General features: G+C 33.2%; 15 protein-coding genes and 3 pseudogenes across 24 annotated transcripts; 8 read left to right on the top strand and 10 right to left on the bottom strand.

The window, feature by feature from the left end:
• The first annotated feature begins 8,413 nt into the window (after positions 1–8,413).
• LOC148619233 (40-kDa huntingtin-associated protein-like) lies at positions 8,414–28,277 on the top strand. 2 transcript variants are annotated; one of them, XM_088578916.1, is made up of 13 exons: positions 8,414–8,496; positions 10,003–10,049; positions 10,256–10,328; positions 10,963–11,122; positions 16,215–16,283; positions 16,737–16,799; positions 17,223–17,243; positions 20,513–20,570; positions 20,806–20,868; positions 22,493–22,584; positions 23,521–23,602; positions 25,517–25,563; positions 26,605–28,277. In XM_088578916.1, exons 1-13 carry the CDS (start codon positions 8,438–8,440, stop codon positions 26,740–26,742), a joined length of 972 nt encoding a protein of 323 aa, XP_088435042.1. In that variant the 5' UTR covers positions 8,414–8,437; the 3' UTR covers positions 26,743–28,277. The 2 variants fall into 2 exon arrangements, with proteins under 2 accessions (XP_088435042.1, XP_088435043.1); XM_088578917.1 differs by lacking the exon at positions 17,223–17,243.
• LOC148619232 (DNA-directed primase/polymerase protein-like) lies at positions 28,267–49,475 on the bottom strand. 2 transcript variants are annotated; one of them, XM_088578914.1, is made up of 14 exons: positions 49,313–49,475; positions 44,252–44,335; positions 43,464–43,542; positions 42,540–42,640; positions 41,086–41,132; positions 39,542–39,633; positions 39,109–39,182; positions 37,668–37,741; positions 36,011–36,286; positions 35,223–35,385; positions 34,088–34,194; positions 32,098–32,293; positions 30,655–30,737; positions 28,267–29,550 (listed from the first exon to the last, which is right to left on the bottom strand). In XM_088578914.1, the coding sequence occupies exons 1-14, from the start codon at positions 49,354–49,356 to the stop codon at positions 29,414–29,416; spliced, it is 1,557 nt and encodes a 518-aa protein (XP_088435040.1). In that variant the 5' UTR covers positions 49,357–49,475; the 3' UTR covers positions 28,267–29,413. The 2 variants fall into 2 exon arrangements, with proteins under 2 accessions (XP_088435040.1, XP_088435041.1); XM_088578915.1 differs by having other exon boundaries at positions 42,540–42,614; positions 49,313–49,367.
• Positions 49,476–51,416: 1,941 nt separating this feature from the next.
• On the bottom strand, positions 51,417–56,158 carry LOC148619231 (WD repeat-containing protein on Y chromosome-like). Its single transcript, XM_088578903.1, has 2 exons — positions 52,607–56,158; positions 51,417–52,090 (listed from the first exon to the last, which is right to left on the bottom strand). The coding sequence occupies exons 1-2, from the start codon at positions 56,087–56,089 to the stop codon at positions 51,821–51,823; spliced, it is 3,753 nt and encodes a 1,250-aa protein (XP_088435029.1). The 5' UTR covers positions 56,090–56,158; the 3' UTR covers positions 51,417–51,820.
• A 7,262-nt stretch (positions 56,159–63,420) lies between these two features.
• Positions 63,421–69,705, bottom strand: LOC148619230 (large ribosomal subunit protein uL3-like). Its single transcript, XM_088578902.1, has 8 exons — positions 69,649–69,705; positions 68,591–68,783; positions 66,496–66,664; positions 65,924–66,059; positions 65,346–65,532; positions 64,489–64,847; positions 63,954–64,073; positions 63,421–63,514 (listed from the first exon to the last, which is right to left on the bottom strand). The coding sequence occupies exons 1-8, from the start codon at positions 69,649–69,651 to the stop codon at positions 63,473–63,475; spliced, it is 1,209 nt and encodes a 402-aa protein (XP_088435028.1). The 5' UTR covers positions 69,652–69,705; the 3' UTR covers positions 63,421–63,472.
• A 290-nt stretch (positions 69,706–69,995) lies between these two features.
• Positions 69,996–78,654, top strand: LOC148619229 (NADH dehydrogenase [ubiquinone] 1 beta subcomplex subunit 10-like). The gene is made up of 4 exons (XM_088578901.1): positions 69,996–70,154; positions 75,968–76,103; positions 77,626–77,765; positions 78,447–78,654. Exons 1-4 carry the CDS (start codon positions 70,064–70,066, stop codon positions 78,548–78,550), a joined length of 471 nt encoding a protein of 156 aa, XP_088435027.1. The 5' UTR covers positions 69,996–70,063; the 3' UTR covers positions 78,551–78,654.
• Positions 78,655–83,351: 4,697 nt separating this feature from the next.
• On the top strand, positions 83,352–115,908 carry LOC148619228 (transient receptor potential cation channel subfamily A member 1-like). 3 transcript variants are annotated; one of them, XM_088578899.1, is made up of 30 exons: positions 83,352–83,545; positions 84,064–84,604; positions 86,449–86,605; positions 86,960–87,135; positions 88,706–88,813; positions 89,427–89,535; positions 90,714–90,817; positions 91,211–91,258; positions 91,819–91,943; positions 92,455–92,503; positions 93,181–93,378; positions 96,421–96,504; positions 96,791–96,873; positions 98,496–98,657; positions 98,927–99,038; positions 99,282–99,451; positions 100,068–100,152; positions 100,588–100,647; positions 101,011–101,088; positions 103,297–103,367; positions 104,820–105,009; positions 105,587–105,703; positions 106,462–106,628; positions 107,483–107,543; positions 108,243–108,311; positions 109,806–109,979; positions 110,602–110,670; positions 111,981–112,094; positions 114,583–114,704; positions 115,444–115,908. In XM_088578899.1, exons 2-30 carry the CDS (start codon positions 84,224–84,226, stop codon positions 115,544–115,546), a joined length of 3,546 nt encoding a protein of 1,181 aa, XP_088435025.1. In that variant the 5' UTR covers positions 83,352–83,545; positions 84,064–84,223; the 3' UTR covers positions 115,547–115,908. The 3 variants fall into 3 exon arrangements, with proteins under 3 accessions (XP_088435025.1, XP_088435023.1, XP_088435026.1); XM_088578897.1 differs by having other exon boundaries at positions 83,814–84,604; XM_088578900.1 differs by lacking the exon at positions 83,352–83,545 and having other exon boundaries at positions 83,695–84,604.
• A 173-nt stretch (positions 115,909–116,081) lies between these two features.
• On the top strand, positions 116,082–118,818 carry LOC148619227 (uncharacterized; annotated as a pseudogene).
• A 2,361-nt stretch (positions 118,819–121,179) lies between these two features.
• LOC148619226 (uncharacterized) lies at positions 121,180–126,094 on the top strand. Its single transcript, XM_088578896.1, has one exon. It carries the CDS (start codon positions 121,891–121,893, stop codon positions 123,256–123,258), a length of 1,368 nt encoding a protein of 455 aa, XP_088435022.1. The 5' UTR covers positions 121,180–121,890; the 3' UTR covers positions 123,259–126,094.
• A 9,663-nt stretch (positions 126,095–135,757) lies between these two features.
• LOC148619225 (rhodopsin, GQ-coupled pseudogene) lies at positions 135,758–137,654 on the bottom strand (annotated as a pseudogene).
• Positions 137,655–146,954: 9,300 nt separating this feature from the next.
• Positions 146,955–149,385, bottom strand: LOC148619224 (rhodopsin, GQ-coupled-like). Its single transcript, XM_088577025.1, has 3 exons — positions 149,114–149,385; positions 148,537–148,673; positions 146,955–148,214 (listed from the first exon to the last, which is right to left on the bottom strand). The coding sequence occupies exons 1-3, from the start codon at positions 149,383–149,385 to the stop codon at positions 147,106–147,108; spliced, it is 1,518 nt and encodes a 505-aa protein (XP_088433151.1). The 3' UTR covers positions 146,955–147,105.
• Positions 149,386–152,315: 2,930 nt separating this feature from the next.
• Positions 152,316–163,511, bottom strand: LOC148619223 (rhodopsin, GQ-coupled-like). 2 transcript variants are annotated; one of them, XM_088578894.1, is made up of 4 exons: positions 163,398–163,511; positions 154,635–154,851; positions 153,904–154,040; positions 152,316–153,613 (listed from the first exon to the last, which is right to left on the bottom strand). In XM_088578894.1, the coding sequence occupies exons 1-4, from the start codon at positions 163,426–163,428 to the stop codon at positions 152,394–152,396; spliced, it is 1,605 nt and encodes a 534-aa protein (XP_088435020.1). In that variant the 5' UTR covers positions 163,429–163,511; the 3' UTR covers positions 152,316–152,393. The 2 variants fall into 2 exon arrangements, with proteins under 2 accessions (XP_088435020.1, XP_088435021.1); XM_088578895.1 differs by having other exon boundaries at positions 163,303–163,403.
• Positions 155,973–165,346, top strand: LOC148619222 (neurotrypsin-like). Its single transcript, XM_088578893.1, has 12 exons — positions 155,973–156,184; positions 157,321–157,487; positions 157,673–157,772; positions 158,197–158,280; positions 158,915–159,037; positions 159,709–159,874; positions 160,242–160,355; positions 160,923–160,978; positions 162,125–162,317; positions 162,627–162,895; positions 163,378–163,517; positions 165,023–165,346. Exons 1-12 carry the CDS (start codon positions 156,127–156,129, stop codon positions 165,260–165,262), a joined length of 1,710 nt encoding a protein of 569 aa, XP_088435019.1. The 5' UTR covers positions 155,973–156,126; the 3' UTR covers positions 165,263–165,346.
• Positions 165,347–170,969: 5,623 nt separating this feature from the next.
• Positions 170,970–180,123, top strand: LOC148619221 (ovochymase-1-like; annotated as a pseudogene).
• A 1,470-nt stretch (positions 180,124–181,593) lies between these two features.
• LOC148619220 (ovochymase-1-like) lies at positions 181,594–201,045 on the top strand. Of its 2 annotated transcripts, XM_088578891.1 has the most exons (16): positions 181,594–181,751; positions 187,250–187,354; positions 188,025–188,138; positions 188,652–188,899; positions 191,002–191,104; positions 191,289–191,414; positions 191,908–192,282; positions 192,467–192,862; positions 193,322–193,503; positions 196,520–196,736; positions 197,223–197,333; positions 197,645–197,837; positions 198,253–198,512; positions 198,922–199,061; positions 200,042–200,129; positions 200,903–201,045. In XM_088578891.1, the coding sequence occupies exons 1-16, from the start codon at positions 181,676–181,678 to the stop codon at positions 200,980–200,982; spliced, it is 2,814 nt and encodes a 937-aa protein (XP_088435017.1). In that variant the 5' UTR covers positions 181,594–181,675; the 3' UTR covers positions 200,983–201,045. The 2 variants fall into 2 exon arrangements, with proteins under 2 accessions (XP_088435017.1, XP_088435018.1); XM_088578892.1 differs by lacking the exons at positions 181,594–181,751; positions 187,250–187,354 and having other exon boundaries at positions 188,621–188,899.
• A 3,969-nt stretch (positions 201,046–205,014) lies between these two features.
• Positions 205,015–206,752, bottom strand: LOC148619219 (carboxylesterase 5A-like). Its single transcript, XM_088577023.1, has 2 exons — positions 205,674–206,752; positions 205,015–205,435 (listed from the first exon to the last, which is right to left on the bottom strand). The coding sequence occupies exons 1-2, from the start codon at positions 206,750–206,752 to the stop codon at positions 205,015–205,017; spliced, it is 1,500 nt and encodes a 499-aa protein (XP_088433149.1).
• Positions 206,753–208,890: 2,138 nt separating this feature from the next.
• On the bottom strand, positions 208,891–218,445 carry LOC148619218 (liver carboxylesterase 1-like). The gene is made up of 3 exons (XM_088577022.1): positions 218,441–218,445; positions 214,558–216,087; positions 208,891–209,550 (listed from the first exon to the last, which is right to left on the bottom strand). The coding sequence occupies exons 1-3, from the start codon at positions 218,443–218,445 to the stop codon at positions 209,325–209,327; spliced, it is 1,761 nt and encodes a 586-aa protein (XP_088433148.1). The 3' UTR covers positions 208,891–209,324.
• A 1,857-nt stretch (positions 218,446–220,302) lies between these two features.
• On the bottom strand, positions 220,303–238,707 carry LOC148619217 (carboxylesterase 5A-like). 3 transcript variants are annotated; one of them, XM_088578888.1, is made up of 3 exons: positions 238,649–238,707; positions 222,019–223,537; positions 220,303–220,665 (listed from the first exon to the last, which is right to left on the bottom strand). In XM_088578888.1, exons 2-3 carry the CDS (start codon positions 223,521–223,523, stop codon positions 220,395–220,397), a joined length of 1,776 nt encoding a protein of 591 aa, XP_088435014.1. In that variant the 5' UTR covers positions 223,524–223,537; positions 238,649–238,707; the 3' UTR covers positions 220,303–220,394. The 3 variants fall into 3 exon arrangements, with proteins under 3 accessions (XP_088435014.1, XP_088435012.1, XP_088435013.1); XM_088578886.1 differs by lacking the exon at positions 238,649–238,707 and adding an exon at positions 226,837–226,985; XM_088578887.1 differs by lacking the exon at positions 238,649–238,707 and adding an exon at positions 225,097–225,287.
• A 33-nt stretch (positions 238,708–238,740) lies between these two features.
• Positions 238,741–246,031, bottom strand: LOC148619216 (carboxylesterase 5A-like). Of its 2 annotated transcripts, none has more exons than XM_088578889.1 (3): positions 245,969–246,031; positions 241,143–242,661; positions 238,741–239,753 (listed from the first exon to the last, which is right to left on the bottom strand). In XM_088578889.1, exons 2-3 carry the CDS (start codon positions 242,645–242,647, stop codon positions 239,483–239,485), a joined length of 1,776 nt encoding a protein of 591 aa, XP_088435015.1. In that variant the 5' UTR covers positions 242,648–242,661; positions 245,969–246,031; the 3' UTR covers positions 238,741–239,482. The 2 variants fall into 2 exon arrangements, with proteins under 2 accessions (XP_088435015.1, XP_088435016.1); XM_088578890.1 differs by lacking the exon at positions 245,969–246,031 and adding an exon at positions 244,223–244,416.
• Positions 246,032–260,314: the final 14,283 nt, after the last annotated feature.

Here is a 260,314-nt window from a genome sequence, read left to right as displayed (position 1 = left end):
TAACCCGTAATTTATCATGGTGAACTTGTATATCAAAAATCATGTCAATATCTGCAAGCGTTTAAAAAAAGGTCCGGAAAACTGAAGATGGACTGATGGAGGGGTCAAAAACATTAGACCCTTTGCAACTTTGTTGCGTGGGGTATAAATATTGCCAATTCTAATTTTGGCAGATGCTAAGTGGTGTACTAAATACTTGCTATAATGAACAAAATCAGCACCCTCCTAACATAACATGCTATATGGTATGTCAATACAGGTATACAAAGTTTATCACCGACTATAGGACTTAAAGGATCTTCCATAATGTGCACTAATAAGACAGCCTCCTGTACACATTTCCTTTATTTTCATTAGAAGCTATAATGAATCTAGAACTAACACCATTTCACAAGTCAAATTTGTACTAAAATCTGATTTTGTCAAAATTACCTAAAAAACTCCAAATCCAAACCCTTAACTTTGTGTTTCAATAACATTTCTTTGATTAGAGGAGTCATAAATCTGACTAAAGGTATAAATTGCTGTCTAAAAAGGTAAGTGTATGTTTTACAATCTCAATGGAGCAATCAGATCTGGGGTAATTGATGATTAACAATTAGGAAATGAATCCCTACTGATCTATGACTATTTAATGAACAGCCAATCATTTTCTTGAAATTAATGTCTACTCCACAATTAATTTCACAAATAAGGTCAATTAAACAGGTCTAAAATTTGTAAATAAATTATAAAATTACCATTGTTTATACAAAATGAGTTACCTCCCCTAAATAGTGATGGTTTTATAAATTTGGTAGTAACATTCTTGAGTATTTGTTATATTTCCTCATATTCTTTACCTCATGCATTTAATGAAAAGAAAAAGTTGCCCAAGTTACACAATTCAGCATATTCCTATGACAGGATGTGCGTATTAAGTCAGAGATCAGATGAGACATTAAAGATAAAAAAAAAAAAAGATCAGTTGAGACCGAACCTGTATAAATTCCCACTTGCATACTGACTTTGGAAGAGCTATTTATCAACAAAAAATTGGCATTACAAAGGGCACCAACTGTGCACCTCTCCTAGCCGATTTTCTTTTATAATCATACAAGACTGAATTTCTTCAGAACCTCGTAAAGAACAAACAAAAATTTAAAAGATGCTAAATCCTTTAACTTTACATACAGATATATTGATGTATTGTACATCAACAACCCTTCTTCTACGCTAGAGCAAGTACTCTGCTTTCCTTGAATGCCATAAATATCTGCATAACAGACTAATCAATGGTATGAGGAAATGCGTCTAAAAAAGGTCTCTTACCAACTTTTTTTTTAAATATCAGCCCTTGGTAGAAAAATACTCAGTTCTTCAAAAACAATGAGTAATGATTGTTTTTTGTAAATTGTTCTTTGTGTTGATGTGAATGCTGATTTACCAATTATGACAATAGCATGCAAATGCTTTTTAATCACCACTGGTTTAGTCATGCCGCAATGGAAGAGGGAGGTTTAGTGCTCTGTAAAACCTAGATTTAACCCACCATTTCATTTGAAGTGCCGGTACCAAGTCAGGACCATTGCAGTACCAGCTGCTCCAGTGGTGTAATATCTATTTTGCCAAATATAGTTTGGACTTGGACTTGATTATGAATCGGATAATTGTTCAGTAATTTTCTTTCTACCATTATTTCCCATCAAATGACATTGATGGAAAGATGAGCTCAGTGTGTTGTAAAGTGGAAGAAATATCGATTGAATGAAAATATAAGTTTTCTCATAATTTTTTTTTTAATCATAACTTCAGAATTTAATTTAATTTGGAGGAATCCACCACAAAAAAAGGGGCTTACAAACTTCAATCTGTAACAGTGCATGCAGGTTGTTCAACTGAAAAAAGGCCCATTAATACTATAGTTGTTGTCTCATTCTTATATTACTACAGTAAAACCCATGCAGTTTGCTCGTTGTCCTGCCTAAAAACCCCATGGGAATTTTCAGAAGTTGGCCGGTATGTTATCACAAGAATCATTTAATCAATACAGAGCACCTTAGTTATCCACCTAGTTATAAAATAAATCTCTCTTTGACTCATCAAGGGCAATAAATCTGAGCAACAGATATTTCTAAAAATTTCACCATTCTGATGAATTTTTTCTCCTAGAAAATTTGGCTAAACCCATTGGTTTTCAAGTAATTTCAACAAGTCCTCAATTTTTAGTAGTGGTGGCCATGTTTTCAACAGATAAAAAATTGTTGAGGACATCCTAACAAACATTCATACCATGTTTTGTTACAATCCATCCATCCTACAAGTTGACTCAGATTAAAAAAAAAAAAAAAAAAAAAAAATCCATTTTAGGACCCATAACTCAATTCATTCATTAACAGATCTTTCTGAAAATTTCAGCATAGTTCAATCCCATCATGCTGAACAGTTTTAATCCCTGCCAGATTTTAGGCAAACCCAACTGTTTTTGCATAATTCTACAATTTGACCCCTAAGGTCTATTTTTAGAAACAGATGCCATGTTTTTCGCAAGATCAAAAACCCCCATGTACAGATTGTTAAACAAGTTCTACATAATATTCATGCAAAGTTTTGTTTCAATTCATCCGGTAGTTTTAGAGAAATTTTTAAAATTGGAAGTTTAAAATTGGGGAAAAAAATACATTTCAAGATCCATAAGTCATTCATTCATCAACAGAGCTTTCCAAAAATTTTGGCATAGGTCCATCCCACTATGCTGTACAATTTTACTCCCATCCAGATTTTTGCTAAACCCAACTGTTTCCGAGTTATTTGCAAAATTTTGCAATTTGACATCTATGGTCCTTTTTTTAGTAACAGTGGCCATGTTTTTTGCCAGAAAAATAATTGTTAAAAATACCCTTAGGAACATTTTGGCAAGTGGCCCATTAGTCATACATTTTGAGAAGATCACTTTAAGTTTCGAACAAATCAAGGATTTCATTCCAACAACTCTAAATTTCTAGTGTTTCTGATCACTTATCATTTGTGGCAGACATCCTAACAAACTTGAAAATGCCCCACAGCAACAACTCAGTGTTATAAATTATCTCTTAACAGAGCTAAAATCAAACCAATCATAACATTTTCTAAAATAATGAATGTTCAATATTCTTAAACACACTTTTTCCAGATTTTTGTAAATAGTATTTCTAACTTATAAAAACAAGAAATCCTGATGCACTTTTAAGTATACAATTTACATACCAATTCGGCAAACAGACAAGTGTTTTAGTCACTTCTTGCATCATAAAACACTCTTCTGTTTACAGCATTGGTCTGTACTACCAAACAAGGTTTCTTCTAATTAAAATCTTGAAAGCGAATAGACTGTTTGAAATTTACTAAAAATAATTACCAGTTCCTAATTCAAATTATATATACTTTTACTATTCCTGAGTGATCCATCTAGAGATTTAAGGGACGTTGTACTGTAAGTGAAAGAGCTCGCATATTACAAACAGAAATGCTTAGAAGAAAGTTATGGTGGTGTTTATGTTAAATTTATGTCAAATAAGCATAAAAAAATATCTCTTGCAAGTAAACTTAGTGCATAAAAACAGGAGAGAACATAAAAAAGAACATAAAGTAACCAAAATAATGTGTACAAAGCAACAAAAGGAAATGAGCAACTCAAACTCCACTTAACATGGGAACATGGACCAGGTGCACCAGATGGGTAAAGGTTCTATGCTTTACTAGAAACACCCCCAAGTTGCTCATAAAAAGTCAAATCCAGGGTAGGCTAAAGAAGAAAGAAAAACTATGACATCACATGTGGAACAAATCAGTTATCATGTGCAGATGGATACACCGTAACAATTCATGATGACAACTTTAAAACTTCTATAGTGATAACTTCAATCTCAACATAACCCTGTTCCATAAGCCTAATTGCTAGAAGTCTAGGGTAGTACAAAAAGTCTGTGAAGATATGGCAAAATCTGGCATAACGTACGAGTTGTGATATGAAAACTCCATACGCAGGTGTTGATGGGATGTTGCCACACATCGTGCCTTTATCTCAAGTTCTTAGGGGTAGATACGATATATAATATTCAAGAAACGAGGATTGTTTAATGATAAAATCTTATCTATAATATTCAAGACACAAGGATTGTTTAATGATAAAATATTATCTATATAGCGGAAACTGAGATCAGAGAATCTGGCTAAACGATGATCCTTCCTTTCAATCAGATCCGCTATACAGTCAGCCTCATAAGCAAAAGAACAAGTCATCGAGTAGAGGAGCACAACTTGTTCCCAATGGAATTCCAACCATTTGTCGGAAAATGCATCCACCACACTGGACAAATATGTTGTCAATCAAAAATTTCATCATTTTGAAAACATCTTCAATATACTTGAAGATGATTTGGAATTTGGTGTTTTTACAAAGTATGAAGAATCAAACAAGTACTACATATCTGCATCTAGGTGTACGATCTTTTTTTGAGTAACAACAATGTATCAAGTTTTTGAGTCAGGATTATAATAGAAGTATAAAGAGTTAAACAATCATAGGATTTAATGATTTTGTATTTTGATAATAATTTTGAATTTAGGAAGATCTTTTGAATTTTTCAGGATCCACATTGAATTAAAATTTAATGCATTTCTATGGTCACAGAGTTCAGAAGTGGTCCTACATTTTTATAACGTGTACTGAATCAGTGTCTTAATTTTTTTTAAAAACATCATCAAAGTCTGTTTACCAATATTAAGTTTTTATTTTATATTGATGTTCCTTCACTTTACCAGTATAAATCAATATGTATTGATAGCTAATACACATCAGAATGATACTTATGTTTCCTTACAAAATTTCAAAAATTGTTGGAGGTAATTTTACGAAGACACAAACCACATTTATTTTAACTTGCGCTACTCATATGGCAATTGCTGTTGAACTTGCTGAGTGATTGGAAATATTTTATAATTGATTATCAGAAATAATCAATCAGTAAATAATTTCAAAATTTTCAAGTATAAGTGACATTTTTATGTACATGTAAATACTCTATTCCAAATTCATCATATACATATCATTTGAATCATCTATTTTTCTATAAAGTGGTAAGTTGAAACAACTAAAAGTGCACACATATGAAAATATTTCTGTGGTTTTAAAAATTCTTCTAACTGGTTTTTGAAAGAGTAATCAATTTCAACTACTGTTGTGGCCATGCATGTTTCATGCAAAGCATTTTAAGGGCGTCTTATTAAAATCATTATGTAATCATGATTGATTGTAGAAATAATTTGGGACTTTTTAGAGCAGTAGGGTGACAATTCTCAAGCTGTGAACTCATAATATATGACAAGGAAGACAACTTTGGCCCAATAACAGAACAATTAACAAGAGGCTCTAGAAAAACCTAAATTGCACACCTGGCAAACCATGCCCTATTAATTAGGTAAAGGTATCAAGCTTTGTTACCATGTTTGACAAAAAATTGATGAAAAGGAGCATGTCCTGATGAATGCTGTAAGTTCAACTGAGTACCTAAGGTACTGTAAAATGTTGGAAATGTTTTCAATGTTTTTAGAACCTCTGGAAAATATTTGGGCAGGAGTCCCCCTATGTGCTGTTATCCCACCAGGTGTGAGAGGGCATTACCCACTGTAAGTCTGCTAAAAAAGAAAATAAAATGAATCATGACTATACAACATTTTCATCATCATTTAAACTCAGAAGACCATGTTTACAATATAAACCAAATATCACTGAAATTAAAGCAAGTGTACAAATTTGTGTGAAAATGGCAGCCATTTTTAATATGGTAACCCAGTAAAATTTTCACCATCACCATTTAACTTAAAATACCATGTTTGCTCAGGAATCTAAAAATCACAGTAATTTGAGCAACTGGTAAAACTGGCCACAAATTGGCAGCCATTTTGAAAATGGTTGCCTGACAAAAGATTTCAATACAGCCAATCAACTCAGAATATCATGTTTATCTTATGGGTAGCTTTCATTTTTCTATAGTTGACAAAAAAAAATAGCAAAAAAACCGTTTTTTAGTATCTTTCTCCAAACATGGCACCACTAGGGTTTGCAGTTAGGTTTTCTGTATTAAGGCCTAATTACCCAAAAGGAACAATTATGCCAACTTTAAATAAATTTTGTTGCATGGTTTTGGAGAAAAAGATTTTCAAATTTGTATACATGAAAAACAACAACAAAAAATGTTTCAGGGACCATAACTCTTATAACTGATGCAAATCATTTTAAAATTTACAGCATAAATTTGCAGGTCAGTTTTCTGATGGAGTACCTACGTCAGATTTGGCTAAATTCAACTGTTTTTCAGTTATTTGCAAAACACTATAGTTTGACCCCTTTGTTCTATTTTAAGTAACAACAGACATGTTTTTCAACCGATGACATATCTTAAATGATCAGTTTGTGCAGGATACCCTAAGGAACAATTATGCCTACTTTAATTGAAATTTGTTGCATGGTTTCAGAGATTTTGTACATGCGAAAAACAACATAAAAATCTGTTTCAGGGACCACAACTCCTAATCTGACAACAAATCATTTTCAAAATTTCAGCATATGTCTGTCTTCTGATGGTGAACAATATTACCCTAGGACAGAAATTTTGCTAATTTCAACTGTTGTAGAGTTATTTGCAAAAAAACATATTTTGACTCCTATGTTCTATTATTGGTAATGATACCATGTTTTTTGAGCATTTCAAAAATTTTAGATAATCAATTTGTGCAGAAACAATCATACAAACTTTAAGTAAGTTTTGTTGCATGGTTTCAGAGATTTTCTAAGTTGTACATGTGAAAAACAAAAAAAAATCTGTTTAGAGGCCACAACTGCTACGTCTAGAGACAAATCAATTCGAAAGTTTCGGCATTTGTCTGTCTTTTGGTGTTAAACAATATTATCCATTTCAGAATTTTTCTAAATTCAACTGTTTTTGAATTATTTGTAAAAAACTGAATATTTTGACCTCTATGTTCTATTTTTAGTAACATGCAGCCATTTTTTTAACAAAAATTTTAACAATCAGTTTTTGCAGGATACCCTTAGGAACAATCATGCTAAGTTTCATCCCAACTGGTCAAGCAGTTTCTGAGAAAATGTTTGAAAAAAGGGAACAACAAATAAAGACGGAAGCAAAAAGAAAAGGTAAAAATGCACAAGCTTTTGTTTTATATCAAAAAGGAAAGGAGGGGGTAAAATTTTTAATGTGAAACAAATTTAAATTCAAATTATCTATTGGAATAAAAACCAAATAATAGCAACGTCGCAAGCGGTGTGAGCTCTACCGTTATTACGTGTACTTGTACTTTCTAAATTTCCCTTAAGGTTCCCCAATATACTAACGAAAAAAAAGTCATGTCCGGGAAGTAACAAAAAGTGACTGTCCTTACGGAGAAAATTCATCAAATACTTCAATGAAACAAATAAAAAAATATAGGTTAAGATTACGTTTCAGTAAAAATATCATCTCTTCTGATAGTTTTTAAGTCTTTTCTAATTTGTTTTACTTATTTAAAGTGAATGTTATGTTTATATAAACTTCAGAACACACGTGGATGTACGTACATGTATCTCCGCTGTTCCACTGTTGCTGTTGTCAAGCACCTAACCTGCCTCGAAAAAAATTTGTTTAAGTCACATGTGTAAAATATTCCCATCATCCGTGGACAACTGTAATATTTCTGGTATCTGTACAGATTGATTTGACAGGCCAAAACTGAAATGGATGATGCTTGAGATGCCCTTAAGGGATAAAAAATGTAAAGTATTGCGAAGTGATATAAGTTATTGACCATTTTGAGAGCGAGGGGAAAGAAGGGTATGCGGTTGGAAATTTTGGGGAAAAAATTTTTCAAGTTATTCATTAATTAAAAAAAAACCTTAATTAACAAGACAGCTTTTCAAATAGAAATATTGATTTTGCTTGCTGCTTAAAAGTTCAATATAAATAAAAATATTGCACTTGCGAAGCAATAATTTTTATCCGGGTCGACCCCCTCCTTTGAAAGGTCTTTTTTACAAGTCTTGCACAGACCGTGGCGATAAATGTACGGTAAAGCTCACGGTGCTCGCTGATTTAGGCAATGCCTACCCCATATTATTATTAGCCTAGGATTACAATCAGTTAAAGCCAATAAAGGACAAGTAAAAAACATATATTAATTCAATGTTTGTAACAAGTGTAGAAAAAGGATTTTTCTATAAAAATCCTACTTACTTAGATACATTAACCTAAATGAGTTTTGCGCAAATATTCAACTGCAGTAGACCACTTTCTAGAGAAAACTTATGAACTATACATAATACAGAAGCATTTTCGAGATGTCAAATTTCGCGGGTAAATTTATCGCTGCAAAGGTAAACCCCCGAGATGTTACAAATATATGTACACTTCCGGTATAAATAAAAATGGAAAAAGATGTTGATGTACTTGGAAAATATCGTCATGTTACGAATAAACTGAAAAAGTAAGAAAAGTAGATTATGCATGGTAAACTGAAGATGTTTAAGTATTATTCCATTTCAGTGTCATTGTCGTTTGAGGACCAAGACGTCAGTAGTGCATAAAATCCAAGGAGCTTGATCAGGTGAATCAATCGGATCTCCTCAGCTTTTCTAGTTACAGTTGTAGATGAAGTAACAGGAGCTTGAAACTTAACATTGGAGACAGGTGAAACCAGAAACGCTCCTAAAATACTAACACCCAATTGGTTTTGGAGCTGCTTGATCTAATAAAATGTTCTTCTTTTCTTAGTTATGGCTATGTTATGTCAAAAAATCTTGCAACAAAAATTTGGGACTCTTAGTCTTAGATCTAGTAAATCAAATTCATATCTTTGATTTTACATTTTTTTCACTTATTTTCCATTTAACTTTCTCAGGGAGCATATACAATATACAGCTCAAAAACAAAATTCAGTTCTAGAAAAGCTCCTTCTGATAGTGAACATGTACATGTATTTCAGAAATTTATACTGCATTTATTGATAAGATATATAGTGCCTATTATGTACGTGTAGTACAGATAATCATAAAGCTTTCTGAGACATTTTTATCTTAATGTTTATGTCTCTTTATTGTCATCACATTGAGGTGACTAAGATAAATTGAAATTAACTTGTAAGGACAATATAATGAGTTCAAAAATGGGTATCATGACATTCCATTTGCATTACTGTCAGTGAAACATAATTCAAATAAATTACAATTAATTATATATTTCTTAGATTACAGATCTGTTAACCTTTGGAACAGTTCATGTGGGAGATTCACACCATTGATATTGCCTCATGGGGAATTTTTTTTAGTTAAAGCAAATTTTTCATCTGTTCATGTAAGAGTCTCACCCAAATGTGGGAGGGTTAACAGGTATGCAGATACACTGATCTGTCAAACCTATCCTTTAAACTTGTGATTGCTTCTGTTTACGTCATGTGACCGCTAATTATGGGTTAATATATTTTATGAATTGGTTTGTTTCAGTTTTTCTGTTGTACACGTTTACTAAATGATGTAAATTTATATATGAATTTAATTATTTTTTCCTTTACATTATTTTTTCTGAATGAAAAATATGTGAATATTTTAAATTTTAAAAAAGTTAATATGATATTACATTCGATTCGTTGCAATGAAAATTCTGAAGTTTACATGAACCGATCATACAAAATTTACATAATGAACTTGGGATCTGGGCAGTCATTGGTCCACCAGTGATCATTTGATCATCTGTCACCAATCCGTCAAATAGTTGCACAGATCAGTTAAGGGAATGTAATACTCTACAGATCAGTGTTACAATGTACATGTTGGCCCATTTGTTTTGGTCAACACAATGAAGTGAAAACCATAAAAATATACAATATACTTAAATTTAAAGGTAATGAATACCAGCATTAGTGTTTCAGTAGTGTTTTTGTCACAATGCATACCTTTAAAGATTCTCATAAACCTTGGTATTTTTTTTTTCTCAGGAGATTTCTTAAGAGGCCAAATATTGCTGAAGGCATTGAACAATATGGTAACTATGACATTAATTTTCATTGTTTATTACACATCTGAATAATAATAATAATAATTTAGTTCCATGATTTACCCACATCATGTGCATTACGATACATTGTAAATGGAAAATATTTTGTTTATTGCTGAAGCTGTATCACATATGTGACCCTTTCTACACACTGTGACTTGTACATGTACTAATGATGTATTGTTACTTTCTAGGTGCATTAGCTAAGAATTTACGCCAGCAGGAGTGTCCCCAGTATGCTGGATTTTGCTGTCTTGCACAAGCAAGGTAAACATATGACATGTAGGAAATACACCAAATAAAAGGTTTATTTCAAATATATTGCAACTGTGACACAAATCTTTGCTTGGATAAATCCTGGGCTTATAGAATTTTTTAAAAAGTTCAATAATAATATCTAATATCATGAAATATAAATTTGAGTTTCCATCAGCATACTCCTCACAATGAGGATAGATGTACTAAGATATTTGATTTTGGACATTTCTATTTACTTCATTCAATTCTGATTTAGGAAAGATTTGATTTAATTGTTTTATCATAACAGAAAATATATGTACCTTACAATTATACATTGTAGGTCTTGCGTATCTCATTTAGCAACTCATTTATGATTAAAGATTGATTCATTGATTACTATTTAATATCCTATAATTAGGATTAAGGTAGATCATACTTAATATTTCTAACTGATAAATTTTCCTAGTTTTTTTCTGGAAGATGACATTGAATGAACATACTTCAGAATTTCAATGTAAAAAACAAATGTCACCAAATTTGATTTTGTAAGATGATAGAAAAGAATGCTCAGTGTAATAGATATGATCTGTCTTAAAGGAGCATCATTATTTGCTTAATTAATGTTTTGTAAATACACTGATAGTTGAACTGTTTATTATAGATGTGAACATACCCTAGTGAATGCAGCAGGAGAAGCTCAAGCTTTAACAGAAGCAGCTAGGTCATTCTTGGAGGCGGAAATGAACAACCGAGATATTAGATGTCCTAGTTTTGAGGAACATCTAACAGCTGCCATTAACTGTTACAGTCATGCAATCAGGGTTAGTGTTGCTATACAAAGTTAAGTAACTGGAAGAGCAGTGGATGATATGGGGGTATGGAACCCCCTTTTTGGGCAAAAATGAACAATTAATAGTAGCCTGGAGCCCTCTTTTTTCTGAACCCCCTTTTTCATTAATTTAATTCTCCGGATCTGCTCCTGATGAGTGTAGCCAGTAAAGTAAAAAATAATGTCACACTTTTATAGGCATAAGATTTGGAATTTATTTTTCATAATAAATATAAAAAAAGAAGTACCTGTAGCAATACCAGATACGAACAAGGGGGACAACTGGGAACAAAGCAATACCAAACCAATAGTTAAAATAGTGATCCGATTTACCAGTAAGAACCATGATAAGCACCATGGGACCTACAAAGGAACACTAAATGAATTTTGTCTTTATTTCACATACTTTTGAATAAAACTTATCAGAAGAATCAGTATCTGTGTTATTAATCGTTTTTATTGATGAAGGCTAACATAATTTTAAATGTGGTGACATTATATACATGTAGCACCACCATAAAGAGCAATGCACCATATATAAGCTTTTAGGCTTTTTTCAGCACTTTTGTATCCAAATTGTTCGATGAAATATAAATAAGACAAATTTATGCAAGTAAATTTTTCAAAAATGATCAAATTAATTTTCCATGTCACTGCCAGCACCACTGAAAATGGGCAAAGCACCATAGTCTATGAGTTAATAGTAATTATTTTAAACAGTGATAAAATCAAGTTTTCTTTGTTCTGGTATCAATGTCAGCACCACCAAAAACGGGCAAAGCACCACAGCCTCTGTGACTCCATTTATGGCTTAGACCTCTCCGACCCTGGACTCAAATTGTCTATTAGACTTCTCCACAGGCCATGCGACTCATTCTTAGACCCAAAGAGTTTATAATTTAAAAATGAGAAAATTAAGTTTTCTTCGTCATAATATCTTTATTAGCACCACCGAAAACAGGCAAAGCACCACGGCCTCTGTGACTCCATTTATGGCCTAGACCTCTTCGACCCTGGACTCAAATTGTCTATTAGACCTCTGCAGAGGCCACACAATTCATTCTTAAACGCAAGGAGTTCATTATCTAAAAAATTATTAAATTAAATTTCCTTGTCACAGTATGTTATTAGCACCACCAAAAACAGGCAGAGCACCACAGCCTCAGGGACTCATGAAATGACCTAGACCTCTCCGACCCTGGACTCAAATGGTCTATTAGACCTCTGCAATGGCCACATAATTAATTCTTAAACACAATGAGTTCATTATCTGAAAAAATGATAAAAGCAACTTTCCTTGTTACAGTATCTTTATGAGCACCACCGAAAATTTGCGAAGCACCACAGCCGCTGGGACTCCGTAAATGGTCTAGACCTCTCTTACACTCGACTCAAATGGTCTATTAGTCCTCTGCATATGTCATGCAACTCGTTGATTTGCTCCACGAGTTCGTTATTTAAAAAATTAAATTTTCCCTGTCACAGTATCTTTATCAGCACCACCAAACAAATGAGCAAAGCACCACGACCTCTGGGGTTCAATTTATGGCCAATAACTAATCAATAAGGGTCTGGAGCCAAGCAGAAAATATAAATTATGCATTATCCAAATACAAACTGATAAAGTTAAGTCATTTCACACATGAACCGCCAAAAATAGTCTAAGCACCTCGAGGCTTGTCGGTCCAACATTGGTCCAAACGATGTACAAATGGACCAGTGGTTCCATTGATTCTATAAGGGTCAGGTGCCCAGCAGATCATGTAAATATATGGTGCAAGTACAAACTTGCATATTTCACACATATGAGTTGCCAAAAACGGACTTAGCACCTCGGATCATGTAAACAAAATGGGCTGTCTAATCAATATATAAACGAACCAGTGGGTCCATGAGACATTTGCTGGGGATTTGATAAGAGTCTAGAGCATAGCATACCATCCAATATAGAATGGAGATGGAGTTACATTTATGGTTGAATTCAAGTTGTTGATATATGTTATTTATACTGGTTTGTCTGTTTTCGTAGGATTTATTGTATCTGTATGATGGACATCCTAATTTTTGTATTAATAATGTTTTCCTAAATTCTCTCTTTTTATTGATACCTTTGTGTTTTCCATGTCATCACATTTAAATACCCAAAGCGGGTATTACATATTCTATAAGGTTCAAGCAACATATCAGGATTATACAGGAAATCCACTTAGCATATGTAATCGCTAATTACGGAAAAAGCACACTGATGTTAACAATAAATATGTAAACTTTCAATAAGAGAAAAGAATTTCTTGAATTATTTAAAAAAAAAAACAACTTTGTCTGGTATGATCTTTTTCCATTGTTCTAAAGAGCAAGGAAATATGTGCTCTAGTTTGATTCTATTAAAAGAGTGATCAAGGAAATCAAGATTCTAGCGGAAATCAAAAGAATATTATCCTAGGACAAAGACAGACATGGAAAACAGACACGCAAAAAAATGTATACAAAGTAACTTCAGTGAATGAGCAACTTGGACTCCACTAAACACTGGGAGCATGCACCAGGTGCATCGGTAGGGTAAGCATCCTATTTTTTTCAGGAAACACCTGCCGAGTTGTTCATAAAAAAATCAAGTCCAGGGTAGCCGACAGAGGAAAGGATGACTATGACACATTGAACATATCAGTTCTCATGGTGCAGATGGATACACTGTAAAAATCCACGAGTTAATGATGACGACCATAAAATTTCTATAGGGATGATTTCAGTCTTGTAGTGAAATAACCCTGTTCCGGAATCTTAATTGTAAGCAGTCTAGCACGATACAAATAAGTCTGTGTAGCTACCACATGCTCTGGCATAACATATGAGGTGTGATATGATAACTCATTATGCAGTCAGTAAAGGGATGTTGCTACAGATGAATGGAAAGTTGATGATACGAAATGAAAAGACATCGCATTTGTCGTATAGTTTGGTTAATAGTTTTCATTTACCATCGATCTCTAAGTGTAGGTAAAGATATGGTGCTGATTTTACATGTCTGCCTGTGCAGTTTTCTTAATCAAGTTCTTTGGGATAGTTGCGATGTATAAATCCTGGAAACAAGGATTGTTTAACAATACATCATATATATAGCGGAAACTGAACTAGCTTTGCAATGTTCCTTCTTTTTGAACATATCAGCAACAATTTCAACCTCATAGGAGAGAATGAATATAGGTCAGCAAGTAGTGGAGCACAATTTGTTCCCACTGGAATGTCAACTGTCTTTTTCTTTTTTTGAAAAACGCGTCCACCACACTGGACAAATATGTTGTCGATTACAAACCCAGCAACTTGAAAACAACTTCTATGGTATATATGGAGGATGATGTGGAATCGTTTTTTACAAAAAGTAATTAAGTGATCCAAGATTCTAGCAGAAGCCAAAGTAATGCAATCCAGGGACAAGGGCCAGCCATGGAAAACAAGCACAAACAACAAAGGAAGTAAATTAACCAAAAATTATACATACAAAGTAATAAATGTAAATGAGCAAATAGGACTCCTTTAAATCTGGGAGCATGAATCAGGTGCATCGGCAGGGTAAGCGTCTCCTGCTCTTATAGAAACACCACAGAATTGTATAAAAAGTTGAAAAATCGTTGGTTTTAATGCTATTGTATTTTGATAATAATCTGGAATTGAGGGTTTTCAGAATTTCTTTGTCAATTTTCAGGATCCATATTGAATTAATACAACTACGGGAGTAAGAAGTGTTGTGGTAGGACTGGAGACCCTCTTTGACAGCTGTGAGTACAGAAGTTTAAAGTTTTGGAAAAGGTTTGGTTGCACATTTTGCAGCTCCATCTATGTAGTGTTGTTTGTTTGAATTCTTTTTGGAGTTTTGGAATTAAGTTCATAGACGGTGGATCACAATCATCATCTTTTGGCAGAGAGATCAAAAGAATATAACATGTTTATGGTTTTTCACTATCTCTTCTTTGGAGAGTGTGGTAGCAATAAAGATACTTTCCTGCCTACCTCTGATAATATGTATTGAATGTAATGCGTTTTAAACCATTACAAGTTTCTCATGCACCACTACTAACAAGTTTCTCATTCATTACACATAATATTATGTATAATGAATCACACTTCAAAATAGGGTGAGAAGTGGTGTATTTTACTTAACTACCCCAAAAAAACTTGAGATAAAGGACACCACAGTCAGCTTAATATATATCGTCCTATGACATCCCTGGCACGGCTATAGCATTTCGATGGGTCAGATTCAATAAAGTTGAAAATAATTTTGAAAAGTGGACCAGTCAACAATCGAAGTGCAATATTTTATTAACAAGAAATAACCAAAATAACAATTACAAATTAACAGAAGTGAAACAGCAACCCGGGTTATACTAAAAAACTGAATTATGGGCCAGGTGCTCCGATAGGGTAAGTGTCCTATTCATTTCTAGAAATACCAGCCGAGTTGCTCATAAAATGTCACCTCCTAGGTAGACGAAAGAAAAAAAGGCAAACTATGACAGTGTGAACAAACCATTTGGCATGGTGCACCTGGCTTGAAATAACACCAATCAATTTAATTCACTAAAAAATATAACTCAACCTCTTCATTAGGAAGTATGTTTTACTTCAGACTCTTATGGAAACCTCAACAAATGTCCTTATACATTGATTGGACTATTCGTTTTGTTCACAGGCCCCATGGTGCTAAGTCCATTTAGTTGGTTGTACACTGTAACTGGTGAGCTTCCCCTACCAGACTGGGTCCAGATTTTACTGGTGGTGCTTATCGTGGTAGTTGCCTTGTATCTGTATTACTATTATAAGTCCGAACCAATTCATGTAAACATCCATTCTAACCTAAAGTTTCTGAACTTTGGAAACTCATTGAATTTAGATCAATTTTAAGTGTGTTGTAAAGTATTTTTCATTGCAATGTACGCAATAAATACTGTAAATGTCTTTTTCTTTTTTTTTTGTGGGGGGGGGGGTTAATTTTGTATTTGTATTTAATTTCACACTATGTTATAATTTTCCTCTGCAGCTAAATAAATCTTTAATTGTATTTTTTTTCTTACATGTATTTGCAGGTTTACATAGAAAATAATAATCCTTCCTTGGCTGCTGCCTTGTGTATTGAGTTAGGAAATGCATTACAGGTATTTTTGATGTATGGTTTTGATAAAAAGCAATACTTTAAACTGTGAATGTTCATTTTTTGCAGTTTGAAGCTTTGAAAGTTTGAGGGTATATTCATTGTTTATGAAAAAAAACTTTATTTACTCAAACATGTAACAAAATATATTGGTTCTGAGGAATATTACACAATATGTCCAACAAAACAGGTTTAAGACAACCTTTACCTCAGTAAATAGTATGATTTTTACACTTTACTAGAGTATCTGCTCTGCAATGCATTAAAAGTTTAAAAAGATCACTTTGGAATTATGTACATCATTTTCAACAGAACAATTTAGAGCCATTCATGTTTCAGACACCCTACATGTATATATGACATTACTGATCATGTGACCTGATATTTAAGAATGTTTTGTTATTATAAAGATGTATCTACATTATTACAATGATGAATTTTTGGCTAACATTTATAGAAATTAGAGAGACCTGGTGAGGCAATGGCACACTTTCAAAGAGCTGCTGAGTTACAGTCACAAGTAAGTAAAACCAACGTTGTCATGTATTTGTACACATATTTTTGAGTTAGTTAATGCTATGCATCTAGTTACCATTTTTAATCTTTTTCTCATTCTTCTTTTTGATTTCATTATTTTTTTTTCATTTTTTGTGTTTTAGTGCTGGACATTAGTAATTTGTTTCTGAATTAGCAGCTTGCTTAATAGTGGACATAATTATCAAGTTAAAAAACGTGAGCACATTTGTGAATTTTAAATTAGTTTCAGTTTTTCAAGTACATTAGATTATTAGCAATTTGTTATGGTTTCTTTGTTTACGTAGCTTAAAATGAATTGTCTACAGTTTTGTATCCAAATATAAATGTTTGTTGATGTTTTTTTAATTATTTGTTTATATTTTGATTTTGGTTTTTTATTATGTTTACACATTTATTATAAAAATAGACAAAAGCTCTTGGCCCTTATGTAAGTATATTTCTGTTTAAAGAATGGATCCTTGTGCATTTTGTGAAGACACATAAATATGAAACGACAACACGCTTCTCCTTTGTCGTGTAGTGTCTGCAACATTCCCACTATCTTTATGTCATTATAATACCTCCAATCAACCAGTTAAGTGGTATACTTGAATCATCTTGTCTGTCCACCAGAATTTCTTTGTGATGATCTCGCCTCCAATTGGATGGGTTTATTTCAAATTTGGCTTTATATATTTAGAATAAAATCTCTCTAAACCGAACCCCTTTCGGACTGTGGAACTCAGTCAGTTTGGACAGGTGTAGGATTTATCCAGGTTCAAAATACATTTAAACTGACACAGTGGGACATCAAAACTTGTCTGGTTTAGGCAGATTTTCGGTTAATAGAGGGTCCGGTTTAAACAAGTTTCACTGTACTTTGTATATATATGTTATTGTTTAATATCTTCTTCCTGTTTTGTGGAACTTCGGAATGACAGGGAAAAAGTTTTGTCACACAAATCTTGGCTCCTACCTGACATATTTTATTCTAATGGGATATGGCACTTCAAATAGATGGGACATATTCTGTTAGCGATTAATACTAATTTCCTGTACTATTGGAGTAACATGACATAGTTGTCTGGTTTTAATACCTGGCACTTGTATGTCAAGGTTTTGTTTCTTGTGTGTGTAGCATTTGTGTTATTACATACAGAATTAATTGGGAGTAAAAGTTGGAAAGCACATGCCTCTTGTTCATGTAGTCCATAAATAAGCCTTAATTCTAAAATTTACTAATGAAATGTATGCGGTACACACTGTAGCTAGATTTTGTAAGATTCAGAATATTCTAAGTGAATGTGCAGCATGAATGAAGAGAAGAAAAACACTCTATCACTTATGCTGATCACTTCTCAAGCACACAATTTTTACATGGAAAATCATTTTTTTACTATCTATATTTTTTACAGACTTTCTTTTTCTTTTTAAGTGAGCATATCTATTTTTACATTATATGCTACAAAAAAAAACAAGTACTATCTTTTAAAATAAAGATAGCCAATGCAGTATAATTTGTTTCTTTTACTTATAATTTTCTACATTTCATTTGAGAAATAACACATGGCACGCAATTTTAAATTTAGACACAGTTTTTTTTAATGCCACTAAGTAATAAGTATTTGGCCAATTGAGAAACAGAATTGCAATTAGGAGATTTGCATTTCCATGGAAGAGCGTCTTTAAGGTCAAAGGGTAAAAAGTGAAACTATACCGACTGCGTTGGAAAAACTTCGTTAACATGGTAAATCAAATATTTTCCCATGTTCTTCTTATAATTTCCACCTTAGTTGAACAAATAAGTTATTACAGAACTTCAATTTTATTTTTTTTTCTATTTCAATGTTGAGTAAATGTCATGTAATATTCATTTGAAAATTTTGATCAAATTCATTTTAAAACTTTATTTTAGCCTAAATCAGCATGAGACTCATATGAATTTCTGTCCCTGCATAGAAATGATGTTACATTTATCAAACGCTTATGAAGATCATGTTTCAAGTTTGCTTCTATCCCATAATTGTCTGGTACCAAAAAGTACTTCTCTGTCTATGAATCTGGCAAAATGTGTATAAGGTGTGGCACATGAAGAAAAAAAACACTTTATTGCATTAACCAGGTATTTATACCTAACAACCTCAAGAAAGAACCATCAGTGTTAGTAAAATTTTCCTTTTCATTAAAGATATTGATAGGTCGAATTTAGTTGAATTGAACTATAGAAAAATGGCAGGAAAATTTTCCCACACTTTCCGACACAGTCAGTATATTTTCGCTTTTTACCCTTTGAACTTAAGGACGCTCTTCTTTGGAAACACAGGTCACCTGATCGCAATTCTGTTTCCCGATTGGCCAAATGATGATAACTGAGTGGTCATTCAAAAAAACGGTATCAACAATTTTAAATTGCATGCCATGTGTTATTTTCTTGAAAGAAATGTAGAAATATACTGCGTGTCTGCTATTTTTTGTAGAGATAGTACTTTGTTCCTGATAAAAGCAGTCAAAAATATCTAAATCCCAGATGTTTAAGGATAAATTCAAGTAGCTTATCAGTTGTTTTCTAGTTATATTAAATATATTTGAGACAATAAAAACAAATTTAGAATTATGATGTGCCACCCATTGCCTGATTCTTACACAGAATGGTACTTAAGGATGTGTATAGCTATCTAATATAGATGCTTATTTTTAAGATAGCAATCTGGACATGCGCATTAAAATGATAAAAAACACATTTTGAAGGGGAGATAAAAATGGCAGGAAAATTTCTCACACTTTTTCCAACACAGTCGGTATAGTTTCGCTTTTTACCCTTTGAACTTAAGGACACTCTTCTATGGAAACACAAGTCACCTGATCGCAATTCTGTTTCCCGATTGGCCAAATGATGATAATTGAGTGGTCATTCAAAAAAACCGTATCGAAAATTTTAAATTGTGTGCCATGTGTTATTTTCTTGAAAGAAATGTAGAAATATACTGCGCGTCTGCTACTTTTTTGTAGAGATAGTACTTTGTTCCTTATAAAAGCAGTCAAAAATATCTACATCACAGATGTTTAAGGATAAATTCAAGTAGCTTTTCAGTTGTTTTCTAGTTATATTAAATATATTTGAGGCAATAAAAACAAATTTAGAATTATGATATGCCACCCATTGCCTGATTCTTACACAGAATGGTACTTAAGGATGTGTATAGCTATCTAATATAGATGCTTATATAGCAGTCTGGACATGGGCATTAAAATGATAAAAAAACACATTTTGAAGGGGAGATAAGACTTTAAAAAAGTGATAGAAAGTATATGAATATGAAACTATGCATATCTCTCTTGTACCAATTTGTTTTCATAAACTGAAATTTGTTTTATCTGAACCATAAGAATTGATTAGAAATATAAAAAGGTTGTTTTCAGTGAATCACAACTGTAATGGGGCGTGCCTGGTTTTTAAGGATAAGCTGTATTTAAATATATTAGTAAATCTGATAGATGGGAATGAGAGCTTTGACATACTATCTTTATCTTATTCTGCATGCTACATGTATCAATCTTTCACTCATAGTGCATTTTGTTATTCGCTTATCAAAGATATGATTTGTTATTTTCTTATTTCATTTTTTTCTGATTTTGCTTGAGTAGTAGTTACACATATTAAAGAATCAAAGTATTTTATTTTTGAAGTACTCATTATATGTATGGTTTATATTTTAGAGTCCATTGGAGTGCCTACAGTCCTTAGGGTTAGTGGCCACTTGCAAAATTGAAATGAGTGAGTGATTACATGCGACATTGTCATTTTGCTAATAAGTATTCATTTGTATTCAGAGAATTATGTAGATATTTAGATAAGTTCAAATTAGAAAAGATATTTTTTATGCTTATAAGGGAGGTATGTTTCCTTTTTTAAAGTGTAGTTTATTGATTGAAATATTGGGTAATTACATGTAGTTTTTATGTCAAAAATAGAAAATAGTCAGTCATATACTTTTTATATGTCATTTCAGGAGATTATGATGGAGCTCTTGGAGTTTTTACAGAAATGGCATATCTAGCACAGGAAAGAGGAGGTACTGCTATTTAACATCAGGGTCATTTATATGCATTGTCTGGGTTGACACATTTTTGTCTTAAGTCTAGGCCTTAGATATGTTGCTTGTGTATGTATTACCCAGAAAATGGTGTGTCATGACTATAATTATTTTTGTTTGACATTGGCCTTTTTACATCAAAGTTGTTCTTTTTTTATGCTTCTGTTGTAAATATCCAGGTCATTTCTATTGAATATTGAAATATAACGAGGACATGTTTTATATTCAGATGACTTTTGACCTCTGAGTTAAGTTTTTGTAATTTTCCTTGGGAAAATTGTATAAGGTCATATATTGTTCTGTTTTAGAGATAGGATTTAAATTTTTGAGATCTTCTGAGACCTGGTGCCTGTACCATGGTGACCTGAACTTACATATAGCTCAATATTTTTGCACTCCCAGGGAAAAAAATGATCCTTTTAATGATTGTAATTTAAACACTTATGGGAGTTATTTTAGGTATTTCAGGATCAGAACAATTGAGCAATCAAACAGGCTCCAGCTTTTTACTAGTTCACAATGTTGAGCTGGACATTTTAATGTGCTTGCAAACAGAAGCAACAGTCCAAAAGAAGGTGTACTACCACACTCAGACACATTATTCTGATTCTGAGCCAACAAGTCATCACTCTACCTCCTATGTGCTGTGTACTTAGCAGACAAGCAGTGAATATTAATTTTAAAGTCATTGGTATGACCCAACCAGGGATAGAAGACATGATGTTGTGTCACCACCGGACCACCTAAGTCGTCCTTGGAGAACAGCTTATGCCATAAATATTTCTTTGACCTACAATAAATAACTTTGGCACTAGATGTTTTAGTATGTGATACACACAAATCATGCTTACCTTGTGTGACCTTGACCTATGACTTAATTCATTTATTTCTACTATTTTAAGTAATCGATTTCTGCTGCTATTCACGATTTGGCAACATCCCTTCAGCACCTGCATTCACAACTCGTATGTTATAAGAGAGCTTGCCATAACTACGGGGACTTTTTGTACTGTGCTAGATTTCTTACAATAAGGCTTCTAGAATAGGATATGTTGCTACAAGATTAAAGTCATCACTAATGAAGTTTTATGGTTTTCATCATGAACTCATGGATCATTATGGTCTATCCATCTGCACACTGAGAAATGATTTGTCCACTGTCATTGTTTTGCTTTCATCTTGCGTCTACCACTGACATGACATTTTATGAGCAACTCCATGGATGTTTGTAGAAAAGCAGAGGATGCTTACCCTACCAGTGCACCTGGTCCATGCTCCCAGTTTTATTGTAGTCTTGGTTGCTCATTTTACTTTTCTTCTTTGTATATGTTATTCAGTTATGAAATATTCTCTGTTGTGTGTCTATTTTCCCTGTAAAGATGTTATCCTTGGATTATATTCTTTTGATTACCTTTTGATTCCAGGTTACCCTGATTTCCATTTTAGTGTACAAAAACAGTTCTTACTTGCTTTAAATTGTACATTTTACTTAACATCTGTGGTTTTAATTGCATAAAACTTGGAGGTAGTTTACATGAACTAACAATGAACTTTGTCTTTGCTGATCCATGTCAATTAAAGGTATGGTTTTCTTGTAATTTAGGTTCATCAACTACAGGCAAGCCAATAGGAGCATATTGTGATATTCTAGCTAGATGTGAGGTATCTCGGGTACTACTGCTAATGTTATTACAGGTGATTATAAACATGTACAATACGTTTGTTTGAAATATTGCCTATGCTTTAAGTAGCACTCCTGATAAAAATCATGCAAAATGTGATTCATGCTTAGAAAGCCTACATTTTTATTTTTGATATTTTGTTTAAAATGTTAAAGTCAACAGATATTAGCATGTGGCTTTTCATATAAACCTTGTTCTTGGGAGATAAAATTAATATGGACTGTACTGTAGTACTCAAAATTAAGGGAGATAACTCTGTAAAGGATACTAAAATTCTATAGAAACTATTGGATTTTCAATGTGGATTATCTCCTATGAGCAAACAGGTTGGAATGAGTGATAATACATTTCATCATATAGACCCACAAAACAATTTAATAACAAAACTCAAAAAGTATAGCCTTTTTCCTTTTTAGGTGTATCACATATTACAGAATTTGCATGATTTTTACGAAGGCTGCTACTTAATATCAAAGAAGTAAAGGGGTGTCGTCAGATCTTTTCACACTTTTGATAGTTTTTTAGGGATGAACGCTCAAGTAGAAAAAATGTGAAAATCCGAAAGTATGGTAGCTCGTCAACACTAGTGTAAAAATACCATAAAATAATAACGTTGTCTTTGGTTAATTTATACATACAATATTGTGTTTTTATGACGTTATATCTTGTTTGCGCTTGCTTGTGATACATTAAGCTTGTAAACTTGAATATGTAACGCTTGATCTAATTATGACTTATTACTAACAACTAGCTAGGATCATGTGCTTAGTTGTGTTAGATCTCATGAAGATGAAAAGTTAAGAGTTCTTAAAATTTGGGTTGTGCACTTCCTTAATATTCTAACAGGAAAATAATTGGATTGTGACCTTACGTAATGAAAATTAAGATGTATAATTTTATCTTGATTATTAGGCTTTGATGGTAAAACATTTGCATTTCCTTTATTTAGCCTACCCCACAGAGAATTCGACCTGAGCATGCTCAGACTTTAGAGAAGTATGCATGGGAGACTACTGATGATGCAATCACTGGTAAGTCAGTATTTAGCTATGAAGAATTTACAATGTAATTTTCTGGGACTCCCGAAAAAATTGCTATCAGAAAAATCCTTCTGATACTAGTCTTTTTAGCTCACCTGGTCATAGGCCATGTGAGCAATTGCCATCTCTTGGCATCCGTTGTCATCACCTGTCAGTTATTCACAATTTCTTCAAACATTCAAACATCTTCTACTCTGATACTACTTGAAGGATTTGGATGAAACTTAAAATGATTGTTCCTTAGAATGTCCTGCTCAGAATGACTGTTTGAATTTATGATCTGTTAAAAAACATGGCCGCCATTACTAAAAATAGAACATAGGGGTCAGACAACAGTTTTTTGCATCTCCAAAACTGTTAGGTTTAACCAAATTCTGACGTGGGGTAAAAGTGTTCACTATGATGAGATCTTTCTGTGATATAATTTTGGTGAAGATCTGTTATACCATTGAGTTATTGCCCTTTTTGGATGTTTTTTAGCTGTTTTTGATGTTATTACTTTCAAAAATCTTCTCAGAATCTACAGTACACAATTATATGAAAGTTTGCATGACTGTTTTTCAGGGTATCCTGCACTAAATGGATGTTTGGATTTTTGTTTGGTGAAAAAACATATATTCCATTATTAAAAATAGAACAAAGGGGTCAAAAAATAGTTTTTTGCAAATAACTCACAACTATTGAATTTAGCAAAATTCCGATGGGGAGTAATATTGTTCACCATCAGAAGACGGACCTTTACCAAAATTTTCAAAATGATTTGTTGCCTGTTGTTGGATTTATGGCCCTTGAAACAGATTTTTTTTATTTTAATATGTACAACTCTCTGAAACCAATTGCAACAAAAATTAAATAAAAGTTGGCATAATTTTTTTGAGGATTTCCTCCACAAACTGCTCATTTATAACTTTTCATCAGTCAAAAAAACATGGCTGTCATTACTAAAAATAGAACTTAGAACCATTTTCAAAATAGCTGCCATTTTACAACTATTTTTACTAGTTGCTCAGATTCCATCTTAAGATACTAGGTGTTTTGAGTTGAATGGTGATGACGAAAGATTGTTCTAGGTGGCCATTTTCCAGCTAATACTTGCTTTGATTTCTTTGGGTAATTGGTTTATATAGTAAATATCGTCTTCTGATATGAATAGTGATTATGAACATTTTTGATATCCATGATTCAACTTCATTTTGTTCTTTTTAAGCAAATCTATACTTGGCTAATGCCACCTCAAACCTGGTTGAATAACAGGACATAGGGGACCTTTGCCCAAATTTTTTCCAGAGGTTCCAAAAACACTTTGAAGGCATTTCCAACATTTTACAGTGCCAAAGGTACTCTTTTTAACTTAAATCATTCATCAATACATGGTCTTTTTCAGCAATTTTTTTGTCTAACATGGTAACAAAGCATGATACATTTACTTATTTGCTTAACAGAGTATGGTTTATCAGGTGAGCAGTTCAGGCTCTTCGAGAGCCTCTTGTTTAAAATTTCTAATTAAGCTAGAAATTTTAAAGAAGTACTTTTTTTCTGATCTCTGATACCATGGTTAAAAAGACCATTTTTTATAAGTCATGTTTTGGTGTGTTCTTCATAGTGGAAACTATATTAAACTGATAATGGTCACTTTTTGTCCTTATTCCTGTAGTCTGATTGTAGTATGAAAATGTACGAAATAAATAGAAAACTATTGAAAGTAAATATTTAGTGAAAAAATTATTACAGTTTATTCCCCATTGATTGGGGATAGAACTCTAAATATCTGTGCAATAATAGGTTTATATCATTCTGTAGATGGACCTTTATTTTCCTTTTTGAAAAACTGGAGTCATTCAATATATATTGTTGTAAAATGACAGATGATTATTGTTTTTACATGTTTTCATATCTTTTTTCTAGCCCAGTTTTTGAGTGAAGACCTATTTCTAATGCTACAGTCTTTAGTTGTAAGTCTTAATACATTATAAATCTATTAAGTAAAGTATATTAATGTTGTTTTGATATGATATATCATAAATGGGTGGGACATACTTTGAGTAGAGTAAGTTAACATACAAGTCTCTATGGTGGGACATATTTTGAGTGGAGTAAGTTAACATACATCCCCGTGCAGGTCCGGGTGTTAAAAGAATAGGCCTGCAGCAGCGCTAAGCTTGTCGTAAAAGGCGACTAAATAGTGCTCAGAACCCTAGCCGGGAGCTTGGGCTGGTGTTGTAAATGCTGGGGTTGTCAGGCTATAATACGGAAAACCTGACCGCAAACCATAGTGATGCACCGTGTTGGGAAAGATGCCATGTTCCTCGCACGTTAAAGAACCCTACTGTGGTATTCTCCTGGAGTAGGAACCATAGGGCTCCGTCACAGGAAGCTAAATTGCTCGACTACCCATCTCTTCCTATTGCCAGTGGCAATCACAGTTTGTCAACCCCATTGTCCTTGTGTCCCATCCCTTCATTCATTTCATGTTCATCGTCTGAATATAGCTGAAATATTGCTACTCGGACGTTAAACCCCAACAAACAAAGTTAACATACAAGTCTTTATGGTGGGACATATTTTGAGTGGAGTAAGTTAACATACAAGTCTCTATGGTGGGACATATTTTGAGTAAAGTAAGTCAACATACAAGTCTCTATGGAAGATCCGAGATTTTTTCCACTAGTGTAAAATTCCTTCTTTCTTTAAAATAAAAATGGAAAACATAGTTAAAACATAATGTCAAGTAGTAGGAAGAATTGTGGAAATCCCAGAGATTCAATAGATACAAGTATTAAAACCCCTTTCTTCTCCAAAGCACCCAATTTCACAATACAGTGCCTTTATACCGGTAGTCCATGAGAATATTCCACAAATGTCATTATGACAATTATTTTTGTCAGATACTGGATAATCTGTTTTATTGCTTGGTCCATTCATTTCTGAAATTTTTTTAAAATTATTTATGGTGAATTAAGAAGTATTAAGTTAACAATGGCTTTATTCTGTAGATGGCCTGTCAATCACGAGACTTTTCATCACTAAGACTTCTACAGAAAGATCTCTGGCCATTACTAACAGCAGAGCAAAACCAGTTATTACACCTTGTTATAAAGGAACTGTCACATCCATCTGGAGAGGTCATTTAATAGGACAAAGTTCTTATGTTATAATGTCATGATGCTGGTACTATTTCTTATAAAATAGAACATTGTTGTAATTGTTTATTTGTTATGTATGTTCATCTGTATTTTGTTTTGTTGACTTTAACACATAAAAGTAGAAATTATCTTTACAGATAGAATTGGGAAGGATGAAATAAAACTATAGAAATATGTATGATTTTGAAAAAGTTCCAAATTCACTTTTTTTTCTATTTGTCATATATTATGTTGCTTTAAATATTTGTAGTTGGTCTTTCCTTTGGTGAGCTTTTTTGTGTCTGTATGGAGAATTTTAAAAATTTCAAGTTCAAAGCCTTTTTTTTTTAAGTATGAATGGGTCCATTGTTGTTATATTTGTCAGTTTGTTGTATAAAATACAATAAATGTGTAATGACATTTGGTTTAGATTTTTATAACCCATGCAATAAAGTTGCGAAGGGTATAATGTTTTTGATCCGTCCATCTGTCATACTGTCGGTCCATCTTCAGTTTTCTGGACATTTTTTAAACGCTTGCAGATATTGACATGATTTTTTGGTATATAAGTTCACAATGATAAGTTACAGGTCAAGTTTAATTTTCGTTTTGCTCTAATGATTTTTACCAAAATTACGGGCCTTGAACTTAGCAAAATTCACAGAAATAAGTTTTCCGGACTTTTTTTTCTAAATGCTTGCAGATATTGACATGATTTTTAGCATATAAATTCAGCATGATAAATTACAGGACATGTTTGTAGTTGGTTCCGCTACAATGATTTTTACTGAAATTATGGGACTTGAACTTAACTAAATTTACGGAAATAACCATTTTTCTGACTTTTTTTCTAAATGCTTGCAGTCTGGAGTTTGAAACTACCATTCTGAGTAATATAATTTAGTTGGAAGATAAAGGTTTAAAGCAGAGTTGGAAATTTTAGCCCACCCGACTGCCCGAGACTGCCTGTTTTATGATCGGGCGACCACATATTAAATTTTAACACCCCGGTGGTCGTGCTATTTTAACAGGTTATTGGGATTACCCTTTTCTATTTTCGTAACAAGTTCTCGGTATTACCTCATTCATAATGAAACTTAAGAATCAAACCGATCAAGTAACGTTACATTATTGCGTTTTGACTCAATCTCTGTAGGGAGCATGGTAAACACTTGTGTCACATCAAATCTCATTGGCTGATTTTCATTAAATCAACCAATAGTGATCACGCTTATTAAAAAAAAATATTGACAGAAAGGGAAAAAATGTATTTTTAAAAGTTTTATCTTTGTGACAATATTTTGGACTTCTCTCCCCAGAAAAAAACGATCTTGATTCCAAGGAAAAGAATAAATTGTATGGTCAATCTAAGCCAAAACGATTAACTGTTCCAAGCAGAGTTTCAATTTGTGACGCATGGAAAGTTATATTGTCAACTATGCCGTTCAGCTGTCTGGAGATGAGTCTGAGGATAATTATTGACAGTGACTGAGTTTTTCAATTTGTTTAAAATTAAAGTAACAATAAATGAAATCAAAATTTAATTTTTATTTACTTAAAGCAGAACATTTCGGATTGCATACTGAATTACATTGTAGACCAAAAATCACCCCGCCAAAAATGAAATGCTCTTTAACATATGCACTTGTTGCAGTGTGTTTTCATGAAGTGACAAATCATAAGTCATACATATTACAGAACATCTTTAGGTTTATCAAATTATTCTTTTTTTGTCATGCTAACATTTTAAATATCAAAATACATTAGAATCTGAAACGGAAAATTGATTGGCATTTTATTGCATAAATTTTCAGGGCTGGTAAATTTTAATCAAGACAGGTAACTTTTTGATGTAGCCAGCCCTGTGGTCTGGTAGATATTTTCTATGAGTTTCCTACCCTGTCTAAAGCCTGAAAAAAAAAAAAACACTAATTCCCTCTACATGTATTTCTCTTACGAAAAAATTTACTTGAGTATCCAACATTGGGACATGTGGGGTATGTGAGCGCGCTCACTAAGGTTCTTTAATTTTTTTCAGGAAAATATAACCACATTAGTAAATTGTTACATGTCAGTCTCATGCAGGGCACTTCACTTAAACTGATGTGCAAACAATGATTTATTTAAATTTAAGATATAGTTCATTCATGTTCAATAAAAAAATCATTTAAATATACACCAACAATGCTAAATACTTGTATACATAAAGTATAAACCAAGAAAACAAATATTGCACTACATGACATTAACAGTTATACAAGGAAGGCGTTAAAAAATTGTTTCCAGTAACATACAAATAAAAACTTATATTGAAACTTACATTGAATCAATCCTTCATTCACAATGCAAATTAGCTGCTGAATCAAGCTTCGATGATGTGCATGCTTTCCAATAATGTTCAGGGTTTGACCACTGCAGTTGTATCAAGCTGTGATCCAGTGTAGCAATTTTTAATCAGCAAATATGGAAATAGATTAATTAATTTTCTGAATTGGATCCAATGTTAAAATAATCATTACTGCTTAGCCACCATAATAGGTCAACAATAATAATAGTCTTGTTTCCTGCTACTAAACAAGAAAACAAATATAAAGGCAGATGAAAAATAGGGTCAATCAGGTTACCAGAAATACAATTTTTTTTTAAACCTTACAATATGAAGTTCACTGAAAATGTCATATCAGCTGTTTTCTTCCATGATTCTCTCTGCTTCAACTGCTGCATTGAGAATATCCAAATCATCTACTCCTTCATCAAATTCATCAAAGCTGGCATCAAAGTAAAATGATGGCAATGCTTCTTTTGGAATGACCATATCTGTAGTTAGTAATCTCCACATCAGTAATTGCTAAATTTAGTAAGTTCTTGTTAAAACTGCTTTAATAATGATTCAGAAGTTGCTTTTTTTTGTGTAAGCTGTCCAAAAACTATCAGTGATAACTAGCTGCAAACATGTAGCTCTGAATGACTATGGTTGCAAAAAAAAAAAATTCTTCAAATACAAAAGAGCAACCTTCAGAGCTACATGTGTGCAGTTATCTCACAGCACTTAAGCTGATGAAAACTAGAAAAAAATATGTGAGAAATGATCACTAATTCTATACCACTCGCTCCCCCAAAAATGACAATTAACACAAAAATTTAATTGTAGGCTCGGTACCTGACCTAACTAGAGTAAAAAGTATCAGAAATTCATTGACACTTTTAACCCCAAAAGATCTTTTTTTTTTTTGGTTCTGTATACAGCCAAATGTGCCACATATGATAATCATATGGTGATCGATTCATATGATATCTAACATATGATAGTCATATGATTATCATATGATAATCATGCAATCATCATATGTAAAGCTAATCATATGATTATCATATGGTGCTTGATTTATATGATAATCATATGGTGCAAACCATATGATTCTCATATGTAGCACATTTCCCTGTGTACCTACAACGAAGATTTCTGTGTTTATGGTTATTTTTGGGTGAGTAGGGGTAAAGATTGAGTGAGCATTACTCAGTTTTCCTGGTCTATCCTGTGCTACTGCATATCGGCAATTTCCAATGAACAGACTGTGATGTTGCTGATAAACAATGCCATTTTTAACAGTTTGAAGGCAGTGATGTCAGTATAAAGCTCATGAGAAGGCTGATAATCTGTTTTTTGCCCTATTAAATGTTATTGCCCCGTAATCAAATAACATACAGAAAACAATGTTTTTATAACATATGCTTTTATAAATCAAGTGTTCTTTCAATTAATAATGTTATAAAGTTCTGTAAATAATTAAGCAAATTCATCATTCAGCCATGTATTACTAACTCAAGTGAATTCAATGCATATTTTCTTGAGGACAAATTTGAGGCCCAATGTTAGGCCCCTCTTGATCCACTACTGTACCATGACAAAACTATACATACCTGGAGATTTGTAGTTTTTAGATTTACAATCTGGATCATAACATTTCTGATAATACACACCATTTTTTAAATCAGCTAACAACCTGTAGGGGAGAAAAGGGTTTTCTTTCATCAGTTTGTTTGGAAGCATAATGCAACAAAAACATCATACACTTGAAAGAATAGGGATATACTTTCATTATTATATTTAAGTCAAACCTGATTCTGATGAAATAAATATATGATTTATCAAAACAGTCCTGGAAGTTTATATTTTCTGTTCAGCATAAGCAATAACAAGCTTTACCAGTGAAAAACTGTAACAACTATACTACCCAAGAAATTCATTTTATATGCTCCAGTTTTTTTACATTCCCAACTACCATATATACTCACCTACAAGTCAGATTTTTGGGACTAAATTTTTTACGGACGAGATCTAGCACATGAACAACAATTTTCAGCTTGGAAATGTCAAACTGATGTGAGCGTGACACCAACATTGAACAGCCAGACAAACGCTGTTTTTACCAAAATGTTTAATTGTAAACGTCGATTTTAGGAAGACGATCTTCATCTTCAATCCTTTATAGATAAAATAATATGCAGTAAAAGAATATTTACTGTTTAGTCTTTATTTTGCCACAATACTGGCCTTTAATGTTTTCATTCGTATTTCCCACTCATCGATTTTGTGTATTGATTTTTAACTGTGTTTACCCATATAGCCAAAGACCAAAGGTATAATAGCATACCATAATTCATGACAAAAGTAATCAATATTTTAGTTGGTTATAACAATTCTTATTATGAATTTCTTTTTCTTACAGGTAAAATCTCTTAACTTACTGAAATATCATCAAAAATGAGTTGTTAGAGTATCATTAATTTTCTGTTTTATTCTTTGTTGTTCACTATATTTCTGATTTTAATTTGTGTTACCGGTTGTAACAAAATTAGAATGAATGACAAAATAGCAGTATAAAAAAAATCCACATGGTTTGTCAAGAATCTAATTACTTACTACTATAAAAACAACTCTAGCTTGTAATTAATTATTTCAAAACTTATTGGTTATCAAAACAAACAGGTATACTCATAATTAAGGAATGATAGCAATGTAACTGTCAGAAATCAGTCTGACTTATAAGCAGGTCAAGGCTAGGTTCCAGAAATTTTGGACTGAAAAGAGGATCTGACTTATAGGCGGATCAACTTATACAGGAGTATATACAGTAGGTTTTAGGGTTACATGTAAATAGCAGTCACTGTCTTTTATGCAGCAGTCCACATCTCTTGTCAGCACAACTCCTAAACTGTTCAATGGATTGTCATGAGAACATTTTTAAAGCACCATATTTAAATTTCCAATGCATATGATAATTGCCTTGTGCTTGTAAAAGGAAATTGTATGTTTGGATCAGATCAGAAGTGGGGTTATCCTAGTTTTCAGCTGAATCTTACATTATGTTATTACTCCTGTGTTCTCTCCCAATATTATAACAGTATCTGTAACCAGAAATGTCATACACAATTAACTCCCCTTGACTAAAATATGTCCAGTGCCGAATACGTCCAAGCTTCCCATTCAGTGTAAGTGTAGAGGATATGAAATCATCAATCTCAGGATATGGGGATTTTGTATAGCCTTCAACCACATCTGAAAACAGAACAAACAACTTTTTGAATGAATTAACCTTAAAAAAATAATGTTTTTCTAATTCTTTAATAGTGTAAAAACATGGCAAGCTCTACAATGTTCTCCCCATAATTTTAAAATAGCACAGTACTTACTGGCATAGCACAGCTCTTGTAACTTCCTCCAAAATAATACCACAGTGCCCATAGTGCATTCTAACTAAAATTAAATACTGATAGCATAATGCTAAGAAATCATAGCCCTGTGAAGCATAGCTCTATAATTGCCTGGGGAGACCAATGCTCTAGACAGCAAGAATCACTCACCTGGAATTTTTTTCATCTTTCATGGGCAATAACTAGAAATCATCCTAACATCCTTAAAACCAAAATATACCTTGTGGGCCTTCCATATGAATTATTCCATCAATGAAAGTTTCTATCGGTCATGGTTTCCAAGATATAGGCGAAAAAGAAAAAAAATATTTTTGACCTTTCAAAGGGAAATAATTCTAATAGTCAAGGAAGTCTTTAGTAGAGCTCATGAAGATGAAGGTCATATTAACTTTCCAGTATCTCTTATAATTTTGAGATCTATTTGGAGATTGCAACTTCAAACCTGTGGTAAAAGAGCTGTGGTGGCCATGTCTACAGTTTTCCATTTAAATTATTCCATAAATAAAAATATTGATTTTTTTTCCAGCTTATTACTCACTTTCACTTTAACTTTCAATCAGTCTTGTGAGAATTTTTTTCCCAATAGACAACAATTTTGTAGTTTCCATCTTTTTCTGTTGATTTTGTTGTTTCAGAGTGACCCTTGCAGCAAAACATTTGGGGTCAAACATTTTTACGCATATCACACAAATTTTAATTAAACGGAAAGACAACCTTTGCATAAAGTTAGGCTCTTATGATAAATCATACCCCTGTAACCAAAAATAAATAACCTTTAATGCAAAATGTGCTTTTATAAAATACTCCAGGCTATGCAAAGTTCGAAATCCTTGAAATATAAGTGGATAGCCATCTTGCAGAACTCTCCTATCTGAAGGAAGATCAGTCGGACTTTATTGATTTTTAACGATAGCTTCCGAATGGCTCATGACGTCACGAAGTTGGTATGGTACTGATACAAGTACTGCAAATAATATGTAATCAAAGAATATTCCATAAATATTTCTACAATCATGTTTATCTAATCACCAAAACAAGATAACTTGTCACACAAATGATATAAGAGAAATATTCTAAGTTTTTTGACTGGCAACACGAACAATCTTTGGAAGTAGCCATTAGATTTTCCTTAGACATACACTAGTCATACGGCTGCAAATCATACTGTTCGTCAATATTGTCTGACATTGCTTACATGTTGTGCCTCAGTCTCTTCTTCTGTTTATTTTGGGTTGAAATTATAGGAGATTTCTTCAGCCATAATAATCAATTACCTATTTACTTTCACTTTACAAACCAATTTTGTGACATCACAGCTCAACTGATCATGGTGGCGCCCCATAGGTGTGGGATATTTAAATTTTCTTATTACAAATATAGATTAATTAGTTAAGAAAAGGAAATCATTTTGTTTCAATTTCATTTTCATGAATATTTAACAGATAACTTTCAATACTTATGACTTGCATAATAACACAGTCTTCTCCTTTAATGGAAAAACTTAACAATACAGTTTTATCTAAATTATAAACTAAACCCTTACATCTTTAAACTTTTAAAGAAACATTATTGTGAAATCTAAACTGCATTTTCAAAATTTCTACATTGGCAGGTACACTGACAGAATAGAACTTTTTACCTTCCAACTTATCAGCTTTCCTCTGAGGTGTACATCCATCAGAAAACTTTCTGCTGTATAATTTTCCTTCTGAATCAAACTGTAATACCTTAAGTGCTGGAGAATATCTGGTAAAAATAAAGGCATGCCAATATCGCGCTGCAATCTGCCATTGAATATAAATTGAACCTCTTACTGCTGATTGTGAGAACTTGAAAAAAAGAAAAATGTTAGAAGTTCTACAACCAGGAAAAGTTTGTTCTGAACTCTTAACACTTATAAACACTGGACTAAACAGTAAGTCATATTACAAAATTTTATAAACTTAAGGAGGTAGACCTAGTGTAAGGGACATAACTCTTGAAATCAGTGATATGTTTGTATCATATTCAATTTCACTTAACCCTATCAAGCTTTCATTTGAAACAGAATGAAATCAATCCAAGTTACTTTGGTGCTTATATAAGAATGATGTAAAATGCAGAATACAAACATTCCAATGACTTGTAAGAGTTATGTCCCTTACCCTAGGTCTACCTCCTTAAGATGACAAATCAAGTAAGAAAAATTATTCAATGGACATACAATTAATTGTACTTTTAACCTAGAAATTGCAATTTGGAGTAGTGTAAAAAATTCATTTTTCTCTCAAGGAAATCTAGCTAAACATATAGTTCAAAATATGTGAAGGAATGTAACTTAAAGGTTAGCCAGCTTCACACAGGATTTTTTTCAATTAAACAACATTTTAAAGAATGTATCCACATATGAATCAAAATATAGGAAGCAAGTCACTTGTCAAAGATCACATATTTTCAATATCAATATGTCATTCAGATGTTTTATAAATTTTATTCCTTTGGTGGGAAAAAAATCAATTGAATGTACCATTATTTCTTTTAAAGGCAGATAAATGATTTTTCCAAATACATTCAATTCCGAATTTCACCTAAAAATCTTTTAAATGGCTTTATATGGCAAACCCAGGTTATTTTGAAATATTCTACTAATAAAAAGCTTCAAACTAATTTTCATAAAAAATAAAATGTGTTAATTTTTTTTTTTTAATGAATCACTTAATTCCAGCTTTGCAGGAACTTAGATGGATAGCTATTTATGGGTCAAAAGTGTGGTAGTTCTATTTAATAAGACTTACTCAACATTGACAATGAGAGAATCATTAAATATCTGGTGTTCATATGAGTTGACACGGTGTGTTGAAGGTTTATATTTATTATCTTCACTAACAATCAATGGATTATTCTTCCCAAACTTCCTTGACTGATATAATCTGAAGTTTCTGTTCTTGGTGTAGACACCTAAAACATATCATATTATAACAGTAAAACAAACATAGGCTAATTCCCAATGAAGAATAAAATAGAGATTGATTCATTGACATTTCACTACATGTACATCTCAGTTTGATTATCTATAATCATAATATAGGAGGCCTTTACTTTCTTTGTTTATGGTCTTAGGATAAGGGTAAAACCAATATTGTCTTTTTGACCTCAGTATAAGAAAATTAAAATGGATGAAAGAAAACACTATTCATATGCTATCAAGAGGAGCTTAATGGCAGAAAAGTCCAAAAATGGTTCAATGAAAATTAAGAATCTGATATGCAAATGAAATTCTGCAAAATAACAGAAAAAGGTTTTATATAGTAAGTGAATTTACTCAAACTCCTGTAATATCAAAATGTCACAACAAAACATGTAACTAAGATTTGATCTGACCAAGCAGATGACACTTTGTAACTAAAGAGTGTTTCAGGTTTCATCAGTCATATACAGCCACAGAATCAATGATATTCAGGAGTCATTTTGCAATCTAGTTCTGAATTAATTAATTGTTCATTAATTACAAGATAATGCATATCAATGTCTTCATATTTTCTATATCAAGATAAAACATAAAATTGGAGGATAAATCAAGTACCATGATCACAGAATAAAGTTTCTTCGTCATTTTTATCTTTGACTACCATTGCCAAAAATTCTTCCTCTGAAAACTTCTCCATCACCTTGGTAACAGAGTGAACATCAGTATCAGAAGAGAGTTCTTGCTCAGTTGAACTCACAGCCTTTGTATCATTCATTTGGTTTCCAGAAGGGGACTCTGTGAGTTCATCAAAATCAAGAACATCTGACAAATTTTGTTTCAGTTTACTAATTTCCTCTTTCAACTTCTGTAAGATGTATTTGACAAAATAACCTACAAGTATAAATAAAAATATGATAAAAGATATTCAGTAAAAGTTTTTTTGTTTGTTTTATTTCTAACTACAGGTATTACAACATGTTTAAACCAAAAATACTGTGAGCAAGCTCACAAAGAAAATACCCTTGCAGTAATTATATTTCTTCATGCATATCTACATACGATACCCAACCTTCTTATAAAATAACATCAAAATTCCTAGAGCGGTTTAGGAGACGTTGTTTACAAAATTTATACAAGTAAAGCCATTAATATGGGATATCTTCCATAGGAGTCCTTTGACAGTAATTGCGTTCCTTCATGAACATCTACATATTACATCAAACTTTCATATTAAAAAAATATATAAAAATCCTTTGAATGACGTAGAAGCAGTTGCACATAAAAGGTTTTAACATGTAAAACCTTTTATTCAGATTATCTCCTTTTGAAGTCCTCTAAGAGTATTTATATTCCTTCATGCAATCTACTGTAGATATGATACTCAACCTTCCTATAGAATTTCATCAAAATCCCTTGTACCATTTAGCAGGAGCTGCACATACAAGTAACGCAGACAAACAGACAGGAGGATGAACAGAAAGATCGGTAGATTCCTATACACACCCCAATCTTTATTTGCAAGGGTTTAAAAATGAAATACAGTTAATCCAGATAAACTTTGTCAGAAAACCTCACTAAAATTAATTAGTATCACTTAATGAGATGCAAAAAACAAAATGATTTCCAATGGTTGAGAAGGGCCATTTTCAAGTTTTTTCGAGATTCTAAAAAACTTTAAGGGGCCATTATTTAACAAATCATAGCAAATTCTTTTATGGTCGCCTGCCTTCCCAACCCCTGGGTTCCAAAATACTGGCCATTATCAGAGATTTAAGCACATTTTACTCAATCTCTTTGTTCAATAATGGCAGTTATTTTTCAATCCTTTGCCACATGCACACTAAAGGAAAAAATTATCAGTAATTTCAATTACTATTACATCATGGGTAAAAAAAACTGTTTTGAGGGTGTTGACAGAAAGTACCAATTATCACTGTGTACTAACTCTTGCTATTTCTGTACTGAACATAAAAGTAAGAAAAATAATGTGCAATCGACTTATAACAATGTATAAGGCTTATCATTTTTTGAAACTGCAAAAATTGATTACCTAAAATACGTTCACTTCACAGATTCCGGGAAAATGAGCAACTGCAAAAATTGATACATTTCCCATATAACTTCTCACACAATCAGATGCTCTTTTATTTAGGTCACAATTTCAGCATCATCCTTCAAAAATATCATAATTCTACATAAAGTAATAATTATCTTCAAAAGAAATTCTGGTCAGAAACAGTGAGATATTACTTATCAAATATTGCTACCATACCTGCATGAATGTTATCTTTAAAGACTGTCTTTTTCAACTGGAATATCAGATGTCTGCTGAACTTTTTAGCAGTACTACAACATACACAAACAAGAGGTTTCCAGGAGCCTGAATCGCTCACCTGGTAGATTTTGCCTTTCAAAGGCAATAAAATTAAGAAGTTGTCAAACAATATTGACCCAAGGAGACTTTGGTAGGACTTATAATAAGGATCATTTCAGAAATTGAAGTTTCTTTCTATCTATCATAGTTTTCCAGATAGTGGCTGATAACTGTTAAAAAAAAAAAAGAAAAAAAAAGCTATTTTCACCTTTCAAAGACAATTACTCTTACAAGGAGTCACCTCACAACTTTGATCCCCGAAGACTTTTCAGCTATAGAAATAATTTTCTGACCCCTGTGTTCTATTGTTAGTAACGGCGGCCATGTTTTTCGACAGATCAAGAATCCCTACATCAGTTCTATGCATGACACCCAAAGGAACATTCAAACCAAGTTTGTTTCTAATTGGTCAAGTAGTGTCAGAGGAGAAGATTTTTGAAAGAAATAACATTAAAAATTGCAAAAAAAACATCGAAAAGGGCAATAACTCCAACATGGCTTAACAGATTAAAATGAAAATTAGACCACAGATATATCTTATCATGCTGAACGCTTTTACATCATCAGAATTTAGCTAAACCTATCAGTTTTGGAGATTTATGCGAAACACTACTGTCTGACCCCTATGTTCTATTTTTATTAACAGCGGCCATGTTTTTCGACGGATCAAAAATCCCCACATCAGTTCTATGCACAATAACCCAAGGAACATTCAAACCAAGTTTGTTTCTATTTGGTCGAGTAGTGTCAGAGGAGAAGAGTTTTGAAAAATTGTTGATGACAACGGATGCCAAGTGACGGCAACAGCTCACATGGCATTAGGCCAGGTGAGCTAAAAATGTGTCAACTAACAAAATTTCATTTAACAGGTAGTAAAATACAAAATATCAAGAGACTAAGATTAACAGTTGCAGAGAAAAGTGTTTTGATAATAATTTCCCCACCCATCCAACATTCACCATACTATATACTTTGAAAGTTTGCCAGATCAAAAATTCCCCCCACACACAGATTGTTAAGGATATTGTAACATATATTCATGCCGTTTGGTAACAATCCATCCAGTAGTTTACCAGTAGAAGGAAAAGATTTTTCAAACTTTTGGAAAAAAAAAACATTTCTGGACCCATAACTAAACAAAATTTCAGCATAGGTCCATCTCATCATGCTGAACAATTTTACACACACACATGGTGATGGCAATAGCTCACATGACCTTTCAGCCAGGTGAACTAAAAATGTGGAGACACTTTTTTGCATTCTTACAAATATATACAAACTTTTGTTTCCATTTTATCAATTGTCAGTTATAATTGGTTCTAAGGTTCATAAAATTTACCTTGCATCCAAATCAAGTACTGATTCTTCAGAACATTTTATTTTATATATCTCCTCGAGCCATGAACAAACATACTGAAAAAAAAATCACCAAAACTTTTTTCATCATCATTTTCAAAACAACACATCAAAAATATTTTCAAATACCACAAAGCAAAGGTGATTTCTTGGAATTATAGAAAGGTACAATTTATCATGTCCGCAGATCATCAAACAGAACTGTTGGAATCTTTCAAGGCTAAGCTTGACATTCATATATACAAAACTTTTATCTTAGTCTTCATTAAAATAAGCTATACAATTAAAATTCCCAATAAATAACTCTTTCACAAAATGGTGCACTGTACATGTATTAAGTGGTTAAATGAATATTTCGCTGAACTATTTTCAATGCACTAGTAAATATGCTTTCTTCTGCATTTTATTTACGCTACCTTAATAAATATCTTGGTCATAGAACTGCCATCAGAGTTAATATTATGTTCTAATGGAAACTCTAAATCAAAATACAGTTTACACACAGACCCTGTATAGAAAGAAAACAAATCTATAATTCATATAGAGACAAGAAAACATGTTAAAGGCACATTTCAATTTTCATAAAATAATCAGGAAAAAAAAACCTGAAGAAAACAGAAAAATTTATCAATAATTCATTGTTAATTTACCGAATAATTTTTAAGTTCAAAGGGGCATAACCAGGGATCTGGAAACAGGCAAAAATTTTACTAATGGCGGAAGACCATTTTCCAATATCTGACATAATAAATTGTCAAATAAATATTACAGTCCGTGTGGTTTTATTAGTGTCTAAACATCCTGTCTACCTGTCTCCTAATTGTTTATTTGAAATTAATTGACAGGTGTGGGTCAATATTAATCAGCTGATGTGCCGCCACCTTTGACTGTGATTTACCTGTAACTGATTAGTTGATTGCATAATTAAATTAATGGTACATGTGCAGCACTATTACATATATGAATGAAGAAACTTGGGGAATTTTATACATTTATTACTTGATATTTTGAATTAAGAAAATGATTTACAAATCCATCATTTTCCCACTGATCTTTCAAATGTAACGAAAGCATGTGGTGCTGAAACTATGAATCAGTCGCAGTTTGCAGTAACTAATTTATAAAATGAATCCTTTTAACAAAGACGTCAACACCCATTTAAATCAATATACAAAACGTATTCTTCTTTTTTTATCAACATTTTTTTCATCACTTGGAAGTTTTCCGCTGTTTGCCGAAGTGATGAAAAAGTCAAAAATATACAATGTTATGTTTACATGCAAGAACATCCAAATGCGGACAAAACAGAATTTGTTCACTCGTTCAGATATTTTGTAACAGACAAAAGTATGTGATGAAATAACACAAATTTCTGAATTTATTTTTAAATAACTACAAAAAAGTTGTTTTTCTTAAAGTTTATTCTTGATCTGAGCATGTCAAAGACCTACAAAAATGTCCATGATAAAATGACCAACATGGGCTGTCAAAATTTCTGGACCATTGGGCATAACTCCTATAAAAATGAAAGAATTTTCTGATAATATACACAACTACATATGGTGTTCTTGCTACATACCAAGTTTCAGGAATTTCCGAGGAGTTGTGATGACAAACTAAAGTGTTGATGGACAGACAGACATTTTTCACCCTCCCTGAAAAATTTTGTTGATTTTTTCCCCCATTTAGGTATATTTCTTTCAAATTGACAGCACTTTTCACTAGAATTGATAAAATAATTTTTTTTAAATTTGCCCGCCCACCTGCACCTGATTTTGAAAAATATTGGATGAGAATCTAGGAACTTTTTATGATGGCCTAATATGAACCAACAAATCATTTCATAACAGTTGCCCATAATAAAATTATAAAACAATTATCTGAGTTTCTTTCTCAGATACAAATTGTCTATCTACCCCAAATGCATACTGACTGAAATCATCTACTTCATTGTACCTACCCTCTGGAATGATTTCATAATGAGTTTTCTTTTCTGGATCTAACTGCCTAAAATCATAAAAACATACCCAAGGTAACTTATATATACAATCTGTCAGGAAGATTTGACAGTGAGTGCAACTAAACTTAATTTTTTGGTTAGTGTCTTTTTTTCTTTTTGATGTACATTAAGGCTTCAACAAGGCTTTAACTTATTAATTTCCATGGACTTACTTTATGTAGGAATAAAGTTCGTTCATGTTGTAAGAGATAACTATTCTTCATTAGTCACTAATAAAACTTAAGACAAAGGAGCAGTTTAAAGTATAACAATAATATAAGGGATTATGAGGGTACACAGGTAGCTTATAACAATTTTCTAAGTTTGAGACCTGTAACTTTGTTAAAAATGAAAAACACTTCAGTCCAACAGCCATCATTTCTACAATTTTTGTCCAAACATAAATTCCTGAAAATATGCATTCATATGGTAATCTACCACTCCTTTAAGTTTCATTACAATCCTGCAAATTGTTCAGGAGGAGTCGTGGACAATACATTAGATGAAGTTTTGCTGAAAAATGCCTTAGTTCCAACGATCATCATTTCTTCTATTTTTGCCTAACTTCATTTGTAGGGGATATAAAGATCACTGGAAAAGGTTGAACTAGATCTGTAATCTATAATGATATAATAACCCAGCAAAAACCATGTCAATACTATACACCTGCAACCTTCAGAAGAAGTCAGAAAAATGTGTTATAAACCTCCATACTCCAAGGCTTGCTATTTTATAAAAAAAATCGTTGATACCTCAATATCAGTAAAGTTCTAGAAAGAAACAAGAAATACACACTGATGGATGGAATGCAAACCTTAATTCCTACAGCATGATGGTAGGAAACTAAAAATGGCCAATAAAAGTATTTTTATATACAAGAACAATAAAACTAAATGATAGTTCAATTTTTATCTATAGGAAAAAAAAGCTTCAAAAATAAGATTTTCGTCAGAATTAATCACACTTTTGGCAATCACATTTTTGGCAGTCATACAAACTCTGAAAAAATGTGAAAAAAGTCTCCCAATACCCCTAATACAAAATTTAACCTAATATTACCACATTTATTGTATGAGTGCTCAGGTTAATGTAAACAATAACAGAAGCCATGTGCTTTTGGTATATTTTTAGCTTGACATGAGGGGCTTTTGATATTTAAAGTAGGTCATCACAAAAGACTTTTGTTTTTATATTCAAATAGCTATTACTTTTCCTGGTCACTCCTACAATTAATTGAAACATTTTCCTTAGGGGTAATAGGAAACATTTTATTTCTAGATATATGATTTTGGTAAATGCTTCATAAGATAGTATGATATTGAAAATGTGTTAGCCAAATTTTTTTTAGAATTTTGACGAAAATCAGATTTTTAAAGATTTTTTTTTAATAATCCTGGAAATCAAATGGACTATACCTGTAGAAATGCCAGAACTCTGGATATGAAGCTACAAGGAACATTCTCTGTCCAGTCTCTGTACCCAAACTCTCACTTTCAAAAGAAAATACATGTAGATCCTACAATAACAATAGACTCGTCTTTTTACGGTTTTACAGTAAAATAAGGGAAGTTATACGACAACTTTTTTCATGAAATCTTGTGTTCAGTCTTTGAAATTAGTGCTACCAAAGAAGTTATGGGGTAATGGACTCTTTCTATGGTTTATAAAGGACTGTTTAAGTTACTAAGTTTTCAAGTTAAATTCAGATCAACACAGAATGTATAAAAGACAACCAGCTCCAGTAAAATTTATTTCTTACATCAAAATTGACCAAGATTGTACTACTTTTAAAGCCAAGCTAACCAAATTGCAAAAAATCAATGCTGAACTAAACTTCAACATGATACTTTTCAAGGTTATCCTAAAATTGTACCTGTGATGACTGGAAATGTAAATCCTCTCATGCTGGAAAGTTTGAGTATTTTTTTTTAAATTCTTTTTTTTTTTTCATAGTAGAAATATAGTTGAATTATTTGATGTTATTAAACAAAAGTTTACAAAAAAGGATATCAATAACTCAACTTAAGATAGAAGCGGGGAGCCCCTGAAGTTTTTGATCTAAAGGCAGACAAAATAGAGATGTTCATGGAGACTTTAGTTTAGAAAATAGTTGCACAATTCATAATAAATCTCCTTTACCGGATTAAATAGTAACTGTGAGAATTTACAAGGCGTCTTAAGGCGCAGATATAATGAAATTCAATGCACCAGAATAACTTGCTAACTGTGCGTGGCCCATTGCCTTCCCAATCCACATAGGTATCTATTTCGAGCTTTAAAGTGGAAGTAATTCCACTAATTTTAAAATATGTTTTATATAAAAGTGTATGAATTCATACCAAAGCCTTGCTCCTGGCATAATCAAAAGCATCTTGCTGCCTGAAAAATGTCTTCCAACCAACTGATGGTCCATCTATTCTAGAAAATGAAATAAAAGAAGACTTTCAAACATCAAAATATGGCCTTCATAAAAAATTTCTACAATCTTAGGGGCAGACGAGCTATTTTTCCCCCCTTTTTTTATCAATTAAAGTAAATAATGCTGTCAATTTGAAATTGCATGATATTGAAAAATCTGGAAAAACTCCAATCCAGCTCTGGTATTTTTAATGTGATGATCAATATTAGACTGAAATGTTTTCTACCTATAAACCATAAAAATGACAAATTGTGCATTTCAAAGGCAACAACTCCCATGAGCAAAAAAAGTTATGTAATTTTCACTCTTAAAATGGATAATGAATAAGTTTGTAGGCATTGTCATAAGAAATGAATCAACAACTGAAAGTTTTTACATATTCAGTTTTTAAAGATATTTTCAGTCTACTTAAAATTTCAAGGGCAATAACTCCAATTAGAAATCATCATGCAGCAACAACCCAGTAGTAACATTTGAAGACCTCTTCAACCATATGAATGTGTTAGTTATTTTTTAGCATCTTTCACAGTTTTTGAGGTACACATACAAATATGTATGCCTATGAACAAATTTGAATTCAATATCCCCAGTTGTATCAGGAAGCAGAATTTTAGAAGAGTTGATTGCAACAACTGATTTCATGTGACACACTGACCTTCAGTACATACATGTACATCATACATGTTAATGAACCCTGTATTAATTTACCTAGGTTTGAATTCTTTGGGTATTTTCTCAATTTTCAGTCTTTTTGCATTTTCATCCAATGCCTTCCCAATATGATATAGTTTCCTACAATATAGAACATTGTTCAACAATTTGAGCTGGTTACTTTTGGAAAAGAAAGGTAGCAGACACACCAGAATGAACTGATTCCAGTCAGCTACTTTTTTATTCCAAAAGTAACAAGCTTCACCCAACCTGCCATGCTCAATTTCACATGTAAACTGATCAAAATGTCAACAAAACAGGGGTTATCACCTTTTTTCAACTTATTAGTACTAATCAAATGAAATGATTGAAACTTCAATTGACCATTCAGTTATTGTAATGAATATGATTTCAACATACAGGAAAATGAGTCTAAAATTAAAGTAGGTGAATGTGGCGTGCATTATGTCAACAGGAAGGTCATTTAAAGAGTTTGGTGTGCAAAACTATGTGTTACGCAAAAAAATCCAATTTTTTTGTATGGCACCTTTTCCAATTAAATCAAAGTACTTGTGTACTGAATCAATTTATATTAATCGTTTGAATTTTTCTCCTCAAATAATCATCAAAATGCAATGCACTTTTGAGTCCCTGAAGCACTACAGCTCTATTAGCATAATGCATTGCCAAATAGCCAAGAAGAGTGATTATTACAACTAGAGGCTCAGGACAGCCTGAATCACTCATCTGCTTAATAATAGTCGTTTTAGCTCCCTTGACCCAACTGTACAGAGCTGTTATTACAAGAATCATTTAATCAAAAGACAGTGTCTCCATTATCCACCTGGTTATATAACACTACAACAATAAAGTTGAAAACGATAGCACTTTCCGTATTTCCATTACACCCTTCATTTTGTGCATTATAAAGCTAAGACATCGTTGCTTCTAGCAAATAATTCGACTATCTTTGTGGATATAAACCACTAAAATCCCCAAAAATCTTTTGTAACACAGTATTATCCAATCATTTGCACAATATGAGTGATGCTGACCATCAGCTAACTGTTCCCATACTGGGTTTAATTTTTGTTTTCATGCTACCATATATACTCAACACTGATAGACCCGGTTTACAGTCATATGTGGTATTTGTAATACATGAAGGATAGAGAATATTCTTTTGGGGTCTCTCACGGATGGTGTAAAGCATCAAAGCGTCAACACAGTCCCCAGGCATAGTCATCCATGAATGTGGGTCATTGTGTATTCTGGGAAATCGTTTGTCATGTGACCATGTTCATTCATTAAATTTATTAAAATGCATTATCACATGATTTAATGTTGATCCATGACCTAGTGGTTTGCACGCTATTATATGTTGTACAGTATACAGCATTTGCTTAATCTTTGACCCAGTAAAATACCTTTTTGGATGAAAACTACACTTTGCAGTGCATGTAAGACAGATAGGTAAGTTAACTTATTGGTCCATGCCAGTAGTTGATGAGAAAGTTCCAAGGCCGAAAAAAATAATGTTATGTTTCTGATCACCCTTTTCAAATTTTTTAGGGGTGGAAGGTAGGGATTTAATTTTCTTTGAAATTTTTAAATGAAATAAGTTATAGTGACACCAAACCCAGAATTCAATGAAAACCAAATATGCACTGACTAAACATGTAATAGACTTAGTCCACGGCCTAATCCATTTTGCGACTCAGCGCTTGAGATATTTTTTGGTTTTGTCGGTGGTGTTCAAAACAAAAAATATCTCAAGTGGCGAATCCCAGTATTACAAAAGCAGGTCAACTTCTATCCAAAGTTATGTGAATTGAAGGGTTGGGATGAAGATGATGTAAAATATTTAACAAACTTTATTGTTGATAAATTAGATAATGAAGAAAGAGATGTTTTGGATAGGGATATCGTAAGTGAGGAGATACACGGTGCCATTAAGTCTTTGAAACAAAATAAGTCTCCAGAGCAAGATGAAATAATACAAATCATTGAAATGTAGCTGAATTCTATATTTTGTAATTGGGATGAAATTAAAAATGAACTCTTCATGTTAATGAACAAAATATTTGAAGAATCAACTCTTTGTATATCTTAATACAAAGGTGTCTTATCATTATTACACAAAAGGGGTAAACTAGAAAATATACAAAATTGACGACCACTTACCTTACTAAATTACAACTATAAAATAATGACATAACTATTAGCGGAACGTTTAAAGACAATTCTATCAAAATTTTTTCATAGTGATAAAAAAAGTTTTGTAAAAGGGCAAAATAGAAATGACACTAACAGAATGATACAAGATTATTTAGAGAAAGAAAATGGAGGAGGAGTTATAAAATTCTTAGATCAGCAGAAAGTGTTTGATCAAGTAGAATGGGCATGGGTGGATTTTGTCTAAGAGGTTTTTAAATTTGGAGGCAAATTTCGCTGTTGGATACACATGTTGGTGAAAAATTCATCAACTTGTATGAAAACAAATGGTTTCATTTCAAATATATACTTTAGAATAAGTTAACTAGATCGGCTAGACAGGACTGTCCAATCATGCCCCTTACATTGCATCTACATTTTACAGGCAGAACCTAAGGCCTGATCAATACAGAGTTGTGCATATATAAAAGGGTTAAAACTGCCTAGTGAAAGAGTAATCAAGGGAACCAAGGTTATAGCAGTAATCAAAAGAATGCAATCCAGGGACAAAGACCAGACATGGAAAACAGACATACACAACAACAAACACAAAGTAACTAAAATCATACACAAAGCAACAAAAGCAAATGAGCAACTCGGACTCCACTAAAAACTGGGAGCATGGACCAGGTGCACCGGTAGAGTAAGCGTCCTCTGCTTTTCTAGAAAATGATGATGATACAATTGAAGCAAAAATATCAATGTTTGCTGAGGATACTCAGCTATTCAACAATAACTTAATTTCAGAAGTAACATGGTTTCTCATTGGACCAAAAATTTCATTTATCATCTCATAGACCAAATTTTGTAATGACTAAACTATTGCAAGTATTATAATGAAATTAATATCAAATGAAAGAGTAAACTCCTGAATGGCAAAAGCTATTCTCAATAAATGTGCTTCAAATAACAACAAAATAATTAAACGAATGTACCTATGTCTTGAGAAAGAAATACATGCATCAAAATCATGAATTTTAAAAACTGAACTCCAGTTTTTTTTTAATTTACAACGATTAAAAAGATTAACAGATAGAAGTCAACCAATTTCATTAAATTTCCCTCGGGTAATTACTGATAACTAAAAAGTTACAGATTTTAAAGGTAAATTTTGAAATTTTTATTACATTTTAGTGTTTTGAGAACACGGCCATCCTCAGCATTTTCATCATAATTTTGTTAATTTTATAACTCGCAGGAAAGTTTTTTTGTGATATCATCACTTACCTAAGACTTGGTTTTGGTTGGCAAAAAATCTACATAGTGGCATGAGGCATCTACTTTAAATCATCACAACTTATTCATTTTTAAGATAAATGAAAAATGATTTGGTTGCCTACACTGCAAATAAAACCCTTTTGACCAAGGAATTTTTAATAAACATTCAGTAATTAGATATATCAGCATAAAATTGTAATAATAATTTTATATGAAAAAATTAGTCTTTTTGTAGGTTCGTCAGACCGTCAGATATGACCAGGAAAAATGTGACAGAACTGGTAAAAAAATCTGTAATGCCAGACCAGAAGTCCGGAAAATTTCCCATATTAGTCATTCTTGATTCAGGTAAAAATAGCAAGTAAAACTTGGTTCGGTCCTGAAAATAGTTTGTCATCACAAGACCAAATGTCCTGAAAAAAAAACCAAAAAAACTGAATCTTTGGAAAGACTGTGAAAAACAGAAGTCTCATACAAAATATGAATTATTTTGTCTACAAGAAATGTTTTACAGAACTAAAATTGGATGTAAAATAACAATGTTATGAAGTTATCAAAATTGGGTTTGTTATCATGAAATTGTCAACAGTTTATTTAGTTGTTAATTAGCCAACCAATTTTAAACTTAATGATATGCAAATTAGTGAATAAGGCATCACTTAATTAAATGAACTCAGAATAGACCAGAACATTGATATTCAAAGCGTTAAAAAAAACCCAATCATCATCAATATTTTGCTTTTTTTTACCATAAGAGGCCTGCATTGGTATTCAAGGTTGCTAAAAACCCTCCATTTCTCTTTCTCACAGAGTGCGCAAATCAGATGTAAACCTTATCAGCCTTAAGTTTACCCAGTACAAAGACCAGGGAAGCAATTATTTTTGTACTTTGTTAGAAGTGACCAGTTCTTGTAATATCAAATCCCTGGTTTTACTCAAGTTTTCATTAATAAAGTTAACGGACACCAATAATGCCGACAGGGTGATAGCATAGATGTATTTACACTTGAGGACACCAGTGACAAAAATGAAAATTCTCCTTTGACTTAAAGATTAATGACGTCATAATTCAAAATTACATTGTTTCATCCATGTCAAAAGGTTTTTCAGACAAATCTGAGGTCATTGGGAGCAAAAAGACAAGTGTGAACTCATATGCATGTATTATATTGGGGTACCCCATTTCCGTTGATCAAAATGATATTCTTTCAATCGAGTTACCAATCTGAACAGACGATGCTAATATTATTTATAGAAATTAAATTTGGACATACTACTTTCCACTTCTGTAAATTATGTCATGTGCATATCAATTACATGTATTACACCAGTGAATGAAAATCAAATGTCAACTATCCGTCATTCTTGTTGTCGAACCCCATTTCCAGTGCACAGATTAAACATGTATGGGGAGCCATATGGCATACAATACAATTCCACTAAATAAATAAAAATATGCCAGTATTGCAAAAGTACCCGTAATAACCAAAGAGCTCACACCGCTTCGCGGCACTCGCTATAACATAAGACTTGGTGGTTGCACAACATTTAGAAATATATTTATACAATTGTGTGTCATGGCAACTTTGTATACCAAAATGGGCAATCTACGATTAAGCGAATTATTAAGCACAGTCGTTATGTTACAGTGTTTGTTCAATAATTTTCAATTTGTAATCATCATGCCTTTTACTAGATGCACCATAAAAGCAATTTGCTGTCACCGACATCCTGATAAAAGTGTTTCTTAAAGATGCTGGTTATCTTGATGTGTTAATCAGGTTCTCTTTTAAAATTTCCACCAATGTTTACATAAATGTTTACATTCGTCTTTCCCGCCACAATTCTTAAGAAATTTTCAGGTCAATAACGGAACGACGATATTCGATTTCCGGTATTTCACATTTTTTATAGGGAACATAAATATTCTTCTGTAAATGACAGACTTAGCAAGATAAACTTGCCTTGTCTTGTCCGGTATTTCAATTACATGTCTATGATAATTTTTCACAACCTCAGTATACAAAAGCACAATACTCTTCCAATCGCGATTTGTTTTGTCTGAAAATAGCTGAAATATTGCTGCTCGGACGTTAAACCCCAACAATCAATCAATCAATCTTCCAATCGCAACTTCTCGGCAGCCAATCTCGGGATCTCGTTGATTCCGAGCATTGCCGGAATAGGCCGAGGATGTACCGATTGAATACTCTTCATTACCACCTACGGTCTCACTAATCACTTCTAACGTTTCCATTACTTTACATGTTAAAAAAGTAATTTTCGAAGTTTCACTGTGAATTCCCAGGACAAATGAAATCTTAAAGTTGCAAAGAGTAATAAAGGGAACCAAGGTTATAGCGGTAACCAAAAGAATGTAATCCAAGTACAAAGACCAGACAAGGAAAACAGACATACACAACAAAGAACATAAAGTAACTAAAATCATACATACAAAGTAACAAAAGCAAATGAGCAACTCGGACTCCACTAAAAACTGGGAGCATGGACCTGGTGCACCGGAAGGTATGCGTCCTCTGCTTTTCTAGAAACACCCACCGAGTTGCTCCTAAAAAGGTAAGTCCGGGGTAGACAAACGAGGAAAGGAAAACTAAGATCCGTTGAATAAATCAGTTTTCATGGTGCAGGTGGATACACCATAACGATCCACGAGTTCATGATGACGACCATAAAACTTCTGTAGTGTTGACTTCAATCATATATAAATAGCAACATAACTCTGTTCCAGAGCAGTTGCAAACCATTGCCAAACAGGGAAAATAAGGCTTTCAAAATCATTATGCTAATGGTACGATGATTGTAGAAATTCTTCACAAAATTTACTTAATAAATAATACTGAAAATCCACATTTTTACCTTTTCTGCTAACTGACAGCATGGAGGCAAATTACTCACACATGTAAACAATATTCATACACTTTTGTAGTAAATTACATATATGGTTTAAAAGTACTCATTATCAGCTTTATTTTGACGACTTTTAATCAGAATACACACAAATAATGCACTTGCATAGATCTAGGTTCAGTGTGTTTTTGGTTTTACATAGGAGCAATTTGACCCGGAGGTGGATAGTGAGACCTAAGTCTAATCAAGAAGTTAAACATATATATATCCTTGGTCTAATTTAGTTTTTATATGACTAACAGAGTTGAAATATTTTCACGTGGTCCGAAAGCAAAAATCAAACAGAAGCAAGAATTATTATTATAAAAATCTTTGCCAAACGGAATGGACACTTCGTTTAAACAAAGAGTTATACATATATAAATCCTTGGTTTAAACATAGACCTGTAATTAAATTAATCTAATTACAGGTCTATTTTCGAATTATTTAGGTGTGCATTTTTTTTAAAAGAACAAGTACCCAATTCCAGTAATTTTACTGCGAGGCAGTTTTAAGGTAAACCATTCATATAACATGGAGCATTCCTTCCTATCATCTTGAAAAATCATGAAGTATATATTTTCATTGAGCAAATATTGTTTGAAATCTTCAAACTATTTAAAAAAAAAGATTATTGGCAAAACTAATTATGGTAATAATGACAAATTTGTTTTAAAAAGTCTTTCTTAAAGAAGGGGGAGATAATTGGTGGGGAAAACTGTAAAATGTAATTTAGAAGTTTTGAAAATTGAAAGAGAAACATCTCGGTGACCCCAATTTTCGACACTACTCATATTTAATTCAGGATATGCATTTTTAAGTGTTGTTGGTATTTTTTTTCCGGGGGAGGGGTTTTGATGTTATTTCTTTTATTTTTGTTTGTTTTTTTGTTGTTGTTGTTGTTGTTGTTTATTTTGTTTGGTTAATAATATTTTATTTTGTCTTAGGGGCCACAGTTTAATTGTGTATGGTGTTTTTTTTTTCGAATAATTTTTCTCTTTGACTCATGGGCTGTAAGTTTTTGGCACCGCTTTAATCTGGATTACCACTTAGTTCACTGTCGTTTAGGCATTTAAAACAACGGGATACACACGTACTGCAGTGAACTGTAGTTTCTTAAACTTAATTGAAAGGCCAGGTATAAAACCGTGGCAAGGAAATGAAAGAAGTCCAAGTAGAATTTATACTGTTCTTCATTAATTACAGTAATTTTTAATTGTGTATTGGAATCCATTACGAATATGCTATTTTTTTTCTCTCGAGACCTTGTCCTCAGAGATTAGCACTTAAGGATTATCTGCGAACTTTACCATCTTTTTTGTTCGGCGTATACGTCCAGAATGGTTTTTGCCTTTAGGAATGGGTTCTCTTCGTGTAATTTTGTTATACAGCCCGGCAATAGCTGGTCCCTTTTCCGACATTCTTCTATCTCCGCGCATTCGCATGAGCAAAGATCCACCAAAGTACTGATTCCTTATGTCATCTAGAACTCGTCTGTGTTCAGGATTTTCTTGTAAGTTCAGATCAGCAAAGTGCAAGCAACGGAACACACCAATCTACAATAAAAATGCAAGTAGTTTGCGTGCTAAAATCTGGCATACCGATTATAAACGAAAATACTTTTTGTGTGAGGATATATTTCCTAACAATTCTTATGAACTATTGTATAAATTATCTGTTCATCGTGTATGCGTAACAATTTCGTGGGTCAGTTAAATTATCTTGATGTACTTGGGATACTAACTGTAATTCCGACTGATTCCAAATAGACAATCGGTACTATACATTTATATTTATAAAAAATTATATTGAATTAATAGTTGATGTCAAGCCAATGAAGGGATAGAGTGAGTGTTCTCTTGACAGAATGACCAATGACCTGATAAAATACCGCGGATAGTTTTCTTGACAATATTCCTAAGTCATTTGTATATATGTTTGATAGAAAGTCAATTGCTCAGTTAACTATCAGAAATGATCATTCTACCAAGGGAAGACCAACTCTAATCTCTATAAAAATGAACTGTTTTGTCCTCTGTACAGTGAGTCAAGAGCAACCAATGTAAACATACCGTTGAATTAATCTCGACAAATTTATCGACTGTAGGTGGCATTCTGTGACCCATGGTTTTCTTGTACGACTTCCCAAGAATATCGCTACCACCTTCGATTGAAGGTTTCGGTTGTTTTAGCTTTGGTCTAGCCTGAACGACGGGTACAATATCTCCTCGGTCTTCTAGTATACATGGTGATAATGTCTCCTGACGCAATCTTTCTAAGCGCTCCAGCTCCCGATCTCTTTCACGCTCTTCAGCTAATGTTCGCACGATTTTCCTAGCGCCGTCTATCGCAATTTGCCACATTCTTGATCGTCCTTGATTCAGTACTTTCAATGTACTTGAAGAGCCTGACCGACGAATATCAGACGGCACCCGGATATTCGTTTCTGTTTTGTCGGCTAGAAGCTTTGGAATTGACTCCCATGTCTCTCCAAAGGTACCGATAAAGCGCCCTTCTAAAGTCCATACCCTAATCGTACAATCACTGCTTGCCGTGATCAATAACCTCTCGCTGTCAACAAATTCGATGTGGTTTACCATTTTAGTATGTGCACGGAAGGAATTTACAAGGAAGGGCCACTTCGTTGTTATCTTAGGGAGAGAGGTGGTCGGTGGTGGTCTTGAACCAATGTTGGGGGGTTTCCTTTCCATAGATATCAAGGTGTCTGGAGGATCAACAGAATCGTAGGTGAATCTTACATAAGTAAAGGTTTTGTTTAAATATACCCATCGTTTCTGCCTTTCGGATTTTGTCAGCATGCTTTTCTTGCAGTATTCCGTCAAATCCCAAGTTTTTACATAGCCGCTGCTATCTGCAGTAAAAAGGTAATGATTTTTCTTGTCCGTGCTCATCGTATGTACACTTTCCCCTACTTTGTGAGCAGCATTGAACTGGCCTAATAAACCACCTTGGTGATGAATGGACCAGGCTCGCACCCAACCCTCTGCGCCACTTGTCAATAGACTAGCAGTATCTCCATTTTCTTTGTTCCTTGCTGCTAGAAACAAGATGCATTCTACAGCTGCTTCGTAGTTTTTGCAGATTTCGTCATATTTGTTTCTGTTGTGGTCAAGTTGCATAGGACCATCCAATGTGGAATTTAATTCTGTTTGGCCCTCAAATAACGGTAATAGCGGATGGTCCACCGGAGTATGGTCTGGACGAACTAGTTTACGCGACCAAGTGTTTTCCTTTTGAAGAACGTTCTCTTTAACACGGCATAGAATGTCTTTGTTCTGTCGGAGTAAGCTAGCCTTCCTTATTTTCATCCTTTTTGACGACTCAAGTGCAAAGTCTTCAAACGTTATTGGAAGTACATGATCGACTTTCTCTTCGACTTCCGAAAGAGACGAGTCAGATGTACTGTCAATGTTTTTGCCTTTTGCATCTCCAATAGGTTTTGTTCCTTTGTTAGCGTTGAGAGTGCAGTAAACATGACCGGTGTCACGAGACCAGACAACAATATCACCATCGTATGAGCCAGTTGCAATAATGTTTGGACTTAAGTATGACATACAGAGTATGTCTTCGCTATGTTTCTGCTTCCAATCCTTTCGATGTTCTTCTCCTCCACCAACAATGTAGATGTGCACTCTTCTGGACCACCCTGATGTTAAAATTCTGTGATGAGCACATACAACCCCGGTAATTTCTAATCCGGCTGGTGTGTTGAAAGTGTGCATACAATTCCCGTTATTAAAATTCCATATTTTGATGCTTCCATCTCTGGCACCAGTCACAAGGCATCGCTGCGGTTCGTCGAAACACATGGCTGTTATCTCTACCGGGACTTCTATTCCTCGTTCTTCTCGAACGTGAGCATTGACAGCTTGTATAATTTTTTCACCGGTGTACAAATCCCATACACTTATCACAGAATTCTGACAGGCGCTTACAACATATTTGAAAGTTTTATTGAATAGAGCAGCCACAACAGGTTTAACATGGGACTTTATTTCGACTATCTTCTCCTCCTCGTCAGTTCTTGGCAGGATGGCAAGTTCGTTTGTCGCTATTATTAGAGTCTGAGAAACTGGATTAAAGTAGACAGAGGAAAATGGATAATTTCCCATTTTGATAACCCGACCGCTGATGTGTTGAAGGCAGGTTTGATCTCTCATATCTGTAACACGGATGTTACGTCCCTTATCAAAACTGATGATCTGGTTTCGAACAGAGTTGACGACAATATGGCTAATTGGCCTCGTGTGTCCTTTAAGAATGTAAATTGCCCTGTGAGGTATGTAGGGATTCCATGCCCGGACCCAACAATCCATTCCGCCTGTTATTATGATATTGTTGAAGGTACAATACTGGAAACATAGTACACCTTTCGTTATTTTAAAGGTTGTAACTGTTTTCTTTTTCTTTACCCATTTGTGTAGACATAGGGCATGGTCAGTTGTTTGGCTGCATGAAATGAAACCCTTCAAACTCGGAATGAATTTGACGCGTAGAACAAGATCTCCATGGATTTTGTTAAAGCGATAACCTCTAGCTCCTTTGTAGAATCCCCTTATGACCTCCGGGACACTTATCTTCCTGAATCCAGACATTTTACCACCAAATGAACCAAAAAGGCCACCTATTTGGCATTCGCTAAATACTATCATACAAACACTTCCTGAAGTATCACCCCAAAATAGTCTAGATTGGTTGAAATCGTCAGGATCAACCCAATAGTTCATACAAGTAATACAGTCCTCGAGGCCCGTGAGATGGTAGCGCTTTAGAAAGTTACCACTTTGAATATCGAATATTGTGATGTCTCGATCTGTAGAAGATAACGCAATCATTCCAACGTTGTATAAACATGCTAGCCCAACTATCCAAGGCTGTGTAGCTCGGTCCCCAATGTCTACCATACAGTTGAACGTGGTTATGCACTTCATTTGCAAAGTCCAAATCGATAAAATCCCTTCCTTGCTCAGAGTTATGTATCTTCCGTTGGTGTAACTGATAAAGCATTTGCCGTCTCTTTTGCGAACATTAGGGTAATAGTCTATGGCAACTATCGATTCTCTGTGTCTACTTGGAAATGACCGTGTTTCAGCTCGGAACGGTCTTTCTCTCATCATTTCCTTCATCAAAGTTTTCCCTTGGTACTCAAGTAGGTTGTAGGTAACATATTCATCCCAGTCAACCAATCCATCACAACTTGCATCTAGTTTCATGAAAAGTAATTCCAGTTCATCATCCGTCATTTTATTACCCACTGTTCTCCTCATTGCATCTCTGAATTCATTCAGATTCAGACCATTCCGTTCATCCGCTTCATCGAATGTTTCTTGCAGCTGCTTAAATCGTACTTCCTCGGCAATTTTGTCTGGGTCAAATTTTGCTTTTTTTTCGTTCTTCTTTGCGGCCTTAGATGTACTAGTGGTGGCGACCGGTAACGACTTACGATTAGTGCCTGTGATTGACTTTGTAGAGTTCCTGACTTCTTGAGGAATGGGTTCCAAACGCATCCCTGATTTTCCAGCGCGATTAAACATTATGGTTTGCTTTTGAAACGAATAGCATGAACGCAAAGCTACATCCTCGCCATCGGTTGTCAGGTTGGATAAAATTCACGTTAGTGACGTCTAACGCTGCACAAGACGCTGCAGACCGTGAATTACACGTCTCCCATTCACAACGTATTCATGCACGGACCAAGATATGGAAAATGGGTTCTAGGCTACTAAAATTTTACCGAACTAATAACATTTTCAAATGAACTGGGACCCCCGGAAACTTCATGGTCGAAATTTTCCATCCCCAGGATAAAGGTAATTACAAACTTTGCCAGCATTTGACCATAATTTTATTTTTGCTTTTTCAAAGCTTTCACAACTCCGCAACATTTAACCATGCCTCCTTTTGTGAATTAGTACAGTACATCGTTAACAGCCTTGTAGATTTGTTATGAAAACTGTGTGTATGTGGTTTTTTTTTTACACCCTGTACAGCAGAGCTAGCGAGGTGATACGTACGAAGCAGTCGTAAGTCTACAGAGGAGATACTCACGCTTCATAACATTAAAAAAATGACTGTTATATTTTTCGGTCTATGAAGAAATAACTTCAATCATGTTATGCACACGAAATATCTTGCTTAGCAGGTTTTTTTATGGTGCACCTCGGTCATTGAGGTTATTTCAAATGGACCAAAACAATATAACAATCATGTCTTATAATTCAATATTAGTATTTAGGTTGATTTTGTCATAATCATATATACCAAACAAACTACACACATTTAGGTATCATTATGTAGTCCAATGTCTCAGTTTTACAATGGTGGTACCAGGAAAGTTGCGGCAACACTTAGGGTTTTGGGGTAAAATGAAAAAAATGTTACCCCTACACTACCGAAAAATCGCTTAAATTTGACATATTTTTTCGTTTCAAAACCTCTAGAATATTTATGCTTCTGTAAAGAATGGCTTATTTGATATTTTCTGTTTAGCATTATCACAACCAATACTTCTAGGGGTTCTTTTGAACTTTGGCGATTTTCGTAGTCTAAATTATCAAAATAATGTAAAAAATGGGATTTTCGATTTTTCCGTTAAAGTCACATCAATTCGACTCTACAAGCTATTGCTCGGCTAAAACGTCTCAAATTTGGTATCATTCGATAGAAAATTGAATTGTCCACATAATTATACCACGAAAAACTAATTTTGAAGAAAGCATTTTCAAAAAAAGTTAAAAATACTACCCCTACCCCTAGAAAACTGGTCTCAGTATCATACAGTTTTCATTCACAGCATCCTGACACCGTAAAACGCATATTTTAGGCATTCTAATTAAGATAATGATGTACCAATCATGTCTAATCAATTCAGACGCTAAGATTGTCCTTTTGGCTTGACAAATACTATAAAATCGAAGAAAGGAGAATTTTCAGAATTTCAGAATTTCTTCGACATCATCAGTTAGTCATTTTTTTTTTCAGAATACTGTAGCTTAAACAAGCTTTGTGTGATATGATACATTAATATAGTATCTTAGCTTCCAAATGAGCCCAAGTAATAAATATTTTAACTTTTCCAAGTCAAAATAGGTAGAAAATTGCCACCCATATCCACGAAAAAAATATCTCAACATGAACTAAAATGTTATTTTTTTTTTTGGCATATAAACGGTATACTATAGACATGTTGGGTACTATTGTTTTAATTTTCGATGTATTCAACATATCTTCTCATTTCAGGCGCGTACTTCTCAGTTTCAATAAGACAATAATGAGCTTTTCATATAAAGGGAATTTTCGGAATTTCGTATTTTCATCCATTTCATCTGTAATTGGCAATTGTTTTCAAATACCGTACTTCAAACAAGCTTTTGTACAGTCAAGCACAGTTACATAGTGTCTTAGCTTTCTAATGAACCCGAGTAATAAATATTTGAACTTTTCTATCCAATTAGGTGAAAAATTGCTACCCCTACCCATGAAAAAAGTTCCTAAAAATGAACCCAATATTAATTTTTAGCATAAAATCGATGTCAAAAAGAAACGAGTTGGGTACTTTTTTAAATTATCGATGTATTCAACATACCTGCTCATTTCAGGCGCGTATTTTTCAGTTTTAATTTGACAATAATGAGTTTTTCATAACAAAACTCTCCAAAATAGTGCATAATTGAACTACAAACTACTATATATTATAGTTGGCCATTCCTAGTTTTTAAATCTTCTGATCTAAATTCAGTATATCGACCTCCAGGCCGCAGCTGTCTATTAAATCATTCAAACTTAAGCCACAATCATCGAAATAAATTATATCAGTGCCGTAGCCAGAAATTTTGAAAAGCGGTGCACTCTAGGAATTGTAAATATTTTAAGCAAAAAGAGGGTTTACTTGCACCGATGGCACCCCTTCTGGCTACGGCCATGCATATTTTTAGACAATGGTTCCTCTCAACTTGCTACATTTCTCGGTTAATAAGCTTCACAGTTCAAGTGCTAAAAGTAATTCCATAGAAACCAACGTGTCATGTAAAAGAGCTTTGTTTCTAGGCACCTATTTTCAGAGACACGTACATTGAGGATAAAGTCTTAGAATATAATTTTAGTGCCCCGAAGCACCTACAGCTCTATTATAATTGCAATAACATTGCGAAAATCGCCAAAGAGAATGATTATTGCATAAAGCAATAACATCAGACCAAAAATGCATTATCGGAAATTCCTTTTCCATCGTCTATGCAAAGTTTCATTTTTATTAGTCATCTCCAGGCTTCCGATGTCACTGGGCGGTAACCGTTATAAGAATACACGATACAGTAGGTGATACGTCTGAATGGTTTCGAGGTGTCATGCTACCCTTTTGTTAAAAAAATGGCCAAAAGATGAGATAAATAATTGTCTGAAGCCCCTTCTTAATAAGTTTCCTGATCGGAACCACTGCCTCTTTAACCCACCAGGGCCTGCGTGAAATATCTGGAGACAGCTCTTCAATTTGGTCCTCAACTTTTCGCTGTATGATTGATGACTATTTATAATCTTACAGGGTTTTCATTTCTAGCTAAGCATCAAATGGTTTATGATTATTGGGGTTTAACGCCCAAGCAGCAATATTTCAGCTATATTCAGGCGGTAAACATGAAATGGATGATAAATTGAACATGAAATGATGATGAAATGAACAAGAGGCTCCCAGGAGCCTGAATTGCTCAACTGGTTGAAGTTTGTCTTTCAAGGGCAACATATTTAATAAGGAGATGTCAGTTTGACTCAAGAAGACTTTGGTAGGACTTATCACAAGGATCATTTCAGCAATTGAAAGTTTCTTTCTAACTATTATAGGTTTCAAGATATTGGCTGAAAACTGTTTAAAAAAATCATCTTTCAAGGGCAATAACTCTTATAAGGAGTCGCCTGACAACTTTGATCCCTGAAGACCTTTGAAGGCCTTATAATAAGGATCATTTCAGTAAATGAGTTTGGCTAAACCGAACGGTTTTGAGATATATGCGAAAAACTACTGTCTAACCCCTATGTTCTATTTTTAGTAATGAGGGCCATGTTTTTTGATGGATCAAAAATCCCCACATCGGTTCTATGCAGAATATCACAAGGAACATTCATACCAAATTTGGTTTCAATTGGTCAAGTAGTGTCAGAGATTTTTGAAAAAAAAATAACATTAAAAACAGCAAAAATCGTTGAAAAAGGGCAATAACTCCAACATGGCATAACGGATGACAACCAAAATTTGACGACATATAGATCTTATCATGCTGAACACTTTTATCCAATGTCAGAATTGAGCTAAACCTAACGGTTTTGGAGATATATTAAAAAATCTACTGTCTGACCCCCTATGTTCTATTTTTAGTAACGGCAGTCATGTTTTTCGACGAATCAAAAATCCCCATATCAGTTCTATGCAGGATACACCAAGAAACATTTATACCAAGTTTGGTTCTAATCAATCAAATAGTTTCAGAGGAGAAGAGTTCTGTTCCTATTGTTAACGACGACGACGACGGACGCCAAGTGATGGCAATAGCTCACATGGCCTTTGGCCAGGTGAGCTAAAAAGGGATGGGATACAAGGATAATAGGGTCGACAAATTTTGATTGCCACTAGAAAAAGGGAGGGCAATTTAGCCTCCTGTGACGGAGCGCAAAGGTTCCTACTCCTATCGAATTCAACAGCAGGGTTCTTTAACGTGTCTTTCTCAATACAGTGCACCACTATGGTTTGCGGTCAGGTTTTCCGTATTATAGCCTGACAACCCCAGCATGCAACACGCCAGGGGTACCCAATTCCACCACCTGGGGCAACCTAGTTGCTCTGTGGACAGAGCGCCCTAGCACACCCCCAACCCGGCTAGGGTTCTGAAAACTATTTAAAGTCGCCTTTTACGACAAGCTAAGCGCTACTGCTGGCCTATTTTTTGACACCCGGACCTGCACGGGCCTAAAAATAAGAGGCAACTTGAATATGTCGACACTGAACGATTGATCCGCGTAAATGCATAGAAATAAACGGTCATGCATAATACTGATAAGAGGTTAGTTGTAAAAGTTGGTCATTGGATTTCTTTATTGGTGTAAATAACATGGAATTGAATTTGATATATTAGAAATACCTACAACGTGGACAAATCTATAGGCATTGAACCTTAATGGAGTATGTCGATGGGGCTATTTTTCTGCGGTAGGGTACGATAATTGCAGATGCTACAAGACTTTACAAATCTAACTTAAAGGTTCTGGCGACTGCTATATAAATTATGATTTTCCATCTAAATTGATAAAAAATGCACATGGCTCCTCTTACACCAATCACTGCAAGTATGACAAGCTCAGTCTTCAGACAACAAGCTCTTAGGCCTTTTAACAAGTTGGTTACGGACAGCAGTTCTGCGAATTTCGAGGAGGTAAAAAAAAAGGCATTCACTTCTGCAAGTTAATTTACGGAGTGCCATCTATGTACAATAAATTGCTGTGCTGGTTTTTGGTTTAAGGAAATAACTATAATGCTACACACCTGCACTATTTTGGTTAGAATACTTGACAGAAGATATGTATATACACTTTTGTATTAAACAAGAAGCTCCCCCGAGACTGAATCGCTCACTTGGGTTATTTTTTCGTTTTTCAAGATCAGTAACTGTAATAAGGTGTCCGACAATTTTGACTCCGGGACACTTTGGTAGGACTCATCATAATGTTCGTTTCATCAATTGAAAGTTCATTCTATCTTATATAGTTTTCAAGATACTGGCTGAAAACTGCTAAAAACAATTTTTTTTGCATGTTGAGGGCAATATGTCTAACAGAGTCGTTAAACAAATTTGATCCCTGCAAACTTTCGTAGGTTGCATCATAAGAAACACTTCAGGAATTATAGGTTTCATTCTATCTTAGTTTCCAAGATATTGGCTGAAAACTGCAAAAAAAAATTTCATCTTTCAAGGCCAATAACTCTTAAGCAATAAGGAGTGGTCTGACCCGTCCTACTTTTAATAACAGTGGCCATGTTTCTCTACGGATCAAAAATCCAGAACAGTTCTATGCTAGATATCCAAAGGAACGTTCATACCAAGTTTGATTCCAGTTGGTCAAGTAGTCTCACAGTTGTAAATTTTTGAAAGAAATAACATTAAAAATAACAATAGAAAACCTCGAAAAAGTGCAACAACTCTAACATGGCTGAACAGATTAGAATGAAAATCAGATTTTGGTTAAACCTAACGGTTTTGAAGATATATGCGAAAAACAGGCTGAACACTTTTACCCTCAGTAAGAACTTGGTTAAACGTAATGATTTTGAAGATATATGCGAAAAACTGTCGGACCCCTCTGTTCTATTCATAGAAACGACGGTCATGTTTTAAGGATAAACAAATCCCCACATCAATTCTATGCAGGATACCCCAAGGAACAGTCTTATCAGTCGAGTAGTGTCAGAGAATTTGAAAAACTGATAACGACGACGGACGCCAAGTGAGCTAATAAACGAGCAGCGGTGTTATAAAAATGTAGTGACTGTCCTTTGATTTCCGTATTCGCCTCATTTCGACACTTGGGTAGATCATTATTTCTTAGAAAAGATCAGTATGCAGAATTTAAATGTCATTTTCATTGGATTGCATGTCCCGTCCGAGTCCAGATAATAACGACGTTCGGAAGGCATTTTTGAAAAAATATCTGACGTTGATGCCTTGAAGAGAGGCAACCAGGCAAAATAAAACTAAGCCTCCCAAGACGACATAATTGGACTAGACGTGTCCGTTCTTGATGGGCTAGTGCGGTTTTTACTGCTGTGCGCAGGGTCCTTATGGTTACGAATTTGTCCGTAATTCACATTTTTGTCCACAGCGTCTAGTATATTTCCAAGTTTTACATACAAGTGGTTTAGGGTTGTTCCAGAAATTGTCGAGCAAGCTGTGCAGTACCTTCTCTACTGTACATACAATTTTTCTGCACTATTTTCTTGTGCATTTTAACTGGTTGGAAATGAACAGTAAAATACCAATGGTGTATTATACTGTCAGTATTGGGAATCTATCCTTCAGCTGTAGGATATATTCCTGTAAATTCAAGGCACGAGCTGTATTAAAAAATCAGCACAACTCAACCATGAGCACAAGGTTATTTTCTTTATTATGTCCACTTCTTCGGAATCCAACAAAAATTTAATTCTATCGTTTGACATACCTTGTGACTAATGATGATGTAAATGTCAGGTCAATTATAATCATTTATGCCTCTGACAATGCACACATTTTCTACTGTCACCTTGATTGGAAGAATCACTCAATTCATGTACAAGAATTAAATTGAGGATTTGTTCTTCCCTCCCAACCCGTTCCAAAAGAAACCCTACCCACAATCCCAGAATTCTAACAGCCTTAAAATAAAAAAAAAACAAGAAAGTTCTGGTGGTCAACATTCTATGGGAAATGAATTTACAGAGTGAAACGATTCTGCCCTACCATTATTCTGAAAAGAATTTTTAACAAGATACATTGGTTTAAGAGCAATATTTCTGCAATCCCGCTACTATTTTTACCAGCATTGCCTGGTCCAAATTTCAAAGAAGTTTTCCAGGCTTACGCATGTGAAATTTTAGATTGTTGATCAGCATTTGCTTATAGTAAGGCACCAGGGGGTCCAAGTAAAGCAGACACTACATGTATATAATACATATAATTGAGAGAAAGGCAAGGAGAAACCAATTTGATACAAATGTCTCCATGCTTATAATAATTTCTACACATGGGAGCAATTCAAGCACACAATTTGGATGGTAATGTGTTGTGCTTTCCTGATTGACTGAATGTAAAAAAACTCCCTTTTTGTGCAAAAATAGCCTTCTGAATTTCTTTTTTTTTTTTTTATTATTTCTTTGTGACAAAGAGTCCAAATCTGATTTAGGCTTCTGTCTTGGCTTGAACATCCTTCTTGAGAGGGCCCTGTAGAAAAAAAAAAAATTGTTATTCACAACTGAACTATATGTTTTCCCATTCTTTGCAAGTAATTGAATATAAATTTGAACTTTTTCACCATCAGGGCAGGGTGAACTAACATATTTTTTTTTTTACAAAATTACTTAAGGGGTGAGATATGTGATATAGGGTAGCAGAAATTGGCAAAATTATTAGTAAATATTCATTTAAATTTAATGGTAAAATCTAGATATCAGAGAGGGGGAATTAAATCACAGATTCACCCATTACTTGTACAGACTAAACTATTAATTTGGCTGCGGCAGTACTTTAACTTCTCAGAGTATTTCATATCAAATGTACTTTCCTAGATAATTTATAGTTCACTAGTAAATTGTGATATCTATCCATGCAAATTATACAGGGAACATTTTTATCCATTCGATATGCTAACAGTGATAAGTACCATGAAGTTGTGTTTTTCCTTGAAAGTCTGGAAACGTCCATGACCAAACTTGCTGGTAGTATCAATAAATTTCAAGTCAATCTTTTCCATAGCCTTCTTTCTGAACGAGGTCAACAGTGACTGAAATTTCAAAATGCAATGATAATTACATTATACATTGTTCAGATTTTGAGCCACTTTTAGAAAGCCTTTTAAGTTTGATTTTTTAAAGCAAGAAATGTGATCAGAAGGAAGGCAACATGGTTTAATCTTCATCAAGTTCAGGATATCCTGGCAGGGACATCATCCATGTTTTTCATCATTTCTTCATTCTTGCTTTCAAAATAATAGGGAAACAATGACCAATGAAAGTTGCGGTTATCCTAAACTCCAAATATCTGCATTAATAAATTTTGTTTCTTACATGTTCATATATTTCTGCACATAATAGTCGTAAAATAAAATTTCCTATTCTCATCTCAGAAGTATGGGCCACACAGGCATTCAAGGTAACTAACAATTAATTTTCTTTACATGTAACTTCAAAATCTTTTACCTTTCTCAGAGTAAGAACCCTTTTCTTGGGACCAACACAGCATCCCTTTAGCATGACAAAGTCATTAGTAACCTCGCCATAATGAGGGAAACCACCCATTGGAGTAATTGGTTTCTCATCAGCATCATATTCAGTAGATCCATTGTTTGTGATGAGTTTTCCATCCTTGGTATGATAACCTTCTCCAATTCTGTAAATTTTCTTGTTGATCTCGGTCCTATGATGATAACCTTTTTGTCCAGCTCTGGCCACAGTGAACTGGACACGACTAGGATGCCAGGCTCCAATACAAGCTACCTTACGTAAACCTTTGTGTGTCTTTCTTGGTAGTTTCTTACAATGCCATCTGGACGTTACACCTGGAATCATAATTCATTAATTGAACAGATCCGGATCAAATTACAACATTAGATCTTAATATCTCCATAGATTCCATCAACATATTATGCCTTCTTCCAATTTAGATTATTTTTTAGCCAGATTTTGCTCAGAATATATAAAAGAGTAATCAAGGGAACCAAGGTTATAGTGGTATCAAAAGAATGTAATCCAGGGACAAAGACCAGACATGGAAAACAGACATACACAACAAAGAACATAAAGTAACTAAAATCATACATACAAAGTAATAAAAGTAAATGAGCAACTTGGACTCCACTAAAAAGGAGATTATTATATAACAATTGTTCTTTTTTGATGATCAAGATCAAGTTAGTTCTACATAACCATTTGAACTGTTATTTTATTAATTCAGTACTCCATTTGAATCACTTTTTCATTAACTTTTCTTTTGAAGTCCTTTTCTTTGTTTGTGACTAGTAACAGTAAATAATAATTATAACTAGTAAATATGTCACCTTTCACTCCTCTACCCTTAGTAACACCAATGACGTCAATGTTCTCATCCTGACCAAAAACAGTTTTAACAGGAATGCTCTTCTCCATGTTTTCCCTGGCCCAATCAACTTTCTGGGAGATAGTGCCACCATTGACTTGGATCTCCATAATGTGAGCCTTTTTTTGGCGTTTCTTCAAAAGTTTGGTCTAGGAAACAGTAAGAATTTACATTCATTAATGAAGTATTTACTTCAACAGTAGATCTTCAGTATCAAATTGTGTAATTTATGGCAAAACAAGCATATACCCACTAAATGCAGTATTTTTCAGGGTTAACCAGTACAGATGACAACTAAGCCAAATTACCCCCTTTTTCAAATGGATTTCAACCTGAAGTTGATTATCTCCCGTTATATTCGTTTAAAACCACTTCACTCGACCATTATTTGGAAGTTGCTCTCAAAAGATAGATTGACAGATTGATTCCTGCATACAAAATTCACTAAATTCTAGACTCAAATCTGAATGCTTACAAGTTAATCCAATAGCATTAAAAATGATTGCCTTTGATGTTGACTAACCACAAAATGCCGATTACCTGGGTATGAGCAATTACTCTGATAACTTTGCAGTATTTCTTCATTTTAGCAAAGTCCCGCTCAATCTCCTTCTTTCCAAGGTCATCCTGCCATTTCTTAGCATATTTGGAGAATGCCTTCTTCTTAGATCTGTACCTTAAATAAACAAAAACCGTTTCATCATGAATATTCATGAGCGGAAACGGCTTGCATGATGCAGCTCATTGGTATTGTCACCAAGAGGAGCCTATAACCACTTTCCAAAGATTGAAACATGTGAAGATGTTGATTTAAACATCAATCACCTGTAACAGAAAGACACCAACAACATGCAATTATTATACACATCAGTTTACAACTTTTATACTTTACAATAATTTATCTTTATTTCCTCTTAACAACATTCATTCTTGACTCAATATCATGTAGGTCATAATTGTTACAAAAGCTCTTAAAATGAATTTATCTTTGTTCAGTCAGCGATACCATGTATAGAGTATACATGTATTTGACATCCATACTGCAGATATGTACAGGTTACTTCATGATTTTTTATGCTAAAATAAGAGCGACTTATTTGACAAATAATTACCAGTTCTTGTAGAAGCGTCTCTTGCACTCTTCACTCAAATGTTCAGCAAAAATAGTTTTAAAGGCTCTCATACCAGATGGTGTATCAATATAACCCACAACCCCTACAACCATCATTGGTGGAGTTTCAATAATAGTTACAGCCTCTACAATTTCCTTTTTGTGGGATTCTGTTAAAAAAAAAAAATATATATATATATATATATAAAGTAAGTCCATAAACATCTATATAAACATGTCATAACTACCACTTCAAAGTTCCAGAATAATTTAAAAAAAAACAAAAAAACAAGGCCACATGTCTCAACTAATAATTTCTTTCTGGTGGTATAACAAGACCAAAATTAATAAGATTAAATGCACTCAAAGTTATGATGTATTTAGTTATATAATTGCATTACAACATTGTACCATATGTACTAAAATGCAAGTCGGATCCCCTTTTCAGTCCAAAATTTCTAGAACCTAGGCCAAAAATGAAAATGTTTGTTTCCCCTCGCCCAGACCGGGTAAAAAAAGGGCACAAGGTTAAAATTTTTATTACCAAAAAATTTTGATGTTTTTTTATTCCCGTAAAATAATCGTGTCCGATCGGCTTTGGATATTACTTAAGCTTATTTCGGAACTCATTGGGATTTATCTATCCAATGTGTTGGTATTACTTCGAAAGATTGGCGACAAAATTGCTATGTTGTCAACTGTTAGAATAAAGTACAATCTTCAAAAGTTGTTCCAATCATAAATAATAGACTTTTTTTTTTCCTCTCAAAACAATGCACTTAGCATGACGTGCTATACGACCCAATCATGGATGATAAAAACAAGGTCATCGTCACTGTCTAACTTTCAAACGAAGTTACCTTCCAGTCAGACTTTGATTAATAAATAAAGGTTGTTCATAATTTTGATTTGAAAAAAAAAACATTCTATTTGATATCATCTGGGCCTCAGCACCAAGGAGAAGAACCGTCTGATGATGCAAACAAAAATATGTAGACGATGCTTTTGTTTTTCCAGTGAGATTGAGAAAGTCTGCCCATTGCACCAACTCCCTCAAAAACTTGATGAATCAGCTGGCAGATTTACTTGCAATTTATAAGAATTTAATTTACATTTCTATCACATGGGCTTCAGATGGTGTATGGTTCACGTCTTACAATATAAATGAGTCTGTCCAACACCATTGCTGATATTTATTTCTTCTTCCCAATCACCTGCCTCCCAGAAAATTTGGACATATTGAACCTCAAATCCATTCTTCGACTGACGAGCTTTTCATTTCTGAGTTACCGAGGTTTGTATGGGGGTACCAGATAACCCATATCCCTATAATTTTAACTCGAGATATCCCCTAAAATATATTGAAAAAAATCCATGTTCCTATAAATAATCAAAGATATCATGTATCCCTAACATTTTTTTTAAGGTTATTAATATCCGATATCTCATTACATGCAACTATTTGGCCTTACATCCCAAATCCCTAAAATAAAATAGGCAAATATCCTGTTTCCCGATTTCCCCTATACAAGCCTCGTTTACCCTGTCCTTCAATTACATTTTGCCCATCCCCCTTTTCCCACAATAAAATGACCAAGTTCAGCCTTCTGCAAGGTTAAAATAAACGAAACTCTTCCAAAATAGGAGTTGTCAATGCTGAGCTCTGTAACTTTACAGAATGTTTCATATATATTGAAGACGTGTACCAACTGTGGTTAAAAATTGATTCTTACATTACAAAGAAAAAAAAAATAATGGAGTGATTTCATATGCCAGGTATTCCTCACGTTATAAATGTTAGCTCTGGTTCCATGCATTAGGATAAACGCTGCATAGTTGTCAACATGTTTTAACACTGAGATTTTGTTGTCACTATATGTGGAAGAATACTTTTCATAATAATTTTTCATTTTACAAAAATATATAATACTCTGCCGATACCTGATTGATTACCTTTCACAGCTCTGACAGTTGAATGTTTTATCTGTTATAAAACAGGAGGGGAAGGGAAACAAATGTTCCTTTAAATATGGCCCTAGCCTTGAACACCTTATAATTTCTGATAGCCAAATTGCTAACATTCTTTAATTGCTTACTTGATCCTGGTCTGTCAACTTCTCTCAAGATGTGAGACATTCCAGCCTTATATCCAATAAAAGCAGTGAGATGTACTGGTTTGTTTCGGTCATCTTTAGGGAATGCCTTCACTTTACCACGGTGACGTTTTGCCCTCTTTTTTGGAAGGAAGCCTTTAGAGCCGTGTCTTGGGGCCGAGAATTTTCTGTGAGACTAAAAATAATAAAAAAAATTTTTTTTAAGAAACATACAATTGAACTTCATCCTCAAGTAGGTGGCTAAGATGTAACAGATGAAAACTGTAGTGAATTGTAAATTGTGAGCCTAGTCCAAGGATTTTTTGAAAATATTGTAGCCTCCATTTCTACACCTTGATTTCCAATGTAGTCGCCTGTGTAAAATCACATTCTTAAAGCTTTGTTTTATTTTCTTTTACTTTCAATTAACTTCAGAGAGAAGTCTACAATATCAAATATTCTGATAGATTCACACCTGCCAGCTTATGAAAATATCCATGGAGAATTCTACGCGGGACAACATGTGAAGAGACATTTTCTGAATGTATTTTGCAAACTGCATGCGTTTCACTGTAGTAATTTACTACAGTAAAACACAATTATGTATGAATGAGGTAACTATAGCATTAGTCCGAATTTTCTCCGACCCTGCTTTTTACATAGCACATCGTTCTGACCCCAATACCACATATCAATTTCCAAATAAAAAAGAGGAGTGTTGCAGCGTCGGAGGAAATTCGGACTACTATAGCATTAAGGAGCTTTTTTCAGTTAAACGTGCATGCACTGTAGCAAATTTAAGTTTGTAAGCGCTTTTCTCTGTTGGTGGGTTCCTCCAAACCTAACTGAAATTCAATCCTTAATGACATGTCAAGTAGCCGTCCCCGATTGCCACGTGAGTCGATGACTAGGAGCAAGCTAATTCAACAAATCCAGTTAATCAATGAGATTTCAACGGTTAAAAATAATTCTTGAGATAAAGTCTTTCACTAATGTTAAAATTAGGACCAAAATGAAATTTATAATACGCCGATGGGAGCAGATTAAAACTACGTCCGTACCATCTCGGATCTTGAAGCAAAAGAAAGTAATCCCGTACGGCAATAAGAGCTTCCGGTTCACTTAATTTCTTAAAACATTTTAATATTGCAGTTTTACAAATCATAAATCATGAAAAAGAAACTTTAAGAAACATGTTAAAAATATATTTAACCTTGGATATCTTTTCCTTTTTTCTGTAAGAGCAAGGGGGAATTGTAAGTTTTATATAATTTTTCCTTTGGCGACCCCAAATTACGACATATATGTGGTATGTGCTATCAAAACAGTTATTCACTTATTGAAACGCAGGAAGGCATAAATATTTGCTATTTATTATGTGGTACAATACAAGGTCTTTTTGATTGTATCATAAAATTCAGATTGATATTGTCGTAAAAACGTATATCTGAAATGTGAAGGTTAAACTCAAGAAAGATGCCTGACGATGGAGATAAACCCTATTTGACGGATAAAGCTCTTATTTCCGTCGTGAATTTCTTTGATAGGCCAACAACTTGGTTTCATGGTAAATTGCTAGGTTGCACTATTCATTTCTTGTCTTTGGTGATCCTTTTCTTAGATAAAACGACCACACAGAGTCAGAGGCTTGTTAAGCACTAAATTTTTTGAACTTCCAACAATATAAATACAAATACTTTTATTGCCTAATTGCAGGGCCTTTGCAGGTATATTGAATTACAATTAATATGGGGTAGGTATTGCCTAAATCAGCGAGCACCATGAGCTTTACCATACATGTACTGTTTGTGTGAGACTCTAAAAATAATGAAGGTCTTTACGAAGAGGGGGGTCGACCCATATGAAAATGTTTGCTTTGCAAGTGCAATATTATTATTTTTATTTAAGCAGCAAGCGAAATCAATATTTCTATTTGAAATCTGTTTTGATAATTTTACACATATTCGTGATATTGTGACGTAAACAAAATTCTGATGACAGCTGCAAATTCCAAACAAGAAAATGATTCCTTTTAGATCTTAGAAAAGCTATGCTTTGATTTTGATAATATAATCAGAGTTATATTTTTTTCCCAAGGCAGGTTAGGTTCTTGACAACAGCAACAGTGGAACAGCGGAGATACATCTACCTACATCCATGTGTTTTCCGAACTTTTTAAAAACGTCATATTCACTTCTTTTAATAAGTAAAAAAATAAAGAAAGACTCGAAACCTTTCAGAAAAGATGATATTTTTTTTTACTGAAACGTAATCTTAACCTATGTATTTTTATTTGTTTGGTTTAAGGACAGTCACTTTTTGTTACTTCAGGGACACGAATTTTTTTTCGTTAGTATACTGGGAAACCTTATGGGAAATTTAGATAGTACATGAAATAACCATAGAGCTCACACCACTTTGCGGTGCTTGCTATTAAGCATACACCCAACATAGTTTACAATAACAACATAAACAACCATGCATGCTTGATTTGCATTAATTTGACACATAGTGACATACTGAGTAGTTATCAACGGCAAGTAATTTTTACTAACTGATTATTCATCCTCTCCTGTAACAAGTTCATGCACAAACATCGTACAGATTGCTGATATATTTCTCTAAATATGAGCTATCATACAACTAAAACACATTTTCTCTGACCCTGTATATCTCTTTTTTATTTGGATATTGATATGTCAAGCCGGGACCAGACAGATGTGCCATACAAAAAGTTGAAGATTGCCTCATTCAACTTCACATATGTTACAATTCAAATTGTTAACAATGGTATTAGCATTCGGGAAAATGATTCTAGAATTGAACTAGGTAGGTGTGACATGCATGATGTCATTTTAAAAGTCGTTAGAAGGGGTTGAAGGGCGGTACTCTGCGGTACGCTGACTCTTCAATATTTGTATGGCACATAGTTCTTTAAAAAGAGAAGGGTTGCAGGGTCAGAGTAAATTGGGATGATCACTTGACAAATTTCATTGAGGAATTAAATTTTGAAAAGCTGATTGTAGAGAATTGATTCAGTCTTGAAAATGGTGAGATCTGCTCTCTGACCAGTATAACTAAAAAATAATAGTCTTGGTAAAAAGTATACATGGAAAAGCCAATCAAGATACCTATACATATTGTTAAATACATAAATGTTAGTCTAATATTATTGCACTTTCTTATGTTAAAATTATATTCCAAATAATCAGCTAGTTTCATGTAAGTTATAACTTAAATATTTTTCAGTGGTTTAAGTCCAAATAAAAAACATTTCAGGGGTCAAATTACTTAGATTGTAACAAGTTGGATATGGCTGTTCATAGAATACTTTTCTGTTCAGATATCAAGTAGGACAAATACACTTGAAGTGTAATTCATTTTCAATACAACTGAGTGTGCATTTTAAATAGATTCTTTCACTGTAAGGTTAAATCTCGTTTGCTTTTGTCATTTATTTTTCTTTCATGGCCACTAGTTTCTGTTCTGAGTGAGAGGTTACTTTAATTCAAAATTTTGTTGAGGTTTTACACTTTTCTTGATTCTTGAAATCAAAATATCATTCAAATTCATTGGTTGATTTAAACTCGAAATGGAATATGTACAAAGTTTTTTATGTTCTTGGTTATTAGATTTTTTAATATCATCCCAGTATTTATCAAAAAATTTCTTTAGCTTTTTTGAAAAACATTTTACAATGTTAGATGTGATACATGTATGATCCAAGTTTTCAAAATGTTAGAGTACTGACAATATTGAATGACAAAATCTTTTCTTCATGCACCAGAAGACATTTCCTAAAATTGAGTAAAAGAGACGCAATACATCTCAAAGACTGCATTCATTTCCCATGATGGCACTAATGAAACAATCTTTTAAAATCTATAATCTCAGCAGGTTCTAAAAACACTTACACCTAAACTCAGCAAAGCTAATTAGAATCCAATCCAATTCATCCCATCTCTAGTACAGTCTTAGAATGTGTTTTCGATCACCATATGAAATCAATCATGAATGAAAAGGAAAACATGCATGTACAGTGCCTGCTAAAATACTTCTCCTTTTTTGCGTAAGTTTGAAAAATACCGTAATGCAGCAGAACTAATTTGTGTTCATACAAGAGAAAATTTTAGAATTAAATAGGTAAAACATTTATTCTTATTCTCCTTAAGTGGTTTTACCTCAATTTACTTATTCCCTTTCTGTTGTGATTCCTAAAAATGCATGTCTTAATGCTCTTAATTTCCTATGTATGCAAAATAACTTACAATGTAGGTAAATGTGTCATAAAACCATATTACCATTTTGACCAGTGAACTTTTCTTTCTACAATGAGGATCTAAAGAAGTAGTATATAGATGGATATATAATTTATCGTTAAATCTAAGTTTATTTTCCACTGCCATTGAGTTTTTGAGTGAAATTACCTAACTTTATTTATCCTTTCTTTTTCTTCTCCTCAGTCCCTTAAAAATTTCAATCTAGAGATACTGATGATTAAAATAAAATCTATATATAGCATCAGTGAATTGAAAGTCAAATTCATAAATATCTTGATATTTACCAAACAAACATTTTGCATTTATCAAGCATATTGACTGCAAATTTGTTACCATTTCAATTTTATTGATGAAATTTTCTGTTCATAATGTTAAAATATAGATAAAACATTTTTACAATTAATCTTGTCCATTAATGGCTGTTTAAAGCCCTAGTGACTATTTATCAGAAATTGGCATGGTTGAACTAATTCACATATCAGCCATGTCTGACACACATTTGTTAGAGGTCTGTATAGTGTGAATTAAAAAAAACAATCATGTGCATTGATATCCATTAGCATATGCAGAAAAACTATCATAGTCTTAAAACAACCCGCCTCAGACAGAAAAAGATAAACGAAATGCAAAATCATGAAATAATACCCATACAACCACCATATAGCAAAAACAAACTTATTACTTTTATACATCATATCTGATAAAGTAATTCATAATAAACAACAACTTGGGGCAGCATTGGAAGTCACAGATTTGCACTCTGCTGCAAAATCCAGGTATTGGTATTAGAGCTCAAACCTTTGCTGTGGACAGGTATACTCACTGCCTCTAGTTTGACATCTTATTAGGCATTTTCTACAATGGCCTCAGTGAGACCATCCTTAACTTTGTTGAATATATGTAACTTAAGAGTATATTTTGTATCATGTATTCTCTGTATCTGGGCACTTCATGATCTAGGAGGTATGAAGCTTCCTACGTGCCTTTGGTTAACTTATGAGAAACCCGAAAGCTAATTCAAAGTCTGTTGCATCTATCTTATATATTTATAAAAAATCTTCTGAATCTTTTAAACTATCTTTTGAAAGGATAATCTACATGTAGAGTATTTTCTATATGTGAAGATATTTACAATTGAAAAAGAAGGATTTTTCTATCTAAGCAGATGGACTTAGTAGTTTATAATGGTTTCTGGTCAATTTACATGTACATGAACCAATCAAATTAAAGTGTGACATGTCACACAAAATGAGGATTTGTGTCAGTTATCAGAATTGACTTAATGTATTGTAAATAATTTATTGTATTCTAAAATAATACATTTTAAGCTACATTTAGCTAACTTAAAAGCCCTCATGATTTTCTTGTCCTTTTATTAGACCTATACCCAAGAAAAGACTATTTCTATAGCATTTTATATTAACAAGGGCACTTTCAGTCATGAAGTCACTTATTAAGGTGAATCTGTCGTAATCCCACATTGCAAATGAATTCAATTTTTAATAAATTCCCAGTTCAGTATGGAAATAACTTTCGAAAATATCAGTCAATGACTAGGACTAGCTTGGAGTAAAATTGAATACTGTATCTAAACACACATTTTTTTCTAATTTGAGATAAAAATATTGCTATTTGCTGTTGACAGTACATGTACATGCAGTATTTAGTGATCTAAATATCTGTTGGTCCATCTCAACATTTATCAAGTTGAGGGGGTGTATAGTTTTTGACCCATCCATTATTCCATTTGTCTGTCTCTTTATCTGTTGGTCCATTCTTCATTGTTGCCTGGATATCATCTCCATTTTTTATGGATTTCCTTCAAAGTTTGGTGAAGAGTAGAAAAAAAGCTTGGTTGGGATTGAGTTTTACAGAAATCTGTCTTTGGGGAAACTTATTGAATATATAATGCAAATAATGAATTTCATTTTCATACATACATCACATTATTTCTTGCATACTATTTTATCATATTCTTCTTTTTAAAGAATAATATCCAGTAGGGGCTAACTGTAGAATAGCTGTAGGAGTGTTATCACTGCTAATAAAAACCTGCTAAATGTTTGTTTGTTTGTTTGTTTGTTGGGGTTTAACATCCGAGCAGCAATATTTCAGCTATATTCAGACAATGAACATGAAACGGATGATAAAATGAACATGAAATGACAAAAAAGGATGGGTCACAAGGACAATAGGGTCGACAAATTTTGATTGCCACTGGAACAAGGGGAAGTGGGTAAGGTTGGGCAATTTAGCCTCCTGTGGCGGAGCACAAAGGTTCCTACTCCTATCGAATACCACAGCAGGGTTCTTTAACGTGCGAGGAACGTGGCATCTTTCCCAACATGGTGCACCACTATGGTTTGCGGTCAGGTTTTCCGTATTATAGCCTAACAACCCCAGCATTAACATGCCAGGGGTACCCCATTCCACCACCTGGGACACACATCCCAGTTGCTCTGTTGGCAGAGCGCCTAGCCCCCGGCTAGGTTTCTGAGCACTATTTAGTCGCCTTTTACGACAAGCTTAGCGCTGCTGCAGGCCTATTCTTTTAACACCCGGACCTACACGGGGCACCTGCTAAATGAATACTCTTTTCTGGTAATGGGGCTTTTTCTAAATGAAAGAGTGCATGTAAGGGCACATTGGGTATTGTGATCATGTTCATTAAAGATTTTTTATTGTTTCTGCTTAGTGCTTAAGTCAAAGCATCACTCAAACAAGTCTTCATACCTGAACACAAAGTTTTGATCCATAAAATTTTGAATTGTGGTGCACCTTATTGCATTTATCATTGCAGAGTCTGTTTTCTTTTCATTTAAAAATGGGTAAAGTATGATACTTGTAATTAAAATGCTGACTTTCTTTAGTTTATGTTACTGATACTTCTAGCTCCTGCTCATTTTGAGGGAGGACACAGGGCCATTTTGGAGAAAAAAAAAAATGTGATCATATATTGGTATCGAGATTTTTTCTTTGGTCTTTTTTTACCATGAACTGTTTGTTTGGGGTATTTGCTTGTGTGGATGTGTGATTTGCATGATATAAAGGCTTGTTTTATATTATTTATAGTGAAGCAAATATTTATTCTTTTATTCAGAAACATTTGTGAAGCCATACCAGAAAAAGTACCCCTATTATCACCGCCGTTTTAGACGCGTACCTACAGTTGACCAGTGTGAAGTAGATGATATGGCCTGTGTTTATGAAGCCAACTTACAGTACAAAAGAGACAAGTAAGTTAGATTAATTAAACCTTTTACCTCTGTATATTTGAAAAACAGATTCTTTTTTTTTGTCAACTAACCCAAGACAATGATACTGCTGAGAGTACAAGACAGAGAAGTCTCACACACCATAGATTTCAAGTTCTCCAACTAGGCTCAGCAGAGTTTAAAAAAATTAAAAATTACCCGAGGGTGTCCAAAATTTTCAATTCTTGCATTTTCTTGCTGTGTTTGTTTTTTTTTTTTACTTTTTAGCTGACATGGACTAAAGTCCATGTGAGATTATGCCATTACTTTGCGTCCCTCATCCATTGTCCGTTAACTTTTCGCATTTTGCTCAGCTAGATAAAAAAAAACCTTTGACCAATTTTAACCAAATTTGGCACAAATGATGTATGCAATTGCTTGTACAAAAGATCCACTTATGGTTCCATTTGATAAACAAGATGGCCACCAGAGTCTTACAAAGCTTCTGGTAATCAAATTTTCTAAGATCAACTTCTATGAAATTTCAGATGCCAATGTCTTGAAACTTGATAGGTTTAGTGGCCTTAATGCCCTCTACAAACAATCCACTTTATGTGTGGTTCAGGTGGCTCAGCAGGTGGCTGTGGCCACTCAAATTGCCATTGAAACCCTATGTGGAAACACATTTTTGCCTTTACATATATCTCTGCTTCCTTTTAGCCAATGAATACCTAACTTGGCAGAAATAATGGAAGTGACAACTTTCATTGGTTGTCCTTGATTTAATAAAGATGGCCAGTTTTTTTTAAACTACAGGTGCCAATGTTTTGAAACTTGAAAGGTTTTTTTACCTCAGTGCCCTCTGTAAATGATCCACTTTTTTATTTGACTCAGCAGATGGCTGTAGCAGCTCTAAAGTTACCATTGAACACATTTTGGCCTATATCTCTGCCTTTACAAGGCTCAGATGGTTCAATGGGGATGGTTCAATGGGCGGTAGGATTAATGTAACTATAGAGAACTCTCTAGATTTTTTTGTTTAAATGACATTTTATTTCAAATTCACCAGGTGAGCCATTCAGGCTCTTTAGTGCTTTTAGTTTGAAAATTAATTTTGTGATAAGAATGGCAATTCTGAATGTTCTGCTTGCTACTTTTCTTTAAAATGTAGCTATGGTCACACAACATTTTACAAACTTCATGTGTTTTATCTCATCCATGTTGGTCTTTAGTCATGGAGAACATTGTTATCATTTCTTATAGCTGCATATATGATGTTATGTTACAAAATGACTTATCACCAATGACATTGTTATTGCTTTGTTCTCAAGGTAATATGAACTATGAAGTCTTTGATATACCAACCATATAAGGTAAGTTCAGATGCACCTTTTTGCCATGGGTCATCTTCCATGTAGAAATTGGCTATTTTTTGAAGTCCTAACTTGTTTTTTTTCTGATATTTAACATGATTTTTTTTAACAGTTGACTTATTGCATATAAGTATATGAAGGTTTGAAAAATCATTACTGAAATACAATATATCACTATGTTTTACTTATAGAGAGGTTGATGCTAAGATTATTATGATACTGAAGAACAGATATGTACACTGTAATTATTATGAAGGAGAAGATGTAACAACCAAATGTGCTCCCATACACAAGGCTTGGGATGATGCAGCCACTAATTACTTTATAAAATGTAAGTTTTAATTTTACATAATGTGTTATATCAGCATTCTTCCCAGACCACTGTAGTGCTGTACCACCTGGGCTATACTTTACAGCTCAATATTTGAAAGAATAATGTTGTAAATCTTTGGAAAAACCTAAATATAAATGTACTGTAAGGTTTTTGGAATATGTTGTATTTTTAGAAGAATTTGCTTTCTAAAATGTATCTTATTTTAAAGGCTACAGAATATTAGGTTTTGTGTGTCAATGTGAAATAGAAAAAGAAATTTATTTATCATGCTTGGGATACATCAGTACATTATGAGATAAGATAATTTAATCAGTGTTAGACTGTTGTACAGCTGTTGATCAATAAGGATTTAAAAACAACTTTCACAATTCAAAACTTGTTAATTGAAAAAATAGAAAGCACTCATCTGCAAAGGAGTAAGAAATTAACTACAATGGCATAGCTCTCATATACTGAGATTCTCAACATTGTTTGAACAAAACAAAACAAAAAAGAATAAAAAATATTGTTGTTATGGACTTAAGTATTCACTTTGGTTGGTACCTGGCTACACCACTGACTTATGTTATTATTTATATCATTCACTTAATTTAAAGAAATTAAAATTTTGCAAGTATCTGAAACATGACATTGAAAATATGTATCCAGCTGATTGGCCACTGTATTTTTCCTTTATAGATGGTGATTTAGGACACAATTCTAATGTAGTTGATGCTTACATGAAACAAAAACATAGATTGATTTGGGAAAGACGGAAGCAGGCAGCTGAAAGCCAGGAATGATTAGTGTGTTTGACCTTGATTTGACATTGATAATTGTTGACCTAACTACATATGGAGCTGAATTCTCTCTTTCATATGGGGAATAAAAAATATAAAAAATTGAAGGCTTTTTTCTTGCAACTATGAAATGAATTTAATGAAAGTTTTAAATTAATGTATATAGAAGGATGTTTGTTTGTCAGTTTATGCGGTCTGTTGTGTGTGTGTGTGTTTTTTTTTTACTCTGGCAGTATTTGCTTGTTATACCCTACCCAACTAAGTTTGCTGGTGTAATGTTGTTTTTTTCCCTGTTCATCTATCTATCTCCAACTCCTCTAAAACTATTGACAGAATTTACAAATCTTGATATTATGGATACAATATGTAATTGTGCATGTTACCAGGACATTTTGATCCCTCAATCATTTGTGGGGGTACATTTTATGTAGGTGTCTTTGTTGTTTCCAGAACTACATGGCTGAAGCATCTTGTCATCACAACTTCTCTTTAACTACTGAACAGAATTTCATGAAACAGTATGTAGTTAAGGAGACAATATACAGTTGTAAAATTTACCAGGAAATTTTGACCCACAAGTTTTGTGTAGTTTGGGGAAAACTCTGGAGCTAGCATGTTAGTTAACTGCTAGTAGTCCTTAGTTTGTACACTTGTGTAATTTATATTGAATTTCTTTATTTCTGTTGTAACAAGGGAGTCAAGACCTTTTTGAACTGATTTTTTGGTAATATTTTTTTCCACAGTGGCCAGGTTTTAAAGGAAGAGGATTTGATCATGCCAAAGTACTTTAACCCAGCAACATTTTTTGCACCTGTCCCAAGTCAGGAATCTCTGGACTCTGTATGTCTTGTTTTGTTTTAACCTTTAGTTTATTTTTTATGTTACTTGAGTATATAGGGGCAATTTTTTGGCTGTACCTGTATATAATGAGCTGCAGCCTGCCCTGTGGTGTGAGGATTTCTTCGTCATTCAATGAAGACCAATGGATAGCAGTGGGCTGACAGTTTCATCCTGGTAGGGTTGTTGTCTCTTTGACATGTACACCATACCTATTCTTGTTATATTTATGCCCTGGACACACTACAAAATAGCTTGGTCATTTTGTTTTATCTTCAATGTCTGTCCTACATTCATTTTCCAATAAAGTCTTGTAACTCATTTTTGATATGTGCATACTACACAAGCATATTTGTTTGAGTTATGGAACTTAGAATGCAAATAGAAAACCTCATAGGAACCACTTGATGGATTATATTGATATTTGGTATGTATTGTAATGAAGTGTTAATGTTCTTACTACATTGTCATTTTGCTTGACAAATTTTGTTTGTGTTATGGGACTTAAAAAATCTACAGCAGCAAATAAGTGTCTTTACTGTGAATTAGATTTTAGACAACAAAAAAAAAAAAAACTAAAAAAAAGTAGTAGATTTGAATTGTTGTCATAAAATTGAAAATAAGTTTGGAAAAATCACTGAAAAGGCTTAGACGATTGCTATTAAACTAGACAGAAAACAGAAAAAATATTTTTTCACTTTTGGTTGTGATCAATTAAAGAAATTGGCCACTCGGAGGCCTAATTAGCTGTTGATTTGCCGTTTTGGTGAGTTCAACAACCCTGAAAGAGTAATCAAGGGAACCAGGGTTATAGCGGTAATCAAAAGAATGTAATCCTGGGACAAAGACCAGACATGGAAAACAGACATACACAACAAAGAACATAAAGTATCTAAAATCATACATACAAAGTAACAAAAGCAAATGAGCAACTCGTACTCCACTAAAAACAGGGAGCATGGATCAGGTGCACCGGTATGGTAAGCGTCCTCTGTTTTTCTAGAAAAACCCACCGAGTTGCTCATAAAAAGTCAAGTCCGGGGTAGACAAACAAGGAAAGGAAAACTATGACTCGTTGAATAAATCAGTTTTCATGGTGCAGATGGATACACCATAACGATCCATGAGTTCATGATGACGACCATGAAAGATAGAAATTTTTAGGTTGGCTTCATGCTGTTCAGGTGAGTAATTATAGCACCTTATATCGTCCACTTGTTATATACATGTATGGAATATCACTCAGTTGTGCCTTATATCTGAAAAAAAAACTGTTGGGTACACTCAAAAAAATAAAGGTAGCCTTCCTTTTTAGCTCACCTAGCTGAAGGCCAAGTGTGCTATTGCCATATCTTCTCGTCCATTGTCATCGTTCAAAATTTTTCAGAACTCTTTTACTCTGTCACTTTATGACCAATCAGAACCAAACTTAGTATGAATGTTCCTAAGGGTATTCTGCATAGAACTGGTGTGGGAATTTTTGATTTGTTGAAAAACATGGCTACTGTTACTAAAAATATAACAGACAGAAGTTTTTCACTTATAAACAGTTAGGTTTAGGATAATTCTGACAGGGTAAAAGTGTTCAGCATAATGAGATCTATCTCTGGTCAAATTTTTGTGTGAACTTGTTAAGCCATGTTGAAGTTATTGCCTTTTTTGATATTTTTTTCCTATTTGTAATGTTATTTCTTTCAATAATCTTCTCCTTTGAAACTGCTGGACCAGTCAGAACTAAACTTGGTATGAATATTCTTTAAGGTAGTCTACATACTGGTAGATCAGATATTGGGATTTTTGAATTGTTGAAAAATGGCCCTGTTGCTAAAAATGCTAAAAAAATCATGTATCTCCAAAACTGTCAGGTTTAGCCAAATTCTTCTGATTGCCAAAATGATTATTATTAAGGCTTACATAAGTCAGCATTGTGTCAAAGTTGTCAGATGATGCTTCCTTAGAGTTATTGCCCTTAAAAGGTGAAAAAGGGAGGTTATTTTTTTTTACAGTTTTCACCCAATATCTGGAAAACTTATAGATAGAAAAAAAACATTTATTTCTGAAATGATCCATAAGCCCTACAAAAGTCTGCAGAGATCAAATTTGTTGGACAACTCCTTATTAAAGTTATTGCCCTTGAAAGGTGAAAAATGGTTTTTAGTAGTTTTCAGCCAATATCTTGAAAACTGTAATAGATAGAAAGAAACTTTCCATTGCTAAAATGGTCCCTATTTTAAGTCTTCATTGAGTCAAAATTTTCAGACAACTCCTTGTTAGAATTATTGCCCTTGAAAGGCAAAATTTTAATCAGGTGAGCAATTCAGCTCCTTGGAGCCTATTGTTCATCTAGAAGATTTTGTATAGTAATTTTTATTTCAAGTTGACTTCTTTATTATAGGAGTTCTTGCCCTTGAAATGTCATATTTGCCATTCAAATTGTTCAAACATCTATTTTTTAAAACAGTGAATGTAAGAAGAAATTAATTTGATAAATTCTCATATCTCTGACAAGTTATGGTTTTTGTGTCTTAAGAACAGGTCAAATTTCTTCATTTGATATTTATACAGTTGTGTTGAACATTTAACAATAGAAGAAAAGACCATTCATGCATAGGTTTAGACTACAACTATTTTTAGAAAATTTAATATGAATGCATACAAAAATATATTAAAAAATCAAACAATTTTCTCCTTATGCTGGAAAGACAAACTTCTTATCAAAAATTGGGGTAAAAACCTTGTATCCAAGAAACTGGATGTCTCAGTGTTCAATCTATAGTCTTATCAATAATATTTCATAGTTCAATGTATGTTTGATTTATACATGTATAAAGTTCTGAACTAATAATATATAATTGATTTTAAGGTGGTTCAAATAAAAAAAAGAATTGACTAAGCAATTTGAACAAATTTTTTTAAGTACCATTCTGTGTAAGAATCAGGCAATGGGTGGCACATCATTTTTCCCAATATAGTCATTTTTGCCTAAAATATATAGAAAACAATCAAAAAGCTATATTTTCTGTGACATAGATATTGTTTGACTACTTAAATAGGGAAAAAGTGTGGGAAACTTTTTCCAGCATTTTTTCATGGTGCATTTAAACCATGAAATGGATCAATATCTTAAGAAGACAAACTTTATGGTTCGTCTGCACAATGAAAACTGATTTGTTTGAAGTGTTATAGTTTTTCTTTCCTCTTTCATCTACCCAGGACTTGACTTTTTATGAACAACTAGTGGGTGTTTCTAGAAGAGCAGAGGTTGTTCTTTGTTGTGTGTGTGTGTTTTCCATGCCTGGTCTTTGTCCCTGGATTACTTTCTTTTGATTTCTGCTAGAATCTTGGTTCCCTTGATTACTCTTACAAACACTTTTATTGTTATTTCTGGATGTTATGAAGTAAAAGTACTTGGATAATGCAATAAAATCTCTATGTTTCTTTTCTTTATGTGAGACACCTTATACACATTTTTGCCAGATTTTTATACAGAGAAGTACTTAATTGTACTGTTGATCTGAATGAAGTTTACTTAGAATTAGTGCCAGTTTGTCATGTCTCAGTCATTAATGCCTAGTAGAGTTTGCATTTGTGATTGTGCTTACATGTACATATATATATTAAATAACATAAAAATGTAGAATCAATGAATGATGTAAACTGTTTGACCCCAAACTTTATTCACCATTACAGTAAAGTTTACTGATATCTGTTCTAAGATTCAAACTTTATTTAAACTTAAAACATCAAACTGATTGAATGATACATTACACTGGAGTAGGAGGGTTTAAATGGAACAGTTGACATTATTAATTTTTATTTGAAAAGCACAACTAATTCAGTATTTAAATGTCTCCTGGCATATTTTTAATTGAACATCGGTTTTTACAGTAAGATATTAGTATCATTTAAAATTACTGAAGTCTCTCTATTCAAAATGTGACCTCAGTCATATAAGGGGTGCAGAATGTAGAACCTCAAGTTAAAATGGCACTCTTATGGAATAAAAGATCTGTAAATTTTATTGACTTTTTCCAGAACGCATTTGTTTTGTTTAATTGTATAGCTGGTCAATAGGCTAAATGTTTTACCATGTTAAATAGACCATATTGGTTGCAATGAGCAATATTTATAGAAGCATACTAAAATCATATCATTTTTCAGGTAAGGTTGTATCTTATACCTTAATTAATGTTATTTCTAATGTTTTAATAATGATGCCATAATTTGCTTTTTCCGACTTTTGATGAGCAGAATGACTTTGTATAAGAATTTTCCTTTTTAAATTTTTGAGAAGATAGTAAAATTTAAATACACTGGTACTTGCAGAATCTGTTCAAAAAAATTATGTCATCTTTAGGTACGAAAATTTCCATTATTTTAGAACTGTTCAAATATCTATGCTTCAATTTAATTTTTTCATTTTTACCAGTACTGTTTTTACCTGTATTAACATTATCACAGTTTATACGGAGACACAAGTATAGCTGTTTGTGCTGTCCGAAGATGTTATGCTATTAAACAATTCCTAAACAAGAAGGCACATATGAACAAGATTTCAGGTTAGATGGGGGCATTAGAAAAATTAAAGACCGGACGAAGGGTTGGAGGTGAAAACAATTTTGAGGCAGAATTTGTGAAATTTAAAAATTTCATGCAGAAAGATTTTTCCCCATTTTTAGGGGGCATATGCCCAACACTCTTTTTCTTGGATCTTGACACCTGGACCTGAAGTTCCTGCATGCTATTGTCATCAATTTGCATCAGGTGCTGCTATCTTATACAAAAAAGGGTGATTTGAACATTTGGAACAAAGAAATATCAAATTCTTGAAATACAAAAATGTCACAGGAGAATGTTCAGTCAACTAAAGTGGAAGATACAGTTATTGACCCAGTCACTAAAAGTGATCCTGTGGAATATAAATTACAAAATCATCACTTTGACAACACAGTCTTTCCAGTAACAGGATCAGAAAACTCTGTACTAACTATACTCCCAAATATCAGAGGATCTGTGGCTAACTGGCCAGGTTCTGAAACAGTAACAAACAGTAATTCCTTACCATCAGAATCTGTTCTTAGTAATATAAGAGGTTCTCCAAAGAAAAAAGAGTGGTCAAAAGTTCAAGGAGCTGCTTATGCTAGCCAGGCTTTAGAAGAACACAGATCAAAATCTACAAATCATACTGAGAGAAATTGGAGGAATATCACGGTGAATCAGGTAAAGATGATTACTAATAGATGTAATACACAACTAGTTTCACCTTAATTGTAGAACTAATCCTTAGAATTATTGTCGTTTCATACATATGTATTTGTTGTACACTTTTATATTTCTTATGTACTCAATTATTTTTTTTAATAATTGATTATAAAAAAAACTTATCCTCTGAAGAAGTTAACCACTTAAAATTTGATTTCAAAAAATTTATGAATAATTATTTTTTAATGTAAAAACTTGTTGGATCAGAAAGTACTTTTTTTAAGTTTAAAGTATTACAGTAAGGTGTATGCATTCAGTCACCTTAAATTGTATGTCCAAAGCAGTTGTTTCAGTCTTTATTTTTATATTTAAATTTATAAATGTAAACATTTTTCATGTTACTTCATTCAGGTGTTAATTACTAGTAACTAAAATACACATGTATAATGCTTTGGATATTGAGTGTATTCGAGGGACACTTTAGGCTACCAATATATACTTTTAGTGCCACCTATCACTATAATTATTCCCAAGTGTACCACTGATTTGAACTGCAATATACAGTACAAGTGACCCTTTTTTGAAAAGGAACTTCCTAGGTTTTTTTTTTATTTTGGGATGTGGGACCCTTGGTGGCTACAAAATAATGAAGCAATAACGGCATATTCTATGAAGGGGTAGCTATAAAAAACAGTCTAATTAAAACTACACCTTGCGTTTTTTTTATGTACGCAAAACAAATAAAAATCGGAGGGTCTAATTTTAATTAGACTGCTATAAAAAAGTTGTATTTCTTACAATGAAAAATTCCTGATTATGATTTACATTAGATCAATTCAGATCTTTAAATTATTTATTTATAAAAATGGTAGAACATTATTTTTAGATGAAGTAATTCTTATCCAAAGTTTATTAAGTTGACAATTCTATACTCAAATTGTTAAACTATTGATTATGATTGTATTTTGATATAAGCAATTAAGTTATCAATCTTAAATTTTAGATGAGTTTTTATAAGTAATAAAGTAGACAAAATGTATCTTTGTCTAATTCTGAAACCTGGACAGGGTGGATATGTTTGTAACAAAATGCTGCAAAGGATGAATAATGTATGCTCTGTTAATATGAGTCAAGGAACCCTGTCTTTATATCTGCTCCAAAGCTGAATATGTCCGTGTAGCTTCATTTTTGTTAAAATTTTAATTTTAAACTTTTTTGCTTGTTCTTTTTTTTTTTTATATGTCATGTTTTTGGTCCTTTAGGCACTAGAACTGAGGGAAATCAATTTTCTCATTTCAGTAGTACAAGTATTTCATTTGAGCTCTTCAGTATTTTGAGATCAATGAAATAAAAAAGAATTAAAACAATATGTTATACTAGATCTTTTGATGCTGGTTTTAGAACCGTGAAAATAATTCAAGATTATGAGACAAAATAAGTGAAGTCTAAAATAAGTTTTTTTAATGATGAATTTATTATGTATACAGTTGAACTGCTGGATATTTTACACCATATGTTGTTTAGGCTTCTACCTGGAATTGTCATGTTGTCATCTCCACTTTGATGCTCTTTTCTATAATTTATTAATACAGAAGACAAACAAACACATACTAAATAGTACAAAATCTGTATCACATGCAACTTGAGATCCTTATATCATTCAGTGGCACTTGGGGTTATATAGGTCAAGGCTGGAGGGTTTATATGGCATGTGATACAGATTATGACATGCCATGTCATGCACTTAAAATGTTCTTAGTGGGGATGTGATATAGGATATGTGATACAGGGTTTAAACAATCACTTATGATGCATAAACAAAAAGCATATAAATTTTTATCTAAATGAATTTTCTTGTATAGGCAATAAGACAAGGTTTGGTGGCTGAGCTAGCAGATTTACTTAAGCAGACGCCAGAGAAGGCTACAGAGAGAGATACTCATGGACTCTCACCTTTACACCATGCTTGCAGATTTAATCAAGCTTCTATCATTGAAATACTTCTCAAGTATTCACCAAGTAAGTGGTACTATGTGTAGGTTACATGTAGTATAATTTCAGTAAATCAAGTATAGCACACATTTCCTGACAGAAAAATACAATAAAAATAGAACCCTAACTTTTTACAAAACATTCCCTTACACTGAACAAGTAATACAATCTTCTTGAATACACTTTTTTTCCTGTTATTAGCTCACAAGTTTTCTCCATTTTTATATCTTTGTGCACATTTAAAAATACCACCACTCATCTGAGTAATGATTATTTAATTCTCTGCTTTATGAATTCACTCAATTAATAATACTAAGTTTCTATATTAGATTTGGTCCATGACATTATTGATATAATACTTGTATTGTGTATTCTCTTTAGATGGTGGAGAAGAAGAAACTCAGATTATCTCCCCTCTTCATGTGGCAGCCAAAACTAACTCACCAGATGCTGCTGAGATACTGATCAAACATGGAGTTTGCTTGGATAGCAAGGACAGTAAACAGAAAACACCTCTACATATAGCAGCTAGGAGAGGAAACTGTGCAGTAATCAAGGTTTAATATAAAAAATACCATACTAAAAATTTACATGTTTAATGCAATTAACTGATATCGTGTAAAGTTTGCAACTACAAACCAGGCGCAGATCCAAGGACGGGTGTGCCAGGTGTATGCCCCCTATAAATCGGTCAGAAAAAAAATGTTTGCATGAAATCTTAATTTTTCACAACAACTTTCACTCCATAATATTTTTTGCCTTGCTTTGCACGGCATTTGATATTCAATTAATGCCCCACCCCCTAAATTCAGATCCTGGATCCGCCCTTGCAAACGTAGGTAACGTTAATCCTTTTTGGGATTCAGTGCTGGAGATATTTGAAGGGAATGTGGTTGCCAAGTTGCTGGGTCATTGTACTTTTAGAAAATTGCGGCAAGTGTCTTCATTTTCAAAGATCTGTCATAGTCAAGGATAATTATACTAATGTATGTCATTAGAACATCTTCATGAGAAATTTTAAATTTAACAGATGTTTAATTAAGTACATGTACTTGAAATAGAATGAAGAAATTGGAATAATATTTCAATTACTTTATAGTAGCAGATCCAGGTGGATTCTGGAGTTTGTATCCCCCCATTTTGTTAAATTTAGTTAATTTTGTGCAAATAATAGTCTAGATCACCCTTTTCAAAATCTCTGGATCGAGGCCTGCTTTATATCTTCCATCACGTTCACACATGCATGAGTAAAAAAGTACTGTGAAAGTACTATTGTTCATGGGGTACCAATTTTCATGTTTTTTTGTGGGTGAACCAGACCATAAATTTTGGTTCAAATTTCCATTGATGTGTGTACTGAAAACCTCAAAACCATGAATACAAGAATCGACAAACTTGTGTATTTTCTCTAATCCATGAAAATTGGTATCCACAAATTAAAATCCTTTCACAGTATCAAAAACACAATGATTTATGGATTATTGAATTGATTGCCAAACAATACAGGGATTATTGAGTAGGTAGAATATTGGTCTCATCCCAAATATTGTGTAAACAAGGTGAATACTAAAATCAATTTTGAAAGCTAATTAGTTACTGCAATGAATACTTTAGTACATGTATTTCTATTAAGTTTTTATAGGTAATATGAATATATGTTTTGGTTGTTTCCTTAAGCAATCAATATTGCCAAAAGAGGTGCATTAATAAATAAGTATACTGGAGGGAGTTGGTATGAGATGCATGATTTGTTGTTGTGATGACATTTAGGTGAAATATTGCTAAGCAGAGCGAAAATTTTAAACTGTGAAAAATCAAAAGAATTTTCAAAATATTGATATTGTATTCTGTCTGATGGGAAGTGAATGCTGTATGCTGCCCTCTGGAAATTCCACTTGTACATTATATAGATGTATAACCATATGGTATTCTGTCTGATGGGAAGAGAATGCTGTATGCTGCCCTCTGGAAATTCCACTTGTACATTATATAGATGTATAACCATATGGTATTCTGTCTGATGGGAAGAGAATGCTGTATGCTGCCCTCTGGAAATTCCACTTGTACATTATATAGATGTATAACCATATGTGTCAAACTACATGACAAACCATTAATACATTACAGGTGTTGTTAGACTCTGGACAGTGTAATATTAATTCAAGGGATGAAGATAGACTAACTCCATTACACGAGGCAACTGCTCATCAGCATTTTAAGGCAGTTCAAATACTGGTAATTAAACACTATACAATTAAGTATATATATAAACATATATTTCATTCATACACAAAACAGCTGAAAAAGCCTTTATTTTTTTATAATGTATATATAAATAATACACCAACTTTTTTTGCATTAATATACAAAATAGCTGTGAATGTAGGGCCTGTATTTTGTATAATTTGTATATAAAGTCCAGAAGATATTCATTTTAAGTATTGCTTTGCAGCATATACATACAATGTACTAAGACAATATTTTGCTTAGAGCTTTCAAGAAAGACTATTCTGGACTGTAAACAAAATGCCACATATACCCAAAACACAATTGTTTTATACACTATGGCCTATGGGTTGCAGTCTTTCTCATTGCTGTAGTCTGTTTAAGTTAAGTACAGCTCTAAGTAAGAATCAGATCAGTTGTAGCAGTGATACATAATTTTCTGCAGAACTTTTAATTTGTGAAATTCATTCTATACAACATACAAGCAATATCATAAACTCTATTGCACAGGGTAAGGATGGGGCCCATATCTACATGTATAAAATATGCTTAACTTAAGCTGTGATGGTTGGTACCCTATGAAAATAATGATTTATTGTTAAAACATCCATTACTTTTCTAGGTAGAGTATGGTGCAGACATATTTGCTACTGAAGTCAATGAAGCCACAGTATTTTTGATGGCTGCTGCTGAGGACATGACAGATACATTGGTTTACTTCCTCAAGATAGGTATGTCTCTATGAAGGTAATGCACCTCATTAGTGGCAGACCTAGGAATTTTTGAGAGGTGCAGGTTAGGGCACCTATATAATGGTGACAAACGTAACAGCTGTTAGGCACCAATCAGTTTATTAGTGAGGAGGTCAGTGATCTTTTTTCACTCATCCATCAAAAATATAAAATAAAAATTTTCTTCATTACTTAACAAGGCAGATTATCAAATAAAAATATTGATTTCATCTGCTGTTGAAATATGAATAAAATTTTTGTGCTTGTGTGAAAAAAAAATTCTCAGCCAACACCAAATCCCAGGCCCCTTCAGGATAAAAATTGTCAGTGCCTTAAAATGACATTCAAAACTCATAATTTAAGGGACAAAGACAAAGCACAGAAAACAGAATGGATGGACACTAAAAAAGGTAAACAAGCAATCAAGACTTCTAAAACCTGAGAGTGTCATGAAACTTATGGTAAGGGTATCTTTAAAGTGGAATCAAGAATAACACCAGAAACCTGAGAGTATAGACTTATATGTTCTTACACAAATTCCTATCTTACATGGGTGTTGAGAAATTCAGTCTTTTGCATGAGTGAAGAGCAACGGAATCAGTGAAAAAAAAAATTTTAATTTCTCTCCCTTCTTTGGTCATCTTAACTGTTATAGAAAGAAATTTGTTTTAATGAGTAGTTTGAGATATGATTTATTTGCGGTGTTATCTGTTGTTTCAACGTATTTCATTAAAAAAGGAGCAGGGATCTGACACAAGGTGTATGGTCTTCTCCCAAGGGAGCAGGGATCTGACGCAAGGTGCATGGTCTTCTCCCAAGGAGCAGGGATCTGACACAAGGTGTATGGTCTTCTCTCCCATATTATTTTTATAGTATTACATCATATAAGAACAAAATAACTTGAATACTTCCAACTAACAACTATGACAGATGAGAAAACATGGAGTTATGGTAGGAATACGGGTGTTGTCATAACATAAATTATTGTTTAGATATACACTTCCAACAATTTACCAAGGCTAAATTTCAATTTTGAACTGTAACTGTACTGCTGTAATGACTACTGAAACAGTACTGTATTTCATGTTGACGTTACAGTACTGTCATTTACAGTATTATAACAGCACTGTTACTCTTGCTGTGAAAATTTCAATGCCAGTAAATTATTTCCATTAAAGTATTAAAAGATGGAGGAGCTGAGTTGGAAAACAGACTGTTAAATCACAGAGAGAAAGAGGGAAACAGTGCTCTACATGTAGCTGTGCTTAACAGCCGAGTTAAGGTTAGATCACTAATCTGTCATGGTTTACAGTATCACATTTAATACCTGCAGCATTATTTTTTTTTCAGTTGGAAAATCTTTTACATTATGCTCTTGTCTTTGAATGTGATGGGCAATAACCTTTATTAATGCCCATACATGTATTAGGGAACATGTATGTCTCATAACTTCCGTGACCTGTAACTTGAAAATTTGGTATGCAGCTTCAGTATGATGTATTATACTCTGAGATTTTTGGCTATTTTGCATATGCACTCTATATAAAATTTTCTTTGGGAACTATTTTTATATGTAGACTGTAAAAAAATATGCATTTTAAATTTTGTTTAACTGCATTTTGAAATCATTCAATTTATACCAAATTACAGTTGTTTATTTTCTTTTTTTTTTAAGACTGTAGAGTTCCTCTTGAATAAAGGAGCTGATGTAAATTGCATGAATGTAAGTATGGGTTACCTATGACACATTTGGCTCCTGAAATGACAACACATGAATTCACACTTGTCATTTTGCTTCAAATGACCCCAGATTTGTCTCTGAATAACCTTTTGACATCGATGAAACAATGTAATTTTAAATTGTGACGTCATTGATCTATAAGTTGAAGGCAAATCCGGTAAAAAAACAAGGGGAAAATACATTATTTTCGTCAATGGCTTCCACAAGTGTAAATACATCTATATACCACAAGATAAATAGAACCTAGAGTTCCTGACAAAACATGTGACAGGTTGAAGTAGTTGAACATTAACCTCTTTCCAATGTAGATAACAAATACGTGATAAGTTTGAATAATTAGAAACATTTAAAAGTCTTTTGTGCAACTTGAAGGAAAGATAATTTGACATTGATTTCCACAATTGGTTGTCGTTTGCCATGACCGTACAGATAATTTTGAAAAAATACACATATAATCATAGAACACAGATCTTAACATTATATTTTTTCTTTCAAAGATTTGCTCTGTATGATTTTGCTTTTGTATTTTGTTTCTTGTCTAGAATAATGGCACCACACCTCTTGCCATTGCTGCAGGTATTGGAGATAAGACAGTTGTGGAGATGTTGATAAAGAATAATGCTGATATCAATGTAACAGACAAAGATTTTATGACGCCTTGTCATAGGTAGGTCATTTGTAGGTTAAATATTAGTTACCATACTGGTCATGATATTCTGTAATATTTATGTATTAAGCAATTGATTTTTATGGGGAGGCATAAATTCATTAATTTGATGCTATACTTGTACTACTGCAATATGGAAATTTATTGCATCCTTAACATACTTTGGGTTGCTTTCTGTGGTTAATATCATGGATCTTTTCAATTACAAAGTTTAATTTTAGTAGTGTCTTGTAAGTTTGCAGGTATCGTATTGTATCACACTCAGTGTTTATCATCCATTTGTTTCTGTCCTGATAATTTGGCATTTTCATATTGTTTTTTTTTTTTTAATTCTTTTATCAAAATGTTGATTTATTGTTGGAAAATTCTAACCAATTATTTTACTATTGAACATTTTATAGAAAGGGAGCTGAATAAATATGATTTCTTATACTTTGAATATGGTATTTCTTAATTGATCAAAACCACAAATAACTGTACTTGTTTCAATTTTCCTTTTGTATAATTTCAGGGCAGCTTTACAAAACAGACATTCTATTATCAATCTATTGATGAATAAGGTAGTATTATCTATAAAAATGATAAGCACCATAGAGCTTTAGCATTGTATTGTAAACCTTAAAAATAATAATGTTCACTGCTAATTCATTCTAATGCTGATTTAAGCAACAAACTAATGATACCACTACACTACAAAGGACAATATTAGTATATGGCATCAAAGAGTGATTTAGGAAAAAGTCTTCATAACAATTATTTAGTAAATGAGTTTATCAATCAACCTATAAATTAATTTGAGATAAATACTGTAATCTGGTTGGTTAAAATAATTTTGTTATATCTCAATGGATAAAAAAAAATATTGAGACACCCATAGTCAGTTAACTTCAGAGCTACTTTTCTCATGTTTAAAGATAAAAATATGTTTTAAAATTAATTTATAAGAATTGGCTATGATAAAAATTTTGTCTATTGAAAAATAACATATATTTTCCATGTGCATATTTTGTTTACTGCACTTCTTAAAGAAATCTACAAAAGTACGATATCAGTTTGATAGGGTATGAATATGAATAAAAGGATCTGCTGCCAATATGACATAATATCACTTCAAATTTGTCGTATATTTTAATTGGACTTCTCTGAACAATGATTTCGCCCTTAGACAAATGTTTTTACTGGTAAATTAGAGATAAAAATTATATACCCGTAATAATTCTACCTTGATTTTCACCAGGGAGCAGATATAAACAGTAAAACTAACGAGCAGTACACACCATTGTTACTGGCTTGTAGTAAGGGACATGTAGAGACCGTCCAAATTCTGATGTCCAGTGGAGCACAGATCGCGGAGACAGATATAAACAATAGAACAGTACTACATGTAGCTGTAGAACAACACCATTACTCTGTCCTAGAACTACTGTTGACAATGGTAATAATATATATTGAAGTATTTTTTTTGCTATGGTCTGTGACTTACATTTTCCTCTTATCTTTAATTTGCATATTATGGTAAACATAAAAGTACAAATTCAGAAGATAAAAACTGTCAATAGGGATATGTTACTTCTCCTTTTGAGAAAGCATGAAATTTATTCAGTTTAATATAAAAAATACTAAACAATTAAAAGCAAAGGTGTTTAATTTATAACACTTGTATATACAATCAAGTCCGAAATTCTGTTCAACATGCCCACTGGTTTTTGCACTTTGAACTTCCTCTGACCTTTGATATTTGGGATACTTGGATTTTGATTAGGGTTCTATTTCTTAAGCCACCAGGTTTCATATTTTTTTATCTAGTTTATTTTGAAGAAGAGCTTAATTAGGTACCTACTATTTTATACTGAGGGGCCTGGGATTATTAAAAAATAATAATAAAAATAAAATCATCCCAAATTTGTTAAAAAAGTATTTTACTCAGCAATGGACAGAAAAAAATAGTAATTAAATATTTCCCCTTTAACAAAATAAATAGATTTTCAAATGAAATTTTTTACCTCACGCTGGCTGCTGCTGAAATTTTTTTTATAACTCAACATGAAATCTCAGCCCTCACCCTTTAAGAAGAAAATGGTTTATGACTTAAAGGTGTGATAACTCTTGTTGAAGACCTTTTAGTGATCTTTGTAAGTATTTACTATTTTTTATAAGATTATATGATGGTGCATTTGTTGCATTTCACAATATCTGTTTTTTTAACTCTTGAAAACACACTACTGGAAACAGAGATAAAAAGCAGCCAATCAAATTACTCGACATACTCAGACTTAAATTTTATTTTCACTTTTGATGTGAACAAATATCATTTGCAAACTTGATGCATTTTGAAAATGATCAGAATGGAAGACCAGAAATTCAAAGATTTATGACCTAATAAAATAGAGTACTGTGAATATATGTGTATGAACATTTTGACTTGTGAAGATGTATGTACATGAACATTTTGACTTTTGAAGATGTATGTGGATGAACATATTGATATGTGAAGATGTATGTGCATGAACATATTGATATGTGAAGATGTATGTGCATGAACATTTTGACTTGTGAAGATGTATGTGCATGAACATTTTGACTTTTGATGATGTATGTGCATGAACATTTTGACTTGTGAAGATGTATGTACATGATTTTTATCGATATAAAAAACATACTGTAGTACATGAATATTCATCTTTTAAATCCTTCTACATTTTGACCTCCTTGCACACATCCCTAGTGTGTTTAAAAGGTTTTTTGAGAAACTTTTTTTTTATTTTGTGACTCTGCAATATCTTATACAGATTTCTTCTGAAGGTCAAGTATTTTTAGCTGATTATTGGTACAAGTTTACAGTGTATTAAGTGTGAATTTTTTTAAAATTTTATGTAATTTTGTTCAAATTGAAAGATTTATAACTTGACCATCATATGGTTAAATATATACATTGTTGTATTTAAATTACATGCATCTTTAAGGACAGGGTATGATGTGTGTTTGTGTGTTTGTGATTTGTCAAATCAATTATATGAAATAGTATGGATAGGCAACAACCTTTTCCTTCTATTAACATTTTTTTGTTTAAGTCTTTTTCTATTATTACTGACTCCTTTATTAACATTTATCTAGTATTTTGTATTTCTGTAAAGTGTTAACTAACTTCCATAGAACAAAATTTAGTCTTTATCACAGTTAATAAAAGGTCTTCAGTACTGCACAATTAGAATTTGTATTATAGGTGATGATATACACAGCAATATTATATAGCAAGATGTAATATATGGTAATGTTTGATGATTTTTTATGATATAGATTAAACACAAAATATTATTTAGTGTTGTTAGGGTAAACTGTTATTTAGTTTTGTTAGGGTAAGCTGTTATTTAGTGTTGTTAGGGTAAACTGTTATCATTTCTCCTGATATTGTTGATATTAACAGCTTAAAGTTTAATTGACAATTTTATTTTGTTGAGATTCAAAGTGTTGGTGCTAGCTTGATAAAGTTTTGTGATAAAAGTATTACCTTTTACAGATGCCTATTTTTTCTTTATACCAGTTAAGGGACAAAGAATAGTAAAAGAAATACCAGAGGTTCAAACAGGGGAAATGCATTGACAAAAGTATTCTGGGAACATTAAAGGAACAAGAGACGAAGGACATTAAATAGTCAACACAAAGAACTGAAAATTACATACAGAAAACAAACATCTTGAACCCCATAAAAAACATGGGAGTTAACTTTGGTGCTCAGAAAGGGAGAGCATTCCCTGATTCTTGTTATTGCTAGTTTAAGGAGGTAGACCTAGGGTAAGGGACACAACTCTTAAAAATCATTGGAACGTTTGTATTCTGCATCTTACATCAGTCTTATGTAAGCATCTAATTAACTTGGATTCATTTTATTCTGCATCAAACGAAAGCTTGAAAGGCTTTGGTGAAATTGAATATGATACAAACATATCCCCGACTTTAAGAGTTATGTCTCTTACACTAGGTCTACCTCCTTAAGTCTGATGAAGGAGAAAGATTATCTAAAATAAATGGAGGTTGTTTGTCATATTGGAAATGGATACTTTATATCGGTCATCCAAGTTGTGAATATGACAACTTAGAACTTAATGGAGTGATGACCTAATCTATGGGCAATATATCCTTGTCCCAGTGGCTTTTGTGAAAGTTGCTTAGATGTCACAAAAACATAACAATAACTTTACACAGTTTGAAACAAGTATCCCAGTAACTCCCTTCATAATTTAATAACCAGTACTTACACATTATAAATCTAAAATTGAAAAACTGTATAGTAAAAAAAATGAAGTGCACACTTATTCTGCTGAAACCATCTGACTCCTAAGTGCATGTAGATTCAATGATGATTTGTTTTCTTTGTTCCTCTATTAAAAACTTGTTGTCATTACATGAAATAAAATGACAGAAGTACTGTTGATATTTTATGTTAGAAAATTAATGTGGTTTGTATACTTTTTTCCAGGAAAGTACCAGAAACATGATGGGAGAATTAGATTTCAATGATCAAACAGTATTACATTATGCAGCAAAGACTGGAAGCATTGTGGTATGGTGATAGTTTACTTAAGTATCTGGTAGTCATTTTACTCTTCTATAAAATATAAACATGTATGTATATATATGTATATGGACAATGACTTAACCTCTTGTGAATTTTTTAAGCTTTAACTGGTTTTTCAATATATTCAGTTTTTGATTGTAACAATTGATTTTCTTGTTTTGACTTATAGAAAATTATTTACATGTATCCTGGTTGTTTTGATTATGAATTGAAAATTATAATTATATATAAATAACTATATACATTATGTGTTTGTATATCATTCCTATAGATAATAGCTGCCTTGCTGAAAAACAAATGTAAAACAGACAGAAGAGATGTAGATGGTAAAACTCCTTTACATATAGCTGCTGAGTAAGTTAATTGTAATGAAAAAAAATAAAACATTTAAAGAGTAATCAAGGGAACCAAGGTTACAGCGGTAATCAAAAGAATGTAATCCTGGGACAAAGACCAGACATGGAAAACAGACATTCACAACAAAGAACATAAAGTAACTAAAATCATACATACAAAGTAACAAAAGTAAATGAGCAACTCGTACTCCACTAAAAACTGGGAGCATGGACCAGGTGCACCGGTAGGGTAAGCGTCCTCTGCTTTTCTAGAAACACCCGCTGAGTTGCTCATAAAAAGTCAAGTCCGGGGTAGACAAATGAGGAAAGGAAAACTATGACCTGTTGAATACATCAGTTTTCATGGTGCTGATGGATACACCATAATGATCCACGAGTTCATGACCATAAAACTTCTGTACTGATGACTTCAATCTTGTAGCAACATAACCCTGTTCCAGAAGCCTATTTGTTAGAGTTCTAGCGCGATAGAAAAAGTCTGCGTAGTTTCGGCAAGCTCTGGCATAACGTATGAGTTGTAATATGAACACTCCATACGCAGGAGCCGAAGGGATGTTGCCACAAATGAAAGGAAAGTTAACAATTCTGAATGAAAAGTCATCACATTTGTCGTAAAGTTTGGTCAATAGTTTTCCTTTACCATCGATTTCTAAGTGTAGGTCAAGATATGCGGCTGACTTCACAGTGTCTGTAGTATCCTTTATCTCAAGTTCTTTTGGGTAGATGCGATGTATCAAATCCCCGAAATTAGAATTGTTTAAAGATAATAAGTCATCTATATAGCGGAAACTGAGATTGAAGGATCTAGCCAAACGATATTCTTTCTTCCTGATCAGATCAGCTATAAAGTCAAACACTCAATAGCCTCCTTTTTGAAAAGACATCAAAATCCCATTTAAACTAACAGCATTTTTATACCCCCACTCAGTGAGTGTGGTATATTGGAACCACATTGTCCTAATTTCATATAGCTGTCTGTATTTTGTCACAATTATCTCAGATCCCAATGGTTGGATTGATTCCAGGTGTGTGGCTTTCTGTAGATAGGCATAAGTTGTAAATTATTTTGGATGCATTCTGTTATCAACTTCATGTAGGAGTAGAAGTTTGTCCAGCATGACAATGTGTGCTACTACATGTAGGAGTAGAAGTATGTCCAGCATGACAATGTGTGCAACTTCATGCAGGAGTAGAAGTATGTCCAGCATGACAATGTGTGCAACATCATGTAGGAGTAGAAGTATGTCCAGCATGACAATGTGCGCTACTACATGTAGGAGTAGAAGTATGTCCAGCATGACAGTGTGTGCTACTAGATGTAGGAGTAGAAGTATGTCCAGCATGACAATGTGTGCTACTACATGTAGGAGTAGAAGTATGTCCAGCATGAAAATGTGTGCTACTTCATGTAGGAGTAGAAGTATGTCCAGCATGACAATGTGTGCTACTTCATGTAGGAGTAGAAGTATGTCCAGCATGACAATGTGTGCTACTTCATGTAGGAGTAGAAGTTTTAAAAGATGATCAAATGCAAATATTACAGCATTGTTTCTGACTATAAAATAAAAAGAAATGTCACTAAAACAGAAGTATACACTATAACATTGTTAGTTTTTGTAGACATGACAATGACAATGTAATAGAGAAGTTATATAAATCAAGCCAAACAGAGCTGAATGATGGAGATGATGATGGCAGGACACCATTAATGCTCGCCTGTAAAACAGGACGGTATAAGGCTGCTCAGTGTTTGATTTCTCTTGGTGCTGATATTTCTGCAAGGTATTATTTTATTGTAGAATCGAACTTGAAATATTCTCAAGCTACATGGTAAATCAATTTCTGTCCATTTACTTGGGAATAATGTAACCTGTAAATACAAGTAGCTGCTATACTACCAGTGTTAAAAGGGTTTAAACAGTACCTGGTATGAGGCTAGAAACATTACCTGGAATAAGGCTTGAAACAATACCTTGTATAAGGTTAAAAACATTACCTGGTGTTAGGCTAGAACAGTACCTGGTATTACCTGGCATATTTCTTATTGACAGGGATGAAGATTTCTCCACAGCTTTGATCCTTGGTGCCAGACATGGGCATTCCTCTATTGTTAAGTTGTTACTGGATAACTCAGCTGATGTCAACCAGTGTGATAAAGTCAAGGTTATTAGATTAAAATGTGTTTCTCTCATTCTTAGTGTCTCTCAATTTATACATTTTTGTACTTGACATATCATTCATACAATTGTTTTTTTCAAATTTGACTGAATTAAATAGAATGTTGATGATTGATTAATGAATAATGCAGTTATTTATAGAGAATTCAAATTACAAAAATTAAGAATTTCCATCTTTTACAATGAGTAATAGTAATTTGATTCCTTATAATTTGATTTTTTACTTCAGAATACATCATTACATGTAGCATGTGACCATGGTAGTGTGGATTGTATCAGGCTGTTGTTACAACATCATGCTGATGTCACAATTAAGAATGCTTATGGAAGTACTCCTTTGGAGATGGCTATAAATAGCAATGAATCAGATGCTGCAATTGCCATGTTGAGGCATTCAAGGTACTTCAAACAACTCAGAGAATGAGTGGTATATTGGAATTATTTTTTTCTACCCACTCATCATTCTTTGCTGCAATTATCATGGCTCCTAATAGGTAGATTGATTTCAAATTAAGTTTGTGGCTTTATGTAGATAAGGCAAGCAATGTAAGTGATTTTAGTGGAACTTCAGTTTAATCTCTTGTTTTGTGGGACTTAGCTATTTGTCACTACATGGAATATGATATAGATTATTTTCATCACAAAACTCTAAGCTGCTACAGGATTGATAGTTAAAATGTGGTGTTTGGCTTTATATACAGGTAGATGGGGCATACACTGTAAGAGTTTTGGTTGCTGGTATCAACTTCCTGTACTAATGGAGATATAGATAGGACCATAACACATGCTATTCTATGTTTTAGCTTAGAACAAGGGATAGTAGTTCTTCTTTAAAACTGAATTGCAGTGATTTAGATATTGTATTTATTAGCTTTTAAAAATGGTATGTTGTTGTTTTTTTTCAGTTTTTCAATATGACTTCCTACGTTGTCAATAAATTCAAACATAGCAGTACTTTCAAGGAGTCAGTCACATAGTGTGACTCAACTTTGTTAACCTTTTTGTATGCTTTCAGTTGGAGAGATAGTATGAAGATGCGAGATAAAGATGGGTACACACCAATGAAACAACTGATACAAAAATGTCCAGATGCTGCCAAGGTTTGTAACTTATATACTTAGGTTGTACTTAAATGTTTGGATACTCATTTCCTGGGCTTATGTCACACATGAAATCAAGTCTAGTAGCCACTCATATGTTTATACCTCCGTCTGTCAAGCTTCGAAAGTACCTACTTAAAATGATAAAAGTATATACCTGTAAAAGATTTTGAAAAATAAAAACGTTATGGAAATCACAAAATATCATTGATTTTAAACATATTAGTACCTAAATTACATGTAGATTCATTTGATGATAACATCAGCAAATAGCAAAGGAAACATTCATAAACTTAAAACAAGGAACTTACATTAAGCTAAAACACCTGAAATGATGGACTGGTATTAGATAGACAATAAATGAAACTGCTTTTGCCATCAATGCATTAATTTTTTTTTATTGTACCTTTTTTTCAACTTTTTTCTGTTTTGTAGGTTGTTTTAGATAACTGTGTAAAATATTCGAAGCAGAAAAGAGATGACATCAATTTCAGGGTAAATTGTTTTTGTTTCAGTTTTATGAGATTTAACTGCATTAATGTCATTCATGTTTAATGCATTAGTTATTTATGACAATCAGTCAAGGTGTTCAGCAAATACAATACCATTTACAATATGATACTTCATTTTGAACCAGTATGTTTTAATGTATTATAAAATTACTTTATTTTTAAATGTTAATCTTGTATTTCCGATACTTTACAAACAACCAGTAAGTTTATATGATACCATACAGATTCATTTCTAGTTCTTTATATTGTCATATTGTTTAAAGTTTTCAATAAGTTTCACACAAGGCTCTATGTTCCTGGTTTATTTTGCATTGAAGATCTACAGTGATAATTGTTTCTGTTGTAGGTACTTTTTGATTATACTTACATTGATCCTGGAGTAGATGATCCTTCATCAAAGAAATCCAGGTTCTATGCCCCAAAAGTAAGATTAATTTTTTTTAGTATCAATAAGGCACAGACCATTTATCTCTGGGGGGCCTGGGGTTTTGTTTCAAGTCATAAATTTTTTTCACACAAGCCAAAAATATAATTTTTTTAGCAGCAGCCAGTTTCAATTTTTTCATTAAGTAATGAGGGTGGTGGGGGAGGGGGGGGGATATTGAATCACAATATTTTTTTCTGTCCATGGCTGAGTAAAGAAATATTTTGCTCAGCTTTGGAATAACTCTGTTTTTTTTGTATTTTTTTTATTACCTATACATTTATATCTTAATTCTTTTGAATAATAGATAATTTTAAGTAGCACTCCAGCTAAGAATCATTCATTGGTGAAAAACCTACATATTTTTATTTTTGATATTTTGTTTGAATTGCCATAGTAAACAGAAATTAACACTGAGTATATCATATAACCTGTGTTTTTAGGAGTTAAAATAATTATATATAATGCACTGTAGATTTCAAAATTAAGGGAGCTAACTCTGTAAATGACACTAAAATACAATAGAATCTATTGGATTTTCAATGTTGATTATCTCCTAAGAGCAGGCAGATTTGAATGAATAATTACACATTTCATAATATAGACCCATAAAACAACTTTATTACAAAAATAAAATGTAGCCTTTTTTGGGGTGTATCACATTTTTCATGATTCTTACAAAGACTACTACTTAAAACCTTCTAAAAAGTTATTAGGATTTATACAACCTCGAAAATTTGTGTTCAAATATTGGTATTTGACTGCTGTTATTTTCCAAGAATATAGGCAATAACTTGACAGATCTGTATTTAGTTTCACTGCAGGGTTCCTTACCATAAAAAGGTGGGGATTGATTTGTGGGTTATGGTCCCAACCCTTAAGGTGATTTGAATTGAGTTTTAGGAAAAACAGTTTGTTGTTATACTGTTTTACATATAAATTATAAAAAAATAAACCTTTATACATTCAAAGTAGTAGAAATGTTTAACTGTAGATTAAATTCAAAATGAGGATTAATTAACTCTTGGTAATGTCATTTTTAATGTTATCTTTATAATAATGTTAACACATCTCAACTCAGTGATTCTTTTGCACCCAAGATTCAATTATTGACATTTTATTATAGAAAATGGGGTTGTTCAGGTGTAAAATGTTAGCGAATAAGTTCAAGTATGAGGTCATTGCATATGATAGAAGTCAGTAAATCTTTTTATAGTATTGGTATATTATATTAGAAGATCATTTTGAATACTGGTAAAAATACATCTTTGAAAAAAGTTAAAATTATGTAACATGAATTACAAAAAATGAAAAAAGTTAAAATTATGTAACATGAATTACCAAAAAAAAAAAAAATAAGGTTTCCTGTAAGGTAAAATGAATAAGATTTATTAAAGGAAACTGTTAAAATATAAACTTTTTTCTTTTAGGCAAGATCTATGTCATATTGTAATTGAATTATCTCCCTTTGCACATTTTAATTTAGTTTCTTAAGTTTTGTATCTGTCAAAATCTTACATTTCCTTTAAAATATCTTCAGCTTGAATTTCAAACAGTTACATTTAGTAATACTGTATTCGGTTGCTATTGTCAGAACTCTATTATGACACATTAATCTAGACCAAAAAGGAGCCTCCAGTTCATTATACCAGATCAATTAAAAAAACATTTACATTCATCTATAAGCAAGATTTAATCTAAACCTTTTTAGAACTGACCAAGAATAGGCATTTTATAATACTTTTTAAAAATTGCACAATTTTGGCCACTTTTAACCTGAAGGATTAAGAGTAATATGAAATGACAGAATAGTTCTAGGTAAATGAAATATCTTAGACTATCTTAACTCATTGTATTGTAAAACATTTGTGTGAAAGTTTAGAGTAATTCTCTGTATATTTCAGATGAAAAAAGACAATAATTATTTTTTATAACATTCAGTCTTAGAATACTATTGTGTCTCAATTTAAAAAAAAAAAAATATTGTGTCAAACTTGAATATATTGTCCACACTTGCATCAAATGTTCAGGGTTTGACATCTGTGGTCATATCAAGCTGTGCAAGCTGATTATTTAATTTTGTGTTGTATTTGTTTATTTTCACCATCTGAATGATATTTAAATGAATGCCCTGATTTTTACTGTTACATGTTTAAAAGACAATAATTTGGGTAACTGTTTAGCATAAATATTTTGATATTATTTTAGCTAATGGCAAAGTATAGAAGAGAACATCTCCTTTCACATATATTGGTACAGAGTAACCTTATGCACAAATGGTAAATACATGTACTTTGCATGAAGTATAGAAAGTTTGTCTTATTGTAGGATCCTCCTTTCTAAGTTCTTTATCATTTTTTGCTTTGTTTGTTTGTTTTTTTTTGTTTTTTTTGCTTTCACATTTATTTGATAGTGATGTTGTGATGATTGATTAAAGCCTCAAATTGATTGGTTTACCTTCTTGATGTCATTAACTGATTATCTGTCAAAGTCACTTTTGGGAACTGTTTGTCTTCTTATACATTAAAGCTATAGATTATAAACCAGTACTGTTTTTAGCTCACCCGGCCAAAGGTCATATGAGCTATTGCCATCAATTTGAACCAAACTTGGTATGAATGTTATTTTGGGTATCCTGCATAAAACTGGTGTGGGGATTTTCGATCCATCGAAAAAAATGGCCACCATTACTAAAAATAGAACAAAGGAGTCAGACAGTAGTTTTTCGCTTATACCTCCAAAAACGTTAGGTTTAAGCTAAATTCTTTCAATGGCTGAAATGATCTTTATTATTAGGACTACAAAAGTCTTTAGGGATGAAAGTTGTCAGATGACTCCTTGTTAGAGTTATTGCCCTTGAAAGATGAAAAATTTACGTTCTTATTTTTTACAGTTTTCAGCCAATATCTTGAAAACTATAATAGATAGAAACTTTCAATTGCTGAAATAATCCTTATGATAAGTCCTACCGAAGTCTTCTTGACTCAAAATTGTTGGACAACTCCTTGTTAAATTTATTGCCTTTGAAAGACAGTGATTCAGGCTCCTGGGAGCCGCTTGTTATCATTTCTACTCTATTGATCAAAATTTCCACTTCAAGTGAGATTTGAAGTGAAAATGTTGTTGTGATATACATTATTTATATAAAAAAGTGCAGGTAATTAGTGTCTGTTTATGTTCAGGAATAGGTACACAATAAAATGAAAACTTCAATGTAGTTACCCTAAACTGTAATAAGTTTTAGTACCAGATATAGAACAACCAATTACAATAGGTAATTGGTAGGTTATCACTTACCATTAATAAAGAATAATAGATTGATAATTTTAACCAATTTAACAACACTTTAATTTGTTCATTAAAACCAAGAAAGGAGAAGATGTTTATTGTGGTCCTGCCAGTTATATTTTTCCAATTATTTTTCTGTGCGATTTGTTCAGCACTTTATTTACTTGATACACTATTTTTTTTTAAAACGAAAGTCAATAATTGACATAATCATGAGACTTTTCAATTAGTGGTTTACTGAATGATAGGCAGAAGTCATAGGACAATGTTTTAAATTAGATCTGGCCTGGGTTTCGTAAAAAACATTCAAATTAAAATTTTCCTCAAATCCTTGAGTTTTTCCTCAAATCTCAAATTTCAGGTAATTTGATGGGTCCAAATTAGAGTTTACAATGGATTTGAGGAAAATATTGATATGAGATAGGCATTGATTATATTTTTAGGTTAGAAAGAGGATATATCTATTTCTACTGCACCTTCCTTGTGTATTTCCTCTTGCTGGTAGGTCTACAGATTCACATGGTCATTATGCCAAAGGTTACTACAGGTGTATTAGATAATGTCAGACAATGTCCTATCTTACTCAATGACAGTATGTTAGCTGATCCAGTAGTTGTTGAACAATACAAAGAGGTAGGCTTTTGATCTAATATACTATTATACACTTACAAGTACCTGAACCTAACTGTGCAACTACAATCAGTCATTGATCCCTGATCAGTTTCTGATGAGTCATTGATCACTGATCAGTTTCTGATGAGTCATTGGTCACTGGTCAGTTTCTGATCCATCATTGATCCCTTAAACCGATCCTTTAACCTGTGATAAATTCTACTTTCTATCACTTTACCACTGATTGGTAAAAATGTTTTACAGATTCCTTTGTTTTTGTTTTCTATTTTTCACCAAATTTCCATTTTTTCAATGATAAAGATTTAAACATCAATTTAATAACTTTCCTTTTATATTTGTTTTTTTTTATGAAATAGATAATGTTGATTGAAAATTTAATATGACACTTTATTGGCCTTGCTAGCTTGTTTATAGTTAATTCACACATTGAGTAAATAAATTTGTAAATAGATACCGTAAGAATTATTATTTTCATTGATATTTAAATTATGATATATATCGAGAAATAATATTTTGATATATAATGGTCGTTGATTAATTTTTTAATACTAGTTAATAATTATCTTTGTGTTTTTAGCTTGGACCATATTCCAGTAAGGAGGTAGAATCCAGAGTGATCCAAGCTTTGGGCTTGTATGTAATGATAGTACTGTCAGTTCTGATACTTAATCATTTTACCATGATAATTAGCTTAGTAAGTAATAAGTAATGGGCTTGTTTATTGTTTTTGCTTGTTTGTGTATATTTTTTTCACTCTCTTTATGCCCATTATAATATATGGTTGTCTTTCCTCTAATTTGTTATATGATAACTTAAAGATGCTTTGATTTACTGTAATATTTCTTTTGTGTGAAAGACGATGCCATTACTTTTCATTGTTTTGGGATATTTCATTTCCAAGTTATTGGGCTTTAAACTCAGTGAAAAGGATACAGATACTATTTTGTTTTATCACCGCCGTCGAAAGGTTGCTAAGAACTTTAAAAAATTTTCTGCAAGGGTTGTTTTAACAAAAATGTACACAAAACATGTATACCACCTGTGAAGCATGCACACATCTAAAAATATTTCTTAAATGACTTGTTGTTTATTGGTACTCTGTACTTTTTTCCTTAAATCTTGTTGCTGGATATTTCTCTATCATACAGGACAAGATGTACAAAAATATTTGTCAAAACATTTGGAGTGATTACAATGTTTATCAGACATCTTCCTGTAGAGTTTTGAATGAGAATGATGTCATGCCCTAACAGTTTGTAGTTGGACTACTAAATTTCTTGCACAAAAAAAGAAGTCAAAAAATAAATGTACATTGAATAAAACAAAAAAAATACCAAAATTGGATTACTGATAGACAGAATTTTACTTTTGATTTTGATACTGACATTATCAAATGAAATATCTCAATGAGTGCTGACATTTTTGTTTATTGCACTTATCTTTTACTTACAGCGCAAAAGGTATTTCTTAGAATTTGATACATACCTGACTTGGACAATGGTTATAAGTTCCTTTTTTTACTTCACTCCTTTTGGATATTATCCCTGTGTGAGTGAGTGGAGGGCTGGTTGGATTTCTATCAGTTTAGGATGGCTGATGCTCATGAATTACTTACGAGGGTAAGTTTTGCACATAAAAATCAGGCTGTTTTTCAGGCCGACACAATTTGAATTCTGACAAATTAAAAAATTATCTGATTTATCAGCAGCAGTTTTTATCCCCACCATACCAAGTGGCAAGGTATGATGTGATAACCTCAAAAAAGTTGAGTATCTGTCTGGTTTCCAGAAAAGGATCAATGAATTGTTTTAACACATCAGATATTTGTTAATAACATAATATATAGGTTAAACTAAATTTTTTAGTAAAATCCAAAAAGTAGATTTCAAGTAAGGCCATTTTGAACATTTTGCTATCCCCATTTTTTTTTTAAAAATTATATAGCATGGTATCACTTTTCCATAAATGACCTATTTTTTATACCAATCTTCAATGAACACTTGATGCAGTAACTTAAAAACCATAAAGTTCATTAGAATGTTTGTTAATCTTCATGATGGAAATTTATTCATATGGTTTTTATTATTTAATTATCTTCAAATTATCCTTCTTTGAGGTATATGACTAAAAAAAAAAGTAGACACAGGGCTCTGTTTCAGGATTATCATGTACTTAAGTTGAAATATTTATTTGATTTATTTTAAAGGCTAATTACATTTCTATATATTGAATATTTTCTTTTCCCAATTATGATTTTGTTGAGTTTTAATTTTTTTTCAAAAAAAGGTAAATGGATGCCAATACTGGTAGTATCATGTTTCTGTATGTTATCCTCTATCTGATACAGCTCAGTCATAAGATTGACTTGTAGTTGAAGATTGATCTAGTCATTATAAAATCATAAGTGGACATTTTAGCAAGATTTGTATAGATTAGGACTTTATTGTTGTACATTTTCTGTTTATATTTACAGATTTAGCAGTATTGGTATATATTACATTATGTTCAGTGCTGTGGTAGTGTCACTGTTGAAGGTATGATTTATAGAGAGAAGTCATTCTAAAAAATTATGCAACATTTCAGATAAACATAAAGATTATCAAATTAAATCATCTTGTCCTCACAGGAGTTCAAATTAATTTTCAAGAGTGAAGTTTCAGTTAAATGGTCTACTTGAGGAGGACCAAAATTGAATTAAGGGTCCTGGACCAGATCACCACTAATTTATACATTATGCCAGAGCTTGCCGAAACTATGCAGATTTTTTGTATCACGCAAGAACTCTAATAAATAGGCTTCTGGAACAGAGTTATGTTGCTACAGGATTGAAATCATCACTACAGAAGTTTTATGGTCATCATGAACTCATGGATTGTTATGGTGTATCCATCTGCATAGTTTTCCTTTCCTCGTTTTTGTCTACCCCAGACTTGACTTTTTATAAGCAACTCGGTGGGTGTTTCTAGAAAAGCAGAGGACGCTTACCCTACCAGTGCACTTGGTCCATGCTCCCAGTTTTTAGTGAGGTCTGAGTTGCTCATTTGCTTTTGTTACTTTGTATGTATGATTTTAGTTACTTTATGTTCTTAGTTGTGTGTGTCTGTTTTCCATGTCTGGTCTTTGTCCCTGGATTACATTCTTTTGATTACTGCTATAACCTTGCTTCCCTTGATTACTCTTATTCATGTGCCTCATTTCACTACAAATGTGAGGTTTACTGATTTTTTTTTCAGGTCAGCTTTATTCTGATAACCTTTCTGATGGCATTTTCAGGAGCATTTAACATAATTTTAGCCAGAACAGTAAGTTTATTGATATGTTTAGATCATTTTCCTCCATTTTATATTAAGGAGATTTGATATGAATTCTAATATTCTTGGAAAAATCTTCAGATTTTATTGTGGCAATTTATACTTATACTTCAGTTTATATTTTTGCAAAAAAAGATTCATGAATAGTAGACAGTAAAGAGTACTACAGTTGGGTGGAGATATCTCATGATAACAGGTTTTCACCCTACATATTCTTTCCATATTATCTTCACTACCACTTATGTAAATTTGTTATGTACTGGTAGCTTCTTTAGAAATGAGGTAGTACAAATGTATATGCTATGAGCAATTTTTATTTGCAGTTGGACATCAACTTCATGTTTAGCTGAACTTGGAATTTTCAAATGCGTGTTCATGATAGTGAAAAATTCTGTTTCAAATATAATGGTTCCCTTCCATGGGAATAATTTCAAATTCCATACTTAGCATCTTCATTTTAATTAGTTATACATTGTAATTGCTACAAGACTTGCTGTTAAGTGAAACTTGCTTTTTTTTATCACAGACAATTTTTGATTTCAATGCATGGTGTATTAGTGTTTCATTTGAGTAAGATTCTTAAAATAATACATGTTCAGGATTAATTTACCTTCTATAGAAGAAAGTTAGGGTAGTTAAATAAGTAGTGAAATTTTCATAGCAAAAATATTAGTTCCCTATGATGGAAATGATTTAAAATTAAGTTTGCAACTTCACTTTAATGAGTTATGCATTGTAAGCAAATTTTGTTTTATTCCCATATTAACTTCCTGTTTGGCAGAACTGTAAATTTTTCAGCATATGAGATTTTTTCCAATTAGACATCAAGTTCCTATATAGCAGAACTTGGAATCTTCAAGTACAATGAAATTTATATTGCCAAAATTTGTGCTACCTCTGATATGAATGATTTGAATTTGGATGTCAATATTACTTTAGTAAGTTATTAATAGAAATATAGAATTGTTCAAAGAGACTCTAAACAGTGGAAAAGGGATAAAATCAATTTTGAGTGGGAGTATACTTAGGCATCGACAACAGGGATTTGATGTCAGATGAGAATGGTTTTTTTTAGTGGAAGTGCAAAGTTTTTATTTATATTTCAGCAGCAACCGGAATAATTTTTTTTTTATTTGAAAATCTGCCTTTTTTAAGTATTGGGAAAAATAAAGAATGAATATTTTTATTTTTTTCAATGGATGAGTAAAAATAAATTTACACAAAAATTTGGAACATTTATTTTTTTTCGAACAGATTCAAGACCTTCTATTTCTAATACAATGGGTGGTGCATTACAGTGCCTACAAGTTCATGTTTTCAAGTCAAAGGTCAAGGTCAGAGAGTCATTTTTTTAAGGTGAGGATTTGCTGCACCTCACATTATCTTTGTGTAAGACTTATTCTACTCCCTACACTTTCATTGTACAATGCATATACATAAAATAGTAGTCTTATTACAGCTCATAATTTTAATGTATACTTTCAGACTGGATTTGAACGTGATGATGTATATCCATTGACCACTTTTACAATGATGCTGGGAGAGATAAATTATATTGATAACTTCGTTGGTGGTGGAACATATCCATTTCAAACTGACAGCTACATACTTATTATTGTATTCTGTCTTATTATGCCATTGGCTTTAATGAACTTTCTTGTTAGTAATCACATGGAATATTTGTCTGTGTTAGGCATGAGTCATTAAGCTTAGAGTTGTTTAATTAGGGAGCAACCATATTTAGGGGGGGGTAGGATCAAATTTGATTGAAAATGGCAAGACAATGATGTATGGTCCAGGATGAACAATTGGGTAAATCCAGAACAGGATAGAGTAAAAACTAAAAATACACTGAAAAGAAAACCAGAACACACAAGTTTATCTTAGCCCCACTCCCCCATAGATATCTAATGGTTGCTCCCTAATTTTCTTCTGTAGAAGGTAAATTAATTCTGAACATGTATTACATTAAGAATCTTACTCAAATGAAACACTAATACACCATGCACTGAAATCAAAAATTGCAAAACATCCAAGCCAGATATACACCATGCACTGATAATAAAAGCACCAAATATGCATGCACTAATAACAAGAATTACAAATCACCCAAACCAAACGTACACCATACACTGATAATGAAAGTTAATCAGAAACCCAAGCCAAACAAACACCATGTACTTATAATAAAAAGTACCTACAAACTCTCATTCTTGTCCCACAATTTTACTAATTGTGAATTCTTATCTACTAATTATATTTTAATGTTTATATTATTTAGACTGGAATAGCGGTAGGTGACATAGAAGAAGTCAGGAAAGATGCCAATCTATCTAAAGTGTCCATACTAGTTCGTATTTGTATGTAAATGTAGAAGTAGTAACTACATATGTAATTGCTTTTAAAATTGATTCCACAATAAGGAGGTAGACCTAGAGTAAGGGACATAACTCTTGCAATCAGTCATACGTTTGTATCATATTCAATTTCACCAAAGCATATCAAGCTTTCATTTGAAACAGAATGATATCAGTCCAAGTTACTTTGATGCTTACATGAGATTGATTTAAAATGCTGATTACAAATATTCCAATGATTTGTAAGAGTTGTGTCTCTTACCCTTGGTCTACCTCCTTAAGGAACAGTTGTTATGTTTTTCATGCTTCTATATACTTCTATCCATTGTGTTGTTTCAATTATTACCCTAAGTAGACATTTCATGTTCTTTATCATTATATGTGATGTCATATCATGGACGGTGTAATACAAACTAGTGAAATGAAAAGTATGCCATTGTGATTGGTTGTTGTGTAATTGTGTATCATTTTCTATAAAACCTGGTTGTTTGATAGCAAAATTGTTATATTTCATGTGATGTTCTTCAACATCATTGGTGACATCATGGACAGCCGATCACTAGAAATTCTGCCATGACAGATGCCCAATGTAAATTGGCCAAAATATTCCAAATAAATCATAGAGAAAAAGGGTCAACTTGCTTTATTATACCCCACAAACAAAGCTCTGGGGATATATCAGTTTGTCTGTATGTCCACAATTCTTGTAAGTGCAACTTCTCCTAGACCTCTCAAGGGATTGTGGGTGTTTCATAGGGAGGTTTGGTATCATAAGCGGATGTGCATAAAATAATTACTGTTTGAGGATTCTAAATGGAGATAATCCAAATTAAGGGTTTTACATATTAAAACCTCATAAGCGCAACTCCTCCTAAACCTTTCAAGGGATTGTGATGAGTTTCATTGTAAGGTTTGATATCATATGTAGATGTGCATGAAATTGTGGGTTTTACAAGTTAAAACCTTATAAATTTTGCATAGGAAAGTTGGGTATAATATCTAGATGTGCATGAAGGAATATAATTACTGTTTGATGATGCAGAAAGGGAGATAACTCAACAAATGTTTTTCACTTAAGTCCATTTGCTGTATTCTCTTCGTGAGCTTCCTCACAGTATTTCTAGTTTGATTTTTAACATCTACAAACTCTCAGAGGCTTGTTCGTTATGGTGTTGAAATAACTTGAGTTGATATTTTGCGATATTGACCTTTCACTCATCATCACACCTATAATTTAGATATCAGTATTAGTAGCGTAAATTAAATTGATGATGTCATCCATTTTAATTTTTGCTATTTTTAGATCAAAAAGTGTTATCAAATGGAAATAAGATTTCCAAAAAGTATACAGAGAAGATGGATCAAATGTAGTCATACTGTTTACCCAAACAGAACAAAACAATCTAGATGGCAAAAGGTAACTTTACACTAGGGTGGCAAATGGTAACTATACACTAGGATGGCAAAAGGTAACTTTACACTAGGGTGGCAAATGGTAACTTTACACTAGGATGGCAATAGGTAACTTTACACTAGGGTGGCAAAAGGTAACTTTACACTAGGATGGCAAAAGCTAACTTTACATTAGGGGCAAAAGGTAACTTAACACTAGGGTGGCAAATGGTAACTTTACACTAGAGTGGCAAAAGATAGTTTTGCACTAATTTTCTAAATGTATTTCACATGCATATTCTATCTATCTACCTTTCATTTTAATTCCAATCAATTTCAAGTATTGATATCACTCAACGTAAGTGTAATATTGACGCAAGGTATTTCAACCACATTAAATTCTGTCCTGCATTATCACCATATCTGTTTCTTTTAAGCTCACCTGGCCATAGGCCATGTGAACTATTGCCATCAATTGTCATCTGTCGTTGTCTGTTGCAGTTAACAATTTCTTCCAACATCTTCTCCTCTGAGACTACTGAATGGATTTGGATGAAACTTAACATGATTGTTTCTTAGAGTATCCTGCACAAAATGACTGTTTGAATTTTTGATCTGTTAAAAAACATGGCGGCTGTTACTAAAAATAGAAACATAAGGGTCAGACAGCAGATTTTTGCATATATCTTCAAAACCGTTAGGTTTAACCTTGTTCTGACACATATAAAATTATTCAGCATGATGAGATTTATCTGGTTAAATTTTGGTGAAAATCTGTTGACCCATGTTGGAGTTATTGCCCTTTTTGTACATTTTTTGCTGTTTTTGCTGTTTTTGATGTTGTTACTTTCAAAAATCTTCTCCTCTGGAACTACTATATAGAATTCAGTGAAAGTTGGTGTTTTTGTTTTTAAGGTATCTTAAACAAAATTACCGTTTGGATTTTTGATCTGTTAAAAATCATGGCCGCCGTTTCTAAAAATAGAACATGGGGGTCAGACAGCAGATTTTTGCATATATCTACAAAACCATTAGGTTTAACCAAATTCTGACATCGGATAAAATTATTCAGCATGATTCGATATATTTGTGGTCAAATTTTGGTGAAAATCTGTTGACCCATGTTGGAGTTATTGCCCTTTTTGTACATTTTTTGCTGTTTTTTTTATAACTTTCAAAAATCTTCTTCTGAGAATTTACTATACAGAATTTAATAAATGTTGGTGTTTTGTTTTTAAGGGTATCCTAAACAAAATGAAATTTGGATTTTGATTGGTTTAAAAACATGGCTGCCATTACTAAAAATTAAACATAAGGGTCAGAGAGTCGTTTTTTGCATATATCTCCAAAAGGTTTGGTTTAGCCAATATCTTTCAATTGCTGAAATGATCCTTATTATAAATCCTACAAAAGTCTCTCTGGGATCAAAGTTGTCAGATAACTCCATGTAAGATTTATTGTCCTTGAAAGGCAAAAAATTACGTTTTTAGCAGTTTTCAGCCAATATCTTGAGAACTAAATTAGATAGAACAAAACTTTCAATTGATGAAACGATCCCTATGATAAGTCCTACCAAAGCCATCATTTTACCAGGTGAGTGTTTCAGGCTTCTGGGAGCCTCTTGTTTGTATTAGACCTAAGCCCATATTTAGCTCCAGGCTTACACACTTTTTGAACATTTTTTGATAGTCTGATTTGAGAAATATATTCAATTCTTTTATTTGAATTCTTATTACCACATTATTGGAACAAGCTGACAGACCGAGATCTTGCAAAACATATCAACAATTTCAAAAAGAAATTGACTATAATGAAATAGAAATCTGCTTGTTTACTTGAATGTGTTTGTTAGAGAGAGTAATCAAGGGAACCAAGGTTATAGCGGTAATCAAAAGAATGTAATCCAGGGACAAAGACCAGACATGGAAAACAGACATACACAACAAAGAACATAAAGTAACTAAAATCTTACATACAAAGTAACAAAAGTAAATGAGCAATTCAGACTTCACTGAAAACTGGGAGCATGGACCAGGTGCACCGGTAGGGTAAGTGTCCTCTGCTTTTCTAGAAACACCCGCCGAGTTGCTCATAAAAAGTCAAGTCCGGGGTAGACAAACGAGGTAAAGGAAAACTATGACCCATTGAATAAATCAGTTTTCACCATAAGGCAATATTAATTCTATCTCCATTAAGTTTAGTTATGTAATTTATAATGTCAGGTTACTTCTTAAAACATACAGCAAACTGAAATTTGCAACATTTATGTATGTTTAAGACTGGTATTTTATTTTATACTTAGTCCAAAAACTCATGTTTTTTAGACAGTTACAAACATGTTTTCAGAAATAAATGGAAAGTTTCCTTGGTGACCTTATTATGATACCCGCAAAAATAGTTTTGTTAAAGCAGAAGCACTTGTTTCCAGATTCTTTCAGTCATGCTTTGTTGCCATGTATTTTGATGCTTTGTCCTTGTTTTTCTTAAATAAAAATAGGTTTAAATTCTTTCAGATAAAACAAGTATTCTTTGGTAGTGAGGAAGAGGTAGTCAAGCAATGTTTGGATGCAGGAAACCATGGAAATGAAAATGAAATTGAAATAATGAAAAATGTTTTTAGGAAACAAACATCGCAGTAAGTCTATAATTGATCAATTAATTTTTTTAGACTTGCAGTACGATAAAGTTTTGTGGCTTTAGAGGATGGGTTGATTAATTTTTTCCCATTTTGATGGGTCTGAATGTGATCAAAAAGTTATGATTGGAGAAAATTTAGTTAGATATAGTTAAGAGGTTTTTGTTAATGTGCTAAAATTACATGTATGTCTTCAGAAAGTATGGTATACATTTGATTAGGTATTGCTTGCTCTGAATGCTTAAAGGATAAGACTTCTATGAATTCATGAAAATGAACTGATATTATTTCCATTTGTCTGTGATTATAAATCATAGGTGTTCAAGTCTCCCTCGTTTGGTGGGAGCCCTCCATAAATTTCATGAAAGATTCAACATTCTCCCGCTTACCTGCCCTTGTCAAAGTGGGAGACTTGGACGCATTGAATTTCACCCATTTTAGATGAATTACTTCAATTCTTGTCAAAATAAGTTGCTAAAACAAAACAAAAAATAGCAAATCTATTGCTTTTTAGAAAATTTTGAGAGGGAGATTTCCATCTTTAGAATTTTCGAAGGTGAACACCTGTGTTATAAATAGTATGTCTTAAAAAGCCTCTTGAAAAAAGTTCTCCATATTCTAACAATACTTTTTCTTCACTAAATTGTTTCATCTTAATTTCTGTACTTTTTAGATTTGTATTCATGAATACTACCCAATTAAAATGTTTTGAAATAATTTAAGTTATGTTATGTTGCAGGATAATGAAGATGCAAGGTTTATTAAAAGACATAGCCAGACATTTACACATTGATAACAGAATGGACAATTTATCATTAGAGGAGTCAGAATTCTCTTCATAACAGAATGGGCTGTTTATCATTAGAGGAGTCTGACTTCTCTTTATAACAGAATGGAAGGATGATTCATCATGAAAGGAGTCTGATTTCTCTTAACAACAGAATGGATAATTCGTAATTAGAAGAGTCTGACTTCTCTTTACAACAGAATGGAAAATTTATCAGTTGAAGGGCCTGAATTATCTTTATCACAGTATAGACTCTGTTAAACAATGATCATTTCATGACTAGAGGAGTTGGAATTCTCAATCAAAGATGGACAATCATCTGATTATGTTCATTAATGAAATAATTAAATAACATTAAGAAAACAACTATATACAGGGTATTTGCAGACAAAAAAATTCTGATAATAAATATTACACATGTAGTTAATTTCTTATAATAAGTTTCAGTCTGATATTTTGCCCTAATTTTAACAACTGAATGCCTCATTCAAATCAAGTGTTTCCAACAATATCTGAGTATTACTATTGTTTCAAAAGATTTTCAACAGTGGACACAGTGATGATATACTCATTAGAAGCCAGTTAGAAATTGGGAAAAGGAGTCATGACTTGATACTCTAGGTGTAAAAACCTGTCTGTCTTACTAACTTTCCATAGAAATCTCTTGAATATAAGATCTTGTAATGAGAATTTGTTTTTTAAAAGCCAAAATATATATCTACTAGTAATTTATTCTCATAACTTACATGACTTATGATGTACTATTATTGTTAATTCCTTATTTCTGTTAAGAGGAAGTATTTGATGGTCATTATTTTGAGTATAGCTGTGAATTCTGATGTTATTATTATGGGTGATTTTAATATGAACTTTTTACATCTGTCTAAACCTACACCAAAATGGTTAGATTTCATTAATATGTTTCATCTTCACCAATTGATAACTGAGCCAACCAGAGTAACAGAAAATACAAGAACTTTAATTGATCATATTTATGTAAGCAATCTAAACATGGTCCTAGATTCTTTTGTTTGCAATTCTGCTATCAATGATCATTACCCGGTGAGTTTAGTTTGAAAAGAAAAAGGACATGAAATTAAAAAAGACCCATTCAACTATTACATACAGAAATTTTAAGTTTTTTGATAAGGAGTCTTTTCTTTTAGACACGATGAATACACCTTTTTACCTTATTGAGCAAGAAAGTGATCCTTCTTTGTGTCTCGATTTATTTTATCGTATGTTAAATTCTGTTCTAAATAAACTTGCCCCAATTGTAACAAAGAGAGTTAAAATGGAGAAACAACCAGATTGGTATAATAAAAGGGACAAATTCAAATCTCTTGGTATGTGGTCAGAATATAGATTTTGGCGAAATAAAACCACGCTTCTGATAAATAGTGCAAAACAAAATTACTATGTAAATCTTGTAAAGGATAGTAAAGACTCCAGAAACTTATAGAAGTGCATTCATAGTTTAAATCCTAAAGTCAAATCTACACCAAAGGAACTGAAACTTGAAAGTGGGGAAAAAGTAGTAGACAAAGAGCAAATAACTAATGTTTTCAATGATTACTTCACTTCTTGTATTGAGAATTTAAGAAACCAGATAATTGTGCCAAACCATGATTTTCATTAACTACATAACTATGTTAAAGAGAAGGTTAGAAACTATGATCATAAACAGTTTATGATACCTGCAGTAAAATGTAGTGAAATTTATGAAGCGCTATTAAAGTTAGATACGACTAAGTCATCTGGATATGATAATATTGGGCCTACGGTGCTGCAATTAACGTCTCATATTATTGCACCAAGTCTTATATATATATAATCGTATAATTGATTCAGGCATATTTCCACATCCACTAAAGATTGCAAAAGTAACTCCTGTTTAAAAGAGTGGTCAGAAAGATTTAGTATCAAATTACAGACCTATTTCAATACTTCCTTCATTGTCAAAAATAATTGAACGACATATATCTAATCACTTATATGAATATTTATCTCATTGGGAATTTTTACATCCAGCTCAGTCTGGATTTAGACCTAAATACTCCTGCCAAACTGCTCTTGTGAATATTGTGGATAAATGGCTATGCAAGATGAATAATGGAAACATAAATCTGGCTATATTTTTAGACTTTAAAAAGGCTTTTGATGTTGTTGATCTTGATATACTTTGTAAAAAACTAATGATCTGTGGTGTAAATGACAGTACTGTGCAATTTTTAAGTCCTACTTAAAGGATAGAAAGCAGCAAGTGAATATTTTAAACACTTTCTCGTCAGAAAAACCTATTAGCTTTGGCGTTCCTCAGGGTTCCATACTTGGGCCTCTTTTATTTGTTATATTTATTAATGATCTTCCTCTTGACATGCATAATACTAATGTTGATATGTATGCTGATGATACAACCATACACAAATCTGGGAAAAATATTGATTTACGACAACAGGATGTGCAAGATGATCTAAGAAAAGTTGAAAACTGGTGTAGAAATAACTGTATGTTTATCAATCCTAGTAAAACAAAGTGTATGATTATTAGAACAAGACAAAAACTGTCAAATGTTTGAAATACCCTCCTTAATAGTTAATGATAAAGCTTTAAAATTTTCATCATGTGAAAAACTACTTGGTGTAAAAATTGATGATACTCTAAGCTGGAAATGTCATGTTGATCATATATGCTCTAATATTTCATCAAGATTGTATCTCCTAGCAAAGATTAAGAAATATCTGAACATTGAAACGAGAAAAACTTTCTATAATGGGTACATTCTTCCAGTTACTGACTACTGCTGTATTGTATTGAGTGGCTGTGGCTCTGAAGGATTAGACAAAATTCTTAAACTCCAAAAACGGGCTATCCGCCTAATTCTAGATGCTGAACCCTTTTCTCCATCAGAACCCTTGTTCAAAAAATTAGGAATCTTGAAAGTAGAAACAAGGATTAAATATCACAAATACCTATTAATCTATAAATCTCTCCATAGGGAAGCACCAAGTTACATATCAGAAAAGCTTAACTGTGTTTCAATAAACAAACCTTATTCACTAAGAAATGCTTAACAAGGAAATTTGATAATCCCAAAAATTAAAACTGAACTTTTCAGACATTTATTCATAAATTCTGGGTCTGTCTTGTGGAAAAAGTTACCCAGACATTTACGTAATCAAGCCACTGGCAACTCTTTCAAAATCAATCTAAAGAAGTACCTTAACACTTTTGAATAGAGTATCTTAAAAGAGAAAATTGTTGCTGCTTACACTGTTTTTTAATGTTCTATATTGTATTATCTTAAAGTGATTTGGTATTGTCAAAACAGCTTTTGTTTTTGTGTTGTGTTGTTTAATTTTAATTTATAGTAGATATAGTTTTTGTGTGTGAGGGCCACAAGGAAGATTAGCTTGTAAACTGTGTAACCCTCTTGAAATAAAGATTTTATTATTATTATTATTATAACACGACTGGTTGGGGTTTTATTGTCACTGCACTGCACTAGAAAAATAGAAAGTAGATTAAAAACACTGAAGTTTTTGTACCAAAAACTCGCTTCTTGTTACTCAAAATATGTTGACACTTTTTTCTGCGAAATCCTTGATTCTTTAAACAACAATGCAGCCAGAGACTTAACTTACACATCATAATTAAACAATTCAGGAATTGACCTTTAACCAAAGCACCTGAAGGCAACAACTTCCGTCAAAACCTTCACTCTAGGCAACATTTTTCGTAGAAAACATTCACTGAAGGCCTTGTTATTGGATTAAACCTTCACAGTAGGCAACATTTTCTTCGTAGAAAACATTCACCGACGTCATTGTTATTGGATTAAACCTTCACTAAAGGCAACGTTGTTGGTCAAAGTATTCACTTCAGGCACCATTTTCACACACAAAAAAACTATAAAAAAGACTTCATTGTGAGTAACAATTTAGTTGCAACTTTCACTGCAGGCATTATTTAGGGCCAAAGCCTTCAGCGTACACATTCCGTTTAATGTATATAGGCAACATTGTCTGTAAAACTTAAGGCAATATGGCCTGTCAAAGCCTTGATTGTTGACGATTATTTCAGCCAAAACTTTCACAGTTTTAGCTTTACTTTTAGCAAAAACAGTTTAAAAAAAAACAAAAAGCAATTATTGAAGTAAATACAAGAATAATAAAGGAACCAAGGCTATAGCGGTAATCAAAAGAATGTAATCCAGGGACAAAGACCAGACATGGAAACAGACATACGCAACAAAGAACATATTAAAGTAACTAAAATCATATATACAAAGTAATACAAGCAAATGAGCAACTCGGACTCCACTAAAAACTGGAAGCATGGACCAAGTGCACCGGTAGGATAGGCACAACTCTCTCTAAAAAGTTAAGATCGATTTAAAAAGCCTGTGTAACTAAGACAAGCCAATTTGATATATGAAAGTCATTTTTTGTACTTATTCCTCATACAAAAGAAAATCCACTTCACATCTAGATTTCCCTTACAAACTAAGTTTGTAAGCGCAACTCCTTAACTACATGATGGATTTTGATGAAATTTGACAGCAAGATTATGCGCCGTTACCATGTAGGCAGATTCCTACAAAAAGAGATAATCTAGCATGAATGTTTTACGTGTCAAAATATGAGTGCATCTCCTCCTTAACTTTTCTATGTATTTTAATGACATTTTATATTTATATATATGCACATGTAATTTCGGGTCACTACAAAGGAGCAATAAGCAAAATTGAGGGTTAGACATAGATTTCAGTCCATTTTAAGTGGGTGGTATTCTTATTGTGAGCTAGTTTTATTTGATTGCATCATTTATATCACATTTCGGGTCAACTTTATATTTATCTCGTACACAAGGGTCACGTAGAATCTTAAATATTGAAATATTATACACGAGTGTAAATATATTAACAGTTACGTTTTTAAAATATCGTTTAAAAACGAAACCATTTTAGAGTTAGAATGGTTTACAGATAAGTAAGATAATGCTTTAGCTGTGATTTGTAATGTATACATTAATGCATTTGAATCCTCTTTTTGCAGTAAATATTTTGAGTGCTCGACTAACGAGGTAAAAATGAGAAAATGCGTGTGTTAAATGTATTACTGTATATATATATACCCTTTTATGAACGGATCCAGAAATTATGTAAAGGGGGTTCTAGGCTAATATCTGTCCGTTTTTTGCCAAGGCTTTACACAAAATTAGCGAGATTTTCCAACAAAAAAGAAGGTTTTAACCCACGGACCCCCCTGGACCCGCCATTGTATGGTCATTCTTTCATTTTCAAGAAACATGATAATCATGTGCTTTACAATCGATACAACTCTAGATGAAGTTGAATTGAAAGTCAACGTTTGTTTTAACATCACAAAATTCTCAGTCAGCTTAGCAACACGCGGTGCATTTGTATTTAATTTTTCAATTTAGTCGAATTTGTTTCAATTATTAGTTTTGTATAAAAATCCAATTTTCTTCGACTTATAAGTGATGCCGCACTGGGATTACCTTTGAAACGTGGCGATTATTGACATATTATTTAATGAATCTTAAAACTAAATGTTGGCACTCACATTAAAAGGGAAATCTATGAGTTATTACGTTAATTTAACTAGTTTATCGGGTCATATCTTCAGTGGGCTCAATTTCTTTATTGTTTGTCGGCAACGAAATCATGACATTGTTTGTTGATCGACTTTGGAACGATATAGTAACGAATAAAAGTTGATTGCCTTTCAAATTCGTGTATGAGTTTTTCATTACCATTTATGTTAAGTGCTAACGGTAGATTTGGCTTTGACTAGTATTATTTCACCTTTTAAAAAGTATATATTTATTCAAATGTTGATGTTCAATTGAACTCAGACGGTTCATTTAAATATCTAAATAGTAAAAATTTAAACGCCTCTCGGATGTAATTTTACTCCGTGGATAAACAAAATATTAAAAAATGAAAAATTCATAAGGATTCATGTGGAACAGAGACAGATTAATATGGTGATCAAAGTTCACAAGATTTGCTACTTACGTTACAACACGGACCTTTTATATTATTATTGGATGTAAGAAACAGTGCTTTATCGTGAAAAGTTAGCCACGTTTTAAAGCTTAATCGTTGTATCAAAAGAGGATTTCATTGTATATTGTGTTGGAATTTAAAATTTAATTGTTCAATTTTAATAACTTATAAAAAGATATTCACATGTGGTAGGGTATTCAGTATATTAGTTAATTTTTTATCGAACTGACAGCGAAGTATGGTTTTCTATAACTGAATCAATATGGAATTTTAGAACTTCATGAATTTTTAAAGTTACATAGTCATATTATATAGCGTGATTTTATTAATAACTCATCTTTTTTCCAATTCTCCTGTTTTCCAATATGGTGCTACGAGAAGAAACAACGATTCAGATCAAATCACTGGTCAACCAGATGGAGAACTCACTAGACCTAAATGAAATGGAGGAAGACATCTTCCCAAGTAAACCTCAATCTTCAATGAAAGCCAAATGGAAATTTGAGAATACCAGTAGGTGTATGGGAAATAATCTATTTAATTCAGTATATAAATGTCGATTTAGGAAACTAAAACTTATGTTGGATAAAGGATTGAATGTGAACACTCTAAACGATTATGGCTATAACGTGCTTATAGGTGCTCTTCATATACATGATAATGAAAATCGCGGGAAAATGTTCAAGTTCCTCATTAACAGGAATGCAAATCCTCATTTCAAGGATGAGAGGCACGGAAGATCAGTTTTGTCGTGGTCATGCATACTGGGTCGACCTGCTGAACTTCAAATGCTTCTAGATATGTTTATAGGGGAATTGGATTTGCTAGAGAAGGATTTCAATGGCATGACACCACTGCACCACTCGTGTCAAATAGGGAACGAAGAAATAGTTACCATACTGTGCAAGGAATGTCGTAGATATCGTTTGTCTGTCGATGTTCACGACAAACTTGGATTGACTCCGTATCTACATGCCAAACGTCTGGGTTACCAGCAAATCGCCAAAGTTCTAAATGAGGTGGGGTTGGCTAGCACAGGTCAATCCGATATGTTTACCTTCAGGAGCGGGGAAGAATGGACTGAATTAGGGAAGAAAGCGAAGGAGAGGCAAGAGACAAGAAGACGGCTAAGTGACTTTGAGCAAGCTGCTATCAAAGGCAGTAGTCGTATGATGAATACGTTGAAGAAAAACTCTCTATCTGGTTCTGTTCCAGAAATAAGAATTTCGTGTGTTGATGAACCTCCTCGGAGAAATACAATTTTCATTGCCGGGAAACCAGAAATATCAAACTCTAAGTCCGTGAAAGATTTGGAAGCTCTTGAAAAACAATTCCTTGTGAACACTTACGGTGCTAGAAATGAGCGCGGGAAGCTCGCTCCGCCTACAAGTTTAACATTTAGGGGATCTTTAGCACTTTTAGATTTAACTGCTGATAGCAACAACTTTGCGTCTTTTGATGACAAAAAACAAGTTCAAAAGAAACTAACCAAGGTACAGGAAGCCAATCTTGCCAATATTATGGCGAAACTAGCTGAACAGAAAACGTCTTCCTATCGCCGGGGAGTTATTGTTCCGACGCCAGATTCACAAAAAGGCGACGGCAAGAAGAAGGGTTCAACTCTTGCAATTATTTTCGGTAAGAAGAAAAACAGAAAAGATAAAGATGTTGTGTCAGCAAAGAAATCATGTAAAAAAGAAAAGGAAAAGAAAGGATCTAAGGACAAAAAGTAGTTCAAGTGGAAATGATTTTATGAGCAATTATTACATACCTTAGATACTATTTAAATCAGAACTTTAAAAATCATGGTCGTTCAGTTTAGATGATTTAATTGAGGGTGAACCATTTAAATTATTTGACTGCATTTTGAAATTGAGCTGCTCCGATATTTTTTAATTTGATTTCAAAATTTCTCATGTCACCATGTTTTTAATTCTTGTTATGAATGAATCGAACATTGGTCCAGAAGACGTGTACCTGAGTTCTGGTGCTTAACAACCAATTGTAATGTCTGATAAGTTGTCACGTTGTTGGTAAAATGTACAATTCAACGTGTCACTTAGTTGTGACTTAAATACTTAGATCCTTTAAGGTAACCGGTGGATAAAGTCTTATATTTTAATTTACTATATAGCATCATGTTTTGACTGTTCACACTGACTTGCAAAATACGAAGACATCAATACTCTTTCTCAGTATTTATGAGTTAACTTCTATTCCTTCCCTAAAAATGTAAAAAAGGAAACTTCAATCGTTAAAATTCAAGGCGGCAGGGGAAAATGTACTCGATAGCAGCAGGGCGATGCATCGGATAAAATAAATTTGGGTTAACCACTTGGTTACTTTACCCTGAAATGCCCGACGTAGAGGGAACAAAAAGAAAATGTTCTCTATTTGTTTCCACAGTTTCTAGATCACGTGACTTATCGTTTGTTTAGCGCGATCTACTCTTCGACAAATAAACAAACATAAACACAAAAGAAACCCTTTAATAGTGCGCCATTGCAAGCAACTAGGTCCAAACGACGTCTGATGATCACGTCACTCTCTAGGCGCAGTAGACAGCCAAATGCTTGACTTTTGACACAATTCATTTCTGAAGATGTGGCTACAGTGGTCATTGAAGTGAGAAATAGCTACTGTGCAGCTGGTGAAGATAGTCGTTTAAGAAGATGTCACTCTCCAAAGGACTTTTTAGATGACAGTATAAAACGAATATGCACTAAAAACTGTGCAACATACATGTATTACGATTGTCTGATATGTCTCCATGCATAAGATACATGTACTAGTCGAATATCGTTCAATGTGGCCATTCATTGACACGCCACTGAAAATAAAACATTGTTTTTCAAAATTTTCCATCTTCTATATTTTGACATGAAACATACCAATGACTCTCTATATATGCTTTGTTGGTACAGATGCGATCACCTCTAACCTCTAAAATCTGTCAGAATCTGTCAGGAAAACTGTTCTATGACAGCGGTTAGAACAGAAATCCTGACAGATCCTGACAGGGTCTGACAGAGGCTGTTCCTGGGTCATGACACACTTTGTCCTATTCCCTGACAGATCCTGACAGAAACTGTTCTGGATCAAGACAAATAAATACGAAAAGCTGTTCTAAACTGTCAGGCCCCTGGACAGTTCCTGACACTAAATCTATATTCTGCATGACGTCATTTAGAACAGAAAGTTTGATTTAAAAAATGAAAACTGATCAAAAAAGAAGATCGTGTCTGTGTGTCGTGATTTAGAAATAACAATTCAGATTAAAATTGTCGTTTTATTTCAAATACTTATATAAGCGTAGTCACGTACATGTACACTGTAAACGCAGAAGTTATACCGTCTTCGCTTTGCGACTTTCATAGTACGTATAAACGATGGCGGAAATTAGGAAAGAGAGGGCTCGACGAAATAGCAAAAAATAATAACACCATCATACTAACAAGTTCCTCGCAATTTTCGGAGTAACGAATCTGGAATGGCCATGGACATGAGAACGTATTTGGGTGATAAAATTGCCCAATAGCCTCTCTTGAAATAGATACTCTCTCAGAATCTACTAAAATTGGCAATTTCCACATATGATGTTCCGCCTTCTCGTAAATTATCGATCCTCTGTCTCAGATAAACTGAAATTCGATGAACCTTTACGACTGGCATAACGATACGTGTCTTCTTGTGAACAAAAAAACAGTTCTAAATGATGTAATTTAGAAGAGTATAATCTGTCAGGATCTGTAAGGAACTGTTCTCGTTAGAAACTCTATAGTAATAGAAACTGTTCTATGTAGAACAGTTCCTGACAGACCGGTGTCAGGACCCAGGACAGTTTATGACAGAGATTGTCTCAAGTCCTGACAGAGTCTGACAAGGTGTTTCATGGGTCTGGACAGTTCCTGACAAATTAGAGCTGTTCTATGACAGCAAACACTAACAGGATCGAAGAGAGGTTAGAAATGACGGCATCTATATATTTTGATACTTGATACACTTTCATACAGATTGTTACATTGAACAACCTTCACCACACTACTAAGATTGTACACCTGGATATAATATCAATAGTTTTTTTTACAGTCATTGATGCATGCATGTATCATGTTTTAGGAGTATTTCACATAAAATTGTAATTCTATATTTAATACAACGAGTCTATTCAAATTCAATTATTCAGGTACAATCGTTTAATTGTAAAAACCAATGTTTAATGCGCTTTAAAAATGACTGAACTGTATATATTTTCCTATTTATTAAATGTTTTGCATCTGAATTAGGTAGTTAATGTGTTAGATGTATTATCGTCTTTCTTTGTTCTTGTGCGATATCAAAAGGTAACTATTTTGCATAAAACAATAAAATATGCATTTGGCGCATATAAAAAAGGACACGTGTCTACTGTCTATTATTAAAAGATAACTTCACTTTATTAAAGAAGGGGGAGGCAAACAATACTGATATATCAATATACTAGTATTCAAATTGTATTCATCTTTTTAGTTGAAGACGTTTTGTATTATGAGTAGTTTCTTAACTGAAAAGAATAAATGATGGACTCTTTTTGGCTGTTTTTTTTTTTCACTTCTTGGTGGGATTACTGTCTCTTTGATACATTCGCCATTTCCACTTCCATTTCTAGTTTTAAATCAGCTCAAATTACGAGGGAGATTAAACATACGTACTAGTTGTTGAGTTGATTGCAACTAACAACTTAAAATATAACAATTTTTAAGTTGTAGAGATAAAATTTAACAAATTAAGACTACAATGGAATGACTCAAGTTACAACTTACAAATACATTCTAAACCAGTTTGTTCATAGATTTATGCTAAGATATTGGATACAGAATGTAAAAGTAAACTTTAATATTGGTATCAAATATTGGGATTCGAGATTACGATGTTAAATGCCTTAAATCATATGGTAAACACTATGCTTCGTCATCACATATGTAAAGCTTATGTCATTACTCGTACAACGCTCGCAAAAAAAAGGTTAATTTAACTTTTTTACAATGCAAGCTATATTATACCAACGGGCAAGAACAACGGTACGAGTATGGCACATTCTCCAACTCTCGAGAAAGCAATGAAGTTAATTGGGATTGCATTTTATCCGTAGAATGTAAGTTTCGCAATTCTACTTCGTTTTCCGTTTTTGTCAGTGGCCTAACTTTAAGTTTTTTTAATATGTTTACCACCTCTGCTTCTCAGAGTTGAGAATTGCATGAAGAAAACTGTTGTGCTTTATAAAAGGTATTGTGTAATTTGGAGAAACCTAGACGTGGGTATACTTAGTTCACACGTATGGTATGACTGCACTCACTTAGAGGGCTTATGAAGATGTTGACACCGAATGTGGATTCTTACATCATTTAAATTGTGAATTGTAACGGCGATAATAATTTACATTGACTGACTCTTTTTACAGGATATAAAAGCATTAGTCCGTAAAACAGAACATTAACAATCGTGAGAACATCCTACACGGCATGATTAGTCAGATTATATCAGTAACTTTTATCCCTACTAGAGGTGATTGGAGTAAGATGAAGGGAAATTCGCCCAACACTGCCGAATTTTACTAATAACCGACATTGAGTCGATAAAGATGATAATTTCACATTTCAAGTAAAGCTATAATACTGAATATAACCTATTGATACAAATCTGAACAGTATACATAATTTATTCTCAGATTAGTTTCATGGTTTGGTGGCTCAATTAGCTCACCTAGCCGAAGGCCATGTGAGCTATTTGCCATCACTTGGCGTCCGTCGTCGTCGTCGCTAACAATTTTTCAAAACTCTTCTTCTCTGACACTACTGGACAAATTGGAACCAAACTTGGTATGGATGTTCCTTGGCGTATCCTGCATAAAAATTGTGTGGGGATTTTTGATCCGTCGAAAAACGGCCGCTGTTACTAAAAATAGAACATTGGAGTCGTTTTTCGCATATATCTCCAAACCGTTAAGTTTAGCTAAATTCTGACTAAGTAAAAGTGTTTAGCATGATGAGATCTATCTGCAGTCCAATTTTCGTTTTCACACTTTAAGTCCTACCAAAGTCTTCTTGAGTCAAAATTGTCGGTCAACTCCTTGTTAAATTTATTCCCCTTGAAAGACAAACTTTAACCAGGTGAGTGATTCAGGCTCCTGGGAGCCTCTGGTTTTCTTATTTAGGTGGTTTTTTCCATTACTATCAATTTTTGTTTGTTTGTTTCAATATTTTTAGCGTTTTAACAGCATCTTATCCGAGATTGTAGGTTTGACCAGGCAACATTATTAGGTCATTGTATACCAACTGTTAATATTACTTTGATTATGGTCCCAAATACAGATTTACATAGAACGTACCTTATATTTTTATAAGATGTGGACCAACAAGTTAAGCTTATTAACACCGACGAGTAAAAGATCAAAGTTTAGTGAAGACTTGAGCATTGACCAATATACACATTATAATCTTATATTCAAAGTAAATTCCATTTAAATCTGATAGGTAATTTCATTTGATTATTTATTGCACGTAGATTTCTACCTTTTCATACAACTTGACTATTAATCTGTGTAAATGTTGAACAGGTTCTGATAAGTCAAATTGACAAAAGACACCATGTTTGACATTTGAGTTCAGAATTTGACTGCTGTATATTTGTCTGCCATATCATGGCTTCAGACGTTTAAAGAAAGCTGCGATAATTTATTGAATGTTTGAATAGCTTCATCTTGAGTACATGCCAAACTCCAAACAAGTAAACAGCTGTTATTCATTTACAAACGAATCATTTATAATCCTAGGAACGATTTTTGTTTGTATCCAGGCGAATAACACATTCTGGGGTCTTATTACATATTGCCAATGGGCGAAATTACTTTTAAACTTTTAGGTTTTCTACAAATTCGTTTGTAAGCAATTTAAAGGTTTGGATTCGGTAACTAACATAACTATTTTGTTTAAACTCATACCATCCTAATTCCGATTGTTTCGTTGCTATGCGTCCTTTGTTGCCATGTAGAGTTCAACAAATAGCTTGGAACCTGAACAACACTAGTAACATATTGTTGATACGAAAGTCTTTCCGCCATCATGACATTTAGTTTACGAATAAATGAAATGATATTGTGAAAAGATGATACCTTTTCTTTGCATTTTGTTTTCACTTACATGCAGACCTCTTACATAGGTATTTGTACGATTGTTGTATTTTTCATGTATAGTCTTAACTAGATTAATTATGCCCTAGCTGTGGGTAGGATCTCGTTTTGTTCGTTGAAACTCACATGTTCCACCAGACTTATGTGTTAATTTTACCTTATAATATGAATCGTGTTCTTCGTGTGCCGAGCAATTTTTCATATTGGTTTCGATGTGTAAATTATTCTAAATTATAAAAGTCTTCGTTGTGAAACAGAAATCCGCATAGTACCGATAAAACAATGTAATAGTGTAATTTCACCACTCTTTCTGTGTTACATTTGTTACATATGAATCATTATCAGATTGACACCACCTTGGCCATGTAAATATCAAGTAATCTCTTTAAATGTAGAAAAATAATTGCTTTTCGTCGAGAATTACAATCTAAACAATTATACTTTGCAAACATATTTTTTTAGAGAACCACATGGGTTTTGATAACCTCCAGTCAATAACCCAAAATTAAACATAAACCCTGTTGCGTAATCTTTACGAATTCAGATATATTGAAGGATTCTCGAAAGGTTCTAAATCATTATGATTTGACAATCATAATTGATCAGCCATGATTAAAAAGTTATAAATGGAAATATTAAAAGTTGTACACTTCTGACAAGAATTAGATAGTTCTACAAATTATATGAACTGTTCTGTTGTTGAGTTGGTACAGATGATTACAGTGACGTGACTAATCCCACATGGTTATACAAGAGGTACATTTTATTTCGATAACTTTAGACAACATTACTTTTTAAGTGTTTTGTCCAGTCTTCAAAACGACAAATTATAAATTATATACATCACAAAAGGTGTTCAGATGGAACGTTGTCAATTTCTACAAAAAAGAGTAATCAAGAACGAAATCAATGATGAATGACAAAGATGCAATCTTGTGTTGTTGAGTCCATTTCTAATCTCTTTCTCCTTCATAACTCGTTGTTTCTGTTTGTTCCACTGGGATAACTCCTTTTTTCAAGTGAGAATTTGCAGACATTTTCATATTGATGTGTCTGATACTGGTAATCGGTCTGTGCTGAAAAAAGGAAATTTTGAGTGTTATTTCTGGATTCGATTATGAATAAACAAAAAAAATGTCCAAAATTCAATGCTATTCGAATTTTAACTCACTTATTTATGCTTTTGTTTTCATTTTGTGGTCTGCCCTACCTAGTTGTGTTATTGCAACGGTAAGTTAATGACGAATAATCCCTCTTCATAAGAGATGACAGACATTGGCTTTGATACACGTATATATTTCAAATAACACAATTTTATGTCTTCATTTTTTCGATGCATAACGAATACTTATATTGAATACTTGATTACTTTTACAATGACAATTGGTATTCGTGATTTCCGAAAATTCTTCCAGCAGTAGAATATCGTGATTAAAGATGCGACGCTTCCAGATATTCCTAAAATAACTGTCACGACAAAACCTAAAAAATTAACAAAATAAACAAAGTGAGTTTGAAATGTTTGTTAACTTTCCATACGTTTTGTTTTAGATAGTGTACGGTTCATTTGTAGTAAAACCCATGGAAGGTCTCAGATGCAAGAAAACATCAATAGACAATTTTATTTGAACTATGATTTTTATTGCCATGCGACTTCTTGGAATATTTTGTGGACAAGTCTATGACACTATCCTAGTTACATTGGCGAAATCTTTTATACAAGTAACGTTGTAAATCTTTGTTTTGGATACATTGGAATAATGGTGTAATATTTGAACTGTTAAGAAAGTTGTAAACAAATGTATGAACCGTCAAAAGTTAGTATTATTTATATTAATAGTACCTGGTAATGTATTTTCGCTGTTTTCTTTCCCAGTTGCTATAATGAAACACAAAGTCTGAGTGATTTTGACATGCATTACGTGAAAGATCTCCAATACGGGGCGCCGAATGGGATTTGATCTTTTTGTAATCAAAATAAATTTTTTGTACACAAAATTAAATTCCGTTATAACAAAATCATTTTTGTCGTACAAAACTATGTTACATAGACTTGTTTTATGATCTCTTCAATTTTTAAAATGACAAAATTCATTTTTGTACACCAAATTCATCTTTGTCATGACAAAATTCAATGTTGTCAAATATGTATGCAAATTGACAAAAGTCAATTTTGTGAGACAAGATTCAATTTTGTGTCACAAAAGTCAATTTTGTATGCAAATTAGTTTACAGAATCCTTTTGTCAAAAATGACTTTTGTGTTAAATTGCATACAAAAGTGATTTTGTTATGACAGAATTCAATTTTGTAAACACAAGGTTGAATTTTTGTGACAAAATTTAATTTTGTCAAATATTTCTCAGTTTTGTATGCAAATTAGTTCACAGAATCCAAACTAGACTAATTTGCATACAAAATTGACTTTTGTTACCCAATATTCAAATAAGGCAGCAAAAGTAAAGTTTGTGCTTCAAAATTAATTAAAAGTAACTTTTGCCCACTGACAGATTACTTTGCATGACAAAATTAAAATTTTTAGTTTGTTATAATTTTTGTTAATCTGAACTCAGTTTTGTTGAACAAAATTGAATTTTGAGTACATAACAACAAGAGTCCCGCTCGGCGCCCGTATCCAAAGCATTTAATTGACATAAATTTTAAAGATGTTTGCAAGATTATTTCAAATAGCATGATTCAACCAATTGCCGTTTAGTTTAATAATCCACACACTAGTTTAGTGATGTTTTTTTATCGTTATGAATGCAGTAAGATTCTAAAGAAAGAGACACACTGACAACTGTTGTTTATCACGTATTTTCTCTATTTTTGCTGTTTATCAAAATTTTCACAACGTTGGTTATATGACAAGACTATAATTGTGTATGATAACTGGTATATTCTAGAGACAAATTATCTAATGTACGGTTTAGATTGTCAAGACATTAAACAAGTTTTTCTTACCTCCAGTAACAACATTGTGCGACAAAAATAACGTAACAAGCACAAATAAAGACATCTAGAAAAATGACGTAGTAATCCATTCATTAGCCATGAATTATTGAAGAGACTGCAGGGATTGATTCTTTTAACCGGCAACTTTTGACAAAAAAGGAAGCACCTGACAGGTTTTTTTTAATCGATTGCTAGGTATAAGTTTCTAAGTATCTTAGTTTTTCCTTTACTAAAGGAAAGACAACCATTGCCTCAGACAAGTATCAACAGATGTCTGAGAAGAATAAGCCAAACGCATCATGACCTCTGGCAGAATACTAAACAACTTCCACCTCCCTCCCATGCAGATTCGGAAGTGGACCTTGATAGGGCATACACCCAAAAACAGGTACAATCACAAGACAGACCCTTTCAAGGAATACACAGGGAAAATGACCAAGAGATAGCCCCAGAAATTCCTGGTGGAGGTCAATAACAGAGGAGATAACGAAAGCACGCTACACTTGGCATAAGATTGTTCGTCCAGAAATGAATCATATGGAAGATGATTATTGGGACCTATGCTCTTCTCAAGTGTAAACGGGCTTAAAGGAAGTCAAATAGGTCATATAAAACGCATCCCGAAAACATTCCCGGAAAGGCAGAGTGATAATCTATAACCAAGTATGCCAATTTCAGCCGATACATATTTTTTTAAAAGAAAAGAAGACCTGGATGAAAGAATCAAATAGAATTGTCTAGGATAGTATTATACAGAAACAAATGTTCTCCATGAAATAGTTTTCTTGGACGGCAGGTAGTTTTTATATTTGTGTACTTGACTTGGTCTTTTAGTGCGAAGGTGCATATAGGGCTATCTGCTTTAATTACACAGAATTTAAAGTGACTTAGCAAATTAAAGTTTGCATTTTATTTGGTCTTCATTAAAAGTTTTCGATCAATTATTCGTTGCAGTGTGGAGGTTTGGTCCGCGCATGATCTCTGTGAAGCAGTCCTGTGCTTTTTTTAGGAACTGGTTGTAAGTTGTAATCTGCATTGGTATGTCTGCGTAGCATAATAGGGTTTTAGATCTCTCCAGAGTAAGGCAACGCCATAATTTCTTTCTAGTTTAATTAATCCTTTTTGCCATCTTAAATAACAGGTTACTTACATTTGGACATCAAACTTTCAGATGGAGTTGATTGCAATGTAATCCTGGTCTTTGAGATCGTTTGTGACCAAAATATATTCTTCCAAAGTATCATCTTCCCTTCTTTAGTAAGTAGTGTAATTTTGAAATATTGCACCCTGTTTTCCACGATTTTGCCCATTATAAAGATCACACAGAATGTTTTTCTTACATTTGTATATTTTTGTATTAATTTAAGGATTTATTTTTGTTCAGTATTGTAAATACTCCAAAGTGATTTGTTATTTTTTTGTAATTTCAGATTTCAATTCCACATAAAATATACATGCAAGGTAAGGTATATTTACCCTTCCGACACAGCATTCACATTGATGTTTAAGCGAAATTTTTTCCCATTTTCTATAAATTACTAATTTTGTTTTGTTCGACTTGTTGGTGATGAGCTTATAAGATACTGTCATTAGCAAAATTAGTCTCCAATATGATTGATTGTTGTGAAACCGTCGATCTTTTCTTGTGTAGTCTACATTGAGGAGAAGAAATGTCTATATATGTTTGTGTACCTTCAGTTCCTATGAAAGATTGTAATCAAAGTGAGCTTTAGCATTGAAACCCTGATGAAACATTTTATCAGTGCATGGTACTGTCTTGAATTTTTTAAACACGCAGATTTACTTATCAAACTGAAGATGGCATAATAAGTGGTGTTTTTTCAGGATTTTGTTCAATTATTTCAATGTTTAGATTTAGTCTGTGCATTGGTTAGTCGACATAGCATCTTCAAGAGACTGGCAACAACATAATTCATATCTAGTTTGATAAATCTTTCATGTTTGCCATCTAGGCAGCAATGCTTATTTTCTACAATTTGAAAGTTGATTGTAAGAATTGTTTCAAATCCCATCACCGGATCATCTCTAGATCAACTGAATGTAATTTTTGTTTTTACCATTGTTATTAATTAGCATTAGCACAAACAAATAACAAACAAAAACGTACATTCAAATAGCAATAGCAGTTTCATCATTTCAAAACATTATAAATCGTTGTTTTTCCAAAAAAAAGATGGTACACCTAGATACAAATATATAGTTCTTGGTAATCATACTTTGTGAAAAATAATTCCAAATCATCTTCCAAATATACAGAAGATATTTACAAAATGCTGGAATTTATAATCGACAACATATTTGTCCAGTGTGGTGGACGCGTTTTTCAACAAACGGTCGGCATTCCAATGGGAACAAATTGTGCTCCTCTACTTGCTGACCTATTCCTTCACTCTTATGAGGCTGACTTTATAGCTGATCTGATTGGAAAAAAAAGATATCGTTTAGCTAGATCTTTTAATCTCAGTTTCCGCTATATATATATGACGTATTATCTTTAAACAATCCTAATTTCGGATAAAGGATACTACAGACACTGTGAGGTCAGCCTCATATCTTGACCTACACTTAGAAATCGATGGTAAAGGTAAACTATTGACCAAACTTTACGACAAACATCATGATGACTTTTCATACAGAATTGTCAACTTTCCTTTCATCTGTGGCTACATTCCTTCAGTACCTGCGTATGGAGTATTCATATCACAACTCATACGTTATGCCAGAGCTTGCCGAAACTACGCAGACTTTTTGTATCGCGTTAGAATTCTAACAAATAGGCTTCTGGAACAGGGTTATGTTGCTACAAGATTGAAGTCAACACTACAAAATTTTTCTAGAAAAGCAGAGGACGCTTACCCTACCGGTGACCTGCTCCATGCTCCCAGTTTTTAGTGGAGTCCGAGTTGCTCATTTGCTTTTGTTACTTTGTATGTATGATTTTAGATACTTTATGTTCTTTGTTGTGTATGTCTGTTTTCCATGTCTGGTCTTTGTCCTTGGATTACATTCTTTTAATTACCGCTATAACCTTGGTTCACTTGATTACTCTTTCAATAGTCGATATTTAAAAAGTTGACTTTCAGAGCTTACTTAAAGGTGTGTTTACATTTGTAGAAGACCTTTTGGTGATCTCTGGAAGAATTTACTATTTTGTATTTAGATTATACGCCGATGATTTGTTACGTATCCGTTTTTTCCTCAATTTCGTGTATACTCAAGTCAAATTTTTTAACTTAAAAATTCTTTTAGTGCTTTGCTGTTTATCCTAACACATGCTGCCAGTTGTTTAGTTGTCCTGTATCGCCTACAGGTTCTTCAACAAAATAAAAAGTTGAACGATTTTTTGTTACTAGTATTTATTCATATTAAAGCTGTGATAAAATTATATTAAAAAATATTATCCATAGCAGTGTCTGCTTTATGTAGTTGTTCTATTTGTAAAGCTATCTTTTTATTTTGATTTTTCTTACCTTGGTTTTTATATTTGCAAGTCTGTCAATTTTTTATAAAGATGATTTTTATGTGGACAAAATTTGATAATAGGTCCATATTTAATCTTTTCCAGTATCCTTTTTATTTCCTTGTTTGGATTGTCCTGTTTAGTAGGCAACTTATGACATACAATGTACTTATTAAATAGGAAATAGTAATGACAGAATAGAGATCAGAGTAATCTCATGGTGATAGATTTGGCTTCCTCTTTAGATAGTTTTAATTTTGAGTACTTGTATAGAACTAATTTTTGAATTTCAGACCGTCCAATGTATTCGATTCTTATGCTGCTGTTGAGAAGTAACTCCTTGAATCACGTGGACAGCTTATCGACATTTGTAATATTAATATGGTTGGTTCTTTTGTATTTATAATCATACCGGATACATTACTCTTGCTTTCGTAGTGACTGGTATGTCGATTTTAGTTTTTAATATTTTATATTATATTGTTGTACATAAAAAACCAAGGAGGCCATGAGTAGAACGAATGGAGGACAGAATATTAGGCCATGAGTAGAACGAATGGGGGACAGAATATTCAAGAAGAGAAAAGACCAAACACCACCAATAACATACATAAAAGACGTACCACTGATCTTCCTTCCAATGTAGAAAATGAGTTTTCTGACTGTTACTTGTCTTCATATTTTCCAAATACGTTGTAACAATTTTCTCTGCCAGAAAACCGAAACAAACTGAAAACACATTTTTATTATACAACAAAAAAAAATCAAACAAAAATCTGAATGTTGATAGAGTATACAAATTATAAATACTGAAAAAAAGAATATCAAAATAATCACTAACATTAATCCTTCATTGAAATCCATCAATCTTATAATATTATGCGTTAATATAAGTTGTCATATTTTTCAAAAATGTATTACTCCAGGCACGTAAGATGGTTTAAAACATAGCTTGATCGCTTCAATGAAATATGTTCACATGTGCTTGTTTCTTCTATACCACAAGAATATTCGCTTTACTGTCAAGTGAACATAAATTCATGGTTGATAACATTTCAACTATACGGGTATTCAATGTTCAAACGTTTGAGCATGTCAAAAGTAAAAATAGACGAAAATTTATTCGTTGTAACCATTAATCTGGTACTCGAAAGTAATTTATACTCGACCGTCATCAGGATCTACATGTTTTGGGGCCGCTGGTACTTCAATATCTTTCTCAAAAGTTGGATTTGTGTAACATGCATCAACGTTTTTTTCGGTTTCATTTTTATTCCTTTCATTATCCCCATTCGGGCTCTTTACTGGTTTTACTTTGTCAGTGTTATCCTTTGGAATGTTAGAATCCGGAGATTTATCTTTTGGCTCAATATTTGGAGACACGTTTGATGTTTTGTCACCAAGACCCGGTATTTTTCCTGAAGCAACGAGTTGTTGAACGTAAGTTGTAACATCAATTTGCTTCCCGTTCTCGACTACATACGTACCCTTTGAGTCAGTTGCAATCTGGAGATTGTCCTGAGATGTGATTTTAGTGGACTGTTTAGGCTGGCCTACGGGTGGTCTGTTTGAGACAGTAACAAGAGCCTGGATTAATTCACGTACAATCAGACCAGAGTCTTGAGCATGGTTTCCTGGACCTCCTGATCGTGACTGCCTGGTGAAGGACGTGTCGGACACGGCTTGTCTCATTTCTATCGTCCTACCATAGTCATCGACATGACTTATACAGCTAGAAACATCACTTGATACGTCTTCACCTCCGACGTAGTAACTGTCATTGCTGACCTCCCTACTTACTGCTCTCTTCGTTGACCTCGAATGGTTAGCACTATTTGGTGTACTAGTCGTCGGTTTGACATCACAGCAGCACATCAACCAAGGCACACGCTTGTTAAGGGCGTCTCTGAATCTCGGATGGCTAAATGCATATACAACAGGGTTATGCATGGCGGCTGCTTTTGCAAACATCACTGGCAGTTCTGATACGTATGGGGTAACCCAATCTGCAGGACCAAACTGGCCAATGAGAGCAACGATCGCATATGGTGTCCATGACAGTAAATACAAGAAAACTATCATCATGGCAATTTTAGCTATTCTTACTTCAGCTTTTGTTTTTTCTTGGTTTGCACGAATGTCTTCTACCTTCATCTTTTTAGCCATTTTGAGCATTTCTTTATCGTGCTTACGAATGGCTTTCCATATAAGAACATAGCTTACAACTATTATGAACAGGGGAAAGACAAAGCCTCCAATGTACATTCCAATGATGAAAGTTGTCACGTGGGTTTCTCTGGTAAGGTAATCGAAAGTACACGACGTTTGAAAACCTTCGGGAATGTAGGCACCCCATCCAAATATTGGTGGGACAGACCAGACCAGTGACCATATCCAAACAACTATGATCATCATGAAGGCTTTCCGTTTTGTCATATTCTTGGCAGCTTTAAGTGGCTCTGCTATGTTGTAGTAACGGTCTATAGAAATTGCCGCTAAGGTAATTATCGACATCAGACCAAATAAGCCACCAATAAAACCATAAAACTGACATGCTGAAAACAGAAAGAATGGCGTGACTTTTAAATTGTTCATTCGAATACAACTAAGATAATAGAATGTGGTTGAAAAATGTGGGTTTTTATTTGCTTCCTTCGAGGAAGAATAATATAAACATAGCGTTCATTTGTTTTATAAATGTAACAAATTGGCAATACATTGTATCTTTTATGGCAACACTGATGTAATCAGTCTTGATAAAGTTGAAAATATATTGTAAACATGCTTTTAAAAATAATAATAATATAATTATTGTTGGAAAGTGTAGTAGATGTATTGCGACGTTATGGCGTTGTTACGTTACTAACAAACGTCATTGCCACTTTTCCCTATCACCTGTATAGCGATTGTTAAAATGCTGATGAACATAGATGTGAAAGAAAGGCAAAGACACTTGCAGTGCAGAAGGTCAAAAACGTGGATCAAGTGAAAAAAAAATAAGATTTAAATTTCAATTTTAGAGTAACAGTATTTTATTCATTTGATTAAAAATGATTCACAGTTAATTCCAATAACGTAAATTCTTTTATTTTGATACTGTCAAATATATCTCTGTGAATAATTCAAAAGTTTTAACTTCAGAGCAAATATCGTTATCGTGGGTTTTGTTACTAACGAACGTCATTACCGTTTTTCCCTATCAACTGTATAACGATTGATATCTACTCTACCGTTTTTACTTGCAGCATATTATACGATCATTACTAATACGTGTTTGAGTTTATATACGATATTAATAGGATTTGTAATGTTAACATTCGAAAGCATCAGTGGAATTTCAACTGAAGACAGCTTATGCTGTTGACAATGTACCTATATCTCCCCACATCCACTTTTTATTGAAAGCCGAAATCGTCAGCAATGGGAAACCATTTACTGCAGAAAACACCATGTCACTTAATGCAAGGTTAATTATAAGCATATTGGAAGGCGTCTTCAGATTTCTCGTTCTGTAAAAAAAACCCAACATATTCTTTCAGGTAAGCAGAAATGAAGTTGTTTATACATATGATATGTGAATCGAGCAAATCAAGTTAAAGGTATAAATGATATCATAACTATAGGCAACATAATATTGAAGCGTCACTATTGGGACATTTTAGATCCACCAAATTACAAGTCATTGGATTGAATGTAACAATAGGGAAATTTAAGTAAAAAATTTTATAAAACTGGCTAACCAAGAGGAAAGGGCAAAATGCAATGTTAATAGCTGGGATTTGAAATTTATTGGGCTATTTACGTTAAGTTCAGAAACGTTTAAGATTTTACCTGCAATGTTACGTTGGTCACTGTCCGAAGCTCAGCGTGGGTGGTTAAATATCCTGCATTGTAAGGTTCACATTGCTCGTTCGTATTTAGTTAACTGTGTGTTTTATTTGTGTTTATTTGTTGCCACTGTCTCCAATTTCATTGCTTACCTTTGTCGTTTGACTTTTGAGCCATGAATATCGCTGTCACCGTGTTTTCCCTTCAATTTACTTATACGTTGGTTTTAGTAACTTACGTGCTGAATATCCATATGACGATTGAGTTTCCAATAATCCCCGTTATCCCTACAATTGTGATATAGATTCCCACACAGTAATGGTACATATCAGGGATGGTCGGAAACTGCTTCCAATGCGGATGTATAAAATAGTTAAATGTATCATAAAGTGAAGTGGTACCATTACTTGATACCGTGGTCAACTCCTCAAGGCTCGTCGTTATTCCTATGGGTAATGAAGAAAATACTGAACTTTTTACAATGTCTAGAAAATAACTTTCAGAGAATAACATTACTATATGTTAAAACACAACCTTCATCATTGTAACATTGATAATTTGAAGGTTTTATGTAACTTCACTTTTCTGACGAACTTGAAGAGTGAATATGCTTCAATACGAAAGAGAACGTTTTCCACACATACTTTCGTTTCATTCAGAAGATTACTGGAATAATAAAATTTACAAATAGTAGATTATTTATGTATAAGTATGTAGCTTTGACACAATAGTAAATGATAAAACAGTGCCTTACCCGACATTTTCCTTGTTAGTGCTATGACGGAGAGTGTGATTTTTATCTCCTTAAATAAGATGTAATGTTCTACCAAGACTATAAGAAGATTGCACAGATCCAGGCGTAAATTTGCAATGCAGAAATTAATTACCTAGTAGAATCAAAGATATGGGTGTGTGGGTAGTTCTCAGGCAATATATACAGATCACTATTTCTCACTCCCTTATAATAATATTAAAGTTCAAACATCTCCCTGTACTTACAAACTAATTAAAAAAATCTTATAAAATGATAAAGTAGCAAAGCTTAATACATTTGACAAATATATATATATATATACGTGTAAGTTCGTTAAAGCCATGCTTGAAAACATGATATTTCTTTCAGATCAACGGTACGATTCAACTCCCTACATTGAGAGGATGGTACGGTTTTGACAACACAGTCAATACTTTCTTAGCCAAACAATGACTAATTTTCAAACTACATAGCTGAAGCGTATAATGCAGTACCTGATTGAATTAGTTAACGTCTAAATGCAAAATGATTCAAAAAAGATAAAAAAAAGCTACCATTTTCTCGATTTCATGCCTCGTCTGACTTCGTGATTTTTAATGTTATTTTAAAGAAAAGAAAAGAAAAACAACACAGAAGCAATATCATAATTTTATGATGGTTATTGGGGGGCAATACTGTCTACTAGTCAATTAGAACGATATTTAACGAATAACCCAGACAAAGAAATATGTTTAAATATTTATTTTTTGTGTTAATTAGGCTGAGATACCAACAGTGAATGGCAATATTTGTGTGTAGATTGGAACTTGAAAAAAAATCAGCCTATAGTATTCAAGATTAAAGTGTTGAATTGTTAATTGCATTCCAATGGGATCAAATTGTGCTCCTCAACTTGCTGACCTATTCCTTCACTCTTATAAGGCTGACTTAATACTGATCTCATCAAAAAAGAAGGGAAATCGTTTAGCTAGATCCTTAAATCTCAGTTTTATATAAATGACATATTATCATTTAATAATTCTAGTTTCGGGAATCTTATAAATCACATCAACTCAAAGAACTTGTGATAAAGGCTAAAAACCACTAATTCCACTTCCCGTAGGCTTGTATGCTAATTTCACAATATTCAATGGCTTCTCTGGACTTTACCTTAACTTTAACCTGCAGAGGACTATATATCAGCATGATTCTACATATGTCAGCTCACAATCCTCAGAATGGCATATGGGGTTAGCAGACTTGCAGTGCAGTACTGGTCATCGGAAGTGAAGTGTCTATAAATAGCATGGGAAATCCCAGTGTTTTCACAAGATAGGGGTATATTTAGAAATCATTATGGAGATTAGGCTTCACATCACAAGAAGCAAAATGCACCTATAAAATGTACAGAAATGTTTTTCCTTTCAGAAACTGTTTAAATTTTTTAAATGAGATGAGAACTTTTTTCACAGCACTATGAGGAACAGGGGTAATTTCTGCGTAGGACTATTTTTGCGTACGTTCCAAATGCTCATTGGTTGAATTGGTGGTCTGTAACCTAAAGATACTACAGACACTGTAAAATCAGCATAATATTTTGACCTACACTTTGAGATCGATGGTAAATTAACATCCATCTATATCTGTAATATACGACAAACGCGATGACTTTTCATTACGTACTGTCAACTTTCCTTTCATCTGTGGCAACATCCCTTCAGCATCTGCGTATAGAGTTTTTATATTATGACAGAGCTTGCCGTAACTACGCAGACTTTTTGTATCGCGCTAGACTACTTACAATTAAGCATCTGGAGCAGGGTTATGTTGCCACAAGATTGAAGTAATCATTACAAAAGTTTTACAGATCGTTACGGTGTATTCATCTACACCATGAAAACCATGTTCAATGTGTCATGGTTTTCCTTTCCTCTTTCGTCTACGCTGGACTTAACTTGTTAAGAGCAACTCGGCAGGTGTTTTTTGAAAAGCAGAGGATGCTTACCCGACCGGTGCACTAGGTCAAATTTCCTAGTTTTTGGTGTAGTCCGAGTTGCTCATTTACTTTTCTTACTTTATATTAATTACGTTATTCAATGTTCTTTGTTTTGTGTTTCTGTTTTCCATGTCTGGTCTGGATTACATTCTTTTCATTTCTTGGTTACTTTCTGATATATCAAAATAGAATTCAATTCTGTTTAGATAATTTACAATGTAACTTTTCATTTTTGTATCCCAAATTGTCTGATTGTGAATAAAAAAAACATGATTTATTCCGTGCTAGAAATAAGCCTCTTTACAGCTCCGCCCAAGCAAACAACACCACTTGAGCTACATCATTGTAGCCTAGCACAATTTTACTACCCCTTTTCACAGTTTTTTTTTTACGAATTTGCATTGATCTATCACATACTGGCTCATAATATTGACAAACCGTCTCAACAGAAAGTTCTTGATGCCAGTCACATAACATTTCAAATGAAGAGAAACTAATTTGTCCAAAAAACTGATATTCATAAATCAAAGACCGAAGTCTTCAAAGTCGCTGATGGTCAAACATTCTCTGTCACTGATTGATTTTGGCTTACTTTCAACATCCAAAATGGCACGAATGCGATATGCTCTAAAATCGGGTGACTTCCTCTAATATATTGGTTCCCTTGATATGATTGCGTACTCTTTCGTAACCGTGATAACCTGAATGTTTTCAATTACCCAGAACCAGATTAAAATTAAACTGGCAATTTATAGATATCGGGGTGCTGATAATATATATGACCTATTTATAGTCAATTGTAACGAGCCCCTAGCTGTGTCTGAATCGAAAGCTGGATAATATTACATAAATTAACCGATCATTTCATCTTTTAATGTTAACTTCCCGTCCTCATACCAGCAAAAAAAAATACCACACACACACAAACACCCACACAAACAGACATGTGTATGATATTTTTTTTAAAGAGAGGTAGTTGTAGCTATCTTTGGGTCGCTAAAGATATTGACACGTAGAACACACGTGTATGATATTTGAGAGGTACATTTTTATCTCGTATGAAGCAAAAACTATGACGCCATGGCGGTAAACACGTCAAGGATCTGCAGCATTACGTGGAGTATAAATATATAGTCATGCGAATCATATGCGAATATAACATACTGAAATTACGAGTGCAAGAAATCGCAAACAATATTACCGACTTTTTTGGGTGTTGTATGAGTATAGATATTGAAATCCATGCAGAATAGAGAACATATTTATTACTACTAGTAAATGAAACAAGGAAGAAGTGTTTTGAAATCGGAATTGCCTTTCTAATTCAACCTCTATAAGATAAGCACAACCAAAGTTCTACATGTTAATGCTTTTGCACACTATTTTGAAAGCACAAAAGTTATAACTTAGAAAGCGTAGGAGATAGCCGGTCAAACCATGTTACCCCTATTATCTGTACGGAATACTTGAACAAATAAGTTAAATAAACTGAAATTTTGGCACGGTTAAATGAAACTCAAAGTATCTTGGTGATGTACATGTCGATTATAAGTATAGTCAATCTACAAACAGCTGTATCTTGAAACTCCATGGAGAAGACGGCCATATACCTCATGTTACCCTCAAGGAATACATGAATATTTAATGATGTTATACATCAATTTGAAAAACAAATCTTAAAGTCAACATGCCGCTTCTTGTTTCCGTGGCGTCCAATGCTCATATAGACGGCAGATGTTGAATGAAATCATGTGTGAAGTTTGTGTTTTTATCCAACGATCTGATATCAAACTCCTTCTGTTTCATTTTCTGGTATTTTACAGCTTGTATTACGGTATGAGTTTGCCTATCATTTGAGACCATGTGGTGACGGGTTGATGCTTAACAGGTTGATGACTCTCGCATTGGTAATCATACCACTTCTCCTATTTTCTATATTTATTGATAGCGATCTCCTGGTTAAGGTTAATATGTAAACTAGTAGTTGCCCAATTTGTTTTCTGTAATCATCCATTCAATCAAACATTATGTAATGGCAAAAATCCGATATTTTAAGTGTAAGTGTTTGTTAGAATCAGGCAAAGGGAGAGAAATCAGAAATGTGCATGTCAAAACCCCACTGATCTGACAGTGTAATATCACTCAAGGATACCTTCTCTATTTGAAAAGACCATTATTTAATCTCTGAATCACTGGCTTTGTTCAGATATTTTTCAATAGAATGATAGAAAAGTGAGGTTTTTTACAGACTTATCTGACCTTGAAAAGTTCATTTTCAGTGCATTTCAATGAAATTATAGCTCTATGATCCAACATGGTATGGAAAATGTTGTCTTTTTTCCTTGATTCTGATAGTGCAAATAATCAAATTATACTATCAATTTTTTTCGTTTCTTATTTCACCCATTGTCTTATTCTTACAGGCACTGACATTTTATGTGATAACCTTTTCATGATAAGATATTTCTATCTTTTTTATACTAAAATATACCAGTAGAAGTACAATTAGAAGGAACAGGATCTAAAAATGTTTTCTTTTCATAAAACCATAGTTCTATGATAGAGTAATCAAGAGGAGCGGAAATCAAAAGAATATAATCCAAGGATAAAGAATAAATAGGAAAAACAGACACACACAACAAAGAACATCAATAACCAAAATAGCACATAAAAAGATACATGTGATACAGTGAGCAAATTGAAGCTTGGATCAGGTGCACCGGTAGGGTAAGTGTTCTCTGCTTTAAAATTTCTGGAAACAACCGTGGAGTTGCTCATAAAATGTATGTCCGGGTAGACTTAAAGAGGAATTCGAAGGAAAATATGACACGGTGAACAAATCGGTTCTTGTGGTGCAGATATATACACCGTAATGATCCAAGAGTTCATGATGACGACCATAAAACTTCTGTAGTGATGACTTCAAAATTGTAGCAATATAACTTTGTTCTAGAAACCTGACATTTAGCACATTACTACAAGAGCGCAAAGTTACGGCGAGCTTTGGCTGAACGTAAGAGTTGGGATATGAAAACTACAAACGCAGGTGCAGCTACAGATCAAAGAAAAGTCGAATGAGATGTTCACGCGTTTGTCGTATAGTTTTGTCAGCAGTTTTCTTTTATCACTGATCTTTAAGTGTCCTCAAGACATGAGGCTGCCTTCATATGGTCTGAACTGTCCTTGATCTCACGTTTTTGGAAGTCGATGCGATGTATGAAATCCCAGAACGAGGACTGATTAATGATAAAAAGTCATCTATATAGCCGAAACTGAGATCAAAGGATATGGCCAAACGATGTACCTTCTTTTGTATCAGGTCAGCCTCATATGAGTAAAGGAATTGGTCAGCGACTTGTGAAGCACAGTTTGTTGAAAAATTGTCTACCACGCTGGACAAATATGTTGTCGATCAAAATTTCTAGCATTTTCGTTAGTATATTTGGAAGATGACTTGGAATCGGTATGAGGGATCTCTACCAAACACTATGTATCTGTGTCCAGTGGACAGTTTTTTTTTCTGGAGTAGCAACGATGCATTATTTTTTTGAGTCGGAATTTAAACTAAGTATATGGAATAGTAGTATAAAGGGTTTAAAAATCATAGGTCTTGATACTATTGTATTCTGATAATAATCTAGCATTGAGGGTTTCGACGATCTTTCCAATTTTTCAGGATTAACATTGAATTGATACCACTGCGGGAGTAACAAGTGTTGTGGTAAGACTGGAGACCCTCTTTGACAGCTGTGAGTATTTAAGTTAAAAGTTGTAGTACATATTGCAGATCAAGCTATAAAGCGTTGTTTGTATGGATTCTGTGGAGTTCTGGAATCCAATACATGGACAGTAGATCACAATCTTCGTCTTAAGTATGGATACCAAAAGTGGAAAGCACGGATTTGTTGTTTTCCAATATCTCTAATTTGGGGAGTGCGATAGCAGTATAGGTCTTATTATTGGTATTTTTTTATACGTCTACCTCTGATAATAAGCATTGGATGTAATGTTTCTTGCAGATTAAAAACTATGTTGTTTTCGACTTTGTCTACAGGAACGACAACATATTTGGCATTCATAGTTAATAATGTTTTTGCTACATCGGAATCTTTGAAAACTGATGAAGCATTGACACTCATTGGCCTACTTAATACTTATCGATTAGAAATTACAGTCTTTACAGCTTCTACCTTCTCAGACTGGAAATCAATGTCTTCTTGTTCTCTTTTTATCCATTTTCTTGCATAGTCCTGCTCAGCATCGATAAGAATTTAAAGTTACAATTCCAATTTATGGAGCGTGGTTCACGATACTTGGGACCTATAGCAAGGAGCTTACGAGGAGATTCGTTTTTTATGATGTTTTGTGACGTGACCGGAAGGACCATTTATGAATGGAGAGTTTTTGCGTGAACAATCAGGTAGTTTAGCTTTGAAGTCCCCGATCTCGAGTTCCTGCAATACCCTTTTATACCTGAAAATTTGGGATGCAATAGGTGAAGTATAGGAATAAGAAATAATCGGTACGGATTTGTTTTTGAAATACGGCAGAATTATGTTAGTGACGTTTCACATTTAAGTCTGTATAATGATGAGGTAGGTCGAGAAACTGGTGTGCAAAGACTTGCTTTGTGAAGTTAGTGTAGTAAATTCAGAGATATAAAGTAGAGTTTAGTTCGAAAGTGGTTAAGTCCTAGAAGTTTTTGAATGAAAGGAAGAAAATCATCTATGAAGACATCATACATCTTAGGTATATTGGCAATGACCATGATTCCTTATCAGTCTTGGACTGCTGTCGAAGAGAGTAATCAAAGGAACCATGATTCTAGCGTAAATAAAAAAAATCTAATCCAAGGACAAAGAACAGCCATGTCTGGTCTTTGTACCTCCAATATAATCTTTTGATTTCCGCTAGTCTTGGTTCCCATGATTACTCTTCCAATAATGATCAAATGGCTCTGTATGTGCTACTTTATTCATTGTCTGTCTTGCTTTGTATAATTTCGTTGACCTTCTTTTTAATGCAGTGTATTTACGTTTCGTAAACGAATTTCAATAAAATAAATTTCAATAAAAAGTTATTTTCTCTCAGAGGCATCGAATAATCAATGACACTGATGTTTCCTTCATATTGTTTGCATACAGTTTTCCACGTCGAGTATCTTAAAGTAAAGCTAATTTGCTTGTTAGATGCTGACTTTTATGTAATTTGCCAAATAAAGGTCCGACAAGTTACATTGTTGGGCATAACATTCACAACCATTCTGTTATTAGATGTTTATATTACATATTAAGTCAAAAATAAACTGACACAACAAATATCATGTTTGTAACATCATATCATTTATAGCGTCTTGGATTTATATTTGGATGGTGTTTGATAAAACCCGGAGAATTCATAGCAAACGAAGTTTTGAAAGCCTAAACCTTCGGTGCTTCATTTTTTGTTTCTTTGCTGGCTCCTGTTGTGTTTTCTTGAATAGGTTTTGAGGTCAATAAACTTGCAAGATACTTAGCAAGCTGTTCCTGTTTGCCATCCTCATCTTGGCCTTTCTCAGTCGTATTAGGTGTTTCAGTAGGTTGACCTCTGCTTGCAACAGTAACAAGTGCTCGAACAAGATCCATCATAATTTGTCCAGACCCTAAGTAGTTTTCTGAGCTATCACATCTCTGCATGTGTATACGTCCTTTTTTGTCATAGACTGATTCGCTGACATTCGTTACATAGCTAGAGGCTTCACTTCCATAATAATTGCTATCATTACTAGTTTCCCTGGTCAAGTTGCGTTTCCCGTTTGTGTTTGAAGATATTTTTGTGGCCTCATTTGTTTTAACATCATAACAGCACACCAACCATGGTACCTTCTTTGACAGAGCCTCTCGAAATTTTGGATGACTGAACGCGTAAACTATTGGATTATGCATGGCACAAGCCTTTGCCAACATGACGGGAATTTCTGAGACAACAGGGGTTACCCATTGGGCAGGTCCGAATTGTCCAATTAGAGCAACCGTTGCATATGGGCTCCAAGATAAAATATATAAAGTGATGATTGCCATCGCAATTCTTGCAACTTTGATTTCGATGCTGGCTTTTTCTTGTTTGTTCCTGAGATCCTCGGCCTTTAATTTATCGACGACCTTTTCCATTTCTTTCTCGTGTTTTCTTATTGCTTTTAGGATCAGCGCATAACATCCAATAATAATTGCTAAAGGAATCACAAATCCACCGATATATAGACCGAAAATGTATGATCTCATGTGAGGCTCAGTGCTCAAATAATCAAAGGTACATGAAGTTTGGAACCCTTCCGGTACATATGCACCCCATCCAAAAATAGGCGGGACAGCCCAAATAAGAGACCACGCCCATACACACATGATCATCATTAGAACCTTTTTCCTTGTCATATTCTTAGCAGCTGAGAGGGGTTTGGCTATGTTGATGTATCGATCAAGTGAAATGGCGGCTAAGGTATTGATTGACATCAATCCAAAGAGTCCTCCAATAAATCCATAAAACTGACATGCTGAAATGTATAAATATCACTTTAAAAGAGACTAAAGTTAATTATATTTCTTGAGAGGTTTGCATGTTTTTTTTGCAGTTAGTCTTGGTGTGATATGAACCAGAGTAGGATATATGTAAGGATCAGTTTCAATCGTATTTTGGCCTTGCGATTGAAGCCATCATGTCAATTGTACTAAATTTCATAAGTCACGAAGTATCAACAAATATATTAAATCAATGTTTCTGTGTTAATACAACTTACAGAAATCTGTTAAATCATCCAGGGACACGGAGCGTTTTTTAATTCATATATATGCATAATCTTGAGATATATAGCATACCTGTATCACCCCACATCCACTTCTTGTTGAAAGCCGAAATTGTCAACAGAGGGAAGCCGTTGACTGCTGAGAATATCAAATCACTCAAAGCCAGGTTAATTATGAGCATGTTCGATGGAGTCTTCAGGTTCCTTGTTCTATTAAAGGAAAAACATTATTAAGAGTATGTTAGTTATCATCTAACACATGTATGATGCATATATATAAAATCATATTGATTTTCTAATATTCTAATGATATGGGACTGTATGTTCTGTAACGTTTATTCCTTAAGCAAAACGATTTTGGTGCAGCTAAATTACAAAGTGTTCTAGAATTATGTATACAAATCAAATTTCCAAATATTTACAATTGATTATTTCAAAAGTGTTTTTTTTTGTCTGGTTTACTTGTTCTTTGTCTTTGTTCATCCAACATTTTCCAACCAGATACAAGTATTCAATCAAACATTCTTTGCAAAGAAATAGGGATGCTTAAAAACATCGAATTATCGAAAATTATAAATAATGCATAAAAATTAGAACAAAGAAAATACTTCAAAATATATGATATTTATGTAAAAGAAGTACAAACATACGTGCTGAATATCCATATTACAATTGAGTTGCCAATTATTCCAGTTAATCCAACAATGGTAATGTATACACCGACCAAAAAGTGCCAGTGGTCTGGTACAAGACCGAACTGTTTCCAATGCGGATGTATGAAATAGTCATATGTATCATAAACACTGGTGGTATCATTATAGGTACCTGTGGTCAGAGCCACTGCAGGGCTCAGCTCACCGATAGATACTGAAATAACAAAGATAAATGAAATGACGTTAACAAGTACTACCACATATTGCATTACTATTTCCAGTTTACATTTGTTTCATATTGCTCTTACCACAGAATCTGTAGTATACCGAACAGTCCTATTGCATTTAATTCATTGGTAATAAAATGAATTTACTTTTCTATTGGATAATATCTGTTGTTATAAATGCTAAATGTAGATGACAATTAAATGTTCCATTACTTCTTACCTGACATGATGAGTCAAAAATCAGAAGATAACAAACACAGAAAACTAACAGGTATTTATACTCACTGTATATACCACTAATAAGGAATTAAACGAGCAGAATAGTTTACACCCAAGTTTTGCCCTTAATGCAGTATTATGGAGAAATATATTATTTGTTGATAATACCTTGGACCACGTGAAAGCACTATCACGTGCTTGAACTTGACAATGACTTTGATGGCACCAGTTATAGTCTTAAAGTTTCTGAAATCGATAAATTGTCATTGATATATGGTAATGTGTAATTTTATGTGAAATTATATATTTGTTGGTTTATTTATTATATAAATGTTACATTAAAAAAAGAACGGATATGGTAAAATGCAATGAATGCAACAGCGTATAACCTAAATCCGTAGTATCAAATACATTAGAGGTCAAGAAAAGGTCTTAGCTAGAATCTTTGTTCCCTTAAATACTCTCTATTACTTCAATAACCACCGGGTCGGTGCCATTACCAGTGGACCAATGGTCTCCGAGAAAATTCACGTACCCAGTAGTCAGAATCTGTACTGAAAAATCTTTCAACCATTTGTTATATTCGACAACTGGATTAAAATCTTCCTGAATACTTGATTCTAGTGCTGCTTATGAGAGGTTACTCCATGAAACACGTGTATAGCATATCAAAATTTACGAAATATATGATTTGTTTTTTTTTTATTTAACAAGATGATAAATTATCAAAACAATAACAAACACATATAAACTAGTTTAACAGTGGATTGAAAAACAAGTAAACGTCAAAAGCAGACAAAACTATTCACATAACCATTCATCAAACACGTAGGAAAAATAAACACAAACAAAAACACACACATGCATTTAATAGATGCATTTAGTCTTCATAATTCGTATTTTATTTTACAAATTTGTGTCAATTTTTGGTCATTTGAGGACAAAATAACTTACTTTATCATAGAGGTAGAAAACATTTTCAAGCGTTAATTTTCTATATTTTAGGAAATTCAGTGTAATCCGGATTATTTATGGGACCTGCCAGATCAATACAATCCTTAAATGGTATACATTAAAAACAAGAAGCTTCTTTAAAAATCTGCACTCTTTGCATTGAATTTTGGCATTCAAACTAAGTTATTCTTCGGCTTACTGAAGTTATACAGAGTTTGTTTTTATCAAGCCTAACTTCTTATAGGTAAGCCTATAGGACACGGTTGAATGTTGCCTCAAAATTTATATACGGCGGAGTCAGGAATTAGTTCACCGATATTTTCACCTTCATAGCAGATACATCCCAATCATCGCAGTATTAGCTCACGTATTGTACTGCATGTATAGTGAGCAACTTGTTGGGTTCTTCTCAAAATATGCAAAGAAGGCTTATCTTGACAGTGATACATTCCATGCGTTCATTTTATAATAGTTTTCAGTGATGACTCCTCATTTATTGTAAGAAGTTTCATGTATGTTTTTATTCGTTTTCTGTTAGTTGTTTGTTGTTCTAGTCTTCGTTTTCTTTGCTTCCTTTTGTACCTTGGATGATAGTATTTGGATTACTCTTTAACTTTTGTGAACATTGATTTCACTTCCGCACCTTCAATTACATTTGCATTCATAAACTATTATCATTTTTTCAGAATTTCTTCTTCCATGTATAGTCAAAGGTGCTTATCAAAATGAAAAGGAAATACTCGAAAACCAAAAGTTTATGTTCAGATTAAATACGTATGTTTTTGTATATCTTGTCAAAACAGAAAATGATTCGGCAAGGTTCAACCTCTTAACAGGTTGTTAATCACTTTGTTGTTAATGGCCAATAGTAAAGTTACAAATAGAAGTTATCCCTATTGAAACAAATGTGATCTCTTTTTGATAGATCCGTTTCTAACTTTTCTGAGGCCAACTTTGTTTGGCCTATAATCATATTTGTTATACAAATAATGTTACGAATAATAATTCATCATCAAAATGTTACGAATAATTATTCACCCCGAAAGCATTTGAACTGCATGTAACTAAAGATAGAGGGTTCACATTAATCTCTTTGTCAGTATGGTCTATAATATTTTAGTTATATCTTTGTCATTAGCATCTAATGATATTTTTTTTTCTAGCATATACCATCGGATATGGAAGATGCAGCTTAAAGGGTTTTTTTTAAATCATAATTTAAACAATTGCGCTTTAACACTTTTATTGATTTCCCTTGGATATTTGTCTTTCGAGTTCTGTTCAGTGTCGATTTTATTGACATATGAATTGTAGCTACTGTCTCCTTGTTGTGTTTAGTTAATAGCATAATAGCTAGTTTACAACTTCTCCTTTGTTACAAAATGAGCAGAGAACTATGATCTTACAAACGAGTCTTTGCTCCAAGTTCAGATTGATATATCAGTATTAGGGACTGGTCAATATTTTTTGAAGCTTGCATATGTTGTGGATCGTTGCTGAATGCAATAGGACACACACCCTTTTTTAGAACTTCATTTGTATTTCATTCTAATGCTGCTGATGAGAGGTTACTCCTTGAATCACGTGTACAGTATATTGAAATTTGCAATCTTAATATGATCGGTATTTTTGTATGTAGTTATTTATTGGATTAAATTGGTGTTTGTTATTTTAGATTGTTATCTCTCCTGATTATTATTACAATTTATACTTTGCAGTGAAAAGCGTATTTGCTGTTTCTACTTCATACGATACGCACCTCAATATGCTATCATTTCGTTATGGAAGAAAAAATAAAATTAAACTGTTATATTTTATTATAAAATACGTTTCCAAACGAAGAGTATGATACTATGCATTAATAATCGCAAAAACTACTACAATGTACTGCTTTCTAACAACTCCGTCTTGCTGTCTTCTTTTAATAGTTTGAATGCTTCTTCTGTCTGTATTCCTAGCCCACTTGCCTGGTTTTCACCAACGGCTTCTGTACCACCTCGTGAAGATATTAAGTTTGAAAGATACGATGATACATGGCCGTGTGGCATATTGAATGCCTGATTTTCTGCCCCAAAATTAGTTTCGCTGTTTGAATTCGGTACATTGTTCATGTAGATAGAGGAGAGGAATGGTTGTCTATTAGCAACACCTACTAAAGCTCGAACTAGTTCTACCACCATCCCACCATAGTCACCATCTGGAACAAGTTCCGAAACTGTCCGATTCATATGAATGGAATGCTCATTGACTGAACCATCGATGTTACTTATGCAGCTCGACGCCTCGCTCATACTATCCCGGGGTTCGGTGGTGTCAGCACTTATTACCCGACTTGCGTTGCGTTTCCTTGTAGTAATACGAGTAGCAGTTCCAGACGTTGATTTGGTAGGTTTCTTTTGTGGTTTACAACACATTACGAGGAAAGGCAAACGCACATGAAGAGCCTCTCTAAATTTTGGATGACTAAATGCATAGACAACAGGATTATGCATTGCACATGTCTTCGCTAAGAGGACTGGGAGTTCTGAAACTAAGGGAGTTACAAGTTCTGCTGGACCAAATTGACCAATAAGTGCAACAATAGCGTAAGGGCTCCAGGACATTAGATAGAGAAAAACAATGCCCATAGCAATTTTTGCTATTCTGACTTCAGCACGATTCTTTTCTTGGTTAGCCCGAATATCTTCTGCTTTCAGTTTCTTCGCCATTTTAATCATTTCTTTATCATGATTTCGAATTGCCTTTAGAATCATGATATAGCATGCTATTATAGCTATGAGTGGTATAACGAAACTGCCAATATACATTCCAAATATATAGGATCGATTGGAAATCCCACCAGTTAGGTAATCGAACGTACAAGAGGTTTGAAATCCTTCAGGAATATAAGCTCCCCAGCCAAATATTGGTGGAACCGCCCAGACAAGAGACCACACCCACACGATACCGATCATCATGAGGGCTTTCCTCTTTGTCATGTACCTAACTGCCGACAGAGGATAGGCTATGTTTATGTACCGGTCTATTGATATGGCTGCTAATGTATTGATAGACATCAAACCAAACAGACCACCTATGAAACCATAAAACTGGCAAGCTGAAATGGCATATAAGATTTTTATAAGTAAATAGTAAATTTGAGCCATACTGAATGTTAGCGATTAACACGAAAATTTAAAACAAATTTTAGAATACTTGTTGAAGATATTTGTTCAGATATATATTTATGCACTATTAGACTATTTTTACATGCTCCGTGGAACATGCTTTTTCTAATAGGTAACCATTCTTTCCCTTAAAATTATTTTTAAGCGGTTGTTTATATCTAAATCAAACTGTTGAATGGCGTGCATGATTGTCTTGACTTGAGGTAGATATGACTGTTACCTTGATCACCCCAAAGCCATCTTTTGTTGAATGAAGATATGGTAAACAATGGGAATCCGTTGACAAGAGAAAATGTGAAATCGCTGAGAGCTAAATTAATAATCAACATGTTGGATGGTGTCTTCAACTGTTTTGTCCTGAAATGAGAAACGAGCTTCAGTTAATTAGAACCTAATTAAAGTATGATTCTTCTTATGAAATATATGGTAATTATGTTCAAATACATCCTACTGGACTGAGAAGTAGGCTGATTTGTTTATTATCAAGCCTTCCACGTGTAGATAAGCTTATAAACACAGCTACGCTACCTCCACAACATTTATTTTCCTCCCCATCGGACATAAGACGTGACAATATTTGGGTTTTGAGAAAAGCAGAGGCTGTTTATATTATCGATAAAGTATGGAATATATGTTTTTCGTATGTTTTACTCTATGCATGGTTTTAGTCGATATGAATTATTGCTTCTCTCTTTCGATTTTGACCCTTGACGTTGTGATTATATCATATTTATTGGATAGTGATGTGGTCAAATATGACATCAACGAAACAAGGTGGATTTTACTGAAAAAAGTTTATATATATTTAACTATTCTTTAACTTCTCGATGCTTATCGCCTTTCCTGATCATAATAATAAAAAGATGTGATATGTTAATATAACATGCACAAATTCATTTTTCAAGCAATAAATTAAGGAATGAAAGAATAAATGACCTTGACTATACTAACGTGCCAAAGATCCAGATGACGATTCCATTGCCTATAACACCTGTAATCCCCACACACATGATGTAAACACCTACGATGTAGTGCCAGTGATCCGGAATTGGTGCGAACTGTTTCCAGTGCGGATGGATAAAGTAGTCATACGTATCATAGATACTTGTTCCGCTTTCAACACTTCCTATAGATGTTGCATCTGTAGTAACGTTTTTAAAGTATATACCTGCAACAGAAACCGAATGCAAAAAATTCATTTTAATGTAAACATAGTCTGTGTGCATACATGCACCGTAAGTGCAGAAAGGAAAACGGTATTGTGTAAGATTTTTCATGCAACAGACATTATTTATATTTCCCTTTATCAAACATTACGGCAATACGATTACAGGTAATAACTTGGACGTTGTCAATAGCAACATATTTTAAACATGAGGAAAATGAGAAGTAAATAAAAAAGTTTGAAACGAATAAAAATGCCAAAAAATACAATGAATAACAAAGAGTTACTTACTTGTCTTCGTCATATTTTATAATCTGCAGCCTATTCTTTGAGAATCATTTTGTTTTATAGACAAATGAAATGTTTTTTTTTTTTTCATTGTCAATGGGCAGTCAGTTTCTAAAGGATTGGACATTGGTGTGTAGTGTGTGCTAACATTGTCTTATTATGATGGATGATGACAAATTCTATTCTTGTAAAGTCTCTCTTTTCTCCGGTAAAGCGATCATGCTTAGCAATTGGCTTTCGATACCGATTAATTCGAATCCATTTGACAATTCTGGGGAATCTATAATGCTAAACTTAACAATAGGACACCAAAAACAGGCCTGGAGAAGATTTACCATTTTAATTTGAAATAATGTAAATTCTCAACTGAGCCAATTCAATATAAACAGAACTTGATACGAATAGAAACGAGTTTGTTATGTACATCATTTTAATTACTCGCTAATGATGAAATGAATTAGAACCACAACTTTATGTAAGGGAGATTTCCATCACAACGTTCAGATAAAACGAAGTCGATCTACCTTTCTGATAGAGCACTTAAAGATTCTAGTAACATATCTTTATTTGGTTGTCTAAAGTTTAAAATAGAGCAAGATTGTGTAATCTGTCCTTAGTCTAGAAAGTGATTCAGAATTCCATTACGTTAGTGAATGAACCACAGTACAGGGTGTAAATCACGAACTTACATACACAACACAGACAACAGGAAAGTAACATACACCAGCCAAACAATTCAAACATCTTATTCACACAAAAGTTAGTAATGATAACACACCCTTCTCCGGACTACTAATCTAATGACTTTGTTTGACCAAAACATTACCGAACTATATCTGGTCCTGACCTCCGCGGAAGAGAAAAATAAGGATCGCCTAACTTGTCCAATTTAATTGCCCAATTCCATGATTAAAGATGGTTATTGACGAATATTGTGATTTGAAGTTTCGGAATCTCTTTCATTTCAATTTTGTGTATGTGAGATAGAACATGAAAGCAACAAGTCTGCTTGCTGTGTTTGTACTGTTAGAGATTCATTCCGTCCAAGGTAAGGTAATTAGTTTTCAAAATACGGATTATGGGCGTTTTGTCTCTGCCTGCAATCCTCTCAAATTGATATGTGACAAAATAAGCTTTCTGAAATACTATTAGATGGCATTACTTAAGGAAAGATATAAAATAATTAGCTTGTGAGTAATTAACCGATGAAATGACGGATCGCCTCCGATCTAGTTATTTTATTTGTACGTATAAGAAGTTAAGAACCAAATAATTAACGTCCTGCTCTGGACATGCTTCCATATACTCTGGCAGCATTGATAAGTCTGGCTTAGATACCGGCCAATTGCTTTTCGGGAGGGATGCTATGATTCTTTGCAGCTCAGATTATTTGCTATAATGAATTAATTTGAAAAATGTACTTTTTCACAAAGAAAAAATGCGGGTCGGGCAATTTCTTTCACTCCCAGGTGCTTGCCAACTTATTTTTGGAAAAAATAATCATAATTCTGCCCTTCAAATCCCTGACCCCAACCCCCCTATTTACATGAAGTGACATGGTCACATGGCCTTGCTTTAGTTAACAAGATTTAACTATTGCTTTGTTTTGGAATAGGGTAATAAACAAGAAAACAGACACACAACGTACCGTTTAATCTAGATTTTCACATTCTTAAAAACGCCTGTCTCAAACATGTGATTTGGGAGATCTATGTTGCTGCTTCAACAATTCGCAAATAATTCGGGGTGAATACTCTATATGTGATCGAAATTCATAGTTTAGTTTTGAAATGTGTCTTTATACTGCTTTATAGGACATATCTTCTGGTCAAGCAATTTGAAAAGGGGAAAGTTCTGTTCTATATTAAAGCAGAAAAAAAACTAGCTTAACACTATACAGAGTAAACAAGGGAACCAAGATTCTAGCGGAAATCAAAAGAATGTAATCCAGGGACAACGACAAACATGGAAAACAGACAAACACAACAAAGAACATAAAATAACCAAATAATACATAAAAAGTAACAAACGTAAATGAAGAACTCGGACTCCACTAAAACTGGGAGCATGGACCAATTGCACCGGTAGGGTAACGGTACGAGTTTCTTCTGTAGACCTTTTAATGACAAATTGATTCGTCTAAGTTTGCTCCTCAGATATTTTCAGTTTCAATTATTGTTGTAGGAAGAATTAACTATATACGTCTTCGAGGGAAATTAGAGTTTTCTGGTCACATTGAAGTTAAAGTGAATGGATCATGGGGTGTTATATGTAGAAGCCATTGGTCTTCAGAGGATGCACAAGTCGCTTGTATACAGCTGGGATTTTCAGGAGCACGTGGAATACCAAATGTAAGATTGAAATTAATTGGTAAATTCGAAATAAAATGATGAGTTTGTTTGTCCATTTCCACATGTGTATACAAATTCAAAACAAAATAGATCGATGGTGAATATGATGGTTAGCAAAATTTCCACAAAAAACAGCACATATTGAAACAATTTTGTATTAATGCGAATACATTTGTTATTTTTAGTACAACATCAGTATTGCCAGATTGAGGAGACCCGTTTTATTTGGAAATTTTCGTTGTAGAGGAACTGAGAGAGATTTATTTTCCTGTAAAAGTACAAAAGGTAAACATTACGTCTGAACTCAGATGTGGAGCTAGTCTAGTACATATATGTATTGTTGCATTAGAACTAAATATCAATGCTTAGGTATAGAGGTATAGAGATTATCTTAGTATTTATAGTCTTTATCTGATAAATTAGTAAAGATAGGATATAACTGAAAGGATTTTCAATAGGACACTTTAATACAAGAGCTTAGTGCGGGTTTTGGTGTTCTACATCAAGCAAAAATTCTTTTTATAATATATACTGCAGATCTAGACACAGTCTGAATTATGCTACACATTTGATACAATTACAAATATTTCATCTACATACAGAAAATCACGGAGACCCATTTGTGTAATACTACAAACATTAATATGGTTTGTTTTAGCTACAAGCTTTAATTCTGATACATGTATATACATCATATGTATTTCTCTAGCTACAGAAGACGTCTCGCTGAACTGTAATTCTGATACGCCAGCAATGGTCACATGTATACTTCCATTACCAAGACCCAAGACAGGTGGGTTGACCGAATAAATGGTCTAAAATTAAGGGGTCCTTACACTATAACGAAATGACCAACGAACTGAGATTTTACGACAAGTTTGGCATCAATAAGGAACGTACAGAAATACGCTGTAGCGACCGTAAACGCTTCCAAATATACTCGTTTTATTCGTTCTGCACTCGCTATGAAATATCAATCCATGCCCATTAGTAGAACGCTTACAGAATGCTTTGATGTCCAAGAGATCGCTTGCATACTTGTAATGAAAGAAAACTGTATTTAGAATTATACAGACTACTTTTCTGCACTATAATAATAATTCTTCCCATATAAACTTGATAGAGATTTGAGAGATCTAGAAGAGGCTTACTGTAGATGGTCTTTACATGGGAAAGTCATTAATGTAAAATGAATCCCGATGTAGCTACTACTTCATTGTACATGCATGTTATTAAAAACTTTTATTGTAGGTCTAATGAGATAAAAGTATCAACATGCATTTGCAACTGGGTCTGAGATTATATTTGGAGAGTTTTATATACAATACAATTTCCTTATTTGAATGTCGTGAGTTTAAGTTTCTCAGTCAATATTAGTTGACGTAGTACATAAGTACTTTGATTTTTATTTACATACGTGATTCCAGACAAAACCCCCTGTCTACCAAACCAATACTGTTGCAAGAGTAGCAATAGGTGTATACCTTACTCATGGAGATGTGACGGTCGAAACCAATGTGGCAACCACGAAGATGAATTTAACTGCGTACGTAAGTAATATTCTTATTACAAAAGGAAACTAGCTTTATAATGCATAAAATGAAGGATGTAACGGATATACGGAAAGTGCTATCTTTTTTCAACTTTATTGTTATAGTGTTATTTAATTAGGGAAGAAAACATAATCTGTTTATTTCCAAGCGCAGGACAATTCATTGATTAAAACCTTAATTCAACTGCTTAAGTCGCCTTTTTATAACAAGTGGCCAATGGCTCAGTGACTAAAGGAAAAATCATTCAAGGCACCGAAAGTCTTACGCCAGATTTATATACATATGTAAATCGAAATTCTCATGTAGGGAGAGCCATGTGCGTATCTTTTAACTGTTTCAAGAAAAAAAATATACTTAAAGTATTTAGTCTAGACAAGCATTAATGCTAAGAATCCCCCGGGCTATATAATGTGTCAGTAGAGAAAGTAGAGATAGTGCATTTGCGTCCACGAAATTAAAGCATTAATATAATATGCTTCAGTAAGATTATAGATGTAAAAGCATTAACGTGTATGTGATTAGCGTAATAAGGTAGATACTTAAAATATAACTAATACCATATTGTACAACAGATTAACTTAAATATTTCACACACCTGTTGATTTTTTTATATTTCCGAAAAATCAAAATAATTGTCGACTATTTGAAACTGATAATTGTATCTTTAGCAATAAACCACTACCCCACTCTTAAGACGTCTGTCCGGTTATCCGGAAGTCATGTCCCGTATGAAGGACGACTTGAAGTATACTACGGACGGAAGTGGGGAACTGTCTGCGACGACTTATTTCGTCTTAGGTCAGCACATGTTGTCTGTAAACAACTGGGATTTGAGTAAGTAATTTTTTCTAATTAATTTTACTTTTTCCCTCTCCACAATGGACCTTAAATGTTCGGATTTTAATATCAAAATCAATGAATCAGATCAGTTCCAAATCCAAGTTCAGAATTCCAAAAAAATGTCAATTTATCCTTTTAAAATGGGAGAAATATCGACACAAAATCTGTAACAAGCTCAACTTTAATACGAAGAAGTATGTTTACTAAAGTTGAAATTATGATAACTGCACGGAAAACATACGCATTCCGTTCTTTTTCTGATACTAAGCTGTATATTTTGTTCCTATAAAAAGCAGAAAACACAACAAAAAATGGTCTATATTTATAGCACTAATAAGTGTTTGTATATATTTCATTTCAGTAAAGCTTTGAGATGCTATCGAAATTCATCATCCCTATCGACGGGGAAAATATGGATGGATAATGTTAGATGTAGAGGCAACGAAACCTCTATATTCAAGTGTAACTCTAACCCGTAAGTAATTCATTGGTTGTAACGCACATATACAGAGAGAGTTCTCTTTTCATTAAATTGTACCTATATTCTAACGTAAGGGGAGAAATTATCCATACGACAGTAACCCTGATTAACACCAGAAGGCACAATTGATATACTACTCAACTACTTGCAAGAGTAACAATTTGGTTTTGTGTTAGTGTATAAGTCATCATTCGATACTAGTTGACACAGTACAGAAGTACTTTGATATTACAAAAAAAATGTCGGAAACTGCTTGCTTACATGCTGGAAATGTGTTTCTTCACATTTGGTTTATCGAATCAAATGTTGATAGGACGTATTCTGTGATTTATATTAAGTATGATCTGTAAAGGGATGTATACTCTGCACTAGTAGAACGTATTCTGTGATTTATATTAGGTATGATCTGTGAAGGGATGTTCACTCTACATTGATAGAACGTAATATGTGATTTATATTAAGTATGATCTGTAAAGGGATGTTTACTCTGTGTTGATAGAACATATTCTGTGATTCATATTAGGTATGATCTGTAAAGGGGTGTTTACTCTGCATTGACAGGTTTGGTTTCAATGACTGTGTACATAAGGAGGATGTCTGGATCACATGTAACCAAGGTATTTAATTATGGCTTCCTCCAAGGATGTTTTCACACAATGTTTTGGTATCAACACCCCTGTTTATATATGTGATGACGCAATTTGTTTTTGGTTGATAAGTTTGTGTTGTCAGAATTAGGTCTTTTTACCCTATCAAACGGAGAGTTTATGTATTTATTGAATTTTATGAAATGTACAGAAAATATTTATTACATATTCCACTTTTACACCACCTATTTTAGAACTTGATCCAAATTAATTTGGAAGTCACAAAGTGCTTTTTATTAAATGGGGAGTAGACGTATCAGTTTTGTGAGCATTGCCTCCAGTTTTATTTTTGTTATATTACAAGTTTAGTTAAATGAAATTAATAAATTTGCAGAAAAATATAGAAAAAAAAATCTGTAAAAAAATTGTAGAAAAAAAACTGCATAAATACATGAACAAAATTAACCATGAAAAAAGAACCATTGCATTCCAGCATTCCATTCGATTATCACGAAGACTGAAAAATGATATATGCCAAAAACTTACGGGTTCAGGAATAGACAGGAGGGACGCACGTATATTTGATTTTTTCGTTAAAATTATGCTGTGAAAGAAAATTTGTTCTTTTATGTCACACTTCATGTTAAAACCGGTTTTAACTTAGACGCTGTCATGTCTGGAATTTTGTAATATTTTAAAATTTTGGCATAATACTTGAAACTTTTTTCTTCTCTTTTTTAAATTGGATTGCATGTTCATATTTAAACGTTTAAATATGTCTATGATATATGTTCTGTAATAATTGTCAACTACAAAATATAATAAAAATTAAACCTAATGAAAATTTAGGGGCCATGCTTACAATTCAATGCAAATTGAAAGTCATGCTGAAAACTTCATGCAGATAGAGGTAATTATTGTGATCGGGAAGACCAGAAAGTTTGATGTTATCCGTAGGAAGATTTTTAACTGTAAGTGAATGCTAAATTCAACGAATGGAAAATATACGATTCGAAAAATTAATAGCCAACATTTCTCTTTCGTTGATTGCGTGGTACAATTTAGTCTTAGACTCCTCTCGGTATAAAAAAATGTTTTAACTTTCAAGCTTCACACTCTAGAAAGCATTACTAAGGTCTACTTTCCAACTTAACAAAAAATCCTTGGTCTAAATAGGATGTGGAAAACAGGTCTTTCCGATATATGAAGCGTCACACAGAATCGTAGGAGGTCACATCGCTGCGAAAGGCAGTTGGCCATGGCAGGCATCGATATTGATGACATTGCCGTCTGGTTACAAGGAACCCTTTTGTGGAGGGTCCTTGGTTGACGACTGGTGGGTACTTACAGCAGCTCACTGTTTTGATGGGTATGATCACTTTATTTAACTTAAAATTGGAAATGATAAAATGGAAATTTTGATTGCGTAATTTGTACAGACATATTTAACTCATTGCCAAAATAGCATCATAATACAAATTAATAAACGATGATTTTACAAGATGTCAATAGCCAACAAAATCATTCCAACATTGTTCAATTGGCTGAAAAAAAACTTGCTTTTCCAAAAGCAAATGCGTATGTATAATCTATTATCGTATCTATATTTTTACATCACTGTTAATTTCTAAATATTAAACAAGCTAAAGGTTCTAGTACCACTTATTATCTATTTTAGGATGAAAGATTTAAGCGGTATTCGCGTTCGTCTCGGGGATTTCAGAGCACAATCCCGAGATAGCGGCGAACAAGAATTCTCTATCACACAGTTAGTGAAACATAATTGGTACAAGCCAGGAGGTCACTTCGGTGACATTGCCTTGATAAAACTGGACTGTCCACCACATTACAGCAGATATGTCCAAAAAATTTGTTTATCAGATAAAACCACTTTTCCGTTTAACAGTACCGACTATTGTTTTGTGACTGGGTGGGGAGAAACGAAAGGTAAAGTTTACCATTTTCTCTACGATTGTTGTTATTATACATCAAACATACCAAACAACAAAAGTCACTATAAACATGTACTTCAAAGAGTATTCAAGGGAACCAATATTCGAGCGGAAATCAAAGGGATCAAGATTAGACAGGGAAAGTAGACGCGCACAACTAATAACATGAAATAAACAAAATAACTTGTACAAATGAACAATAGTAAATGAGGAACTCGGACTCTACTAAAACTGGGAGCATGGACCGTACACGCAAATAAGATCCATTACACACTTATAGTTACAATGCATGTATTATACTTAAATTAAGATTTTCCACTTAAAGCATGGTAATGGACTCGAATCTTTTTCAATGTTAATTTACAAGTGTTTATAGAAAGTCGTATTTTAAATAACACTTACCTCCCTTGATTTTTACTTGATCTTGTTCAAGTACATTCCAAAATTCAAAGGAACACTGAACTCAATTTTATTCAGACACGGGAAATAGAAATTACCTTCAGCAGATAAGAGTTCCCATACTACCATATATGACCTGCAGGAATATGTACGGTAGGAAGTTTCTGCCAGGGATGTTATGTGCCGGATATGAGATGGGAGCTAAAGATGCTTGTCAGGTAGTTAATAAAAGGATGAACTTCAACTTTGACCATTACTTTTAGTACACCAATTGATAACACGGTAAAATAAATGAGTGAAAATTTAGTACACAGCAAATGTGCAGTTTCTTTTATTATTCAATTGTTAGCGAGTGATCTATAAATCTTAAGAAAACGCACTATCATGTGCATACTTAGCCGGGTTGCAACGAAGTTGCACTCGGCTATTGGTTTGGTGATGGCGGGCGGGTGAGCATGCGTCAACAGTGGTTTCTAGGCGATAACTCAACAAGTTTACATCCGATTCAAACCAAACTTTGAGATATTGTTACATATCAGGTAATTGATATCCCTATTGATGTGGGGGAAATTTGTTTTAGGTCAAGGTCACAGCAGCCAAAAAACTTAAACTTTTTCCGTAAAATTGAGGTTTCCGGACGATAACTGATAAAATTAACAACTGATTCCCTTTGGGATTGATTTTTTTGGGGATTTTTTTTTCAAATTCAAGGGCACAGTTATTTTTTCCGAGTAAATTACGTTTCTAGACAATTACTCTAAAAGTTTACTTTGATTCAAACCAAATCAAAGAAAATTGTAACTAGCCAGATAGGTGACATCCATATTGATTTTTGCATAAAAATTACGTTTCTAGACGATAACTCTAAATATTTGCATCCAATTCAAATGGAACTTTGGGATATTGTTACATACCAAAAACTTGAAAACTATTGATATCGGGGTAATTTCATTCATGACCAAGGTTACAGTAAAAAAAAACTATCTTGTACATGAAAACTAGGTTTCCATCTCTTTAATTTAAAGGTCTTTTACAGGAATAAAAGTTAACAAAAATAATGATAACCTGTCTCTTAACACTTGTTCACATTTCTCATAAATGGAACCCCTCTCAGCTGTTCGATGTACATGTATTTCAGTGAAACTTTGATTAAATGTTAATTATCATATTCTGTAGAGAAGTGCATGTATGAAGATAATTGCTGATGGCGTACTATAATTTTTTAAAGATTTTTTTCATGCTAAGACCTTGCAAGCACAACTAACATCTCAAAGGATGTTTACATAGAAGACATGAAGTCTCAAATGGTTCACATCTGATAAAAAAAGTCACAGTAAAATATTTCATTCTGTTAAGTGAGGACGCAACTCGGCTTGTACACTCTCGTGCATTTCGATATTTTATTTCGTTTTTCTACAATAAAATGCATTTGACATTCTCACAATCTAATTAAAATTAGATTTGATATGTCGCTTCCATCAATGAACGGGGACCAAGTGCCAGATCTAATTGTAATTAGATTGCCTTCCTTAAATAAAATGATACGAGCGGTACGAGTTCAAGTCCCGCGGAGGGAACGACCAAAAATTTGCATCGCAAATTTGACAGTTCTAACATCGTTGGGAATTTTTCAGACCTTTCTATACGTTTACATATCTTCCCTGTAACAAATAAATCTGTTCAGTCAAAATTTGATTATTCCTTTATTGTTGCTGTCTTGCAGGGGGATTCGGGAGGACCGTTAATGTGTAGAAGAGACGGTAGTTGGATTCAGGCAGGAATTGTTTCGTGGGGTGAAGGCTGTGGGGAAATAAACAAACCAGGAGTTTACACCGATGTTAATTCTCCGCTGTATCGACAGTGGATAATCAAAACAATATCGTCATCAAGCACGTCAAATTCAACTCTATCAGTTTCAACAACGCCGTCTTCGCATTCTCTCATTGGAGAAGCATTTGGTTGAAAAATGAGTTTTAGGTCTTGTATTTTCAGAATAAAACAAATTTAGAACTTCATCAGTCATCTGAAATTCAAATGTTAAGTGTTGTTTTTTGTTATGATTGTTGTTTTTGTTGCTTTGTTATTTATATGCATTTAAAATAATGTGTGTTTGCTTTTGTATCATACGAAACTTTTTCCTAGATCAGTGCCTTGAGAACGTTTTTAATCGGGTCTTTTTAGATTCGATCTTCTCTTCGATTTAGTTACTAACTTTAAGCCGTGTTTAGGAACAGTATCGCGTAAACTTACTTTCCGTTTTCCACTTGTATACAGCGGCTGCACCTCTACGTTGTTCTTACACAAATTCTCTTTAATATATAATTCAGAACTAGTTAGTTCTCGTCATGCTTCATTGTTCTTCCCAAAATATAAAGTGTTTATGGTATCATACTATTGTGGAAACGTAATGTTTGATATGGCCTCCAGTGAAAGAGAAATCAAGGGAACAAAAGTTATAGCGGTAATCAAAAGAATGTAATACAGGGACAAAGACCAGACATGGAAAACAGACATACACAACAAAGAACATAAAGTAACTAAAATCATACATAAAAAGTAACAAAAGTAAATGAGCAACTCGGACTCCACTAAAAACTGGGAGCATGGACCGGGTGCACCGGTAGGGTAAGCGTCCTCTGCTTTTCTAGAAACACCCGCCGAGTTGCTCATAAAAAGTCAAGTCCGGGGTAGACAAACGAGGAAAGGAAAACTATGATCCGTTGAATAAATCAGTTTTCATGGTGTTGATGGATACACCATAACGATCCACGAGTTCACGATGACGACCATAAAACTTCAATCTTGTAGCAACATAACCCTGTTCCAGAAGCCTATTTGTTAGAGTTCTAGCGCGATACGAAAAGTCTGCGTAGTTTCGGCAGGCTCTGGAATAACGTATGAGTTGTGATATGAACACTCCATACGCAGAAGCCGAAGGGATGTTGCCACAGATGAAACGAAAGTTGACAATTCTGAATGAAAAGTCATCACGTTTGTCGTAAAGTTTGATCAATAGTTTATTGAAATAGTGAAATAACATGATAAGAAGAGACAAAGCATTCAAAAGATTATAAAGTTATGGACTGACTGAATTGTTGTCTTCCAAAAGAAATATCATGTCAAAAGATAACAAACTTTGAAAACGTATTTTACTCACTAAAAAGCTGCAGTCAACTTTTGACATTACATTTTTATATATGCTTTTCTTGCATGGTATTTTATGATCGGCTATTTTCAATAAAAATGTACTTTGTGCTAGAGGTTATGATAAAACAACAATGAAGCATTGAATGTTGTCATAATTCTTACGTTCATGTCTTATTACACCATGATTTGTATTTAAATAAAACAACTTTTCTTTAAAAAAAAATTGTCAGTATTATGGTAATGCTTTATTGTACTTTCAAGTTTAAGAAAAAACGAAAACAAAACAACAAAACAGAACATAACCAAAATAACCGTAATAAATCGTCAACAAACAAATAAGCAAAAATAGCCCAAAAACATTACGTCGCTACTGAATTGTAGGATATCAGATGGGTAAAAATAAAGGTACATTTACGTCGCTACTGAGTTGTAGGATATCAGATGGGTAAAAATAAAGGTAAAGCCCAAGAAACATTACGTCGCTACTGTGTTGAAGGATATCAGATGCATAAAAATAACAGTAAAGCCCATGAACAATTACGTCGCTACTGAGTTGAGGATATCAGATGGGTAAAAATAAAGGTACATTTACGTCGTTACTGAGTTGTAGGATATCAGATGGGTAAAAATAAAGGTATAGCTCATGAACAATTACGTCGCTACTGAGTTGAGGATATCAGATGGGAAAAAATAAAGGTACATTTACGTCGCTACTGAGTTGTAGGATATCAGATTGGTAAAAATAAAGGTATAGCCCAAGGAACATTACGCCGCTACTGAGTTGTAGGATATCAGATGGGTAAAAATAAAGGTACATTTACGTCGCTACTGAGTTGTAGGATATCAGATGGGTAAAAATAAAGGTAAAGACCAAGAAACATTACGTCGCTACTGTGTTGAAGGATATCAGATGCATAAAAATAACGGTAAAGCCCATGAACAATTACGTCGCTACTGAGTTGAGGATATCAGATGGATAAAAATAAAGGTACGTTTACGTCGCTACTGAGTTGTAGGATATCAGATGGGTAAAAATAAAGGTAAAGCCCAAGAAACATTACGTCGCTACTGTGTTGAAGGATATCAGATGCATAAAAATAACGGTAAAGCCCATGAACTATTACGTCGCTACTGAGTTGAGGATATCAGATGGGTAAAAATAAAGGTATAGTCCAAGAAACATTACGTCGCTACTGAGTTGTAGGATATCAGGTCGGTAAAAATAAAGGTGCATTTACGTCGCCATTGAGTTAAGAATATCAGATGGATAAAAATAAAGGTATAGCCCATGAGAAATAACGTCGCTACTGAGTTAAGGATATCAGATGGGTAAAAATAAAGGTACATTTGCGTCGCTATTGAGTTGCAGGATATCAGATGCGTAAAAATAAAGGTATAGCCCATTAAACATTACGTCGCTACTGAGTTGTAGGATATCAGATGGGTAAAGGTACAATATAGGATCGGAGGGACATATTAAACCTTTTCTTGTACTTTGTAATAAAATTATTTTTATTACTAAAACTCAGAGAGTTGTGAAAAGGACGCATGCGAATAGCTAAATTTCGTAAGAGATTTGGAAACAATCTCAATGTTTTATCTATTTGAAACAGGATATAAACAATCAATATTTGATTTGAATGGTTACGTAAAAGGTTCCTTAGGTACAGGTTTCATCATAACCTCTTTGCACCTAAATAAGTAAGTAGTTTATATTATCAGCAGATGTCTGGATGTCTGTAGATAATTTTCGGTTCTCTTCTAAAGAATGGTTGGAAATGGAGTAAAGTTACTTTGTACTAATATTGTATGCTGTTTGTCCTTTTCGTTGACGCAAAATCCAGGTAAATCTAAACAAAAGGAATTTTCCCATTTTATGGTATGTTCCATACCTGACTTTAACTGAACTCTCGACACTTGTTTTTTATCAACTAAAGTTAAGGTGTAATAGAGCACTTTATTAATTTAACGGTATTTTTTCTAATCCTTTCTACTGTATAAGATAAGATTTGTTGTGTTTATCTACGACGACAGTGTCGTTCCATCCGTCATTGTTTTCTTCTCATTTTATCTTGCATTGCATGAACTAACTAACCCGTGTTTCTAGAAAAGCAGAGAAAAAAATACATCAAGTCATTTTATTCTAGTGGAGTCTGTTTCTGAAGTTTTCTTTTAATCATTGTGTTTTTTGTTTCTTTATTTCATTTTAGGTGCGTTGTTTTTTATTCTACATGGCGCGCTTTCTCGTTAAAGAGACAAAGGAGCTACAGTTTTGTCTATAACAGTTCAGTCATAAATATTTTGTCCATCAATCAAACTTTTACTTAGATAAAGCATTTTCTATAACTACATAAGTATGTTCCGCGAAATAACTAGGAATGAAAAAAAGTGAAGCCTTCTGGCCAGGAAGATTGAATAATTACCGTTTCTGGCAAAAAAAAAACCGCCTTGCGGATCGTTAAATGCCGTGTCGGATGAAAAACAAATGCTCAGTATAAAAAAAAAACGCCTTGCTGATCGTTAAATGCCGTATCGGATGAAAACAAAAATGCTCGGTATAGTAAGATCAGTGTTAATTGAAGGTCTCATTTCAGGATGTGACAAAATAGCATCCTAGTTAAATGTTTAACCGAAATCTCACAACATTAAATTGTCAACACAAAAGCGTAAAAATATGAAACAAAAAACACTTCATGAAAAAGATTTCATACTGTATTTCTGATCGAACAGGCCGTACATTTAGCATCATAAAAACGAATTTTGTAAACGTTTTTTTTTATTTTCAAAATATTTAAGGATGGTAAGGATCAGTTTTGTAAAGTAGTTGGAATATTGAAAAATAACGTTTATAATACGTGATTTTTCCGAAAAGGACAAATCGTTTGATGCAAGAGTCACACACATTTTAACTTTGCGGACCTCAAGAAAATGACAATGATAACGTAGTTACATGTAAATGAAAATCATAATCAACTATAGCAAAGGGTCTGAAAAGATTTATTTAAGTTGCTTATTTTAATCTAACGCTAGTTCGTGAGTTGAAGTCATCCGTAGACATATTTGTTGTTCTTATGCCCGATGTATAATTCTTTAATATCGATTTGTTTCCTATGCAAAATGTCATTGAATGTTGATATTTAATCTTCAGTTGCTAAATGTTTCAATACATCCATCTAATCACACATTGACAATAAAAATGTAAATTAGAAAGAAAATTTACTGAAGTGTTATTGAAGTCACACTTTTTTGTTTATACATGTATTTGACAAGTGTCTCAATATTTTTCACATGTACACAAAGACTTTTCACAAATAAAATTGTACCACTTAGAGCAATCATTATCATTCCAACCATCGCTATAATCCAGACAGTCCTCGTCATGGCTTTGATGATGAGAGTTGCTTGGACTACCAGATCTCCAATTTGTGTAGGATTTTCCAATGGGCTGTCCCGTTACCCACACCCAAGTTCCCTCCCTCAAAGAGTCAGTGGCACCAATCCACGTGTAACTTGGCGTCAAATCTTTGGCTGCTGTCTTTGATTGATTAATAAACATACGAATGAATTGATCTTCCTCGACGTCTTGAATGGTCGCAAGATGTCCACCGAAATTTTCGCAGGTTGATTGCGCCTGACCCCAAGTTCTTCTTAAAATGTTATATAAATAGCAGTGATCATTGAATTTTGTCCATCCATCCGGGCATCCAATGTTGTCCTGAACCAAGAATCCACTTCCGTAAAGTGGGAAAAGGCAACACACAATGACTACTGTAAAATGAATATAGTTTGCCATTTCTAATATCATTCTCAAATCATCAACCCGACAAAGCATTATATATCATCTTGTTATCTCCAGAAATTCTCATTTTTGTGATTCTACCAACGAAGGCTTAATTTTGAAGTCAATTTAAACAAATATTACTTTGCGAAAGCTATTGTGTACAAACAAACATTTAATTTTATCTATTGAGACAAACCAATGACCTTCTGACAATCTTCATGTGTCCACTACTTTTACCCGCAGAGTTGGAATACTTTTAACGACATAGTAGCATACGTAACTTCCTGATTCTAGATATTTATCAACGCGTTTCTTTCCAACGAAGCACACACATATATCACAATTTTTGAAGTACGCTAACACGAACATTTTTATTCAGACACACATTGTATCATGTTCCCGAACTATCATTTTAAGGTGACGTTTTAAAGCTTCTTGGAACTTTTGTATCCTTAAAATTGGGATGTTTTCAGTTTATTTTCTATCACATAATCGTTTGTCATTTTTAAATAACAATATAACTGGGATGAAATGCAACTATTTTATTAGTCCCAGATTATAACAATAATGTTTAAAAAGATACCACTTTCCGCATAAACGTTACACCCTTCATTTAGTTCATTGTAAATGATCTAAGACGGCGATGCTTCGAGCAGAGAATTTGACTGTCTGTGTGGATATAAACCACAAAAAATCCCCAAAAATCTTTCATAATCCAGTTTTAACTTATCAATTACGCGATATGAATGACACTGACCTTCGGCTGACTGTTCCTTTTACTTGGTATAACAGCCGTTTCGTGCTAACATATATACTCAATACTGGTTTGCACTCAAATGTGGTATTTGTTATACATGACTGACTGAGTGATTTCTTAACGTCCTCGGCTAAAATTTTTGATCTCATACGGACGGTGTAAAGCATCGAAATACATAATCCCCGGGCACGGCCACACGCGTTGAATGGGGTCATAATATAAGTTGTCATGTGACCACGTTTATTCGTAAAATGCATTATTACGAGACCACTGAGTTTATTACAGCCTTTTTTCAAATTAAACAAAAATATCTACCGATTCCAAAGTAGAACCAACGAAAACAAAGATAGAAAATATTATTGTATTTTAGGACAGAGACAATCCGAGCAAGAAACAACAGCAAAACAACTCAAAGAGTCATCAACAACGCCAGTCACAAATGTATTACAAATATATGTAATAAATACAACAAATAGTGAGTACCACTGAAGTAAATCTGTTAACTGTAATATCGATGAAACAGTAATACAATTCCTCTACTGTCGAGTTAAAATGACTTTCAACGGACCTAAGAACACCATTCTGCAACATTGAAGATGAAAAACATATTAGATACTGAAAAATGTTAATACATTATCCTGTAACCCTCAACTTATCCTTGACCCATGGTTCATTGTTCCTTCATCCTGATGTTTAAAACAAAACAAGACAGGGGTCGAAAAATCAGAGGTCAGCAGACTGAGTCTACTTACATTTCTATTTGAAGGTTCCTGTTTGGAGTTGGATTGTCTGAATGGAAGATGTATATCGCCATGGGTCTGCGACGGACAAAATGACTGTGGCAATCTTAGAGATGAATACAACTGTACCTTCGCATGTATGTTGTTTTTCATAAAATTAATAAAAAAAATCAAATCAGCATGAAACTAGAAGTGTACACTGGCTAAATTCCATATTTATAATGTTGTTATAATATATAAAGGTCAAGTAAGAAAGAAAGTAAAATTGTATTATTGAAATGTGTTCTCCTGAACCATATAAAATGACAAAATATGGGATAGTAAAATACTTAAGTAGCTGTCTTTGTAAGAATTATGCAAAATCTGAAAAGAGTGATACACCCCAAAAAGGCTACATATTTTATTTTTGTAATCAAGTTGTTTTATGGGTCTATATTATGAAATGTGTAATTATTCATTCAAGTCTTCCTGTTCTTAGGAGATAATCAACATTGAAAAACCAATAGATGCTACTGTAGTTGAGTTATCTCCCTTAATTTTAAATTATACAGTGCATTCTATACAATTTTTATCTCTTATGAGCATAGGTTATATGAAAAACCAAATGTTAATTTTTGTTTACTAAAGCATTTAAACAAAATATCAAAAATAAAAATATGTAGACTTTCCAATCATGAATCACATTTTGCATGATTCTTAGCTGGAGTGCTACTTAATAAGAAAGGAATAATTCATCAAGGTAGGAATCTACTTATCTGCGTATTCTAGCTCACTCTTGATATAACAAAAATTCCTCACAAAATTTAGATACAAAAGTGGCTGATCAGTTTAGATTTAATCTTAAAGAAACCAACAACAAAAACAACAATAAGTAATACTAAATACGTCTTGGTTTTAATACTTCGTAAAACAGATCGGGAATGTCAGGAATCAGAGTTTCAATGTAGAGACGGAAGCTGTATACCAATGAGATGGCGGTGTGATAAGACCGATGACTGCGGTGACAACAGTGACGAGTCTAACTGTTCTACTGTTATGTCTGGATGTAGTGGTTTTCGGAAGTTGATGGATATTAAAGGGGATATTAAAAGCGTATACGACCCTCAGAATTTTCCAATTAACAGAACTTGTGAATGGGATAAGGTCAGTTAACATCATAGTATATCAAATATATTAGATGCTCAATATTGCAGTTCAGGCAAATAAATGTCAATGTTGTTTGTATTTTGTATTCCGAATGAATATCTAGACAACATTGATTCGTCAAACATTACCAGTTTGCATCTCAGTCCTTTGTATACGAAAAACACGGAGTATATATTAAGAAAATTTACATAAAAGTATTAACAAACTTTCTGATTGGTCGGTTCTCTATGAGCAAAGCAAGTTATATTTTAGGTATTGTGATGTCATTAAAGTCGATCAGTTTGCACTCTGCGATTCAAATAATAAATAGGTGCACCTGGTCCATGCTCCCAGTTTTAGTGGAATCTGAGTTGTTTCTTCATTTACTCTTGTTACTTCGTATGTATTATTTTAGTTACTTTATGTTCTTTGTCGTGTATGTCTGTTTTCCCTGTCTGGTCTTTGTCCCTGGATTACATTTTTTTTTTGGATTCCCGCAAGCATTTTTAAAATTTTTTAATGTTTTATTTGTAATCTGTTCGTCAAAAACATCAAGTACCGGTACCTTATCCCGCTCTCGTTGACATTAGTATCATATTAAAATTATCCTAATAAATATAGTTGTTTGTTTATGTAAGTTCATTTCATTCACAAAATAATCTATGCAAGTCTTAAGATATGTCTTTCAATCAATATATAACATGATCATATTTCAGAGGACAATATCTGACAAATTGATGTTTTGTCAATAGCAAATTAAACTCATAAGACAAAAGTACAGATTTACAAAAAAGGTTTTTGATTTGCATAGTATGAAAAGGATATTGATATACTAACCCTCCCAAAAGGAAACTTAATAAAATTCAGAGTAAATTTGTCTAATGGTGTGTCGTGTTAGCAATACAATAATAATCATGGTTTGTGTTTGATCAGGTATGTATATTACATGTTATATAATATATTAAAAAAAAGACAATGTTTCTATCATCTGACTATCAAATCATATATGTCTTATGAAATCAAATTTCTTCCACTCATCACTGAACATTGTATTTTTTTTTTTTTTTTCATTTTTGACAGCTGGAAACTAGGTTCCCTCTCTTACAACCAAAATAAAGTTTTGATAAAGAATAAACTCACAATGTCAGGAATTGAATCCATCATAAATAATGCACTCTGAAATAAAAAAAAAGAATTATGGCCAACATCAGTTCTACACTGTTGTATAAACATTGTTTCATATGACTGATCTTGCTGTCCACATCAGAAGTGTTTGTTTTTGAATTCTGATGGTATCAAATTAATGCTTTGTTTCATTATATGTCTGATATTATCTCAATACGAAGTAAGTAATTTTTTTATCCAGTTCATAAAGATAAGCTTCCAGAAAAGATTCCACCTTCAAACTGACAATAACAGTTGTACAGATGAATATCTTGCCTTCTTTTCAAAATCAGGAGACGAATTAGGTATAAAATGTTTTACACGCCACTATTAGCGAACATTTATTATGATATGATGCCTGTGATGGACGGAGCTCATTGTGTGCCCTCAAATTAGCTTTAAACTGTATACATTATATTTGGGTTGCTTTTCTGAATCACTAATTGTTTGCTGTGAATTAACAGCTTACTTAATTTTTATTCAAATATATATCCTGGAAAATTACAAGTACCAAAACAGGCATGAAAAGTGCCGTCAATCTACCATCTATAAATCTTTTTTTTTTGTGTTTTTGTCAACGGCCTGTTATACCTTTGTGTACAATGCACTGTCATTTTGCTATTGGCGAAGTCACATTCGGTGAGGAGAATGTGTGAGACTTTCTTCTGGGATAGCTTAATACCTTTCTACACAGCCAATTTTTTCCCAAATTAATATTAAATAAATAAATAAATAAATATAAAATCGTATCCATCAGCCTTTTGTAAAAGACAAAACATCGTCTCTGCACTTGTGCAATCGTCTACTTCCGTGTCGAAATATTTTGTCACTTCCGTCAGAATATTTTTAGCCATTCGTTCTGGTCTTACATTCTACATCTATAGGACATCGCTGACGCTCCGTTCATATTAACGCAAACATCTAACGAAACTAATGTGAGCAACTATAGTTTTTCTTCTTTTTAAATATTGCATAAATGGAATAGAAGAGTCGGGTAATTCAGTAAGTTATCTACAATGAACATGATTAGAGGTTTTCCTTATTTTTTTCTTTACTTCATTTCTAATATTTTTGACGTTGGATCTTTGTCACACATTGATTGAACTTAATAATATTTATGTACCCACACAAACATGGATTGAAAGTGACTACATTTCCAGGGAGATACTGTGGTAAAGGTCGTCCACCTGATTTCACAATCAACGGTAGTTATGTACACATTGTCTTTAACGTCATCAACATGGAATACTGGGAAGGATTTTCTCTGCATTGGTCATCCATCAATGGTATATGAATCGAACTTTTACGAAGTATTCAACGAAAGTACCAGAAATACCAAAGATATTCCGATTTGTGACGCGTATAAACGTTAAGATACAGATATGTTTACTACGAGAGTGCCAAATCAGAAGTGAAGGCAAGCTCAAATGGAAATCAGTTATGAGAGTTGTTAAATAATAGTTAATGAAAGTATTTGGACAAAGTTCGATAACCAGCGTTAGTTTGTCAGTTGAGAGTTGGGATTATACTTTAGATAGCAACTTTGAGCGATTGCCTCCACCCCGTCAAGGGCATTGAAAGTGTAGTCTTTGGTAAACATTCCTATTATGTTCGAATACATTTGTACAGTTTCAGAAGATTTCAACTTTGACGTTTAATCAATTAAATGATCTTAATCCAATTAAAATTAATCAAAATGAACTCATTTGCACACATTTAATCTTACATCATTTACGTAAAGGTAGATTAAAACAGTTTCAGTCTAAAATATATATATTCCAAGATAAAACGGAACGCAACATGCATATCCTCAATTTGACACTTACTGCATCCTATTTTGATTTATTGCAGCAACAAAGCCTTAAATGATGAATGAAGAGCTAGAATGTGGTCACATATTCAATATAGACAATGTAACAAATGGCTACATAGATACCATGGAATTAAAGAAAGCGTTTGATATCGAGTGTATATGGTATATAATGGCACCTCCAGGCTACAATATTGCTCTTCACTTTACAGACTTTGATCTTGGAGCGGATGTGTATTGTCTTCATGATTCGTTAATGTTAATTTTTTTAAAAATATTTTTGGATTTTAGCGTTGAAAAAGAAAGAGATTGCTCTTACGATTCGTTGTCAATCTTCAACAGAAATAACAGTACAGATTCTATAATAAGTACAACTTGTGGTCCTACGTATCCCAATAGACTTACATCAGACAGTAACCAGGTCTATGTGTATTTCAATAGTGACGAAAGTGGTAATAGAGCGGGATTCAATATTACGTACTTTTTTCATGATCCTATCCGTATGTGGCTTTCAATACATTACAAGCCATTTAAGTCCGATATGACAACCTTCTCTCCATTAGTCAAATGTAGTAATAACATTTTCTGGTCATATTAAATCATCTCTTTGGTGCATTAAGTTAACAATACAATTTGGAAATGCGATTTAAAAACTTTTTTTTTCATTTATAGCATCATGTGATTCCTTTGAATTTCAATGTGGAGATGACCGTTGTATAAAATCTTCTTTGGTTTGCAACTCTAACTATGACTGTCGTGATAGAACGGATGAAATTGTCTGTAGTAAGAATGCGAACATCTTTGTATATACTTGTGGCATCATTGTATATGTAAATGTTTTAATTTACCATCTTTACGTAGAACTGGGATGAAATATTGGCATTTTATTATTTATACTGTATTACTGTTGTCCATAGACCTTGCCTTGCCTTGCAAATGTAGTTTTACTGCTAATAAGAAAAGACTAACAACTTACCGAAAAAAGTGTTTGTCTCTATCATATTAAAACTCGACTAAACCTGAATGAAATGTACCGAAATCCGCTAAAATTTCTTCATGAGGTGTTTAATACATGAGTTGTATAAATGCTATTATTTTATCTTTCCCGTTTTCTTCCGACAATAATTATCTGAAAGCCCTGGAAACTTCCCAGAGCGACATGTAACATCTATTTCGGATCATTTTAAACGTTTTTCAGGCATATATGACACAAACTGTAGAAGGCCAACTATCGAACCAGCAAATATTAATAACAAAGTAGTTGGTGGCGAGGAAGAAAGGTCTCATTGAAACATGAAGGAGACCATTTCTGTGGAGGAAGTCTTATTCATCCTATGTGGGTTCTCACGGCATCCCATTGCTTTGAAAAGTTAGTAAATGAAGTCGAAAAATTAAATTATTTAATAAATTTAAATATTGAACTATTTTTAAAAATATATATATATGTTATATTAAATTACTTAGGTTGTTACATTAAAAGCCTTCATTCACTGTTTTGTTACACAGCCCTAAATTCTCTAATGTAATGCTTATTTCTGCTCTTTACTTTTAGTAAAAGACAAAACCAGAAGTTCCGAATGAAAATGCTACAACTGGTACTAAATATGATTCTTACCACATAAAGTAATAAATTAGCAGGGAACCAGAAATATGGCGGGAAATCATGGTATTTCAGCTCTTCAATTGTGAGATAATAGGGGACATTTCAAAATATCCATAGAATCAAGATGGCGGATAAACGATACATTCAGTGCAAAATTCTCGTAGGAAAAATGAATTTTCAATTTTTTCAATCTCGGAGGTAAGAACGAAAAATAATTGTATGAGAATCGTAGTACAGAACGACATGAATAAAATGGCAAGTTTTTGAAAGGAACCGTCGAGTAATTAAAAAAAATAAACGCAAAAAACCGCAAACAATCTGAGGTGACTTGGAGTATAGTTTGTTCATTTAATGCAGTTCCGAAAACAAACATGGTTAATATACCGGTAAATACTTCTTTGACTATATAACCAAAACATTATGCAGAAATTTCAGCTTTATCATATTTCTTTCAAAATCACATACAAAGAAAAATATTTTTTACCAAAAAAAAAAGAAATATTTCTATAAAAAACAGTAGCCATGTATTTATTTCAAATGTTCAACCGCGTTGTATACTCGGGGTCGTATGGTGACTGACCAAAATTATAGTAGACTAAAGTTACAGGGAGACCCTCTATTGATTTTAATTACAAACACTTTAGTTTATTGAAGACAATATGGTGTAAATAAAAATAGCAGTACTTTAGATATTAAGTAAGGAAGTTTACATCATTTTCTGGAACTGCGTTTGATTCCTTCAAAAAATCATCGCCATATGTAAATCTCAATTTCACTACAATTGATTTCCAAGAAAACGGTGCATACATCGAACATTTTTTCTTCAAGTTTGTGAGTAAATTGTTCAATTTCGTACATCAATACATATTTTGAAATCATAGGTATTTAACCACTACGGGCTCTTTTAACACAAGCACATTTTGAATGAGCACATTGCTGTAAAGTAAGATTGCACACACACACACACACACACAAACATGCAGAGGAAGAGAAAGAGTTATACATCCGTATGTGCCACATATGATAATCATATGGTGCTTAGTTTGTATGATTGTCATATGGTAATCATATGAAAACGAATGACAACTTAGATTTGATAATCATATGATTATCATTTTATTCTCATATGTTAACTTTGCTTAGATACATGTGTTTGTGAAAATCATATGATAGTCATGCGACAGTCCTGTATAAACTGAATCATACGTTTATCATATCATGTTCGATTCCTACGATTATCATATGTTGCTATGCATATGATTCACATTTGTGGCACTTTTGGCTAAGTATCATTCTTGGCATCGCTCAGATCGTTATTTTTGTTATTGTTGCTTAAACACATTTCTTGATTTCAATAGGTACATGTTGTCCATTTGTTTTAAAGCAAGCATCAGTTCCGATTGATTACACAACAGTCTGTAACACGACATCAAATTTACATGGCATGATTACCGATAATATGTTCTGTGCTGGTCATGGCGGTAATGGCGCCTGTAATGTGAGTATAATCACTTTCTTTTGAAATGAAAATATTTAATTAATGAGCTAGCTCATTATATCAAACGAGTTTCTACTTCTTCTAGGCAAGTCATATGCTATTGAATATATATTATTTACGTAAGAACATGAATGGAAACACCAAATAAATCGCCTAAGGCCACAATCTAGCAGCAAAATAAAATATCTTTTTTACAAGTTGATAATGAGGATTGTGACCAAGTTCGGGATAATTTTTTATAAGGTCTTTGTATCTCCATAACGCTTTCAATAATTTTAGCATTGATTGGTGATGACAGGCCTTTTATTAACAAGAGCATTGTTTAAATTATGCTAGTTTTTATTGTTTGTATTTATTACTTAATTACGGTTTGAAAGAACCTCTAATAATTTGAGTACATGTGATTTACAACCGCTATTTCTGTTTTATGACTTAAACATAAATGAATAAAAATGTTAAACTCATTAATAAAGTTTTTAGTGAGAAATTTAACCATTCAGACAAAATTATTTACATTTAAACCTTGCTATATTCTAAGGGAGATAGTGGTGGACCGCTTGTGTGTAAAAATAACAAAGGAGTCTGGGTGTTGACTGGTATAACATCTTTTGGTAAGGGTTGTGGAGGTAGGTTTATGTTTATACATATACTCATACTTTTTCACACTCTTGTAGTGTTTTTGTCTCTTTGAAACATCTTGCTTCGTTCTTTGTTTTGATAAACTCATTGTTCAATATTTCGTTATCATATTAGTTAACATCAATATATAAAGACTGTGATGTCTCGATTGTTAGTTCTCATGGAAAGAGCATTAAAACAAAAACACTTTTAAACAACTTTGAGGTTTATCTTGAAGAGGAGAGAATGCTTACTCAAATAATTCATCTGTTTCGTCGTCCAAGATTTTGGAGGATTTCAAATTGCTCATGGTTTTGTATCTGTCCCGTTAAAATTTGTCTTTCGATTTCAGTCCATTTTTTATTTGATATGACTATCTGATCCAATGAATTTTTAACTGAAATTTTGAAGCTAGAATAGTTTTAAACTCTATAACTCTAAGTAAAACATCAACTTCTTGATTGGAAAAGGAGAACTATACTATATGTTCTTTTTTTATTATTTCAGATTCTCCAGGAGTGTATACAAAAGTTATCAATTACATTTCATGGATACACCAGAAGATAGCAGAATTTAGATAGTAAAATTATCATAATACTAAACAACAACATAGTTACACTTGCTAAGCCAAGGGAATTTCGTTTTAGTATTAAAATTTTCAATCATATCAGTTGTATTCGTTTGCTTACTTCAAAAACACTTATTTTGCTTATTTTACGTTGAACCTTAGATTGAAAAAGTCATTGACCTAGCGCTTAAAATTATTTTTTCTAGCTTTTGTCAGTTATATACCTTTTTCTTCATTGAACCATAGGGGTCTCATTTTCTTTTTTCTCTATCTAATATAGTCAAAGCCTTTTACGTCTTTTCTGTTCTCGTTATTGCCTAATAACCCGTGTTACTTTATTTTAAAATGACAAATGCATTTTACATTGTAATTATCATTTCCCTGTTATCTTGATTTTCTTTTCTCTATCGATAAAAAAGAAAGAAAATATCTTCATCTTCGTTATGGACTTCCGGTGTTCCTATGTTTATGTGTTAGACTACCTACATCTATATAAGACGTACGTGATGCTCCGTTCCTATTAGTATAACTAAAAAGTTAAACCTGAACTCCTTCCAATAAAACTAAGAAAGGAAGAACTTATCCGTGGAAAGCAGAAAAAAGATTTATAAAAAATAAAAACAAAAATTAAAAAAATAAATTGCTAATTTTATATTTTCCATACAATTAATCTGTTGCAATAACTATAAGCACAACTTGACTGTTACCTTCAGTTTTTACTTTTCGTTAATTGGTAAGAAATCTCATAAAATGCAATTATACATCAATAAAGACCAAGAATCACTAGCGAAAAAAGGTAATTGAAACATGAAAAAATATGTACATGTAAGTAAAATAACTCCAATGAGGTCATTGAACTCCCAAAGACTTGAAAACATATGATAAATACAATCCATTCATACGTTACTGGGCTATTCACTATTCACTTGGGCCGTATGTCACAAGGTCGAACAAGGAAACAAGATAAATAACCCGAATGTGATGTAATGAGTTAAAAATGTCGCCGATTAAACTAAAAATTACCATTTAACCTCATAACATGTTTACGCCACACACATTTTTATGTACATTTGTAATGGGAATAGAATTCGTGGACCCAGTCAGCTTACCTATGCATAGGTATATACTTTTTACAAATTGTGGTTATAAGGGACGGAGTTCTGCAACTGTTTCATGCATTGCTAAAAAGTATTTTGTCGGAAGTGACGTATGCATATAGGAAGTTATTTTTTTTAACTTTTACGCAGGGGCAAAGGGTGTGTCATAGGAAGTTCCGCATATTACCGTCGGTCGAGATATCAGTCATATCACAATTAGCGGTGCATTATCACAAATGTCAACTGTAATTCGAGTACAAATAGCTCTGTTCGTCATAGGTAAAGCCAAAAATTATTATCATGTATTTCAAACAGAATATAAATAATCTAGATTTGATATGAATGGTTACATAAAAGGTTCCTTAGTACAAGTTTCATCATATTAATATCTTGGCACCAAAATAAGTAAATACTTTAGTAATCTTATCTCCAGATGTTTATAGATAAATTTAAGTATTCTTCAAAAGTATGGTTGGAAATGGAGTAACGCTATTCTGCACTACTGTCATATGTTGTTTGTCTATTACGTTGACTCATAATTCAGGTAATATTTTTTAAAATATTTTTTTCCTTATCCGATGGTTTACACAGTATTGTAAATGTAACTTGGCTTGACAATTCCTTTTATGCGTAGTTCTTTTAAAAACAAAAAATTCTGGCTCATTTACACCAAAAGCCGTTGTAGTGACTACTGAGCAGTTTGCTTTTCTTAGCACATTATCTATAACGTGTTATATTTAAAAAAAATGAACATTCGATCACTCTTCTGTGAAAATGTAAAACAATATCGGGCATATTTTGTCCATCATGCAAATGAATTTGTTTATACCACCTCGATTGTTAGTACATGCAATCACAAACTTCATATTTATGATAAAAAAAGAGAAAAAAAAACAACCAAAGTTATTTTTGTAAGATACAGTATGTTTATATATGTTCTCTGAAGAAAACAACATCGTTTTTTTGACACATAATATAACGAATAAAGTAAACAACTCGACGTTTTAATGAATATCAATAAAATTTTAAAATATTCAACAAATATAATAACAATTAAGCGTTTGAACAAATAAGAAGACATAAATAAGCGAAATTCCATACTTTTGGAATCATTTACAGCTTCTTTTATGTAGAAGGTTGTTAGCTCTTTCGTCACATTTACTCTAGTATTTACTTATTGTTACAATACTTGTTATTATTCAGCTAACTAGAAAAATACATACCTCTGGAAATTACTTTAGAGAACCCTTCTTATGTTTCTATGAATCCGTTATTGTAAAACAATAGGAATAACACGACATATTTAATCTATAGACATATACATTTTAGATGTTTACCTCAAACCCATTTTTATTATAAACCAAGTAATGTCCGATCTTAATAGGTTTGACCCTTGTGTACTTTCTTTGATTATCAAAGCAAACACAGTAAAGAAGATTATGGTTTGATCCATTTTAAACATTTCTTTTCATAAAACTCCAGTACATTTTTATAAGGGAGCGGGATCAACATAATTGACCACTAATTTCTCAAAAGATTTAAAAAAAAACAACAATAAAAGGATGATAAAAGAATGGATTTCATATTGCACATTATTTACCAACCAATGATAATTGGATACTATACGAATTGAAGGATTAGTTAAGGGAACCAAGGTTATAATGGTAATCAAAAGAATGCAATCCAGGGACAAAGCCAGACATGGAAAACAGACATACACAACAAAGTAACTAAAATCATACATACAAAGTAACAAAAGCAAATGAGCAACTCGGAAATTAAAACTGGGAGCATGAACCAGTTGTCATTGTCATTCAGCATTTTTTTTTAAAAGAAGAGATTTTGTCTTAGTTATTACCTTAGTTATCAAGGAAAAGATTTTGCTAAGCAATTCCAAACTAAAGGTACCTTCCTGTATATGAGGAGAGTAAAACATTCCATAGAACTTGCTAATACTTTTAAGTTCGGTCCATGGTATAAAAGATATGATATTGATTACATTCTTCCATTTCATATCTTTATGAACCTTTGATGACGTAAATTTAATCATATAAACATTAATGTAGGTGTTCGACACATTCAAAATAAGATAATTATAAATTACAGTGTAATCTGTCTAAACCGAATCTTTATTTCACTTTTAATATCTGTATGTGTTTGGTTTAGACAGATGTTTGGTTAAGACAGGTGTTTGGTCTAGACAGGTGTTTGGTTGAGACAGGTGTGGTTTACCAAGGTTCAAAATACATTCAAATTGATATAAAGGGTCTTCAGAAAATGACTGGTTAAGATAAGATTTTGCGATTTTTAGGGTTTGATTAAGTCAGGTTTAATAGTAATAATGATAGCACTGATATTTCATATTCGATTCAAATCTAAAATATGTGCCTTTATGTCTTTTCACAGTCAAATAATGTCCAACACAGTCAAATTGTTTGTTGCAAGTGACACTCCATTTTATACTTTGAACATTTATATGTAATCACTAACAAAAATGATTGCTTGGTGATAGGCTGAATACAGATATAATGTTGTAACAGGGAGGCCAGAGACACTCATCAGCTCCTTGGGCCACTTTAAATTAAAATCAAGAAATCGTAGAGAAATTTCTTTTAAATCGTTCCTTACAAATAATTAAAGGTAACTAATAAAACAACATATAAATAATAAAGGATGATCCTAGATTCAAACGCTAAAAGGTCAAATTTGAACTCGTTACTGAAACTGTTTTCGGATTAAATATTGTCATTATGCTTCAAGTATTGGCTTTCATTGCGTTGCTAAAGCAACTTTTGACTACCTAATACAAAGATCAGAAATGTGTCAGTTTTATTCTCATATTGTAAGGAATTTTTTGTTTCTGATTTACCTTTTTTGTTTTTGTTGTTATTCTTGTTATTCTTTTGCTTTGACAGGCTAGTGAATAACGAACAAAATATGTAGACATCTAAGCAGTATATAGCTCTAACAAGACATAATAGAACCATATATTTCAATTATGATTCACTGTAATAAAAAACTCGTTGTGTCTGTGGTTGTTTCATGTCGCTTAGTTACTACGTGATTTCACTTTGACGTGATTTTTAAATCAATTCACCTTTCAAGGCATAAACACAAAGAAAAAATAAATAAAACAAGTCTCAACTACAGTAGAAATTTACTAATTAACGTCTCAATATTTGTCACATGTACATAGAGACTTTTCACATATAAAATGATACCATTGAGAGCAGTCATTATCATTCCAGCCATTGCTATAATCCAAACAATCCTCGTCGTGGCTTCCATGATGACCATTGCTTGGACCACCACCTCTCCAATTAGTGTAGGATTTTCCTATCGGTTGTCCCGTTACCCATACCCATGTTCCCTCCTTCAAAGAGTCAGTGGCACCAATCCACGTGTAACTTGGCGTTAAATCATTTATTGCCGTTTTCGATTCATTAATGAACATGCGGATGAACTGATCCTCTTCGACGTCTTGAATGGTCGCAAGATGGCCACCGAAATTTTCACAGGTTGACTGTGCCTGACTCCAAGTTCTTCTTAAAATGTTATATAAATAACAGTGATCATTGAATTTTGTCCATCCATCCGGACATCCAATGTTGTCCTGAACCAAGAACCCACTTCCGTAAAGTGGAAAAAGACACAAAACAAAAAGTATATTCATGTGTATATAGTATGCCATTTTTAAATCTGTTGTTCTGTTTTCGACAGGGCATTTTATACCATCTTGTTAATACCAGTTACATTCATTTTTGGGATTCTATCAACATAGGTTTAATTCTAAAGTGAATATAAACATATTACTTAACGAATGCTTTTGATTACTCTTTGTAAACAGTAGATAATTAAAAGGTTTGTTTATTCGTTTTAGCCAAAACAATGACTTAAGGTTCACTTTCACATGTCCACTTCTTCGTCCGGAAGGTTTAGGAATGTTTTAAAAAAAAGTTACTGTTCATTCATTTTTTTAACTTAAATGATATTTATTGAATGCTTACTATTTTATAGAAAACTTGTAGTTAAAACACTGCAATGCACATTTTTGTTATTTTTTCTGCTTCTTATGTTTATAATAATACAGGAAAAACATATTGTTTATATATACATGAAAAAAGATCGTGTTAGGGCCATATATTTTCGTTAAACAATGTAATCAGAGGAAATACATCGACTTATGCTGCATTTATTGGAATACTAGTACTTTGATCTCAAAGATAGCGATATAATGCCTCACAATTTTTTTGTAAAAGTATACAACACTATTAAATGTGTGTACCAAAGCTCGGAAATCATGTGGCAGGCTTAATGGAAAATTGACATAATTATTTAGTTGCAAAATGGGAGTCAAACAGGGTGATAATCTCTCCCTTGCGCTATTTTCGATTTTTATAAATGATTTTGTGTCCGATATAAAAAAAACCCCTCAACATAGGACTAGAACTAGACTGAAAGAAATTGTCCACTCTTTTATACACTGATGATATTGTTTTACTTCCAAATTTGACTGAAGATCTACAGTGTATGCTAGATATATGACGTGCATCGTGTAAACAATGACGAATTCTCATAATTACTGACAAGTCAAAATGCATCCATTTTAATGTCACCACTAATGCTGAAAACCTAGTCAAACTGGAGGTCGGTCATTTGGACGAATATATATAATTTCAAAAACTAGATGTCAGTTGTATGAGAAAAGTTTTAAATCATGTGTTCTACCGATTCTATTTCATTCCTCAGCAGTATGGGCTTCAGGAAGAAAATTAAATTGATTGACAATATCCAAAATCGAGCACTCCACTACTACCTTGTCCACCGTTTTGTTCCAATTCTTGCTTTACAAGGAAATGTCGGCTGGTTACCAAGACAATTCCGATGGAACTGTCGTTTGATTGAGATCGAATAACAAAAATGCTGTTTGAACTTGACTATTTAAGGTGTACGAACAACTGGTGAAGCCACATGAAATACATACTCCAGCAGCTCGATAAGGACAATTTTTTATCCCTAACTCGGCAATAGATGTAAAAACTAGAACAGAAAGTACCTGCAGTGTACTTCTTAATATAGTCATGTTTCTAAACTGAGGACTTACAGAACTTTTAAAACCAATTTCAAACTAGAACGTTATGCGACATTGAATTTAAACAAATCAGAGCTATCTCATGTAGCACAATTTCGCTTTGGTATTTTAAAACTACAAATTGAGACCGGGCGCTTTCGAAATGACATTCATAAAGACCATTGCTAAGATGAATGTCTGAGCTTTCAATTTCAAGACGTTCTCATATATACAAATAATTGATATTTGGTGAACTGATAACGTTTTTTCAATAATTTTTTATTCAAATTCCATTCTTTTTGTCATTATGTTAAAATTTTCTATTAACAATCCGTGATTACAAAATTGTTTCAATACATAATGATTTAAATATAAGGTGATTCATAGGTCCAAAGTGCCCGGTGTTTAAAACTTCCCTATTTAATGTAAGATAACTATCATATATGTTAAACTACACAGACTTTTTGTATCGCGCTAGAACTCTGATGGATAGGCTTCTGGAACAGGATTATATTGCTACAAGATTGAAATCATCACTACAGAAGTTTTATGGTCGTCGTCATGAACTCGTGGATCGTTATTGTGTATCCATCTGCATCATGAAAACTGATTTGTTCAACGGGTCATAGTTTTCCTTTCCTCGTTTGTCTATACCAGACTTGACTTTTTGTGAGCAACTCGGCGGGTGTTTCTAGAAAAGCAGAGGACCATACCGGTGCATCTGGTCCATGCTCCAATTTTTTAGTGGAGTCCCAGTTGCTCATTTGCTTTTGTTACTTTGTATGTATGATTTTAGTTACTTTATGTTTTTTATTGTGTATATCTGTTTTCCATGTCTGGTCTTTGTCCCTGGATTACATTTTTTTTTATTACCGCTATAACCTTGGTTCCCTTGATTACTCTTTAACACATGTCACTTTAATAAAATACATACTTTCTTACTTTCATACTAATTATTGTATTAATTTTAGGGAACGAACAAACCGATCAAGAGACAACAACAAAACAACTTTTAGAATTAACATCGGAACCAATCACAAATGTATCACCAAATTATATGATAAATTCAACAAACAGTAAGTAGTATTTAATAGGCTTAATTCATTCGCAAAGTCTTCTCATTCCTTTCATCTGTGGCATCTGCGTATCACAACTCATACGTTATGCAAAGCTTACCGAAACTACGCGTACTCTTTGTACCATGCTAGACTTACTACAATAAGGCTTCTGAAACAGAGTTATGTTGCAACAGAAATGTGTTTGTCATAATGAAGTCGTAGGTCGTTTTTGGTAAAATTTCGTTCACCGTATCATAGTTTTTCTACCCCGGACGTGACATTTCATGAGAGGGTGTTTCTAGACATGCTCAGGATGCTTACCATATTAGTGCACGTGATAAAGTTGTCCATATGCTTTTGTTTTTTTTGTGCGTGATTTCCGTGTCTGGTCTTATTTTTTTCAATTTACGCTTGGATGTTGGTTTCCTTGATTACTCTTTCCTAAAAAATGTTTTTTTATGACATTGAACAGAAAAAAAGATGATAACTGTATATTTAATTTTAAAGATAACAAAACATTGATCAGATATGGAAACTATTACACAATGCATTAAATTGTAACCCTCTTTCCTTGATCCCTGCTTCATAGGTTAAACGTTACAGATATCACAACATGATATTAAACTAAAAACAATACTGAAGTGAACAAAGGTCAGCAGACTGAGTGTACTTACATTTCTATTTGAAGGTTCCTGTTTTGAGTTTGATTGTCTGAATGGAAGATGTATACCATCAACTTGGGTCTGCGACGGACAAAATGACTGTGACAATCTAAGAGATGAAGACAACTGCACATTAGTCTGTAAGTTTTTGCTTGATATTATCAGAAGAGATATTAGCATAAACTAACATTGTAACCTTTACTGCATTTTTCATTTTCGAGATCGAATGTTAGACATTAGTCTAAATATGTAGGTGATGGATGCTATAACGCAATCTTTTAAAGGAACTATTTGAATTGAATTAATTGTGTAAACTGTACATTATGGTCCAGGTTGAATATATTCGAGAAGAGTTTTGTTTTAGACATTTACAGTTTTGCTTCATGTTTGTCTACGGGATTAATATATTTTCATCATTCATTTTTTAGTTCATTCAATGAATTAAAAGACTTTTAAAAGCGTGTAGCAATGTAGATTAATTTATTTTAACGAAATCGGAGACTGTTTTCTTTATTCTTTTTAAGGTTATTCTTTTTTCATTATTAAATTATCTAAGAGTACTCTTACTATATTGATTGTACATGCATAGTTTGTTCTTAACTGAATCGGATGCATTTTAAAGCCAAGCATGAAATTGTTTTATGGTCCGTCAGACCGCCAATGTCGAGAATCTGAGTTTCAATGCGGGGACGGAAGCTGCATACCGATTAAATGGCGGTGTGATAAGACAGATGACTGCGGTGACAACAGTGACGAGTCTAACTGTTCTACTGTTATGTCTGGATGTGGTGGTTTCCGGAAGCTAATGGATATCGAAGGGGACATTAAAAGTGTGTACGATCCTCACAACTTTCCAAATAACAGAACTTGCGAATGGGATATCATGGTCCCAAACAATAAGGTCAGTCCACACGTATTTAATATTTCTTACACTTTTTAGCAATTGTGTCTTTCGTCATAAGAAATTTGTGATACAATGACTAAAATGACAAAGTTAATAAAAAACAATGAATTATTTAAATAGGATCAGAACAATATATAGAATTGGTATACTGTATCTCGACTTAATACTTACTTTTACCAAATAGCCATTTCAACTTAAGGTCTTTTTCTTGACCTACACTTAGAAGTTGATGGCAAAGGAAAGCTATTAGCCAAACTTTACGACAAACGTGAAGACTCGTACGTTAAGCCAGAGCTTGCCGAAACTACACAGACTTTTTGTATCGCGCTAGAAGTAACAAATAGGCTTCTGGAACAGAGTTATATTGCTACAAGATTGAAGTAATCACTATAGAAGTTTTATGGTCGACATCATGAACTCGTGGGTCGTTATGGTGTATCCATCTGCACCATGAAAACTGATTTATTCAACGGGTCATAGTTTTCCTGTCCTCGTTTGTCTACCCCGGACTTGACTTTTTATGAGCAACTCGGTGGGTGTTTCTAGAAAAGCAGAGGACGTACCCAATTGGTGCACCTGGTCTATGCTCCCAGTTTTTTGTGGAGTCCGAGTTGATCATTTGCTTTTGTTACTTTGTATGCATGATTTTAATTACTTTATATTCTTTGTTGTGTATGTCTGTTTTCCATGTTTGGTCTTTGTCCCTGGATTACATTTCTTTTGATTTCCGCTATTAAGTAGTATTCCATATGAAATTCACATTTAAGTCGCACAATTAAGGAATTTATGCCCTTTTATTGTGTGTTTTTTATTCATTTTTAACATTTCTGTTCAGAAATATTTTGATTTTAATACTTTTCCTTCTGAGGTATTTGTTTTTCCTTATAATATACTACAAGTAAACGAAATATTTCATGTCAAATCAATAATTTGGGCATGTTTTTTGCAAAAAGTTTCTGTTGTTGAGAGAAAGCCTTTGAAAAACAAACATTAATCATTGTGGATTTTTACTCAGGTTGGTTGGTTGTATTAGATGTCTTCTCCAGACTTACATGTTTCTGTTCTTACAAGATATTCTTTTACAAATAAAAAGAGAACAATGTTTCAAAAGGAGAAAATTCACATTTATATTTAAATAGAAAACACTAAAAATTAAATGGAATTATCAAGGAATGAAATAAAAGAACCAATAGGAATAACTTATATTGGCATTAAATCATATATAGGAATATTAAACACAATACAACTAATCAATTTCAATCACATAAATATATGACAATCATTAAATTACATTTAAATAATATCATATATTGCATTTTTGGGAACAAAAGTTCGCCAAAGGTTCAAATTAAAAAAGAAAAAAGAAATAAACAAAAAGCAATATGCAAAATCATGCAAAACCTGAAAAATGTGATACATCCCAAAAAAGGCTACATATTTTTATTTTTGTAATTAAGTTGTTTTATGGGTCTATACTATGAAATGTGTATTTATTCTTTCAAATCTGCCTGCTCTTAGGAGATACTCCACAATGAAAATCCAGTAGATTCTATAATATTTGAGCGCCATTTACAGAGTTATCTTCCTTAATTTTGAAATCAAATCTACAGTGCATTCTATATAATTTTTATCTCCTAAGAGCACGGGTTATATGAAAAACCACATGTTGATTCCTGTTTACTATGACATTTCAAACAAAATATCAAAAATAAAAATATGTAGGCTTTTTACCCATGAATCACATTTTGCATTATCCTTAGCTGGAGTACTACTGAAATAATCATAGATAAAACAAACCCTGTATAAAATATTAGGTAATAGTTTATATGATCGATGTAAGAAGTAATTTTAATCATTTTATGCGAACATTTCAAGTAAGCAAATTTAATTTGAAAACAATAATGCACCACCCATCTTTATATGTTTGATTTTTACATTGAACCGTACTTAAACATCAGAACGGCAATGAAAACTGTTATTTAATCCATTAAACATTAATATTCAGACAAACGTTCTGACATTAAGAAACAATAGAGTCGTCAAGTATAACACTTTTGTTAAATGAATATTACCCGTCATTTAATTATCTTGATTTCCAGTTTATTAGGATTAGTTTCCGGAGAAGATTCAGACTTCGTACAGATGATAACAATTGTACAGATGAATATCTTGCCTTCTATTCTGAATCAGGAGACGAATTAGGTACGGAAATTCATGTATGAGAATATTCATTAGTTTTTTTTCTTTGCTAAATTAAAAATATGTTAGACTCTTGGTTCTCGTTTTTTCCGAATAATCTAATTCAATGTGTAACCTGACATTTACTGTGTATCGTTTGAACCATTCCTATTTAGGTATACGTGGTTTGTTAATGATATATTTTCAGGGAGATACTGTGGTAAACGTCGCCCACCTGATTTGACTATCAATGGCAGTCATGTACATATTGTCTTTAACGTTATCAACATGAGATATTGGGAAGGATTTTCTCTGCATTGGTCGTCCATCAACGGTAAAATATTAATCTTGGCTGTTTATTTATCCTTTATGGACAATATGTTCATACCACTGTTTTAGTATAGACTTACTAAAAAAGTGCCAATCAAAGACTAGTGCTTGAAGTTTCAGACACGATAACTATGCCAAATAAGAAGTGGGCTATTGGGAAATTATATGTAAACAGTTTGAATAAGTAAGTTCTTACATTCATTGTTCGCGAAGAAAGTGATTGGTAAGTAGAGGTTTTCAGTCTGTCTATATAGGGGACAATATCTGCTCGCTCATATCGATTTAACATATTTATCAATTTACATCACAATTTGATCTGTAATTTCAGAGGATTTAAACTTTTTAAACAATCGACCAAGGGCTTAATTGTTCGAGTGAAAAAGGGTCGTTTGTAGATAAAACAAATCAAAGTAACAGATAACAAAAGCAACGTGATTGTATAAACTCAGTTTAATCTTTACTGCATCCTTTTTGAAAGTGGTTTTGATTTTTTGCAGCAACAAAGCCCTTAATGATAAAAGACGAGCTAGAATGTGGTCACATATTCAATATAGACAACGTAACCAATGGTTACATAGATACCATGGAATTGAAGAAAGCGTTTGATACCGAGTGTATATGGTATATAATGGCGCCTCCAGGGTACAGTATTGCTCTTCACTTTACAGACTTTGATCTGGAAGCGGACGTGTATTGTCTTCATGATTCGTTAATTATAATGGATGGCGATAATTTCAACATACCGTTTGGGCCATATTGCGGACAATCTCTCCCGAATGATATTCTTTCCAACTTTAATATCATAAAACTCATTTTTGAACGACATCCTGCAAACAGTACTAAAGGTTTTAGTGTTGATTTTTCTGCCGTTGGTAAGTTATATATCATTTCGAAGGAAGTTAACTTTTAATGTTTTATGGGGGACATTTAAATTTGGCTGGGTCTGAAATCAGTACTACTTTATTTTTATGCCAAATAACATATTTCATAGCTTGTACTCAATTAGATCCCCATTTAATAAATTAATTACAAATTGCTACTTTCTCTTTCATTTAGAAAAGCCTGATATGACGACTCCTTTTGTACCAAGAATAAATTGTGACCATGACATCAACTTCCAGGAACCCGGTCACATTGAGTCTCCTAACTTCGGAATTGGGAACTACTTTCCCAGATTACGGTGTGTATGGAGATTATTTGCTCCCGATGAGTACATCATTAGACTCCACTTTGTATCGTTCTACATTGAGTACAGTCAGAGTTGCCAGTATGATGCTTTGACTGTCACTGATGGTAGTGTTGCTGGTGGCCAAGTACTTGCAGCACTTTGTGGACAAATATCCCCGGATGATATATTGTCATCTACAAATTCATTGACACTTTCTTTTATAAGTGACGATAACAAATCGGCTCCGGGATTTAATATTTCATACTCTATAGAAAACAAAACAGGTGAGTCAGCTTACAGGTCCAAAACAATTAATAAGTTCTTGAAATGATTCCAACGAAGAAAATGTTTCGTGCTTCACAATGAGAAAAAATATTGTCTTCTATTTTTCTATCAACGGTATCTCCGACTGGTACTTGGAATTTACGCTTTATAAAATCTGAATGATTCAATACTATGGCATAGGAGACGGTTAAAATATTTGAACGAGAAATGCTTTTTGTAAAATGAAAAAGGAGAAATAAATCAACAATAGGCATATCATTAAAATTTTCACTACGAATTGATGAGTGTGTACAAGTTTGAATCTACACTACAAGACACTGACGTAGAGTGGCAAGCAATGGAAACTCTAAAAATAATTAAAAAAAACATGCATCACTGTTTTATCATAGACTAATCTTAAAGATTTAAAAAGTTGACAATATTGAATAAAATAATTTTACAAACCTTATCATCTGTAGAAATAGACCGTGGGAACGAGGTTGAGAAAATGTGTCGGAGCGGAATCGTCATAGAACTGAACGATACAAAGGGTGAGATTCTTTCCCCTGGTTATATGGTTGGGAAGAAATATCCAGAAAATTTAAACTGTTCATGGCTCATCGAAGCACCTCCAGGAAAAGTCATTACCTTTATTTTCATTGTAAGTTATTCAAGAATATTAAGTCATCATTACGGTAATCTTTTGATTTAAGCTATTATCTATGAATCCTCGGAGTTTGACTTCAGTTTGATTGCATATGGGTTTCTTGCGCACCAATCTCCTGCGCAGAGGGTATATTCTATATTTCAAAGCTTTACACCTTTTCCACACTCAGTACTTAACCCCGCCCCTACATGCAAATTAATACAGTACAACGGAAACAACACCACCGATTTTGTTATGAGTTGTGTTTACACTTTTCCATCCTGTATAGTAAAGCCTATAAGCTAGCGGAGTGTTCTGTAATAAATCAGCAAGGCGATACAGGTCAGTGGAGGAAATTGCTTAAAAATGGACGGACTTGTTCATACTTGTGACAGAAAGTTTACTCAGCACTAATCTAACTACAAAGTTTTGAATCAGCGAACAAAATCAATAAATGATCTTGACCTTTTATTAATGGCCACCTGGAAAAAAATCAATAGAGAGCTCAGTCGTCACGACAAACTTTGTAAACATTCAGAAAAATATGAGTGATTTGAAATCAAAACTTATACAATCGTATTCAAAGGTCGCTTCCCCAAGCGGAACCCCATGTGATGGCCGTGTGAGTCCTATCCCAATTGTAAATGCAAGCTCAAGAGAGTGTAATACACAACAACGTGGTAGCACGTCAATTGAATGTGCTAACGGTCCGTCCGAGACAAGTGATCAACATGTGACTGAACGTACAAAAACAGATAACAGTAAAGTTGTGAACTGTAATACAGTCGCTGTCCATACCGCAATGAATAACACAGAAATTACATATGTCATTCAAACGCAAACTGATGCTTCTGCACAAACAAAACCGGCAGATGATGAATATTTTCATGGTGTCGTGCAAAGAAAACGTACTGCCAGATTCTATCTTTCCGGTATTGATAGCAGAACTAACCGGAACGGTATCTGGAACTACCTCTCCAAACGCGGTGTTAATGTAACTTATTTGAGGCTGTTTAATCCAAGAAACGATTATAGCATTATTATGTCCGCTAAATTAAATGTTGTGCTGGACAGTGAATATGTTGTAGAAACCCAAAATTTCTGGCCAAACGGTGTCTTTTGCAGAAGATGGATTAGTAATCGAGAGTGGTACGGTTCAAATGAGAATGGAGGTTACAATAAACATAGCCATGAATAGTAAAATATATTGTACTGTAGTCGTTCGTTTGTTTTTTGTTTTTTTGTTGTACTTTAAACATTGTAATGTGTGAGCTTACTTTCTTAGCGTGGAATGTAAGAGGTATTATGTGATCTGCATTGTGTCTCAGGAAATAATTAGAGAGTTCTAACTGTGATGTATGTGTTGTAAGTGAGCATAAACTAATGCCCTCATCTTTAAGTTTTTTGACTACCGTAGATACCAATTATAGTTGTGTAGCTAAAACTGATGAGTTGTCAAATGATTACAAGGCATACTACGACAAAGGTGGAATAGGCTTGTTGTTGTAAAAATCTTCATTTCAGTTTTGTATTAAAGAAATAGAAGGTATCCAATCTAACCGTATTGTAGGTATTGAGATTAAATGCCCTGTGTTGAGGACAATTTTCATATTTGGCGCTTACTTACCAGCAATTATGTCAATGAGTTGAACATTCTTGATTATCTGTACTCTTATTATAGTAATTATGGTAGCGTTAATATTGCAGGTGATCTGAATGCTAGTTGTATAGTTGATGATTTGAAACACTCAAAAAGAGCTAAATCAAATGAGTTACTTAAGTTCATGAATAGACATTGCATTTCATATTTAGGGAAAGATTTCCAGTTTTTGGACCCTTGTTACTAATATACCGCAAAGCGTAAAATGTTAGATTATTTTCTTTTTGATGAACTTGTTAAAAGGCAACTGATATCTTATGAAATACTTGCTGAAGGGTCCATCAGTAGTACTTCGGATCATCTTCCGATTTCAATGAAACTTCAGTAGAGCTCTAACCCACACTATATACTAAAACCCATGTTTTGCCTACCTGCGTGGCACAAAGCTTCTGTTGTCAAGTTACATTAGCTTTCTGCAAGAGTCTGTCGACGTGTTAATGCAGAGTGAAACCGCCATTCCATGTAATGATGTCGATAAGCTGTATAATGACTTCACAGAGATCATACATTCTTGTTGTGAACGCTCGATACCTAAGTGTGGATACAATCCGATGACAACACCGCCTGCACTAAGTAAAGCGCCCTAGACAACTCGGCTAGCTAGGCTATATAAAATATAGCTTTCGCTGGCCGGGTCATTCCTCCTCGTAGGATTAATCTAGGGCTGTAACTTAGTACACGATCTATGGTAGTAGTCGTCACATTCTGAGACGTTGTATAATATTGATTTGTTGTGACATGCACCATTAATTTGGCTCTCTATCCTACATAATAACACCTAGATAAACTGTCCCGTACTACCATACATCGTGTACTAAGTTACAGCCCTAGATTAATCCTACGAGGAGGAATGATCCGGCCAACGAAAGCTATATTTTTATATAGCCTAGCTGGCCGAGTGGTCTAGGGCGCTGAACTTAGTGCAGGCGGTGTTGCCATAGATGTCACAGCGGTTCCGCGGAGGGAACGTCCAAAAATTTGCTTCGCAAATTTGACAGTTCTAACACCGTTGGGAATTTTTCAGACCTTTCTGTACGTTTACGTTGTATATATATATATATATATATATATATATATATATATATATATATATATATATATATATATATATATTGCGTTCTTGTGATCTTATCTAAAATTTCTGTTATATCTGACATTTTTTGTTGTTTTTTTGCGATGCTGATTTTGTAATATCTATGTTCATTGTAAACTCATTATTGAGGAATTAAAGACATGAATGAATGGTATCGTCCATGGAAGCTACATTTGTATGTTCAAGAAGGCCTGCAACCAATCTGTTTTCTACATTATAATTTAAAGCATTATAAATGCAAATAAAACGACTGTTGAATATTTGTTTTAATATTGTAGGATTTTAGCGTTGAAAAGGAAAGAGACTGCTCTTACGATTCATTGTCAATCTTCAACAGGATCAACAGTACAGATTCTTTAATAAGTAAAACTTGTGGTCCAGCGTATCCCAATAGACTTACATCAGACAGTAACCAGGTCTTCTTGTATTTCATTAGTGACGAAAGTGATAATAGAGCGGGATTCAACATAACATACTTTTTTCATGATCGTATCCGTAAGTGGCTTTCTATACACTGCCAACTTTTCTAGTCAACACATTTTTACTTTTCTGCATTTTATAAGACAAATGATAAAAGTTAAATTATCGTGTTGTAAATCAATTAAAATATAATATATACAGTTTTTCAACGATAGATAATTTTGTTGCCCTTCCAAATATGTCCCACTAAGTTAGATAATGTTTAATTTTGGTAGAAATAATATTTCGGTAGGTGTTCGGTCCGCTGGATTTTCCATAATATGCTGCATGAGTTCATATCAATTTTGCTTGGGGTTAAGAGCCTGTTCTAAATACAAGCAAATTCAAAATATGAAATAGAAAGAGAAACAAACATTAAATACATTATTTTTTCATGAGTAAATTTTTGCGACGACCAAAATACTGGAGTAAACGTTTAAATAATTATACTGTCAGATCATATTTTCAAATGCATTAATAGGAAACTTGTCTTAAAGTGTTAATTATTTCCTCCTTTTACAGCTTCTTGTGATTTCCTTGAGTTTCAATGTGGAGACGGCAGTTGTATAAAATCTTCCCTAGTTTGTGACTCTTTCTTCGACTGTCCTGACAGAACGGATGAAATTGTCTGTAGTAAGAAGGCAAACCTCCTTTTGTTCATTTTAACGACATTACATACTTAGTATTTATTGAAATAATTGAATATCCCGAAATACACTTTTTGCATTGATGTAATTTTTGTCTAAACAACATTTTTAGTGAACAAGATAAAAACTCTAAAAAGTAGTTGATTAATCTTTTTTCTTTAAAATTATGTGTGTTAATATATTATATATACAGTACTTCCGACAAATCAAAAGGAATACTTACATAAACCACAGAACATCAACCTGGCAAAAGCCAGTTGTCTTGTATTTATGATTTGTTACTTTCATTTTTAACAGGCATTCATGACACCAACTGTGGGAGACCATCTATCCAACCGGCAAATATTACTAACAAGGTAGTTGGTGGCGAGGAAGCAAGAGTAGGTAGTTGGCCCTGGCAGGTCTCTTTGAAATATGAAGGAGACCATCTCTGTGGAGGAAGTCTTATTCATCCTATGTGGGTTCTCACAGCATCTCATTGCTTTGAAAAGTAAGTTATGTAGTGAATACTCATGAAATAATGTAATCGAATACTTTTTGTATTATATATATGTGGGATGAAGTAAGTTGTAAGAAGAAACTCGAAATTTGGTATAATAGTTTGCCATGGCTGCAGATTGTCATGACATGTTAAAGAAATATGCATCATTTTATTTGTCTACATAGTCTATACATTTTTAAAGCATACTGAAAAAAGGAAAAATATAGTTTGCCCTCCATGGTGTCTACAGACAGCTTTATTTCCAACAAATTGACATGAAATTTAGTGCAGCGAACCTTTTGTTTGAACACAACATGGAATTCTTTTGATATGATACGATAACGAAGAGACCATTTAGCATAAACTCAATGTATATTTTACTTTTTCGAAGTAAATGTAATAGAGTCGAATTAAATACTTCCAGTGATCGATCGACTAAGCACTGGCGTGCACACTTCGGAGAACATCATCTATATAAGGATGACCCGGGCGCAGTTAGTTCATCTATACAAACTATAATAGTTCATGAAAATTATGATCCACGGTCAACTGACAATGACATAGCTTTGGTTCGACTTGAAAAATCAGTTACATTGAATAACATCATAGACACTGTATGTTTACCGATTACCCAGGCTCAAGTTGATAAAAGATGTTTTGTAACAGGGTTTGGAGAGGTTTTTGGTGAGCATACACATATGAAATATTAAATATTAACTGCCATCACTTTTGTTTCATATTGTAATTGATTTGTTTTAGTATTTCTCATCTGATCAACATAAGAACTACATGTTGTGAAACTAGACATGAAAGATATTTTTATGTTGAATACACCATATAATTAATAAGTTATTCAAGCAAATGGTCTCAAAAGTCGGTTATTTCGTTTAAGTGAATTTCTAGCATTTCAAAAATAAAGATTTAATATAAAATTTTAATCACAGAACAGACAAAACCCCAAGCCTTAATTAAAATGTTAAACATTATAGTACAGTTATACGGACAAAAATAGCATCACTTCTTCTGCAAGGGAATATTTTGTCCATTTGGCGGTTCTGTGTCATGATGGTTCAAGATATTTTTATGTCACCAGGTACCTGCTGTCCATTCGTGTTAAAACAAGCATCAGTTCCAATAGATAACACAACAGTCTGTAACACGACATCACATTTACAGGGTCAGATTACGGATAACATGTTCTGTGCTGGTCATGGCGGTAATGATGCTTGCAGTGTAAGTAGAGACCAATGTACGGCTTACAAAATGTAAATTAATATTCTTTATTTTGTTTTTATATTCTTCCGTAAGATAAGTGATTCTTATGTATTTTTTACATTGATTGACATGTTTAAGGTTTTTGCGAGGTCAAAATCTGAGATGCACTCTTACACCCATAAGAATAAATGTCAAAATGTTCATTATTTTAATGCATTATAAGTTGGAACGTTTTCAATCTTCATAATGCATATCAATTTCGAGAAAAAAAATGTGTGAAAATGTGATATTCGTGCACATATATTGTTTGTAACTTGAGATTATTTTAAAAGTGCACAGGTAAGGGAAATGAATGTTTTACTCCACAATATTTGTAAAATTGTTTCTTTGGAATCTGGAGAAAGTATTCCTGATCTTGGTTTAAATGAGGAATATATTTAAAGTTACATTTTCTTGCCTACTCATTTTTTGGGAAAAAAAACCAAAATCACATAGAAGAATATACCCCTTCCCGAACCATATTTTCATATATCTAGGGTGAAATGGGAGAAATATATTAAGAACTTGGCATACAAGCGTTTCAGAATATATCCATCCATATAAATTAATAAAATGACAATATTAATGTTTTTGGTGTATACGTCTGAGTCCTAGTTTGTGATTTTTGGAGGACCTTGAGCTGACTATTCAAAAAAGTTAAATTATCAATGTTGAGTTTTTTGGAAATTTGTTGAAGCATTTGCACAATCTTTTCAGTTTTTTTAGTTCTTAACATATCAGTTGTACGTATACAATTAACCCCGTACCAATCAAACGGAAATTGCTGTACCTGCAGATAAGACCTGAAATAACATTGATGTTTTGCAAGAAATATAGTTGTACCGAAGTCTATATACGATATCTCATCCATTCATCATTAAAATGAACCTTTTTTTATATATAAATAGCTTAAATCAATAGCTATGTTAAAAAAGAAAGCATTACTTTTGTTCTCATAGGGAGATAGTGGTGGGCCATTTGTTTGCAAAGATAATAAGGGAGTGTGGGAACTCACTGGTATAACATCCTTTGGTATTGGATGTGGAGGTAGGTTTATAAAGCTATTCATCATTTACTTTCTTCTTAACATTACCAAGAGTTGTTGTTCTAGTGAGATCTTGATAATCTGTCTCCTATACACATCACTCTTTTTTTTTTTATTAATTTAACAAGACAGGACTGCTATTATTCAAATGTTTAGATATAAAACAGCACATATGGGATAAGATATCTTCACAGAAGCACAAAGTATCGGCAAAAGGAACACCGACCCGTAAACAATGGGACAATTTAAATACGTTAAAATCCAAATAAATGGTCAAAACGCGAAAACAGAAAGTAAAGACAATCTACACACACAATGTATGAATGAACCGAATGAAATAGATTACATATACAAACTAAATATAAGGAAAACAAGAAAAAGCACTAGCAACATGAATTTCAACAAAAAATACTAACCATTAAAGAAAACAACAACAAAAAACAGGAATGAAGATACTTTCATTTAAATTTAACGTCTAACCAGATTGCCAACCCATCTGATGTCATTCGGAGAATATATTCAAGTTTTAAATTTTTTCTTTTCTTTTTTTTAAAGTTTTATGTGTAACTGTGTTTTATCATGTTTTTTATGTTTTTGGCAATGGTTTCTGATCTTGATGTCTTTGAAAAGTCCTTCTCATTTGGTCCTTTGGTTATTTTGCCGGTATCATGTTTTTCAATAGCATTCAGTTTTCCATCCTTTGATCTAATTTATTTTACTTCAATGACTATTGAGATTTAAGTGTCATTAAGTTGTTAGTCCTTTTCTGTTTCAGATCCATATTCTCCAGGAGTATATACAAAGGTTAATAATTACATTCCATGGATACATCAAAGGGTAGCAGACTTTACATGACAGTACTCAAAATGTTTATGCTAAGCATTACCTTATGCAATATTAAAATGTAAATATGTTCAATATTTTTGTCCAATCGCACCAGACACATTGGTGGTGTACGAAGAAAATGAAGTATTACACTCTCTTCTTCTACGCGGGCATACCAAGTTTCGAAGGGCATTTCTTATCGAACTGTTTAATATTCCAAATATGATCCAGTTTAGACTACAGTTCACAAGGCCCAATAATATACAACACTGATAGATTATGTCTAGAGTTTCATTACGTTTAATAAAGTGTCCATTCAAGAATGTCAAAAGAGCAAAAGGTGCCCAACAAAATGCAAACACACCAAGAACTAAAATCATAACTTTTGTTTTCTGCATATTTCTACCAGTTATAGATTCAAACTTCCTGTTTATAACACTTTTGTCACCAGTCCTGAATTCTGAAGCTTTCCTGATGCATTTCAATTGTTCTAATGTCTTTTTGACAACAAAAACATACAAAGCTATTGAAAACACAATTATAACTGAATAAATCGTCAACACGATATCTACGTAAACAACCGGAAGTATAGTATGCAATTGTTTGCACTCCAGTTGTGGTTTCCACTTGTTCCAACCGAGTAATGGCAAACTGCCAACAACTAAAGAAATGGTCCATCCAAATGTGATTTTAGTCCATTCGTCAGCTGATCTACTTGTATAATGTTTCAGTGGTGAAGATATAGCATAATATCTGTCGATTGAAATAAGGAACAAGTTTACGACGGATGTTCCTATCAATGTAATCAAAACAAAGTAATAGAGCAAACATACATATTTGTTGTCTGAAAGATCCCGAGATATATTTAATATCAAACTGAATGGTAATCCTACACAACCTATCAATAGGTCAGAAACAGCCAAATTTCCAATCAAAATGAAGCTTTTTCGACGTAGGGAATTATTTCCACAAATACAACACAACAGAAGGGTGTTGCCGATAACAATTGGAATAATTAACATTCCTTCAAAAATAGCTAAATTACTTTTATATGTTAATCTTGCATGTACAGTAAACGTCCCGTTGTCCATACCTTGATATATTACTGGCGATCAACAGTAAATAATGATTAAGTACTTACATATGTATATATTAATCACATTTGAAATGGGTACAAATATTTTATATGTTACCATACACTAAAACTGCAGTGTGCAGTGATCCATTACTGTTATTATTGTCAGGGCCAGTATGCACTCGATTTTTACTATCCCAACCTGTGCGCATTGAGTTTTCCCAACCTATTGAAATTGTTAAAAAAAAAAAAAAAAATTCTAATTTTGTCTGGTTGAAATTTCTATTAGACCGCGTTTAACTTTTCAACATGTAGTTAGGTTGAAAATATTTAGCATACTCTAATACTATGGGACGGAATTACGATCAAAATTAAAGTTTTCAGTTTTTAGTGGAGTCCGAATTGCTCATTTACTTTTGTCACTTTGTGTGTATTACTTTGGTTCTCTTCTTTGTTTTATTTGTGTGTTTTCCATGTCTGGTCTTTGTCCCTTGATTACATTCTTTTGATTTCCGCTAGAATCTTGGTTCCCCTTTTAACTATTTCAACTTACTAATGTTAATTTGATGTCTGTAATATATGTATTATTTTTGTGAATACACTTGACTTGGTTCATTCCTTGTACGATGGTTTTTTTTTGTTTGTTTTTTTTTTTCACTACATTTTTACGTTAACAGTAGCTATTTTTTTTATTTCTTCTCTTTTTTTACAAGAAACAGTTATCATTTGCAAAGATTATTGTGGAATGGTGAGAACAAGTCTTATAAGTGTGTCGACAGTTAATGAAGGAAAGGTAATTTGTAAATCACTTTTGTAAAAAATATCATCGAATCGAATCAAATAATTTAGTGAAAACAAACATCTCTGTACATTGGAGAGATGCAACACGTGTTTTCCATATGTTTAAAAACACATGTTTTCAGAAAAATCTTCAACATATGTTTCCATACGTTCGTACACATAGATATGAAAAAAAAATACGTAACCATATACATGTATGTAAGTTTTTTTTCTGTGTACCGAAAACTGAAATCTAAAGGTTGTGCCAATTTACATACCTGATATTGGAGTAAGTTCTAAATATAATAATTCTCATTTGAATGTAGAAGGAAAAGATTAGCAAGTATATTTGCTTAATTGAAGCCAATCGGAATGCCTGCTATATTTTGAAATCATATTCCAACAAACTGTTAAAATGTGTTTGCAATCAAAATGTTTAACAAAGTCATCTCATTATCTATTATTTGTCGTTGGACTGAGAATTAGTTTTCCAGAAGTAAGATTATTTTATGCTGCTAATACAAGTTGATGTTATCAAGAATGGAAAGATCGAAAGTTTTATGCATATACAATACTGTTAGCCATCCAAATACTCAGAAACATTTTATTTTTACTTCTCATCAGCTTAAACCACTATACCTTGAAATATCCCTATCAATATTTAGCTTTAAATAGAACTAAAACTATTGTCGTGTTATCAATTACATGCACAGACTAAGTATAAAAAGGGTGCATGGAGTAAAATTTATCGATATCAGTGATTGCTTACAATATCTGCCTATCAGTAGTTTATGTTTTTTTAACATAAACCATCATTCATCGTTCATGAAAAAAAGTTCCTCATCAACTGCAAACAACATGAGTGTAATACATTCTGTATAATGACTGCAAAATATAATCAGAAAAGTTTTAAATGAAATATATAGACAAAGTATTATGATACATTTTGCTATAAACTATTAACTAAACTTCCATAATTCTTACGAAATAAAAACGTTATTGTAAAAAATAGCAAACAAATTGGGAAGCAAGTAAAATAAGAATATATTGTCAAACGAAGAAACGTCATAAAAATATTTATATTTTAAAATACTTAAATAGCACTCCAGCTAAGAATCATGCAAATGTGATTCGTGGGTAACAAGCCTACATAGTAAACAGAACTTAACATTCAGTTTTTCATATAATCCGTGTTCTTAGGAGGTGAAAAAATATATAGAATGCGCTGTAGATTAAGGGAGATAACTCTGTAAACGACACCCAAATACAATAGAATCTATTGGATTTTCAATGTTGATTATCTCCTAAGTGCAGGCAGATTTGAGTGAATAATTACACAATTCATAGTATAGACCCATAAAACAACTTAATTACAAAAATAAAAATATGTAGCCTTTTTGGGGGTGTATCACATTTTTCAGATTTTGCATGATTCTTACAAAGACAGCTACTTAAGTACCGGTCCATCTAAAATTCAGACACTGCTTATGTTACAGGTGATTCATGGTGTAGATAAACTCACCGAACAAGCAATGTATTTCGGTCTATAGATGTTATATTTCTAGGTAACATTAGTATTTTCTGTATTCAGACCTGCACTTTTATATAAATTTTATAACAAAGGCACAAACAACTGAATGAAAAACCAAGACTGATTTTGTGGTCTGTAACTGATTCTGAATAGGAAATCAAAGTAAGGTTGGTGGGTTCAAATACATGTATGAATCACCTCCTGACTGATTTTTTTGAAAGACTGCTACGCAATATGTTTGTTTGGTTCAAAACAGTCATTGTTTTATTATGTTTGAATAAAAGAGATAATATGGTAATACACGTTCAACTAACTGTTAAGTAAAACCATGCAAAACACAGACAAATACAGGCATTACCCAGTCTTTCTGTAAGTCTTTCCGTCCTTCTTTTTGTCTATCCATTTTGTAAAAGCAACTTTTCCTAAATTCTTCGTACACAATAGATTTCGAATGAACAATTTTGTGTCTCACGTATGGATGAACATACATATGCGATATTCCCATAAGATAATTCAGTAAACAAAACTGTTGAATACTTCATTAATCAATCTTCTCGGTAAATCAGTATAGGTAGCTTTTTTTGTATTTTTTTTTCATTATCGAGCGAGTATAAACTTAATACTCCACTATTGTTTCAATATCCGCTCAATCGCATCTACAAAACAATTACCTGAACTACGGCGATGACAATCGTTGATATAACAATAAAACCATGATTGTAAATGAACTATTTTTTAAAATGTCTGCGTCGTTTTCGTCGTCACGGGGTTCATTCGTAGTAGATGACGTCCGAACAGTTGCTTCGGATATTTTTTGTTCCGGCGTCGTTGTATCCAATGTTCTATCTGTTGTGACAGTCTTTGTTGTTTTATCAGTTGTTTTATCTGTTGTGGCAGTCTCTGTTGTTTTATCAGTTGTTTTATCAGTTTTTGTATTTGTTGTTTGAGTCAAAAGATGTGGCACTGTTTCTAGCCAAAATTCCACTCTATCCTTGTAGAGGTTTTGTTTGACGATAACATCTTCTTCCAGAACAGCGTAGGATTTATTAGTTGTATCATACTCGGGCCAGTACGTTAAACCTCTACTGTTTACATCCCTATAATATTTCAATCAGTATCATTGAAATAACTTGTTTACATAAACAGATCAGCATTTAAAAACAAACAAAGTCTAAGTGCGTATTTCGACTTTATCTACTGTGTTTTTTTTTTGTTTTTTGTTTTTTTCTTTTCACGTGTTTTGGCTTTCAAGTTATCAATTATCGCCTTGTTTTATTCTTTTGTTCTTACCAGTAATTTTTACTAAATATGACTATAACATAATTATGTACCTACCCTGTTTTCGCAAAATTTGTCCAGTACAACATCATAGTTATAGTCAGGTTCTTCAAAGATTTAGATAAATCAACTAATTGTCCAGAAAGAAATAAAACATCATCACCATGAGTGGGCGATTGAACCCAACTGGGTAGCTTAGACGCATGTAGTATAGATGTATTTATGTTCAAAATATACTGGAAAGTTCGTCCTAATCCTCCTTGCTCGGAATGGGATTTCAATGCGGAATAAGTAGGAACATTAAACATCAGATCACCGTAAAGGTCAAGTAAGTAGGAACTTTTACCCTCAGTTTTGACATATTCTGTGCAAACCTTTGTATCAAGGTTATGGGAAGTGTTGAACAGTAACACTAACATCATTTGTACAGTGTGGCGACAAATGTGTTTCTGGGCTTCATCGTCTCTTTGAAAGTTTTCAAAACTCTTGACAAAATTTAGAAATAGTGTTCCTTCATTTGCAACGTTTCCAATTAGTACATCTACGTTCCTGTAAGAGTGAGAATTAGAGAATATATGTGACATATTTCTCGGTAGGCGTACTGGACCAAACATAGGCAAGTTCAACGAATTTTGGACGCTATGTTTCAATCTTTTAAAGCCCTCTTGTAACTGATCACTTGTCTTGTTTCGAAGACAATTCATAGTTTCTTTAGTTGTGTTCTGAAAACACTCTACCTGTTTCGCAAGAAGCAATGTATTTTTTACTGTATTACGAGCGTTAGATAAGGGGGATGTCGCAAAACCACTTTGTAAAATGATTCTTTGAAACATACCAGAACTCTTTCTAGATAGGAACGATATACTCATTGCACCCGAAGATTGACCAAATAATGTAATTGACTTGGGATTTCCACCATAGTCCTTAATATATCGATGAATCCAGTGAATTGCTACTACTTGATCGCCAAGTCCTAAATTCCCTGGGGCATGTTTATCGCCTGTGCTTAAAAACCCGAACAGTCCAAGACGATAGTTGATTGTAACAACAATGACGTCACCGATCGCAGCTAGTAAGGCGCCGTTGAAACTTGTTCCTTGCCCACCAGTAAAGTCGCCGCCATGGAACCACACCATAATAGAATAATTATTACTTGCAGACACATTGTTAGGTACATATATATTAAGAAACAAACAATTTTCTGAAACATCGCGAGTCGGTAAAAATAATGCAGAATTTTTCAGAGTTTGATAACATGAAGGGCCAAATTTTGTGGCGTCTAATTTTAATATCCATTTTCCGTATGGTATAGCATGTTTGAATCTTCTTTTGCCAACTGGAGGCATAGCGAATGGGATCTTCCTGAATTCTAATAAATTCTTCTTAGTATAAGGTTCTACATACTGTACTCCCTCGATAGGTCCCGATTTCGTCACAACAGTCTTTGGAATTTCACAGTTTACTAATTTTGAAATTAAAATGTGAACAATAACAAAATTAAGAATCGATATTTTCTTCATTTTAACCTGAAAAATATCATTTACAGAATCATTCAATGATATCATGGAAAATATAATATAAATCAAAATTAAATTTGTTGACATTGATCATATTATCCGATAATATAAAACACGTGTACTAATATTTTTTTAATGTTCGAAAATTCCCTGTGGATGTGTGTTTTAATAATTTATAAAAAGGTACATTTTCTTTCATGTCTTAAAGTATAAAATTTTCGTGCAACTTACCTATGTAGAACAACGGTGTCCAATTGTATAATGCAGGCCATGATGGCTGTATCATCAGGTGAGTTGACAAGGTTAATACAATTAATCATTTCTATTACCTCCAGAAATATTAACAGCATATAAACAAATCGTTGCAAAAAAAAGAAAAGAGAATTTTGATCATCTGTCGTTTTTTTTACCTTTGGACTGTTATAAGCTTTCGGCAGTACAAGATTAGTAAACACACGAAGAAATGGCTTTGTTTTCTATAGTTATAATACTTATTTTGGGTGAAGAAGTTAGTCATATATATATGATATGATATGATTTTTCAGTAACGTCCAAACGTAGTTAAACTTTTAGATTCCGTGTAGCATATCTGTGTGTGTGTGTGTGTGTGTGTGTTTGTTTACATCTCATTTTCATTTTCTATGCAACTGCTTTTAATGACAACAACATCCCCGTTTTCATTTAAAAAAATCACATTCAAATTTTTATATGCTTAATTCTTTTTCATGAAGTCTTTACTCTTTAGAAATCTGATACCTTTTTACCAATGTCATTCTGTCCATCGTACACTTCACCCAAAAGACTCAAAAATGCTACCACTAGTTCCTTGTTATCTTTTTTTTTTTTGATAAATTTTCCATTTTCGCTTTTGAGTTGTGGCACTTTATTTACACAGAAGGGGGATTATTTTCTGATTTCGGAGGGCAACTGAAAAACCTGACAGCAATGTCCATGAAACTTTTGTGATTTGTAAATTTCTATTGAGTTAAGCTCCTTTTCGATTATATGAATTTTCGATTTAGAGTTATGGGACTTCATTATAACTTAATGTGGTTTCACCCATTGAATATAGTTTATATATATTAAATCAAGCTCTTCTTCCGTTTATTTTGGATTTATGCTTTCTGTTTTCAAGTTATGGGAGTTTATTCGTTAAAAGGTGATTTTTTCATATTTGCACAATAAATTGAAAAAGCCTCAAGCAATTCTCATGAAACTTTTGAGTTGTTAATTTCTATTAAAGTAAGCTCCCTTTTGTATTTCAATTTTTTTGTGTTTTGTGTTTTTGTGTTATTTTCATACAAAATGTGGCAATTTCCTGTTTTCGACATTAACACAAAATAACTTTCACCAAATGCAATGATATAGTAAATTGCTTGCTTTCTTTGATTAAGGCTTTCGATTTTTTTATTGTTGTACCCTCTAGAAACAAAACTTTTGGTTATATGGAAATCTCATTTTTCGTTCGTCCGTCTGCCTGTATATGTAATCTATTAAAAATTTATTGGACATATTTAATTTATTCTGGTCAAAATCTTATCCTGTGTCAAGCAATTAATCGCACCCAACAGCTCGAATTCCTCCATCAATTCCAGGTTTGCTCTTTGCGGTGTATCTAATTACGCCTGCAAAGCATTTAATCATAAATTTGTCTAGTTGATTATTTCATCCGAAAAAAAACCTGTATCAGTAAATTGATCACGACGGATACAATTCATTTTCATCTAACTTTAAGGATTTATGTTGTTTGTGTATTTGGTATGTATCCAAACGTATGTATTTAATATCAGCAAATACTAGTATATAGAAACTATTAGTGCGTTAATATATGCCAACCGAAAATTGGAAGTTTACATGTTCACATTCTCTATATTGATGTTGTGCAAGACTGAATTTAATAAAAAGATATGACTCACACTGTTTGGCACGACATATTTCAAAAGTAATCAAATTTTGGGCATCAAGATACCTTTACTTTATAATATCATGAAAAAAAACCTGTAGTCACTTGGAAATGCCCGTGCTGTCATCAATATCATAAAAACGATAACCAACTATAAACATGAGTTACTGATATACCAGTCGTGTGCTCGACTAATATCCCTTTGAGAGTTAGGACACAGCACAATTATACTTTACCTCCTAAAACCTTCTAAAACCGACTATTTACATTAGTGTTCATCTAAGTTATTCAAATAAAAACGATTCCTGTTACTACACTGAATAATAAGACAACGATGTCACAAAGATGATGTGTGGCTATTGATCCAACAATAACCTGAACATCCGTTATCCAGAACTTCATCCGATCCTCGTAAAGTTTTTCTAAGAGTGTAATGTTATGATTTAGCATGATATAGAACTCGTGCTTTTTGTCATATTCTTTCCAAACCGGTAACCCAGGGCCATTCACGTCCCTGTAAAGGTAAAAAAATAATACATATATGTATACTTGAAAGATTTTTGTTTCACATGTGTTCATTTAATTGTCAATTATCGGTAATTGTGATCATATAAGTAGATATTTTGTTTTACTGTGATTTGTTTGTCAATGTAAGGTTTGCATTAACTACAATCAGTACCCTTGTACCACATATCAGCTTCGTGTTATGAGTTGTTTTTGAAATATTTATGTTTTGGATGTCATGTTTTCCATGACATCGTAAAGACTATTGCATTTGTTGCATATGTCATTAGTTTCTATATAAAGAAGTTTTGTAAATTTACATGTTTGATAATATTAAATACATTGTGTAGGTGGAGAATAATTAGATCCACATATACTTTAACCTTTTATTAAATGTGACTGTAAAGATATAGAGTTACAGTATGTATTCTATTTTATTTGTGATATTTATAAATGGTTAAATATATATTTCAGGGATGTCATCTTGTCATCTTGATCAATAAAATTGAACTATATATTCTTTAGAAGTGTCAGTTTTATTCACTCCCGCAACACTTATAGGTTTTATAAGTCTCAATCTAGTTTCAGTTTCCCTTCCGGAATTTCCGATGTAGACCGTATTGAAATTTGAAGATAGATCTGCATGTTATTGTTTACTTCCGCGAAAACGAAACACTGCATCACAAATAAAAATCTGCTATTTTATGCTTTTCTTAATATTTTTCTCTGTAAAACTAGATATTTGTCATTTTTATCAGATATTTTGCTTTTAATATTGATCTCAATGCTATGTTAATGAATGCATTTGAATGGAAGACGAGGACCCATTCTTTTGAAACCACGGAATCACGTGACGAGACTTACATGTCCTATACATGTATCCGCCGGTCTATAAAACGTTATCGACGACTCTAAAAGTTTCTAAAAGTTCTGTATGTTTTTCCATATTTTACATGAGTATACTGAGTATACTTGGTTAACCCTTTCCCAGTGGTCAAAATGTTATTCGTCCGATCGAGTTTCCGATCTGGCAAGATGACCCTAATATTATTTATATAAATGAAATTCAGATATTTTACTTTCCACTTATGTATATTATGCAATATTTTTTGTCTTTGTTTAATCATAAAACCAGTGAATGAAAATCAGATGTAAATTATCCGCCATTGTTGTTGTCGTACCCTAGTTCCGATGCACAAGATTTAACAAGTATGGAGAGCCAAATGGGATATAACACAATTCCACTAAATAAATAGAAATATGCTAGTATTTGATTTATTTATGAAAATATAGTATTGGACAAAAATGTTTATGTAGAATCTATTTTCTAAAAGAGACATATTTATATGTGGGAATTTAAACACTTTGCTTATTATTTCAAAATTATGTTTATCCAATTTTAATTCCTATTCAAATAATTATTGAATTAAAATTGGTTTAGGATTAAAATCATTTAGATTTTTTATCACCTAAAGCTGCATTAGTTGCCAAATTTGTTCAGTTCTGATTCTACTGAATTTTGCTGATTCAATGAAATAAGTTTGTAGTAATGCAATTGAAGCAATAAATGCCGATAATACCTACAGAATATTGTGAAAACAACGTTTGTTTTTTTTTAAATCAAAGAAGATCAATAATATTTCGTCATTGCTTCCGAAGATTGCTGACAGGACAATCACCTGGGTTAAAAATACTTTCATCATGGTAAAAAAAATAACAATAACGGATACACAGGTAAGCACGTGTCTAATTACATTTCATTTCATCTATTTCTTGTTTAGTTTTCAAATAAATAATGACAATTACTGACCATATTTGTGCCACATTATATCACAATACGTAAATTACAAGAGGATCCTTGCGTTATATTCGAACTTTTTTACGACTTCAGTCCGTCGGTCTTCACTTTATAATCAGAAATTTTTTAAAGAAACGACACATGCGCGGATTAATGTCACCAGAAGTTACATGCATACGAATTTATCTAAGTCGACTTTTTGTCTTGCAAGACAATAAATGTATCAACACATATTTCCCGCATTTCATGCATTTTATCTGTGAAAATATGAAATTCGGAAAATTCCCATTTTATGAAAAAATCATTAATGTCGTGTTGAAAGTAAAATTACGCGTCTGAAATGAGCAGGTATGTTGAATACATCGTCATATAAAACACTAGTACCCAACTTGTTTTTTCACATCGATTATATGCTAAATATTAACATTTGGGTTCATGCTGAGGTATTTTTTTCATGGGTGGGGTGGCAACTTTTCAGCTATTTGTTCTTGGAAAAGTCAAAATATTTATTATTCAGACTCATTAAAAAGCTAAGACATTATATAATTGTATTTGAATATACAAAATCCTGTTAGAAGTCCGTATTTGAAAAAAGCCAATTACAGGTGAAATGGAAGAAAATATGAAATTCCGAAAATTCCCCTTTCTTGTGAAAAAAATCATTATTATCACATTAAAACTGAAAATAGGCGCTTGAAATGAGAAAATATGTTGTATACATCGATAACTGAAGTAATAGTACCCAACATGTCTATTGTACACCGTTTATATAACAAAAAATTAACATTTTAGGTCATGTTGAGGTACTTATGTCATAGGTAGGGGTGGCAATTTTTCACCTAACTGGACTTGAAAAAGTTCAAATATTTATTACTTGGGCTCATTTGAAGCTTAAGACACTATATACTATGTACTGTATCACACAAAAGCTTGTTTAAACTACGGCATTCTGAAAAAAATGACAATAACGGGTGATATAAAAGAAATTCTGAAAATCTGAAAATTCCTCTTTTTACGATTTTACAGTAATTGTAACCCCCGAAAGAAAACCTAAGCACCTAAATTGATCATATGTGTTGGGTTCATCATTATCTTAATTATGAATGCCTAAAATAGGAGTTAGACAGTGTCAGTATGCTGTGAATTAGAACCTTGTTTGATGCAGAGACCAGTTTTCTTGAGGTAGGGGTAATATTTTTAACATTTTTTTTTTTTGAAAATTCTTTTTTAAAAATTATTTTTTTTCCGATTTATTTAAGTAGAAAGTTGAATTATCTATCGAATGATACCAAATTTGAGACGTTTTAGTTGTGCAATAACCTGTAGAGTCGAACTTATATGACTTTATAAGGAAGAATCGAAAATCCCATTTTTTTGCATTTTTTATATATATTCAGACTACGAAAATCGCCAAGATTCATCAAAAGAACCCAAAAAATATTAATTGTTAATTATTAATAAACAGAAAATACCAAAAATAAGTCATTTTTATTGAAACATAAATACTCTAGGGGTTTTAACATGGAAAAATATGTCAATTTAAGCGATTTTGTCGGTGGGGTAGGGTTACATTTTTTTTCATTTTACCCAAAAACCCTAAGTGTTACTGTGACTTTCTTGGTACTATTGTAAAGCTGAGACATAGCGCTATTGATTACATTTGAATTTTTTTAGTTTGTTTACACATACTGTCCAAAGAAGACTTAGACGCTCAAACCATTTAGTCACTAAAAATCTTGCTTTTTGACCCGGTGGGGTACAAATATAGGCTCATACTGGTAAAGATCCAAGAATATTTTTTGGCGACAAATTGATTCGGTAATATGAGGTATAAAGGTATCTAAAAGTCCCCATGAAGTTGATGGGTGTGGGTGCATGGTGAACCCTTCCAGCCCAAGGACTGCGGTAATCGAAAATAAGAAATGACTATTATAACGTTCATTTTTAACACAAAAGTAACTTTCGCCAAGATAAACATTAATTCTATCTCTACTTAAAATATACTTTTCGTAAATCACAGAACGAGAAAAATTATATATTGTATTGGTTTCAAAAACCGATTCTTGAGAATTTTCTGACCAAAAAATTCAGTTAAGAGTAGTGTCATTTGATTTGAGGGTGAAGAGGGGAGCAAGAATGGAATTTGATATAAAACCCAGGATCTCAATTTTCCTGAAAAAGTCCGGATATCTTATTGTCCTAATATGTCGTTGTTTCAACTTCAAATAAAATTTTGGCGCTTAACTCCGAAGAAAAAAGACAGGACGTATATTTTCTCCAAAAAAAATGGCAATCTAATCTCAGGACCGCCATAAAATCAAAGATGCCAAAAATGCATTTTTAACATCTTTCTTTATCTTAGTTTAGAATTTGATTATTCGTATTTTTTTTTTAAATATGGATTTTTCTATCGATTAAAAACATCGAATGTTTAAGCACTGTTTTCATTGGCTCTACCTGTATTCAGAATTCTTGGGAAAATACGCAAGATCCTTTCCCGGTTACAGTTGATCAATTAAAAGTTGAAACATTATGATATTTTCTAAAATTTTATCTACCAAATTCGCGACTGAATCTGGGCGTCACTTACAATTTCAATCAAGTCGACCAACAAAATTTCTTCGGAAGCTTTAAATACGTGTTCTAGTATATTCTACATGACCATCATTTCGGGCAACGCATAGGCTGCGTCTATTCAAACATGAAGAAAACAGTTCTACTAGAATCGATATAAATCACGGAAACTCCATTTCATCATTGTTTTACCACAGGCTTGCCATTTATGTCGTTATTTAACTCCTCACTATCGCTCGGGGGTAAAACAATGCGACATAATGGCCAGCCCGTGGTAAAACAATGATAAAATGGAGTTTCCTTGATTTATTTCTTAAGTCTCGTATGTTCCAGTCATCATGATGGTTAAGAAGCAATAGCAATGATCGCCTACAATTTAGAAAATGTTGCTGTTTATAGTGACTCGACCATCAGAACACCGGAAAGTTAAATATATTAAACAGAAAGAAAGTACTGGTCTCTACGCTACAAGGCTGGAAAATTGACTTAAGTATGAGAAAGTTTTTAAATTTTTTTATGAAGTCACCAATTTTAAAGACAGACTTCGATTAGAGTTACAATGAAGTTGAGAATATTTTCAGACTTCATTACTGTTCAAGTTTTGTGGCGCTCAGGCCTCAATTGTTAATAAAACAAATACCTTACCCGGATTTTACAAAATTAGTCCAATATTCCTTCATTTTTTCTGATAATATGAGGTCAGAAGTTGCAACATCTAATGACTTTTCCGTGAGGTCGGTGAATAGGAAGAATAATTCAGCACCATGTTCAGATCTGTTAAACCAACGAGGCATATCGATAAGCGGTTTCGGTGATTCCCTTGAAAACACATACTGGAATTGTTTTCCTGTCTTTAATTGACCAAGGGAATGCAACCGTAGACTAAGAACTGCAGGGACATCGAATAATAAGTCGGAATAAAGATCCAATATCTTATATGTTTGTTCCATATCGTCAACCACGCCTTCGCTGTATTTTTTAATTATTGCTTCTGTAACTTGCGTACCACCACCAAACATTACTTCTGCCACCCGAGGAGCAATGTAATCCGTAAGAACATTTCTAGTTAAACCATTGGTAATGTTAAAACTAAGTTTCTCTTCTCCAATTGCACCAAGAATTTGTAAAAGCAAGGAAGATTCCCCAGACACTGTTCCTATAATGACGTCAAGTGAACGATAAAATTTTGACGCTTCGGAATTTTTATTTGCCATTACCGAATATGGGTCATCTGTTATGAACTCCCCGTCAACTACTGGCGCAAATGCTAAGTATAAAAATATTTGTGATTGTAAATAATTAAAAGCCATATAAAGGTCTTCCGCTGATGCATTTTTCATGCATACTAGTAACCGATCCATGTTTCTTTCTTCACATCCTACTATATTGGCAGCTTCTTTTGATAGTGTTCTTGTTGCAATTCCCATTGTATAGCCAGACAATGCTGCGCCACTTTGTAATATGGCTCTTTTGAACAGTCCTTTGTTTATTGGTGCTATGGCTTGTATTCCGACACTAAAGCCTCCTGCGGATTCACCAGCAATGGTAATTTCTTTGGGATCTCCTCCAAACGCCTCAATATTTCCTTTAACCCACTGAATAGCCAAACGTTGATCCCATAGACCAAAGTTGCCCATTTTTTCGTGTAAGCTTAGAAACCCGAATATATTTAAACGATAGTTTATAGTCACTACAATGATACCCCCAGTTACTGCCATAGGAGCACCGTCATATGAAGCCGCCTGACCAACAGCATAACTCCCGCCATGAATCCATATCAACACACCTCTACGATCACTGGCTGACATTGGTTCTGGTACGTAAATATTAAGATACAAACAATCCTCAGAAACGTTTCTGTTTACTAACTCTTCATATAGGGTTTCGTTGGTCTGATAACAAGACGGGGGAGGTCTTGTCGCGTCCAAAACACCTTTCCAGGGACCATATGATTTAGGCTTCTCGAATCTTAAGATTCCAACAGGAGGCTTGGCGTACGGAATGTTTAAGAACTCGTGCACCTTAGCATGTTTAGTGCTGTTTCTCGTTATTCCGTTTAGTTTCCCTGACTTTGTCTGAACTGTTATACTCTCTGAAATAAGGGCCAAGTTTAAACAGCTGATAATTGTTATTATTCCAGGTCCTATCTTAAACCTGAAAAAAAAAGCATTTTTACTTTACTGTTTCACAGCTACTTCTGTATAAGTAATGTGTAAGTGTTTAATTTTGCATTATTTTTGTCACTTCTCTGGGTATAGAGTATTCGTGAAATCAAGAGAATATCGGTATTTAACCGCTTATCATTGAATACTTGTAAATGATGTTAATGCACAAAACAAAAATGTTTAGTTGGATGTTTTAATTTATTACAAACTGAAACCTAGGGTAATTTACATTATACGATATAGAGAATTGTCTATCTGACAGTAATTCATTCTAAAGCTTGTTACCTTATTAATCAGTTTACTAACTTATTTGTGTTTTTGATGTTAACTATTCTCCCTCGTTTTCTTTGCTTCACCTCCTCCAATTTTGATATCTCATTAGCTGAATTATTATGATATCTGGATTCAAATTAAGATTTTCCTCAACTCAAATTTTAACCAATCAAATTGCTTAGATTTGAGGAAACACTAAAAAAAAATAGGAAAATATCAGATTGAGATTGTTTCATGAAATCCAGGCCTGTGTATACCGATGGTGTTCTTGATCAAATCCAACTATTCGAAATTTCGTTTCCCATTTAAATTGGTGCGATATACATGGTGATCAGAGTGTTTGTCCGTCCTTCCTTTCATCGTTCATACATATGTATCCTCAGGTACTTGATATTTATAAACTGTCAGGGATTTATTTTAAGGAAACACCCTTATGCATCCCGCCATATTGATTTCTGTTCATTTTGCTAAGCGTAACACAATCTTTGCCTTTAACCGCTAAATTAATTTTAATGAAATTTTCAGGAAATTATTGATCTGAATGCATTTGCATTGTGTATTAAAATCTTTGATAGAGATTGAGGTCCTCAGTTTGTATCTAAGGGAACATCTATCATATAAATCTGCTATGTAATTGATCTTGCATATTTAAACTTATCTTAGAGAAAATGGGAGAACGTAGACCATTCTTTTGTCAGCTGAGCTCACAAATATTTTATTTTATAGGCTGGGTGGATATTATCACAGTTTCCAAAGAGTTGTGCCTTGAAGTCATTTTTTATATAGATAGCAGTGTTTTATCGAATGTTTCCGGTGTAATAAATTTCGATAATTCACACTATGAAATAAATTCGGTAATTTCACTCCAGGACTTTCCTCCGTCAAAACGTCACAACTTTGATATCAGAATTCAAAATTCATGTCGAAAATCCATATACATGTAGTAACTAGGATAATCAACAGGTTTTCGTAAATAACTAAAGTATGATCACTCGTGCCAAGAACGCTTTAGGATTTAAAACGTGCGCGGAACAAGTTCAGCACACTCGTTAAATCTGGGCGTTCTTCGGCATTCGTGATAATATTTTAGTTATTCACTCTTTCCAATAAATTATCATATTATTCTATTGTGATCGGTAATTTAAATGCTTTAATCGACACGTCCGATATATTTTGGGTTATATGTTTTATTCCAATCGAAAACGATAAGTCATGTTCATCAAATATACATAATATTTGTCTACAACTAAATGTTTAACAGAATGGAGGTTTGCTAATGTGCTGAAACCAGTATAAATGTTTTTTTTAAGAAAAGTGCTAACTAGATTTATCAGTCAAAATTATAAGTATGGACTATAATAATTCCTTTCGACAGTTTTCTACATTGATAAAAAGATTCCTTTTGAACATGGCATGACAATGTGTCTGTTATGCCTATTAGAAAGAGAAAGATTTAGGTGCGATAACAGGATTGGCAGGATACAACTTTAAATTTTATCCAAGTACATGTCTTTCTGCGAACTTTCGACGGTAAAAATGAAAACTCCGATATATTTATGTGGAGCAGAGATGTAATACTGCATCAAATGATACTGTGTAACACTACGGGAACCAAGTAAAACTTAGTGTGCACAGTATAGAGCCACAGCTTCAAATTGAAGTCACCGATAATTTAAGGGCATTCTACACAATGTTGAGCTTTGATTTTCAATTAAAGGGTTACACAACATGTATATTTTCGTAATATTATTCCTCACAAGTTCTTGCAATGTAAGATACTCAATAAAAAAGATCAGTATTCTCCAAGTAAAATGTCCAACTAAGGTACCAATTGTTCTGCAATTTAAAAAATCATAAAACATATAATTTAGAAATATCAGTTCTGTTGATATACTTTCTTTATTCAAATGAGGATGCCGGGTGTAGTATTGTAAGGCGTGACGGAATCAGTGGGGTGCTAACATCGATTTCTGAAATATGTTGATCTATATCTTTTCTTTAAATTCGCCTTGAGTGTTCGATCTTTTAGTCATAAGCAAGCATGCATACAATCATAAAACTACTAGTAAACGTTAAAACTCTTTCCTTACCTCATTTTTGTTGTGTCGTTCACTTTATTTCTTCTATGAGTATCTCTTATCAGTTCATGGTCAATGAATGCTGTGCTGCATCAATTCATAATCTGCTGGCAGGTCATCAACATTACATCCTCACTCATTTGATCTGACCAACATGGCTTCTATCACTTATTGACAGTTCTTACACTTAAAGACCTAAAGTCTAATGGACGCTTATTATTTCTTTCAAGTATTTGTAAAATCATAAAAATATGTAAGCATTCTTTATTCTAAGTTGAAAGAATTATCTACTGGATAAACATTCTTTTTCAGTCGCAATGCATATGTTATCTTTTGCCCTGCTAGTATAGGCGATCAAATCTTTGATAGCAATGGATATTATATCAATTAATTGTGACATACAATCATTACTTCCGCAGAATTTTTGTTTTTCTGATGAATTGTATGTGAAAATCGTATTTGATGTATACATCTGTTTGTAAAGATAATGTAACTATGATTTCAAGTATATAAAGATAAATACACCATACGACAACAATGAAGTGATTAAGCTTTAGAGGCTATATGAAATAGATGAATAACCTGGTAAACCTGTGACCTATCCATTCTGATTAAAAATAAATATTTAATTACGCTACCCTTCATAACTTGGCACATGAAATATCGTGTTTTCTAATCAGACTGTGACCCATCTTGTCTCGGACTAAGACGTGTCTTACGATGGTCCAAGTCTTTGTATGAAGACTATTTAAGAAATTATCTTAGGACAACGAATTAGTTGACATAGAATAGTGGCGGTTCTAGGGATTAAGGGTGGTTCCGGGGATCGACGCCCCCCCCCACTTTGTCGGACGTTTTTGTTAATTTCGAAAAATTTTTTATAACCCACATCAAACATACTGTACCTTACGAAAAAGGAACCAGCTTTTTTTTTAAGTGTGTACGTCGGAACCATATAAACCATCAGGTCTATTATTTCATGAGTTTAACACTGTACTTATTGAAGTTTTTGGTTGAAATCATGCATTCTAGACTTCGATTCCGGAGCCATTTTTCGGTATACTGACACAATATTTCAAATATTTCAATTTTTATCAAGGTTCCGATGATTCCTGTTTTGTTGACATTTAAACAGATTGCATTTGAAATTGCACACGTCACGAGTTGCGTGTAAATGTTCGAGCGGAATCTCATAACTCCAGTGGAAAATAACGTGCCTGAGGGTCTCAACAAAGCTTAAATTAACATATTTTCGACTTCTCAACAATACCAGAGTATTCATGCTGCACTAAAAATCGCTTATTATTATGTATATTTTCTATTTAGTAGTATCGCAATTGATACCTTTGAAATTGTTGTGATGGCTTGTGGCGAATTTTACATTTCACATTTAATATAAACTTCTGAAAACGGAATTTCCTTCCCAAAACAGTCACATGAATTCGACTCTTTTATTGTCAAAACATATCAAAATGAATTGGTATCATTCGATCAGATCACGTGGATCAGATATAAGTTATAAGCTCCCAAGTGACCGTCTATGGTTATTTAGAGTCAGTAGATTCTGTTCAAGAATGGGTGTCTTGTATATTTTTCTGGGATGACCTTATGCATACTTGTACAATGTAACTGCTTAAATTGTAAGACTTTAGGCACAAACAGCAGTGATATTCTTTGTTTTTAACAATACTCGTATACGGACGAAAATGCCTTTAAACATCAATTGTCAAAAGTATGCATAAGGTCGTACCAGAAAGATATGTAGGACACCCATCTTTCGTCAAAGTGTCCGTCTGCCATCTTGCGTTATCGAAACCAGTTCCCAAAAAATCTAAACCGGGCTCGTTCAAGGCAGTATATCCAGAGCACAACAATAAGTCTTAGATTTAACTCTTTAGGTAATGAACATGAGAGTAAAACATTTTGTAGATATAGATATGCTATAAAAGACGAATGTCTACGAAGATTACAGTTGTACTACAAACATAACAAAAAGTATAATAAATATGTTTGTGTCGTAGAAAGCAAAACGAGGTGCGGATCCAGTGGGGTCGATCGTAGTTGCAGGGATAGCTGGGCGAGGTGGGTTGATTATCTTAGGAATTTCTGATAACCAGAAATCGATACGGTCTTTATACAGATGTTCACCAGTTGTGATATTGACATCTAAGTTAATGTAATGTCCATGTGTTAAATCATACTCGTTCCACAATGGCAACCCTGGTCCATTTACATTTCTGGAAGCAGAAATAAACTTCATAACTGATATTTCCTAACATCAATACACGGGAAGCATCAGTGAATGCAAATCTAAAGAGTTGTTCGTTTAAGATAACCGATATATGCCCCCTTTCTTGAGAGGAAAGAAGTAAATAATATTAATATGATTTCATAAGACCTTGCAACTTGCTGCAGGCCGTGTCTTTCAGTTAAATATTCTCAGAACTAGTGCACAATTAATGAATTTTACTTTCCATTTACATATTTAATCAAATGAGTATGAGTCAAAGACAATTTTAAAAAGCGGAAGGGGGCTGGGTTCCAGAATTTTATTTGCTCATTTTGCACGAATTTTTTTCCAACAAAATGAATAGTCCAAGCCTCGAACCCCGTCAAAATACACCAAGAGATTCATCATGGAAAGACTGATCTGACAATTTCCATTTCTCCTTCTCTATTTCTCAAGCATGCAATATTCAACATAGCATATAAGCGGTAACCTATAGAAAGCAAAACTTTCTCTTGTAATAGCGTTGGTCGGGTCCTGTTTTTTGTAAGTAAGCGACCATATACAGCGTTTTTGATACGTTACCATGTTTTGTCTCTTCAGTCTGATTACGGAGGTGTTTCCCATAGGCCCAATTACCAAACTTAATAAGATTTACATACTACTTCCGGGTCGGATGGCTATCCTGGGATCTCTTCGTTAAATTTTTAAAATGCTTATTTCGACACATAAAGTAACGAAAACTTTAGAAGTGGTTACTGAGATATAACTTTATTTCATGAACAATGATAATGAAATAATTTTGGCCCGCCGAGCAAGTTGTCTGTCGACGGCTACTTGTACAATCTTCGCTAAAACAAAATGTCAATGCTTATATACTGTATATTATATTTTTAATGAGAAAAGCTTTCAATTTATTTCGTTAATTGAGCGATTTGTTCAGTTACTGATACTGTTAAATCTAAAAAAACTACATTTGACGAAAATAGGATAAAATGCTCAGTTGTTTAATTTTTTTTTTTTTTTTTTGGAAATTTTTATTCGTACTGGGTCTACGTTTATTTGAAACAAAATATCAGATTTTTAGCAACTTTAATACACACAAAATGTGACTGCATACATATGAATTTTTCCGCGGGACGAATGAAAATCTCCCTTTTTCATATATTGCCTTATCTCCAGGCGAACTCCCATATTAAAGTATATTGTGCATAAAATATAAAGATGAAAGTATATCTACGTTTACCAGGTTTGTCGCTGTACCTGTCGATTTCTTATTTATCAAATAGTTCAGTAATAAAACTATTTCGCGGCCGAAATACCTAATACTGCTGATTTGTATATGTTGACTACTATGACTTACCCTGTTTTGGCAAAGTTGGTCCAGTACGTCATTAAGTTAATGGCTAGTGATTGGTCTTCTGCTGTCAGAATAGTTAACATGAATTCGAACAAGATCTCGGTTGCATGCTTAGATTTAGCGAACCATTTTATCGCCGATGATAGCCCAAATATTGGATACTGACTTACTCTTGAAAAAAGGTAATGAAAGTGTTTCCTGTTGCTTGAAGCATGGTACCGAAGTGACTGAACAGCAGGTAGATGGAAACCTATGTCAAGAACAATATCCAAAGCATTGTTACTCCTCTCGTCTTTTGTTGCTCCCTGCCAATATTTATTACATATAGATGTAGATATTTTTGTATTATTGTTATAACGCTTATCAATGAGATCCGGTATTAACACACTGCACAGAAATTCTTTTGGGAGAGAATCTGATATGTTGAAGTTATATCCAAGAGCAGTACCGAAGTATAATAGTACATCTACGAGTAAAGATGCCTCTCCGTCAACTATTCCTACAATCACATCCAGGGATTTGTAAAACTGCACAGCTTTAGAGTTCGGGTTAGACAGTAGATCACGTGGGTCGTCCGTCAAGAGTTCATTATCAACAACAGGGCCAATGGCAATCTCAAAGGAGCTGGTCGTAAACATGCCCATTGATGCCAAGGATATCGTGCTTGGATCTGCATTTTTCATGCAATTTTCATATTGATATGAATCTGTAAACGTACAATTTACCACGTGTGATATCGAAGTTGAAACTAAACTACTTAGGGAGCCAATTGCAAATGGGCTAAGGGCTGTCCCACTTTGTAAAATTGATCTCTGAAACAATCCTCGATTACTCGGAATTAATGAAAGCAATCCAACGCTAAAGCCACCAGCAGATTCTCCAAAAATAGTAACAGATTCACTATTACCACCAAATGCCCCTATTTCGTCTTTGACCCATTGAAGTGCCATTATTTGGTCCCATAAACCATAATTTCCTTTGAAATTTCGCGTCTGAAAGAAGCCTAAAGCATTCAGCCGGTAATTGATTGTTACTATGATAACGTCACCAACAACGGCAAGGTAGGCGCCGTCATATATCTGTGCTTGTCCTGTCTGGTAACCGCCACCATGGATCCAAACCATGACAGATTTGTTACTTTCGGTCGATAGAGAATATGGTACATAAATATTTAGTTGCAAACAGTCTTCGGAGACCTCTTTGTTCTGTAAAATCTCTAGAGTGGCTTTGTCTATACTCTGATGGCACGATGGTCCAAACTGTCTGGCATCTAGGGTTCCTTGCCATTTTCTGTAGCGCTCAGGCTTCTCAAACCTTAGATTGCCGACGGGGGGTTTAGCATATGGAATGTTTTTGAATTCATAAACAGGTTTATTTAGTAGTGGTACTTGTCGTCTTACTCCTATAAGAGGACCTAGTGGTGTAATATAAGTGACGTCATCGGCGTCAACTAAACCAATCACAAATAAAGCTAGTAATGGTATGGAGATGTAAGTAGGTGTAACCATTTTGTACTGTTGTCCTTTGAAATAAAAAAGACTATTATTCATTAATTTCTTATTTATTTCCTGGTATATGTGGCAAATGGTAAGTACTACACGAAATGTGTAGTCACCACAATACGGATGAACCCAGGCAAAGACGGGTAAGACGATAGTTAAACGAGAGACATATTGTACCCATTACAATGTAATTACAATCATATTGTTTAACTACGTGATGATTTTTATTTATCGGGTTGAAGATCCCCAGTCAGCTGTGTATCCCTTCGGCTCCGTCTCGGTCCAATATGTAGAACACGACTTGCACCTAAACGGGGCCAATATACTGAAACACAGCATATTAATTTCACGTATTATTAATCAACACCATAATAAGCCTAAACTGCCCTTACGATATAAAATCGTTAACTCGGCCTAAATCGGAAAACCAGTGTCGTTCACAACACAATGTGAAACGTTCGGAATTTTCGAGACTTTGCCTTACGCGAATTATTGAAATAGTAATCAAGGGAGCCAATATTCTAGTGGAAATCAAAGATATGTAACCCTGTGACAAAGACCAGGCATGGAAAACACACACACAACGAAGAACATAAAATAACCAAAATGATATATCAAAGTAACAAAAGTAAATTTGAGACATTTGGACATCACTGAAAATTAGGAGCATGGACCAGGTGTATCAGTAGGTAAGCGTCCTCTGCTTTTCTAGAAACACACCTGCCGAGTTGCTTATAAAAAAAGTCCGACATATATAAACGAAAGAGGAAAGGAAAACTTCGACACGTTGAATAAGTTTTCATGGTGCAGGTGGATACACCGTAACGATCCACGAGTTCTTGGTGATGACCATAAAACTTACGTAGTGATTACTTCAGTCTTGTAGGAAAAATAACCCTCTTCCAGAACCCTAATTGTAAGAAGTCTAAGGCGATACAAAAACCTGCATAGTTATGGCAAGTTCTGGCATAACGTATGAGTTTTAATATGAAAACTCCATACGCAGTTGCTGAAGGGATGATGCCACAGAAGACAGGAAAGTTGACAATGCAGAATGAAAAGTCATTGCGTTTGTCGTATAGTTTGGTCAATAGTTTTCTTTTACAATCAATCTTTAAGTATAGGTCAAGATATGAATGACTTCACAGTGTCTGTAGTATCCTTTATCTCAATTTCTTTTTGGGTAGATGCGATGTATCAAATCCCCTAAACTAAGATGATTTAACGATAATACGAAATATAGTATATTGCGGAAACTGAGCTTAATGGTTCTAGCTAAACGATGTTCCTTCTTTTTTATCAGATCAGCTATAAAGTCAGCCTCATAAGAGTGAAGGAATAAGTCAGCAAGTAGAGGAGCACAAATTTATTCCCATTGGAATGCCGACTATGTGTAGAAAAACGCGTCCAACACACTGGACAAATATGTTAACGATCAAATACTCCAGCATTTTGGAAATATCTTCTTCGCTCTATTTTGAAGACGATTTGGAATTATTTTGTACAAAGTACGAAGAATCTCTACCAAGAACTACATATATGTATCTAGGTTTACCGTTTTTTTTTTTTTTTAGCTCACCTGGTCGAAAGCCATGTGAGGTATTGCCATCACTTGGCGTCCATCGTCGTCGTTGTCCGTCGTCGTTAACAATTTTTCAAAATTCTGCTCCTCTTAAACTACTTGACCAGTTTGAACCAGACTTAATATAAATGTTATTGGGGTATCCTGCATAGAACTGATGTGGTTTTTTTATCCCCTGAAAAACATGGCCACCGTTACTAACAAAAGAACATAGGGGTCAGACAGTAGTTTTTTGCATATATCTACAAAACCGTTAGGTTAAGCTAATTTCTGACATAAGTAAAAGTGTTCAGCATGATGAGATCTCTCTGCGGTCAAATTTTCGTTTTAATCCATAAAGCCATGTTGGAGTTATTGTCCTTTTTCATTGTTTTTTGTTATTTTCAATGTTATTTCTTTCAAAAACCTTCTCCTCTGACACTACTTGACCAATTGAAACCAAACTTGGTATTAATGTTCCTTGGGGTATCCTGATCGGGATATTATTGATCTGTCGAAAAACAGAACATAGTGGTAAGACAGTAGTTTTTCGCATATATCGCCAAAACCGATAGGTTTAGCCAAATTTTTTCAATAGCTGAAATGATCCTTATTATTAGGACTACAAAAGTCATCAGGGATAAAATTTGTCAGACAACTCCTTGTAAGAGGTATTCCCTTGAAAGGGTAAAATGATATATATTTTTACTGTTTTCAGCCAATATCTTGAAAACTTTAATAGATAGAAAGAAACTTTCTATTGCTGAATGATCCTGATGATAAGTCCTACCAAAGTATTCCTGAGTCAAAATTTCTTGTTGAATTCAGTGCCCTTGAAAGGCAACATTAACCAGGTGAGCGATTCAGGCTCCTGGGAGCCTCTTGTTTTCTTTTTAGAGTAACAACGATGTATAATGGTTATGAGTCGGGATTTTAACTGAGTATTGGGGGAAAGAAGTATAAAAAGTTGAAAAATCAAAGTTTTTTTTTATGCTTTTGTATTCAGATAATAATCTTGAATTAATCTTTCAAATTTTTCAGGATCCACATTAAATTAATACCACTACGGGAGTAAAGTTGCAGAAGATTTGTGGAAACGTAAACCCATGATAAAAACTACACAATATTCATGAAATTTTTTGTGAATGTGTTAGTTAAGAACATACTAGATGCAATTTGTTTAAATTCAAAGAGGAGAAAGGTCAGATCAACAAAAACTTTGTATCTTTTCATGATGTTACGACACATTCTAATGCAAATGTTCTTTCATCTCACCCTTTATGAGCTGCATGTAATTTGTATACTTTAAGGTTGACTTGGGAGGTTATAAAAATCTTCAAGACGAACAAAAGTACAGTACAATGGTTTACTTTTTTTCAAAATGACTCAAGCAGTTTAGGCTATGGAGATAATAGATACAACATGAAATTAATTAATAAAGGTATCATAACAGTTATTTTTAAGTTCCTAGGCTTGACATATTTGGCTTCTGCCTCGGCTCAGACACATATGATCAGTCTTTGAGCTATAACTAAGCAAATATGAAAATCACTACGTAATGATAACACATTTATACCGAAGTTCTAATAAGTGACCCTATGAATGCATTTTCTGTTACACCAAATTAAACGTGTTAGTTTTAAATTACACTGTAATAAGAAGTTATTCGACACACTTTCTACCAGAGGCAATATGGTAAAGTCTCAACTAAAAGAATATGTTTTAATGTAATATAATTGAACTACAGAATATTCTTACCTGGTTGGTAAAAATTGACCGATCTACACAATACAGATGCTACCGACCTTTTAAATCTTGGTCTATAGAAATATTTACATTTTAAATTTTAATGGTTGACCAATTCTATACTTAAATAAAAATTTCAATGAAGTTAACAAGTCAACAACTGTTCTAAATATAAAAAAATTCACTAAAAAGGGGAACTTTACAGCAACATGAACGAGCAAGTTAGCAAGGTACAGAACAAACATACATTGTCCTTCCGGAGGTGAAATCAGTTGCGAGATGGAAAGTGAATGCAAAAAAAAATAATAAATTAATTAATAAAAAGAGTCTTCAATACTGAAAAAGAAACAACCAAGAACAGAACTAAATTTAGACGAATATCATGCTCTAAAGAACAAACATCACACAAAGTACATTGTACGTTTCCCTTTAGCCCTTGAGTGCTTAATGGTTATTTATCCATTAGATCAATACTTTATTATGCCGTAAGATTGAGATTAAAGGTGTAAGATTGATAACTAAGATCCATGAACAAGCAAGGAAAAGAGATGTACGGACATGCAAGGAGAGAAGAAGCATGGACAAGCAAGGACAGGAGAGATGTGAACAAGTAAGGAAAGGAGAGATGTGAACAAGCAATGAAAGGAGAGATGTGAACAAGCAATGAAAGGAGAGATGTGAACAAGCATGGAAAGGAGAAAGATGAAAAAAAACAAGGAAAGGAGTGGCATGAACAAGCAAATGAAGGAGTGGCATGAATACGCATGAAAAGGAGAGGCATGAACAAACATGAAAAGGAGTAGCATGGGCAAAACCTAATATAATTGATCTATGCCACTAATCGTTTTGCTTGAACTGATATAATAATAATAATAATAATAATAATAATAAATTCTTTATTTAAAGAAGGTAACACAGTTAACAATAAAATATGTTAATCTCCACTGTGGCCTTCACGAATACAAACAAAATAATGATAATAAAAAATAATAAACACAATACACAAGTCTATATGCATAACAATGATTATTACTCTGAAGCATATATATATATATATATATATATATATATATATATATATATATATATATATGAAGAAGATATTATACAATACAATTTGTTACTAAGTACCTTTATTTTCTTGGTGATTTAGTAGGTAAGCATTATATTTTTTCTTAAATTTTTCAATAATTTTGACTGTTTTAATTCTAATGGAAGGGAGTTCCACAAGTGTGTTCCAGTATATTGAAATGTTCTTTTTCCAAAATTTGAATTTGGTCTATTTATATAAAGATTACTTGATGTCGTTGATCTTAATGTGTATGTATTCATGGAAGAGCATTTGGGAAAAAAATCAGACAAATATTCAGGTGCTGAATCATTCATATACCTATACATCATGATCGCATTGAAATATTTAATTCTGCCATATATAGTCAACCATTCTAATTTTTTAATATTAATCTTGATGGGGTATCCATATTTATTTTAAAAATTATTCTTGCTGCTCTCTTTTGTAATTTATATAATTTATCTAGATGAGTTTTGGAGGCAGTACCACATGCATTGCAACAGTAATCCGTCATCGTTAATATATAACTGTTATAATAAAGTTATAAATATTCCATGGGTAAGTATAATTTGAGAAGATTCAGTAAGCATAGTCTGCCAACAATGATACAATTTAGTAAAAAGTTTATGATTTGAACTTCCCATGTTAGAGACCTATCATTTTCGATACCTAGCAAATTCCATATTTCAACAATACTTATAAAACTCTCCTCACAACTTGAATTTTTTTGTTAATTTTACTTGTAGGCAATCCTCAACTAGAACCAATTAACATAGCTTTAGTTTTATCTGTATCTAATACCATATCATTTTCTTAACACCACTGAACAACATTTTGAAAATTTATCTCGTCATTTAAGGTATTAACGGATGATGCAGACTTGTAAAGAGTTGTATCATCTGCATATAGAGCAGAGCAAGTACTTTCAATCACAAGAGGTAGATCATTTATAAATAAAAAAAGGTCCTAATATGGAACCATGTGGAACTCTTGATCTGACTGATTTAAAATTTGATTCATCGGTTCCATGTTTTACTTTTTGTTATCGTCCGAACCATTTAAGACAGTGATCATCACATTTGTAAAGTTTAAGTTTTGATAATAAAATCTCATGATCATGATTAACAATATCGAACGCTTTCCTAAAATCTAAAAATAAATCAGATGTAAAATTTCCTTTATCCATTTCTTTAAGCCAGATAAATAAATATTAAATCACACAACACAATAAACGAAGACCAGGGGATAGTGTTTACTTTATAAATGTGTACTTTTTATGGAAATATATTTACTTAGCATTTATACAGCTTCAAATATAAAAGCAGACAAGTAGGTCAAGTTAACATTATTTTGTCCAGATCAATACTTATTTACTGTTTAAATGTTGATTCCAGAGGAAATTGTCATTTAATCTCGACAGTTCACAGCAAGGAGAATGATGTCATAATATTGGAATCGAGAAAAAAATGTCAGGGAACAATTTGGTGATTGAAAGTGGCTAAAATAAAAAAAAAATAAAACATTTTTATCTGATACGATAAAATCTATGATACACAAATTGTAGGGTGAATACATAATTAATCATTAAAGAATGAGTGAAGCTTTTCGGAACACTGAAAAAACTCTTTCTTTGTTTTTTCAGACAAGGAAAAAAAGAATTTAAATGTACTAGATAAATTGTCAATACATAGAGAAGTATTGCAAGAAAACCTTGACTTGTTGATAAAAGATATTGACCTAGAACATGCAGATTTAATTGACGACTTGCTGACAGGAGAGTGCCTCACCAGTGATGAAGCATTAGAGATAAGACAAAAACCTACAAGATAATAGCATAATATACAATAAGGACAAATTGCAAGAACACCTGGAGAGTAATAATCTCTTTACTGACCATCATCATGGCTTTAGGTCAGGTCTTGCATTACCCAATTAATAGAGGTACTTGAGAACTGGAGAGAAAAACTAAGCAGCTCACATGCAAAGGATACAATTTATTTCAATTTTCAAAAGGCATTTGACACAGTGCCACATAAGCAGCTCATAAAAAAGTTAGAAATTATGGAATCACTGGAAATATACTAGGGTTGATAAAAATTGTTTTTATCAAACAGAAGACAAATAGTAGACCTACATGGAAGCCACGCAGAATGGGCACAAGTCACCAGCGGTATACCTCAAGGAAGTGTTTTGGGACCGATCCTGTTTTCCATTTATATAAATGACCTACCAGAGGAAGTAAAAAATATAACAAAACTTTTCGCAAATTGTTTGCAGTAGTTAACTATGCTATGCTGAAGAAGGTCAAACTTAACAAAGGAATATTGATAGACTGGTGCAATGGTCTAATGACTGGCTTTTAAAATTTAACCCAACAAATATAGAGTACACAATGAAAGGGGAGGTAATATCCAAGTGCAAGGAAGAAAAACACCTAAGAATCATTGTTGATGAAATGCTTAAATGTCAGCAACATGTTAACGAATCAACTAAGAAAGAAAACCAGCGAATAGGGATGATTCAAAGAAGCTTCACATATATGGACACGGGAATGTTTCTCAACCTCTACAAAAGTATTGTTCGTCCCCATTTAGAATATGGTCTGTCATATATTTTATATATACGGACCGAAAGTCGAAAAGATATTTGAGAAGGGTCTTAGGGGCGTCAAACCCAGATATCTGACCTCGGGACAAGGTAAACAAGGTAAGGTCACTTGGACCAACCTTAGTTTTTTGTGTTGATAGAACTAGTCCTTCATGTAATAATAATCCAAGGGCTGGTCCGCGACTTGCTTTTGAGCATTCTGTATATGACTTAAAGTCCTTCACGCTAAAGAAATATTTGTTTGCATTTTATGGATTACAGAATTGCAGTCCCATTCTCTTTGTTATAGATATGTATAAGTATTGGAATTTTGCATTTATGCATAAAGCATGCTGATATTAACTTAGATAGTAGCGCGAAGTTACAAATTATTTTCTCCTCTGACTCGCTATATTCTTCAGCACAGAAGTCCTGTTCTTGTTTCTTTTCTTTATTGAAATGAATTATATTTGGATCCTGTATTGCTGAAACCACTGTCTGGTATAACAACCTGTTGGGCCATTTTACTGTTGGTTCCACCATCTCATCAGTATCCAAGGTAGGACAGGCTTCTGTGATATTTGATTCTGAATTATTTGCTGCAAGTTTTTATTCCTTTACTGGATTTCTCTGGATTGTGAAAAAAGTGCTTCTTCTGTGTTAACTTCTTATTCTGAGTGGTTCTTTAGAAGCATGTTTTAATAGTGAGAAATAGTACTGAAGAATGCGTCGTGGTAACGTTGATGACAACGTGTAACTGTGAGACTGCAACTATGAGTGCTACTGTACCTAAATTATTTTTTAAAGCAAAATTTTACTTGGTCTATTATAAAAAAAATCTGACAAGTGGAAACAAGCAGTTGGAATAAAGTGAGATTATCCCCTCTTAGACCATAAGTTATAGATTGTTTTCCTTAAACTGTATATTTGTTGAGGAATAGCATTGATAATTAGATAATTTAGGTATAAATATCCATTTTTTCACAAGAAAATAGTAGTTTGAAACTTTTTATTCATTAAGATAGTAGTCTTTTTACATTTTGTTAATTCAAAAATATCTTTCAGGCATGTAAAGATACACTGACATATAAATATTTTATTATTAAACGCCATGTGTATTCCTATATGGATGTGCAGATGGTACTATACAGTTTTAGTAAAAACATTGAACACGTATCTATGAACACTGTATAGGCACATTACATATCATAATATTCGAAATTAAGTACTCTATCTGAATTTGAGGTTTTAAAAAATAAAAAAAGTGCCAAAAGCTTAAGCTAGCATTCCACAATTTCTTTAGTTTCGCAATTTTGGCTAGGGATAGAAAACTAAATAATTGAAAATTGGTTGTTGCTATGGTTATTGTATTATTTTATTTGTTGTTTTTTTTTTCTGAAGAAGTCATGAAGAGAAATTGTTTTGCTATGTTACAATTATTTTCATTTTCAATGGCTACCTCTCCAATATGTGAAAAGGAAGGTAAGTGAATTTTCACCCTGTATAAATTGGTGGGTTGAATTGGAGGTAAAATTGCTTTAAATCTAACCGGCGATGTACATAGGAAATGTAATTATTTAAAAAGCTTACTGTCCAAAGCAATAAAATCAGATATAAAATGTTCGTATTTTTCGCGGGCAATCAGTCATTTACAAGCATCAATTTTACGCAGTTTAACATGATTTCTTTGAGTTTTCCATAGTAACATTTATTCTTGTGTTTGTATTTTTGTCTTTAATATGTTCATGATTTGAAACGTCTTTTTTATTAACTTCCTTTGATATTTACATGTATGCGTGCTTTTTGTGAATAACACAAAGGAAAACCCACACTGAACAAATTAATATGACAAAGTTACAAAACTATGGAGTGTTCACTTATTTTCCTTTTCATATGTTGGCCAGGCTGCCATTGAAAATAGTTCCTTACAACAATGAAAATAAATAGCATAGTAAAACATTTGTCATTGGTAGGTTTTCAGAACGTTCACCATAGCAACCATAAATTTTCAATTATTTAGTTTTTTCATCCCTAGCCAAAATTGCGAAACGAAATGAAACTGTGAAATGCTAGCTTAAGCATTTGGCACATTCAACAAAAAATAACATCATATTCATTTGGAGTATTTAATTTCGAATATTTTGATATAGAATATGCCTATATTGTGTTCATGAATACGTGTACAATGTTTTTATTAAAACTGTATGGTACCATATAGGAAAACACATTGCGTGTAATAAAGATATGTTTACCTATCTATCTTTACCTGCCTAAAAGATATTTTTGACCTAAAAATTGCAAAAGACTACTATCTTAATGAATAAAAAGATTCAAACTACTATTTTCTTGGATATTTAGATTCAAACTATTATTATCTTTAAAACAAAATAGATATAATTTATACCTATCTAATTATCAATAATGCAATTCCTTAATAAATATACAGTGTAATAGTGCTGCGAACGGCTAAGGATTTTTCTAACTTTAATGGGCCTAGAGGGTATATGGCTATATCATATGTCAATGGAAAGATAAATCAATGTAGTTTTTGAACTTTTTAACTCAAAAGTGGTAAAGTTTTCTACTCTTTTGCATTAATTAGAGGAGGGGGTGAAAGATTAATTGACCCCAATACACGTTGATAAGTGATTTGAGTGGAATCGTTCATTGTAGGTACTGGGAAACAAATAACATTAAAAGATCATATGTATACAATTTCAAAAATGTTAAAAAGAACTTTTTCCGAATAAAGTTTACTATTAAATCACAGCATACCCGTAGCCAGTGGAGTTCGAGGGATTCGGACGAACCCCCCCCCCCCTTGAAAATCAATCAGCACTATTAAACTCGCAATTCAGATTTAAGTCTGACTATTTAAGTCAAGACTTCAAATAAGTGCTTGAACTGTTACTCACTGTCCACGTTTTTATTGGAGTTCATGTCAAATGGTTTGTTAAACTAAGCTCGGTCATATCGGTAAAATGATTTAGTAATGCCGATTATTCCCGTTGCAGATTTCGTCCGGTATTGATTTTTTTTATACATCACATTACGATTTCCGGCAGATTGCCGAAGCGCAAAACCTTACTTTGGGAAAACATTTCATTCATCAATTTTAAGAACGTATTTCGAAAATCTTGCTTACATTAAATCATAAAGATGTGAAGGGAATACTGTCATACCTAAGTTCCTATCACCTCTGTTGCAAGTTCAGCGGAGTTTTAATTACAATTGCAAAAAAATATAAGACGTTCAACAAGATTTGATACCTCAAATTAATACACATTGTTAAACATACCAAGACCCTTATTCTGCGATTACTGAAGATATGCTGTAATAAGCAGCTGCTAGTCTACTCCTTCTGCATAGCAACATATTACTAGCATCGGCCCATGTTTATCACAAACCATCATTGTCGGGGGAAATTTGTCTCATTGGGAAAAAAATAAGCCGTATTTTTTATCAATTTAGATCAAAAATCGGAATTGATATAGTAGTCGCCAGAGCCTTTATATTTATAAAGCCTGATAGCATCTGCAAATTATCTTATACTACCGTAGTTAAATAGACCCATTGGCAAACCCATTTAGGTTCAATGCAGATAGTTAGGTCCATTTTACAGGTATTTCTAATACATCAAATTCAATTCTACGTTATTTACGCCAATAAACAAACCAAATAAACAATTTTTACTGTGAACTTAATATGCTGTTTAGTGATCCAATTAAAAATAGTTGACCTCTAACCTCTTATCGGTACCTGCTTATTTCTAAGCAACCAGTCTTTCACTGTCAATATATTCAAGGTGTCTATTTATTTACTAGACGCACAATAAACTTTAATGTTTATTTGGAAATGAAAACCCTGTGAAGCTATAAATATTCATTGATCATAGACATGAAATAAAAAGAGGAATGCCGAAGTTGTCATCAGATATATTCATCGCAGTCCTAGCGGATCCAAATATTTACGAAAAGGGGGAAAATAGAGAAAGGGGTTCCATGCTATGTTGCCACTCATTTTTGGGCCAAGTGTTATACAGAAGGGTAGCAAAAATCCCGAAACCATCCCAACGTATCACTCACTGTATCTTGTATTTTTATTATGATTACCGCCAAGTGACATCAGAAGCCCGGAGGTGACAATTAAAAATGAAACATTGCTTAGATGATAGCACAGGAATTTTGATAATGCATTTCACGGGATGGTGTTGGTCTGTTGTCTAGTGATATTGTAATAATCATTGTGCGGGTGCTCCAGGGCATTAAAAGTGCATAGCTAGTATCTGCACCAGACATAGTTGTTGGAAGTATATTTTAAGACTTTGGCATTTATGTTTAGGTACTTGTGTCTGGGACTAGGCGCCTAAGACACTAAGCACTTTAAATGACACATAGGTGTCTATGCGGTAACTTGTTGCACCTGAGCTATAAAGCTTTTTAACTGAGGAATGTAGCTAGTTGAGAGGGGCATGTATCCAAAGAGATTAATTATTTCAATGATTGTGGCTGCTGAAGTTTGAATAATTTGTCAGACCTGGAGGTCGATAAATTTAATTTTGTTTTGAAAATTTAGAAACTGGGAAAAGCCAAAACAGTAGTTTGTTGTTCAATTATCCAGTATGTCAGAGAGTGTTATGTTCATATGTTCCATGTAAACCGACATCAAACCTGAATATATTACGCAAACTGGCGCACTGCTACGATGCATTATAGATTTGGTGTGTGTTTCTGGTAATGACCTTCGTAATCTGAATGGTGAATTTAAAAATTAATCAAAGAGTTATAAATTAACTATTTACAACAATAAGCTTATGTTTAGATACATTTGAAATCGGTCTGTATTTCCTTTCATCACGCCCAATTTTTGCAATTTGACTGTTATTTGCGGCGTAAAAATTCAAACGATCGATATAAATTGATTCAGTACATGAGTACTTTGATTTCAAATTGGGAACTTCCTCCAGGGGAAAAACCTTATTCGGCAGTAATTTAAGAAAAAAAATATCACTAAATCAAGTGTAGAATTATTATAATATATATTTTAAAGGTTCCTTCAAAAATAAAGTTAAATATGTAAGCTATGAAGTACATAGCATACTGAAACACATAAGCATTACATGATACATTTGAAGATTCATATGTCAGTGATTAGGTTTATTTTTTCACAGCTTTCATTAGTATTACTCTCATTTGTCTGTATATGTTAAAAAATGGTAATTATGTAACTTTTGCATCAAAGAACTATATTAGGGGTCATTATAGAATACTGTTTAAACTTTAAAATAAGAATTGACCATTTTCAATGATAACGGAAAACTATTCTTGTAGCTCAATGTTCCCAAACCCATTTTGTTGTGTAGATTGCTTATATTTTTTAACAGTAAAATTTAAGTTTAGCATGATTATGGATTGTTATAGTTGAGGTTCACTTTTAAACTTGTAAAAAGCAAGTGTATGGAGTTTTACCCCCCTCACGCCTTAAAATATTGAAGTAAAGTGATTTAAACTCCCCTTACCAGATTTTTAAATCATATTAGTTTATGAACAGAAAATTCTCTAATTCAAACACATTTATATACATTAAAGGAAATCTCAAGTAATTCCTAATTCACAGGCTTAGAAGATGGTGTTGGAATCAAATATACTGTATTTCCTCATTTGCATTACATTATGAATAATAAATAATGTTACAAAAATGTATATTGCTGTATTATTGTTTTTTTTTTAATCCATGTTTAATAGTATATCATTAATGCCTTACATATTTGTAAATTTTGTCTTTTTTTTGCTATGTTGATTTGCTTAAAACTTTGAAGTAAAAGTATATAGATGTAAATGAAATTGAAAATTATGTCTATCTTTAAAAAAATTGGTTAAAAAACAGGACTGTCTCAAACACATAAACAGTGCCAGGAAATGTCTAGATTGCAGGATTTTGCACTAAATACCCCAGACCCCCGGCCGTGAAGGTCATGCCCCGAGTCAAAGTAACCCCCCCCCCCTTTTGTGCATTTTTGGCTACGGGCATGCACAGAACAAAAATTCCCCTAATATTGTTTGCATTTTTACTGCATTTTCATTGATTAAGAGATAATCAAACATCGTATAATATTACGAATACATCTAAGTATTCTTTAGTATTTACTATTTTTGTCAATTTAACACATGAAAATGACAAGTTTTCCAATAAAAAGGGGGAAGCCAATCCCATGCACCCCCATCTTGATCCGCCGCTGCTCTAAACAGATTATACTAAACTAGATGATAAAAACAAACCAGATTCTTTGTAACGCAAAAATAAGTAAGAAGTTCAGGCGAAATAAAAACTTCTAAGATTTTTTTACCTCTCAAAAAGACTCCGGTTTTAGTAGCCGTATGAATAGAACACAATGGTATCATAGTTGTCATAGAATATTCGTTCAAAGGAAACATTATAGTCCAGGCCAGGGGCGGATCAAGAATATTTAAAAAAAAATAGAGAGGGGCTCTGATCAAGACGTTTAAAAAAAGGGGATGCAATCTATCGTTTGCTATATTTACTGTCTATATGTTGTTCTAAACTATCTTTTTTTTCGGGCGCAAACATACATTTACTGAGCAGCTGTAGAAAGTGGTTTGTGCATTAAATTGTGCGTTACTTCCGTTGTCATATTTTGGCAAGGTAGAAAAGTTGCTTTGAACATTTACAATGTCATAGTTTTAATTTTCGGACAGCTAATCATGTCTGTCTGCTTCACGCAAAGAATGAATAAGTGAGCCACTTTATTATTTACTCTAATGCTGATTTGTTATATTCCAAATACCAACCAATTGAACTGAATATGGCATCACTACTGTAAAAGCATCTTCGCTACCCTAGGGTTACGGTCTAGCTCCCTCCCTTCACGCAATCCTTGCCTAACGAAGATGCCGTAAAATATATCATCGGAAATAAGCCACTCATAGTTTGGAAACTTTTCATCGGTTTAAATGATAGTAAATGCTAATTTTATTTGAAATAATCCATTTACAAAAAAATCTTTGTAATGTTCTCTTTTTCACCGTCATATACTAGATTACTTTTAAGCAATGCCAGAGTTTCCCTCCTTTGTTTAAACCGGAATGACATCATTTATACAAGAACAGATCGACGGGCTCTTAAGAAAAACAGAGAAAAGGCGTTTAAAGTAATATCCTAGCAATGAACCTGGTCCAAACCCCCAGTTTTTTTTTTTTTATCAAGCTTGGCTTGCTAGTTAATTCTTTAAATTTATATATGTAATTGACTATTTTGGTATTTTTGGTGCTTTGTCTTGACTATATGGATATCGCATTCTTCATTTCAATTTCCTGAAAACGAACATTATTGAGCGCTCGGTTATTGAATAACAGAAAAAAAATATGTCAAACTTTTATCCATCTGCTTAAAAAGCACTTAAAATCTTGATCATTCCAACAAATAAATTACTCTGGATGATATTCATGCTTTTATGTTGTACCAACAGTTCGGAAGCAGAACAAGTTGTCTAGTGATTGATTTCGTATTTTACAATTTTACTATAATTAGTAGGTAAAATATGTGAAAAATTGCAACTTCAAACTCATTTTGCAAAGCCCATGTTGCAGATCGAATTGAGAACGTTGTGTTTATTTTATTTGTTATTCAGTAAAGAATATTTAGACATACATTGCAATATTCTACGGTGTCTTATTATCTCTTAATCATTGAAAATGCACTAAAAATGCAACTATTTTTAGGGGCAACTTTGTTCTGTGATTAAATAGTCAACTTTTGACGGAAAAAGTTCTATTTTACATTTTTGAAATTGTATACATGTGATCTTTACATGTTATTTGTTTCCCAGTACCTACAATGAACGATTCCACTTAAATTACTTATCAAAGTGTATTGGGGTCGATTGATCTTTGACCCCTCCTCTAATTAATGCAAAATAGCAGAAAACTTGACCGTTTTTCACTTTTATAGGTACGATATTTAAAAAACTACATTGATTTATCTTTCCATTGACATATGATACAGTCGTATACCCTCTACGCCTATTAAACTAGAAAACTAAAGCACTTTTTGATATATGTCCGCAGCACTAATAGTTATGTCGACATATTGACATAATTATCTTGACAGCTCAACTTGTCGATTGCAAAAATAAGCCTCCATACTCACCTCCTTATATATCATTGGAAACATATCCATCTTTATCAAGTCAAAAAATGAATCTAACAATTCAAATGTTGTATTTTTATTCTTTTGTTAAGAGATGTCAAGTGATTTGACTAATAGATAAACTCAGACACCTATGTGAAATAGTGCGTTAATATCGTTACATTTTTTAACTTTTACAAGGTGCTGATATTTTTTTTCCTGATTAAAGCACAACATAAGTACAATCGAAGAATGTTCAACTTTCAGTTTGTATATGAATATAACGTGTGTTTGGTTTACATGTTTCAAAACTGTTTTAAAGTGCAATAACAAATTTACAGAATTAACAAACTATATAAATAAGTGCTACGTGTGTTTTGATTAAAAAAAACGCACCTTGTTACAGATATTAGTAGTAAGTTAGTAGTATGTGTATACGTAATTTTAATTTCAACACAAATAAAAACTGTGTAAATACAACTACATATGTACAGTAAACATTATGACAATATAAAATCTGCATATTTATAATCATAAGCCAACCAACAAAGACTTGCAGTCTATAGATTGCTTTATTTCACGACCTAACTAAACTTTTTTCATATTATAGAACTTTCGAATCAAGAAACTACAAAAAGAAATTTGAATTTCTAAGTTTAAATTCTTCACAATACAAACATCAATAAATCTTGTTATTTTTTTTTCGCTCTGTGTTTTTTTCTTTTGTATCAAATTAATGTCATTACTATCCAGAGCATAACAGTAAATCATTGATTTTAACTCTTTAGGTAATGTACATGTGGCATATACATTTTATAGATATAGGTATGCTGTCAGAAGACGAATGTACGAAGATTACAGTTGTTTTACAAACATAACAAAAACTATAATAAATATGTTTGTGTCGTAGAAAGCAAAACGAGGTGCGGATCCAGTGGGGTTGATCGTAGTTGCGGGGGTAGGTTGGCGAGGTGGGTTGATTATCTTAGGAATTTCTGATAACCAGAAATCGATACGGTCTTTATACAGATGTTCACCAGTTGTGATATTGACATCTAAGTTAATGTAATGTCCATGGGTTAAATCATACTCGTTCCACAGTGGCAACCCTGGTCCATTTACATTTCTGGAAACAGAAATAAACTTCATAACTTCCTAACATCAATACACGGAAACCATCAATGAATGCAAATCTAAAGAGTTGTTCATTTAAGGTAACCGATATATACCCCCTTTCTTGTGAGGAAAAAAGTAAATAATATTAGTTTGATTTCATAAGACCTTGCAATTTGCTGCAGGCCGTGTCTTTCAGTTAAATATTCTCAGAACCAGTGCACAATTAATGAATTTTACTTTCCATTTACATATTTAATCAATTGAGTATGAGTCAAAGGCAGTTTTAAAAAGCGGGAGGAGGGGGGCGGGGTTCCAGAATCTTATTTGCTCATTTTTGCCAACAGAATGGATTATCCAAGCCTCGAAACCATTCTGAATTCGCCACTGTGAGTACACCACATGATTCATGATGGAAAGACAGATCTGACAATTTTCCAATACTCCTTTTCTATCTCGTTTCTATGGAAAGAAGCATGCTGTGGATATTCAACATAGCATATAAACGGTAACTTATGGAAAGCAAAACTTCCTCGTGTAATGGCGATGGTCGGGTTCTGTATTCGTAAGTAAGCGACCATATAGTGATTTTTGATAAGTTACCACGTTTTGTCTGTTCAATCTGAGGTTACTGAGATTAACCGAGGTTACTGAGGTGTTTCCCACAAACCAAGTTACCAAACTTGATAAGGTCTTACTTATTTTTTCCGCGTCGAATGGTTACCCTGGGATCTCTTCTTAAAATTTTGAAAATGCTTATTTTAACATATAAAGTAACGAAAATTTTAGAAGCGGTTACTAATATCTAACTTTGTTTTATGAACAGTAATGATGATATAATTTCGGGCCGCCGAGCAAGTTTTCTGCCGACGGCTACTTGTTCAATCTTCGCTAAAACAAAATGTCAATGCTTAAATTATATATTCTATTTTTAATTAGAAAAGCTATCAATTTATTTCTTTCACTGAGCGATTTGTTATGTTACTGATACTGTTAAATCTAAAAACTACATGTGAAGAGAACAGGAGAAATTACCGAGTTGTTTAATTTTTCGAAATTTTCATTCGTATTGGGACTACGTTAATTTGAAACGAAAAATATCAGATTTTTTAACAACTTACCGCTTAAATACACACAAAATGTGGCTGCAAACGTGAACTTTTCGGCGGGAGGAATGAAAATCTCCCGTTTTCATATATTGTCTTATCTCCAGGTGAACTCCCATTTTAAACATAAATTTTGTATAAAAATCTATATATTCAAATGGAAGTATATCTACGTTTACCAGGTTTGTCGCTGTACCTGTCGATTTCTTATTTATCAAACAGTTCAGAACTAAAACTATTTCGCGACCGAAATACCTAATACTGCTGATTTGTACATGTTGACTACTATGACTTACCCAGTTTTGGCAAAGTTGGTCCAGTACGTCATTAAGTTAATGGCTAGTGATTGGTCTTCTGCTGTCAGATTAATAAACGGGAATTCGAACAAGATCTCGGTGCCATGCATAGATTTAGTGAACCATTTTGCCGCTGATGATTGTCCAAATATTGGATACTGGCTTGCTCTTGAAAAAAGGTAATGAAAGTGTTTCCTGTTGCTTGAAGCATGGTACCGAAGTGACTGAACAGCAGGTAGATGGAAACCTATGTCAAGAAAAATGTTCAAAGCACTATTACTCCTCTCGTTTTTTGTTGCTCCCTGCCAATATTTATTACACATAGAAGTAGATATTTTTGTATTATTGTTATAACGCTTATCAATGAGATCCGGTATTAATACACTGCACAGAATGTCTTTTGGGAGAGAATCTGATATGTTGAAGTTATATCCAAGAGCAGTTCCGAAGTATAAAAGTATATCTACGAGTAAAGATGCCTCTCCGTCAACTATTCCTACAATCACATCCAGGGATTTGTAAAACTGCACAGCTTTAGAGTTCGGGTTAGACAGTAGATCACGTGGGTCGCCCGTCAAGAGTTCATTATCAACAACAGGGCCAATGGCAATCTCAAAGGAGCTGGTCGTAAACATGCCCATTGATGCCAAGGATATCGTGCTTGGATCTGCATCTTTCATGCATTTTTCATATTGATATGAATCTGTAAACGTACAATTTATCACTTGTGATATCGAAGTTGAAACTACACTACTTAGGTAGCCAACTGCAAATGGGCTAAGGGCTGTCCCACTTTGTAAAATCGATCTCTGAAACAATCCTCGATTACTCGGAATTAATGAAAGCAATCCAACGCTAAAGCCACCAGCAGATTCTCCAAAAATAGTAACAGATTCACTATTACCACCAAATGCCCCTATTTCGTCTTTGACCCATTGAAGTGCCATTATTTGGTCCCATAAACCATAATTTCCTTTGAAATTTCGCGTCTGAAAGAAGCCTAAAGCATTCAGACGGTAATTGATTGTTACTATGATAACGTCACCAACGACGGCAATGTAGGCGCCGTCATATATCTGTGCTTGTCCTGTCTGGTAACCGCCACCATGGATCCAAACCATGACAGATTTGTTACTTTCGGTCGATAGAGAATATGGTACATAAATATTTAGTTGCAAACAGTCTTCGGAGACCTCTTTGTTCTGTAAAATCTCTAGAGTGGCTTTGTCTATACTCTGATGGCACGATGGTCCAAACTGTCTGGCATCTAGGGTCCCTTGCCATTTTCTGTAGCGCTCAGGCTTCTCAAACCTTAGATTGCCGACGGGGGGTTTAGCATATGGAATGTTTTTGAATTCATAAACAGGTTTATTTAGTAGTGGTACTTGTCGTCTTACTCCTATAAGAGGACCTAGTGGTGTAATATAAGTGACGTCATCGGCGTCAACTAAACCAATCACAAATAAAGCTAGTAATGGTATGGAGATGTAAGTAGGTGTAACCATTTTGTACTGTTGTCCTTTGAAATAAAAAAGACTATTATTCATTAATTTCTTATTTATTTCCTGGTATATGTGCCAAATGGTAAGTACTACACGAAATGTGTAGTCACCACAATACGGATGAACCCAGGCAAAGACGGGTAAGACGATAGTTAAACGAGAGACATATTGTACCCATTACAATGTAATTACAATCATATTGTTTAACTACGTGATGATTTTTATTTATCGGGTTGAAGATCCCCAGTCAGCTGTGTATCCCTTCGGCTCCGTCTCGGTCCAATATGTAGAACATGACTTGCACCTAAACGGGGCCAATATACTGAAACACAGCATATTAATTTCACGTATTATTAATCAACACCATAATAAGCCTAAACTGCCCTTACGATATAAAATCGTTAACTCGGCCTAAATCGGAAAACCAGTGTCGTTCACAACACAATGTGAAACGTTCGGAATTTTCGAGACTTTGCCTTACGCGAATTATTGAAATAGTAATCAAGGGAGCCAATATTCTAGTGGAAATCAAAGATATGTAACCCTGTGATAAAGACCAGGCATGGAAAACACACACACAACGAAGAACATAAAATAACCAAAATGATATATCAAAGTAACAAAAGTAAATTTGAGACATTTGGACATCACTGAAAATTAGGAGCATGGACCAGGTGTATCAGTAGGTAAGCGTCCTCTGCTTTTCTAGAAACATACCTGTCGAGTTGGTTGCTTATAAAAAAAAGTCAAGTCCGAAATATATAGACGAAAGAGGAAAGGGAAACTTCGACACGTTTAATAAGTTTTCATGGTGCAGATGGATACACCGTAACGATTCACAAGTTCTTGGTGATGACCATAAAACTTACGTAGTGATTACTTCAGTCTTGTAGGAAAAATAACCCTCTTCCAGAACCCTAATTGTAAGAAGTCTAAGGCGATACAAAAACCTGCATAGTTATGGCAAGTTCTGGCATAACGTATGAGTTTTAATATGAAAACTCCATACGCAGTTGCTGAAGGGATGATGCCACAGAAGACAGGAAAGTTGACAATGCAGAATGAAAAGTCATTGAGTTTGTCGTATAGTTTGGTCAATAGTTTTCTTTTACAATCAATCTTTAAGTATAGGTCAAGATATGAATGACTTCACAGTGTCTGTAGTATCCTTTATCTCAATTTCTTTTTGGGTAGATGCGATGTATCGAATCCCCTAAACTAAGATGATTTAACGATAATACGTAATATAGTATATTGCGGAAACTGAGCTTAATGGTTCTAGCTAAACGATGTTCCTTCTTTTTTATCAGATCAGCTATAAAGTCTGCATCATAAGAGTGAAGGAATAAGTCAGCAAGTAGAGGAGCACAAATTTATTCCCATTGGAATGCCGACCGTGTGTAGAAAAACGCGTCCAACACACTGGACAAATATGTTATCGATCAAATACTTCAGCATTTTGAAAATATCTTTTTCGCTCTATTTTGAAGACGATTTTGAATTATTTTGTACAAAGTAGGAAGAATCTCTACCAAGAACTACATATATGTATCTAAGTGTACCGTTTTGTTAGCTCACCTGGTCGAAAGCCATGTGAGGTATTGCCATCACTTGGCGTCCATCGTCGTCGACGTCCGTCGTCGTTAACAATTTTTCAAAATTCTGCTCCTCTTAAACTACTTGACCAGTTTGAACCAGACTTAATATAAATGTTATTGGGGTATCCTGCATAGGACTGATGTGTTTTTTTTTATCCCTTGAAAAACATGGCCACCGTTACTAACAAAAGAACATAGAGGTCAGACAGTAGTTTTTCGCATATATCTACAAAACCGTTAGGTTAAGCTAATTTCTGACATAGGTAAAAGTGTTCAGCATGATGAGATCTCTCTGCGGTCAAATTTTCGTTTTAATCCTTAAAGCCATGTTGGAGTTATTGTCCTTTTTCATTGTATTTTGTTATTTTCAACGTTATTTCTTTCAAAAATCTTCTCCTCTGACACTACTTGACCAATTGAAACCAAACTTGATATTAATGTTCCTTGGGGTATCCTGATCGAGATATTATTGATCTGTCCAAAAAACAGAACATAGTGGTAAGACAGTAGTTTTTCGCATATATCGCCAAAACCGTTAGGTTTAGCCAAATTCTTTCAATAGCTGAAATGATCCTTATTATTAGGACTACAAAAGTCATCAGGGATAAAATTTGTCAGACAACTCCTTGTAAGAGGTATTCCCTTGAAAGGGTAAAATGATATATATTTTTACTGTTTTCAGCCAATATTTTGAAAACTATAATAGATAGAAAGAAACTTTCTATTGCTGAAATGATCCTGATGATAAATCCTACCAAAGTCTTCCTGAGTCAAAATTTCTTGTTGAATTCAGTGCCCTTGAAAGGCAACATTAACCAGGTGAGCGATTCAGGCTCCTGGGAGCCTCTTGTTTTCTTTTTAGAGTAACAACGATGTATAATGGTTATGAGTCGGGATTTTAACTGAGTATTGGGGGAAAGAAGTATAAAAAATTGAAAAATCTAAGTTTTTTTTAATACTTTTGTATTCAGATAATAATCTTGAATTAATCTTTCGAATTTTTCAGGATCCACATTAAATTAATACCTTTACGGGAGTAAAGTTGCAGAAGATTTGTGGAAACGTAAACCCATGATAAAAACTACACAATATTCATGAAAATTTTTGTAAATGTGTTAGTTAAGAACATACTAGATGCAATTTGGTTAAATTCAAAGAGGAGAAAGGTCAGATCAACAAAAACTTTGTATCTTTTCATGATGTTACGACACATTCTCATGCAAATGTTCTTTCATCTCACCTTTTATGAGCTGCATGTAATTTGTAGACTTTAAGGTTGACTTGGGAATTTATAAAAATCTTCATGACGAACAAAAGTACAGTATAATGGTTTACCTTTTTTTCAAAATGACTTAAGCAGTTTAGGCTATGGAGATAATAGATACAACATGAAATTAATTAATAAAGGTATCATAACAGTTATTTTTAAGTTCCTAGGCTTGACATATTTGGCTTCTGCCTGGGCTCAGACACATATGATTAGCCTTTGAGCTATAACTAAGCAAATATGAAAATCACTACGTAATGATAACACATGTATACCGAAGTTCTAATAAGTGACCCTATGAATGCATTTTCTGTTACACCAAATTAAACGTGTTAGTTTTAAAATACACTGTAATAAGAAGTTATTCGACACACTTTCTACCAGAGGCAAAATATGGTAAAGTCTCAACTAAAAGAACATGTTTTAATGTAATATAATTGAACTACAGAATATTCTTACCTGGTTGGTAAAAAATTGACCGATCTACACTATACAGATGCTACCTACCTTTTAAATCTTGGTCTATAGAAATATTTACATTTCAAATTTTAATTGTTGACCAATATACTTAACTAAAAATTTCAATGAAATTTAACAAGTCAACAACTGTTCTAAATATAAAACATTCACTATGGAAAAAAAATATAAATAAATAAATTAATAAAAAGAGTCTTCAATACTGAAAAAGAAACAACAAGAGCAGAACTAAATTTAGACGAATATCATGCTCTAAAGAACAAACATAACACAAAGTACATTGTACGTTTCCCTTTAGCCCTTGAGTGCTTAATGGTTATTTATCCATTAGATCAATACTTTATTATGCCGTAAGATTGAGATTAAAGGTGTAAGATTGATAACTAAGATGACGAAATAATAGAACACACAATTTAAACCTGAGACAATCAACCACTAGTCAAGAAAAAGACAGAAAATGTACACATAGTCTAAATTGAAGTTCCTACGGAACAACATTTCAAATAGACGACATGCAAGAACTCGCATAGACACATCGCATAGATACATGAACAAGCAAGGAAAAGAGATGTACGAACAAGCAAGGAGAGAAGAAGCATGGACAAGCAAGGACAGGAGAGATATGAACAAGTAAGGAAAGAAGAGATGTGAACAAACATGGAAAGGAGAAGGATGAAAAAACAAGGAAAGGAGTGGCATGAACAAGCAAATGAAGGAGTGGCATGAATACGCATGAAAAGGAGAGGCATGAATACGCATGAAAAGGAGAGGCATGAACAAACATGAAAAGGAGTAGCATGGGCAAAACCTAATATAATTGATCTATGCCACTAATCGTTTTGCTTGAACTGATTAAGTACCTTCATTTTCTTGTTGATTTAGTAGGTAGGCATTACATTTTTTCTTAAAATTTTCAATAACTTTGACTGTTTTAATTCTAATGGAAGGGAGTTCCACAAGATTGTTCCAGTATATTGAAATGTTCTTTTTCCAAAATTTGAATTTGGTCTATTTATTTAAAGATTACTTGATGTCGTTGATCTTAATGTGTATGTATTCATGGAAGAGCATTTTGGAAAAAAAATCAGACAAATATTCAGGTGCTGAATCATTCATATACCTATACATCATGATCGCATTGAAATATTTAATTCTGTTATATATAGTCAACCATTCTAATTTTTTAATATTAATCTTGATGGGGTATCCATATTTATTTTAAAAATTATTCTTGCTGCTCTCTTTTGTAATTTATATAATTCATCTAGATGAGTTTTGGAGGCAGTGCCACATACATTGCAACAGTAATCCACCGTCGTTAGTATATAACTGTTATAATAAAGTTATAAATATTCCATGGGTAAGTATAACTTGAGAAGATTCAGTAAGCATAGTCTGCCAACAATGATACAATTTAGTAAAAAGTTTATGATTTGAACTTCCCATGTTAGAGACCTATCATTTTCGATACCTAGCAACTTCTGTATTTCAACAATACTGATAAAACTCTCCTCATCAATTTGAATTTTTGTTTGTTAATTTTACTTATAGGCAATCTTTCACTAGAACCAATTAACATAGCTTTAGTTTTATCTGTATCAAATACCATATCATTTTCTTAACACCACTGAACAACATTTTAAAAAATTGTCTCGTCATTTAAGGTATTAACGGATGATGCAGACTTATAAAGAGTTGTATCATCTGCATATAGAGCAGAGCAAGTACTTTCAAACACAAGAGGTAGATCATTTATAAATAAAAAAAAGGTCCTAATATGGAACCATGTGGAACTCTTGATCTGACAGATTTAAAATTTGATTCTTCGGTTCCATGTTTTACTTTTTGTTATCGTCCGAACCATTTAAGACAGTGATCATCACATTTGTAAAGTTTAAGTTTTGATAATAAAATCTCATGATCATGACTAACAATATCGAACGCTTTCCTAAAATCTAAAATAAATCAGATGTAAAATTTTCTTTATCCATTTCTTTAAGCCAGATAAATAAATATTAAATCACACAACACAATAAACGAAGACCAGGGGATAGTGTTTACTATATAAATGTGTACTTTTTTATGGAAATATATTTACTTAGCATATATACAGCTTCAAATATAAAAGCAGACAAGTACGTTCAAGTTGACATTATTTTGTCCAGATCAATACTTATTTACTGTTTAAATGTTGATTCCAGAGGAAATTGTCATTTAATCTCAACAGTTCACAGCAAGGAGAATAATGTCATAATATTGGAATCGAGAAAAAAATGTCAGGGAACAATTTGGTGATTGAAAGTGGCTAAAATAAAAAAAATAAAACATTCTTATCTGATACGATAAAATCTATGATAAACAAATTGTAGGGTGAATACATAATTAATTATTAAAGAATGAGTGAAGCTTTTCCAAACACTGAAAAAACTCTTTCTTTGTTTTTCAGACAAGGGAGAAAAGAATTTAAATGAACTAGATGAATTGTCAATACATAGAGAAGTATTGCAAGAAAACCTTGACTTGTTGATAAAAGATATTGACCTAGAACATGCAGATTTAATTGACGACTTGCTGACAGGAGAGTAGGCACCTACCATTGATGAAGCATTGGAGATAAGACAAAAACCTACAAGATAAGACCAAGTTCGTAAACTACTTTTTCAGCTCGGCCGAAAAAGCGAGATAAAATTCAATGTTTTATTAGAAAACATGCAGAGGAAGTCCAATTATCTTTATATGGCCGAAAGCTTTATCTATCATACAATAAAAGAAAGGACATACGTGTGTTCAATTAACACCAAACAGGCAATGACATTTTCACACATTTGGAATGACTTAAAAATGTAGTACCAAATCTGAAGAGCTTATAGTATACATGTAGTTGTCTTTCTTTTATTACATTGAATGATAAAAAGTTCTGCTCGAGCAAAATACACAGTTCGGATAAAGTGTGAATAATGGCTAAAAATAAAAATTCAGTTGAGTGTCCGTCTGTCTGTCCGGCGTTTTCCATTTGATACATTAACTTCGTTCGATTGATGAATTTTTTTAAGTTATCTTTGATAACTTACAGGAAATTTCGCAGAATAATAAGACAAAATGCTAGAAAGTCACCTTTCGACGTTTCTCGCCGATTCAATTATTAAAAAAATTAACAAGTCCCAGTTTATGGGTTGATCACATATTTGTACATACATATAAAGGATGGTTACGGATTGAATGTGCGTTTGAAAAAACTCACACGATACATTGAAAATAACCGATATCAAGGAACAGGGCTTTTATGCCCCTTCTGCGTCTTGATGTTGTATGATGGTCTTCAACAATGAAAAAAACATTAACTCCCTCAAACCAGACCAAGAAGACCCCTATAACGTGCACATAAGCAGAATTCTTAATAAAAATCAAGGTTACGCTCTTGCTGCCCATTGCCCATGGAGTGAAAACTTAGGCGAAGCCTTAGGATAACCAGCTAATAGCACCAGTGTTAGAGATAGAGGATGCTAAGCTTGAATTAATCGAGCAAAAATTAGTCATTGACGCATGTTTGGAGCAATCACATTGTTTATTGCAAGTGTATTTTAACGGAGTTTGTTTTTTTTTCTCAACGGACCATATCAACTTTTAAAGTCTTCTCTTTACGTTTTTTGGTGTCGTCATCGTCGTCCTAAAACATCAGCTCTTCCCATACCCCTGGGTCAAATTAAACCTGGGACCAACAGCTTCTAAGTCTTAGATTAGACCAAATTTTCCAGGAATGTGCATTTGCATGAGGATATGAAGTTTTGCCTAGGGACGCACCATTGAACTTTGGAGGGGGGGGCTGTAAGTTTTTCTTTGGTTATTAAAAATATTTCAATCTTGACTTTGGAGAAAAGATAATATGGTAAGAAATAGTCAAAAAATAAGAATTGTCATAAAAAAACAATTCTACACGGCCAAGTCCCCCTAAAGGTTAATGGTCAACTCCTCTTAAACCACTAAAGCAATTTGAACAAAATTGTACACCATTGATGCATGGTAGATGGTCGTAGATAATTTACAACGATTACTTAATTTGTTCGAATTCGTAAAATTAGTACTGTGTTTACTTGATTTCGCGGGCATCCTTTAATAAAAATAATGTTGACAGGTTGTCATATTTATGACCGAGGTGGGTATTGGATTATAAGGCCAACGTTCAGATGGAGACGCATTACTTTTACTGTGCATTGGCTCATATATTTATTTCTTTAATAAATAAAGAGGTGGCGCGAAGAAGCTTTGCTTCCAACTCATCCTACATATAGTACTAAAAAGGAAAACAATGACAGCCTTGTAAACAAAACAAAAAACAAACAGGGCTCGAAAAACAGACTAGAATAAGAAAAGGAAGCTTTGTCTCATAACCAACAAAGTACAATTTATTGAAAATTAAACAAGGACAGCCTTGTAGTACAGTTGAAACGAGGTGAAACAAAGAAGCGTTTTGTCAAAAACATTATTAAATTTAATATAAAGGATGTACCTTATAAATGCCCCACACCAATAACTTCTTGCCGAATATAAGGGCTAGACTGTAAATAATGTGACAAAACCTAAATGGGACGGACGGCAAACTTACCCGCAGTAAATGCGAGCGTGGCTACTGTATAGAATGTGCAAGTGTATCCATAGCATTGTTTATGGCCCTTAAAGATGATCAAACATAAAATTTGATGTGGACTTACAATGGCTGCAAACAAAATTTCCCTAATCTAACAGGTATGAAACGGGAACTTAAATCGATAGAAGAAACAACTAACACCAAACTCGCCACGATAGAATATAGAATGGGTACAATTGGTAACGTTATTAAAGAAAAGGTCCAAGAAGAAACCTTCTCTCATAGAAACAATAAAAGGGTAAGTAAAACACATTGCCAGACGATGTAAGAAAAGAAATAAGGAAAATTGAGGACCAGAAAATACGTATGAAGCTAATTCTTTTCAATGTTTCAGAAAGCTGTAACGAACAAAGCCAAATGCATAAAGACCATGCCATTAAAATGGTTACAGCTCTTTATACATTCCTCAACGTTGATTTTCCTGATATTGAAACAAACTTTAGACTGGGTAACAGTACAAGCAAAAGCTCGAGACCGTTTAAACTGATTTCCAACAACAGGAGACAAAGGAAAGAATATTCAAGGGAACAAAGGTTATAGCGGTAATCAACAGAATGTAATCCAGGGACAAAGACCAGACATGGAAAACAAACATACACAACAAAGTATTTAAAATGATACATACAAAGTAACCAAAGCAAATGAGCAACTGAGACTCCACTAAAAATTGGAGCATGGACCAGATGCACAGGTAGGGTAAGAGTCCTCTGCTTTTCTAGAAACACCCGCCGAGTTGCTCATAAAAAGTCAAGTCCGGAGTAGACGAAAGAGAAAAGGAAACCTATGACACGTTGAACAAATCCGTTTTCATGGTGCAGATGGACACAATAACGATCCACGAATTCATGATGACGACCATAAAACTTCTGTAGTGATGACTTCAATCTTGTAGCAACATAACCCTGTTTCAGAATTCTAGCGCGTTAAAAAAAAAGACATATAAGACCATGCTAATAAACTCAAAAGTATCCCTGAAATTATTGCCAAAGACCTGACAGTGCAACAAAGAGCCTCAAACAAAAAAGGGCAGGATTGATTGATTTATTGTTGGGGTTTAACGCCCGAGCAGCAATATTTCAGCTACATTCAGGCGATAAACATGAAAGGGATGACAAAATAAACATGAAATCATGATGAAATTAAAAAAGGGACGGGACACAAGGACAATAAGGTCGACAAATTTTGATTGCCACAAGTTAAAAGGGAGGAATGGGTAGGGTCGGGCAATTTAGCCTCCTGTGGTGGAGCGCAAAATTTCCTACTCCTATCTAATACCACAGCAGGGTTCTTTAACGTGCGAGGAACGTGGCATCTTTCCCAACACGGTGCACCACTATGGTTTGCGGTCAGGTTTTCTGTAATATAGCCTGACAATCCCAGCATGTAACATGCCAGGGGTACCCCATTCCACCACCTGGGGCACACATCCCAGTTGCTCTGTGGGCAGAGCGCCTAGCCCCCGGCTCAGTTTCTGAGCACTATTTAGTCGCCTTAAAAAAAGGCCAAGGTGACCCTTAAAATAGATTAAAAATTAATGTATGAGATGACCATAGACAAACAATTAACTACTTTACGCATGCAATGGCAGAAGAAATGCCAACACCAAATGTCTATATTAATGAGACTGTTATAACAAATGGACAATACTCACAATTACAGGACATCATCGTACCCTAAACAATAGGGGTCTCCTATCAGAATCAAGTGTAAGAAGCAACACTATTATTGGTGTATTTGGTGTGGGACAAACAAGAGAATTAACAAGTCCCATACCAGGTACAAGCCAATCATAGGCAAAATTTTTTAACGTTTTAACAACACTGTAAATAACGGGCACTTAAAGATTATGTACAGTAATGTTGATGATTTTAATAATAAAATACATTAAATACAACAAAAAGATTTGATATGATATGTGTCACAGAGACAATGCCAAAAATTTGACTCAAATGTAGATGCAAATTAGTGGAAAATAAATGGATATGACATGTTCATGTCACCAAAAAAACATGTTTACAGGAAGAGTATGCCTTATTTATACCAAAGAGGAGTTGCAAGCCTACCAAATAGAAACTAGATTAAACAAATTTGTAGAATACGTACAGGTCGAAATAATTGGAACATTTGGAATCAAGCTATTAATTACATGTATATATAGTTTAGTTTAAACATATTTTATTCCTAAAATTTACAGGCAATTTGGATTGGACATAAATTATACCAATTTACAAAGGTCCTTTCCACATAATTAATTACATATATTTTGTGAATGTGTAAATCGATGCCCCAGCGCATTAAATCCAGATTGTATTGAACAACTCTCGACAAATCTGGAGACGACGAAAATAGCAAATACTAACTATAACTATGTGTTGATTTCAACTTTAAATAAATTGACTTGAAAAATAACAAAATTAATGTGGGACTAGAACAAATAATCATTAAATTTATGGAAACCGTGATGGACACACACTTGTATCAATATGTAAGAGAACCAACCGGATTCAGATCAGATAACCAACCTTGTCTTCTAGATCTTATAGTCACAAATGAAGAAGGTATGATTATGCAAATACACAATGCTCCCTTAGGAAACAGCGACCACGAAATACTACAATTTGATTTTAACTTTGGGATTACCAAACTTTTACAAAAAAAGATAAACTAAGTTTTTTTTCAAAGGCAAGTATGATGCTATAAATAACAAATTAGCAGATACAAACTAGGATTTAGAACTGGTAAGTGGAAATATCGATAAAATTTAAAATAGTTTTGCCAATAAAATATCAAATACTTATAAAGAAAACATACCAGAGCACAAATCTAGACCGATATCCTTCGATACACCGTGGATGAACGAGAAAGAAAAAGAAACAGTAATAAAAAGCGTAGACTATGGAAAAAAATAGATATTCCAGAAATTCTCAAAATAAAGATAAATATGAATCCGCTAAGAGAATGAATATCAAACAACCTAATAAGAAGGGCAAAATATGACTATGGGCATTCCATTGCAACTAAAATGAAGGACGACAGTAAGATTTTTTTAGAAATTTACCCAATCTAAAACAAAAACGAAAGAAAACATTCCAGGAATTGTTGATGATAATGGAGAACTACATAACAATGACAAAGAGAAGGCAGAACTTCTTAACAACTTCTTCAAAAGTGTATTAACAAATAAAGATCCTGATAAAGTTATTCCACCATTCCCCAATAGAACTGACCAGAAAATCAGTAGCATAATATTCAATAAGGACAAATTGCAAGAACACCTAAAGAGACTGAAAGAATCCAAATTTCCAAGACTGGCCAATTACATCAAAAATTTCTAAAAGAGACAGCTAGGAGTCTAGCAGAACCCCCCCCCCCCACACACACACACACGCACAAACGTAATGTTTGCCAAGTCATTAGAAACTATGAAAATACCCACAAGTTGGAGAATGGCTAATGTGTCTCCTATCCACAAAAAGGGCTCCAAATCTAAAGTATCAAACTGTAAGTTTGACCTCTGTAATCTGTAAAACCATGAAAAAAATTGTGAGAGACGAAATAATGGACACCTGGAGAGTAATAATCTCTTTACTGACCATCAACATGGCTTTAGGAAGGGCAGGTCTTGCATTACCCAATTAATAGAGGTACTTGAGAACTGGAGAGAAAAACTAAGCAGCTCACATGCAAAGGATACAATTTATTTCAATTTTCAAAAGGCATTTGACACAGTGCCACATAAGCAGCTCATAAAAAAGTTAGAAATTATGGTATCACTGGAAATATACTAGGGTTGATAAAAATTGTTTTTATCAAACAGAAGACAAATAGTAGACCTACATGGAAGCCACGCAGAATGGGCACAAGTCACCAGCGGTATACCTCAAGGAAGTGTTTTGGGACCGATCCTGTTTTCCATTTATATAAATGACCTACCAGAGGAAGTAAAAAATATAACAAAACTTTTCGCAAATTGTTTGCAGTAGTTAACTTTGCTATGCTGAAGAAGGTCAAACTTAACAAAGGAATATTGATAGACTGGTGCAATGGTCTAATGACTGGCTTTTAAAATTTAACCCAACAAATATAGAGTACACAATGAAAGGGGAGGTAATATCCAAGTGCAAGGAAGAAAAAAACCTAAGAATCATTGTTGACGGAATGCTTAAATGTCAGCAACATTTTAACGAATCAACTAAGAAAGAAAACCAGCGAATAGGGATGATTAAAAGAAGCTTCACATATATGGACACGGGAATGTTTCTCAACCTCTACAAAAGTATTGTTCGTCCCCATTTAGAATATGGTCTGTCATATATTTTATATATACGGACCGAAAGTCGAAAAGATATTTGAGAAGGGTCTTAGGGGCGTCAAACCCAGATATCTGACCTCGGGACAAGGTAAACAAGGTAAGGTCACTTGGACCACCCTTAGTTTTTTTAGTTGATAGAACTAGTCCTTCATGTAATAATAATCCAAGGGCTGGTCCGCGACTTGCTTTTGAGCATTCTGTATATGACTTGAAGTCCTTCATGCTAAAGAAATATTTGTTTGCATTTTATGGATTACAGAATTGCAGTCCCATTCTCTTTGTTATAGTTATGTATAAGTATTGGAATTTTGCATTTATGCATAAAGCATGCTGATATTAACTTAGATAGTAGCGCGAAGTTACAAATTATTTTCTCCTCTGACTCACTATATTCTTCAGCACAGAAGTCCTGTTCTTGTTTCTTTTCTTTATTGATTTGAATTATATTTGGATCCTGCATTGCTGAAACCACTGTCTGGTATAACAACCTGTTGGGCCATTTTATGGTTGGTTCCACCATCTCATCAGTATCCAAGGTAGGACAGGCTTCTGTGATATTTGATTCTGAATTATTTGCTGCAAGTTTTTATTCCTTTACTGGATTTCTCTGGATTGTGAAAAAAAGTGCTTCTTCTGTGTTAACTTCTTATTCTGAGTGGTTCTTTAGAAGCATGTTTTAATAGTGAGAAATAGTACTGAAGAATGCGTCGTGGTAACGTTGATGACGACGTGTAACTGTGAGATTGCAACAATGAGTGCTACTGTACCTAAATTATTTTTTAAAGCAAAATTTTACTTGGTCTATTATAAAAAAATCTGACAAGTGGAAACAAGCAGTTGGAATAAAGTGAGATTATCCCCTCTTAGACCATAAGTTATAGATTGTTTTCCTTAAACTGTATATTTGTTGAGGAATAGCATTGATAATTAGATAATTTAGGTATAAATATCCATTTTTTCACAAGAAAATAGTAGTTTGAAACTTTTTATTCATTAAGATAGTAGTCTTTTTACATTTTGTTAATTCAAAAATATCTTTCAGGCATGTAAAGATACACTGACATATAGATCTTTTATTATGAAACGCCATGTGTATTCCTATATGGATATGCAGATGGTACTATACAGTTTTAATAAATACATTGTACACGTATCTATGAACACTGTATAGGCACATTACATATCATAATATTCGAAATTAAGTACTCTATCTGAATTTGAGGTTTTTAAAAAAAAAAAAGTGCCAAAAGCTTAAGCTAGCATTCCACAATTTCTTTAGTTTCGTAATTTTGGCTAGGGATGGAAAACTAAATAATTGAAAATTGGTGGTTGCTATGGTTATTGTATTATTTTATTTGTTGTTTTTTTTCTGAAGAAGTCATGAAGAGAAATTGTTTTGCTATGTTACAATTATTTTCATTTTCTATGGCTACCTGTCCAATATGTGAAAAGGAAGGTAAGTGAATTTTCACCCTGTACAAATTGGTGGGTTGAATTGGAGGTAAAATTGCTTTAAATCTAACCGGCGATGTACATAGGAAGTGTGATTATTTAAAAAGCTTACTGTCCAAAGCAATAAAATCAGACACAAAATGTTCGTATTTTTCGCTGGAAATCTGTCATTTACAAGCATAAAATGGATATGTTTTCATCAATTTTACGCAGTTTTACATGATTTCTTTGAGTTTTCCATAGTAACATTTATTCTTGTGTTTGTATTTTTGTCTTTAATATGTTCATGCATTGAAACGTCTTTTTTATTAACTTCCTTTGATATTTACATGTATGCGTGCTTTTTACCAGTGAATAACACAAAGGAAAACCCACACTGAACAAATTAATATGACAAAGTTACAAAACTATGGAGTGTTCACTTATTTTCCTTTTCATATGTTGGCCAGGCTGCCATTGAAAATAGTTCCTTACAACAATGAAAATAAATAGCATAGTAAAACATTTGTCATTGGTAGGTTTTCAGAACGTTCACCATAGCAACCATAAATTTTCAATTATTTAGTTTTTTCATCCCTAGCCAAAATTGCGAAACGAAATGAAACTGTGAAATGCTAGCTTAAGCATTTGGCACATTCAACAAAAAATAACATCATATTCATTTGGAGTATTTAATTTCGAATATTTTGATATAGAATATGCCTATATTGTGTTCATGAATACGTGTACAATGTTTTCATTAAAACTGTATGGTACCATATAGGAAAACACATTGCGTGTAATAAAGATATGTTTGCCTATCTATCTGTACGTGCCTAAAAGATATTTTTGACTTAAAAATTGCAAAAGACTACTATCTTAATGAATAAAAAGATTCAAACTACTATTTTCTTGGATATTTATATTCAAACTATTATTATCTTTAAAACAAAATAGATATAATTTATACCTATCTAATTATCAATAATGCAATTCCTTAATAAATATACAGTGTAATAGTGCTGCGAACGGCTAAGGATTTTTCGAACTTTAATGGGCCTAGAGGGTATATGGCTATACCATATGTCAATGGAAAGATAAATCAATGTAGTTTTTGAATATCATTCTTTTTTAACTGAAAAGTGGTAAAGTTTTCTACTCTTTTGCATTAATTAGAGGAGGGGGTGAAAGATTAATTGACCCCAATACACATTGATAAGTGATTTAAGTGGAATCGTTCATTGTAGGTACTGGGAAACAAATAACATGTAAAGATCATATGTATACAATTTCAAAAATGTAAACAAGAACTTTTTCCGACAAAAGTTGACTATTTAATCACAGCATACCCGTAGCCAGGGGAGTTCGAGGGATTCGGACGAACCCCCCCCCCCTTGAAAATCAATCAGCACTATTAAACTCGCAATTCAGATTGAAGTCTGACTATTTAAGTCAAGACTTCAAATAAGTGTTTGAACTGTTACTCACTGTCCACGTTTTTATTGGAGTTCATGTCAAATGGTTTGTTAAACTAAGCTCGGTCATATCGGTAAAATGATTTAGTAATGCCGATTATTCCCGTTGCAGGTTACAGACCACCAATTCAACCAATGAGCATTCGGAACGTACGCAAAAATAGTCCTACGCAGAAATTACCCCTGTTCCTCATAGTGCTGTGAAAAAAGTTCTCATCTTATTTAAAAAAATTTAAACAGTTTCTGAAAGGAAAAACATTTCTGTACATTTTATAGGTGCATTTTGCTTCTTATGATGTGAAGCCTAATCTCCATAATGATTTTTAAATATACCCCTATCTTGTGAAAACACTGGGATTTCCCATGCTATTTATAGACCCTTCACTTCCGGTGACCAGTACTGCACTGCAAGTCTGCTAACCCCACATGCCATTCTGAGGATTGTGAGCTGACATATGTAGAATCATGCTGATATATAGTCCTCTGCAGGTTAAAGTTAAGGTAAAGTCCAGAGAAGCCATTGAATATTGTGAAATTAGCATAGAAGCTTATGGAAAGTGGAATTAGTGGTTTTTAGCCTTAAGATGAAGCCATGGCAAAATGAAAAGTTTCTTGAAATAGCTTTAAACTACTTGAAGATCTTGTTAACTTTGCCATGAGAGGAATACACTACAAAAATCCTTCAAAATATGCATTTTTTAAGTTATAGGTCCAAATTATGGAAAATTGGTCTTTTTGGCTGATTTTTATGTCCTATCTTGTAAAAAGTGTAGAAAATTTAGTAAAAATATCAAATATTAAACTTTGAGGGCTATATTTACCTAAATATGGTGGTGATAAGCACTTGAAATCAAGTTTTGTGTAGATTTGAGCAAAAATTAGGTTAGAAATGAGGAAAAACTCACTTTCATTACTGCGGTTAAGGCCATATCAACATTCCCCTATGGCAACATGGAAAATCCATTATTGAGTCCTTTTTTTGCTTTAGGTGCCCTTTACTGGTCATGTTTTAATGTGAAAACACTGTATTTACAAATTTAAAGCCAAATATATCACCTTTTGTGAAAATTTAAAGATTTAGGATTTTTGACATGTGATCAAGAAAAAGGGGGAGGCATGTCAGAAATAATTTTTTAAAAATAGACCAATTTCTCAGAAAATGATTACTTTTAAATCTATTTCTTCATTAATATTGTTAAAAAACAAGTTGTGATTGATATTTTTTATTTGAAAAGTCAGAAAAAGTTCTTTGCAAATATTTAATGCATTTAAGTATGGTAGAATATTGTCACTTTTTTGCTCGCACAACTTGGTTACCCTATATTTAAAAATCAAATATTTAAAAAAGTGCTTGTCACATTTCACTGAAACTTTGCAAATGCATTCAGTATGTGTGTAGGAAGATACCTGTATAGTTATTTATTTTTTCTAAGACAAAAAGTGACTCTTTAGGTTACAGACCACCAATTCAACCAATGAGCATTCGGAACGTACGCAAAAATAGTCCTACGCAGAAATTACCCCTGTTCCTCATAGTGCTGTGAAAAAAGTTCTCATCTTATTTAAAAAATTTAAACAGTTTCTGAAAGGAAAAACATTTCTGTACATTTTATAGGTGCATTTTGCTTCTTATGATGTGAAGCCTAATCTCCATAATGATTTTTAAATATACCCCTATCTTGTGAAAACACTGGGATTTCCCAAGCTATTTATAGACCCTTCACTTCCGGTGACCAGTACTGCACTGCAAGTCTGCTAACCCCACATGCCATTCTGAGGATTGTGAGCTGACATATGTAGAATCATGCTGATATATAGTCCTCTGCAGGTTAAAGTTAAGGTAAAGTCCAGAGAAGCCATTGAATATTGTGAAATTAGCATAGAAGCCTATGGAAAGTGGAATTAGTGGTTTTTAGCCTGCAGATTTCGTCCGGTATTGATTTTCTTTTATACTTCACATTACGATTTCCGGCAGATTGCCGAAGCGCAAAACCTTACTTTGGGAAAACATTTCATTCATCAATTTTAAGAACGTATTTCGAAAATCTTGCTTACATTAAATCATAAAGGTGTGAAGGGAATACTATCATACCTAAGTTCCTATCACCTCTGTTGCAAGTTCAGCGGAGTTTTAATTACAATTGCAAAAAAATATAAGACGTTCAACAAGATTTGATACCTCAAATTAATACACATTGTTAAACATACCAAGACCCTTATTCTACGATTACTTAAGATATGCTGTAATAAGCAGCTGCTAGTCTACTCCTTCTGCATAGCAACATATTACTAGCATCGGCCCATGTTTATCACAAACCATCATTGTCGGGGGAAATTTGTCTCATTGGGAAAAAAATAAGCCGTATTTTTTATCAATTTAGATCAAAAATCGGAATTGATATAGTAGTCGCCAGAGCCTTTATATTTATAAAGCCTGATAGCATCTGCAAATTATCTTATACTAC

This window comes from Perna viridis, chromosome 4 (genome assembly GCF_037379345.1).
Source record: "Perna viridis isolate PV_CMFRI_1.1 ecotype Kerala chromosome 4, ASM3737934v1, whole genome shotgun sequence".
In the NCBI taxonomy this organism is placed as follows: Eukaryota; Metazoa; Mollusca; class Bivalvia; order Mytilida; family Mytilidae; genus Perna; species Perna viridis.
The sequence above is the reverse complement of the archived record's forward strand: the minus strand, read 5'-3'. Positions and strand labels throughout refer to the sequence as shown.

What these genes read in the sequence shown, in the direction of transcription:
- LOC148619233 (XM_088578916.1), top strand. Translation starts at nt 8,438, where the DNA reads ATGGAAAAAGATGTTGATGTACTTGGAAAATATCGTCATGTTACGAAT. An exon ending in GTTACAGTCATGCAATCAGG is followed by an intron (nt 11,123 to 16,214) that starts GTTAGTGTTGCT and finishes ATGTATTTGCAG; the next exon opens with GTTTACATAGAAAATAATAA. An exon ending in TCTAGCACAGGAAAGAGGAG is followed by an intron (nt 20,869 to 22,492) that starts GTACTGCTATTT and finishes CTTGTAATTTAG; the next exon opens with GTTCATCAACTACAGGCAAG.
- LOC148619232 (XM_088578914.1), bottom strand. Translation starts at nt 49,356, where the DNA reads ATGTCGGTGACAGCAAATTGCTTTTATGGTGCATCTAGTAAAAG. An exon ending in CCCAAAGAATTCAAACCTAG is followed by an intron (nt 43,543 to 44,251) that starts GTAAATTAATAC and finishes TTCATTTTCTAG; the next exon opens with AATAGATGGACCATCAGTTG. An exon ending in GTACTTGATTTGGATGCAAG is followed by an intron (nt 37,742 to 39,108) that starts GTAAATTTTATG and finishes TGTATGTTGTAG; the next exon opens with TACTGCTAAAAAGTTCAGCA.
- LOC148619231 (XM_088578903.1), bottom strand. Translation starts at nt 56,089, where the DNA reads ATGTTTAATCGCGCTGGAAAATCAGGGATGCGTTTGGAACCCATTCCT. An exon ending in TTGTCGAGATTAATTCAACG is followed by an intron (nt 52,091 to 52,606) that starts GTATGTTTACAT and finishes TTTTTATTGTAG; the next exon opens with ATTGGTGTGTTCCGTTGCTT.
- LOC148619230 (XM_088578902.1), bottom strand. An exon ending in AGACGCTTCTACAAGAACTG is followed by an intron (nt 66,060 to 66,495) that starts GTAATTATTTGT and finishes TGTTTATTTAAG; the next exon opens with GTACAGATCTAAGAAGAAGG. An exon ending in GAGTAATTGCTCATACCCAG is followed by an intron (nt 65,533 to 65,923) that starts GTAATCGGCATT and finishes ACTGTTTCCTAG; the next exon opens with ACCAAACTTTTGAAGAAACG.
- LOC148619229 (XM_088578901.1), top strand. Translation starts at nt 70,064, where the DNA reads ATGCCTGACGATGGAGATAAACCCTATTTGACGGATAAAGCTCTTATT. An exon ending in TTACAGTACAAAAGAGACAA is followed by an intron (nt 76,104 to 77,625) that starts GTAAGTTAGATT and finishes TTTTACTTATAG; the next exon opens with AGAGGTTGATGCTAAGATTA. An exon ending in CACTAATTACTTTATAAAAT is followed by an intron (nt 77,766 to 78,446) that starts GTAAGTTTTAAT and finishes TTTCCTTTATAG; the next exon opens with ATGGTGATTTAGGACACAAT.
- LOC148619228 (XM_088578899.1), top strand. Translation starts at nt 84,224, where the DNA reads ATGTCACAGGAGAATGTTCAGTCAACTAAAGTGGAAGATACAGTTATT. An exon ending in TAGAACTACTGTTGACAATG is followed by an intron (nt 93,379 to 96,420) that starts GTAATAATATAT and finishes ACTTTTTTCCAG; the next exon opens with GAAAGTACCAGAAACATGAT. An exon ending in AACAATCTAGATGGCAAAAG is followed by an intron (nt 112,095 to 114,582) that starts GTAACTTTACAC and finishes AAATTCTTTCAG; the next exon opens with ATAAAACAAGTATTCTTTGG.
- LOC148619226 (XM_088578896.1), top strand. Translation starts at nt 121,891, where the DNA reads ATGGTGCTACGAGAAGAAACAACGATTCAGATCAAATCACTGGTCAAC.
- LOC148619224 (XM_088577025.1), bottom strand. Translation starts at nt 149,385, where the DNA reads ATGCAATATGTGGTAGTACTTGTTAACGTCATTTCATTTATCTTTGTT. An exon ending in GTAATATGGATATTCAGCAC is followed by an intron (nt 148,674 to 149,113) that starts GTATGTTTGTAC and finishes TTCCTTTAATAG; the next exon opens with AACAAGGAACCTGAAGACTC. An exon ending in GTGGATGTGGGGTGATACAG is followed by an intron (nt 148,215 to 148,536) that starts GTATGCTATATA and finishes TATACATTTCAG; the next exon opens with CATGTCAGTTTTATGGATTT.
- LOC148619222 (XM_088578893.1), top strand. Translation starts at nt 156,127, where the DNA reads ATGAAAGCAACAAGTCTGCTTGCTGTGTTTGTACTGTTAGAGATTCAT. An exon ending in AGATGAATTTAACTGCGTAC is followed by an intron (nt 159,038 to 159,708) that starts GTAAGTAATATT and finishes TTGTATCTTTAG; the next exon opens with CAATAAACCACTACCCCACT. An exon ending in TTCAAGTGTAACTCTAACCC is followed by an intron (nt 160,356 to 160,922) that starts GTAAGTAATTCA and finishes CTGCATTGACAG; the next exon opens with GTTTGGTTTCAATGACTGTG.
- LOC148619223 (XM_088578894.1), bottom strand. Translation starts at nt 163,428, where the DNA reads ATGGTAGTATGGGAACTCTTATCTGCTGAAG. An exon ending in GTCATCTGGATCTTTGGCAC is followed by an intron (nt 154,041 to 154,634) that starts GTTAGTATAGTC and finishes TTCTCATTTCAG; the next exon opens with GACAAAACAGTTGAAGACAC. An exon ending in ATGGCTTTGGGGTGATCAAG is followed by an intron (nt 153,614 to 153,903) that starts GTAACAGTCATA and finishes ATGCCATTTCAG; the next exon opens with CTTGCCAGTTTTATGGTTTC.
- LOC148619220 (XM_088578891.1), top strand. Translation starts at nt 181,676, where the DNA reads ATGGTTGGAAATGGAGTAACGCTATTCTGCACTACTGTCATATGTTGT. An exon ending in TATGATAAATTCAACAAACA is followed by an intron (nt 187,355 to 188,024) that starts GTAAGTAGTATT and finishes TTCTATTTGAAG; the next exon opens with GTTCCTGTTTTGAGTTTGAT. An exon ending in CTTTTTTCATGATCGTATCC is followed by an intron (nt 196,737 to 197,222) that starts GTAAGTGGCTTT and finishes CTCCTTTTACAG; the next exon opens with CTTCTTGTGATTTCCTTGAG.
- LOC148619219 (XM_088577023.1), bottom strand. Translation starts at nt 206,752, where the DNA reads ATGGTGTGGTTCCATGGCGGCGACTTTACTGGTGGGCAAGGAACAAGT. An exon ending in ACAAATTTTGCGAAAACAGG is followed by an intron (nt 205,436 to 205,673) that starts GTAGGTACATAA and finishes GAAATATTATAG; the next exon opens with GGATGTAAACAGTAGAGGTT.
- LOC148619218 (XM_088577022.1), bottom strand. An exon ending in ACTAATTTTGTAAAATCCGG is followed by an intron (nt 209,551 to 214,557) that starts GTAAGGTATTTG and finishes TTACCTTTACAG; the next exon opens with GGACGTGAATGGCCCTGGGT.
- LOC148619217 (XM_088578888.1), bottom strand. Translation starts at nt 223,523, where the DNA reads ATGGTTACACCTACTTACATCTCCATACCATTACTAGCTTTATTTGTG. An exon ending in ACCAACTTTGCCAAAACAGG is followed by an intron (nt 220,666 to 222,018) that starts GTAAGTCATAGT and finishes TTCTGCTTCCAG; the next exon opens with AAATGTAAATGGACCAGGGT.
- LOC148619216 (XM_088578889.1), bottom strand. Translation starts at nt 242,647, where the DNA reads ATGGTTACACCTACTTACATCTCCATACCATTACTAGCTTTATTTGTG. An exon ending in ACCAACTTTGCCAAAACTGG is followed by an intron (nt 239,754 to 241,142) that starts GTAAGTCATAGT and finishes TTCTGTTTCCAG; the next exon opens with AAATGTAAATGGACCAGGGT.